This window comes from Rhineura floridana, chromosome 3 (genome assembly GCF_030035675.1).
Source record: "Rhineura floridana isolate rRhiFlo1 chromosome 3, rRhiFlo1.hap2, whole genome shotgun sequence".
Lineage (NCBI taxonomy): Eukaryota > Metazoa > Chordata > Lepidosauria > Squamata > Rhineuridae > Rhineura > Rhineura floridana.
The window spans coordinates 143,766,486-144,054,843 of record NC_084482.1 but is presented as its reverse complement, the minus strand read 5'-3'; the positions used below and the strand labels follow the sequence as shown (position 1 = coordinate 144,054,843).

Genomic DNA, 288,358 nt, shown 5'->3' with positions numbered 1-288,358 from the left:
AATCGCTTGCTTCTAATTAGTCAGCAAGAGCTACAGTGGATTAATCTACCGATTAAACCAATTAAGTGGTAGAGCCCTATTCACAATCCTTTGTATGTGCTGCTGCAGGGACCCAGGAGTGCATAGGACTGGGCATCAAGTTCTCAGTACCAGCAAAAGTCTCTCTCCTGTGCCCGCTTATATGGCATTCTGCGTGGGCCTTTGCAGGGGGTGGGTACATTGGAATAATAGATGCTCAGGTGACCAGTACGTGCCTTGGAAGAGGTTTATAGGAAAAAAATGTTTGGCAAGGAGGGAGTCATATCTGCTGGGCCAAACAGGGTTGTCATGGCACTTGGAGCAGTGGAAGTTGGTAGAACAGGTGGCTGTTGACACTGGAGCCAGAAAAAGGGCACACACATTCTCATCTCTTCCCCTCTCTTGAATATATTACATCACTGGCTCCCTATCCATTCTGATGTCTGCCAACAATCCTACCGTGACGCACCCTGACCCTTATTGACTAGTGCACTTAATCAAATGCCAGCTAACTTTAACTGAAGTTGAAATGTGACAGTAATAAAATGTCATCATAAACTTTCCCTCTCACTCAGGGACAATCAATTAAGTTAGCAAGCTGAGGAATTCAGATTGGATGCCATGTTGTTAAACATATTAAATTAAGAGAGTTGCTGAGCAATCCATTCTTTTCAAAAGCCTGACATTTCTTGACGCATAATGTCAGAACGGTTAATAATGGGAAGCAGCATTCTGTGACAGAGCAGGGCTCCTGCCGTGGCGAGATGACAGCTTCCCCGTACTTCACTCGCATGAACATGCTCTACAGCTGAATTCCAGTGCAAAAGTCTGAAGAGAACTTGCTGGAGGTTATCCGTGTTTGCATTGGCTCTACAACAGACTTTTCAGAGTTCCAACATTAATAGAGAATGTGGTGGGAAATGCAGGCTCCTTATTGCTAAGGGTTCAAAGTGCAGCCTATTATTCAAGACAATTTGCAAGGCTATTATTGATCTCGGCTGCAAACATGAAGAGTGGTATTAATTAAAGCAGTATTCACATCAGTTCCTGGTCACTTTCAAGCTATTAATACGAGCCGCTTTCTTTATCGGGGCCTGCAGCATAGACGACAATGACACAGATGGTGAAGGATGCAACAGCAGCCCTTGGTGAAAAGGAATTTGAGTGCTGCTCATTTGCAGTCCTTATTCTTTGGAACCAGCCCCAGCTTGGTATACCAATTTATAAGACAGGCAGAATTAACTTTGATTTCCTGTCAAGCTAACAGTGAACTTTCTTTAATTTTAAACCACAGATATGATCCAGATCTTCTCCTCCGCTCCCCCTTCCTCTCCTCCTTCTAAAAATGTCAGAGTGGGTGCTACTTTCAAACACAGTCTGAAGGCCCTCATGGGGCTGCTACAGAATTCCACATAAAGTGCAGCTTCACTTACAATGGGGGTCTCCAGTGTGTCAGGCCAGGGTCCTGGACCAGCTGCATGATCCATCAGAATTCACAAAAGTAGGTCATGGTCCCTACTTATGAGAGAATGGTACAATCCCTGAACTATACTAAAAGCGTGAAGCTCAGATAAGCCCTTTTGGCTTTCTTTGAGGGTTCCTCAGCATCCTCATCCTGAGGCTAAGGAGCTTTCCCGCTGCTCAGGACCACCTTCCTTGCATGGCAATGGATTCTTTTGCAATTTAGGGCAGCCATTCTAGTTTCCACACAAAAATATTTCCTAAATTTCAGTGGTGATGGTGAATTATTCCTCAGAACACAAACAGTACGCTTCATTTTTCAGGGACAAATAGCTTATTAGGGTGCTTCCAGGCTGGTGTTCACTGTGGGGCCAATGCTCCTCAGACATTTTAGTTTTTTGCAACATCCACATGACATTGTTGGCATCAAAATGCCAGTCCATATTCCACCCACCCCCACATTTAAGAGATTACTCTTTCCGTACGAGATCCAATAAGTTTTTAAAGAAAAACCTGTTGCCAGTGGTCCATTTATGATAGCTGAACAACCATTTGCAATACATCCTAATCACCCAGAAAGTGTGGCTGATTAGAGAAGCGTTCAGACTTACTATACAAAGCGGAAATAATCCAAGCCAGATCTACAGCTGGTATAATGTGGCAAAGCTCCACTGAAATCAACAGAGATGATTCATACTTGCTAAGATCCTGGGCCAAACTGTGAACATAAATCAAAGCAGGACATCTGAAGATTGTGAAACAACACCCTTGATATAACCTTGGCATGGGAAGGCCATGCAACCAGCTACACACACAGTAGTCTGAATAAACTATTCTCAACACAGGTACAGAGAAACTATTATAAAGACATGTCGCTATGGTTTCCAAATTCAGGAAAGTAATCAATGGATCTTTAAAAAAATTGAGGCTGACCTTTCAGTCTCATGCTTTGCCTTGATTTCACCCCTGTTTAAAATCATAGAATTGTAGAGTTGGAAGGGGCTATAAGGCCATTGAGCTCAACCCCTTGCTCAATGCAGGAATCCAACTTAAAGCATACCCGACAGGTGCCTGTCCAGCTGCCTGTTAGTGCTTCCAGTGTTGGAAAGCCCACCACCTCCCTAGGTAATTGGTTACATTGTCATACCGCTAGGAAGTTTTTCCTGATGTCCAGCTGAAATCTGGTTTCCTGTAACTTGAACCCATTATTCTATGTCCCACACTCTGAAATGATTGAGAAGAGATGCTGGCCCTCCTCTGTGTGGCAACCTTTCAAGTACTTGAAGAGTGCTATCCTATCTCCTCTCAGTCTTCTCTTCTCAAGGCTAAACACGCCCAGTTCTTTCAGTCTCTCCTCATAGGGCTTGTTTCCAGTCTCCTGATATATTTTCCCAAACCAGTCAGAAATCCTTTGGAGCTATTTGAGTGATAATGGACACCTGTGATGGGGATGGAGATGGAGAATTACGCCTTCATCAATGAAAAAAAATCATTTTAAAATATGACAACTTTCAAATAGGATTAACTCACATGTGTCTGGAATGGAAAGCACTCTTCTCTCATCAGATTCAAGACATTTTTGCATTAGCTACCGCAGGCTACGCTCTTCATCTGTTTCTTCAGCTCAGCTTAACAGGAATATGATTAGCCTGAAGAAAAGATTGCTGCTGAAATAGAAAACAATGCTTAGAAGGTTCTATAGCACTAGCTTCCATTCAAAGTTCTGGATCTCAGCTGTGAGACTGGTTCAACATGCCCAAGGAAGTGTTTGGCTTAATGTTTCCCCAAACAGCAGCCTGTAAGGCTACCTGGCAAATCTGGGGTGGTGGTGGTGAGAAATTGAGAGGAGTTTTGGAAGAAGAATGTGCTATGGAGCAGGGTATGCCTTCAAGGGGAAGGGGAAAAGGGGGAAATTTCATGAGGTGAACTCAAGTCTTTGGACATTTCTAAGAATAGCTCTTTGAATTCTGCCCAGAGATGACAAGTATTATTTCATAGAAAAAATCCATATGTTAGAAATGACCCCTTAGATATATCTTTATTTTCCCCCTAAAATAATAAACACAAATGGAATGTTTTCTTGTTTGCAATGTGTGAGTTTTGTCAAGGGGGTGGGACAACTCCTTTATGAGGAACAGTTGCACCACCTGGGGCTTTTTAGTTTACAGAAAAGGTGAGGAAGAAGTGACATAATTTTATTTATTTGTTTGTTTGTTTGTTTGTTTGTTTATATCCCACCCTTCCTCCCAGTAGAAGTGTATAAAATTATGCATGGCATGGAGAAAGTGGATAGAGAAATGTTCTTCTCCCTCTAATACTAGAGGGATATCCATTGAAGCCGAATATTGGAAGATTCAGGACAGACAAAAAAAGGTACTTCATCACACATGCATAGTTAAACTATGGAATTTGTTTCCACAAGAGGCAGTTATGGTCATCAACTTGGATGGTCTTAAAAGAGGATTAGACAAATAAATGAAGGCTAAGGCTATCAATGGTGAGTAGCCATGATGGCTATGCTCTGCCTCCATAGTCAGCTTCCAAATACCCATGGCTGGAAACCTCAGGAGGGGAGAGTGATCTTGCATTCAGGCCCTGCTTGCAGGCTTCCCTTGGGTTGGCCACTGTGTGAACAGGATGCTGGACTAGATGGGCCATTGGCCTGATCTAGCCGGTTCTTATGTTCCTATGTCAATTAATCTTCAGTCAAATTCACTTCCTTCAGATCCATTGACAGATCTGTTGACAGATCGACAGTCAATAATAAAGCAATAAATAATCTGAAAACACAAATGATGGTTATTACAATTTAACAGTGAGATAAACATCACATCCACACCTTACATTGAAAGCACTCTGGTGCCACTTTAACAGTCATCCCCAAAGAATCCTGAGATCTCTGGTTTGTTAAGGGTACTGGAAATTAGAGCTGTTTGAGGGGTCACCTAATATTCTCAGCACCCTTAACAAACTACAGATCTCATTATTCTTTGGGGGAAACCATGACTTAAAGTGGTATAAGAGTGCTTTCAATGTATGGTGTGGATGTCATCTAACAGCAGGAATACTGGAGAATTCTGATGAAAATGGAAACAGAAGTGGAAATTGCTGACATTTGCATACTCATCTTATGACCTGACTGGAAATCAATCCAGTGAATACAATTGGTGTTCACTGTTGTTTTCAGTTTGCAATCAATGCATTACTGATAGGGTTTCCAGGTCTCCAGTTTTTGTCCAGAGACTCATTTTGGGGGGACCTCTCCAGGTCCCCAGGTGAGTCACCTTAATCTCCGGACTCCTAACTTTCATTTTTTTAAAAATTAAGTTTCTAGGTGGTCTGGTTCAAAATATATAAACAAAAATGTCAGCTGAACCCCCCGCAATTTCTGTTAGTACCAGCTGCTCTAATCCCTGCCCTTTCAGGTTTTTAGCCAATAAGTGAAGTCAGGGTTGTGATTGACAAGATTTGTTGACCCCCGGGCAATACCTAAACCCCATGTCAAGTTCTGAAAATAGTTTCCTTTTCTTGCTTGTCTCACATCAGGAATTCAGTAAATATATAGCTTTCAGCAGCATCAAGAATACTTTCTCTGTACAGGATTGGGACTTGCTTCTGGGTAAACACGCATAGGATTGCATTACAACAGAAGATCACAGCAGGATCTTGGTAGGCATAAAAGGGTACATGCAGGGTTTTTAATTACCTGCAAAAAAAAAATAAGGAGTCAAACTAGCTTAAGTTTTACTGAACTGTTGAAGAGGGCAGTTTATTTGTCTTATTCATAACCTGTTTTGAAAACCTTCCCAATATGAAGCTTTTCTGGAAGTAAAACGGCAAAGCTAATTTCACATACCTGGGAGCTAACCCCACTGAATTCAGTAGGACTTACTTTTGAGTAGACATGGTTAGGATTGTGCTGAAAATGGGACTTTTGAGTGAACATAGAAAAGGATTGTGTTGTAAATCTTTGTCTCCCCTCTGATCCTTTTCTTTTTTTAAGCAGTTAGGCAGGGCTTGCTTAGGTGTCACTGTTTTTATTTGGCAGGAAACGAATACTTATTTTTTTTTTAAAAAAAACTGTTCTGCAATGGCTAACTGGTTTTGACAGTAAACTATTATATGGGGTATATGTATTATTATATCTCCAGTGTGTGGGTATATGGAATATTTCCAACAACTCTGCAAGGTAGAGTTGGAAACCAAGGCAGCTCACAACTCGAAATACAGCAATTTAAAATCCAATAATCATAAAATAAGTATAAAAAGTTGCAAAACAGCTTAAAGTGTCATATGTATTATTATATCTCCAGTGTGTGGGTATATGGAATATTTCCAACAACTCTGCAAGGTAGAGTTGGAAACCAAGGCAGCTCACAACTCGAAATACAGCAATTTAAAATCCAATAATCATAAAATAAGTATAAAAAGTTGCAAAACAGCTTAAAGTGTCATGACTTTGAATTTTGGATTGGGTGAGTGAAGTTCCTTATCACTGAATTGCAGTCCTGTGCATGCTTCCCTGTCTGAATAAGCCCCATTGAATATTGTGGGACTTGCTTCAGAGTAAACATGCATAGGATTGCACTATAAATTTCTTTACAGGTTGTGTCAGAGCTTGGAAGTAACTAGTTACAAGTAACGAATTACTTGTAATTCATTACTTTTTTGAGTAACGAGTGGGTAATTCCTTTACATTTTGATTGTAATAGAACTAGGAGTAATTTTATTACTTTTGTGGAGTAATTGTAACGTTTCCAGAATTACTTTTGGGCATTACTTAGGGGGGGAGCAGGGGAAGTCTTGTGCTCCTCTGATTTGTGGATGAAAATCATGTGCCTCAAACTGGGCTTCTGTGCAGTGTCGCTCTTTCCTCATGCTCTGTGGATGGGTAGGAGGCGACAAGTGAGGAGGCGGAGAGTGAGACGGGGTGGAGTGGAGAAAACAATTATTTAAAAAAACGGATAGTGGTGGTGAAGAATGGAGTGGAGGGGAAAAGGATCTGGAGGTCAAGAACATGGATAAAGGAGGATAAGGAGGCAGCAGCAGAATGGAGATAAATAACTGTGGATATGAAAGATGACAACATGTGTGTGTGTGTGTGTGTGAATTCTGTGTTTGCACTTAGCACACAAAGTGGCCTCCACCACCCTCTCTGGCTACTGTGCTGCATTTGCAGTATTTTAACTTTTTTGCATCTCAGGGGAAAATGTTTGCTTGAGTGAGTATCCCTTAGTTGGTGGCAGGGCAGGGTCCGGGAGGTGGTTAAGTGAGAGAGATTATGCTGTCTGTCTGAGTGGGGGGGAGTTTGCACTTGGTTTGACGTGCAAAGATCTAAGTAGTGGCCTCAGCCTCCCTCCCTACCACCCTTACCAGCGGAGAGACCACCATTGCTATCTTATGAATAAAAAAGATTATTCTACTACCTCTGTATGTGTGTGTTTATTTTTAATGTTGTTTTAGGCTACTTAGATGTGCAGCAGCCAAGGACAGCACCTTGTAGGCGGTTTTTTAAAAAGTAACTGAAATGTAATTGTAGTGATTACTTTGAAGGAAAAGTAAAGTAATCAGTTACTTTCAGAGCACTTGTAATTGTAACAGTAATTACTACTTTTTGGGCCATGTAACTGTAACTTATTACTTTTTAAAAGTAATCTTCCAAGCTCTGGGTTGTGTAAATGATAAACATGTTTGACATTCATGCTTATATAAATATTTCTTCATACTGTGTCTTGATATGTATCTAAATTCACACCATGGTTGCAAATTATTATTTGCAAATTATTATTTCCTCTACATTTCAAGGGTGCCCTTCCTCCTTGGGGAGGTCATGGTCCCCCTCTGTTGTTTTCACCCTGAGGAGCAAATTAGGCTGAGAGATGGTACGTAGTCCATGGTCACCCATAAACTTTGTAGCTTATTTCCATTTTAAAATTTAATGAAAACGATTTATATGCAGGCAAAGTTTATGAAGTAATGCAGATCCACATAATACATTTAAAGCACACTCAATTCACATTTAAAGTGCATGACTTCCCCCCAAGAATCCAGGGAAGTGTAGTTTCCCCCTCACAGTTATAGTTCCCACCACCCTTAACAAACTACAGTTCCCAGAATTCTGTGGTGGGATTCATGTCCTTCAAATGTATGTTGAATGTGCTTTAAATGCATGGTGTGGATCTGCCCTAGTATGCTGTGCATTCATTAGTGAATTGAAAAGAAGAATTTTAAAAGATAAGTTTTTAAACAGGGCTCTAGCTCAGTGGTGGGGCATATGCCTTGCATGCAAAGGTCCAAAATTCAATCTCTGGAAGAGACTATTGCCTGGAATCCTGGAGACCCAATGCTAGTCCATGTCAGGAGTACTGAGCTAGATGGTACCAAATGGTGTGACTCGGTATAAAAGAGGAAAAAGACCCAAGGGCCACAGTGACTCTGAAATTTATTTATGTTTTATTGTAACAAACCTCAAAGCAGTTTATAGAAGGAATTAAAACAATAAAATTGTTGGTAAAAACATTTGACAAGTATTTAAAAACATGCAAAATAATAAAACCAGCAATGAGTTAAAAACAGATTAAAAATATAATAGCTTCTACCTGCCTGGGTAGGCTTGCCTGAACAAAAACATTTTTAGCAAGTGCCAAAATGAGTACAATGAAGGCGCCTGCCTAGTGTAAATAGGCAGGGAGTTCCAAAGCGTAGGTACTGCCACACTAAAGGACTGATTTCTTAAAAGAGCAGAACAAGTATTATGTGGAAATCATAACATGGAAATCACACCTTCAACTGGTAGCAAATCAGCAATCAGTGCAGATTTCAGAGCAGAGGTATTATTTGCTGATAGAGTCTCACTCATGTCAGCAATCGTGCCACAGCATTCTGCACTAACTGTAGTTCCTGGGTCAGGTTGTGCTGCATGGGGATTTCTGTGACCTTGGCTGACTAGCTGCCAGGATTTTTTTAGTTTTGGGTAGGAACCCTGACTGGTTATGGGATGCTGAGTTTTCTGCCTTACTCATAGGAATCTTGTTGTGGTTGGTATGTATTGCATTTAGGAAATCATCCCCATCTTTTCTTTTTCTTTTTTTATTTGCATTTCATTTACCTCTGACCTTACTCCTTTACATCCATAGAAACAACAGCAGTGATTCCATGTGGTCAGCTCAACCCCCTTAAACCCATTGATGATGCATCTTGTTATTTACATGATGGTTTGTTTCTTCCACAATAGTAGTAAAAGAGAATTCACATACTGGGAAGTGTGGCTTCAGTTGCTATTGTTCCCAATCTACTGCCTACGAAGGTAGACCAAACCATGTGTGTTTTCTCCCTGTCAGTTATTACTCCCTGGAATTGGGTTGGCTGTCAAAGTGAGTTTATAGTAGTCCACATCATAGACAGAAAAGGGTAGAGAATCTTTTTACTCTTACTCATTTCTCAAATCTCTTTCTGAAGTGAAGGATCAAATCTGTAAAGATGTTTGGAGCAGCCATGTTAAAAGGTAGGGGTAGGGCATTCCAGGCAGGGGGTTGCCAACCCTGCTTGGATATGGATATCATTGCAGAGGATCCCTAGTCAAGCCTTACCAACAGCACAATCATAACAATATCTAGTCAGAAGTAAGTCCTGTTGAGTTCTATAGGGCTTAGTCCCTTAGTCAGTGTGTTTAGAGTTGCAACCTTCAGGGGCATCCTCCTTTACTCCTGAGTGCTCTCCTGTAACATCTCCACAACACTAGGCTTTCTTCCTACAATGGCATTCTGGTGACTGGGCTGGCCTAAGGCACTTAAACCCTTCTTGCCAGAAGCAAGAAGGCTAGATTGAATGTTCCTTACCCAAGCTCTCTAAGCAGGTGAGAAGGAATGATCCCCTCACTTTAGCTGGACCTGGAAACACCATCATTTAGCTAAGATTTCTATCTTAATCTCCAATCAGAGAATTTTTTTTGTTTGAATGGTATGCTCCAAGCAACTGTGATAGATGCTTAATGTATCATGCTTAATAACATCACTAGGGCATGCCCCTGAAATCTCAGAGTTTGGGCTGCTTCTGACCTGGCAACCATAATTACTGATGACACCCCCCCCCCATTTTTCTGATGTTTTCTTTGCATTGAAATGAATTGTGTGGAATTACATAATGAAAACGTAATTGATTATGTGACATTTGGCCATTGCGGATAGTGAGACAAGTAGTGTAGTTTTGGGTGGAAGTCAAACTGCGGCAGAATGGATTCAGTGTTGATTGCAATGAATACAGGTTGCAATGGAAACTGATGCTTTCTTTCATCCCTCCCCAACAATTACTAAAAGCGTAAGTAAAGAGCCTGGTTTTCACCCAATGCTGAAATGAAAATGAGGTCAGTGCTAGGCAGATCTGAGAAGGGAGGATAATTAATGCTAAATCAACATAGAATGTTTCCAAGTTTCTGCATCATCTCCTTATATGCTTTTGCTCTGTAGAGTCCTGTTTTGGCCACTTTGGGGAACGACTGCAAATCAGAAGAGATTTTGATATTTATTATTGATATCTGCCATGCTAGTCAGCTTTAATAACTGTGGAGACATCCAGGCCAGGCTAAAAGTCCCTGCTTCTTACAAAGCAAAAATATCTGTGATTGCCAGCAAAGCTGATAAAGTGAAGAGCTTTTGAAAGATTATCAAACTCCTCAGCAGAGTGCCCAATATAAATCAGATCCCTGCTGAACATAACTCAGCCATCTATAAAAGGAAGAGTGTGAAAAGTGTTTGGTTTCACCTGGGATTTAAAGGAACCTGAAAAGGTTCTGAGCCTTATGTTGAGCTAATTGTCTCTGATCTTTTTTCTTCTCACCTGGAGACCTATGTGAACTTCAACTGCTTTGAAATATAAATTGCTTTCTAAAAACATTTTATATGGTCTTTACATCCCTTGCTTAGATCTTATTCCATTCTGCGGCTGCATTTTTTAGGCTAAAGTTTTCAGTAACACAGGATTATAGATAGGGACGGCGGAGAAATTAGTTGGGTCTACATATTTAAGCAAACTGACATAATTTCCACCTCCCACACTAATGCATGGATCAGAATTATCCTTTGGATTTTGCACTCCTCCGAATTTTGTGATATAGTTCTCAGCTCATAAAATCCACCAAATGCATTGAATTATGTATTTTAGGCAGAGCTTGGAAAAGTTACTTTTTTGAACTACAACTCCCATCAGCCCAATCCAGTGGCCATGCTGGCTGGGGCTGATGGGAGTTGTAGTTCAAAAAAGTAACTTTTCCAAGCTCTGATTTTAGGTAGTATAAAATGAGTTCTTAAATATGTATTTTGTGACAAAATAGTATTTACATATAATGTTCATACGGATTTTTTAAATTAAAAAAGTAGAGATTAATGCAGAAGGGGAATGGAACAGATTTATGAATATACCAGGGGTGTAGTTGTCCAGGTCTCGGGGGGTCTTAGATCCCTTCCTTTTTTGGGAGCAGGGTCCCAGCTGGGTCCCTATGTCTCCAGCATCGTATGAGCCAATCAGCATGAAAGGGGTTTGCTGGCCACTGAGAAGAGTCCTCTGACATGCTTCCTTGTCCTTTCCTGCTGATTGGAGCCAATAAGAGCTCCTGCGGGAGGAAGGGCGGGATAATAATAAATAGATAAATAAGAGTGAAAGGAGGTGAATCTGCCACTGAGCAGACTCTTCTCAGTTGCTAACACTCTCCCCTTTCATGCTGATTGGCTCCTAGGGACATCTGTTGTGGGAGAAGGCACTAACAAAGTTCTCATTCTCAACCCAGCAGCAAAAAGGGGGTGGGGAGAGATGTGTGGTTTGTACCTTCTAGAAAGTGGCAAAGTTCAAATTCCTATGCAAAATGAGTGCCTAGCCTGCTGAAAGAGTATGAATTCCTTTATTTAGGAAAAACAGGTTTTGTCTTAATCCTAGTAGAAAAGAAAACCCATACAAAGAGAAAGAGAAGAAGCCTATGCACACACAGTTTTTAAAAAGTCTTTGTTTTTCTTTATTGCTTTAGGGCTTTCTGAGTCAGTCATGCAGGCCCCAATGAGTGTCAATTGTAAGTAAGCCTTTATCAGTTCCTACTTCAAAAGCCAAAACAAATTGTGGTGACTGAAAATTCTGTAACTGCAGAAGAAGAGACAGTGAATCCTGGTGATAGCATGCCATCTACATCATCAAGCAATTGGATAGCAATAGGTAAACATTTAGACATTGAATCCAGTAATTCAAGCACTATTCCTGACAGTGATAAAGGCCAGTCAAATGGTGACAATGACAGAGAAGCAGAAAGCAGTATTTAATCCTGGTTAGATTGTTCTATAATCTTAGAAGGTTGTATAATCTTACGAGGGGTATGTGGCTGTGAGGGTGTGTGGCTGTGACTGTCATGAAGGGACCTTGTACTTCTGAATTTGCCACTATACTACTGGAATATGCACATGCCAAATGGAAACTGGAAATAGACTGATCCATTCTCCCTAATGATAACCATATCTGTAAATTTTATTCTGCAGTACATATAGTGCTGTGTTTGGGGAAGGGTATTGTGAGAACATAGGAAACCTTGAATCAGTCAATCCCTCTAAGTGATGGGTAATGTGGAAAGGGTTTTTTTGTGTGTGTGGGCGTCCACTTTGAATTGGAAGAATCAGTAGATGGTGGATAGGAAAGCAGTGTATAGTGATTATTTTCATCATGTGAAGAGCAGTGAATGTAGTCTTGCTTTAGAGCAGCACGGGAAGGAACAGGAACTGTAATGAAGCAAATCCATTCCAGATGAAATGGGAAAAGGACTATAATGGTACGGGGAAGACACGTCCAGAGAACGGGCCGGGGATAGAGGTGAGGGGGAGACCCTCAGAGCTAAAGTGGGGATGGCATTAATTGTGTGAATGGAACATAGGAACATAAGAAGGTCCCTTTTAATGAATCAGACCACCTAGCTAGTTCCCCTAGCTCAGCATGGTCTATGCTGGCTAGCAGTCACTCTCCAAGGCTTCAGGGAAGGAAGTCTCCCAGCCCTGCCTGGAGATGCTGGGAACTGAAGTCGGGGCCTTCTGCATGCAAAACAGATGCTCTACCACTAAGCGATGGTCCCTCCCCAAATGCAATTGGCATGTACGTTTTTGTTATGTAAATAATAGCCATAGGGAAGTCTGAGGAGGCTGGGGACTCCAGGGCACCTGGAGCGGAAATTTAGTACTTTGTCTCCAACAAAAATCTCCTCTCTGAAGCTGCAATTTGTATGTCAATGGAAGCCTCTGTGGAGCGCCCCTTGTCATGCAAATAGCAGCTTTCTGGAGGCAATTTTTGTTTAGATCATGGCACAGAAAGAAAGCATTAAATCCCCATCCCCCCTGGTCTCCAGGCTCCTTGGGCACCCCCACAGCTGCTATTTGCATAACAAAAAAATTACATTAAAAAACCAGCCCAATGAATTGTAACAACTATCACCAGTCACAAATCCATCCTTCCTTCCTGGGAGAGCAGATTGAGAGGGTTGTGGCAGAATAGCATAGAACAAAAAGGACATAAAAAGAAAAAAATCTTTTTCTTAATAATGTTATTTGTTATTTAGTTTAATTTTTGTAAATTGTATTGCTTTTATTGATGTATTTTTATACTTGTGTTTATTTTTCTTTGTAAGCAGCCTTGAGGTCCTTTGGCCAAAAGGTGGGGTATTAACAACAACAACAACATTCTTGGCAGACATTCCTGAATTAAACTGATTATCTGGTTCCATTTCAGCCTGGTTTCAGGCCTGGGATTGGGATCGAATCAGCCTTGGTCACCCTGATGGATGACTTTATAGAGAGAAGGGCAGGGGGACTGCAACCCTGCTCCTCCTGCTCGATCTCTCAGCGGCTTTAGATACCACTGGCCATGGTATCCTTCTGCACTGGCTCTGTGGGATGGGCATAGGTGTCACCGTGCTGCTGTGGCTCTGTTCATACCTGCAGGATCATATCCAGACAGTAGTATTGGGAGAGTACTCCTGGGCCCCCTGGTGTTTACACTATAGAGTGCCACAGGCAGGGCTGTCCCCAGGCATGCCAGGGCCCTTGGGCATCAGCCTGCCCTGGGCCCCTCTGCTCCCCTTCCGCGATCCGTGGAAGCAGCCGGGGCTCACCGGGCAGGAGCTTCCGAGCCGCCCGCCATCCCCCGCTTCACCTACCTTTCTCTCTGCTGTTTTTTGTGGCTGCGCGCACTGTGCATGCAGGTTTGCCATCAATCAAGATGGCGGTCAAGGTTTCCCTAAGGGGCTGAAGCCTCTGCCGCCATCTTGGTTGATGGCAGCAATGCGCACGTGTAGCACGCATGCGTGCCATCAACCAAGATGGCAGCAGAGGCTTCAGCCCCTTAGGGAAACCTCGGCTGCCATCTTGATTGATGGAAAACCGCAAAAACAGCGGAGAGAAAGGTAGGTGAAGCAGGGGAATGGCAGGCAGCTTGGAAGCTCTTGTCCGGCGAGCCGCGGCTGCTTCCACAGATCATGGAAGGGGAGCGGAGGGGCCCCTGTAGCTCCAGGGGCCCTCGGGCCAGTGCCCCACCTGGCCCCCATTTAGAACTGGCCCTGGCTACAGGGCACTATATTTACCACAGTACTATTTAACATCAACATAAAGCTGTTGGGAGCGTTCATCAGGAGCTTTGGAGCAAGGGTGCCATAAGTATGCTGATGATACCAAGCTCTATTTCTCCATTTCATCTGAATGAGGAGAGACTGTGCAAGCCCTGGACTGGTGCCTGGATGAGGGTCAATAAACTGAGGTTGAATCTGGAAAGACAGAGGCCTTGTGGGTGGGTGGGTGGTTCCCATGTCCTGGATGGGGCTGCACTCCCTCTGAAGGAGCAGGTAAACAGTCTGAGGTATTCCTTGATCCATCTCTGTCATTGGAGGCTCAAGTGAGCTCTGTGGCCAGGAGTGCTTTATGGAAGCTTTGACTGGTATGCCAACTGTGACTGTTCCTGGACCATGACAGCCTGACTACAGTGGTCCATGCATTGGTAACCTCAAGTCTTGATTACTTTACCATGCTTTATGTGGGGCGACCCTTGTATTTGGTCCAGAAGCTGCAACTAGTGCAGAATGCAGCAGCCAGACTTTTCATAGGAGCAGATTACCAGCAAGATGTTACCCCGCCGCTGAAAGAGCTGCACTGGTTGCCAGTTTGCTACCAGGCCAGGTTCAAGGTACCTGTGTTAATTCACAAAGTCCTAAACAACTTGAGCCCAAAATGCCTCAAGGACTGCCTCAGTCGCTGAGATCTTCTGACTGGCCACTTTTGGTGATTCCCCAGGCCCCTGAGGTTCAGTTGGTCTCCATTAGGGTCGCAGCTAAGGCAGTATTTATTGATTTTTTAAATTATTGTTTTTAATTATGTTTTTATCGGTTTTTAATTTTTTTGTGTGTCGTCGTATGTTGCAAGCCACCTTGATGTACTTCTAGGAAAATTGCAACTTACACATACTTGAATAAATTAAAAAAGGAGCACATTAATTGCATTCAGGCAATTAACATCTTGTCTAGTTTGGCTCTCAATAAGCTCTCTGAAGATGGTCCAAACCTTCCACACATTGGCATTATTTTCATGCCCACTTTATCTGCCAATTACATTTTATTGCTGTAATTTGGAACCAAGTCCCTTAATGTTTCATATTCTGTACAGTGTGGTGCTATCCTGAGACCATCATTTATAGAGAAGAGGAGAAAATGACTGCTGGGACATAATACATCTACTACATTTGGAGTGACTCCAGATGCCACTGATGTCTGTAGTGGCCTTTAATAGGAGTTAGCTTATGGCCTATAACAGAAGGCTATAAAGGGTGGGGGTGGGAAATTGTCCTGTACTCCTCTCTCATATGGCTTCCTGTACATAACTTGAAATCAATACAAATTCTTTTAAGAATAAAGATAATGGTTCATCATTATGTGGTAGTGATCCAGTGTTTATGGAAAATGGAGCTTTCTTGCTGTTGGACACCAGAAGTATATAGGAGAACTAAGACCTAACACACTGAACTCACTCCACAAAAGCATTTAGCCATCTTTCTTGTAACTAGTAGCAGCAATGAATTCGTAAATGAAACTACACATCATTGCTCTATGCCTAAATGCTTTCACACAGATTCTGAATTAGTGTTTGGAATTCCTGATGGGCTGGATGAAGGTAAACAAACTGAAATTAACACATACAAGACAGAGACGCTAGTGGTTAGGAGGGCTAATGATTCAAGGACAGGATGTCAGCTTGTTACGGATGGCTTGCACTTTTCTTAAAATGAACCCTGGAGATATTCTTGAACCCTGAAATTAGCTACAGACTTGGCTTTGTTATTAGCTGCTCAGGTGTCAGTTGTGGCCAGGAGTGCTATTACCCAGTGTCCAGTTCAACCCATGCCTGGTATGATCAGACCTGGCCATGGTCCTCTATGCATTAGGCCACATTCACACAACACATTTACTCCACTATTATTCCACTAAACAGTCATGGCTTTCCTCAAAGAATCCTGGGGAGGATAGTTTGTGAAGGGTGCTGAGAGCTGTTATGGAATCATGTGATCTCTTTACTCTATCAGCTGCACTGGCAATTCAAGGTGCTGGTTATTGTCTTTAAAGCCGTAAGCGGCTTGGGACTATACAAAAATCCTGCTGGATCAGGCGAAAGGTCCAGCACTCTGTTCTTGCAGTGGCCAACCAGATGCCTATGGGAAGATTGCAAGCAGAGCATGAGCACAAGAGCACTCTCCCCACTTGTGTTGTCCATAAACTAGTATTGAGAGCCATACTGCCTCTGACAGTGGAATACGTAGACCAAGCTACTTGGAAGGTGTGTCTCCTTTTGTGTAAATCTCCCCATCCTTTCAGATCAGCTCCTTTGCATGTCCCATTGTCTTCTGAGGCACAGTGGGTGGTGAGAGGGCTTTATCTATGGTGATGCCCTGTATATGGAATTCTCTGCCCCAAGAGAAGGTGAGGTTACTTTTCTCTTTGTTTGTGTTTCGCTGAATAATTCTATTTATTTATTGTTAGTTTTGGCTTTTTGTGTTCTTGAGGCTGCTTTTAGTCTGGTAATTGTGTTTCATTTATGGATTCTTGTCATTTTTGTCCTTGTTTTTAAATTTTGTTTGCCGTCTTGAGAGACTTCTTTTTGGAGGAGAAGCCAGGGTATGCATTTTTGTATGAATAATAATAATAGTAATAAACAACTACAGCCTGACAAAAGTGCAAAGGATTTTCAAAATGGCTTGCTCAGCAGTATTGTCTCTTTCTTGCTCACAGGGCTGTATCATGCCTACTATTGTAGAGGAAACACAGAAGGATGCCCACATGCAGGACAGTGCTCTACTCTTCCTGAAGCATGGAAAGCTGAGTGCAATTCTGCTTGTAGCTTACTATATAGTGAAAGAGTAATAACTGGGTGGCACTAGGAGGTGCCAGGCTGGAAGAACCCTAATTCAACTAGTGAACATTGCATCTCTACTCTTTTATCTTTATCGTAGTCACATCCACACCATACATTTAAAGCACCTTTAAAGCACATGGCTTCCCCCAAAGAATCCTGGGAATTGAAGTTTGCTAAAGGTGGTGGGAATTGTAGCTCTGTGAGGGGCAAACCACAGTTCCCAGGATTCTTTGGGGGAAGCCATGTGATTTACATGTGTGTTAAAAGTATTTTGAATGTATGGTGTGGACAGAACCACATTTCTTGGCTTAAAGCTGTTTGGATATTACAAGAATTAGAACGGGCAAATTCTGGCATTGACATTTAGGATGTGTGAGGAAATTGTGGCGCTGCTTAAACATGGAGGATATGCATGACTTTTTCTCCAGATGCACAGACGAAGCATGCAAAGAGGGAACATGACCCTCTTTCAAGGCTTCTTATAACATGTGAAATACCCTTTAACATTCTGGAAATCTGTGCAATTGACATACCCCCTTATGCATCCCCACTTCATCTTTCCGTAGCCTTTGCTTCCATTTTATTCTCAGAGAAACTTATGTTTGGTTTCCTTCTTCATAGGGAACAGTCTGCTTCATCAGATGAATGATATGGATTGAGAAGATAGTGCATTCCTATATTCCAGGGGTAGCCAATGTAGTGCCCTCCAGATGTTCCTCAGCTACGGTTACCATCGGTCCCAGACCACATGGCCAATGGTCAGGGATGATGTAGTCCTACAATATCTGGAGGGCACCATGTTGGTTAACTCACTATATCCACATGGAATAAGGTAAAAACAAGTTAACAAGATGAGATCAAAAGAGTGTGTGACATGGATATAGTGTATAATCGAAACATGGATTGTGAACCACAGCTTCTTTTGTTTAGGGAAGGGCAAGGCTTTTAGTTCACAACGCTCTGGCAGAAGCTGCTTTTTCCAAACAGCAACCCCTTCTATCACAATCCCAGAGCTTGGAAAAGTTACTTTTTCGAACTACAACTCCCATCAACCCAATCCAGTGGCCATGCTGGCTGGGGCTGATGGGAGTTGTAGTTCAAAAAAGTAACTTTTCCAAGCTCTGCAAAACTCCTCTTAGTTTTCAGTGGTGGCTTGTCAAATGCAGCACCTCTGAGAGCATGGACCATACTAAGCTGAAGCACCAAAGTAAAACAACCACCAATGCGGCAGCCAGGTTGTTGACGAGGACCTATCGGTCTGCGCATATAACACCTGTCCTGGCCCGCTTGCACTGGCTACCCATCTGTTTCCGAGCTAGATTCAAGGTGCTGGTTTTGACCTATAAAGCTTTATACGGTGTGGGACCGCAATACCTTGTGGAACGCCTCTCCCGCTATGAACCTACCCATTCACTTCGTTCAGTATCTAAGGCCCGCCTCCAGGTACCAACTCATCAGGAAGCCCGGAGGACTGTTGTTAGATCTAGGGCCTTTTCTGTGGTGGCCCCCGAACTCTGGAACAGCTTACCTGAGGAGATACGCCTGGCCCCTACGGTACTTTCTTTTAGGCGCCAGGTTAAGACCTGGCTATACTCCCAGGCATTTTAATGTTTTTACGTTTAATTTTGTTAGTTAACTTGCTGCTATGTGTTATTGATTTTATTATATTATTGTATTTTAATCCAGTTTTGTACACCACCCAGAGAGCTACTAGCTATGGGCGGTCTAGAAATGAAACGAAATAAATAATAATAAATAATGGCTGAAATACCAAATGGGGGTAATTATTTTCTGTAGTAAAAGGAGCATCTATATAATACTTATTTAAACTATGATACAAGTGATAGATTTGGTAATAACATCTAATTTAACTCCTAGTTCAATTAATAAAATAATGCCCCAAGATGTCAACTTGCCATGATATGTGTCTGTGTACTAATTACCACTGCTGTTTTCAGTTAAGAAACACCCACATGCTTATCAAGACCTTTTGCTTTTCTGTCTGGCTTTATTTCTTCTTTTTGCAAAAACAAATATTCAGATCATGCTCTAATGTAGCATTCTGAAATACCATAGGGCTTGCCAAAACTGAGACTCCAGTCCTAAATGGTTTACTTGCAATTGAACTCAGTGAGACTTACTTCTGAGTAAACGTGCACAGAATTACACTGTATGTTGTCAATTTTGGCATTTTTGCACATTTTAAACATTTTATTATAGCATCTTAGCTAACCCCTGGTAGAACAGGGCACCAAATTGGTTCTATTCAGTTTTTGAAATGAACATTTTGCATCTGTTTGTTTTCAAGATTGTATTGCAATTTTTATTCCCCCTCCCCCACAGTTTGAAATCTTGATAGAAAGAGTGTTAGCATTCATGCTTTTGGGAAACCATCATCAAGCACAAGCACATACATCTTTAATATTTACATGTGAGGTTTAATAAAGCAGATAAAAGATAATGACTATTATCTTGTATTTTAGGAGAAATAATGGGGCTAGGCTATCAATAATAAATCACAGGAAGCTTTGTTTGCTTTGAAAAATTGATATGCAATCAGTCATCTTCAGTATTAAACATCTGTTGCTTATCGACCTCCTAGCTACAGCAGTATAGGTATATGTGAAGCAAATTTTTAGCAATTCTGAGCTGAGCACAAACCCAGGGGACCGGGGGCATGGGCAAGGAGGCCACCATGCAGGCTACTATGCAGTCGATGATGATATTGATGGAAGCTCATTATAACATAGCTCACTGTACCACAGATTTGGATGTACTACAGGTATAATGCTCTCACCCAAGTAAAATATTGTATGCAGTAAGCAGCTTTCATTATAACATGGAACCCCTATAAAGCGGGTGCATCCTTTGTCCCCTGACCCCTGTGTTATAATGATTTTCATTGTAGTATTATTATTTAAATGTGTATCCTGCACCTTCCTCCAAAGGAGCCAGGGATGGTCTAGTGGATCATGATTTATCCTCTTCCCTTGATTTCTGACTGACTCTATTCCTAATCCTTTGGCATTTGACTTGGAGCAATGTTTTGTGCTCAGTGTTGGAAATGTCCAGGCATTGTGTTTGAGGAGGTGAGCTAGACTGAGGAATAGGATATACAAAAGCAAGAAGACTAAGGTGCTGGGATATAGAGGGGCAGTGAATCAGAATCAGGAGCTTCACTCACCTTCACATTCAGTTCTCTTAGTGTGATACAGAGGTGGGTAATTTTTTTTCAGGCCAAGGGCCACCATGACCCATAGGCAACTCTCTGAGGGCCACATGTCAAAGCGGGTCTGGTTCAAGTGGAAATGTGGGTGTTGCCAATTTTTGGGTTTTTTTACAGGACACATTTTGGGAGGTTACATTCTGCCTGCCTCCATCTCCTCCTTTATCTATGTTCTTGCCCTCCGGCTCCTTTTTTCTTCCACTCTATTCTTCACCACCACCATCCATTTTTTAAAACAATTGTTTCTCCACTCCACCCCATCTCACTCTTCACCTCCTCCCTCATTGCCTCCTACCCACCCACAGAGCATGAGGGAAGAGTGACGCTGCACAGAAGCCCAGTTTGAGGCACATGATTTTCATCCATGAATCAGAGGAGCAGAAGACTTCCCCTGCTCCCCCCCCAAGTAATGCCCAAAAGTAATGCTGGAAACATTACAATTACTCCACAAAAGTAATAAAATTACTCCTAGTTCTATTACAATCAAAATGTAAAGGAATTACCCACTCATCCCTCAAAAAAGTAATGAATTATTTCCAAGCTCTGGAGATAGTAAACCTGTGTTGTGCTACTTCACACTACAGGTTGGAGCTCTTCCTTAACCATGGTTTGATAAGATGTCTGATCCAAGCTGTATTGTGAAGTCCGTGAAGTCCTTTGGAGTAACTGATCCCCTGTCCCTACCTGAACGCTCTATGGAGGTCACTTGGTTAAACCAGATTAGACAGATGCCTAGTTGTTCCAGCTTTACCATTGGCACCAGGGCTGGATGTTTATACACAGCTCTGATCTCCTACAGAGGGGATTGGCCAGGAGGCTCAGGGGAAATGAGTGGCTGCTGCCACTGCTTCCTCCCCAGCATCTGATGCTTGAGGTGATTGTTCCACTCTGCCTAATGGTAGGGCTAGCCCCCAAATACCCAAAGAATAAATATCTATAAATGTGTCTACTTAGTAAAAGAGCAGTAGGACTCTTGTACTGAGAGAGAGAATTTATTTATTTATTTATTTATTTTATTTTATATCCCACCCTTCTTCCCAGTAGGAGCTCCTCCATCCCTTCCCCTTTGGGCATAGAGATATAGCAGGTTCTAATAAATAGCCATTACTGAAAACTGCATGCATGAAGTAGCCTTAGTAAAGTGCAACTGTAGTTTATATAGAGTAATAAACCAGAAATAAATGAGATCCACTTGACCTATTCCAGCCACCGGCAAAGGTAGAGGCTGCTCTTTCAGAAGTTGCTGATGTGTCTGTTCCCTGCCAGAGTCAGAAATGTATTTCTTTCTAAATCTGCTGTCATTAGCAAGAAGCTTATGATTTTGCAGGGCATGGAGGTATCATAAAATGAGTGGATGCAAAGAAATAAAAAGTTGCTAACCATTATAGGATGGCTGTCAGCATTCTTTGGTGTGCTGCCAAATGACACAGTGTAGCTATGGTGCATTCAAAAGTCAGAGTCTGGTTTGCATCGGGAATAAAAGTTAACATAAACATCCCACTAATTACTTTCCTTGTGTATTAAATTGCACTCACGCTCTCCTGAGGAGAAAATAACTTGTCTGAAAGGGACTTTTGGAAGGTGATTATCACTAGGCTTGGTTTTGCTGACACAAATTTGAACTTTTAAGGAGATAATGCACCTTCTTCAGCAATTTATGGTTGTTATGTGCAACTGAAAAACAACCAAAACTCTTGGGTCATCAGAAAGGAGAAACCCCAGGGAAGTGGAGAATATCTTGGCCTCTGGTTTGAAACCAGTTCTGTGAAAAAATCCTTGTCCCTGAATTTAACTCTCCAGTGGAAAGGTTTGACATTCCATTTGACAGGATAGGAGTTGTGCTAGAGCATTACAGGGCTGATTCACATGGGAGGTAAACTTCGGATTAAAGATGCAGCTTTTCCCTTCACGATAGATTTGCACAATTCACACTACCTTCCAGTCCGCTGTTTTCTATTAACATTTAGTATAGCTGTTTCCTTGTGGCCCTACCCCCAAATTTACACGTTTACTCCCTCCGGAGTATTGCTAATGAAGAAGGGGAGGTTTTTTTTCCCCATTATTTCTTGTCAATTGCACACTGAAGCTGGGAGAGCATGGGGTGCAACTGATATAAAAAACTTTTTTCTGTCAGTTTCATTTCCTCCTGACATATTTATAGCAAAACTCCATTTTTATTATGTACTTATGAAATGCAATTTTTAGTGCAAGTGTATACGCATGTCTTCTGTCACATCGGTGATTGGGCGATACAATGATATTGGCGGGGTTCCATCAATCATCTTGCAGGGGACTGTTAAATAACACACACACACACACACTCATGATGTGGTCGGAAGAGACTATGGAACTCAGAATGGAGAGGGGGTTGCAATCCCCATGACTGTTTGGGCTTCAAGGCTGAAGCTGGGAGAGTACCTTGGCATGAAATTGACATGACACTGACTAGACCCCCCCATTCCTAGTAAAACCCTTTCTTCCTTTTTCTTTTTTAAAATTAGGTAGTCAGAGACAGGTTTTGTATGTGTGTGAGACTAATGATGCTGCAATGAAAAGTAGACGATGATGACACACCCACACGCTTTACAGCCCAACATTCCATTCCTTCTTGCAGATTGGTGGCTCTGTGCGGGAAAGTTGCGGGGTTGGTTCAGCTTCACTTTTGCAAAGCCCGAGGAAGTTTGGGTGGAAAGAGTTCGAACCATGCCAAAATTTAAAAAAAGAAAGAAAGAAAGAACAGGAGTTAAGGAAGGCAGTTTACTGGGCGAGAAAGGGACAAAAAAAAGAAGGGCTGTAGCAGTTCAGGAGCAGTCAGTCAGAAGTTGCTTGTTGAGACACCAGAAATGAAATGGAGAGTTTAGTGGGCAGAGAAAGGGGAGTATCTGAAAGTGATGATCCACCCCCAGCAAAAAACATCGGAGCAAAGTGCCTAAATGGGAGGAGCGTGGTGAAGTGGAGACGGTTTTTCCTTCACTTTTCACATTTTCAGCGGGATGGTTTAATTCGGATTTAAAGGGAAAAGCAATGACACACCTTTCCTTTGCCTGCAACATCATGTAAACCCTGTGAATTAAATGGGGATACAAGTAGTACCTATGTCACATTAAATCACCATGTGAACCAGCCCACAGTGTTCTTGTTCAATCAGGGCTAGCCCTGTTATGCGGCAGGGTGAAATGAGTGGCTTCAGGCAGCTGGGAGATGGCGTAGGGATTTATGAAGGCAGGATCTGGTGTCTGAATGGTGCAGCAGGACATTTAATTGTTTGTTTGTGTGTGTATGTGTGTTGGCCCAGCATTGTAATGCTGGAGCAAACAGTTTTGATGATTTTGCCCATTATCACCAAAAGGAATCCAATGGCTTGTATAAGGATCAAATTCTCACTGTCATTTAAAGATGCATTAAATGTTATCATCTACTAGACATAAATATTGGGAGTAGCCGTAGATCTGTGGTTCTGTGTTCCAAGTTTTAACTTCAGCATCAGTACCATGCCTTGAATGTAGGGATATTCAAATTCAGTTCCTGGCATCTCCTCTTGAAAGATCAGGAGGAGTGTGGCTTGGCAAGGCCCAAAACCTTGGAGAGCTGTTACACATCAGAGTAGACGATATTAGTCTAGATGCATTTGTCTCAGACTTTCTGAAACCAAGATGTGGACACTGCAGTCTTCCAGATGTTGCTGGATTACATCTCTCATCGTCCCTGACCTTTAAGCACAGTGGCTGGGGCTGATGTCCAACAATGTTTAAAGAGCCACGAGTTCCCCATCCCTGTTGTGAATGGCAGCTTGCTATATGCTAATTATTTTTCACTTCTCTTAAGATCAAAATGGGCCAAGGGGAGACAGTAATCTAGGTTTCCAGCATTGTATCAACTTTTTGGGGAAGTTCAAAATCCAGACATAAAAGTATGTTATAGCCTCTGCAGAACAGAAAGCTATGTTTGACACATTACGTGACTCATTTTCTTAGTGGTGCTTCCATTCTACGAGCTTTATTTCTCTTACATTTTCTGGAACACATGAAAGTTAATTTGTCGGATCCCTTTGATTCAAGAGACTTCTCCTCTGTATGACTTCTTTTCTGCCAGCCCCTGCCTCCCCTAACAGATAAAGGATCTCTCTCATGCTCCAAGCTTCAAAACACAGAAGCTCAGCATGTTGCTGCCAATTAGGAGGGCGTTGGATAGGGGAGAATTCACCTTCCTCATCCTCCTGGATCTCTCAGCAGCTTTCGATACCGTTGACCACGGTATCCTTTTAGATCGCCTGGAGGGATTAGGAATAGGGGGCACTGTTTTACGGTGGCTCCGTTCCTATGTCTCAGACAGGCACCAACGGGTAGCATTGGGGGATGAGGTTTCAGACCCTTGGCCTCTCAATTGTGGAGTGCCACAGGGCTCTATCCTCTCCCCCATGCTATTCAACATCTATGTAAAGCCGCTGGGGGCCATCATCAGGAGATTTGGGCTGCGGTGCCACCAATATGCGGATGACACTCAGCTCTATCTCTCGTTTAAGTCCTCACCAGAGTTGGCAGTGGACACCATTTCCAAGTGCCTGGAATCCGTAAGTGAATGGATGGGAAGGAATAGGCTGAAACTAAATCCCGACAAGACCGAGGTGTTGCTCATGGGAGACAGGGGCAGGTTGGGGGATATAGACCTGGTGTTCAATGGGGTAAAATTGCCCCTAAAAGACCAGGTCTGCAGCCTCGGGGTCATTCTTGACTCCCAGCTGTCCATGGAGGCTCAGGTCTCGGCAGTGAGCCGGGCAGCTTGGTATCAATTACATCTGATAAGGAAACTGCAACCCTACCTTCCTGCCATCTGCTCCCACGGGTGATACATGCCCTGGTCTTCTCCCGCTTAGACTACTGTAATGCGCTCTATGTGGGGTTACCCCTGAAAACGGTCCAGAAATTACAACTGATACAGAATGCGGTGGCACGTTTGATTAAGAACAGCCGTCGCCGTGATCATATCACTCCGGTGTTAGTAGATCTACACTGGCTACCAGTTGTTTACTGGGCCCAATTCAAGGTGTTGGTGCTGACCTTCAAAGCCCTATACGGTTTTGGCCCAGTTTATCTGAAGGAGCGCCTCCAGCATCACCAATTATGCCGCCTGATGAGATCAGCCACACAAGACCTTCTCTCGGTCCCACCAGTTAAGATAGCGAGTCTGGTATGGACCAGAGAGAGGGCTTTTTCGATTGTGGCCCCTACCCTCTGGAATTCCCTTCCTTTTGATCTTCGCCATGCCCCTTCCCTGATAGGTTTCCGCCGGGCCTTGAAGACCTGGCTGTTCAGGCAGGCCTATGGGATCTCTGGGGTAGGTTGCTTTTAATATTGGGACATTAATTACTGTTTTGATTTTTATTGGTTTTTATTGTATTTTACTATGTAAATGTACGTCGCCTAGAGTGACCGTTAATTCAGCCAGATAGGTGACTCATAAATAAAATTGTATTATTATTATTATTATTATTATTATTAAGAAAGCTGCCCACCCTCAAGGTTATGATGATTTCCTCCATTTATTCCCACCACCCCTGCCCCAGCTCCCAGTGGGGCATTCTCTGTGAGAAACAAATCTTCTTGATAGTTTAGAAGTAGAATCTGCTAACTTGCTGATAATACTAGAATACAGACGCTATTGGATTTCTTAAGGAAGCTCTTGAGGTTGTGTTTTCAGAGATATATTATACAGCCACAAAAGTGGCTGTATACTATAGCCAGCATGGATTTTTCACATTCCGCAATGTTAAATTGAAAATACCCCCATGCCATTCTGATGCTTCCCATAAGCTCATTTGAAAACATAACCTTACAAAACTTATAGTCCTGAACTCAGAAACGCTTGCTTAACAACTCTGTAAATTTTCATGGCAATAAACATAACAGTGAGAAAAAATCAAGAGTTCAAAGTCTAAAGAGAGAGAGAGAGAGAGAACCCACAGCCCTTTTGGACTTTTTTCTCTGAGTTCTCATAATCTGTTAAAATTCACTAAAAATCAGCCATGGTCACAGAGTACCTGGAATCCTGTTATTGACTTTGCCCCATATGCTGACCTTCATCTTCTGCAGTTTAAAAGTAAAAAAAATAAATGCCTGGCTGATTTTTAATTAATTTAATAAATTTTGCATTGAACAATGGTAATGTCGGGCATGCTTAGTAAGAACCAACTGTCAGTGTTCTAAAAGCCAGACTCCCAGCTGCTTGGCTTGGCTAATCAGGGGGCCACACGCACACCAGACTTTGATTTCACATGAGACAGTCATGGCTTCCCTCAGAGAATCCTGGGAAGTGTAGTTTGTGAAGGGTGCTGAGAGGAGACTCCTATTCCCCTGAGAGAGCTCCAGTGGCCAGACTGGTTTGCTTGAAGGTCTGTGAGAGGAACAAGAAACTTTCAGCACCCTTCACTAACTATACTTCCCAGGATTCTTTGGGAGAAGTCATGACTGTCTAAAGTGAAATGAAGGCCTGGTGTGGATGTGGCCAGAGACAGCTTTGGTTTAAATTTGGGTGGGAAGCTACATGTGCCTGCTGTAGAATAAAAAGGTGGGGGAAATGCTGAAAAGCAATGATACTGTTTACAATGTTTTCCTTTTGGAAAGGAAAGGGGCTTCCACTCTGCCCAGTGCCCACCCATCCAATCTCCTCCCCTTCCCCTTCCCCTCCCCCTCCATGCCCCTCTCCCAGGTCTGTGTTGGACTATGACCTGGGAGACCAGGATTCGAATCCCCACACAGCCATGAAGCTCACTGGGTGACCTTGGACCAGTCACTCCCTCTCAGTCTCAAAGGAAGGCAATGGTAAACCACCTCTGAATACCATTTACCATGAAAACCCTATTCATAGGTTTACCATAAGTCAGGATCGATTTGAAGGTAGTCCATTTCCATTTTCAAACATGATTGCACAGAAATAAATCCCATTGAACTCAAAAAGTACGCAACTGATCAAACCCACCCTCCCTTCTCCTTCCTCCTATCCCCTCCTGCTTGTCCCTTCCCTCCCCCTTCTTTTGCCCCTCTCAACCCATCCCCGTCCCCTTTAATCCCTCCGTCCCCTTCCCCCTTCTCTCCCTCCCCTTCCTCCTCTCCATGGTCAGTTTTACCTATCTTAAGCATGATTGCACAGGAGTAAATACCACTGAACTCAATAAGCATGCAAATTATCAAACCTGGCCTCCCCTGCCCCTTCCTTTGCCTCTCTCCCTCCAATCCCTTCCTTCCCCATCCCCCTCCTTCTGCTCCCCTCTCCCCTCCCTTTCTCCTTCTCTCTCCTCTCCCTCACCTATCCTAAGCATGATTGCAGGGGAGTAAATCCCACTGAACTTAATAAGCATGCAAATGATCAATCCATTCTCAGCAAGCTTGGACAGGATCCCATTTATTTATTTATTTATTTATTTATTTATTTATTAAATTTATATACCGCCCGACTAGCAATAGCTCTCTGGGCGGTGAACATAAAATAGCATAAAAATACAATGAATAACAAAATAATACTAAAATACAATCATCAATCCAATACAATAAACATTTTAAAAAGTAAATCAGTGTAACTTAAAATGCTTCAGAGAATAGGAAGGTTTTGACCTGGCGCCGGAAGGAGAGCACAGTCGGCGCCAGGCGTACTTCCTCGGGGAGACTGTTCCATAGTTCGGGGGCCACCACTAAGAAGGCCCTAGATCTTGTCATCACCCTCCGGGCCTCCCTGTGAGTTGGAACCCGGAGGAGGGCCTTCGTAGCAGAACGTAGTGCACGGTCTGGTTCATATCGGAAGAGGCGTTCCGCAAGGTATCGTGGTCCCGCACCATATAAGGCTTTATAGGTTAATACCAACATTTTGAATCTAGCCCGGAAACATATTGGCAACCAGTGCAAGCTGGCCAGAACAGGTGTTATATGCTCGGACCGCTTGGTCCTTGTCAGCAATCTGGCTGCTGCATTTTGCACTAGTTGTAGCTTCCGAACTGTCTTCAAAGGTAGCCCTACGTAAAGCGCATTACAGTAATCCAAACGTGAGGTTACCAGAGCATGTAAGGTCCTCTTTACTCAAATAGGGACGTAGCTGGGCTACCAACCGAAGTTGGTAAAACACATTCCTAACCACCGAGGCTACTTGAGCCTCAAGTGAGAGGGAAGAGTCTAAAAAGACTCCCAGACTACAAACCCGGTCCTTTAGGGGGAGTGTAACCCCGTCCAGGACAGGGTATATATCCACCATCCGATCAGAGAACCCGTCCACCAACAGCATCTCAGTCTTGTCTGGATTGAGCTTCAGTTTGTTAACTCTCATCCAGTCCATTGTCGCGGCCAGGCAACGGTTCAGCAAATCGACAGCCTCACCTGAAGAAGATGAAAAGGAGAAGTAGAGCTGCGTGTCATCAGCATACTGATGACAACGCACTCCAAAACTCCTGATGACCTCTCCCAACGGCTTCATGTAGATATTAAAAAGCAGGGGGGACAAAACTGACCCCTGCGGGACCCCATATTGGAGAGCCCGTGGTGTCGAGCAATGTTCCCCAAGCACTACCTTCTGGAGACGACCCGCCAAGTAGGAGCGGAACCACTGCCAAGCAGTACCTCCAACTCCCAACTCCGCGAGCCTCTCCAGAAGGATACCATGGTCGATGGTATCAAAAGCCACTGAGAGATCAAGGAGAATCAACAGAGTTACACTCCTTCTGTCTCTTTCCCGACACAGGTCATCGTACAGGGCGACCAAGGCTGTCTCAGTGCCAAAACCGGGCCTAAAACCCGATTGAAATGGATCTAGATAATCAGTTTCATCCAATAGCGCCTGGAGCTGGCCAGCAACCACCTGTTCCAAGACCTTGCCCAGGAATGGAACATTCGCCACTGGCCTGTAGCTGTTAAAATTGTCTGGGTCCAAGGAAGGCTTTTTCAGGAGTGGTCTCACCACTGCCTCTTTCAGACAGCCCGGGACCACTCCCTCTCGTAAAGAGGCATTTATCACTTCCTTGGCCCAGCTACCTGTTCCATTCCTGCTAGTTTTTATCAGCCAGGAGGGGCAAGGATCCAGTACCGAAGTGGTTGCACGTACCTGTCCAAGCACCTTGTCCACGTCCTCGAGTTGAACCAACTGAAGCTCATCCAACAAAACAGGACAAGACTGTGCTCCGGACATCTCACTAGGATCTACTGCTATAACTTGAGAGTCTAGGTCCTGGCAGATACATGAGATCTTATTCTGGAAGTGATCGGCAAACTGATTACAGCGGGCCTCCGATGATTCCACCGTGTCCGGAGGGTTTGAATGAAGAAGCCCCCGGACAACTCAAAAGAGCTCCGCTGGGCGGCAAAGAGATGATTTAATAGTGGCAGCAAAATGATGTTTTTTAGCTGCCTTCACTGCTCCTACATAGAGCTTAGTCGAAGCACTAACCAGCGCATAATTGTATCCGTCGGGAGTTCGTCTCCATTTCCGCTCAAGCCGCCTCCTATCTTGCTTCATCGCTCTCAGCTCCGGAGTATACCATGGAGCTGTATGAGCTCTACACAGGAGAGGGCGTGCAGGAGCGATTGTGTTTACAGCCCGGGTCATCTTCGTATTCCACAGAGCGACCAGGGCTTCAGCAGGAGCGCCAGTCCTATCAGCCGGAAAATCCCCCAGAGCCCTTTGAAAACCTTCAGGATCCATTAGTCTCCGGGGGCGGACCATTTTAATAGGTCCCCCACCCTTGCAGAGGGAAGAGGTTACTGATTAAAAAGCAGAGAAATTCACTAATAGGCAAAAAACCTTGCGGCTTAAGGACATACCTATAGCCCACAGATATTTCTATCAAACTTTTAAAAGCAGGGCAGCTATAGTGAATGCACCAGGGGAGCAGGAGACCTGGCCCTCCTCTCTGAGATATTGTACTGCCCTACATATTTGTCAAAATGCAAACATAATGTGGGTTGGTCTTTCACAGTCCAATCCACTTCCTGTGTAGCTTGGAAGAATTTGGTAACATGTGCCTCTGAGCATATGGTGAGTGGTGGCAACACCTGCAATCAGCCCAAAGAATAGAAACAAGACATGCACTGTGCTGATCTTTTTTTTAGCAGGGAAGAAGCAACATTATTAAGATAGTTGACATAGTTCAGATAGTCACTTTAAATATGTCTGATTTCCTTTGCAATTTTAGTGAAGTTTCCTATAGGAAATCATTTTCTTTTGTTTCTGTTTCTGTGAATATGTGAAGTACAGCAACACTTTGCAAAATTTACACTAAAAAAACTCCAAACATAATTATGGAATAATGGCACTGGCTGTTCTGCAGAATAGTCTCCAGTGGACATGAGGAGTGTCTCAGTTTGCACAGGATAAAACAGTGGGAGGTGAAATATATTCTACGTGTGCTCTATGTTTTTAATTGACTATGCCCACCTTGCCTTAAATGAAGTGGTTTAAACATAGCAGGTTGAAAACATGCATCTTGGGCAGGCTAAGTTTGTTCTTTCCAACAGCTAGAGTCATTGCTTAAGTAGCAACATATTGTAATCAGTCTGATTTTACATCAAACTGCAGTTTCAGATTCAACTGTTAAAGTACCCAAAATAGAAATAGAACATAACCCGCAATTTGAAACACAAAAGGCTGTATTCACCATCATATGACACTGAACAATAAAAAGGCTTTGAAATTAATAAAAATAAATTTGACACAGGTTTCTAGGATGAATAATGAAAGAAATAAAATTTTCTAGATTAGATTCTCTGTAGAAACAATAGTAACACAGGAATGAAGCAAAGTAAGAACACCAACAAGCATACAAAAATGTAATTCTCCATCTTTGGAGATGGCAGGTGTTGCCACCACTCACCATATGCTCAGAGGTACATGTTACCAAATTCTTCCAAGCTGCACAGCAAGTGGATTGAACTGTGAAAGACCTACCCAAATTGTGTTTGCATTTTAACAAATTTGTAGGGCAATCCAATATCTCAGAGAGGAGGTCAGGTCTCCTGCTCCCCTGGTGCATTCACTATAGCTGCCCAATTTCCCTGCTTTTTAAAATTTGATAGAAATATCTGTGGGCTATAGGTACATTGTTAAACCGCAAGGTTTTTTGTCTATTAATGTACATAATCGAGTTTCCAGAGACTGAGGTCTGAGACTCTCCCAGTTTGTATTTACAAAATAAATATTATTTTGAAACATTTATTGAGGGGTATTGGGGAGGGGTCAAAATTTAGCAATTATGGAAGAAAGCAGAAAGGCAGACAACAGAGTCAAATCAGACATGGCAGCAAGATTTGCAGAAAGTGCAGGGGTCAACAGGAGATGCAGAAAGGAGGATGAGCCCCTTGGACATCGACAGGAGGTGTATCCATTTGTGATGCTACTGTACCCTCAGAATTACCAGGATTGGAATGTGAATTTGGGTCATTCAAAATGGCACTTGGATTCCTAATGGGCCCATTCCCCCATAGCTCTTCTGCAGCTCAGGTTGTAATCCATGCCAGAGAGAAGTGAAGGAGGGGGGATGGCCCACTAGCTTGGTGACAGCTGTTGGTTCGGTGATGGGAAGGGAAGCAAGTCTCTTATCATCATGAGCCCTGCGGTTCTGACAGGGTCTGGACTGGGGTGGCAGTGTTTGACAGACAAAGAGGGGGAGGACAAGGCGGCAGAGTGAGCAGGAGCCAACCAGGAGGAAGGAGGAGGATCCAGCCCCCATGATTCAGGATCTTAAGGATGGGGCAATGGAGTCCCTGGCTTTTGCCACCACCTTGCTCCCAGGACTGGAAGCAACACTGGGTACTGGGGAGGCCATGGATTCAACAGGAGGTTCGGTAGACAGGAGGAGGAGGAAACTGTGAGGCAGGTCACTGTCCTGCCAAAGGCTTGTCACCACCAATGCCAGCATTTGCAGCCTTCTCACAGAAGGACTCACCTCCAAGTGCAGTCTTCCCATGCAGAGCGAGTGTCCCGTGAGTAAGCTTTTAAAGCTCTTTTAAAGCTAGGGGGAAGGGTGTGGAAACTTGCTGGAACATCTCTGTTGCTACTGTCCAGTCTTGAACTCCAGATCCTGATATATGTAATTATATTACTGTCTAGAAAACATTAATATTTAAAAACCTCTCACCATCTTACTCATCGTCACAATATTTTTGGAAAGGGTTATGGCAGGTCTATTTCAGTGAGAGCCATTTCAGTCCTGGATAATGCCTACATCATAAGATGCTTTTCTATTATTCAAAAATAAAGACAGAAAGATTTTGAACTGGCCCAATTTGCCTTCCCCCCTCAATGTTTTCTTGCTATCATGATTCCCCTACCACTTCCAGAGCTGGTGTCAGCACCTGGCATTGTTGGGCAGCTGCCCGGGGCCCACTGCTGATCCTTGCCCTTTCCTCCCTGTACATGTTTGTCTTGCCTAACACTCCAAACAGCATCATGTAGCTGGATCTAAGCCATGCTTTAAAATTCTCACACTGCTTCCAACCACACATCACTCTGGAACATCGAGGCTTGGAGTGCTGCCCCCACATCCAGGGCCCACTGATAGAGAGAGGGTCCACCAGTTTTCCCCTCCCCAAAAAACCCTAGACCCAGCCCTTCCCCCCACCAGTCTGGAAAAGAGGAGCTAAGACTTAGTGGCAAAGAACAGCAAAGGTACCTGAAGATGAGCCACAGTATTATACAGTATATGGACCAGGAAATAATAGGCCAAAACTTAGAATGAGGGGAGCACTCTAGCCACTTGCTCAAGTCTTCCCTTTCCCTCTCTTCCTTTGAAATTCAGAGTAGAGGTGCGGAGGTAGAAGGATGAAGGAGAATCATGGCTGTCCATTTGTACTCTGGGAAACTGTAATGCAATCTTTTGGGCAAGGGTGCATCCAGGGAGCATCTCTGTCACATCCCTCTGATGGCACATTGAAAGCCAAGAGGTATGTTTTATATGCAACACAGTGTTCGCTATATTTCATTCTTTTCCTTTTGAGTGAGCTGAGGACTCAAAGGCAGTCTAATACTCAACTGATTGTTTCAAACATGCATCAACAAACCCATCAAAAGAGCTGCTTTATTTCAACATAAATAAATAACAATGCACATAAGTGGTTCATCCATTCTTAGAATATATAAAATATGCACTTTGGTGCAACAAATTATTATCAGTTCAAGGTGAAGAAGGGGACAAAATCACTAAACCTTGCTGATGTTAAGCATGTAAGTTTTGCCTATCAAGAAAAGTTTCCTTTGTTTGAGAGATTCTACAGTGGAGTCAAGAGGTCTGTTTCCAATGATAGTTGTACTCAAAGTAGACTCAGTGAAATGAATAGGCATTACTAGCTTAGATGTATTAATTTCAAAGGGACTGCTCTTGAGCAGAGCTTAATTGGATACAACCCAATAGATAGATCTACTGGTAGATCTCTGGCTAATTTGCAAGAAATTCTGACAACCAGCTGCTTAATAATAATAACAATTGCTGAAATGGAGAAAGGTAACCAGGAGTGGGCTTGTGTATTAAAGGACTGTGAGGTGAGCTCAGTTCAGTTCTGGTACTGAAAACAATTTCTCAGGCTCACAATGTGCTCAGAGGCACCCTGCCACCACTTGTGTAATCCCACTGTATGTCTTTTGTACCTGCTCTGGTTAGTAGACAATAACTCTACTTAAAAAGAGAGAAAGACCTCAATGGATTACTGAAGAAACTCTTAAAATGGTTAAAGAGAGAAGGAAAGCAAAAGCAAAAGGAGATAGACACACAGTCAGAACCTTAAATGCAACAATACAGCGACTAGTACGTAGGGACAAAGAGAACTATTACAATAGTTATTGTATAGAAATAGAAGAGGACAACAAAAAGGGTAGAACAAGAACCCTATTCCAAAAGATTAGAGAAATTAAAGGGAAATTTAAACCAAGGGTAGGGATGTTGAATAATCAACAGGGGAACACACTGACTGACCGAGATGAATTAAAAGAAAGATGGAAGCAATACACTGAAGAACTCTATAAAAGAGATGTAAGGATGACAGATTTATTCATGGAGGAACCGTATGATGAAGAACTAGAAATTTTAGAATGCGAGGTGAAAACTGCTCTTAAAATACTTGGAAGAAACAAATCACCAGGAACAGATGGCATACCAATAGAGTTGTTACATGCTACTGAGACACAATCTGTCCAAATTTTGACAAAAATTTGTCAACAAATATGGAAAACTAAACAATGGCCCACAGACTGGAAGCATTCAATATACATCCCAATTCCAAAGAAAGGGGATCCCAGGGAATGCACTAATTATCAAACTATTGCCTCAATATCCCTGCAAGTAAAGTAATGCTCAAGATTCTACAACAAAGGCTCTTACCATATATGGAGTGAGAAATGACAGAAGTCAAAGGGAAGAGGCACCAGAGATCATACGTAAACATACGTTGTATAATGGAACTGACCAAGGAATTTCAGAAGGAAATCACCTTGTGCTTTATAGATTAAAGCAAAGCCTTTGATTGTGTAGATCATGAAAAACTATGGAATGCTTTAAAAGAAATGGGGGTGCCACAGCATCTGATTGTCCTGATGCACAACCTATACTCTGGACAAGAGGCTACTGTAAGGACAGAATATGGAGAAACCGATTGGTTCCCAATTGGAAACAGTGTGAGACGGAGGTATATTTTATCACCGTAATTGTTTAATCTATACGCTGAATATATCATATGGCCATTTATAAGAGATATAGAGCTGCTGAATTACCAGCACTCCCAGCTGAATACCTAGCTATTAAAAGACGTTATAAAATTTTAATAAAAGCGAAAAAGAAATCCCACCAAAAGGAAGTCTGGCAGAGTTTAATAGAAGCCTCCTGGCTAAAAGATTCAGGAAGGTTCTGGAGGCTGGTTTCAAGGGGGTGCCCGTCTGTCCCGTCGTGTACTGAATATCATATACCGGCCAGTGAATGGGAATCATACTTTGCTGGCATCTTTGCCAAGAGCCACAAAGCTGATAGTTCACCGTGGGATGATTTTAATATGCTACCCAGCTGGCCTCCGGTCTCCATTTGTGAGATTGTCGCACTTATTAATAAATTAAAGACAGGCAAGGCGCCTGGTGTTGACAATACCCCCCCGGAACTCCTTAAAAAACATCTAGATTGGTGGGCGCCTATACTAGTAGCTTTGTTCACGGCTATAGATCAATCAGTCTCCATTCCCGATGACTGGCGGATGGCTATTGTTGTCCCCCTCTATAAGAAGGGTAAAAGAACGGACCCATCGAATTATAGACCTATTAGCCTCCTCAGTGTCATAAGTAAACTTTATGCAAGCCATCTTTTAGAGAAGCTAACCTCTTGGATGGAGGATGAAAACATCTTGGCCGATGAACAAGCCAGTTTTAGATTGGGTCGCTCCACTGTGGACCAGGGTCTTGTCCTCCAGCATTTGGCTGAAAAATACTCCTCACGTAAAGGGGGGGCATTTTTCACCGCCTTTATAGACCTTAAATCAGCTTTTGATGTAATATCCCACGAGAGATTGTGGGCGAAACTGATGGACACAAATATTGATAGACATCTGCTCTGTTTAATTCGCTGTTTGCATGAGAAGACCCGGTTAAGGGTAAGGTGCAATCAGGCTTGACATTTGTCTGTGCTGATTCCATCTTTTAACGGAGTGAAACAGGGTTGTGTCTTAGCGCCCTCTTTATTTAATTTTTACATTAATTCATTGGTGAAACGTCTATTGGCAGTAAATTCCCACCCCCCCATTCTGGTGAGGAGACATATTTCCTGTCTGCTGTACGCTGATGATATTGCCCTTCTATCCCAAACGCCGATTGGATTGTGTCGCCTATTAAGAGAGCTTGCTTCTTTCTGCACTGATGAACTTCTAAAAATTAATTACGCAAAATGTAAGGTTTTAGTTTTTTCCAGAAGGAGACACAAGTACCGATGGCAAATTGATAATCATTTCATCGATCAAGTTAATGCTTTTAGTTATCTTGGCATAGTGTTCCACTCTTCAGGCTCCTGGAAGGCCCATCTCGCTAGGTCTGCTGAGACTGCCCAGAAAACGGCTAAGGCCTTACTTTCTTTTTTTTACACAAAGGGCGGTTCATATGTTCCCGCAGCTGTTCAGGTGTTTAATGCCAAGGCTCTCGCCCAATTACTTTATGGGATACAGATTTGTAGTGGGGGCAATTATACACTGCTGGAAGTGGTCCAATCCAAATTCCTGAGGACTGTAATGGGTGTCCCGAGCTGTGTTCCTAATGTGGCCCTACGCTTAGAACTGAGTGCCCTTTCAATCGAGACCCGAGCTTGGATGCTTAGACTCAGCTACTGGCTGAAGCTATTATTCATGCCCACGGGACTGGCCTCACTAACTTTGGCAGACCCTTTCCAGTCCCAATGGAAACAGGCACTGACCAAAAAATTGAAAACCATTGGCTTCTCGTTTTCAGCTATTGAGGCCCTAGGTTATACGAGGGCCAAAACAACTATCACGCAACGTCTTAAAGACATTGAATTTCAAAATAATCTGAGCCTGGTCGCTGCATACCCCCATTGTCACATTAATGTGAAACCTTTTCTTCCTGCTAACTATATTTCAAACCTGTCTATTCCCAAATTCAGAAGAGCATTTGCCCTAGCACGATTTAACGCCCTCCCCTCAGCACTATTGGAGGGCAGGTATAAGGGTATTGCCCACCGTGAACGAACCTGCCCCTGTGGAGCTGAGGAGGTGGAGACTGTATGTCATGCATTGCTGTGTTGTCCTTTATACTCAGACCTTCGTCGCAAGTTTATTTACCCAATTTTATCCCATTCTTATCTGAGTTCCGAGGCTGTGTCTTTACAACGACTATTGGCTGATCTGAATTCCCAGACTACTGTGAAGGTTGCCTCGTTCTGTGCAGCTGCCATGGCTCGCAGGAAGGAACTAATTAGTCCTTGAGTGCTGCTAATCTGTTTGACTTCGGGGATTTTGAGCTAAATCTTAATTTTTATTTTTCTGTTTTTCCCATTATTTTCTCATTATTTTGTAGTTAACTATGTTATAGTCCCCTGTATAGTAGTATAGGTAACATCCATGCTAATACGCAACAGTTCAGGTAGATATGAGAGTGGCCTTCAAACAGATTTTGTTTTAGCCTTTTAAATTGACTTTGTTTTTAGCATTGTATTTTATTGATATCCTGATATTTGGATGATTTGTATTTGTATTGCTGGTCCTCGACCGTAATAAATTCTATTCATTCATTCATTCATATGGAAAGTGGGATTGGACTAAGATAAAGGAGGTGTGAAAACTGGAGGGAGAAATATCAATAATTTAAGATATGCATACGATACCATACTCTTAGCAGAAACCAGTAATGATTTGAAGCGAATGCTGATGAAAGTTCAAGAGGAAAGCACAAAAGCAGGACTACAGCTGAGCATCAAGAAGACTAAAGTAATGACAACAGAATATTTATGTAACTTTAAAGTTGACAATGAGGACATTGAACGTGTCATCAATACCTCGGCACAGTCATTAACCAAAATGGAGACAATAGTCAAGAAATCAGAAGAAAGCTAAGACTGGGGAGGGCAGTTATGAGAGAACTAGAAAAGGTCCTCAGATGCAAAGATGTATCATTGAACACTGAAGACCATTGTATTCCCAATCTCTATGTATGGATGTGACAGTTGGACAGTGAAAAAAGCGGATCGGAGAAAAATCAACTCATTAGAAATGTGGTATTGGAGGAGTGCTTTGCACATACCATGGACTGCGAAAAAGACAAATAATTGGATGTTGGAACAAATTAAACCAGCACTATCACTAGAAACTAAAATGATGAAACTGAGGTAATCATACTTTGGACACATCATGAGAAGACATGATTCACTAGAAAAGACAATAATGCTGGGAAAAACAGAAGGGAGTAGAAAAAGAGGAAGGCCAAACAAGAGATGGATCGATTCCATAAAGGAAGGTACAGACCTCAGCTTACAAGATCTGAACAGGGTGGTTCACAACAGATGCTATTGGAGGTCGCTGATTCATAGGGTCGTCATAAGTCGTAATCGACTTGAAGGCACATAACAACAACAACTGGTTAGTAGATCTTGGGGATCTAGCAAGCAGCAAAGCAGATCCAACAAGCCTGAAGTCATCCCATCCCAGAATAGACCATCCTTTGGGGCTAGTTCACTACATACCAGTTTTGTATATCATTTATTTATTTATTACATTTATATCCCACCTTTCCTCCAGGTAGCACACATGGTTCTTCTCATCCCAATTTTTCCTAACAACAACCCTGTGAGGTAGACTAGGCTGAGAAATGGTGACTGCCCCAAGGCTACCTAGTGAGCTTATGGCTAAGTAGAGATTTGAACCCTGGTATCCCAGGTCCTAGTCAGCACTCTGACCACTGCACCACCCTGGTGTGTTAAATTTCCAGTTCATCTGTTGTAGTACCACAAAACTAAAAAATCTAACTGGATTAAGGCAGAACTAGCTGTGTGATTAGTGAAATGTGCAAGATCTACCGTTAGATCCTAAACTGAAGAAGAAAATGGTAAGTATTTTTATACAGTGCACAGTACAAATAGGATTACTATCTCAAATGCAACTCTTTTTAATGAGGTCAGTCCATAGGGGTCATTAAATACAGAATACTCAAGTAATGTACATGAATCACAATAAGGTCTCTAGTGAAACCTTTTCTCTTTGAAATGTTAAAGCAAGCAGCTTCAGTATCTGTACTAATTGTTCCTGATATGCCTTCTCCTCAAGTTAAGCTCCCATTAACATCAACTGCATTTTTCCAGTAACTGTGTCAGATATTAATCCTGTTTGTATTGTGATGATCTGTTGAAAAATACCATCTTCAAGATCAAACTCTAGACCTTGCACACCTCACTAATCACACAGCTAGTCTAACTAAATCCAGTGAGATTTGTCAGAGTTGTACAGTTTGCCTCAGATAAGCTTTGATTCAGACCCTGTGGCTATTTTCTCCTAGTGTTTCTTTCAGCGGCTTAATCAAACTCAAATAATCTCAGAAGCTTCCACCACTGGCTCAGTTGAATGACTGTTCCATATTCTAAGGAGTTGCTCTGCTGCCTTAAGAGATCAGCTGAAGGACAGGTTTCAGATTCAGAGCTGGCTGTATAAGCCGCCTGTATTTCTGGCTGGGATTTTAATTGTAACCCTGTTTCCTTTAAAACTGGCAAAATGATGTCATCGCAGTTATAGGGCAGGAAGATTAGCAAAAAAAATTGGCTGCATATTTGCCTCCTGGTAGAGGGGAACCTTTTCCATATCTACCTTTCCAAAACTGGTAGATATTGAGCCTGTGTACTTTTATGAAGTTCCCTCTTATTATAAATTAATTTATTCTCATTGATATCTTTGACCCAGAGCATGTTACTACTATTATTTTTATTATTTATTCATTCATAACTATTTACAAACAGCTCCACTGGTATAGTGCTGAACGGCAACACCTGATTTAGAGAGTAAAGACGTAAATGTGGCTCTTTTTAATTGTTTTAATTACGTTTTTATTTAATTTTAATTGTCATTTTTACAGTTTTCGTGTTTGCCATCCTGGGCTTCTTTGGGAGGGTGAAAACTTAATAAATACATTAAATAATAAAAATTAATGAATAAATCTATGCCTCAAGGATATTGTATCTAATGCAACCTACTTTGCTTGGATTGGTGCATGTTGTACTTTCAAGGGAAGAACCTAGGTGATAAAACTCTGTGTATGTCGTTAGGCAAGTTGCTATATCATACATATATATGACATAGTGTGCATACGGCCTGGCTATTGTTACTTTTACCCCATTTCTTCAAGAGGCAGGACATTCCAGAGATGGGGCGCTTATCCAGGTTTGGCTCCCTTTGGAAGGTTGGCTTAGGTTTAGGCATAGCTTGGCATTGCAACAGATAGCCAAAGTCCACTGCTTCTACAAGGAGAGATCCCCAGGGAGACAGCCAGAATCATAATATACTTACAAACTCAGCACTGCCTCTCAAGAGAACACAATGTACAAATCAATTGTAGATAACAATTTCAGCTATTGATTTATTTTTGTATTTTTTGCAGAGCAAACTGATGTGAGCAAAGAGAGTGATATTTTTAGGCTTGGATTAAATGTGCCTACTTATAGGAACACTTCTTTCCAATGAAGTTAAAGAGGGAAATGTTTCAAGAAGGAAAGTAGAGTAAGCATAACAGTTTCTAAAGCAACTTTTTAAATAGACTATATGGTGGGAATTGTTCAGGTCTCCTAAAATTATTTTTAAAGGAGGGAAAATGACATTTCCTCTCTCTTTTTGCCTTCCACACGCATTTCTCCCATAGCCTCTTAGCAATAGCTCTGACCCTTGAGCATCCTTGACACAACCCTCTGAGTGATGGATCCACATGGACAGAGAAGCCAGAGAGCCGTAGCTTATTCACCATCTAGAGCAGCAAAGGGTCAAAGTTGTGAGCAGTGCAAACTTGCCGTCTTTAGACACCGCACACCAATTAATTCCATTTCTACATTACTAGAAGATAATCATTTGCATACAAGTGATAAGAAATCTGGTTTGGCAACAGGCTCACATACTCTTTTGAGAAATATACTCTCCATCCTGGAAAAGAAGCAGGCGAAATTCAAGGTAGGAGGAAGGCAAGCTTGATTGACATACACAGGTCACTTTTTAACCTAGTAAAAGTGCTCAAATCTGCCTTTGCATTGTGGTGTAAACAAAAAGAGTGAAATTGTGCTGAAAAATGTATAAAATACCCAGCTCCTTAGTATTGAGACACAGAATACAAAACAAATATTCCAGTAGGGATAACAGATGTTTAAAAGCCTCCATACTCCTTGCCAGAAGCAACTTGCCAGGTAGATTGTTCCTGTTTACTGGGAGGGAGGTGGCAGGGAGGGTGATGTTTGCACCATTCTGTCCTGCCCACCACCTCAACAGCAACAGCAACTCTGGACCAGGATAGTCTGACCGCTGTTGTCCATCCACTGGTAATCTCCAGGTTGGATTACTGTAATGCGCTCTATGTGGGGCTGCCCTTGAGGTTGGTCCGTAGCTGCAGCTAGTGCAAAATGCTGCTGTGCAACTGCTCATCAGTTTTGCTCATATTGCCAACATGTTACCTCACTGCTGAAAGAATTGCACTGGATGCCCATCAGCTACCGGGCAAAGTTCAAGGTTCGTTTTGGTGTACAATGCCCTATGCAGCTTTGGACCAGGATACCTGAAAAATCATCTTACCTCTTATATACTCAGTCGATCACTGCACTCTGCAGGTGAGGGCCTCCTTCAGATACCATTTTATTAGGAGGTCCATTCCACATAATGTGGGAAGTGGACCTTTTATGTTGTGGCATCTACCCTTTGGAATTCTCTCCCCTTAAATATTAGCCAGGCACCACCTCTGTTATCTTTTTGGCACTTACTGAAGTCAACAAGCCTTTTAAGTAGAGACCTTATCCCAGTCTGCGTCTGTGTTGGAATTACTTTTTTAGATGTTTTTAAAGCTTTTTTGAAAAGATGTTTTTACAGATGCTTTGTTTTAATATGTTCTAAAGTCTTTTGTTTTTAAGACGTTTTAGAGTGCTTTTAGTGTTTGCCACCCTGGGCTCCTTCTATGAGGAAGGGTGGGCTATACATCATCATCATCATCGTCAGTGTCAGTATCAGTATCAGTATTGTTGTTGTTGTTACTGGCAAGGTAGTGTAGTGGCTCTGCCCCACCCAACAAGTTCCTTGCATGGGAACTCAGGAAGCTGCCTTATACTGAGTCACAGCACAGGTCCTTCTAGCTCAGTATTATTTACACTAACTGGAAGTGGCTCTCCAGGGTTTCGGGCAGGAGTCTCTCTCAACCCTTCCTGCAGGTGCCAGGGACTGAACCTGGGACCCTCTGTATGCAAAGCTACATGCATCCTTGCAGAGCTCAAGCAAACACTGTCCTCAGTTTGCTTTTTCAGTAATGGCTGATCACATGAACCCAAATTATACTGAGGCTGTGGGCACACGAGTCACTTCAAAAGCAGCCAAAATGGTTTTTCTGGCTACGTTTTGAAGCGAGACTGCCTGCTGCTGGCTACACTTCCCTTCCCCACTGCTGCCTTCAGGCCTTTCAGGACCACCCACACCAAACTGTTGCCTGAGCCTGCAGCAAAGCATTTCCACTGGCCACACCTGGAAGGCAAATGGTTTGACTCAACAATCAGTTGCAAAACCTCCCTGAAGCTGAATTTAAAAATAAAACAAAACACTGGAGCTGATACGATGAGGTTTTTCGAGGAAAACGGGGCGGGCTTTGACTTGTATCGTGTGCCTGTTTTGAGAAAAGAGAGGTAGAGATGCACAGGAACAGGCAAAGAGTTTCTCTATGAGTCTATCGAGCCCAGTTACCCTCCCCCCTGCAACTTCCCCAAGCACTGAGAAGTTCCCAGGAGTGCAGCACCTACCTGGGTTTGCTTTCCTTTGGAAGGAGATGGGGAAGGGCCATAGCTTAGTGGTAGAGCTCATGCTTTGCATGAAAAAGGTCCCAGATTCAATCCTCAGCATCTCCAGATAGGGCTGAGGATGTTCCCTGTCTGAAACCCTAGACAGCTGCTGCCAGTCAGTGTGGACAATATGGAGCTAGATGGACTGTTGGTCTGACTCAGAATAAGACAGCTTCCTATGCGTGAAAGGGAAAGAAATGGCAGAGAAGCTGAATGGAATGTTTGCATCTGTCGTAACTGCAAAGACGTAGGGCAGATCCCTGTGACTGAACTTGGGGAAGAGACAGACTTGCTGTTCTGCTGGTTCCAGTGCGTCTCCACTTCTCTCTTCAGAAAACGGGGGCACAAAACACTAGTCAAAACCAGCCCCTTTTTAGTATGAAACCTGGTGGGAGCAGATTTATTGCTTTTTTAAAAAAATCATTTTCAAACAGATTTTGCAACTGATCAGCAGAACCCGTTGCCCCTCCACGTGTGGCCAATGGAAAGGCTTTGCTGTAGGTGACTAGTGTGCTGACGGCCTAACTTTTTCAGGAAAGGAATCTGAAGAAATGCGGCAAATAGTGGTGACAAGAGATGAAGTTCTCTAGGTCTTACTGACAAATTCAAAAACAAACAAATCACTGGGTCCAGATGATATCCACCCAAGGGTTCTTAAAAGAACTCAAATGTGAAATTGCTGATTTTCTAACAAAAATATGTCACTTGCCCCTATGATCAGCCTCTATACCTGAGGACTGGAAAGTGGCTAATGTAACACCCATTTTAAAAAACAGATGGAGGGAGGGGAGAGATCTGGGAAATTACAGGCCAGTAATTAACACGTGTTCTGGGAAGACTGGTAGAAGGCATTATTAAAGATAGAAATACACAACATAAAGAACAAGGCGAGGGCCCTGGCCACCATTTTGCATCCTCCACAATGATGTGGGCCTAGCACCCTTGCGGGGCATTGTGGAAGGGATGGAATGATAGCTACCGTAAATAAATGGTGAATATATGGGGGAAATTTTGCAAAGTGGCCTTCTTTTTCTACGGGGTGGAGTGAGACAAAGAAAAATCTCAGAAATATTTTTTGAAAAAATGTCAGCTCAAGAGTTATCTTCTTCAGCTGTTTCCTAGCTTTCCTGAGCCCTATACCTGTACTTTCCCCAAGAGAAGATCTGTTTTGCAATTTTGCCACTAACTGCCAAGGAGTGTTTTGCAGTCATTCTAGCCTGACTAACTCTCAGCTGTTCAAACCTCTCAATCTCACAACACCAGCATTAACCACTTTGAAGACTAGTGACTCTCTGGAGTCTTAGGCAGTGGCCTTTCCGAGTCTTGATGCCCATTTTGCAGGAAATACTGAGAATTGGAACTGGGGACTTCTGCATCCTGGTATTCTTGTGCTGATCTGTGATAAAGTTGTTTTCAATGAAATCAGGCTACTGGTCTCTCTAGCCCAGGGCTAGGAAACCCAGTGCTCTCCAAATGTGGACTACAACTCCCATCATCCCTGCCCATTGCTCATGCGGGGTGGGGCTGTTGAGAGTTTTAGTCCTCAGTATCTGGAGGGCGCCATGTTCTTAGAGGATAAGGCTATCAACGACTGCTAGTCACAATGGCTGTGCTCTGCCTTTGTGGCTGGAGGCAGTGTGCCTCTGGATACATGATGCTGGAGACTGCAGGAGGGGAGAGTGCTCTTGTGCTGCGGCCCTGCTTGTGGGTTTCCCATAGGCACTTGGTTGCCTACTGTGAGAACAGGATCCTTCATGAGATGGCCGGATCCAGCAGGGCTCTTCTTACATTCTTATAATCTGGCCCAATATTGTCTTCTCTCTGGCTAACAGCTCTCCAAAGTCTCTGGCAGCCGTTTCTTTCCTCTTCCCCTCTGTGTGTCCTGCGTCCTCATTGTCATGCAAAAGCAAAAGGGTGTACTTCCATGTGGCGAAAGGGGGAAGGAACGTTCTCCTTAATGTGGTTTTCTATACTGGCCTTTGAAACTTTAGTCAAGGCGCTAATCCCACTATGAAAATCTAGAGGAAGTGACAAAACCCTAGGTTGAGTATTTTACCATTGAAGAAGCGATGACGCAGGCAAAAATGGAATGCAAAAAGGCTGCCTCCAGAGAGCTAGAGTGGGAGCTAGGATGGATGCTGTAGTAGGATTTTCCCCATTTATCCTTGACAAGAGTCCAAAACGAAAAAAGTAAACAGCAACATAAAGCACTTTGCATCTCTGGTTTTGGAACTCATAATTTTATTGATTTCCAGAAAGAGGCATGCTTACATTTTTTAATGACTTTTCATTTTGCCCTTCCTCCAAGGATCTAAAGAGGCGGGTATACATAATTCTTCTCCCCCGCCCCCGTACCCTTAGGCTGACTGATTGTGAGTAGCCCCACAACCACACAGCAAGTTCTGTGGCAGAATGAAACTTTAAATGTTGTTTACGTGTTGTTCTGTTGGTTCAGGGCTACATTTTGTTGTAACACTGGGATCAATTTGATGAAAGGCAGGTTTATAACTATAAGGAAATAAATAAATATAAGGAAACAAAATAGACACCTTCACTCTTTGCAAAACAATTTGTGCTTCTCAGGTTTAGACTCCCCCTTGTTTCTCAACATCTGCATAAACACCCAGTTTGGAAATCACTGTGCAAGAAGCATTACTGCTGATCTCCCATATCTTTGGATTTACATGTGAAAGAACAAGCCTTTGATCAGTTGGCTAGTCTCATATTGTTCTACGGAAAAAGAAGAAGAAAGGAAAGACAGCCTCTTTTATATTGCTGACAGCCACTCATAAAATGATACTGATCCTTCAAGAATGCTTGGTACTAAAAATGTCCCTGTTCTTTGGTAGGAAAAATGACAGCACAGCTCTTTGAAATTGCAGAATGATATTGTCATAAGTTAAAATTTCATGTGGCAGAAATTCAGAACCTTGAACAAGATGGCAAACATATGCATGTCTAGTTGGAAGTAATTCCTACGAAATTCAGTGAGACTTATTCTCAGGTAAGTGTCTGTTGCACTGATGATCTTCAATCTTGGGTCCCCCGATGTTGTCAGACTACAACTCCCATCAACCCCAGCCAGCTTAGCCAATGGCCAAGGATGATGGGAATTGTAGTCCAACAACATTTGGGGACCTCCCAAGGTTGAAGAACAGTGTGTTATAGGATTTCTAACTGGTGCTATTTACAAACAAAGGGCTGTATCAAACAAGTTCATACTCAAGGTGGACCCATTCTAATCAATTGTCACAACTAACTTATGCCCATTGATTTCAATGAGTAGGACTGATCTGGATAAAACCCAAAGTATTTCACTACAACCAAAGACACGGCTACTATGTTGTCATTTCACAGGTACCATTTTGTTGTTTCCAATTCAGCACTTATAACTCAACCCAAAACTTCAGAATAACGCTTGTGGGAAACACTGAGCCTCTTCCACATACTGACCAGTAAGGGTTTTGCCATTTGGTTACAGTTTCTAGAATTGTTGATGGCGCCATTAAAATAGTTTCTAGCTGGACTTGGGGGTCAGGGTATGGTACACAATCTTTTTCTTGGAGGCCTGTTGTAGAAATGTCTTTCTGGTTCCACTATTCTCTTCGTATATTTGCATATAAATCCTACATTACCCCCACTGCATCCTCTCAATGTTTCTGTAGCATATTACTGGTCACTCATTAAAAAAATACAAATGTTTGTGTCATTACATGTTCCAGTCAAAATATATTAAAGGCCTTTTTGATGAAGGAACAAAGACAGCTTATCCTTATCAACTGTTCCAGCTCATCGCTAGTTCTGTCTCTGCTTGGCTGTGGAAACATGCAGCAGGTGGCTTGATATGTCTTGCCCAAACATCTAAGTTGCTCTTGCATGTCGCAGAGTTGCCTCAATATGGTGGGCTCTCTGGGACCAATTTGTGATAAACATAGAGCTAATGACCCAAGGCTAACAACGTTGACAAATGCAATGTGATGAGGCAAATAGATTTTAGCTAGGAGGCAGTGAGAAAATGTCTAACTGTTTTGGTTGCGCCCTTCAGGCGCTGTCTAATGATGATGATGATGGTATCCGGCAGAGTCCAGCCAAAACTAAGCACCTTTAAACACCATTTACTTCCTTGGGAAAGTAGTACATAAACTTACTACAGTCGGGTGTAACGTTAAGAGGTCAGCCAGGGAGATTGGCATTCAATTCCCTTAAAACGGGTGGGGAACTGTTGTCAGCCTGAGGACCATAATACTTTCTAGACAACACTCTGGGGGCCGCATGTCAGTGGTGGGTAGGAGCAGAGGCAAAAGTGGGTGGAGCAATAAGTGGTATTGCCTTTGCACAGTAGGCACCCCCGCTCTATCCTGGGAAGCAAGCAGCATTACAGAGTTTGACACATTCCAGCCAGACAAAAACACTCAAGGGGAGTGAGAAGCAAGGCTGGTGAGGGGTGTGGCCTGAGGAGAGTCGAAGGGCCAGAGAAAGCGCAGTGGAGGGCTGCATTTGGTCCCCACATCTGAGGCTTCCCATGGATGCCCTGAAGTACTGTGACTCTGGTCAGTCACCATGTCTTAACATAACCCTAATTTACAGGTGTGATGTGAAGGTATATTGGGCACATGTACACCCCCACATGCTGTTCTGAGTGCCTTGGAGGAAAGGTACAAATAGAATAATTATAATGCTGTCCCACTGAAATAAAAAGGTGTTTGTATAAAATTACAACAATAATAAAAATAAAAACCTATAATTTTATTTAATAAATAATAATAATAAAAAACCCTATAAACCAAGAATACTTTTGGGGGGAGGACTGATGATTTAAATCATTCTCTTATGCACTCTGTGCCTCAGGCGGTAGCAATGGCTAGCAGCACTTTTTAACAGCACCATTCTAACAAGATTGCAATCCTTTCTTTCAGGTGTGGAAATGCTATTGCTCGGGGGTGACGCACTGTTCAATCCCTGGCGGTTCAATCCCTGGCATTTCCAGGTTGTTGTTATGTGCCTCCAAGTCGATTACGACTTATGGCGACCCTATGAATCGGCGACCTCCAAGAGCATCTGTCATGAACCACCCTGTTCAGATCTTGTAAGTTCAGGTCTGTGCCTTCCTTTCTGGAATCAATCCATCTCTTGTTTGGCCTTCCTCTTTTTCTACTCCCTTCTGTTTTTCCCAGCATTATTGTCTTTTCTAATGAATCATGTCTTCTCATGATGTGTCCAAAGTATGATAACCTCAGTTTCATCATTTTAGCTTCTAGTGATAGTTCTGGTTTAATTTGTTCTAACACCCAGTTATGAAAAGCTGCCTTCGGTCAGTGTAATTGAGCTAGATGGACTGATGGCCTGCTCAGTAGTATAAGGCAGCTTCCTGTGGACCTAGCAATGGTCATTCATGGCCTTATAATCTCAAGGCTTGCCTAGTACAAGGCAATCAGAATTATTCTGGCCTGAAGACATCAGCATGCTTTTATGTGTGTCCTCATGTATTTATCTGTCATGAAAATATATAACTATGCTCCATGTTGGTTGCCTTTTGGGCACAATTCAGGGTGTTGATCTTAACATTTAAATCCCTAAGTAGCATGGGGTCTAGAGGCCACTGCACCTTCTATCACAATACTGCAACAACCAAAATGATGGAGGGAGCCGTCTTCACTGCACCATCTAGGCTACACCATACAATAGTAGGCATTCTCTATGCGGCTGCTCTCTATCTCTGCCAGTGATCCGCTAAAATCTGACCATCACAACAGAAAAGCAAAGATTATTGTTTCAGACACCAGGATCATACTCATCGAGCCAGACTGACAAAATGGTCTACAATGCAAGAACTTCACTTAAATTTGGCTCACACAGCAGTAGTGGATATGGGATTTCTACATGCACACCCTACTTTTGTGTTTGTGGCCGTATTTGCTGCTGTCACTTAAATGCGCATTTTCCCCACACCTTTCTTTTTGTTGATCTGATAATCAACCTTCTGAGGAAAGGCCATTTCCAGTTTAAAAGCGGCACAGCGCTCTCTACAATGCAAGCTAGGGTAATATAAACAGATGGCCCTGTCCTGATTTAGCTCAGCCCAAATCAGCCTAGTTTTGTGCAGGCAGGCAGGCATGTGGTGGTGAAAGCTACCAGGAGGAGATTATCTTAGCCTTTCCAAGGCCCTGAATTAATAATGACAAATTCATTAAGAGTTCACTCATGCCCTTTAACCCTGAACTCAAAGCCACTCTCCTGTTCCTTCTACAGACTGAATGCCTCTTGGGAAATAAATGAAGCTGCATTCCTAACCCCACTTATCTGGGGGTAAGCCCCATTGAATTCAGTATAAGCCCCACCCAAAGAACAGTGCATATTTTCAAGTTAACGTGTGGCTGCAGCTCAGCCAGCCCATCATTCAGCTGACAGTGATGCCAAGGATAACTCCTAAAGGCAAATGTAAAGTCTTCAGTGGAAAGTCTAGATGTGTCCCTTTGCAAGCACCGAGCCGCCGTCACCAGAGCCACGTGACTGACTGAAGCCCCCTGTGGGGAGCACACTGTGTAAAGGCCCCCTCGGGGTGATCTTGCACCTGGTGTTTTCCTTACATGCGTGTAAAAAGCCTCCGAGGCGCCCAGTCGCGTGTGCAGATCACGCAAGCCTGTGTTTCGCTGCCAGGTCAGTCTGGCGAGAGCGGCCATCGAGCAAAACAGAGGCTTGCCTGGTTTTCGCACCTCACCTTCCCCCGGACGACCGTCCGCCACGCTGCGAAGGGGGAAAAGCCAGACGGGTTGGTGATACCCAGCTGCCCAGGCCTGGTTGCAACAACTGTCCAAGGGCGGGAGGAAGAGGAATCTTTCCGTCTCCACGCAGGCCCCCTGAGCGTGTGCTTTGAACTCGGACAAGACGAGCCGATCTTCCCATCCGACGCGGCTCAGCGCTGCTGATCTAGCTCAGGCGGTTGGGGGAAGCGGGCCAGAGGCGGAGAGGAGGGGAGGGCGGGGTCTTCAGGTGCTCAGCGCCGTCCTTGGCTCGCGGCGAGCCAGACGCTGGAGGAGAAGCGGAGCTAAGTGCAGGCGGCAGTCGAGGGGTGGGGGGTGGGGAGAGAAGTGGCCGAGCGCGGGGGCGATCCTGGAGTGGGGGCGGCCAGGCGCAGGGCGGAGCAAGGCCAGGACCAGGAGAGACCCCTTTGCAGAATCCTCGGCGAGGCGCGGGGACCTTCCCTCCTCGGCGATTCCTGCATGCTCGGGGAAGCACCTGGATCGCTCCGCCTCCGGAGAAAGCAGGCAGAGGCCAGCGGGGAGGAGGTCCCTCGCCTGCTGCTGGTGCTGCTACACCTCCCCATTGGTCAGCCCCACACCGCCTCATCCTCCGGGTCAGGAACTCCGAGGGTCGCCTGAAGGGACCAGCGAGGGAGCCATGCAAACGGCGACCGCCTCGATCCTCGACGTTTCAAGGACGGTGGTGATCCGCGAGGACGGCAACCATGCCCAGAATAACTACACAGGTGAGGAAGGAACCGCTGCTCGGGCGGGGGAAGGTGAGGATCGCCTGGAAGGGAGAGGGCTGCGCTGCGCGCTGCTTGGGATTGACGGCACGGGGGAGAGGCGAGCTCTTGGTTTCTATGGGTGAGAAAGCCCCAGCAGGTGTAGTGGGTGGGATCTGGGGTTTGGCAGGCGCCGCGAGAGAGGCTAACCCGCTCTCTCCTCCCCAGTACACTTCTCCTCCCTTTGGGAGTACTCGTTACTCTACTGATGCCCCCAGGATCCATGTGAAAAGGGAGGGGTTCATGTGGAAGCCCTGCGCTTCCAGTGTCTGCCTTTCTTATGATGACACGGTGCCGAAAGACACTCTGCAGGTGTTAGGTGGCATTCTCCTTTGGACTATTCCTTGGTATGCCCCAAACCCGGCACTGAAATAGGTTCCGGGACTGGTTTCCTTGATGTCATAGCTCAGGAGCCAAGTGCAAGCCACGAATGAAAGAGGCTCCAAGTTCAGCTTCTGGCATTATCTCCACTTAAAAGTTAGGAGGATAGGTTAGATCTTTGCATGGAGAGCTGCTCCCAATCAGGATATGCACTCCTGGGCTGGACTGACCAATGGGCTGAGTCAATATGAGGTTAGCATAGGCTCATGGTCAGGAAGGTCCTTCAGAGGCTCACTATTCCAGCCCTGCAGGGCTGTTCATCCTCAAAAGGCTGATCAAGTTATCAATATTTTTCCAGCTCTGTAACATGTTTGAGGAGCAATTGCTTTTCAGTTGTTTTTGAAGGGCTGTTGCTCAGTGGCAGAGTATCTTCTTTGCATGAAGAAGGTGCGAAGTTCAATCCCCGACATCTTTAGGTAGGGCTGGGAAAGAATTCTGGCTGAAAACTGGAGAGCAGCTGCCAGTCAGTGTAGACAGTACTGAGGTAGATGGAACTTGCTGTTTCTATCTTATTTGCACAACAGGTCACATTCTTATTTTATAGACTAAGGAGACATTCAGATATAGTGAATAGTCTGTGAGATCATCCCAAAATTCAGACAGAGATCTGAATGCAAATCCCAAAGGCATTTAAGATATTGTACACTCCATGTCTCCGGCACACCTTTTCTCCTATATGGGAAACATTTCACTGCAGTGACATACATTTTTTATTGCGCTTTTGGTTGGTTGAAACATATGGAGAGGCTCCCAAGTCTAATATGAAATATGAGTGATTCACTCAGGCTGCATTTTTGGGTAACCCATATCAGATTGTAGGTTTTAGGTGCAGTAAAATAAGGTACAGGGTAATAGATCTGCTTGTGCTGTAGCTGGGGAAGGGGAAGGAACGAAGTTAATTTAGGGCCAAAATACACATTATGTGAGGGATCCATGACTTGATTTCCCAGTAGTTTGCTCTTGCTTTAAAGTGGGAGAGGGGCCTCTGAAACCTTTTCCTTGCACTATTTTCCTGCTCAACTCCCCTTCCAAAAAAACCCACAACCCCAAGTTGGTGTTAGCCTACTGGAGGACAAATCACAGATACCTCCCCCCCCCGTGAAGTTTACAGCAGGTTGGAGAGCATGATTTAGAATGAGAAAATGGTGTGTGTGAGTGTGAGTGAGAGAGAGAGAGAGAGAGAGTTATGGACAACCTGCCCAGTGCCACTGCACCACTCAAAATTGGAGCCTCCACAGCTGCTTTAATGTAAAAACAAAAATGATGGGGAATCTAATAATAGATCTTTCACATAATATGACATTTGGCCTTTAGTTGATCTAGGAAATATTTTCCTCTTCTTCATCCTCAGAGGAAGTAAGTTGTTTTCCATTTGGGTGCTCTTCATGATATCCTGAAGCATTATATAACTCAGCTTTATATATGATATACCTGATACTAAACATATGAAGCTTGTTACCTATTCTGACTTGCTGCTTTCACTTCTGTTTGAGCAGAGCCAAATGTGCATCCTCTGAAATAGACTAAAATTGTACTGTTCACTTCAATCTTGCTGCTGTATCACTCATTTTTTGCTTCCTTTAGAATTCTTACTGTAAAGAGAGAAGTGATGTCAGCTGGGGTTATGTGGTACGCTGGCCTCATGCAGCGAGAGAATGTCTTGGCGAGGGCACTTTCCATGGTCATTAACGGAACGTGCTTGCAGACGCACCATGCTACAGAGCATGGGACAATAGTATATATTGAAAGTCAATAATGAGCTCCTTTATACTGATGCTGTGGTGCCGCTTTCTTGAGAAGTCATCCATTCGCAGCAATGAACTTTATTTCTTTTCCCGTTTAGCTAAAACAGAGGATTCATTGCACTTTCCAAACTGTAACTGGGGGAAAAAGCCTTCTGGGCAGTTCACAGCGAGGATGATAAAACAAAGCAGTTTCCTGAGGTTTTTTGGTATCTGGAATTTCAAGTGCACTTTCATGGAGCATCGAAACAGATGGGCACAGGGTGGGCCAGTCTTTTTTTTAGCAGCACCCATCTCAGTATTGTCATAGACTGAAGCAAATGTTTTGCAACAATTTTTGACTTTAGTGCAGTTTCAATTTTGGAGTAATCATTCCATCTATTCTGATGTTCAGAGGTGTACGTTGTGGCTTATGATGCCAAAACAGCACCATCCATACACAAGAGGTTAGTATCGGGGAACCCCTAAGGTCTGCAGAAGTATAAAACAATCTTTTTTGGGAAGTGGGGAACCCCCCAAACAGTCCAATGTTTGGGTGTGTTCAGTGGTCACTGAATACTGACTGCCAGTTGGGGGCAGGGATGGAAAACCTTGCTGCAGAGGCAATGGAATGGAGCACTATGAAGGAGGGCATGGCTGGCTGACTGAAATAATCCACATTGCAACATTTTGTTGCAGGTCCCACTTGTCATTTCATAGTAGCTTTTTAGCAGCCAGCTTTTGTAACAGACGTTTAGAAAGGCTCAGTTGTGTTGGGATAAATGGATTGAAAAGCTGTCAAGACTCTACTCAGATGAAAGGCTATGGAAAATGTTCACTGATTGCTTAAGTCTTATAAAGGAGCTTTTCAAGTTGTACATTTTTTGCAAAGCCACAATTGCATTTCTGTAAAATTAAAAATGATATATTGCAGGAGAATTCCACAGGTGCCTGGTCATGTAAAAATTTAATGCTGCCTACCTATTTTACAATTATTTTTGCAGCCTTGATAAATATGAATAACAGGGTGGCCTTCTGTTCTACATTTACAGCCTAAACATATGCACCAGCAGCAGAAGTTGCCCGTGTAACATATTGGTTTCGGAACAGCTCCACTATGCACATCTGTCTTTCACTGCCTTCTTTTCAGTAGTCTGTTTTGTTGCAATGCTATGAGAAATGTAATCTCCCCTTTACTCACATAAAGCCTGATTCTGTGGGCTTTACTTGACTATTTATGGCACAGTAGTGGACCACCAAGGGAGTCAAAGAATGACCTGTTCAAGGTTGGATGCCTCTCTGAACCCATCCAGCTTATCAGTCAAGAGTATTGAGAGGCTAACAATTGAACCTACTGAGTGACCTTATGAAAAGTTGCATCTCTTTCTGACATTTAAGCCCCACTCTATTTTACCTTCATTCATGAAACCATTCAGACAGAAGCATACGGTGGTGGGCATCCTCCCAACTAATCTCCAACTAATGTCACACACCTTGAATCTCTGAGTATAGTCATTAGCTCTTCCTGCCAGCTGCTTCAAACTTCATACAAGAAAATGGTTTCTCATCTGCTGTCAAGCTTTGAAGCATTTTGCATCACCGGCCATATATCATATATGTCTGTGCACCTGGGGGTGGCTTGAACAAATGCGTTGGGCTTGCCTAGAAGGAACTGTTGTGTTCTTCAGGCAAGTAGCCTATGGCAGGTCTGTGTCAGTAACGTTATGCTCACCACTCTTCTCCAAGTGATGAGCCATTCCAGATGTGTTGCATTTACCGAGGTTTGGTTTCTTAGAGAATGAGGTCACAAGAGAGTGTTAATGTTTTGTAGTGTTTGGGTTTATTTACCAATACACAGGTTGGACTTAAGGGGGAAGCATAGCTCAACACTTTAAAAACAGCCAACATCCTTATCCCATATCAGATCTCTTTTCATTATGTTTTAGGGCTGGGGTGGGAAACCGCAGGCCTGGGGGCCAAATGCAGCCCCCCAGGTCTCTCTATTTGGCCCTAGAACTATAGTCCCTCTCTGCGGGCCACCACTGGCCCTGCTTTGCACCCTGAGTGTTTTTGCCTGTGTCCTTGAACACTCATAATAATTCCTCTTCTTTGTCTGGATGGGTGATAGAGAAGGGATATGTGAGTGTGAGCAGAAACTAGCCAATTGTACAATGGTCAGATTTGCATTTGTTGCTCTGCCCACTTTTGCACATGTCCGTGGCCACCAGTGGCATGTGGCTCTCAGAAGGCAACACAGAAGGGAATGTGGCCCTTGGGCCAAAAAAGGTTCCTTTCCCCTGTTCCAGTGTATGCAATTCCTTTACTTTTTTTGCATTGCTGTAAGTCTCCTTCAGACCTTTGTAGTATAAGGCAATGAATAAAATAATAAAAGACATCCAGCACTCCCACAATGCTGTTAACTTACAGACACTTCCAACCTCTCTTTCTCTTTCAAAAAAACACCCTACAGTCTGTAGACATATAGACCTATATGACCCATATGTCTCTCTCTCACACAGATAGACCTATATGTTATCGTCCATACCTTGGGGAAAAGGTATGCCTTAACCATTTTTGTTCTCCCAAGCTTTTGGCCTTTAATTTGGAGGATACTTATGTTTGTGACCTCTATTTTTGCTCATCTTCTTAGTGGGGTGAGTCGAGTTGGATCTGCCATTTTGTACATAGCATTGATGACAATTTTAGGGTTTTTTACTATTGTTTTTATGCTTGGTTTTAATGTTTGTTTCATAAGTTGCTTTTGTGAAAAAGTAGCTAATAATAATAATAATAATAATAATGCTCCCTACTCCCTTTTCTGATCAGTTTTCCCTATTCAGAACATCCCAAAGTGGTTCTGTATCAAGAAGTAATCTTCTAACAATTATTTCCAATGGAGACACATCACCTGAATATTCCCAGACTATTAACATTCCTTTGTCAAGTCCAAGACTCTAGTCTTCCTATTGCAGCCTTTCCCAACCAGTGTGCCTCCAGATGTTGTTGGACCACAACTCCAATCAGCCTCAGCCAGCATTGCCAATGGTCAGGAAAGATGGGAATTGTGGTCCAACAACATCTGGAGGCACACTGGTTGGGAAAGGCTGTCCTATTGCTTTAAAACAGGGGTAGCCAGTCTGGTGCTGTCCAGATGTTGTTGGACTACAGTTCCCAGCAGTCTTGGCCAGTGGTTGTCCAACAATATCAGGAGGGCACCATGTTGGCTACTCCTGCCTTAAGGCAGTCCACATTGATAGTTCAGTTCACATGAATCTGATAGTAAAACCAATATCAGTAACTTATTATGGCAAATTTTAAAGGAGCTGTGTATAGGGAACCTTTCACTTGTGGAAGACAGTAATGGTATGTCGTTCAGATATGTAGCAGAATGGATGCCCCAGATTTTTTGTTATAAAATAGTGGAAGCAATCATGTCAGGATTGAGATGGTGTGTGAGAACTCTTAGAAATTCAGCTTCTCTTTGCTGAGGGGCTGGACAACTAGATAGATTATCCAGGAGTTGAGTTATTATTTGAAAAGCCTGCAGGAGCCATAAAGATGTATTTGTGTGGAAGAAGGTATACACACACATATATCCCTGAAGTGACTGCATGGAAGCTCATCTGTATAAAATGCCTCTGGTCATTAATCAAATAATTTACCTGGCAGCAATTTATATCAGAAATCTTACAGATATAAAATTATTCCATGGCTAGATCCTAAAAATCCTAAAGACTAAGCAGACTGGACAGGTATTTGGGGGTATTTTGTGGGGGGGAGGTGAGGGGGAAAACACAATCTTACCTACTTCCTAGTAAGTGAAGGCATCTGCTTCTGACCCATGATTTGTTCCCTTATTTAGTGTGGGAAATGAATACCCAAAGTGTACACAATTGTACTATGTATTAAACGGCAATAAATGCCCCCTCTCCTGGCGCTTAGTTGCTTAAAAGGTTTAGAGCCACTTTACTAATAGGCATGATTGAAAGGGGCTGGAGAAGAGGGGCGATTCAGAGACAGCCATAATGAGGTGTTGTCAGAAGAAGGGTCTGTACTGAAGCATAGTGGCATAGGTGTGTGTAGGTGCTGGCAAGGGAAGAAGGAAAAGAAGTTCAGGCCTAGAATGGATGAGCACAGGGCACTGTAGGAACCTGGAAGGGATGTCCAGTGAAGTTTCTGAGTTAATGCTGGGGCTAGAAGAGGGGAGAAATTTCAGAAAACATTAGAAACCCTGGTCTTCACAAAGCATAGCGTAGGAGCATAGCAAGCTGCCTTCTACTGAGTCAGACCATTGGTCCACCTAGCTAAGGATTGAGTACACTGGCCAGCAGTGGCTCTCCAGGGTTGAAGCAGGAATCTTTCCCAGCCCTACCTGGAGATGCCGGGGATTGAACCTGGGATCTTGTCCATAGAAAGCAGATGCTCTGCCACTGAGCCACTGGCCCTTCCCCAGAACGTGCATGTTACCGCTGCCACATGATTGCCATGGAAAGCATTGGCTATGCAGTTCCTCTTCCTCCTCCCCATATTGTTTACAAGCCCAACATATAATGTGACCTTGTAACATTGATAGTTTCCTTGCTCCTGCAAGCAACAGTCAATGGAGTAATGCGTGATCCCAGCCTAAAGAATCAATTCTGAGATTTACTACCAGCAAGTGAAGTGCTTAGGATGAAAGACTATCACACCAATTATGCCAACACTGCAGGGACATTATATTATATAGTCATTATAGCCAAACATTCTTGACATGATCTGGAAGTACATCTATTGCATACGTGGAGGGGGATGGTGCACACTGCCCTCATCCCTACCCTTCATGTGTTCCTTGTTTGTGACCAGAGCATCCTACATATTGTAGCTTTTTAACGTGTGGGCTCTGTACATGCAAGTTATATGCCACTTATGGGGAACCTGTGGTCCTCCAGATGTTGTTGGACTCCTTTCAGCCCCAGCTAGCATGGCCAATGGTCAGGGATGATGGCAACTGTACTGTAATGATATTTGGAAGGCACCAGGATCCCTGTTGTATGCTTGTAGACTCTGTTCACAAAGGAACAATGAACACGTGACGGTCAGGGGTGGGGAACAGCAGGGAAGTCCCTCCCCCCATGCTGTCATTGTTCACCATTCCAGTCTATGTGGATAGAGCCACTGTTCTAATAATTTAGAACTGGCTTGTCGATGGGATGAACTCTCCTTAGGACACCTATAGCTGCTCTTCTTAAAGCAAGCAGTTTATCTGAAAGCCAGTTCTTTATCCTGCCCAGATAATCCAGCAGCTGTAAATATAAAGAAACATGAGACTTATTCCTGTCATTTCTCTGTTTACGGCAAAGGCCATTTACCTTCTGGTTTCCAGTGCAGCTGAGAGACCCTGTTTCACTGCAAAACAACGGCCGACAAAAAATTAAAAACACAAAAACATTGTTTCTGTATTAGCAGGAGATTGGATTAGATTATCTTTGAGGTCATTCCAAATCCCTGATTCTCTAATCATTCCCAGAAATCACCAGTCATTTATAACAGAGAAATTACAGCGGCAAGCAAAGAAGTTCAGATTACCAGCCTCCGTTCACCAGATGTAAAAGACACAATTTTCCTTTATCAAGGAACTGCTTGATTTGGGAGGAGTTCTGACTCTATTCCCCTCAGACACAGACCCCAAGGAGACCATAAGGATTAAGAGAATCTAAGTCTCAATCAGTCTTTAATTCAAGGTTCTACAATAACCATTGATTGTGTTTTTATTAGTCAGACAGACCAGAGGCCTGAGGTAGAAGTGGGGTAATTAATCTGGCTAGAAAACTGCTGATAATTCTCAGGCAGGGACATGATCAGCTTAGCCAGCATACTAATGGTCACTGGAGACTGCATTTCAGAACACAGCAAGAGCCCTGCTGGGATCAGACGAAAGGCCTTTCTGGTCCAACATCCTGTTTTCCACAGTGTCCAATCAGATGCCTCTTGGGAAGCCCACAAGAAGGACATACTGTTTTCATACTGTTGTTCTTCCAGCAGGGCATTGTTTATTACTGGGTGTTTGTGGGTTTTTTCCCTCTCATTCCAATAGCTTGGAAGTGGATGCCTCTCTAGGATGTACAAGCCCTAACATTTGGATTGAGGGAAAGGTGGTCCAAACTTAAAAAAAGAAAAGAAAAACCCACCAGGGAAGTGAATTCAAAATTCTTACTAGTCTGCTCGCCCACCAGTAAATACATGAATTAAAAAACAAATCATACTCTAATTTCAGAATTTAGAAAAAATGGTTAAAAACTGTTTTGGTGCTACAAAAGATATATTTGGGGATTGTTTTTTTATTTTTGTTCTGCAGTAACCTAAAGAAGGTGTTCAAAAAGCTGGATGGCACACAATACAGACTAAAACACTGAATCCTTTTATGCCAGGACTTAAGATCACAGAAGAATTGTTCTGGAATTAGAGGATTGAAAAGAAAACATTTGTCATTTTATTTTTATTTTTTGTAGTAAAAGAGCTTTACCTTTCTGCAGAGGTGGCTTTCTCTCTCCCCCCCCCCCATTTAGAGTCCAATCTGAATTTGTGCTCTTGGTTCATTGATTACATTTTATGCGTCCATTTGCGTCCACTGGGTGTTCAAAAGCTAGGACCAGGTGTCCATTTGGACACACAACTATTATTTAAAAAATGCCTTTCCTTCAGTGACTAGTATTCACAGATGTGCTGCCTCTGAGCTCTGATCCGGGAGGAAACTTATAGCCACCATGACTAGCAGGTATAGATAGCCTTGACTAATCCCATTTTAAAGCTGTCTCAGTTGGTGGCTGTCATTATATCTTGTGGCAGTGATTTCTACAGCTCTCCGGTACTGGTTGCCTGAATAAAAGTAAAGACAAGAACAAAAGGAGTGATATCTTTTTAATACAGCCAAGTTGGCTCTCTCTATGGGCATAGGCTGATGTGGAGAGTTGGTTCCACAGAATCAAAGTCACAGCCAAGAATGACTTCCTTCTACCAATATAAAATGTAAATGTACTGTCTTCAAGTCGATTCCAACTTATGATGACACTCTGAATAGGGTTTTCATGAGGTTGAGAGGCAGTGACTGGCCCAAGGTCACCCAGTGAGCTTCATGGCTATGTGGGGATTCGAACTCTGGTCTTCCAAGTCGTAGTCCAACACCTTAACCACTACACCACACTGGCCTAATTAAGTCCTTCAACTACTCCAGAAAAGTTTCCAGTTTAAACATATAACCTGAAGCTACCAAGTGAGTGCTTTATTCTAAATGCTGATGTCAGCACTACTCTCTGAAGAGCTCAAATGCTTTGATTTGGATTTCTGCATTGAGCAGGGGGTTGGACTTGATGGCCTTATTGGCCCCTTCCAACCAGGGCTGTGGAGTCGGAGTCGGAGTCGTGGGGTCGGAGTCGGGAGCAATTTTGGGTAGAGTCGGAGTCGGAGTCGGAGTCGGTAGAAATGTACCGACTCCGATTCCGACTCCTTCATAAATGGCACTAGTAATAACAAATTTAGTGTAGTAAAATGGTAGCACAAGGCATTTCATCACCACCATGTGAATCCAGAGCTTGGAAAAGTTACTTTTTTAAAGTACAACTCCCATCAGGCCCAGGGATTGGGCTCGTGGGAGTTGTAGTTCAAAAAAATAACATTTCCAAGCTCTGGATTCATGTGGTGGTGATGAAATGCCTTGTGCTACCATTTTACTACAGTAAATTTATTATTATTAGTTAATATACATTTGCCATTTATGAAGGAGTCGGAGTCGAACAGTAGAAAAATAGAGGAGTCGGAGTCGAAGGTCTGGCGTACCGACTCCACAGCCCTGCTTCCAACTCTACTATTCTATGATTCTATGAGAGTAAAGTGGTGGAAGCCTTTACAGACCATTCCATGGGGAAGAAAGCAATGATTTATGAGTTGGCTAGATTAACCTCGGCAACTAAGAATTCTCAGAACCTATAGCATCCTCTAAAAACAAAAAATCAGGTGGCTTCGTCCTACACTCATTGCATTTGTAGAGTATCTTGAGTAATGTTTATAAGGTGATAATAATCACACACCAATGAGCCTTTTCACAGAAAGAGGACAAAATGCTTTTGTCAGCTATTCTGAATTGATACGTTAAGGATAAAGGACAGGATGTCTATCTCTCTTGCCTAACTGCTTGTACATAATCTGTAGCAAGAATGTTACCTTGTGGGGAATGCTGAGAGATAAAGGGGGTGGGGTGGGGAAAGTCTCTGTTCTGTATGGCCTTTGCAAGGTGTTTCATTACCTTTCTGACTTAGAACACATCCACACTGTACTTTTAAAGCACTTCCCCCAAATAATTCTGGGAACTGTAGTTTACCCCCACAGAGCTACAATTCCCAGCACCCTTCACAAACTACAGTTCCTAGGATTATTTGGAAAGCCATGTGCTTCAAATGTATGATGTGGATGTGACCCTAGTCAGACACAAGTGGTTTTGTGAATCCCTTTTTGGACAAGTTAGTATATCCAGAAGCAATAGGCCACACTTGAATTCACATTCACATTTCAGAAAGCTGCCTGCTCTTCAACAATGAAAAGGTCAAGGTACCTGGCTTCTAGCAATGTCCATCCTCTTCATTCTGAATGAAAAGAGCAAAGCTACGATGTAAAATGTGAGCATCCTATATGTGCCGTGCATCTTTGCTTTGGCTAGAATCTATCATAAAGGATCGTTACCTGTGTGGAAAGAATTAGTACCGTATATACTAAAAGTGAATCCAGTACTCTAGCTGTGGATCCATATGCAACAAAAATGGCACCATGCATTGACAAGAGGGAAGGTGTAGCAGAAGGGAAACAACCTTGAGTGTGTGTGTTGTGTCTGGAAGCCTTTAAAACAGCTTAATAAGGACTGAAATTAGCAGCCATGGAATGCTGACTGATTTGGGGGGGGGACAGAAAATGGGTGAGTGAGAGGAAATGACATGGAGTATCCTGGAAGAGGACATGGCTGAACAGCAGCACTCTGTGCTGCTATCTTTTGTTGCAGGTTTGTTGTTGTTGTTGTTGTTATGTGCCTCCAAGTCGACTACGACTTATGGTGACCCTATGAATCAGCGACCTCCAAGAGCATCTGTCATGAACCACCCTGCTCAGATCTTGTAAGTTCAGGTCTGTGGCTTCCTTTGTGGAATCAATCCATCTCTTGTTTGGCCTTCCTCCTTTTCTACTCCCTTCTGTTTTTCCCAGCATTATTATCTTTTCTAATGAATCATGTTTTCTGCCTTATTCCTGCTCTCCCACACCCGTTTGCTTTCTTTATACAGTAGGGCCCCGCTTTACAGCGCTTCACTAATACAGCGGTCTCAATTAGACGCAATTAGACTAAAACCCCACTCATACGGCGCTTGTTCCACTTTTACGGTGGTGTTCAGGCATCGTGTGCCATTCTATTCAATGGGTTCCGCTTTACAGCGGTGTTCGCTTTACAGCAGCGGTCCGGAATGTAACCCGCCATATGAGTGGAGCCCTACTGTACAGTATTTGAAACAGTTGGCTACTCTGCCTTTCTTTGAGAACTGGAATTTAGGGACCATTGATGGGTTGGTTTGACAGAGTCTTGTGGAAAGCTCTGTCCTTCAGGTACTGTGAAGTTTTCAAAAAGTTCTCCTTGTGCTTGGCCAGTGATGACTCACTCACACATGGAAATTGCATGTTGCAGTGATCAAGGGATAAACTTGCATGTGCGAACCAGTCCACTATCATTAATGGATGAGCAAGGCCCAGTGGAAGCATGCGCTGTACATAAAGGATAGTAAATCCCTGTGACTGTGAGAAGCATGCAGTTGTGGATAGCGTGGTGGGGCAGCGCTACTCCCCTGGCTTCTGGTTGGCTACATTGCTGCAGCTTATTGGGAGGTATAGGGGGAGGTGGCTGTAAGGTTTGCATGGTGTAAATGCACCAGAGGAGTCCATCTGGCATTCCTGCTGGTGTTTGCACTATACCCCCCCCGCCATTTCACATCTCCCAGTAAGCAGCAGTCGCACGGCTATCTCACCATCTCTTGGATTTCTAAAAAGCTATCTTTTAAGTTAAACATGAAGTTTGAATTTGTACTGAGTAAATAATCAAATATAATTCTAGTTTGCTTCTCTTGTGTTCTAGGCAGATGTGCTGATATTGATTGAAAAGGTCAGGGCCATCTCTGCCGTGCTACAGTAAATCGAGACAGGAGTAAGTCTGTTAGAATTAATCTGTAGCATTTCACTTTGCCTTTCTTTTTATTACAGTGATAAATAAGCTTAACTCACTTTTGATCCCTGTCATCTTTCCCTAATTCCCGACGGCCAGGAGAGCAAAAGCTGGGGCATGGCAGGTTTATCATTTGCAGGATGTGTGAAACCTTCCCAGGAGATGTTATGCATATTTCTGCCTTGCCAACCAGTGGTGTTGCATGCTCACAACATTTATCTGCAAAGTTGGGATGTAATTTTCACCTGAATAGGATTATCTGAACTTTTATTTTCCATATTATTTTGGTTCCTAGGTGTAGTGGTTAGAGTGTTGGACTACAACCTGTGGGACCAAGGTTGGAATCCCCACACAGCCATGAATCTCACTGCGTGACCTTGGGCCAGTCATTGCCTCTCAGCCTCAGAGGAAGGCAACGGTAAACTACCTCTGAATACCGCTTACCATGAAAATCCTATTCATAGGGTCGCCATAAGTCGAGATCGACTTGAAGGCAGGCCATTTCCGTATAATGATGCATGATCCCCGTTTAAAGACATAGAGCTGGACTGACAGCCCTCATTGTGCTTGGTGATTGATGTCATCCAGTGGTGTCATCCCGTTTGCGCAGTGGGCTTTCACTCATGCAATATGACTTTCTCTTTCTCTCCTCTTTCCTGCATGGTCCCAAATTCTGCTTTGCAGGGTGATTGGGGGCCCTGTGGAGTAAATTGAGGGTACAGGGACTGCAGAGGACAGGAAAGAGAAGTTCTGTTGTGACACTAAATATTACCCACAAAGTTCTGGGTTAATTACTTAGATATAAATCGTAGTCCTAGCTTAATTGTCCATCCTGGTCGGGATGCAAGGAGCATTTTAATTTTTTTTTATAGCGACACATTTGTGCTCCTGATATGTTTTTCTGTTTCCTGACTCCTAACAGAGCAGAGCAGAGGGAGCTGTCTCAGTTGGTCTACAGGTGAGGACATATAAGCAAGCCAGCTTTCAGAGAGCGAGCGAACAGAGCGAAAAAACAGGAGTTTAACAAAGGAGTTCGACAGGGGAGGTCAAGGGGGAGGTCGGTAAAAAAAAACAACCCCCAAAAAACAAATTACTAATTATCCTTGTACAGTGCACCGCATACCAGTGGGTCTCTCAAGTTTACCCTGTAGTAGGACAGGACAAAGCACAGGCCACTCCAAAACAAGTAGTTAGAAAGAAACAAAAGATATAATAGAGTATGAACGGGAAGGATACTCCAGCGGTTGTGACCCGCAAGGCGTGAGCCATGTTTGTTTTCTTGCCTGAGAACAACATGGCGTACACCTGCAACAAGTGCAAGCTCATGGCACTGTTGGAAGAAAAAGTGAGAGGCCTGGAATGGCGGTTGGCCACACTGAGAACTATAAGAGAAGATGAAGAGTTCTTAGACAGAACACTGGAACAACAGCAGCAAAGAGAAGTGGAGGTGGAAGAGCAACAGCATGTGGTAGCAGAAGAGAAGACTGCTTTGGAGAGGAACAACGAAGTGGAGGAAACTCCGTGGGAAAGGGTGACAGTTCAGAGCAGAAGAGCTAGAAGACACCCTTCACCAGTGGAACTATGGAACCGCTTTCAACCACTCGAGGATGAGACTGGAGGACAACCTGTGGTGGAAGAATTACAGGAGACCCCGTGTGACAACGAGCAAGAGGCTGAAGCACAATGAAGCAGGGCCAATGAAACCTGCACAGAAATACAGGAAGAAATACAGGAAGAGCTTGGTAGTTCCACCGAGAGTATCTGGATTAAAATTAATGTGGTAAGTAATAAAAGGAATGTGGTGCTTGAAGTTTATTACCGACCACCCAATCAAGGAGAAGATGAGAATGTAACTTTTGAAAAGGAAATTGCCAATGTTTTGAGGAGGCATGATGTAGTAGTAATGAGGGATTTCAATTATCCTGATATCTGTTGGGAGACAAATTCTGCCAAACACGGCCCCTCCAAGAAATTTCTTACTTGTGTTGGAGATAACTTTCTCCTACAGAAAGTGGAGGAAGCAACCAGAGGATCAGCTATCCTGGACTTGATTCTAACCAACAGAGATGATTTGGTGGATAAAGTGGCAGTTACTGGAACTGTAGGTGAAAGTGACCACACCATACTTGAATTCTTGATTTTAACAGAAGCAAAAGCTGAGAGTAGCCATACGCGCACCCTGGACTTCAGGAAAGCCGATTTTAATAAACTGAGAACAATTGTAAGTACCATTCAATGGCAAACCACTCTAAGGAGAAAAGGAGTCCAAGATGGGTGGGAGTTTCTAAAAAAGGAAATTCTAAAAGTGCAATGGCAAGCAATTCCAACAAGGAAAAAAGGGGGGAAACAGCAGAAGAAGCCAATGTGGCTTCACAAAAAGCTTAGAGAGGACCTGAAAAAAAAGAAGGACACATACAGGAAGTGGAAAGAAGGCCAGGCCACAAAGGAAGAGTACAGGCAGGTATCACGGAATTGCAGGGATGGCACCAGGAAGGCTAAAGCTGAGAATGAGCTGAGGTTAGCAAGGGATGCTAAAAGCAACAAAAAAGCTTTCTTCAGGTATGTCCATAGTAAAAGACAGAGAAAAGAAATGGTGGCACAGCTACTCAATGAGGATGGCAAAATGATAACAGATGACAAAGAAAAGGCAGAAGTGCTCAATTCCTACTTTGGCTCAGTCTTCTCCCAAAAAAGGATCTATGACCCTCCCGGGAAACATGAAGTAGAAGGGGCAGGATTGGAGCTTCAGATTGATGGACAAATAGTCAAGGAAAACCTAATCACTTTGAACGAATTCAAATCGGTAGGGCCCGATAAACTGCATCCTAGAGTATTGAAGGAACTGGCTGAAGAACTCTCAGAACCACTCTCTATTATCTTTGTGAAATCATGCAGGACTGGTGAAGTGCCGGATGACTGGAGGAGAGCTAATGTTGTCCATATCTTCAAAAAAGGCAAAAAGGAGGAACCGGGGAACTATAGACCAGTCAGCCTAACATCAATCCCTGGAAAAACTCTGGAGCAGATTATAAAGCAGTCAATCTGTAAGCACCTTGAAAACAATGCAGTGATTACTAGGTGCCCACATGGATTTATGAGGAACAAATCCTGCCAAACTAATCTTATCTCATTTTTTGATCAGGTAACCTCCCTTGTAGACTGTGGGAATGCTGTGGACATAATATACCTCAACTTCAGCAAAGCTTTTCACAAAGTGCCCCATGATATTCTGATTAGCAAGCTAGCTAAATGTGGGCTGGATGGAACAACTATCAGGTGGATCCACAGTTGGCTCCAGAATCGTACTGAAAGAGTGCTTATCAATGGTTCCTTCTCAAACTGGGTGGAAGTAATGAGTGCGGTACCACAGGGCTTGTTCCTGGGCCCAATGCTCTTCAACATTTTTATTAACGACTTGGATGAGGAGGTACAGAGCATACTTATCAAATTTGCAGCGGATACAAAATTGGGGGGCATAGCTAATACCATGGAAGACAGAAATAAAATTCAAAGGGACCTTGCTAGGCTGGAGCATTGGGCTGAAAACAACAGAATGAAATTCAACAGGGATAAATGCAAAGTTCTACACCTAGGGAAAAGAAACCAAATGCACAGTTATAAGATGGGGGATACTTGGTTGAGCAATACAAGTGAGAAGGATCTTGGAATTGTCATTGATCACAAGCTGAATATGAGCCAACAGTGTGATGTGGCTGCAAAAAAGGCAAATGCTAAGTTAGGCTGCATTAACAGAAGTATAGTTTCCAAATTGCGTGAAGTATTAGTTCCCCTCTATTTAGCACTGGTGAGGCCTCATCTTGAATACTGCATCCAGTTCTGGTCTCTGCACTTCAAGAGGGATGCAGACAAACTGGAACGGGTTCAGAGGAGGGCAACAAGGATGATCAGGGGACTGGAAACAAAGCCCTATGAGGAGAGACTGAAAGAACTGGTCATGTTTAGCCTGGAGAAAAGAAGACTGAGGGGAGATATGATAGCACTCTTCAAGTACATGAAAGGTTGTCACACAGAGGAGGGCTGGGATCTCTTCTCGATCTTCCCAGGACACGGAATAATGGGCTCAAGTTGCAGGAAATCAGATTTCGACTGGACATCAGGATAAACTTCCTAACTGTTAGAGCCATATGACAATGGAAACAATTACCTAGAGAGATAGTGGGCTCTCCAACACTGGAGGCATCCAAGAGGCAGCTGGACAGCCATCTGTCGGGAATGCTTTGATTTGGATTCCTGCATTGAGCAGGGGGTTGGACTTGATGGCCTTATAGGCCCCTTCCAACTCTACTATTCTATGATTCTATTATTGTCTCCCCCCAAAAAGGCTCTGTTTAATTGTATTAGTTTAAATGTATATTATTTGCCCAATTATTGCACGTACAAAGATTTTGTATAGCGGAAAACATGGGAGTGCAGCAGCAAGACTGCCTTTATGGTCATCCACCTGAGTTTGTCTAGAAACACACCCTACCACACACCCTACACATGAACAAACTGTACATATGTAGGCTCTGTATGCACAGTGAGGGGTCATGCAAAAAGTGCTCCCCTGGTATACATTCATTGTATGAACACCCATTGTGTGAATAGCATTACTGCTGCTGTACTACTGTACTTGTACTTATGTCTGCATTAGAGTTACCAGATCTCCGGTTTTCAGCCAGCTTCGGGAGTGTTTTCTGGCTCCCTCATCAGACCACACCCCCTGTCCCTGGATCTCCGGTTTTTGGCATGGTGTAGCATGGCCACCCAGCAGGGCTGGCCGCAGGGCAGGAGATCCCAAGCCCCCCGCCATTCCCCCGCTCTACTTACCTTTCTCTTTGCTGTTTTTTGCAGCACGCACAGGTTTGCCATCAATCAAGCTGAGCCTCTGCCGCCATCTTGGTTGATGGCATGCATGTGTGCTACACGCTCGTATTGCTGCCATCAACTAAGATGGCGGCAGAGGCTTTAGCCCCTTAGGGAAACCTCAGCCGCCATCTTAATTGATGGGAAATCTGCGTGCGCTACAAAAAACAGCAGAGAGAAAGGTAGGTGAAGTGGGAGAATGGTGGGCAGCTCTGAAGCTTCTGCCCTGCTATCCTGCCGTGGATTGCGGAAGGGGAGCGCAGGGGCCCTGCAGCTGATCAGCCACTGTGAGAAGAGGATGTGCTGGACTGAATGAGCCCACGTTGGCCTGATCCAGCACTGCAGGGCTCTTCTTAGGTACTTAACCCACCATCCTCCATGAGGACTAGAGAGCCACCCTTGATCCCTGGTGCTGCTCCCTCCCCAGGACTGATAGGGCACTGCCTGGATTAACCACCTTCTAATTGTCTCCCGCCCCCCGTCCCAAAAAACAAAACTGAACCAAACCCTCCTCGCACACTTGGGTCAATGCAGGTGGGCACCCCCTCATGCCACACCTTCTTGCAGGTTGACTTCAGTTTGGGCTCCTGCCAAAAGAGCCCCCCTTCCCCCAGTTTCCCTTCTCCCTCAAACATATCTTGAGCAGAGCTTGGAAAAGTTACTTTTTTGAACTACAACTCCCATCAGCCCAATCCAGTAGCCATGCTGGCTGGGGCTGAGGGGAGTTGTAGTTTAAAAAAGTAACTTTTCCAAGCTCTGATCTTGAGCCACCCCTGGCATCCTCTCCCCCCTCCAGAACTCCCCACACTCCCTGGGGAAGGACTGTGGCTGAGTGGGCAGAGCACCTGCTTCACATATAGAAGGTCCCAGGTTCGTCGCCAGGTGGGGCTTGGGAAGACTCCCTGCCTGAAACGCAGGAGAGCTGCTGCCAGTCAGTGTAGGCAGTACAGAGATAGATGTACCCAATGGTTTGACTTGGTGCCCCCCCTTCATTGACTGCACCTCATACAGTGAGGCTCAGGTACATGGCCCCTCCTTTTGCCTTAAGATGCCGCTGGTGATGTGCACACACCATGCACTAATTAATGCATGGCATATCTATATTTATTATAGGTTTGTAGACTCTGTGGAACAACTGCCCTGGTGTGCTTTCCGGTGCTAGACTAGAAGAGATGTGTTCAGTACTTGGGTTTAGGCCTCTAGTGCTTGGAGCACTCCAGGACAACACATTTTAAAATAAGAAGCATGTGTGGGAGAGTGAATACACCTAGAAAATGTGAAAAGTAGAGGGGTTTTTAAATGAGACTAACTTGTGCTTCCATCATATATTTCAGAAGTTCTGTAATTAATCTATAATATATCATTTATAAAATGTAAAATTTTATAGGAGAGCTTTAGATTTTAACATCACAGGATTTAGAAAAATGTTATTGGCTTAAGCAGAGGGTAATGGGAATGTACAACGTGGTGTGTTCTTCCACTATACTATTTCTCCTAAGGATTATCACAGTTACCTAAAATAATTCCTGCAGTACTTTGATCTTCATCAAATCTGAACTTCTAGGTATTTGTGCAAGAGATTGGATTTATTATCTGGATAGACCATATTTCATGCTCCTGTATTTCTCTAAGATGCAATGAGTGATTTAAATAATTCATTAATTTATATTATTTGCTGGAGCTAGTGTTAATGTTTATTTATTATTATTATTATTATTATTATTATATCCCGCCCTTCCTCCCAGCAGGAGCCCAGAGCGGCAAGTAAACAGGACAGATCTGTCCTTGAGAGAACCTCTCTCTCTCTCTCCCCTCACACACCCTTCCCAATATCCCTAGGTGTCCATCTCTTGAAGTTTGCAAAGAATTTACTGGGTTCTTGCACAGAAGTCGAGAGAAGGTGTTTTGGACAGGAAAGGCATTTTTTTTGTTTGAATGGTATGCTCCAAGCAACTATGGTTGATACTTAATGTATCATGCTTTATGATGTCACTAGGGCCCACCCCATGACATCACTAGGGCCCACCCTGTGACATCACTAGGATCCACCCCGTGACATCACTAGGGTCCGTCCATGACATCACTAAGGCCCGTCCCATGACATCTCAGGTTTTGGGATGCTTCCAACCTGGCAACCCTAGTCTTCATGACCTTGGACCAATCACCGTCTCCCAGTCTAATCCACCTCATAAGATTGTTGTGAGGATAAATAAGAGGGAGGAAGAAGTATGTACACCATTCTGAACAACGTGGAGGAAGTGTAGGGTCTACATGTCATCCTAAAAGAAAATGCAGATCCTCTCTTGTTCATAACAGAAACAAAATCCTGGAAGAGGGAAAAATTGATTAACTGAGCATCAACACCAATGTTGCATGTCATTCAAAAGAACAGCATATTGTTACTAATTCTTTGCCATGCAAAGGTGCAGACTAGGCTATTGCTTATCTTTCCTGCTATTGGGAAGCTGTTAGGTAGCATAAAATGTTCTGCTTCTGTGCTTCCACGATTTTTATGATTTTTAGTATCAGAATTCAAGTGGCCACCTCTGGGTTCAGTAAAATGTATTTCCATTCTAGCAGTTCTGTAATGGCGATCAAAATGGTGCAAAAAGTATTAACCTTGCTTACCCTTGAGCTGGGTCAATTTAAAAATTAGGAAACCAAAAATTGGCTTACGTCTTCAACTTCCCCCCACAGAGCATAATTTCTGAAATAACTCTTTAAGGTTTTGTTCCTGAGGGAAATGGAGACATGAATAGTGTGAAGCACTGCCACTTACTATGTGAATGTCTAAGAGCACTTGATGAAGTTGAATGATTTTTCTATGTAGTATAAATTCCATCAGCAAGCTTATAGTGCCTAGACATTTTCATTGCCTTGCAAGACCCAGATCATACTGATGTCATTCTTACATCAGCATAGTTGTATTACTGTAGTGAGATTCTGTGGATGCCTCATGGGAACTACAGGCATACCCCGCTTTAACATACGCAGTGGGACCGGAGCATGTATGTAAAGTGAAAATGTACTTAAAGTGAAGCAATTATCTATGCATGTACTGCACTGCAATCGCCACTAGATGGCAGTGGTGTCATGCCATTAAGTGTCCGTAATTGCAAAGCACATGTACGTTAAGCGGGGTATGGTGGCGTATGGAGCATGTACGTTATAGTGAGGCGACGTTAAGTGAAGCGACGTTAAGCAGGGTGTGCCTGTATTTGGGAAGCCTATGCTGAAGGGCATTATGATGTAATAACTTCCATGTTATACAAAGTTGAAAGAAAAACAGCCCTGTGGAAATCATTTATTTGGAAAGAGGAGGAGGGGGAAGGAGAGGATTGGAAGGGGATGGAGGAGGGGAGGGGTGAAGGAAGGAGGAGGGAAGGGCAGGGTTGATCGTTTGCATGCTTTTTGAATTCAGTGGGATTTACCCCTGTGCAATCGTGCTTAGGATAGGTGAAACTGACCTGGGGGAGGGGCAGGGAGGGGAGGAGGAGGGCAGGAAGGGGAGTGGGAGGGAGGAAGGGGGAGGGGAGGAGATTGGATGGGTGGGCACTGGGCATGCCCAGCCTTATCATTGAGTTCAATGTTAAATTTCTTAAATTAATTAAAAATCAGCCAGGCATTTTTTTAAACTTTTAAACTGCAGAAGATGAAGGTCAGAGTATTGGGCAAGGTCAGTAGTAGGATTACAGGTACTCTGTGAACATGGCTGATTTTTAATTAATTTCAACAGATTATGAGAATTCTGATAGAAAAAAGTCCAAAAGGGGTCTGTTTTTTTTCTCTTTTTAGACTTTGAACTCCCTATTCTCTCTGACTGTTTTGTGTATCGCCATGAAAATTTAGAGAGTTGTTAAGCAAGCATTTCTGAGTTCAGGACTATAAGTTTTGTAAGGTTCTGTTTTGAAATGAGCTTATGGGAAGAATCAGAATGGCATGGGGGTATTTTCAATTTAACATTGCGGAATGTGAAAAATCCGTGCTTATAGTATACAGCCACTCTCATGACTGTATAGTACCTGATCCTGTGTTTTTTTATGAGCTGGTAAGATGGAGGTTGACCTGTTTCTCTGTGTAATATTTGTCTTTCTATTATGCATAGAATTTGAAAAGATGTTCTGGACAGCAGCTGAAGTTAAACACGTCTCACTTCCTCTCCAAGTTACAGGGGAGATATTTCAGTGGGAGATAATTAAGTATGCATTTTATTCTTTCATTTGTAGGTTGTTGGTATTTTTGTAAGCTGGCAAGATGTAGGACTGTGTTACATTTATCAGTTTATTTAGTGAGCACACAATATTGCACAGTCTGAAAATGGGATCAAAACATCAGGTGAAGTTCAACACTTCTAAGTTATTTATTTGAATGAGAGAAATTTAAGTGTGTGCTTAATTCTTTCACTGAAATCAATGCAAATGTAAAGTGTTTAATTGAAGCTGGATTTTGCTGAGCTTTGGTTAATGGCTTCCTGCAGATTAAATAACATATCTAATAATAAAAAGAGCTCCTTAAGATATGTATGTAGACACACACAAAAGTTGTTTAATAATATGAAGAATTTCTGCCACACTTACATTCTGGGCACAGAGCATCAAACCCAATGATAGATTCACCATGGAAAGCTTTGTTTCTCTGTTGAGTTTTGGTTCATACATCGACAAGATATTTAAATGGTGTATAAAATTAGAATTTTTATGAGAAAGATACATGCCTTATAAATGCATAGGGCATTTTTTTCTTTTTCATTTGAGCACTATGACACTTTTAATGGAACTCTATGGTTGTTGGAAATGTTGATTATTGAAACATTTAATAAATGAGAGGTTACTCATGAGTACAGGTAAAGAACAATGATTAGGGCTGAGCCCAATGTTCTCCTGGTTTGTTTTTGCCTCACCAGTAAAACTCTGAGCTGTCCTACCCTTTCTCCCACAAACCTTTAGTTCTTTCCCTTCATTGCTGTTTGTAGCAACGTTTATGTTTCCATTGAACCATGGTGCTTCAGTGCCAACTTTCAAAAAGACAATTTTGTTGCTCTTTGAGTGATCCCACCCAATCAGGGATCATATACTCGATATAGTGATATATTATGATCCTGGTAATCAATTCAGATTTGGCTGTGTCCTGATACCTCTTAGGTAAAATGAACATTTAAAGTGAGGGAAACACTTCTGATACAGGCTATAGGTCAGCCTTTCCCAACCAGTGTGCCTCCAGATGTTGTTGGACCACAATTCCCATCTTTCTTGACCATTGGCAATGCTGGCTGAGGCTGATGGGAGTTGTGGTCCAACAACATCTGGAGGCTCACTGGTTGGGAAAGGCTGCTATAGGATATATTTGCAATTCTAGCAAACCAGGGATCACACTAACCAATGAGCATTTTATGGCCTTTTGCAGTGATTTGACACCTATGATAATTTTAGCTATAAGTATGAATGGTTTTAATATTGGAATTAGTTTAATTTTATTTTAATCTAGACTCTGTATGTTTTAATTATATGTGTTTTTTATCTGGAAGCCGCCGCGAGTTCCAGTTTTGGAAGGATGGCGGGGTATAAATAAAGACAACAATAATAATAATATGAAGTCAGACCATTTTCTTTGTTTCAGTGCACTATTATCTATTGTGCCTGATGCCCTCTTCTGTAAGAGCTTGAGGCTCTCAAGAGAGCCTTGCAGTATCCCATCAAGAGTCCAAGTCAGTAGTCTGAGTCAGAAATCCAAAACATGAATCCGCAGCACCCAGAGCATCTGCAAGCCCTTGAAGTGGTCCCAGAGCCCTACACAGGTAGTTATACAAACTACAAGCGCTTAGATCAACCTGAAGCCTTATATATGTTCACTGGACCTGCAGTGTAGTAAGCCCCTCCTCTCCAGAGGAGCTTGCTGGCTGTTAAAGGGCTCTTGCTTTATTTTGCAGTCTTTGATTCTTGTGGGCCTGGAGAGACAGGGATATTGTGGGAGATAACTCCTGTAAATCAGAGAAGGATGGCAAGCTGGCAGGGCTCTATCCTCCAGCCAGGATGATCCTAAAGGCCTTAGCAGTTCTTCCCTCAAGGACAGAGCTGGCCTCTTATCTTCTGGGTCCTCTGTCACACATTTCACAATCCCCAGGCCATGCGTCATGATAACTGGTAGCAGTTCTCCAGGATCTCAGACAAAGGTCTTCCCGTCAACTGCAACATGTCATCCCTTTTAATGGGATTGAACCTTGGACTTTCTGCATGAAAACATTGTACTCTAGCACTGAGCTACAGCCCTTTCTCCTTTCAGCTTGGCTCTAATTATGATGAAAGGTTTAAAGAAATAATTCTAGATATATAAAACAGCAGAGTATGTCACCTGAAGAAGCTTTTTTAGGGATGAAAAACAAAAACAAAAATCAAACCCTGCCCCCCCATCTCCAAATAGAGTGGAGGCACTGAGATCAATACCAGATGCACAGGAAAAGGAGAGATATTAAATGCAAACATTTTTTGTCGACATTTTAGAGGCATTTTCAGATCAGTGCATTTTTATAAGAGAGCCAATGTGGTGTAGTGGTTAAGGTGTTTGACTAAGACCTGGGTTCAAATCCCCACACAGCCATGAAGCTTGCTAGGTGACATTGGGCCAGTCACTGCCTCTCAGCCTCAGAGGAGGGCAATGGTAAACCACCTCTGAACCATGAAAACCCTATTTGTAGGGCCGCCATAAGTTGGAATCAACTTGAAGGCAGTCTGTTGCCATGCAGTTTCATATTCTGTTATTAATTTTTGTATTATTAAGAGAGCTGAGACTGGATTGAATTGCTGAAGTGCTTTATTACATCTCACTTAACTCAAAAAGAAAGCAGTCACTTCCTTTAGCTGGCAAAAGTTAACTCTTTCTATTTCATATTCCTTTCTCTGGAAAGTGTTCAAATATATACTGCTAACTCTTTTCAAATTTTGCTTAGCTTTTTTTCTTTCTAATACTAAATCTTTAATAACATGGTGTTTTACAGTTTTGGTGGAATTGAAGTGGGCCCTCATTTAGAATAATAAAGAATGTGACCAGGGTGTTCTTTATTCTGTTGGAAGAGTTCCTTTGTTGTCTCTACTATGTATGAATGAGGAGTTTATACATTAATGAGGACAGTTTCCTGCGCTCCTGCAGAGCTTGGAAGATTACTTTTAAAAAGTAATAAATTACAGTTACAGTTACATGGCCCAAAAAGTAGTAATTACTGTTACAATTACAATTGCTCTGAAAGTAACTGATTACTTTACTTTTCCTCCAAAGTAATCACTACAATTACATTTCAGTTACTTTAAAAAAATGCCTACAAGGTGCTGGCCTTGGCTGTTGCACATCTAAGTAGCCTAAAACAACATTAAAAATAAACACACACATACAGAGGTAGTAGAATAATTATTTTTATTCATAAGATAGCAGTGGTGGTCTCTCCGCTGGTAAGGGAGGTGGGGAGGGAGGCTGAGGCCACTACTCAGATGTTTGCACGTCAAACCAAGTGCAACCCCCCCCAGCCAGCAAGCATAATCTCTCTCATTTAACTACCTCCCAGACTCTGCTCTGCCACCAACTAAGGGACACTCACTCAAGCAGACATTTTCCCCAGAGATGCAAAAAAGTTAAAATACTGCAAATGCAGCACAGTAGCCAGAAAGGGTGGTGGAGGCCACTTTGTGTGCCAAGTGCAAACACAGTATTCTCTCTCTCTCTCTCTCTCACGCTCGCTCGCTCGCTCACACACACACACACACCACACACGTCATCATCTTTCACCTCCACAGTTCTTTATCTCCATTCTGCTGCTGCCTCCTTCTCCTCCTTTATCCATGTTCTTGACCTCCAGATCCTTGTTCCCTCCACTCCATTCTTCACCACCACTATCCATTTTTTAAAATAATTGTTGTCTCCACTCCACCCTGTCTCACTCTCCTCCTCCTCCCCATCCACAGAGCATGAGGAAAGAGCGACACTGCACAGAAGCCCAGTTTGAGGCACATGATTTTCATCCACAAACCAGAGGAGCAGAAGACTTCCCCTGCTCCCCCCCCAAGTAGTGCCCAAAAGTAATTCTGGAAACGTTACAATTACTCCACAAAAGTAGTAAAATTACTCCTAGTTCTATTGCAATCGAAATGTAAAGGAATTACCCACTCGTTACTCAAAAAAGTAATGAATTACAAGTAATTCGTTACTTGTAACTAGTTACTTCCAAGCTCTGCGCTCCTGTATTTGGAAACCAATCTTTCTGCCCTGGGGAAGTTTGTCTTTCCAACATAATACTTGCATGTTCACAACTTTTGGAGTCAAAGCTTTCAGTGGTTGTTAGGGTTGTACTCATTCAGCAACTCATGACCAACTCTGTGGGATTCCATCCATGCTTCAGTGGGCTGAACTGTACATCAGGCAGGAGGACTGTGTATATGCTCTAGCTTTTATGGAGCAGGTTCTTCACTGTCTGAACAGCCCTTTCTGCTTCCTCATTACTACGAGGGAAGTATGGACTACTTCCCTACTACTGAAAATCAAAGTCTGCTGCAAACATTTCAGAGCAATGGCTCATTGTGTCTCGTTATCTGTCCTCAAAGTGCAAAGTATGCCAATAGCAAGCAAATACACACTTTAGTGCGATAATCACTTGTTCTGTGGTTGTGCTCTGTAGTTTTGCAATCTATAGGTTCTGAGCAGTACCATGTTGCAGTTCTCCACTCATTCAGAGGGAGACTGACCAAGCTTGTCATTCAATAAAGGCCTACCTTTTTGCTGCAAGCCTGTGTCTTCAATTCCTGCAAGGACCCCCAGTCCAACAAACTACAAAATTCCCTGTCACTTGAACGGTCCCATTTTGTCTGGGATTGGAGCATGCTGTGATGTGGAGCCAGGGTCTGCTGCAGCTGTTGTGCAGAGGTAAACAAACATAAGAAGAGCCTGCTGGATCAGACCAAAACCCCATCTGGTCTAGCACCCAGTTCTCACTGGTAGCAACCAAATACCTATGGGAAACCTGCAAGTAGGACATGAGTGCAACAGCACTCTCCCCACTTGTGCTTTCCAGCAATTGGTATTTGGAGGCATTCCACCTTGGAGCCTGGAGTAAGTACACGACCATTATGACTAGTAGCCATTGATAGCCTTATCCACCATGAATTCATCTAACCATCTTTTAAAGCCGCCCAACACTTCATAAATTCTATAGTTTAACTGGACTGTGTGAAAAGTGCTTCTTTTTGTCTGTCCTGAATTTTCCAGCATTCAGCTTCGTTGAATGACCCCAAGTTCTAGTAATACAAGAGGAAAAGACTTATTTCTATCCACTTTCTCCACACTATGCATCATTCTGTGTGCTTCTCTCATGTTCTCCTTATTTGCTTTTTTCTAAACTAAACTCCAAATATTGTAACCTTTCATCATAAGAGAGCTGCTACAGCCCCTTGATTTCTTCCTGAGCAATAGAATTCCCCCTTCCTTTCCTCCGCCTGTACACCCCATGCACCTCCAAGTATGCTCTGGAGAGTTGGAGGACCTTCCAGAGCAGATTGGGTGGCATGAGGGGAGGAGAGGAAGTTCTATTGTGCAAGCAGAAGTCTGCTCATGTGACGTTCAGTGGAACCCGTGGAGGCTCTGTGGGCAAGCTAAAATCAATGTGTTGAGGTTTGGGGTGGGGCCTACCACCACAACCATCTCAATTCTCCCTGTACATGGTAACTGTACACAGAATTTAATGATCTATACAAGGTTCTTATGGCAGCTGAACTGGATACGTGTGTCTGAGCTTTTACTTGGGTTTGGGGGGGGAATTCCTAGCCTCAAATCAACTTATTACTAAGACCATGGAAAGGCAGCAATGTTCTTGTGTCTTAAAAATGGTAAAAGTTGCTTTCAATTTGATCTTCTTTACATTCCTTGTTTTAAAACATAGAAATTAAGTGATTTGATAATGCTTCTATCTTTCTGCTCTTTATTTACTTTACAGTGGAATGATAGAAAGTATATAAAATGATTAAATTGTCTCCAGTGGCAAATGAAGAAAACTCAGAGTTAGCAACCAGTAATATATGTTAATTACAAAAGAAAAGAATAAAAGAGAAAACACTTTACATCTCTTCCACAAGTAATTCATATTGAAATTTGCGAATGACATGCTTATAAGCATAATTGTTCTAACAATATCCATTGTGGGCTATTTTTATCTAGAAAATAACAGTCAAGATGTAACTCTACAACACTTTTTAGTTTTTGAATTTCCTTTAATTAGATCATCTCTTTAATTACCGGAGGTGGTGTTATAAGCCAGTTTTTCTGTGCTGATGGTGAATATTTTCATGCAATCAAAGGTTTTCACCATCATCTTTAAATAGGCTATGAGTGATAATTTGGCTATTTCTTCTCTACTTGTTGATTTCAGCAAAACCAAGACAAAATTTCAGTTTCCTTGCTGATCCATGAGTGGCTTTGATGTATATGTGAAAAATGTAGCAGCTGGAAGAAAAAAAATGCTTTTCTCACAAAGTAACATAAAAGACCCAGGAAAGAATCTGCCTGTGAAGATTCCATTAATTCTGACAAAGGAAGACTCATAAATCTCTCTTTGAGCTGAAGTACATGGAATTTTATTAAGGAGATCCTTTGTTTAAAGTGGGCTTAAGTTACAGAAAAGTAGATTTCAGTTGGACGTTAAGAGAAACCTCTAAAGCAGGGGTGGAGACCCTTTTGCAGCCTGAGGGCCGCAGTTCCTTCTAGGCAACCTTTTGGGGGGCCACATGCCAATGTGAGTAGTGCCAGAAGCAAAGTGGGTAGAGCAACAAATGTTGCTTTACTCACATGCCCACCTCTATCCTCCATCCAGGGAAGCGAGAAACATTATCAGAGTTCAAGGATACATTCTAGCCAGGCAGAAGCACTCAAGGAGGGTGCAAAGGAGGGCTGGAGAGGGGTGTGGCCTGGGAAGAAGGAGTGTGGTTGGGAGGGGGCATACCCTAGGGGTAATCCTGAGAGCCACATAGAGAGGTCTGGAGGTTTCCCATACCCATTCCTGTTCTTGAAGGAGCAAGCTCTTCAGAAATGGCACCAATTACCTACTAGAGTGGAGATGGGTTCTGTCTCACTGAAGTTCTCAAGCAGAAGCTAGGTCAGCCATCTGATGGGGATTCTTTAGCTGTAGAGTTCCTGCATCAAGCAGGGGGTTAGACTAAATCACCTACAAGCCCCCCCCTTAAGGTTCTATGTTGTGAATGTAAAATTAAGATTGCCCGGAGGTAGTAAATTGGGAGTCCAGGATCCCTATTTGGCCATGAAGCTCACTGGGTGACCTTGGGCCAGTCACTGTCTCTCAACCTAACCTACCTCACGAAGTGGTTGTGAAGATAAAATCAGGAGAGGAAGGACCATGTTTGTATGCCATCTTGAGCTCCTTGTAGGAAAATAAATGTAATAGTAAACTTTTTATTTATTGGCTTAGATGTATTGCCTACCTAATGCCCAGTAGTGTCGTGGCAAATTCAGAAGGGCAGGGTCCCTTCATGATTGTCACACCACACCTCCTCACAGCTATGCACCCTTTCCCACTTTCCCTCATCTCCCTTGCTGCCCCTGTTGTCTCATGAGTTCACACTCCAGTACAACAGACAACCCTAGGAGCCAATCAGCATGAAAAGGGCAGTTGTTTGTTAGCTCACCTCTTTTCACTCTGATTGGCTGCAATCAGCATGAAAGGACAAGGACTCTTCTCAGTGGCTACCACCCTCCCTTTTCATGCTGATGGGCTCATACACAGTGACATGGCTGGGATCCCGCTCCAAATATATATTTTGGGGTTCAGAGACATGTTAACTTTCCTATGGAGTTGCTGTAGCTGTGAACTTTTTTTGTTTTTTAGTGTTTTTAACTTTCTTTTTTTTATCATTAATTTTTATTCAAATTTCCAAATACAAAAAACAAAACATAACAAAGATAATTAAACAATAAAATAAAATGTGACTTCCGATTTGTCGCAGATCAGTCATAAGTCTACAATATATAACAATCCTGTCTCTAAAATTATATTATAAAATCACTTTCCTCCAGTAGTTATCTTAATTAATCATCAAATCTCATAAACATTACCTTATTCTTTCCACAAAAAGTCAAAGAGAGGTTTCAATTCCTTGAGAGATATATCTTTCAATTTTTCTCCAAATAAACATGTCGCTTAATCCATCTCATTCAAATCTGTTAGGTCCAGTAATTTCAATAGCCATTCTTCCATTATCAATATTAATTCCATCTTCCATCTTCAATAATCCTGTTAAGTCCAGTAATTTCAGTTGCCATTCTTCCATTATCAGTATCCCATAATAATCTTGTTGTCATAGCCATAGTCCAAATAAACATATCGATTAATCCATCTCATCAAATCTGTTAGGTCCAATAATTTCCATAACCATTCTTCCATTATCAATATTAATTCCATCTTCCATCTTCAATAATCCTGTTAGATCCAGTAGTTTCAGTATCCATTCATCCATTATCAATATCCCATGATAATCTTGCTGTCATAGCCATAGTCATATAACAAGAGTCTGATGGGAATTTCTTTTATCACAAATATTTCCTTGCCATCAATTCTGAATATGTTGCTGAAATATTGCTGCAAAGTCATATCTCTGTTCTTCTTTTTTACAAAATGCACTGGCTCATCTCTTAAGAGTTTCTCCACTGTCACATATCTATAGCCAACTCCATAGATTTTTTCTATGTCAAGCTCCATCACATCATTCCAGTCCAGAAAATTATCCAAGACATTAATAACTTTACCACCAAAATCTTCATTAATTTCTTCAGAGACAACATTGAATTCCAAACAGTAAACTTTATTTCTAACATCCATAAACTCCAAATCTTTTTCCAATTTCACATTTGTTCCAATCTCCAGGGCTTGTAGCTTCCCTTTAATTTTTCTTTTCTCATCTCTAATCCCATCAAACTCCTCTCTCACAGAATCCCCTATTTCTTTAAGCTCCTGCGTCATTTTGTTAAATTCAATTTTCATCTCCTGTCTACCCTGTCTCAGGGTTTGTTTCGTTATCTCAATCTCACCCATTATTTTCTGAAACATAATTTCTTCCATGGTCTCAGTCACTTTCCTGGTTGCCATTCTTAAAACCACAAAAACAAAAATTATTTCAGCCACAATTGGGTTAATATTCCAGGCTTGCTGACATCAGTGTAGACAGTACAGCCTGCCTTATCTCTTATGTGTTCAGGAATACAAAACAAACTTAGTTCCCAACATCAAAACAATTAGTGGCGTCGTGAACAAGCAGATTAGTCAAAATGAAATAGACCAAAAAAAAAAATAGTCCCTGACATATAATACTCCAAAGTTCATAAATCAAATTTATTTATTTTTTTCCCCTCCTCGAAATAGAAATCCCTCTTCCGTTGGTATCTTTAGAATGCACCTCCAGGCCAGCTTTTTGCAATAAAAACAAAGATAAGCTTTTTCGATTTCTTTCCTCCTTAATTTCGTGAGTAAAAGAGAGAAGCCATAACTCACCCAGAAGTTCTTTGTTGTTTGTTAGCTCACCTCTTTTCACTCTGATTGGCTGCAATCAGCATGAAAGGACAAGGACTCTTCTCAGTGGCTACCACCCTCCCTTTTCACGCTGATGGGCTCATACACAGTGACATGGCTGGGATCCCGCTCCAAATATATATTTTGGGGTTCAGAGACATGTTAACTTTCCTATGGAGTTGCTGTAGCTGTGAACTTTTTTTGTTTTTTAGTGTTTTTAACTTTCAAGCAAATAAGAAACTGGGAATTAGGAACCAACTTCAGCATTGTGACAACATACCCAGTTATCAGGGATGATGGAAATTGTAGTTCTACAACATCTGGACGGCACCATGTTGGCTATTCCTGATCTGTAAGGCCCCACAAGTAACTTTTGTTTGTTGCAATACATACAAGAACATAAGAAGAACTTGCTGGATCCAACCAGTGGCCCATCTAGCCTAGCATCCTGTTCTCACAGTGGCCAATCAGATGCCCTAAAGGGAAGCCCATAAGCAGGACCTGAGTGCACGAGCAGCACTCTCCTCACTTGTATTTCCAGCAACTGATATTCAGAAGCATACTCTCTCTGACAGTGGAAGTAGAACAGAGCCACCATTGCTAGGTGCCCCTGATAGCTTTATCCTCCATGAATTTGTCTAATCCTCTTTTAAAGCATCCAAGTTGGTGCCCATCACTGCTTCTTGTGGTAGTAAATTCCATCGTTTCACTATATGCTGGGCAGGACCACATTTTTAACTGCAGGAGAAGGGATAACGTTTATTCTGGTGGATTACTTTTGATATGTGCATTTTCTGTTTACCTACATTATGTCTGTTAAGTTCTACTTCTGACAGTTCAATTGTGCATACATGTCCACCCAGTGAGTTCAGTGGGACTTACTTCCTGGTAAGTATGTACAGGATTAAGTCACCTCTAAGTTATACTGTTGACAAAAAAAATTACAAAGGCAGCTAGTAAAGTACTAAAGTTTGCATTTTTCTTTGATGATAGGGGATTGCCATATTGATCAAAATGTGTTTTAGTTGAAAGGGGTGCTGTGTGGTGTTTTGCAGCACATGCCTTCAAGTGCCGCAGTAGAAAGCCTGTTCAGTACTGGTGGCAACATAATCTGTAAAAAGACATTCCTTGTCTGACGTGCTCTTTGAGCATCCTGTTCTTTTGAGACATAACAGAAATGTATTGTAAAAGCAGCATTTCAAGAGTAAAATTTGATTTCAAGTGAATTATATGTGTGTTGAGGTATCATCATTGCTGGGGGTAGGGGGATGCGAGATTCTGTTATGCCATTCTGCTAATCTAACGGATAAAAAAAAAATCCTACTACCCTCTGTGTGTTGCGTGCGTGCTTATTTTTAATGTGCTTTGGGCTACTTAGATGAGAAGCAGCCAAGGCCAGCACATTGTAGGCAATTTTTTTAAAAAAGTAACGAAAATGTAGTTGTAGCAATTGCTTTTGAGTAAAAGTAAAGTAATCAGTTACTTTAAGAACAATTGTAATTGTAATGGCAATTGCTACTGTTTTGCGCCATGTACCTGTAATTTATTACTTTTTAAAAGTAATCTTCCAGGCTCTGGCTTTTACCCTGTGCCTGTATCTGTATCCACCCAACCACCATTTAAGGATAAAACTTCAGAGTAAGTGGGCTGTACACAGAAACACATCATAGATATTGATGTAATCTTTTAAGCTCCTGGAGTTTTGTAAAGAGTCATAGCTGTTAACTTAATGTGTCATTTCAGGTAGGAATAACTAAACATATTTTCAAGATGGCAAATGAAAACAGATATTTGCTTATTGGGAGATTTAGAGAGGGGAGCAAACTTGACTAAGTGAAACACCATTGCAGCCACTCATCGGTTTTGTGGGTCTTGGCGGCTAGGAGATACTTTTTGGAGGGCACAGGATGGCTGGAGGAGAGAGGAAAGGCAAGCAAGACATGTGAGCAGCCTCCTTCCAGTAGATTGCTGCACTGGCACAGGTAGCTGAGGGGGCTTCTTGAGGGAAAGTAGTGATGGAGGGGATATTGTCATTGAGGAGCCACCAGGCAGCCCATTGTGTCTGTTACCATTAAATGATAATAGACTAATTAGGATTTTAATTAATGTTATTCTTCCCTTAGTTGCCCATCTTTTTAAGGAGGTTTCCATTTGTCTTTTTCAGCCCCTTTTTCATGGTGCCCTAGCCCTAACAATGCTTTCTAGGTAGACATTGTCAAATTGCTCTTTTGTCTTTCGTCTTCTCATCAGCAAAAACCTAAATCCACAGCTTACCAACAGTGAAACCATATGGTAAGTGTTTCTAACGAACTGCTGTCACTATGCAAATCTTCTTGGCGATGCACAGGAAGAGATTGTTTTGAGCCCATTTAAGTCCTTGTAGATTTCATTTGTTCATTTTCCAGTATCTGGAATATAAACAGGGTTCCTCCTAAAACTCTTTTTATTCTTAATTTTTCATTCTTCAGGTGTGGAAAATTAATATTTCATTTATACTCTTATTTATTAATTCATTTGAAAAAAATGCTGCCTTTAAGGTAAAAAAGCCTTCAGAGCAGCTAACTAAATTAAAAATGTAAGTTCAACAGTGAAACAGCATAACTGTAGTAGCAGAGATTAAAACAACAAGCCAGATTCAACCAATGAGGTGTTCACCTGGTGGCAAAACACACACAAAAAATCTCTATGCCAGGCAAGTCTCCTTCGGGAGGACATTCCAGAGTAGTGATGCTGCAACTGTAAAGGCCTTATCAAAGGTCACCACCTGCCTTACATCTGAAGGTGGAAAGATCCAAACATGGACCTCTGAAGAGGATCCCAGCAATAGGCCAGGTTTATGTGGGAGAGGGTGGTTGTTAAGGTGACCTGGTTCTGTCATATGGAACTTCAAAAGGTCAAAACCATGACCTTCATAAAGGTCAAATCAGTGGGACTTACTTCTGAGTGGACATACATAGGACTGCATTATCAAGGATGTTTATTCTGGCATCTTACTGGTTTGTTATATAAAATTGATGTCTTTTAAAGTGACCTTTTTGTATGCAAAATAATATTTTGTATGTGTGGGGATTCATATGCAAGCATATTCCTAAGTGTCAGTTCAGCCTTCAACCTTGAATAAAGTTAGGCCTCTACTAGTAAACAAATATTTTTTAAAAAATTGAAACTACAGAATATATTAACACATGAAGCAAATTTTGCTAGTTTTTCAGACTATGAATAATATGTAATCAGTTAAAACTAATGAGCATCAGTTAAAATAATGAATTGGGAGCTTTTTATAGAAAATTGATTCTATCCAATGCACAGAACAAATGATTCCTTAACTATTTTCTTATTGCCCAACTAAAGAACCCCAAGGGCCAAACTACAAATATAATGCAGTGCCCCATGACTTGCCTCCCAATATTTCCTTTCTTGAAATGCAAGCCACAGGGGCTGCCAATTTGTTTGGCATAGCAAATAGTGATAGTTAACCCTTTCTTCCCATAATGTTTTCCTGTTCAAATTTGCCCTCCCCCTCCAGTGCTGCTTGTCTTGCGGAGCATTTCCTCCCTTCTTATGGAGCAAACAGGTTGGGGAGTGTGATTTTGGTCAGGGAAATAGCATAGGGAGAAAGGGTTAAATATCGCTAACAAATTAGTCATCCCCCACTTCCATGATTGCATTTCAGTTGAGTGTAACATATAATATGGCAGCCCTTCGCTGGATTGTCACCTTGTAGTGGTGAGTGGGCTTGTGTGTTCCAATGAACCCTGTGAGCGATGCCGTCGGGAGTCATGTACTCCCAGCAGGGTCACCCATGGCGGTAAGGTCAAGGGAGAGGAACCAGACAAAGAACGATCCAAGAATGTCCTCAATGACAAAACAGGTGGAGGATAACAATATGTATGTTACAACGGCTGTGAAGGCAGATGAAGGCTGCAGCAGATAAAAGACTTCCAATCATCATGGTATCCATGCCATTGGATCAAAGCCTTTTTCTGTCAAGATTGTGTGTTGATCGTTGTGCACCGATCTCCCCACATAAAACAAATTCACGCACAGATGTCTTTCAACCAAACCAAACCAAAAGTCCCATGGCGATAGGTGAATGGCGACGGAGGCAGGACTGTGAAAGATCTTATCTTGGAAGACAATCTTACTCAGCCATTAGTGATCGCCAGTGAATGATAGTATGGCACAAAGATTCCAGTGCAAAAATTTGGTGATTTAGTATTTCTGCATACCCTCCATTATTTCGTAGACGAAATTAGGGACATCCTTGTGACACCCTAATTCTGATCCTATGAATCGCTGCCTGGGCTATCTCCTCCCCACCCTCCACCTTGTTGGCTGAAGGCTTTCCTCTACATGATGATACAAAATGGAGAGGGCTAGCTAATACCCTGGAGGACAGAAACAAAATTCAAAGTAATGTTGATAAGCTGGAGCATTGGTCTGAAAACAATAGAATAAAATTCAACAGGGATAAGTGCAGAGTTCTACACCTGGGAAAAAGAAACCAAATGCACAGTTATAAGATGGGGGATATTTGGCTCAGCGGTACTACATGTGAGAAGGAACTTGATATTGTTATAGATCTCAAGCTGAGTAGCAGTCAACAGCTTGATGTGGCTGCAAAAAAGGTAAATGCTATTTTAGGCTGCATTAACAGAAGTATAATTTTAAAATCACATTAAGTACTAGTTCCCCTCTATTTTGCACTGATTAGGCTTCGGCTTGAGTACTGCATTCAGTTCTGGACACTGCACTTCAAGAAGGATGCAGACAAACTGGAACAGGTTCAGAGGAGGGCAACAAGGATGATCAGGGGACTGGAAACAAACCCCTATTAGGAGATACTGAAAGAACTGGGCATGTTTAGCCTTGAGAAGAGGGGAATATGATAGCACTCTTCAGGTACTTAAAAGGTTGTCATATAGAGGAGAACCAGGATCTTTGTTTGATAATTCCAGGCTGCAGGGCCTGGAATAATGGGCTGAAGTTATAGGAAGCCAGATTGTGTCCTGTTAGAATAGTATGACAATGGAAGCAATTACCCAGGGAGGTGGTGGGCTCTCCAACACTGGAGGCATTGGACAGCCACCTGTCGGGTATGCTTTAATTTGGATTCCTGCATTGAGCAAGGGGTTGGACTTGATGGCGTTATAGGCCTCTTCCGACTCTATGATTCTATGGTTCTATGAAATCAATAATATTAAGATCTTTTGCAGAGCAATCAGCCCTAAGAAGGATTGCTGGGGTTTTTAAGTGTATGTTTTATTTCTTTTATGTTACCCATCTGATTTCCCTCTTCCTCCTCTGTTTACTCTTATTTCCTCAAATTAATGAGGCTTTCTTCATTTGGACCAGTCAGTGCTGACTGAGTATTTTGTCAGTGTAAGGACCAGCCTGATTCTGCGTTCATGTTACAAGAAAGGCCACTGTGCAGAGAGGGATACAGGCCAAAGATCTTGCTCCAGAGAGATGGAAGAGTGAGGATGTTTTCAGGACTGGCCATCCCGAAGGTCTTCACTCCACAGGGCGAGCGCCAGGCATGACTGGGCCCTTGGGCACCAGCCTGCCCCAGGCCCATGGCGCCTTAGCCCAACACATACACCCCATACAGGCAGCACGGGGCTAACCCTTCTGCAGATTGCAGAGAGGGAACTCCCAGGCAGCCCGCCAATACAGACAGCACAGGCTTCCATAAGCCTGCCCACACGCTCCCACCTCCAGTCTCAAACAAAATTACAAAGCTACAATCATAAACAAAATAACAAAACTGTCTAGCCTAGTCTATACTTACAAAGAGGTAAACAGCAAAATATCTTCATGGTTCACATCTCCCCAGAGATGTTAGTCTGGATAGTAGATGGAAGATGGAACCCCACACAGGTAGCATTAACAACCATAAGGGAACAGTGGGGAACAAAGGCTAAGGTTTGAATCCTATTCTTATGGGAAGATGCCCAGCAACAGCCAGGAATTAATTAGCCAATCAGGGGGCTTTCTGATGATGAAATATTCTGGAGTTTTCACGCCTAATGGTTGTGCACACCCCAACCTTCCCAGGCCAGATGGCCTTGAGTACCAGTCTCCACTGATAAGCAGATGTTCTTGCTTGTAGCCTAATTAATTAGCTTCAGCTGTGAGAACTGCAAACTCGTAGCCTCTCAGAGGCCCCATCTCAGACAAGATGTCCCCCACCACCACAATTCTTTGCCTCAAAGCCATTTTAGAACCAGGCATTCTTGAAAGGGTGTAAGCTAACAAAAGAGGGGATGTGTGTGGCAAATCTACCAAAGAAAACTGAAGTTTTCATAGGTTTGGAGGCAGCAAGCCTGATCTTTGACATTCACAACACTTCTCAGTTCTTCATTCTGAACCACTTGAAAGGATCTGATTTGGAAAAGCTCTGATTTCTTCTTCCTGTCCATCCTGTACCAGCTTCTACTTGGCTTTGAGTATTTTGATTGCTATGTGACCTGCTTCTCTTGCTTCTCTTGTCATAGATCACATTTCTTGCTGCCACTATCCTCACTGACACAACCCCACCTATGATTGAAGGCTGTGTCCTGGACTGTGGACTTGAACTTGGAGAAACCTATACAGACACAACCCTGCAACCCTTGTGGGACCTCACATTATGTGTACATTTGAATCCCCCCCATTATATATCATGACCTTAATTGAACATAAGATCCAGTCCCATAAATATGCATAAGATTGTCCCTTAGAAATATGTTGATAATGTTTGTTTACAGCCCAGTCCTATAACTGCAGGCAGCAGAATAAAGAGCTATATTGGAAAATTTGATAAATAACATCCTGGGATTCTCTTGAAGTAATTGCCATGACTGCTGCCAACAGTGCATTTACTAGCAGTATCAGGGGCATAGAACAGAGGGTGGAGCGTAGAGTAAGGGGTGGACAGACTGGTGCACTGGCTGCTGTTCTGGGGTTGGTTGGTAGTGTTGGTACAAAGCAGCTCATAGGAGGAGAACATTTCTAACTGGACCTTTGTTTTAGAAGCACTGCACTGTCTTGATCAATTTTACTGATGAGTGGTCTTCCCTAATAAAATACGAATGAGAAGATCATGACTTGTTTTAAACTTGGAAATAAGTCAGAAGTAATTGAGAACCCATCATTTCTAACACCCCAAATGGGTTTCCTGCACCAGTCTTTCATTTTTATTTTGTGGGTGGTGAAGACATTATTGTTGCAACTGGAGACTTGAACACTACTGAGTCTGAATAAAAAACAGACCTAATATGTTGGAAATGAGAGAGACTGCTATTTGAGTAAATCCCAAAATAGAGGAAAATGGCACAATACTGCTGCAACCTTTAAAATTAATGATTTGATTATAAATTATAGTATTATAGTAAATACATTATAGTATTCTTATCTAACCCTGCCTATAATTAAATTGAAATACAACACAATCCTATGCCTTTTCCTCAGAAACATATCCTGCTATGCTCATGAAGCATATTCCCAGGAAAGTGTGCACAGGATTGCAGCCATAATCATACCATAGCAGCTTGTCAAAGACTACATTAGCAAGCTTTCTTTTAGTGTCTGTATTGTATGGTTGCATTATGAAAAGCATGTCAGTACACATTTTAGCCTGAATATATGGCAATGTGAAGTGATTATAAATCATGTTGTGTTTGAACATACTTGTAGGAATGAAGTCTTAATTTAGATATGGAAATACTGGGCCTAATGTGACTGCCTTTGGTTTCAGCATGAGATATGGGGGTAGACTTTTGGGTGAAGAAGAGAGGAACAACCATTTATCTCTTTGAGATTGTCAGAGTCTGGCAGCTATGCACTTACAATCCAGTTAGCTTGTTTGCTTTTTGTAGCTGAGATCCAGAGCTAGTAAATCTTCTCCCTCATCTCTGATATTCTAATACTGCTACTTAGCATTTATAGAGCACCTTTCAAGCATGTAAAGCAGTCCTATACATTATCTGAATCATCTTTATTGTCAGCTCTGTAATGTAGGCAAGCCCTGTTATCCCCTTTTGCCCATGGGGAAACTGAGGCTGAGAGGCTAGCCTTACCCAATGTGTGTGTTCCTGAGGTGCTTTGAACCTAGGAATTTTGGGATTATAGTTTACACACTTAGCCACTGTACTACACCTGTTATTAATTAATTTAGATGTTGCTGTTTTAATCCAGTGGTAATTCGAGGATGAGTTAAGACCTAAAATATTTCAGCCTGTAGCTTTGCTCAAGAAACATGTTGATAAAAGTATAACAACTGTTTACCCCTTCCTTTTAATAGGACAATGCAGCCAAATATTTCCACCTCACCTTGGCACATCACAGATAATCCATGGCAATGGTACCACCATTGGCACTGTAATAACATTCCAGTGTTCTGCAGAACACCAGCTGATTGGACAAGGTGTTGTCACGTGCATGTGGAAAGGAAACAGCACGCAGTGGACAGCAGACATTCCCTCATGTAAACGTAAGTATTTTCTTCCTCCAGTTGATTTGGATAAATCGTCACATAATGGGTGATCCATAGTGCTGGCAAAGCTGGCGATGATGGATGTATAGGGGAACAGTGAATGCCATTCATTACTGTTACTGCCATACTCTGGAATAACCTAGAAAATTCTGATGTCACTGGCTACCATCAAAGAAGGGCTTCTGGACAGTTTCATGCTGGATATAAACACTTAACCTTAGATTTGTTTTATTTCTGCAACTGTAAGACATGTTCTATACACTTTCTCAGAAAACTGCAGGTCAGCCCAATAAGACGGCTTTTTTATATAATGTGTCTGTGAATAGCTCTTGCCTAAAAAAAAAATAATGCTAGGCTTTTGAAAAATGATTGATCTCCTAAAAGATTTCTGTAACGTGCAGTTAGGCTATTGCTTGTAGACAGTAGAAAGAAGCAGCTGTCATGTTGACAATAGGCCTTAAATGGAAACAATACTGGCCCTTTTCACTCTGCTTTTTCTTATTTATTATACCAATGAGAGTGATCCAACTGCAGGAAGAGAGCTCGAAGTCAAGGATTTCAGTGCATCACATATTGACAATGCTATAAATCCTTAATAGATCTGAAGTGGATCCACATCTAATTTTGAAATGGCAAGGGACAGAGTGGCTTGCCCACTCATTTGAAATTGCTTGTTGATCTGAACCATAGTGGCTGGCAGCAACAACTACCCTAAACCACATAAGCAGTCTTTGGAATTTATTTATTTATTTATTTATTTATTTATTTATTTATTTATTTCCTGCCCTTCCTTCCAGAAGGAACCCGGAGTGGCAAACAACAAGTGAGAAAACACACTTTAAAAAATAAATAAATGGTAAAACACTGTTAAAAACATATTTTAAAAAATCTTTAAAACAATTCCATTACAGATGCGGACTGGGATAACTGAATGCAAGAGGTATCCAATTATTTAAATAAATCAATATGTAGGTTACACTCATATCTATAGTTCTCCTTTTCGTTACACTCACGTCTACGCTCCTGTAGATCCAGAGTGGGGAACCTCCAATCCACGTGGACAACTTGATTGCGTAGCTGATTTCCGCAGAACACAGGCTTTGATGTCACCTCCCATAAGCAATGACTCCAAGCCTGCTGATCAGGGCTGTTTGCAAGCCCGGCATTGTGCTTTGAAGTCCCAACAGTAATCACCTGACATAATTGTGATGTCAAGTGATTGGCAGGTTGGCAACTCTGCCCACTGGTCATATTTGGCTGGCAGGGGATAGGGGAGATAAGGATCTGGCCACCTGGCCAGATCAGGGTCTCCACTCCTGCTGTATCCTGAACAGGTGTCTAGAGGTAATAATGAGCTGGATGTGAGCTAACAAATCGAAGTACAGTCCACATAAGACAGAGATCCTGTTGGTGACTGGTTTCTTCCTCTACTAGAGAAGTGTTCCCTGGTTCCTCCTTTTTGCCCTTTTTGAAGATATGGACAACATTAGCTCTCCTCCAGTCATCTGGCACTTCACCAGTCCTCCATGATTTTGCAACGATAATAGACAGCAGTTCTGAGAGTTCTTCAGCCAATTCCTTCAATACTCTAGGATGCTGTTTATCGGGCCCTGCCGATTTGAACTCGTTCAAAGTGACTAGGTATTTCTTGACCATTTCTCTATCAATCTCAAGCTCCAATCCTGCCCCTTCTACTTCATGTTTCCTGGGAGGGTCATAGACCGTTTTTTGGGAGAAGACTGAGCCAAAGTAGGAATTGAGCACTTCTGTCTTTTCTTTGTCATCTGTTATTATTTTGCCATCCTCATTGAGTAGCTGTGCCACCATTTCTTTTCTCTGTCTTTTACTTTGGACATACCTGAAGAAAGCTTTTTTGTTGCTTTTAGCATCTCTTACTAACGTCAGCTCATTCTCAGCTTTAGCCTTCCTGACGCCATCCCTGCAATTCCGTGATACCTGCCTGTACTCTTCCTTTGTGGCCTGGCCTTCTTTCCACTTCCTGTATGTGTCCTTTTTTGTTTTCAGGTCCTCTCTAAGCTTTTTGTGAAGCCACATTGGCTTTTCTGTTGTTTCCCCCATTTTTCCTTGTTGGAATTGCTTGCCATTGCGCTTTTAGAATTTCCTTTTTTAGGAACTCCCACCCACTTTGGACTCCTTTTCTCATTAGGGTGGTTTGCCATGGAACGGTACTTACAATTGTTCTGAGTTTATTAAAATCAACTTTCCTGAAGTCCAGGGTGTGCTTATGGCTACTCTCAGCTTTTGCTTCTGTTAAAATCAAGAATTCAAGTATGGTGTGGTCACTTTCCCCCAGCGTTCCATAACTGCCACTTCATCCACCAAATCATCTCTATTTGTTAGAATCAAGTCCAGGATAGCTGATCCTCTGGTTGCTTCCTCCACTTTCTGTAGGAGAAAGTTACTTCCAACACAAGTCAGAAATTTCTTGGAGGGCCCTTGTTTGGCAGAATTTGTCTCCCAACAGATATCGGGATAATTGAAATCCCCCATTACTACTGCATCATGCCTCCTCGAAACTTCGGCAATTTGCTTTTCAAAAGTTACATTCATTGGGTGGTCGGTAGTAAACTCCCAGCACCACATTCCTTTTATTACTTGCGCCATTAATTTTAATCCAGATACTCTTGGTGGAGCTACCAAGCTCGTCTTCCTGTATTTCTGTGAAGGGATATATGTTTTTAACATATAGCGTGACTCCCCCTCCATTTTTATTCCTTCTGTTCTTTTTGAACAAGTTATATCCTGCAATTGCTGTAGTCCAGTCATGGGAGTCATCCCACCAAGTTTCAGATATACCTATCAAGTCGTAATTACCCTCCTCTATTAAGAGTTCAAGTTCGTCCTGCTTGTGTCATATACTCTGTGCATTAGTATACAGACATCGAAGGCCATGGCTTCCTTACTACATTTTTCTGAGGACTATTATTGGGTCCTACTAGAGCCAATCTCTCTGTTCCCGTTACTGTGCACAAGCCTTCATCAGTCGTTACCACCAAGTTTACATCTCCCTCCCCCTTAAGATTCAGTTTAAAGCCCTCCTGATGAACTTCTGCATGCTGTGGCTAAACACATTCTTCCCAGTCCTTGTGAGATGCAACCCATCACTTTGAAGCAATCCATCTTCCAGGAAGCATAGCCCGTGGTCCCAGAATCCAAATTTCTCACATCAGCACCACCTTCGTAGCCATTATTCACACAGAATATTTTTCTTTCCCTTGTATAAAATGTATAATGAATGTATAAAATATTCCTCTGACATTGTATAAAACAAGCGCTCATAAACTCCATCTCCCTACAAGCTTAATCCCAGCCCCCAAATACCCCATACCATCAAAGAAAATGGACCTGCAGTTTTGCCCCATATATGCCGAAGCTAGGATTTTGATGATTTTCCTGGAAAATGGATGTCAGTATGTGTGAAGGAATTGGGTGGCCACGTACGTATCCAGGGGCAGGGTGGAGAGGGGAAATGCATCATAAAAAAGAGGACAAAAGGGGGCACAGATGCAAATAAATATGTATAGATGCAAATTTAAAAATAATTACTATAATTTAAATAAAAATTCAGTGCATCTCACCATAATGGGGAGGAATGTATCTATATAACCTGTGTGCCTGTTAGAGTTCCTTGGGAAGAGGGTCTGACTGTTAAACCACTCGGGAAATTGTAGCTCTGCGAAAAGAATAGGAGTCACCTAACAACTCTCAGCACCCTTCACAAACTATGCTTTCCATGATTCTTTGGGGGAAGCCATGATAGTTTAAAGTGGAATAACAGTAGAATAAATGTATGTATGTGAACGTGGCCTTGTTTTGTGTTCTTGGTGGAATTAAGTGACTGACATTTGTGACTGTGGCAGGTGATATATTGGAACCAAAGATAATTCTCATGTATCTGATACCTTCCTAAGTCCAAGATAATGTACAGAAACAGCATTAGGAATTAAGCTACCCATCCCTGTATTAGGCACACACACCCTCCATCATCCTTTTGCTTGTCAAACACTGACAGGTTCTCCCTTTCTCACTCCCATAGCAGGTGGCGGTTGGGTCAGGTTACGTTTCAGCAAAAGATAGCATAGGAAACAATGACTACTGCTTACCTGTGTGTGTGTCTCACACCTAGCCCAGGTGTTAAGCCTGTTACCACACCTGTTCCTTCTATTATTTGTTGTTATGTGCCTTCAAGTCGACTTTGACTTATGGTGATCCCATGAATCAGTGACCTCCAACAGCATCTGTCGTGAACCACCCTGTTCAGATCTTGTAAATTCAGGTCTGTGGCTTCCTTGATGGAATCAATCCATCTCTTGTTTGGCCTTCCTCTTTTTCTACTCCCTTCTGTTTTTCCCAGCATTATTGTCTTTTCTAATGAATCATGTCTTCTCATTATGTGTCCAAAGTATGATAACCTCAGTTTCATCATTTTAGCTTCTAGTGATAGTTCTGGTTTAATTTGTTCTAACACCCAATTATTTGTCTGTTTCGCAGTCCATGGTAAGCGCAAAGCTCTCCTCCAACACCACATTTCAAATGTTGATTTTTCTCTTACCTGCTTTTTTCACTGTCCAACTTTCACATCCTTACTTAGAGATCGGGAATACCATGGTCTGAATGATCCTGACTTCAGTGTTCAGTGATACTTCTTTGCATCTGAGGACTTTTTCTAGTTCTCTCACAGCTGCCCTCCCCAGTCCTAGCCTTCTTCTGATTTCTTGACTGTTGTCTCCATTTTGGTTAATGACTGTGCCAAGATATTGATAATCCTTGACAAGTTCAATGTCCTCATTGTCACCTTTAAAGTTGCATAAATCTTCTGTTGTCATTAGTTTAGTGTTTTTGACGTTCAACTGTAGTTCTGCTTTTGTGCTTTCCTCTTTAACTTTCATCAGCATTATACAGCCACGAGAGTGGCTGTATACTATAGTCAGCGGGGATTTTTCACATTCCGCAATGTTAAATGGAAAATATCCCCCCATGCCATTCTGAGGCTTCCCATAAGCTCATCTCAAACAAAACCTTACAAAACTTTTAGTTCTGAACTCAGAAACGCTTGCTTAACAACCCTGTCAATTTTCATGGCGATACACAAAACAGTCAGAGAGAATCGAGAGTTCAAAGTGTAAAAAGAGAGAAAAAAACTCAGAGCCCTTTTGGACTTTTTTCTGCGAGTTCTCATAATCTGTTGAAATTCATTAAAAATCAGCCATGTTCACAGAGTACCTGTAATCCTAATACTGACCTTGCCCCATACTCTGACCTTCATCTACTGTTATACCTGGAGCTATTCACATTATAGACATAGCATTTATTGAAATTCTTTTCTATAACTATGTGAATGCAAGAGCTATTGTCCGATTCCATGACAAAGAGAAAGCCCAGCTGATATATGGAAAAAAAGACCTATTTACAGAGCGGAATCTCTCTATCCTAAGAGTTTTTGATAATGTAGCCCCGCCCCGCAAGATTAGTAACCAACTTGCTGAGTGCGACAAAATCAGGCCCCTCAGGAAAAGAGAGAAATGACGTGAAGGAGAAGTCTCAAGGTCGCCCTGGGGGGAGGAAGCTGCCCAAGAAGGTTAAATCTGATAAGCAGATCTATCAAGAGACTCCGCCCACTTATGAGCCTAACAATGATATAATTGAAGAGTGTGGACAGTTTATCCCAGAAGAGCTTGCCCTACTAGAAACATTTAGCACACTAACTGCAGAGGCTCAAGCTGTTATCAGAATTCGATTAGACAATCTAATGGGGGCTATAAGAACAAAGACCCAGAAAGGAGAACCCCAATTCTTAGACCATATACAACCAAAGAACACGGATCACACGCAAACATATAGTATGCTTCCTCCTGCACACTGCATTAGCGATGTGGAATCTTCCTCTCAAACTAGGCCCCCCTCATTGGAAGACACCCAGCAAACCCGAGTTAAGATTAAAAATCGAGCTATACATCAATCTAATACGCCCATCCAAAAGAAGGTAGATGAGATGTCTTCATCAAAAGTTAGCAATAAATCCAAGAAGGAACGATACCAAATTGACATCTGACAAAGACCTACTATAAAAACAGCTCAGCTGAAGATCTTATCATGGAATATAGCAGGCTGGAGAAACAAAGTCGATGATCCTTCTTGTTTGAATTTTCTAAAACAACATGAACTAATATTTCTCCAGGAAACTTGGTCAGTGGGAGAGTTGAGCTTAGACGGGTATTCGGCATATCAACTACCTGCGACCCCAAGTACTAAGGGGGGTAGACCAAAAGGAGGTATCTGTTTGTTTATCTCCACTACGATTAATGCACCTATTACTATTCTCGAGCCCTTGCCCGAATTAGCATCTGCGGTTATATTAAGACTCCCCCGTTTTCCATTGCTATTTATTAATGTGTATCTTCCACCTAGCAGGGACAAAAAATCAGGCGCCTTGAAAATACAAAAGCTGGATGAATATCTACGAAAGCAAATTTTATTACATCCAGAAACCCTATTAATAATAATGGGGGTTTTTAATGTTAGATTGGGTGTATCTGATGAAGCTCTATATGCCAAATATCATATGATGGTACCAGTGATGGATGGTCTCGGTGCCATTCCGAGTAGAAAATCAAAAGATAGTGGAATCACCTATACTGGGCTGTGTTTACTTCAAATGATATTTAAATTGAATTTAATTTTGATGAATGGGCATACAAATGGAGACTTGGAAGGTGACTTTACTTACCTTTCCAGCTCAGGAGCGTCTACAAATGATCTGGGTATTGTGTCTCTTGAATTATTTCAATCTGTATCTAACTTTAAGATAGGGGCCGGACCGGAAAGTGATCATTCTCCACTAATTACCGTACTTGAATGTGAGAATCAAGTTATATTTACTGACCCTATGTCATTTCCTAACACTGAATATGAAATACGCCCTGGAAGAGTTAAATGGGTACCTAAGTTAGATAATGTTGTAACAGAGACATTAAATTCACAGGAATGTGTAGCTTGCAAAGACCAAATAATCTTAGCACCCCATACGATTGAGCCCCATCTATATTTTAGATATATTCAACAACTGATAATCTCTATTCAAAAGACCTTGTTTCCTGATACAAATATTAAAATAATAGATAGGAAGGTCAGATCCAAATCATGGTTTGACCAAGAGTGTGTGCTTAAAAAGAAACAACTGATACTAGCATTCAAGGCCTATAAAATCGAAAGGTCCCCCGAGTTTCTCCAATCCTACTGTGATATCAGGAAACAATATAAACACCTGATTAACCAAAAAAAAAATTAGATCAAAAAGAAACTTGGACAAGACTTATACATGCATCTAGTTTAAAAAACGCATCCCTATTCTGGAAGATAATTGCCCATAGCTGGTCAAGACCAGTACAAAGGTTGGGAAGTTTTATCCCCCCACAGGTTTGGGAAAATTATTTTGGCAAGATGTACAACACCGACCCCCATAATTTTTCTATGCTCAATTGTAATCTGAGTAACATACCAGAATGGGACCCTGTTTCACCTAGGGAAATTCTAGAGATATTAGCTACATTGAAAATGAATAAGGCCCCCGGCCCTGATAATATTCTGGCAGAAATCTTCAAATCAAATGCGGAATGGTGGGCCCCATTACTGGCGGCCTTATTCACGTTTGTAGATCATTCCATGTGTATTCCTGAAGACTGGTGCTTGGCAATTATTGTGCTGATATTTAAAAAAGGTTCTACATGTGACCCGACCAACTTTAGACCAATAAGCTTACTAAGTATAATAAGCAAAATATACGCTGCTCATCTTTATTCAAACTTAGTTCCTGGGTAGAACAAAATGATATCTTGGCACAGGAACAAGCAGGTTTTCGGGTTGGCCATTCCACTATTGATCAAGCACTGGTCTTGCACCATCTGGTAAATAAGTATACGGATAAACCAGGAACTGCTCTCTATACAGCTTTTATAGATTTAAAGTTGGCTTTCGATACGATATCTAGATCTCGACTGTGGGAGAAACTTTCTAATACAAATATAGACAAGCGATTGTTAATGCTAATTCGTGGATTATATGAAAAGAGATCCCTGCGTGTTAGATGTAATAGTAAGGGTCATCTAACCAATCCCATTTTTACCTTTAGAGGAGTTAAACAGGGATGTATCCTTGCCCCGTTACTTTTTAATATATATATCAATCCGATTGTTCATAGTCTCTCACTAATCCAATCTCACTCGCCCAGACTAGCCGAACATTCAAGAAATGTTCTGTTATATGCAGACGACCTAGTCTTGATGGCCAGAATTCAGGTGGGATTAAGAAGGTTATTGGTTGCGCTAGCTAAATTCTGTTCCGAGGAATACCTAGAAATAAATTATGATAAAACTAAAGTTTTGATTTTCACCAAAAAACGTTTAAAACATTGCTGGCGGATCAGTGAACATCAAATCGAACAAGTGTCTGCATTTTGATATTTGGGGATGATTTTCCAAGCGTCTGGAGCTTGGCAATTGCATATTAAAACGGGAGTTGCAAAGGCGAAAAGAACGCTGAAAGCCCTCTTATCTTTTTATTTTAGCAAAGGTGGGCAATTCCTCCCTGCAGTCATAAAAGTTTTTGTGCTAAAAATTGTACCCCAATTACTATATGGGATCCAGGTCAGTACTTGTGAGAATTATACTCCGCTGGAGGCTGTCCAAAATAGTTTCCTAAGAACCATACTTGCGGTGCCTTCGTGCATACATAGTTTCATTTTAAGATTACAAGCCTTCAATCGAATTTCGAATATGGAGCTACAGAATATGTGCCTGGTTAAAAATATTATTTAACCCGTTAGGACTGGCGCCCTACATCCTATTAGACAACTTCCAAGCTACCTGGAAGAGAATGTTACTAGATAAGATAACTAAATTAGGGTTCTCTATCCCAGTAATACTAGAAATGGGCTATAAAAAAGCTAAATCGAACATTTTGCTCCGCCTTAAAGATGTAGACTATCAGCAACATCTAATGCTTGTAACTAAGCAGAAGTACAATTCAAACCCTCATATGCCCATGCCATATCTAACGGACCTTACAATAGCTAAATATCAAAAAGCATTTACATTGGCTAGGTTTAACATCCTTCCGTCAGCTCTACTTGAAAGAAGATTTAAGAAAATCCCATATAATGACAGAAAGTGTCCATGTGGGGAAGGAATGGTAGAAACGGTGTCACATGTTCTTTTGCACTGTCCCTTTTATCGAGATCTCAGATCGCAAGTAATATCCCCTATCTTGCGATCTATACCGGGCAGAAATGAAGTTTTTTATGTGGATTATCTTCTTGCTGATAAACAACCAGATGTTACTAAGAAAGTAGCAAAATATTGTGTGGCGTCCATTGTCTGTAGGAAACAAATGATAAACTAGATATATAATTAACTTGCATTTTTTTTAATCCTTTAGCTTTACTTGTTTTAAATCTTTTAAATGAATTTTACTGTATGAATTGTGCCATATGTTTGAATTAGTCTATTTTCCAGTCTAGTGTTTTCTACTTTTGTGCGTTTTCCTCTTGTATTGGTCTTTGACCGTAATAAACAGTATTCATTCATTCTTCATCTACTGCAGTTTAAAAGTTAAAAAAAAATGCCTGGTTGATTTTTAATTAATTTAAGAAATTTTGGCTGGAAGCCTATTATAACGCGGGGCATGCTCAGTAAGGACCAACTGTCAGTGTTCTAAAAGCCTCACAGCTGCTGGGCTTGGCTAATCAGAGGGCCACACCCACACCAGACTTGATTTCACTTGAGACAGTCATGGCTTCTCTCAAAGAATCCTGGGAAGTGTAGTTTGTGAAGGGTGCTGAGAGGAGACTCCTATTCCCCTGAGAGAATGGTTAACAGTCAGCCACTCTGATTAAAGGTCTGTGAGAGGAACAGGGCATCTCCTAGCAACTCTCAGCACCCTTCACTAACTACACTTCCCAGGATTCTTTGAGAGAAGCCATGATTGGCTTTGAGCCATGGCTTTGAGAGAAGCCATGATAAATTGTTTTAAATTGTTTTTAAAAGATGTGTTTTTAAATTTGTATATTTGTTTTTAATGTTTTTAGTTATTGTAAACTGCCCAGAGAGCTTTGGCTATGGGGCGGTATATAAATACACTAAATAAATAGATAAATAAATAATGATTGTCCAAAGTGTAATAGAGGCCTGGTGTGGATGTGGCCAGGGACAGCTTTGTTTTAAATTTGGGTGGGAGGTAGGGTTGCCAGGTTCAGGGCCTGAGACTGATCCTGTATCTTTAGGAGAAGAGAAAGTCAGCCAAGTGCCGGTGTTCTTGCAACATTGTAATGGGAAAAACCACAAGGTAGAATTGTCCCTTCCCCCTGCCCAACTGTGAAAGATACAGAAGACGTCTTGGTTGGCAGGCCCAGCCTGGTCAGTTTTACCTATCCTAATCATGATTGCACAAGAGTATATCCGATTCAACTCAATAATCATACAAATGATCAGAACTGCCTTTTCCCTCCTTCCCCTTTCCACTCCCTTTCTCCTCCCCTCTTCCTTCTTCTGCCTTCCCTGCCCACTCCAGCCCTCCGTCCCTCCCCCAAGTCAGTTTTACCTATCCTAAGCATGATTGCACGGGAGTAAATCCCACTGAACTCAATAAACATGCAAACGACCACATCTGTCCTTCTTCTCCCCTCCCCCTCCTGCCTGCTCCCATCCCAGTCCTCCCCTCTGCCTTTCCACCCTTACCTCCTCCCCCTCCTCCTTTCTCCATCCCCTGTGGTCAGTTTCACCTATCCTAAGCATGATTACCTGGTGTGTGTGTGTAAATCCCATAATAAGCATGCAAATGATCAATCCATTCTCAGCAAACTTGCACAGGATCCCATTTCTTACCTCCCAGATTAAAAAGCAGGGAAATTCACTAATAGGCAAAAAACCTTGCGGTTTAAGAATGTACCTATAGCCCACAGATATTTCTACCAAACTTTAAAAACCAAGGAAATTGGGCAGCTATAGTGAATGCACCAGGGGAGCAGGAGACCTGACCTCCTCTCTGAGATATTGTACTGCCCTACAAAGTTGTCAAAATGCAAACACAATTTGGGTTGGTCTTTCACAGTCCAATCCACTTGCTGTGTAGCTTGGAAGAATTTGGTAACATGTGCCTCTGAGCATATGGTGAGTGGTGGCAACACCTGCAATCAGCCCAAAGAACAGAAAGAAGATATGTCCTGTGCTGATCTTGTTTTAGCCGGGAGGAAGCAACATTATTAAGACACTTTATATAGTTCAGATGTTTACTTTAAATATGTCTGATTTACTTTGCAATTTTAGTTACATTTTCTATAGGAAATCATTTTCTTTTGCTTTTGTTTCTATGAATATGTGAAGTACAGCAACACTTTGCAAAATTTATACTAAAAAAACTCCAAACATAATTGTAGAATAATGGCACTGACTTCTGCAAAATAGTTTCCAGTGGACCTCAGAAGTGTCTCAATTTGCACAAGATAAAACAGTGGGAGGTGAAATATATTCTAGCAAAATTCTAGGTGTGCTCTATGTTTTTAATTGATTGTGAACACCTTGCCTTAAATAAAGTAGTTTAAACATAGCAGGCTGAAAACATGCATCCTCTTTTTTCCAACAACTAGAGTCATTGCTAAAGTAGCAACATATTGGAATCAGTCTGATTTTACATTAAACTGCAGTTTCAGGTCCAACCATTAATGCACCCAAAATAGAAATAGACCATAACCTCCAGTTTGAAACAAAAAAGGCTATCTTCACCATCATATGACATTGACCAATAAAAAGGCTTTGAAATTAATAAATATAAATTTGACCCAGATGAGGGAAATAAAATTTTCTAGTTTAGATTCTCTGTAGAAACATTAGTAACACAGGAAAGAAGCAAAGTAAGAAGAACACCAACAAACATACAAAAATATAATTGTCCATCTTTGGAGATGGCAGGTGTTGCCACCACTCACCATATGCTCAGAGGCACATGTTACCAAATTCTTCCAAACTACACAGCAAGTGGATTGAACTGTGAAAGACCAACCCAAATTGTGTTTGCATTTTGACAATTTTGTAGGGCAGTACAATATCTCAGAGAGGAGGTCAGATCTCCTGCTCCCCTGGTGCATTCACTATAGCTGCCCAATTTCCTTGGTTTTTAAAGTTTGGTAGAAATATCTGTGGGCTATAGGTACATTCTTAAACTGCAAGGTTTTTTGCCTATTAGTGAATTCATTTTAAATCGTTACTGGTTTCTGCTAGTAGTATGGTATCATCTAAAATTATTGATATTTCTGCCTTCAATTTGCACATCTCCTTCATCTTGGTCCAATCCCACTTTCTGTATGATATGTTCTGCGTATAGATTAAATAAATAGGGTGATAAAATACACCCCCTTTCCAATTGGGAACCAATCGGTTTCTCCGTATTTTGTCCTTACAGTAGCCTCTTGTCCAGAGTATAGGTTGCGCATCAGGACAATCAAATGCTGTGGCACCCCCATTTCTTTTAAAGTATTCCTTAGTTTTTCACGATCTACACAGTCAAAGGTTTGCTGTAATCTATAAAGCACAGGGTGATTTTCTTCTGAAATTCCTTGGTCCGTTCCATTATCCAACGTAGGTTTGCAATATGATCACTGGTGCCTCTTCCCTTTCTAAATCCAGCTTGGACATCTGGCATTTCTCACTCCATATATTATTAGAACTACAAATTTTCCGATGGTTTGCCCCTTGATCCTTCCTTCCCCCTTCACTTTGACATTCTGCCAAGTATGTCTGCCAAGATTGCATGGATGAAGGAAAATCCTTTGTATCTCCTGATACTGAAAAAGTGCAACCTTGGGCAGTATGATCGCATCACTTACTGGGAAGACGAACCCTAATACTGAATGTTTTCTCCATAAACAGAACCGGTTAAATGTTGGATGCCAGGCAAGGTATTAAATTTAATTAAAGAGCTGTTCTAGCCATTAACTCATCTTGAAATGTTTGAATTTCATTTTTTATAGCTCTATCCTGAAAATGCTCTAGGATTTGTTAATGTTAATTTTACTTAGAACTAATGCATAAGAATTTTTTTTATTGACTCAAGACCAGAAAACCTGTGAGCCAGTGAGCCAGTGTGGTGTAATGGTTAGGGTGTTAGCCTATGATCTGGGAGACCAGGGTTTGAATTCCCACTCAGCCATAAAGCTCACTGGGCCAGTATCTGTCTCTCAGCCTAACCTACCTCACAGGGTTGTTGCGAGAACAAAATGGGGAGGGGAGAACCATGGACACCATCTTGAGCTCATTGGAGGAAAGGTGGGATGTAAATGTAAGAAAGAATAATAAATAATAGCCTGCTAATCTTATATGGTGGCCTACCAAGGACTTCATAAGCATCCCTGCCCCGCAAGGACGGTAAGAATAGGGAGGCAGTCAAATTTGTGATTTGAACAGATCACAAATACCTAACTGGTAGGCTGCATTTGGGCTGGTGTGGTTCTGAATGTAATGGGCTATATTGGGCAACATGTTATCAGTGGCCCTCCTTCCTAAGTACTTTAGCTTCCTCCTCTTTGCTGCTGTGCCTCATTAGTTGGCTGCTCCCTCTGGGCCCAATCAGCACTGCCTTCCAGAAGAAGAGGACAAAGTTTGTAGAGGTTTCAAATGCTTCTGCTTGCTCCTCTCACTACCCACTTACTTGGAGTGAGGACGTGAATGCTGAGGAGCAGGAGGGGCAGCAGCACAACCAGGAGGCTCCAGGGATTAGCAGTGCCCCCCCTCTTGGGGCAGGGGTCTAGGCAGGTGCCTAACAGTGCCAACCCCTGGTGCCAGGTCTGTGTCACAAGCTGTGACAGTGTGTCTCCCCCTCCCTTTTTTTGGTCCATCTTCTCTGCTGGAAAATTGCTGTGCCAAGCTACTTGTTAGGATTTCATCTCTCACTTATAAATAGGACACTTTTAAATACTTTGAGATGCTCCCAGGTTGAACTGAAGCCAAAATACTCCAGCTGTCAACACATACTAAAGTGAGGGGTTGTTAACAGGAGCGTGAAGAAGGTAGATGTCAATGTGGATGTCAATCTGTGACTGTGTTTTCTTTATTTCAGCCATATCCAAATATGAAACCTTTGGATTTAAAGTTGCAGTGATTGCCTCCATTGTGAGTTGCGCCATTATTCTGCTGATGTCGATGGCTTTTTTAACATGTTGTCTTACCAAATGTGTTAAGAAAGGTGAGAGAAGAAGAGCTCAAAGGTAGGTCATGTTTGAGAGGGGAAGTAATTTCAGACAAAGATTTAAGAGAGATAATCAAAGCATTAACCACAGAGCTTGGAAAAGTTACTTTTTTGAACTACATCTCCCATCAGCCCAATCCAGTGGCCATGTTGGATACGCATTGGTGGTGGTAGAGTCACCATATAATAACTTTTCTCCTTAGTAGCCGAGCAATAAAATCATCTTTTGAAAGTGTTCTGAAACCCTGGCAAACCCTATCACATTAGACAAAATGAGATGGTCACCTCAGGCAGCAGATGCTGGGCTGGGCAGCAGGGAGAGGCAAGAAGCTGTTGGAAGACAGATATGTGCATACCATGGCCTGCCGTGCACCCTGTGAGCTAGCCTGCTGCCTTCAGGTACAATGGAGGAAGATTGTCCCAAGGTCAGTTTGGTTGGGGAAGTAAGGGGAGAGGTGCCATCTTGTCCTTCAGCTTAGCCAGCAACATTTCTCAGTCTAGTGGCTAACCCTAGTAAGATTTTGAGCTACCATGCCCTGAACACAACTAGCAAAGAAGCATTTGCCTCCAGTCTTTCCATATATGGCATTGTTCACAAGTCTGTTTTACCTCAAGGATAGTAAGGGAGAAAGTCATTATATGACGACCCTTCAGTCACTGAAATGAGTTGTATGGAACAGCTTAGACCATTTAACAAGGTAGTCCTCTTAGCTGCTAAACTGAGACAGATATGCTTTGCATAGGATTAACAGCTGGTAACCACTAGCAATGTACTTTTGGGAGGAAGGAAAAGCCAGTTACTGATAGTATTGCATGCAATCACATGAGACAAAATAAGTGTTTAAAGCATTGCTTGTGTTGTACAGATGCTCAGCTTGATTCTAGTGTTGTTACTTGAGCATTCCCTGTGTCTATTCTCCCAACATGGAGAGCCAGCCCTCCAGGAAGCCGCTACCTTTCTTCTTTGTGCATCACTCCCTGCCATATCAACAGCCAGTCTTCTCCTGCTGCTTTCTAGGGAATAACGTTTACGCCATTTTGAACAATCATAGGCAGGGTCAGTGGAACAGAACAGGCCTTAAATTTGCACTCAGCTTAGGGAAGCAAATGCTAGCCACTGAGTGCCGCTGATGCTGGTCAACAGCATCCCTTTAAAGCCCCCCCCTTCTTTTAGAGTGGCAGTACTCACCCTGGTGCCGTGAAGAGAAATGCTGGGCAAAGTGACTGCAATAGCTACCGCCATTTTTATTTCTCCAGAATGGCTCTGGGCCCTGATGCAGCAGGAGCTGAGAACTGCAGTAAGCTCTTGTAGATTGGGCTGGGCAATCTTTTTCAGACCAAGGGCCACATTCCCTTCAGGGCAACCTTCTGGGGGCCACACGCACGTGATGGGCTGAGCCAGAGACATAAATGGGTGGAGCAACAAATGTATATATTTATTCCTTTATATACAATAGACTAGTTTCTATACACAATCCTCTTTATCCTCCATCAAGGTAAGCAAAAGGCATTTTCAGAGTTCTTGCACACAATCTAGCCAGGCAAAAACACTCAAGAAAGGTGCAAGCAGGGATGGGGAGAGAGGGTGTGGCTGGGGAGAGTTCCAAGGGTCAAAGAGAGAGGCCTGGAGGGCCTCCGGGCCTGAGGCATCCCATGTACTTATCCCTGTTCCTTAACACAAAAGGTACTGCAGTGACAAAGGAATGTTAGAAATTGGGACAGAAGCGCAACCTTTTTAATCCTTTAAACTAACACAATCAGCCCCGTGTGTGAAAGCTGCCATAGTTAGTTTTTCATAGCAAAACCAACAGACTTTTAATTCTAGCATCTGTCTGAGTCATTTGCGAGGGGGAGGAGAGCTGTCCTTTTTGTTGAAGATTAAACATTGCGTGCAAGGGGGTAGTTAACCAGTATTAACATCCTGCAAATACAAGCCCAGGGCCTTTGGTGGCAGGCACCATGTGGATGTTCTGCTTCAGGTAGCCCAGTGCTTTAAGACAGGTCCTGACTGCACAGTTTTAATATCTTAGTGTAGGAGAAGGAAAGCCATGAAACCAACTGAAATGATTTTTTTCAGGAGAAACCACAAGTGACAGAACAGCTTGGTTCTAAGTGTTGTTCAGGAAAGCAGATCATGGCAATTAGATTGCTATTTTTCAGCTAAAGTACCTTATTATATAATTGCAGTTACATAATTTTGACACCCGTTTTTTGCTTTTTGATCTCCTGTTAGCAGTGGCGACTGGTGGTTCCAATGTCAGTAGGGCAGTGAATCCACTCCAGGTTTTAGTCCAAAATTTCAAGGAGCTGTTCAAGATGCTTTAGTACCATGAAAGTTTGGACTAAAACCCAGAGTGGATTCACTGCCAGATGACATTGGAGCCACCAGTCTCCACTGCCTGTGAGTTGTATTGGACTTTCCTGAATTCCAAATTATTGTTTTTGTGAGCATTTTGCTGATTAGATACTAAGGGAAACAATCTGGTCCCTGTTGCCTCCTCGACATCCCTTTCTCCCACCAGTCCCCCCATCACCAGCTCTCAGTCCTCCCACACATGAAGACCTGTATTTCTGAGAGGGTTTAGTCTGTATGCCAAAGGAAAAACAAAACATTGCTTTGCTTCAAAATGAGTTGTCTCATGATGGTAATTTTGCTGTAATCAAAGTTTCTAAAATAGGCTGTTTTTCATGTTTTTATCTTAAAGTAAGTTAAATCTGGCTGTTGGAACTCTGGTGAAAGTTGCCTTGTCTATCTGTCTGAAATGGCACCTTGTTGACGCATGTAGCAACTCTCTCTGCCCCAGCCATCATAAACTTGACAAATTCTTACCACATGCTGAACAGTCAGTGCTGCCCAAATGACATTCTCCCCAACCCCGCCACTAGGACAAACACTTTCTAACAGGCTTGCTGTAGCATTTAGATATCACTTCCTACCTTCATCTGTGCTTCCACTCCCAATGAAGTGGCTTACTTCACCTGCTACATGGCAGAGCCAGCCCTGCTCACAGCCTCCTGATTCAGGGCCACCAAGCATGGTATTGCAGTTCCTAGCACATCTGCAAGCAGCAAAATACACACATATGCAACCACACATAACACAGTACACATGGACTGCATCATGCTGTTCCCTGTGTAGTAATATAGTATTTACAGTGGCTTTTGATTATACTTTTCCAGGCTCCAGAAACTGCCTCTGCTGTGGCAACAGAGACTTCTCCCCAATCTTAGCACTGTGATACCATAATGCTGAGATAAGCTGCTGCCTGCCCTCTTTCAAAGAGCAAGCAGCACGTTATTTCTGATCTTAGCACTGTGCAGATTAGCAGTAAGAATGGAGATAAGAGATACCTTATCTCTGCTCTTAGCACTTAGTGCTTAGAGCAGAGATGACCTCCACACTTGATGTCATAGGCTGTTAGATGAGTGACAGGTGGGAGTGGTTTGTCCAAAATGGCCATACAGGCCAAATTAGGCCCATGGGCTGGAGGTTCCCCACCCTTGAGCTAAACTTAATCTCCTGGTATTATTTAATAATATTTTTATTTATTAAATGCATTAATTGCTTACTACAATTGTAAATGAGAGAGAGGAAAGAACCCACAACAAAACCACCCACTTCCAAATTGCACGAGTTCTTCAGAAGGATAACATGGTGAAAAGCCACCGAGTGATTAAGAAGAATCAACAGGGTCGTATTTCTGATGTCTCTCATACATCTATGCATGGCAGATGTATACTTTCCAAAGCAGTAGCTGAAAAAGAATGGCAGTGAGAGTCAAAAAGTGATAAATCCTCTACAAATATAATGCCACTTCCCACACAGTCTTATTTCTTTTCTGGGACTCCAAATTCTGCCTGCCATGTCACACACCAACTTTTCCCTGGTGCTCTTGTCCCCTTCTCCCCCCAAGATTAGTATTAGTATTTTAAAGCATAGAATAGATACATTTCCAGCACATATACAACAAAATATAAAGAAGAAATACAAGAGCAGAAAAAGCATTTATGTAAAGGTATTAGTGATTATCCTTTATAATCTTATTATTTAAACATACACACACACAGACTCACACAGATACATTAAAAACCTCTCTCAAAAATAAAAAATAAAAGACTTTCCTTACAATAAAAATAAAACAATTCATTTTCTTTTTCCTGATACCCTAATATACTAGCAATATAGTCAGTTAACTGTAAATTACTGAAACAAAACCATCTCACACCTCTGATTTCCATATCTGCCATTCCAGTATTGAATAAACCGTGACCACCTATCTATGAATTCTGAGGATCTTGATATTGCTTCCCTCCTATGCACAGAATAAGTTAACTTGTCCATTACAGCAAGTTCCAAACATTTATGTAGCCATTCATTTTCATTAGGAGGTTGTGCCAGTTTCCACCTTCTGGCCCAAATGATTTTTGCTACCACAATAATTATACATAGCAGTGATTTAAGATTATCCGAGATCACAGCTAGGATAACTTTGAAGGTTATCAACAACATCAAGGATGGTCTTAAGCGGAAGTTATTATATCTGAAATAACACAGACTGTGTGGTTCCCTGGTGTTCTTGATGTCTGGGTAACTTCCTTTGAAACTCTTCTCCTCTAGCTAACTGCATTGCTGACACCCATGTTTATTGCCATCCTTTCTCTGTGCCTGTCTTCGCAGGGATATGCAGCTGTGGTACCAGCTCAGAAGTGAAGAACTGGAAAACATGCAAGTGGCTTACTTTGGTTTTAAAGGCAGAAATAACAACAATAACAGAAAAATAAAGAATAGGCCAGTATTTGATGATGGTAGTAACATGGGATATGACAATCAAGGCTTCTGCAGGTAAGGTAGCCAGGATACTGTACTATGTTGCCTTTCTGAATAAAATGACGTTTACGCTGTTGCTTGTCATGAAGGAACCATGTGTTTTAACTCTATATATTAAGGGTGTTCACAGGATTTAGAAAAATCCTGAATCCCAAGTTGAGGCAGGGTGCCTCAGATGGATTTAGGGTTTGTTGAAGGTGAAGTGGGATCTGCACAAGGCTGTACAACACTGGAAAGCAGGGACCACTGAAGCGCTTGGTGGTGTCTTGGCAGTCTAGAAGTTAAAAAAATTGCCAACAAGGATCTAAAGAAGAAAATATGGCTCTAACGCCTGTGTGTGGGGAGGAGAGGGACCAGCTTTGCAAGAGCAAAACTCTTAAGCTTAAGGGAGTTGCCAGGATGGGGAGGGAAGATGAAGGAGGGAGAGGACCATTGTGATGGATGAATCAAGCTTGTATTGAGAGGGAATGATTTTATGCAGAAAGCAAATCCTTTTGAGTTCTTCTGCACAAGGCCCCTGGGATGTCTTTGTCTACAATTTGGCAGGTTTCTTAACCAGGAACACCTCTTTCATGGCTGCAATTTTGAGAACAACCCCCCCCCCATCCAAATACTAGGGAGATTAAGTGATTCCTTTTTTACACACACACACTCCCAAACTGTAATGGTGGCCCTTGCAGGAAAACTCCTGAAAGTACCCTTCTAAAATCTGGCATGATCCATGTCCTTGGAAGGATGATCTTGCTTGCAGATTTCATCCAATTCCACCCCAAAATAAAAAAGTTTCCTTTTTTAAAAAAATGAATAAAACTTTAGAGCTGTTGGCACCCATCTTTGCAACTCCCTCTCGTCTCAGATAAAATTGGTGCCTATTCGGTTAAGCTGTAGACCTGGCTATTTGCCCAGGCCTTTGTTGGAGCTTGATGCCAGGATCAATATTTATTTTATTATTTCTTGAATGTTATTTATCTGTCTTGCTTTTTTTTTTTTTTTTTTTGACTGATCGTATTGTGTTTATGGCTTGTATTTTAATGGTAACCCTCTCTGGGATTGAATTTGTAATGAAGAGCGGGTAAATGTATTTTAAATAAAATAAAAGCCCCTGGATCTATTTTCCTGTAATTTGGCAGATTTTATCCACTCTGAAGGGGCTTGTATGGCTGCAAATTTCATCCACGTTCCATCAGTCACAATGGGAAAAAAAAGTTATAGCTGTTTTCTTTTCCAGTGATGAAGTTGTGGGTGAGGGGAGAGAAAACAAGTGGACTTGGACAGACCCTAGCCCAAATTAAGCAGCTTCTGAAGCACCTTGGACTAAAGTGGGCTGTTTCTTGAATCTCCAAGTCATAATCGCTAATTATGTATACACCGGAGCTAAGTAAGCAACCGGCTGATGACTCTGAATTAGACATAGCACCAGAAAGTGCAGCCTTATCACTTTTTGTAACCAGCAGCAAAGTCTGATGCGGAATACACCTTTCCTCCTACATACACATCAGGTTTAGCTTCCCCTGCTCTGTGGCCAGAATGCACCTTACTGTACAGAGGTAAGAATGACATCTGTTGGATTGTCTCTTTTTGCCTCTGGCCTCACTGACTTTTTCCCTCTGGCCCTGCCCAACATTGGCTTGGAGCCACCAGAGGGAGGCTGGAAAATGTTCCCCAGCCCTGACTTCAAGCCTTTTTTTAAAAACGAATGTCAGTTAACCTCTTCATCCATTCTTGGCAGAGGAGCCAGGTCAGTCTTTAGTGCCTCTGAGCAACAGCAGCATTTCATTTAGGGGAGAAATGGGGAACCGAAGGTCTGGGAGTCACATCTGGCCCTCCAACCGTCTCTGTCTGGCCCTTGGGACTTTTCCTAGGCCACACACCCTCCTCAGGCCACATTAATCCCTGGCCCTGCTCTGCACCTTTCTCAAGTGATTTTGCTTTCCAGAATGTGCCCTTGAACGGTGGCAGTGCCTGTTGCTTGGCTAGCTAGAAAGATGTGTATGTAGAAACCCCAGACTTCTGTGTGGCTGGAATATAGCCCACTATGCCAAGGGTAACACTAGCCACCGCCATTGCCCTGCCTGCTTTTTTTTGTCTCTGGCTGCGCGCACCTACCTCTGTCATGCAGCCCATGAGGGAATGTGTTCCCCTCTCCTGATTTAGGGTTTTAAAACATGGAGTGTATTTAGTCGTCATGGAAGAAACTATTTGGTTGCATAAAAAATGTAGGCCTAGTCTGTCATTTTTCTAGGAAAGAGACTGACTTAGAGCAGCAGGGAGTTGAGCTGGATAAGCTACCCCATATAAAAAATTGCAGTTGTTTTTATTGTAGGATATTCCACTTGGTTTTTTTAAAAAAAATATTACTGCTGATCTTTGCTGCTAGCAGCAGGATGAGAGCTAACAGTTAAAATGGCCAGTACATGTTGCAATCACACTCAGACTGAAAGGGCTGGAGGAGATGATGCAAATAAATTGTATTCAGTTCAGCTCCTGCTTGATGGATGTCTGATTCTGACTCACAGGCCCATGCTGTACAACACTTTGTTCAACACACTCTAGTGCTGCAGCCGCTAAAAATACTTCAAGGGAAGCATAGGTGTCCATGTGCTGCAACATTTTATCAGAAACCCCTTTACAGCAGATTCTTGGTTGCACAGCACTGGGGCTGCTCTAACAGCCCTTGAGGTGGGAGAGAAGGAGCTCTTTGTGGATTATCTTGGCCTCACTAGTGCCACTGTAGCTGCATAGGAAGATGCCATATACCAGGTCAGAGTTTTTCTTCATCTAGCTCAGTACTGTCTGCGCTGACTGGCAGCAGCTTTCCAGGGTTTCAGGCAGAGTTCTCGCTCATTATGTGCTGCCTGATCGTTTTAACTGGAGATCCTAAGGATTGAACCTGTGGCCTTCTGCATACATCTGCCTGTGACCTTCTGCAGTCCTCTATCACTAAGCTATGGTTCCCCTTTCACCATGTACCAGCTATCCCTATTTACCAGGGATAGTTCCCTGGTAAATCGCATTCCCTATTTGGTCTCCATTTTTGCTTGGTGGAATTGTGTAGTTAAAATGTTGTTAGTGTGCGTAGCTACAATGATAACTCTCCAGAGTTTAGCTCTCTCCTTAGGATGTCCAGAAGTCAAATCTGTGACTGGGAAGTGGGTGTATCCTGTTTCTGCTCTGCATACAAGAACACAAAGAAGCTATGTGTTGCAAACACACATGTACTAGGGCTGTGCACTTGTACAAATCACAAATCAAATCAGGCTGATTCAGGCAAATATGTATCCTATCCAGATCAGGTTGAAGCAGCTACAGATCTCTACAGAGCAGATCAGCTAGTTCTGAATTGATTTGTAGAAATCTGTACAGAACTGTAGCTCAAAACAGTTGCTAATGAATCCAGAGTGTCTCTGAAATGGAGCAATTTCCTCACCATATAAGGAGAAGACCAGGGTGGCAAGAGAGGAATGAAAGCTACCTACCCAGACCTGAAATCTTTATCTGATAAGCTTCTTTAAGTGTCTCTACCAAGGCCTTTCAGTAGTGGCACCATGGTTATGAAATACTCTCCCCAGAGAGATCCTCCCAAGATCCCCCTGGTGCCTACTCTGGTGTCCTTTTAGCATCTTTTTATTTCCCTAAGCTTTGTTGATTTTTATTCTATGCTCTCTGTTTTGCTCCTGGTCTTATCAGATGTTTTCATGTTGCATTTTATCCTCTTGTTATTTTCGTGTATTGTATGGGTGATATCCAACTAAATCATAACTCAGGGTAGATGCATTGAAAGAAGTGGGTTAAAGTTAAGCCCAATATAAGTTGAGAATGACTTAAATTGAATATAACCCTATATTTTTAATTTTTGTTAGCTCCCAGAGAACTTGTTATTGGTCAGCCTACAAATAACATTAATAAAATAGTAAACAAACAAATAAAATCTCCCATTTCACATGTTGGGGAGAGTTTTTTCCCAAGTATTATTATTATTACTTTTCTTAACAGATTGTAGGGCAAACTTTATCTTGGCTTTTGAAACAGTGCAGGATAGACCATTGCAAATGCAATGATTTTGAATTATTAATAGTTTCTTGCTAGTTTTAGACCAGTGTAGTACACCTGGAAATATATGGGAATCGTTACATTTAAACTAAGTCTAGTGGCTGCTTAATCAATTTTTGAGTTTTGAGGGGGTTTGTATAGACTTAAAAAGCTAATTACACAGTAATTATACTCTAAGGCACTTTGTCAAAAGGATGAGGAGCTTGTTTTTAATTCCAGACACCTGCATGTAATGGAGTGTTGAGTTTAGATGAATATGCAGCCCACAGTTACATTTCTGGTATTTTTTCTATCTTGTTTACTAAGCAGGATTGTTATTTTGAATATAAACCTGTAAAATAAAGTAGCAATTACTCAACATGAAACTTTCTGTTTCACTAAAATTTTAAAAACTCTTCTCTGTGCTTGGCTGGGACTTCACTCCACACTTAGTTTCAGTGATGTGTGAGGAAGAGCAAGGACACACTTGCTGGCTCCCCCATCATGCACTCCACAACCCAGATCACAGAGTGGGAGCCCAGCTGGCCCCAGCTGCAGGGGCCCCTGTCAGCCACAGGGTTCCTTGGCCAGTGCCCAACCTGGTTGCCAGCTGGTGCCAAGCCTGCTTGTTACCCTCTCACACAAATGTTTTAATGCATATAGATAGAGGTGATCTAGTGGACATAGTGTACTTAGACTTTCAAAAAGCGTTTGACAAGGTACCTCACCAAAGACTTCTGAGGAAGCTTAGCAGTCATGGAATAAGAGGAGAGGTCCTCTTGTGGATAAGGAATTGGTTAAGAAGCAGAAAGCAGAGAGTAGGAATAAACGGACAGTTCTTCTGTCTTCATGCAACAATCACTCCGTTTTGTTCACCATGTGGCTGTACTTCTGAAAGCGTGGACAACTGTGCAAGCTAGCCTCGTATTATGGACAAGTCTGCTGCACTCTCATTCCCCACAGGAGGACTCCTTCCTGGCCATATGGTGGGCTATATCCTGAACAGAAAGAAGTGGCCTTACTACTTTGAAAGCCAGGCACTCCCCACTTCTACCCTCTTCCCCCCTTATCAAACTGAGAAGCCAATTCCTTGCCCAATGTTTAAAAACTGCTGTTCTTTCCATTACTTCATGAAGCAATGGCTGTTGAGCATGTGGAGCAAATGCTTTGCTTTTGAAATGCAGTCTTTTCAGTACAGACATGCATTTTTAAAGGGCCAAACTAGAGGCGGTGTGGGAGATTTATGATTATATCTCATGCTTGCCTTTCCTTTGGTGAAAGCAGCCATGGAAGGCATGTGATTTCGATTTGGGAGATGGTGCTAGGTGAGGGAAATTTAATTCTCCCCCCGCAGCTCTCCCAAAGCTGTTTCCCTTTTGTTCCTTTGGATTTGTTTTTTGTGTGTGCAACAATTCAGATGTTAAAACACTTTTCCTAAGAACAATCTTCTTGGCCTCCTTCCAGTCTTAGCCTTGGTTCCTAAAACCTTGTGGTCTCTTTGCCTGTGGTTTTTTACACACACGCATGTCATAAAAGTCTAACTAAAGGTATTCTCTAGATCAGCCTTTCCCAACCAGTGTGCCTCCAGATGTTGTTGGACCACAGCTCCCATCAGCCTCAGCCATTGGCAATGCTGGCTGAGGCTGATGGGAGTTGTGGTCCAACAACATCTGGAGGCACACTGGTTGGTAAAGGCTGATCTAGATTCTAGAAGACCAGGGCACCTTAGGATGTTGGATGGAGGCAGCCAGGGAAAAGGGTTCCACCAGGTGTCAGTGGAAAGCTTTTAACCAAAGGAAAAGATATTAGGAGAAGGGTCATAGCTCAGTTGTTGAGCATGTGCTTTGCAAACCGAAAGTCCAAAATTCAATCCCTGGGGTGTCCAGTTTTAAAAGACCAGATAAGCAGATGATGTGAAAGGGTTTTGCCTAAGATCCTGGAAAGCCACTGTCAGTAGGCGTCAGTGCAGGATACTATTGCTCTGAATGTTGGGAAATCTAGTTTGGCCTTCATAATTACAGCAGCTGAGTATTATAATATTTTCTGGCATGGTTGTTTTCAGAAGAAATGCTTTTTATATATATAAAAAACTGCACTTCGTCCTCCTTTTAAAAGGCAACTAAGGAACATTTTCACTTTGCCACTATTTTATCTAGTTGAAATGCTAAGGGGAAAATGTCACTGGCTGGATGAACTGATTGCTGGGTGAACTGTAAAAGGGCAGTGTATAACTAAGTGTGAGAGGCTGGCTCTTCTACATGGTAATACATGCAGCTGGCATGTATTACCAGGAAAAATCATTTTGCAGGGCTGCTAATTAGTGCATTCCCACAGAAGTATTTGCAGGGTATTTTTAGATGTTGCTTCTGAAGGACTGATATATTGTAACTTTTCTGAAACATTGATTCAGAATGCTTTAGCAATTCATGGGTTGAGCAAACATCTAACAGGCAAGTGGCTAGTTTAATGAAAACAAGCAATATGAGCATTCAGGAAAACAGCAATCTCTTGCCTGCATTTGGAAGAAAAGGAATCAATATTGCATGCAATAAAGTTCACTGTTGTCCATGGTAGTTGATGCAACAAAACAAGTAATTGGACCATGTTTGGGGTGTGTATGAAGGGGTTGGGGAGGAGATCACTTAAAGTATGGAATGTTAAGGGTATGTGCGAGGTGGAAGTTGAAGAGATTATAGAATGGCAGCTGGAGGGGTAATGGGAATTTTGTCTGATGACACATGGAAGAGGGAGAGGGAAGAGGGATTAAATGAGTGGGAACGGGTTTCAGAGATTACTTGTTCTTAATCAGATGCATCCCAGACTTCAGTTTACTTCGAATTTATTTTTATTGTTCCTCAAATAAACGCTCTTGCCTGCTGTTAACCCTGGGCAAATGTCACTGAAACCCATATATAATTTGAACATTCTACCCGGATACCTACACAATGCTGTTAGCATAGTATGACTGTAACACAAGCCTCTTAAACTGCTATAGAATGTTTTGCGGCCACAGATTAACAGCTGAATAAAGGAAGTGCAAAGTCAAAGACTGTACAGGTTGTATCTCATGAGGAAGGGCTCCAGTGACTAAAAATGCAAACTGCAATAAATGTGTTGGTCTATAAAGCCTAAGGCTTCAATCCTAACTCCATTTACCTGGGAGTAAGCCCCACTGTGCTGAAGTCCTGCTTGAAGGCTTTCCCGAGAGATCTGGTTGGCCTTTGTGAGAAGAGGATGCTGGACTGGATGGATCTTTGAACATAGCACAAGAAGAGCCCTGCTAGATCAGACCAGTGGCCCATCTAGTCCAGCATCCTGTTCTCACAGTGACCAACCAGATGCTCATGGGAAACCCACAAGCAGGACCTGAGTGCAAAGAGCACTTTCCCCTTCTGTAATTCCCAGCAACTGGTATTTGAAGCACACTGCCTCCAGCTATGGAGGCCGAGCATAGCCATCATGGCTAGTAGCCATTGATAGTCTTTTCCTCCATTAATTTGTCTAATCCTCTTTAAAATCCATCCAAGTTGGTAGGCATCACTGCCTCTTGTTGGAACGAATTCCATAGTTTGTGCCATCTGATCCATAGTTTAACTGTACGCTAACTTGCCCTGATCTAACAGGACTCTTCTTATGTTATTAAGCTTGCAGTGAATTTTTATAGTCCCTTATCAAAGGCATCTATGCTGTGGCCATCACCATGTACCATGCCAGCAAATTCCATAAATTAATTAAGAATGTACATGAGTTGATCCCTTAAACTTCTTTTTGTGGTGACATTTAAAAAGTTTTGAGTAGACATCAAGATCTAGGTATTTAGCAGAATGGGGAGGGGGAGAAACAGAGAGAGTAGGTTGCTAATTTGGTAACAATTTTTTTTAAAAAAGTTGCAGTCTTTGTGAAATAGTGTCAAATATTTTATTTTCCAATACAATTCCAGTACAATTACTCTTTAAGTAAAAAGATTAGAAGGTTAATTCCCAAACTTAAGTGCATAGTAAAATTTACTATTTCTCCCCCTTCAAATACAAAGGTTCTCTTTTTCTTCCATGTTCAGAGGGGAGTTGCCCTCTGGTGTCCTTCCAGACTTGATGCTACTCAGTGCTACTAGAAGGTAAGGGCTTTTCTATTTATCCTTCTGACCCCAGCCTTAGCCCCCAACAAGAACTTGCCCATCTTCTTTTAGGCACATCTGAATTCTTTAGTGATGCAGCTAAGGCAGGCACTCAGGACTGAAGTTGGCAGATGATCACGGCAGTGGCAAACAGGCCCAGCATCAGCATCTGGGCCATGATGGGCATAGGGGAGCTGATGCCCGGCACTGTAGAATCGTTCCTGTCTTCTTATGTTTTAGAACATTTTATTGTTAGGGGACAGCTAGCCAGAGATTGTTACAGTTGCTCATATTATGCAGCTGTGAGACTGCTGAGCAGTATAGCTGTAGGAGACCACAGAACACTGCTCTTGAAAGATCTGCACTGGCTGCCTATTCACTACTGAGTCCAATTCAAGGTGCTGGTGCTGGTCTATAAAGCTCGAAATGGCTTGGGACTTACCTGAAAGAGCTCCTTCCCCTGTACTGTACTGTACAGCCTGTGAGTTGAGATCTGTTGGGGAGGTTCTTTTGACTGTGCCAGCATCTAGTGAAGTCTGGAGGAATATATTTTCTATGTTGTAATATCCTGTTGAAACATTGTGTGCTGTGTTTATGCTGTTTGATAGACAAGCCATTATTGTTTCCATAATAGCTGCATTATTACCACTAAAATGTTGTGCACTGTAACACAAGTGAAGATTTCTACTCATCCCTTCAGAAGAAATCCCCTTGCTAAGCATTTTCCAATGTCAAATCAGGAAATAGAGGAGCATATTTGTAAGGTTTTACAGTGCTAGAGTCTTCTTCACTGCAAGTCCTATTAACATTATTATCACTTCTGGCTAGGAACACAAAGGAGAATTAAGTTGATTCTTCTGAACTCCATTGGAGATCATTTATCTTTTGCTGTCTTTTTTATAATGGACAGAGGAATGCAAACTTAGATCAAATATATCCTAGAGTGCCTTTCCAGAAAAGGTCAGTAGTCTAGGAACACAGGGATCACCATTCACATGGAAGCTAAAGGGATATCATAATGTATAAAGTTATCAGGTGTGGTCACATTTCACAACACTGTTGATTCATGAGTCCATTTTTCTGTTAAGACCACATTCCATATGTAAAATCTCCCTCTAAACAGCTAGCTTCAGAGTCCTCCCAATCTACCCTATCAGCAAACAGTGATTATTTGGTCTATCAAAGAGGCTATTTATGCTCCTCAGAAAATAACAATATGAGTCTGGGATTGGGCTCAGTTAGTAGTTATTTATTTGTATTTCATTTGTTATTTATTTAAAATATTTTTATACTGCACTTCATTTAAATAATACCAAAGCAGTTCTCAATATATAAACATAATACAACAACATCCACATATTCCTGTTAAAGCAACCTACACTCTGGACAAGAGGCCACTGTAAGGACAGAATATGGAGAAACCGATTGGTTCCCAATAGAAAAGGGAGTGAGACAGGGGTGTATTTTATCACCCTATTTATTTAATCTACGCAGAACATATCGTACGGAAAGCAGGATTGGACAAAGATGAAGGAGGTGTGAAAATTGGAGGGAGAAACATCAGTAATTTAAGATATGCAGACGACACCATACTACTAGCAGAAACCAGTAATGATTTGAAACGAATGCTGATGAAAGTTAAAGAGGAAAACACAACAGCAGGACTACAGCTGAACGTCAAAAAGACTAAAGTAATGACAACAGAAGATTTATGTAACTTTAAAGTTGACAATGAGGACATTGAACTTATCCGGCACAGTCATAAACCAAAATGGAGACAATAGTCAAGAAATCAAAAGGCAGCTAGGACTGGGGAGGGCAGCTATGAGAGAACTAGAAAAGGTCCTCAAATGCAAAGATGTATCTCTGAACACCAAAGTCAGGATCATTCAGACCATGGTATTCCCGATCTCTATGTATGGATGTGAACGTTGGAGAGTGAAAAAAGCTGATAAGAGAAAATCAACTCATTTGAAATGTGGTGCTGGAGGAGAGCTTTGCGGATACCATGGACTGCGAAAAAGACAAACAACTAGGTGTTAGAACAAATTAAACCAGAACTGTCACTAGAAGCTAAAATGATGAAACTAAGGCTATACTTTGGACACATAATGAGAAGACATGATTCACTAGAAAAGACAATAATGCTGGGAAAAACAGAAGGAAGTAGAAAAAGAGGAAGGCCAAACGAGATGGATTGATTCCAAAAAGGAAGCCACAGACCTGAACTTACAAGATCTGAACAGGGTGGTTCATGACAGATACTCTTGGAGGTCACTGATTCATAGGGTCGCCATAAGTCATCGACTTGAAGGCACATAACAACAACAACAACAAAGATTCAAACCACTATAGCCAATAATGCATTATAACAAAATTAGGAATTAGTTCTAGGGGCAACAGCTGCAGCACTAGGGGACTGAAGAAGACCTGCCCTGGGAGTGTCAGGCCCAGGATGTGACTCAGGAACCAGACCAACGGCTGTAGTTAATTCGTGTTTTATTAGGGTAATGTCCAAACAAAGACTGCGTTTTCTCATGAATCAATACAGGGATACAGGTCCTGCGGCATTGGGAGAAAGTTGACAGAGCAAGGGACTTCTTCCCGCCTGTTCTTTAAGAAGGGGCCAAACGGGCGCGCAATCTTTCGCTCCTCCTTAACTGCCCCTCAGGTACTGCCCACCTTCCCCCCTTCTCTCCTGTCTTTTCAGCTGTCTGCGTGTGCGCGGTGAGGGGGGAAGCATCACCCCCTCCTCTTCTGAAGTTTCCGATTCCAGGATGGGGGATAGGGGAGGGGCTGATGGTAAACTGCCTCCCCGCTTTTCGGCTGTGAGCAGCCCTCCCTCTTTCCCCTCTTGCTCTGAGCGTGAAAGAGGGGGAGGCGTAAGGATGTCCAGGGAGGGCTCAGGCTCCCCGTTGCTAAGCGACCTTATCACTGGCAGTTCCTCTGTTTCGTCTTCGCTCTAAAGGGGGGAAGTTCCTCCCCCTTCCCTCTGCCATCCATCCGAATACTCTTCTCCCAACTCTCCGGGATCCAGCTCCCCGGGATTGGGACCCCAGCTCTGCCTTCCGACAGGGAGTGAGTATCTGAGCATCTGGGTGCTTGCTGCTCGCTCCTTTGGGACGCTGTCTCTCAAGACAGCTGAAGTCACTGGTAAGTGCTGCAAGGGCTGGGACCCCCTGTCTGACCCTTGCTCCAGAGAGAGGCTGCAGTTAATCTTGCAGCCTCTTGCATTAGCTGCTGGCTGGGTCAGGGGGCATAAAAGCCCAACTGCCTTTGGGTGGGAGGTCTGCCACTGGCGGAGTCGCCACTGAAGGGACAACTCCAAAGAGGGTGGCCCCTTGGGAGTCCCGAGGGCGAGGGCGTTACCCCCCTTCTATTACCTTTTAAAAAAAATTCTGTTAAACCAATCTAGAGGAAGTTGGTGATGGGGAGGGTGTGTCATGTATGTGTAATTCCTGCACAGGGTGAGAGCCTGTGCAGTGAACTGAATGGTAGGAGAAAGTCACCAGATGCCTTCAGAGTGAGAGTCTGTAATTGGTAGAAGGCTGGCCCTCCCTCAGTGTGAGACAGGAGGGGGAGTAGATGGGCCCTGTGTGAAAAAGTTTAAATGGGTATGACTGTTCCCAATTCTCGCAGAGGCCTTCTGGGATAATTGGCTCCGGCAGCCTTTGTTGGTGAGCTCGTGTTGGGTCCATATCAGGTGTTTAGGAGGAGTCTTAGTACAGTGGAACATGGGTGATGCCACCCCAATTTCAGTGATTACGGGAGAGGGAAATATAGCCATGGGGATGTGGTGAATTACCATAGAAGACGAGGGCACAGCTATCTGCGCCTTGTTCCTTGCTGCCTCTCCTCTCATGGATGGGCTCCTCGTTGTTCATCTGCTGTGCCCACTGGCCTGTGTGTGTTGTTGTTTAACGCCAGATTGGAACATAATAAGACCACTCTTGTCCATGATTTGATTGTGTATGAAGGTGCCAATTTGGTGTGCATTACCGAGACTTGGGTGGGTGAGCTGGGAGGAGTTGATCTGACCCAGCTTTGCCCACCTAGATAGTCGGTGCAACACCAGTACAGGCTGCAGGGACGAGGGGGAGGAGTTGCTGTGGTCTACAGAACTTCCATCTCTGTCACCAGGAAACCACTCTGTCTTGGAGCTGACTGTGAGGGCCTGCACATGGTGTTGGGCTGAGGAGACAGTAAACTAGGCACAGCAATTGCAAGTCCTCTTGGATGAAACAGATTATCCTGACCCATCCCAATCTGGGTTCAGGCCTGGTTATGGGACTGAACTCAGTGGTGGGCTGGATGAGGGCCAATAAACTGAGTCTGAATCCTAGCAAGACGGAGGCAGTGTGGGTTGGTGGTTCCTGAGTTCAGATGATTGGTTGGTTGCCTGCTTTGGATGGGGTCGTACTCCCTCTGAAAGAGCAGTTTCATAGACTGGGGGTGCTCCTGCATCCATCTTTGTCACTAGAAGTCCAGGTGACCTCAGTGGCTAGGAGAGCCTTTTACCAGCTTTGGCTGATAAGACAGCTGTGGCCATTTCTGGAGCGTGATAGCCTGACCATTGTTGTCCACGCACCAATAACCTCCAGGCTGGATTACTGTAATGGCTGTATGTGGGGCTGCTCTTGAGGTTGGTCTGGAAGCTGTAGCTGGTGCAAAATGCGGTGGCGAGACTGCTCACTGGGGCAGGGTATCACCAACATGTCACCCCGCTGCTGAAAGAATTGCACTGGCTGCCCATTTGCTACTGGGCCAAATTTAAGGTTCTAGTTCTGGTGTACAAAGCCCTATACAGCTTGGGACAAGGATACCTGAAAGACCGTCTTACCCCTTGCATACCCAGTCAATCACTGCGCTCTGCAGGTGAGGGCCTCCTGTGGATACCATCTTATCAGAGGGTCTGTTCTGCACAGCATAGGAAATGGACCTTTAGAGTGGTGGCACCTGTGGAATTCCCTCCCCTTAAATATTAGGCAGGCGCCATCTCTTATCTTTTCGGTGCCTATTGAAGACTTTCCTCTTTCAGCAAGCCTTTTAAGTTGAGACCTTTCCCAGTCTGCATCTGTGTTGGAATTGCTTTTAATGTTTTTTAAAAAAACATTTTTTTCTGAAACAATGTTTTTTTAAACCCATTTTATTTAGGATGCTTTTTAAACGTTTTTAAAGAATGTTTTTAAATTTGTTTTGTTTTAATGTATTTTAAGGTCTGTTTTTATGATGTTTTAAAGTATTTTTACTGCTTTTGTTTGCTGCCCTGGGCTCCTGCTGGGAGGAAGGGTAGGATATAGATTAAATGATAGACAGACAGACAGACACCTGGGTGAACAGGTGAGTTTGAAGCAGGCACTGGAAATTCCTCAGCGTTGGTGTCTTATTTCAGAAGGGAGGAAATAGGTGCCACCATAGAATCCAATATATCTCCTTGAATGGAACGATCTTCTTGATGAATGTCTTCAACATTTTAATTAATGACTTGGATGAGGAGGTACAGAGCACGCTTATCAAATTTGCAGATGATACAAAAATGGGGGGCGTAGCTAATACCATTGAAGACAGAAACAAAATTCAAAAGGACCTTGATAGGCTGGAGCATTGAGCTGAAAACAACAGAATGAAATTCAAAAGGGATAAATGCAAAGTTCTACACTTAAGAAAAAGAAACCAAATACACAGTTATAAGATGGGGGATACTTGGCTCAGCAATACAACATATGAGAAGGATCTTGGAATCGTCATTGATCACAAGCTGAATATGAGCCAACAGTGTGATGTGGCTGCAAAAAAGACAAATGCTATGTTGGGCTGCATTAACAGAAGTATAGTTTCTAAATCGCGTGAAATATTAGTTCCCCTCTATTCAGCACTGGTTAGGCCTCATCTTGAGTACTCCATCCAGTTCTGGTCTCCGCACTTCAAGAAGGATGCAGACAAACTGGAACAGGTTCAGAGGAGGGCAACAAGGATGATCAGGGGACTGGAAACAAAGCCCTATGAGAAGAGACTGAAAGAACTGGGCATGTTTAGCATGGAGAAGAGAAGACTGAGGGGAAATATGATAGCACTCTTCAAGTACATGAAAGGTTGTCACATGATGGAGGGCCGGGATCTCTTCTCTATCGTCCCAGAGTGCAGGATGCGGAATAATGTGCTCAAGTTGCAGGAAGCCAGATTTTGACTGGACATCAGGAAAAACTTCCTAATTGTTAGAGCCTTACGACAATGGAACCAATTCCCTAGAGAGGTAGTGGGCTCTCCGACACTGGAGGCATTCAAGAGGCAGCTGGACAGCCATCTGTCGGGAATGCTTTGATTTGGATCCCTGCATTGAGCAGGGGGTTGGACTTGATGGCCTTATAGGCCCTTTCCAACTCTACTATTCTATGATTCCATGAGGTGTGCCTGGTGCCAACATTGTTATCTTTTTGGTGCCAGGTCAAGACTTTCCTCTTCTCCCAGACATTTTAGCGTGTGTTTTTATATTGCTTTTTAAAAATGTGTTTTTAAATTTATATATTTGTTTTTAATGTTTTTAATTGTTGTAAACCACCCAGAGAGCTTGGGCTATGGGGCGGTATACAAATGCAATAAATAAATAAATAAATAAATAAATCTCATGTTATCTCTCCAAAATCTTGTTACATGTTCACTTTCCCTGTAAATGTGGCATAAATATTGCATGTCTTGCATCCCTACCATCACAATGGCGACATTTTAAAAATGTCAGTGGGGATGCACAGTTTGGGCACCACATATTAATGCACAATTAGTTACTTACATCTGCAGTGGAATCATGGTCTACAATGACAGGGGGCGCTGCTAATCTCTAACTGATGAAACTGTTACTGGGACATATATACTGATGTAGGTGGAAAATTTGGCCAGGCAATATCCTTTAGACTTTGACCACAATCCAGCATCAACGTAGATGTGCTGAAGGTTCTTTGCTTTCAGTGGAATGCATGTACATATAATATAATTGTACACTGCACTGTGATCACTATAGGCAGTTGATACTACGTGAAACTAATGATGACTGGAGGAAACAAGCATGCTTTTTGTATATGGTGTGGTTGAAATTTGTGAAATATGTCCTTTCCTCACCCCACTCCCAACTTCCGCTATCTATACCTGCAGTGGATAACAACTATCCAAATCAGTATGAACTGAGATATTGAGCAAATGCCACCAAGGCCTAGATACATTTTAATTGGCTCAGATCAGAACGGTCTGACTCAGTATGACCATTCTGATTTGAGCCAATTAAAATACACCTAGTCCTTGGTGGCATTTACTTAATATCTCACCATATTGAAAGGACATCATTTATCCAGATATGGTTTGTTTTCTTTGATATCCTCCAACAGGCTCTTGAAAACTCCGACATAAAACTTCAAAGAGCAATATCACTCTGGGATCAATTACAGAAGCTGGAAAGCAAGTGCCGTGAAAGGAGCACCAAACTTTCTATCTGAGAGAGGTTTTCTTTTGTGTTAACACTGCTTCCTGAGAAAGACCTTAAAAATAAAAATAGTTTTATGTATCACTCAATATCTAGCAATCAGATATAAATTTAGCAGACCACCACACTTTCCCCCTCAAGTAATGTTTGCCTGCCTGCCTCTTTTCCTCCCTTGCTGTTGTTTCAGTTTGACTTTTGACTTGTAACCACTTGTAATATGACTTCAAGAAAATTGAATTCTATATGTGACACAATAGGAGAAGCAAATGCTTTTGGCAACATACGGGGCAAAGAGAAATGTTAGCTGTAACTGTTGTAGGTCTTCTCCTCCCCCCTCCAAAGCTGACGTCTGTAAATAAAAAATTATATCAATAACATTTTACATTGGATGAGAGTTTCCAACACTTGATTAGAAAATCTTTATCCTTTGATTTTTCTGTGGCTTCTCAAGGTACTTGCTTTTGAACCATACATTTTACAATGTGTTGCCCTTGAACAGCAGCTGTTAAGTAATCTGGACACCTTCATTGTACTTCCTGTTGAAATGTCTTTTTCTGTGTTTGGCTAATTTTGAAAAAAGGTGGATGTGTCTTCTGAGAAATAGCTTGAAAAATTGCTAATATACTTCCAGTAGCCCACATGATACCCCAATTGGTTTTTTTTAAAGAAAGCCTTGTATTTATCTAGAGCCAGCGTGGTGTAGTGGTTAAGGTGCTGGACTACAACCTGGGAGACTAGGGTTCAAATTCCCACACAGCCATGAAGCTCACTGGGTGACCTTGGGCCAGTCACCGCCTCTCAGCCTCAGAGGAAGGCAATGGTAAACCCCCTCTGAATACCACTTACCATGACAACCCTATTCATAGGGTCGCCATAAGTTGGGATCGACTTGAAGGCAGTCCATTTCCATTTTGTATTTATCTAGGATTTTGATCTTGTATTTATCTAAGATTTTCCCTGCAGAGAGAATCTAAAAAATATGCCAAACTTTTATGCAGGCGTCAAATTCTCTGCCCCAAGAGGATGTAAAAAATGGTAGACTGCCCATCTGTACATAACCTAACCTCTGTGCAGTAACCATCCAGAACAGGGGTGGGAAACCTCAGACCCAGAGGCCACACGCAACCCTCCCTATTGGGCCCTCACGTCTCTCACCCCTTGCTTCACATCCTCTTTGATTCTATTTATCTGGTTGGAATGTGTCCTTGAACTCTGATAATGCATCTTGCTTGCCTGGATAGAGGACAGAGAGGGGTGTTTTGACTGTGTATATAATCTAGCCTACTGTACAAAGGTAACATTTGCATTAGTTAGGGTTACCAGGTGTCTGGTTTTTGGCCGGAGTATCCGGTTTTGGGGGGTCCCCTCTGGGTCTCCAGCTAACTCACCTTAATCTCCGGACTCTCAGCTTCAATTTTTTAAAAAAAGTTTCTAGGTGGTCTGGTTCCCGAGATATACACCAAAACATCAGCCACCCCCTGCGACTGTTAAATCTGTTTAATGGATCTGTTATAGCAGCTCCTAGCTACAGAGCTTGGAAAAGTTACTTTTTAAAACTACAACTCCCATCAGACCCAGCCAGCATGGTCACTGGATTGGGCTGATGGGAGTTGTAATTAAAAAAAAAAACTTTTCCAAACTCTGGCTCTAACCCTGCCCTTTCAGGATTGTAGCCAATACGTGAAGCCAGGGTTGTGATTTGTTGACCCAGGCAGTGCCTAGACTTCATTGCAATGTCAGGAATGAGATCTTCAGTTTGAGTAAGTAAGAATATGGCTTAAAGTTTTTTTTCCTCTTGTGTACAAGAGTCAGACCCCGGGCTGTTGGAGAGGGCAGTGCTTTGAAAACCTTGTCAATATGAAAGTATTTAATCCAATACTTGCTTTTCTGGGAGTAAAGCAATGCTAATCCCATGTACCTGGAGTAAACCCCATTGAATTCATTAGGACTTTCTTTTGAGTAGACATGGTTAGGATTGTGCTGTAAATTAATGGGACATAACAAAGAATTGTGTTTGTGTTGTAAATCTTTCCAATCCTATTTTTAAAGCAATTAGGCAGGGTTTACCTAGGTAACACATTTTTATTATGTAGGAAACTAATACTGATTTTTAAAAAAATGTTCTGCAGTGACCAACTGGTTTGACGTGTGTGTGTGTGTGTGTGTGTGGGTGGGTGGGTGGGTGGGTGGGTGGGTGTGGAGTCTTTCCAACAACCCTGTGAGGTAGGATTGGTGATTTGAAACAAAGGCAGCTCACAATAAGAAATAAATCCCTTTAAAAACCAATAACCATAAAACAAGTATAAACAGTTGCAAAACAGCTTAAAGTGGCATGATTCTGAATTTTGGGTTGGGTGAATGAAGTTTATTTATTATTATTATTATTATTTGATTTATATCCCGCCCTTCCTCTCAGTTGGAGCCCAGGGCAGCAAACAAAAGCACTAAAAACACTTTAAAATCATAAAAACAGACTTTAAAATATATTAAAACAAAACATTTTTAAAAGCTGTGACTCCAAAATTTATTTATGTATTTTATTTACAACAGTTATATACTGCTTTATTGTAAAAAATCTCAAAGCGGTTTACAGAAAGAATTAAAACAATAAAATTATTGGCAAAAACAGTTAAAGACATGCATTGGAAAACATTCAAATTAATAAAACCAACAATGAGTTAAAAACAGATTTAAAAACTCAATAGCTTCTACATGCGTGGATAGGCTTGCCTAAACAAAAATGATTTTAGCAGGTGCTGAACAGAGTCGTCTGCCTAATGTCAATAGGCAAGGAGTTCCAAAGCGTAGGTGTTGCCACTTCGTTGTTGTTCTTATGTCCCTTCAAGTCAATTTTGACTTATGGTGACCCTATGAATAAGTGACCTCCAATAGCATCTGTCATGAACCACCCTGCTCAGATCTTGTAAGTTCAGGTCTGTGGCTTCCTTTATGGAATCAATCCATCTCTTTTTTGGTCTTCCTCTTTTTCTACTCCCTTCTGTTTTTCTGTATTGTCTTTTCTAGTGAATCATGTCTTCTCACTATGTGTCCAAAGTATGATATGTGTCCAAAGTCAGAGGAAGGCAATGGTAAACCACCTCTGAATACCTCTTACCACGAAAACCCTATGAACAGAGTATCCAAAATGCTGCCACTTTACAGGACTGATTTCTTACAAGAGCAGAACAAGTACTATGGGGCACCCATTACATGGAAAGCACAGCTTGAACTTGGTCTGGTAGCAAATCAGCAACCAATGCAGATTTCAGAGCAGAGGTATTATGTGCTGATAGGATCTCACTCATGTCAGCAATCATGCCGCAGTATTCTGCATTAACTGACTGGCTGCAAGGATTGTTTTAGTTTTGGTTTTCGGTTATGAATCCTGACTGGTTGTGGGATGCTAAGTTGTCTGCCTTACTCATAGGAATCTTGTTGTGTTTGGTATGTGGTTTGTTTTTCATATTCTGTTTGCATTTCATTTACCTTTAACCTCACTCCCTTACATCCATCGAAGCAACAGCAGTGGTTGCATGTGCTCAGCTGAACTCCCTAAAACCCACTGATGATGCACCTTGTTGGTTGCATGGCAGTTTGTTTCTTGCCCAATAGTGGTAAAAGAGAATTCACATATTTGAAAGTGTGGCTGCAGTTGTTCCCAAGCTGTTGCCTGTGAAGGTAGACCAAGCCATGTGTGTTTTCTCTCTATCAATTATTACTCACTGGAATTGGGTTGGCTGTCAAAGTGAGTTTATAGCAGCCCACAGGGTAAACAGAAAGGGTAGAGAATCTTCTTATTCTTACTCAACTCTCAGACCTCTTTCTGAACTGAAGGGTCAAATCTGTAAAGAAGTTTGGAGCAGCCACACTAAAAGATAAGGGTAGGGCATTCCAGGCAGGGGGTTGCCAACCCTGCTTGGATATGGATGTCTTTGCAGAAGATTCCTAGTCAAGCTTTACCAACTGCACAATCCAAACTATATCTACTCTGAAGTAAGTCCTGTTGAGTTCTATGGGGCTTAGTCCCTTAGTAAATGTGTTTAGAATTGAAGCCTTCAGGGGCATCCATCTTTACTCCCGAATGCTCCCATCTAACATCTCCACAACACTAGACTCCTTTCTTCCTACATTGGCCTTCTGGTGAATGGCCTGGCCTGAAGGCACTTAAACCCTTCTTGCTGAAAGCAAGTAGGCTAGATTAAATGTTCCCTACCCAGGCTCCATCTTTTAGCTAAGATTTCTAGCTTAATTTCCAATCAGATATTTGTTTAATTGTATGCTCCAAGCAACTGTGATTGATGCTTAATGTATCATGCGTAATGACATCACTCGGGCCCACCCCGTGACATCACTTAGACCCGCCCCTAAAATCTCAGGTTTTGGGATGCTTCTGACCTGGCAACCCTAGCATTAATTGCTCCACCTATTAAGCAGGGGGTTGGACACAATAGTCTTATAGGCCCCTTCCAACTCTAGTATTCTATGATATACCCACTTTTGCCTCTGGTGCCAGAGTATGTGGCCCCCAGAAGGTGTTCAGAAGGGAATGCGGCCCTCAGGCTGAAAAAGAGTCCCCAGACCTGAACTTAGAAGGAGCTTCTCAAGGTGCAAATACAAACTCTAGGAATGTTATAAATAAATTTATAAGCAAGCTGGTAAGGTATGTTATAAAAAAAAGTCAGAGCAGATATGCTGTGCTATTTAATGTCAGCTGCTTTATTGTCAGAGAAAAAGTAATTAAATGGCTATAATACATCAAGAGCATAGTTTTACTAAATTTAAAAAGTCCTTTTCTTTTACAGCTTCCATGAAGAATGGAGCAGAGATATCACAGAGACTGACTGTTGTGGAGAAAATGATTTACGTAGCAAACCAGCCAAAACTAGCAGTGCACTTGGTAAACAGTTAGTACCAGGACATAATATTGCCATACATACCATAAGTACAATACATGTTGTAGAGGTTTATGGGCATGAAAAGGATATGCATGTGACATTGGATACTTATTTACCTGGATAAGCAATCTCAGAAATGCAGCTGAAGATTTGCTGGACTAAAGCCAAATGTGAATGTGCTCAATGTGCCTTAAGGACTGTATAGAAATAAATAACTGATTGGTCCTGTGTATCGGTTACAATAAATGTCAGAGTATCTACAAATTAAATAGATTTAATAAACGTTCTTTAAAAATGCATTCTTGTTTGATTTAAATAAAATAGTGCACCTTGATATTGAAAGTAAGCTGCCATTTCTGCAATTTTCTTTCAAAAAAAAATGATCACAACAAGAAAATAATGATACACCTTTCTGGTATATGTTTCTATAAATCAGTTCTTAACAGTTTGTACTTTTTCTGCATGTGAAGTTTTTGACAGCAACAAGGACAAATACACATGACTGAATTTATTTTATCCTGTTTTTATAAACGTATCAGAAAGAAATAAAATGTATTTTTGCACAATAATTATGATGAAATAAAGATTTTTAAATAAGAAAAATGTCAAATTTGCCATGTGGTTTCATTGTTCGGATTGCAAGGCAACCTTCCCTTGCTAACTTACTTTTATTTTTTTATACCTCACCGAACCTATATTAAAAGTATCTATTTAAAAGATGCATATCTTGCCTTTCCATTGAATCAATGTCAAAGGCAGGTGACATACAATTAAAATAACATAACATAAAATACAAAAACAGTTTGAAGATAGAAATTAAGATGACACCAAGAATCCAATATCAGTCACAAAGCTGCAATATTACTTCAGATAAAACTAAAAAGGTAAAGGTAAAGGTGTCCCCGCACTTATAGTGCGAGTCGTTTCCGACTCTTAGGGTTACGTCTTGCGACGTTTACTAGGCAGACCATATATGTGGGGTGGGTTTGCCAGTTCCGTCTCCGGCCTTTCTTTACCCCCCAGCATATGCCGGGTACTCATTTTACCGACCACAGATGGATGGAAGGCTGAGTGGACCTCGACCCCTTTTACCGGAGATTCGACTTCCTCCTTCCGTTGGAATCGAACTCCGGCCGTGAGCAGAGCTTCGGCTGCGTTACCGCCGCTTACCACTCTGCGCCATGGAGGGCCATAGATAAAACTAAAGCCATACATAAATGGAAAACTTTCATCAGATGCTTAAAAGATACTTCAGGCATTAGGTTATCTCTGTTGAAATCAACTCATGGGTGCAGGAATGCAGGTGCTGCTGCCCGCCCCCATCAGCTTCAATTCCAATCATGAGAAAGTCTGAAGTGTGTTCAGTTGTATGTGATTAGAAGCTTCCCTGTGACAGAATCCTGTTGATCACATGAATGTTGGCAGTTAAGCCACTGATTATGACATTGCAGGTGGGGCCGATGAACACATTCTCACACCACTCTACAAGATGTTAACACAGATAACATAGCACCTGAATAGCACCTATTAAAGCATGGGCAAGATGTACATGGATGGAAAAGTCATTCTACTATTTGGGTGTCAGAATGGAAAAGGCCCCATCCCTAGGATGTTTGAAGAGGAGGAAAGCAGGTGCCAGGCCAATGATTATATTAACAGATGGGCAGCTTCTTATGTATATAAGTTAAAGAATGAGGATTGCCAGATCCTGATTCAGAAATGTTCTGCTGCTTTAAGAATTACAGTGCAACAGCTCACACTGTGGAAAGCCTAGTCCTTGACTTAGGATCTGGCAATCTTTATCTGCTTCTTGCCTTCATCACCACAGAGGGAGCGGGATTGCATGGGCTAGCCCTGTGCCCCAACCTCTGTGCATTAGGCGTGTACAGCTGTAAGCATGTAGAAATCCCATTGTCGCCTTCAGCCCAATGGACAGAGGTCAGCTGAGGGGCCAGGTGTGGCAATCCTGCTCCCCCTCCGTGTGTTCAGTCTACCCATGGAGACAATGGCGAAAGCAGAGCAGTAAATTGGCACTTCCCGCATTCAGTCAAGGGATGTGGTACCCATGGATGGCCAAGTTGTATTGGCGCATGAAGCAGGAAATCTCACATGCGCCTCTTCCTAGTGGTACAAGTATGATCATAATAAATGAACTGACATCTGCCTAATGGTAGGGTTGGCCAAGGAAGACAGCTTTTATAGAGAATATCAAACAAAGACTAACTGTTATATTAGCCTTAAGATGCTGACACATCAGGAGATTCTTGTTTTTCTAACAACCCTGAGAACCTCTGGTTCTGAAGCAGGCCTGAAATGTATAATCCATATGAAGTTGTTACTATTCAACATTTCTTCAGTGATAGCAATGGGAAGTACACAACAAATGTATCGTAACATGTTTAGAGTTACGTTCGCTATCTTGCAATATCCCTTTAAGGTAGATCAACATCTATTATCCCCAAGTTACAGATGGGGGTGTGTGAGTGGGTAGAGGCAAAGAAAGGCTAAGAGATAGTGGCCTATGTGTTTCAGTGGGTTAATGTCTGAGTAATTTGAAGGCAGAGCGATGAATAGAGAGGGGGAAGTTATACAGGGATGCTTAGAGGACATTGGAAATAACTCCTTAGTTGAATAGATACAGAAAAAGTAATGTGTACTCCACATGAAGTCTCTTTCATTTGCAAGGTGTGACTGTGCTGGTACTTTTCACAAATGAAATTGCTGTGCATGGGGCACACAGTACAGAATGCAATACTGCATCTCCCTTGGTTATAATGCTGTTACATGCTACATGCCACTAGAAAGTGCCCTAAACACCCGGAGAGCCTCAGGTCACATGGAAACTGGGTAATGCTTGAAAGGACACCTTTTGTAAAAACAACATGCACAGCCTTGCTTCAGTTGTCCATGCTCTGGTAACCTCTAAATTAGACTACTGCAATGCACTCTACGTGGGGCTGCCCTTGAAGACGGTTCGAAAACTGCAGCTTGTGCAAAATGCGGCGGCCAGACTGATAACTGGGACCAGGCGGTCCGAACATATAACACCGATTCTGGCCCGCCTGCACTGGTTGCCTATATGTTTCCGGGCTCGATTCAAGGTGCTGGTTTTAACCTATAAAGCCTTGTATGGCATGGGACCACAATACCTGATGGAACGCCTCTCCCAATATGAACCTACCCGCACACTGCGCTCAACATCGAAGGCCCTCCTCCGGGTGCCTACTCAGAAAGAAGCCCGGAAGGTGACAACAAGAAAAAGGGCCTTCTCAGTGGTGGCCCCCAAACTATGGAATATTCTTCCTGATGAGATACGCCTGGCGCCAATATTATTATCTTTTTGGCGTCAGATAAAAACCTTCCTCTTCTCCCAGGCATTTTCAGCATTTTAGTAGTATTTAATATGCATTTTAGTGTGTGTTTAATTATGTTTTAATTCTTGATATTTTAACTTATTTTTAAACTGCTTAATATGAGGTTTTAATTGTATGTCAGATGTTTTTTACCTGTTGTAAACTGCCCAGAGAGCTTCGGCTATGGGGCAGTATATAAATTGAATAAATAAATAAATAAATGCAAGTTATCTCTATTAATTTGTATAGGGAAAGGGAGAACAAGGAGTCTGGATTCCCAGAAATGACTGGTGGGGGAAATCACACCATCCATTAGCCCAGGAAATCCTCCCAGCTGTTTCTTGCAGCCTCTTCTCCACTTCCCTATGGAAGTTACTGGAGAGATTGTTCTCTCCCAAAGCTAGTTAGTGGAAAGAGAAAGAAGAGACTGACCCCCATTAAGAGCTGGGATGGGGAGAAGCCCACCCTCACTAAGGACACTTGAGGTAATGAGGCTCTTGCTGGGGGGGGGGCAGCTGTTTCTGGAGATACGTACTGCCACCATGATCACATTCCTCCCATAATCCCAAATGTAACACCACTTCCATACACAACTCCAGTTAAAAGTGAAGGTTTGGGGGAAGGGGCTTTCAAATTAAGCGTAGTGTACATGGCATTGAGAGTAGCATTAAAAAAAAGACTTGTCTTGCTGTTGAAAGTAAAGTTGTGGATAACCCCCATACCCACAGATTCACTTCCACCCCCAAAGTTAAAGTTAATGATGCAATATTGGGAGGGGGAATTAGGTGCAGAACCAGTTCTGCAGGGTCAGACTCACTCCTATTAATAATAGTAAAAATAGCAGGCAGCTGGTTCAGTAAAAGAACAATGCAATCAGTTTGTTTTAGAAGTTGTCATGAAAGTAGTATGAAAAATCCCAGAATCAAAGGGCAGAAGTGGTGATATGACTGTGCAGGCTGGGGCACAAGTCATCATGAGCCTCGTAAGCAGGCACGAAACAGAAGGAACAGGAGAGAAAGGTAAATGTGGATTGGATCTAAGTGACCAACCAACAACACCAACATCATCCACAGTGATGGGCTGCAAAAGGAAAGGCAGGTGAATATACAGAAGTGACATTATGACACTGTGATTTATTTAAACAATCTGGCACTATAAACTGGGGAGTTGTAGCTATATGAAGAAATTACACTAAGAAAATTCGGTGATGCTTGTGAGTCTGTTCCCTTGTGAATATCTTATGTTTATGATAACTATACCTCCCGAAGCTTTCTTTATTGCTCATGTAAAAAATATTTATTTTCTGAAAGAAGTGCACAAGAAAGATGAAAGCAGTTGAGACTGTTAAGCAAATACACAAATGACACATTTATTAAAATAACCTCTTCAAGGGTTTACCAACTAATGAACTGAGGCAGGGTAATCCTGTGGGGCAAGACAAAACAGCATTTACTCCTGGGCAAGTCATCCTTCTGGAATATTCCCCATCTCTGAACTCCCACTACATGACCAGCACAGGATTATGCTGACTTTCAATTGGTCCTAGAAGAGCTAGCCTATTCCAAAATATTAGAGAAATGAAAGGGAAATTTAAACCAAGAGTAGGGATTTTGAATAATCAATAGGGGAACACATTGACTGACTGAGGTGAAATAAAAGGAAGATGGAAGCAATACACTGAAGAACTCTATAAAAGAGATGACAGATTCGTTTATGGAGGAACCGTATGATGAAGAACCAGAAATTTTGGAATGTGAGGTGAAAGCTGCTCTTAAAATACTTGGAAGAAACAAGTCACCAGGAACAGATGGCATACCAATACAGTTGCTACAAGCTACTGAGACTGAATCTGTCCAAATTTTGACAAAAAATTGTCAATAAATATGGAAAACTAAACAATGGCCCACAGACTGGAAGCATTCAATATATATCCCAATTCCAAAGAAAGGGGATCCCAGGGAATGCAGTAATTATCAAACTATTGCCTTCATATCCCATGCAAGTAAAGTAATGCTCAAGATTCTACAACAAAGGCTCTCAACATATATGGAGTGAGAAATGCTAGACGTCCAAGCTGGATTTAGAAAGAGAAGAGGCACCAGAGATCATATCGCAAACCTACATTGGATAATGGAACGGAGCAAGGCATTTCAGAAGAAAATCACCCTGTGCTTTGTAGATTACAGCAAAGCCTTTGACTGTGTACATCATGAAAAACTATGGAATGCTTTAAAAGAAATGGGGGTGCCACAGCATCTGATTGTGCTGATGCACAACCTATGCTGTGGACAAGAGGCTACTGTAAGGACAGAATATGGAGAAACCGATTGGTTCCCCATCGGAAAGGGTGTGAGACAGGGGTGTATTTTATCACCCTATTTGTTTAATCTATACACAGAAAATATCATAAGGAAAGCAATATAGGACCAAGATGGTGGGAGAAATATCAATAATTTAAGATATGAAGATGATACCATACTCTTAGCAGAAACCAGTAATGATTTGAAACGAATGCTTATGAAAGTTAGAGAGGAAAGCATAAAAGCAGGACTACAGCTGAATGTCAAAAAGACTAAAGCAATGACAACTTATGTAACTTCAAAGTTGACAATGAGGACATTGAACTTGTCAAGGATTATCAATACCTCACCACAGACATTAACCAAAATGGAGACAATAGTCAAGAAATCAGAAGAAGGCTGGGACTGGGGGGGGGCAGCTATGAGAGAACTAGAAAAGGTCCTCAAATGCAAAGATGTATCACTGAACACCAAAGTCAGGATCATTCAGACCATGGTATTTCCGATCTCTATGTATCGATGTGAAAGTTGCACAGTGAAAAAGGCGGATAAGAGAAAAATCCACTCATTTGAAATGTGGTGCTGGAGGAGAGCTTTGTGCATACCACGGACTGCGAAAAAGACAAATAATTGGGTGTTAGAACAAATTAAACCAGAACTGTCCCAACAAGCTAAAACAATGAAACTGAGGTTATCATACTTTGGACACATCATGAGAAGACAATTCACTAGAAAAGACAATAATGCTGGGAAAAACAGAAGGGAGTAGAAAAATAGAAGCCACAGACCTGAATTTACAAGATCTGAATGGGGTGGTTCATGACAGATGTTCTTGGAGGTCACTGATTCATAGGGTTGCCATAAGTCGTAATCAACTTGAAGGCACATAACAACAACAATTTGTTATCTTAAATATTGCAGCCATGCTATTAATGTAAATGGAACTGTGCCATGGAAAGTTTATAAGGTCTTTCACATTTATTAGTAAATCATTTTTAATGCTTTTTTGCCAAAAGTCAAAACTTCACTGGGGGAATTACACAATGTTTTCTTATAGTGTTCAAGTACACCTGTTGGCACATCCCATTTCAAGCATTTATGCTTGTCGTAGAACAAATGTTGGATTAGGCTGGGGAAGTTTAACATAAAGGATTATATTTGTATACATATTCAATAGGTTTTACTGAAGTGTTTAAAAAACTGCACAAGCCTCGCTACTTGAAATTCAAGGGCAAATATGATCAGGTCACAGTGACTTTTTTCCTCCCTTTGTGAACAATTTATAGAGTGGGCATCTGCCTGTTTCCCAAGGGCTCAATGAAGACCTCTGCTGGCGAAAGACTTAGATGGCGCTCAGCATTTACTTTCACTTTTCCCACAAACTCGTCACTTAACTTCCGTTGCTGACAGCAACTTAAATAAGGGGGCAGTTTTTCAGTTTGCCTGACTTCAGGGATGTCTTTCAACCATAGCAAGAAAAGCTATCAAACTCATGGACAATGCTCTTCAGAAAATGTAAGTAGTAGTGAATTATTTTCCAAAACAGGTGTGTTCTCAAAGAGATGGGATTTTTAAAAAATGTCGATGACAAAAGCTTTGCTTTAGGAACAAGAGAAACTGTAAATGGCTTTGGAAACAGGGAGTGCCTGCAAGTCTACATGTTTGATTCAACCCAGACTTTCTTTTTTGTGAATCTGTTTTGCATTCTTGTTGCTGGGAAATGTCACTCTTCCTGTTTATGAGCCTTAACAAAGAATCTGTCTGTATTGCAAGGATGATTGGGAGACAGTAGCCATATGGTCTACTAACCCTTTTCAACAGAAAATAATCTCATTTTGGGATTTATTCTTCACTATAGAGCTTTCCTTTTTGTTTTCTGAGCTTAGCTAGCAATATAATATTTTAGAATATAAACAATTACATGAAATTAAACATTATGGTTGCTGGGAAAAGTTTTCAGACTGATAATTTTATATTTGCCAATCAAAACTAGGCATCCTTTCACCCAGAATCATTACTGTGACCAATACTATAATGGGGTGGGGTGAGGTTGGAGGCTCTGGGCTTGCTTTCAAAGTTATTGAGATGGGTGAGTTTCTCCCCACCCCCACCCTCGGTTTGGAAGTGAAGACACTTAGGACAACTGTAGCTTTCCCCAGACTTTAGTACTTCAGTCTCTGAAAGGAAGTGAGGCACTTTAAAAACAAAACAAAACACAATTCCTTGGATATGCAATATGTGAGGGCCTGTTTATATGATCTCAAATACCGAAGCTGCTTCAGATGTTGCTATTGGTTTCTATTCCACTTAGCAACCTTATAGGTTCACCAGGACATGGAAACACACAATTAGGTTGCCACAACTCCTTGCTTGCTATTTTAACAGTTGTCAACATTTGCTCCTAATTGGAGTCCCTTCAGTGTTTGTAATTCCTTGCTTCTAGACTAGTGCTGTTTTGCCAAAACATCTGGGCTGGAGAAGGGGAGAATTGCTGCAGTATGGCACTGTAGTGCTCCCATCCTCTGGTCAATACACTTTCGCTGGTAGGCAACAGCTCCAACATCAGTGACTCACACCTTCTCCATAAGTTCTCACCATCTCTGCTGATACATCAGTGACATTAAGAACTCTGCACGAGGACTGCATAAAACAAGGCCCTACCACATTGATCTAAGAGTGTCTGTGAAATGTGGGCACATCACAGGTCTATTTGTTCTCAGAGTTGTAGACTGGGCAATATCTAATGTAATTTTCAAATTGCTATTTGTATTGTGAACTCCACCCAACTCAGTCTGAGATACTGAGCCTGACATTGTTCATGTGGTCAGTTACCCCAAAGCGAGACATAAAGAGCTTCTGATTCGTTCAAGTTCTGATCCTTGCCTGTATTTCCTTTCATTTTCTGCATGTTAAAACACATCCAAGATGGAAATTAAGGCTAGTAAGAAGGGTTGTTTTCTTAGGATACATATGACAGTGCAACTAAGTTTATCCATGGGCCAATTAGATACAACATGCACTCATTATTCTATTGTGCAAGAATTCCAGCATCACATTGTAGCAGAATTTAAAAACAACATTGCCAGTGCAGTATAGTTGTGTTGGGTTTGGGCATGAGAACCCAAGGTTCAAAACTCCACTCTGAGCCAACACAGAAACAATTCCTTTTTGTTGTTGGGAACAATTGAAGTGTAAAGAAGAGATGTGCATCTCCATATACTTAGGGACGTGCACCAGGGAGCCATTAGCTGGTAGGTTGTGTTGGTTTGGCAAAATAAAGGAGAAGGTCTGATTTCTCCTCAATACAAATCATGTACATATCAACAGTTCTCAGATTTTTTTTGTTCACTGTTTTAAATTATGGAGATTTTAATTTTTTGTGTGGTTTAATTTATATTTTAAATTTTGTATATTTTTATTGTTGCAAGCTGCTTTGAGAGGTATATGGTGAAAAGCAGAATGAAGGTTTTTTTAAAAATAAATGTAAACATTTTAGCACCTCAGTTATCTCAATTTACATGCCAAAATGTAGGGTCAGGTCTGGTCAGTGCCTGGATGGGAGACCGCCTGGGAACCATATGTAAGCCACCTTGGGTTTCTATGATGAAAAGAAAGGAGGCGTATAAATGTAATAAATAAATCAAATAAATAAACAAACATGTGTTGTGTCCCTATGAAGGTTCATAAGACTGCAGAAGCAAAGCATGCATATCTTTAGTTGGATGAGGATTTGTGAATACAAATGACTTGGATGATGTGTATGTGGTTTGGCCCTTGAATGAGCTGCAGCGGCTACATGTGCAGAGCCCTGCCATTGGACAGGTGGCACAGTCTCATGGTCTCAGAAGCTTACAGCCCCCAAGCATTTCTCTCAGATGAAAGGGCTCATACTAGGGACTTTAAATGGTTATTCAGAGGACTCATCTTGAAAAATGAAGATGAGCAAATGTTATCAATTTCTTGCCAAGTTCTATAACCCATGATATCACAAATTCACACAACTTGCTTTTCAAATCCACGTTAGATATGCTACACCCTCTAGTAGACTCATAGCACAATCATAAACTCAGAGGTAACCGCCTCACTGATTTCAGTGGGACTTAATCCCTGGTAAGTGGGTATAGGTTTGCAGACTTAGTGACTCCAACCAAATTCCTAGATTCTTATGAAAACAGCTGGTTTTAGTGAGTCAGCTGCAGTTTATCAGTCATGTCAGCAACAGATCAAGTTTATGTTGTTAAAATAACATTTAATTCTATATTGAACTTTGATCTAAATATGGCAGTACTGATCAGATGTCCAGGATATGGAGTGAGTGTGTTGGATCAGTGTGATTGCTGCTTTTTTGTCTTGGATCTGCATCCAGCCACATTTGCCTATGAGCAATGACATAATGGACCAATTCAATACTATGTGTATTTGTGCAGACATTGGAATCTTGTGGGTTTGCACATATATACCTTGATCACAGACTTCTTTATATATTGGGCATACTGTCATCACTTTATGATAAAGCTCTACAATACCATTTATTTATTTACAAATCAAATAATGTGTGTATACATGAATAATGCACAACATCATTCTTGCATACACATTGTAATGCATACTTTTTCTTTTTTATACATTTCTATTTTTATAAGATATGTAAGTGTTTTTTAAACTTATATTTATGTGTATCTAAAGAATACATCGCAGTGCAGAAGGCATTACTCTCTCATTACTGGTGACATTTATTGCAATTGATTTTACTTACAGGTAAGTATGCTTAGGATCACAGCATCAGTTCTTAGAAAGGTCAGTACTTTTTTTATGCTGCAAAAACCTGTCAAGAATGTATCATGTCTCCTGGTTGCACACAAATGGATGAGTTCATGTTTCTAATTACACTATAAACTGAACAGTGTATGGAAATAATAAATTGCATATGCAAATTAGAAAAAATCTAAAAATTTTGAGACACTTAAATTATGTGAAAAAAATAAATTATGTTGTTTGAAATTGTGCAATTAATTGTATCAAAAAGTGACAATTAATTTTATAAGTCTAAATTTATATTCACAGTTCAAGCTACAAAGTAAATTAAAACTGGCATCAGAGAGTCATAATGGGAGACTGCTATTTGCTCTGTGGGAGTTGTCCTACCACAGGGATGGGGAACCTATGGGCCTCCGTTGTTGCTGAACTACACTCCTTGACCACAGGTCATGATGGCTGGGACTGATGGAGGACCATAGTCATGAATTATAATATTTCAATTCACAGGACAATTAAAATGAAAACTGGAAATGCTTTATAGAAACAATATTGAACAAAAGGAAAATTCTATCAAAACATTTCAAATTACTTTGCAAATTTAACCTTTTAGAGTTTCAATAATTATTTCATTAAAAAGTAATGATTACAACTAAAGAAAAAGTTTTACAGGGCAATTGTATGCACATCACTTGGGGAGTAAATACCCCTAGAACAGGAAGAATACTTAGAAGAAAGCCTATTAACCTCAATTAATCAAACATTCTATCCATTACACCATAGTGGCTCAGCTTGTGTATGCAGTAGTTGGATGTCTCTGTGGAGATGATAAGCCCTGCCATAAGCATGACATTTTAATAAGCCTTCATACTCCACTGTGAAACAGTCATGTGATTTTGATAGTTTTCTTCCATGAAAGTGTACTTAGAACAGCTTTGGGCATAACAAACAAGTGGTTAACAAGCATAACCACACAAGTTCCCCGATATTAGAAAGGATGCTGCTTTCAGAATGTGCAAGTTATTTGAGACTGATTCCAGTCGTACAACCCCATGTGTTGGCCATTTATAACTTCATGCTGTGACAGCAGCATCTACCTGTGAAGCTGACTTTACCATGCCCTCAGTACCCCATTTCTCTAAATTAGTGATTGCACAGTGGTGGTTAGCTTGGATTCAGCACACAGGATTCAGCACATAGCCATCTGAGTGGCATCAGAGAGTCATAATGGGAGACTGCTATTTGCTCTGTGGGAGTTGTCCTACCACAGGGATGGGGAACCTATGGCCCTCCATTGTTGCTGAACTACACTCCTTGACCACAGGTCATGATGGCTGGGACTGATGGAGGACCATAAGTACCCCATCCCAATCCTACAGGATCGTGCAAGGTTTCACCTTCTTCCCAGCAGTTTTAAAAAATGGTGTGCAGCTACTGGGGTCAATTGTCCAGCAGTTTTGAGTGTGACAGCACATTCTCCATTCAGCTCTGTTGGTCTTTTTCATCATATCTGGGATGTTGAGACTGTGCCTGGATACCATTATTTTTTTTTAAAAAACTACTATAGTTATATCCGATCTTTTTTCTTTTCTATCATGGTACTGAACAGTGCATATAGCAGGAGTAGGCAACATGGTGCCCTCCAGACCTTGTTGGACTACAACTCCCATAATTCCTGACCACTGGTCATGCTGGCTGGGGATGACAGGAATTCATCCTGTCCAACAATATCCGGAAGGGACCGTGTATATAGGGTTCCCAAGCAATCTCCTGTGCATGTACTGACTTCACCCAGATCTACTTAGCTTCTGTAAGGGTGCTACATCATGTGCCTTTCAGACCATGGCTTGGGCCATTATGTTACTGGCCAAATGAGGTTAAACAGTCTGAAGCAACATCTAGACAATAAAAAGTGATTAGAGATGAGCAGGACCACTTCTGCTCCAAAGTTTGGTAGAGGACAGAATGATTCCATCCTATTCCACCCAAGCTCCAGAGTGGATTCACAATCCTCTCGTCTGACATGGAGAGAGACCTAGTATGTCTCGAAACTCTGTGCATGCCTGAGGTTTCCAGTTATTTTGGAAATGAGCCATTGTAGATCCTGTTACAGTGTGTAGGCTTCTGCTGCAGCTGATGCTAGGGTTCCATCCCAGGGGCTGGAATTTGGAGACATCCACAGTGATGATGGTATTTGATGGGACTGTTCTAGATGAGATTACATTCTAGGCTTTAAATATTCTTGGGTCTTGATTTGCTCCTGGAAGCTCAAGTGGTGTCAGTGGTCAAGTGTGTGTTTTATCAGCTTTGTCTGATAAAACAGCTGTGGTCTTTCCTTGATATTAGGATTTGGCCACAGTGATCCATACCCTTGTAACCCCTAGATTGGGTCTGTTATGCTCTTTACACGAGGTTGTCTTTACTGACTCTTCAGAAGCTCTAAACTACTGCCGAATTTCATAGTTTGTCTGTTGATAGGTGAATGTAGACAGCACTTATTCTCATTGGATCAACTGTACTGGCTACTTATTAGCTTTCAGGTTCAGTTTAATGTTCTGGTGATTAACTTTATAGGCCTAATTGGCTTGGGCCAAATATAATTTAGGGACGGCCTATTTTCACAGGATCCTACACATTCTCTTTCAGCATGCTCAGCTGTATTCCATTCAAATGGCCGCATGTGCCAGATGTGTAGCAAAACGTTTTCTGTGACGGTGCCCATACTTTGGAATACTCCACCCCCTCATAGGGGCCCAACATTCTTTACTTACAATAAAATACTTAAATTTACCAACAGTACAATCTGAAACAAGTTTACTCAGAAAGCCCTTTATTTTCAATGGGACTTACATGTAAGTGTGCATAGGATTGCAGTTTGAAATTTTTATATAGCTACACTTTTGCATGTTGTTTCTTCAGTCTTGATGTTAAATGTGTACTTTCTTATTTGTTGCTTTGGGACACTTTATTGGAGAGACAACCATTAAGATGGCACCATTTTGTCTGAATTCATTTTCTGTTAAATACAGTTGGAGGTTTTCAGTCAGTTACCAGATTAAAACACTTTTTAGAATTAACAGTGAACGAATGGAGGAAGGGAAGCAGAATCGTGTGAGCTGTCCCTGTTCTTGACTTCCACACATTCAGCTTAGTGAGCTGGTTCACATGTAATGCTAAGTGAAAATGCATGAGGGCTCCCAGAGAGGAGGTTGCAGCTGCTGGGCTCCTTTGTTGGTCCTTCTGCTGCTGCCTTCTCCAGAGAAAACACGAGCTGTAAACCAAAGAACAAACCTTGGTTACAGCTCATGGCTTGTCTCCAGTAAGATAAACCATGAGCCCAGGTTTGGACACTCTAAGCCAAACAGCAGCAACATGTCAGGACCAGAGGAGTAAAGTAACTATGATCTCCTTTTGAGCTCACATATTTACAGCACTATGTGCAGGTCCTGTACAATGGCCATGGATTAGTTTGGCATGTGTAATCTTGCTCTCTTCCTCCAAATTCATTTTAACAGCATTAATAGCTCAAGCCCATTTTGTCTAGGAGCTGTAGATGCTTGTGGAAGGAGGGACTTTATGAGTACATAGACTGGGACGCTACAACATGTATCAGATTCTTCCTTACCATTTATATACCTTGCCTTGCCATGGGTTTTTTTTTTTCCATCAAGGAAGTCACAGACCTGAACTTACACGATCTGAACAGGGTGGTTCATGACAGATGCTACTGGAGGCCGCTGATTCATAGGGTCACCAAGGCACATAACAACAAGGGTAGATGGCATATCAAATCAACCTTTATTTCACACTTTCCAGTGCATTTTCCCATCACTTTGCTTATAGAACAAAGTCTGATCTTTTGGGGAAGCAGGTTTGTCTGCAAGAGCTCCAAATCAACTTTCATTGCACAACTTGTGACTGATTCATACCTGAAAATAGCAACAGCCTGGAAGCATCTTTAGGATTAGGCCTAGCCTAATCATCATCTTTTTTTAACCCAATGCACATTTCGTGGTAGATTAGCAAACATAGACCAGGAGATGGTTTTTTCATTACAGCTTGATATACCAACCATGCCATTTGCCTCTTGTTCTGTCTACGCTTCGGTTAACTACCAAGGAAAATGTGATGTTTTGAGAAAACATGCCCAGGGCAGGCAGCAGTGAACAAATTATGCATGAAAAATGAAATGGACTGCTTTCAAGTCGATCCCAACTTACCGCGACCCTATGAATAGGGTTTTCATGGTAAGCGGCATTCAGAGGGGGTTTACCATTGCCTCCCTCTGAGGCTAGTCCTCCCCAGCTGGCTAGGGCCTGCTCAGCTTGCCACACCTGCACAAGCCAGCCTCTTCCTTGTCCGCAACTGCCAGCTGGGGGGGGCAACTGGGCTCCTTGGGACTATGCAGCTTGCCCACAGCTGCACAGGTGGCAGGGCACGCAACCCCTGAGCCACTCACTGTGAGGGTGATCTTTAGCTGGCCCTTGACACCCAGGAGACACGAGTGGGGATTTGAACTCACAGACTCTGGACTCCCAGCCAGGCTCTCCTCCCCACTCTGCTATACCAGCTGTAAATTATGCATAGGAAGGCCCTAATAATGGCACTGGGAATACAACAGCTTCCACCTCCAGCTCCTCGCTGCGCTGGGGAAGGGAGAAGGGCTCTTGCTCCCCAGCCAAGTGAGAAGGAAAAGCCCGCCACCTTCTTGCCATGTGTAAGTCCGGAGAGGGGCTTGCGGAAGCAGAGAGAGAGAAAGAGCGAGCGAGCGAGAGAAAAGTTTCTTGCCACCCTTGCCGGCGGGGCGCAGACCGGGGAGACGGCAACTGCTCCTCCCGTCGCTGCGGCCCTTCTGGCAGGCTTGCCGGAGAGCCGCGTGGACGAGGCCTGCCTGCAACCTGAGCCGCGCAGCCGGAGAGCCTTCTGCCTGCCAGAGAAGAAGCAGGACGTGCCCGTCAGAGCTCGCAGGGGCGGAGCTGGCAGCGGCCGCTCGAAGAAGTTTCCAAACATCGCCAGGCCGGGTTTCCTCCCCGCTTGTCGCCATTATGTCAGGTTAGTATGTGCCTCTCCCGGTGGGACGAAAGGAGGGAAGGGACGGCGGGCCACGCCAAGTCTTGGCTGCAGGGGGCGCATAGAGCAGGCCGGGGGCGGACGGCAGTAACTGTCTAAAATACGCGTCTGGCCCAGCTTCAGAGAATGAAGTGGAAAGAAACCCCCGGGAAGGACAGACGCTAGTAGTTCGGACCTTCTTCCCCATCCAATTTCCAGGGTTTTGTCTGCTAAGGGCTCTTCTTGTGCGTCCCGATCCTGTCGGTGGGCGCTCGGAAGTGAGCCTCATAGTTTAATGGGACTTATATGCACACCCGAGGAAGAAACTCACAGTAAACAAGCGCAGGGGATGGCAGTGCACGCCTGCTATCTTGCACAGGATTGCAGGCGTGCACTGCCACCCCCTGTGCATATTTACTCGGAGTTTCTTCCCCGAGTGTGCGTATGGGATTGTATCAAGCAGACCGATCCTATGCATGTTTACTCAGAAATAGCTCCACTGAGCTCAGCGCAGGTCTGTATTGCAATGCAAGGAAAAAACGTGTGGCTTGTGTTCTGCACAACTTCGGGTGGTTGTCCTCCCGTCTTTCCTAAACAGACCCTTGACTATTTGGGAAAATGCTTCCATCCTCGGGGGATGTTATTTAAACCTGTGTTTTACTTTGTTGCCTGAGACTGCAACTCTACATCCGCATGCAAGCCGCATTGAACTTAATAGGACACTTCTGAGCGTGCAGGTATAGAATTGCACTGTATTCAGCTACGGTTGCTTTTATACATTAATGTGTTCATAGTTTCTATTTACAAGCGTTATGCTTTTAGAATTTCTTGCTTTTCATCCACTTTAAAAACATGGTGTTCTTTTACTAACAGCATAACACAATGGATTAGGCAGACCACTTTTAAGTGCTGAAGGTTTAAAAGATGGAAGTAATTATGTCAAGTGAGTCAGCTTAGCTGAGTGAGTCATTGGCATCTGGTAACAGAGGCAGCCTCTGTGTGGTACTGTACATCCTAGTATTGTTGGTAAATATTACGTGGAGAAGCTTTCAATATATAAGTGATACTGTTATATGCATTGCAACAAAAAGTGTGTACAAAGAATTAAAATACATATCCTGCACTTGGCTTTTTAATTAGTTCTGTTGCTTTAACTGGAACTACTAATCATTGGAATATTTTTTTCATTGACAATGAACTTAAACATATTTGGCTTCTAAGTATCTGAACTGGGAGGGACCTATATTTAAGTTGACTCGAGCACATGCTTCTAGTGTTGTTGCACCAATTCTCTGGAATCCTGTTCCCTTAGAAGTGAAGCAGGCCGCAATGCTGTCAACATTTTTTACCTTTTTGAACGCTTTTCTCCCATGCTTTTCCAAATTAGTCTATTTTCCCCCTAGCAGTCCTTAAGACTTGCTGGTTTTTATATTTTAATAGTGTTTTATGAGCTGTATTATTTCACTTGGGTGTTCCCTGAATGTAGAGTGGTTTTGTTGTTGTTATGTGCCTTCAAGTTGATTGCCACTTATGGCGACCCTATGAATCAGTGACCTCCAGTAGCATCTGTCATGAACCACCCTGTTCAGCTCTTGTAAGTTCTGGTCTGTGGCTTCCTTTATGGAACCAATCCATCTCTTGTTTGGCCTTACTCTTTTTCTACCCCCTTCTGTTTTTCCCAGCATTATTGTCTTTTTCTAGTGAATGTCTCTCATCATGTGTCCAAAGTATGATAACCTCAGTTTCATTGTTTTAGCTTCTAATGATAGTTCTGGTTTAATTTGTTCTAACACCCAATAATTTGTCTTTTTTGCAGTCCATGGTATGTGCAAAGCTCTCCAACACCACATTTCAAATGAGTTGATTTTTCTTTTATCTGCTTTTTTCACTGTCCAACTTTCACATCCATACATAGAGATCGGGAATGCCATGGTTTGAATGATCCTGACTTTAGTGTTCAGTGATACATCTTTGCATTTGAGGACCTTTTCTAGTTCTCTCATAGCTGCCCTCCCCAGTCCTAGCCTTCTTCTGATTTCTTGACTGTGCCAAGGTATTGATAGTCCTTAACAAGTTCAATGTCCTCGTTGCCAACTTTAAAGTTACATAAATCTTCTGTTATTACTTTAGTCTTCTTGATGTTCAGCTGTAGTCCTGCTTTTGTGCTTTCCTCTTTAACTTTCATCAGCATTCGCTTCAAATCATTAGTGGTTTCTGCTAATAGTATGGTATTGTCTGCATATCTAAAATTATTGATATTTCTCCCTCCAGTTTTCACACCTCCTTCATCTTGGTCCAATCCCGCTTTCCGTATGATATGTTCTACATATAGATTAAACAAGTAGGGTGATAAAATACACCCTTGTCTCACACCCTTTCCAATGGGGAACCAATCGGTTTCTCCATATTCTGTCCTTACAGTAGTCTCTTGTCCAGAGTATAGCTTGCACATCTGGACAATGAGATGCTGTGGCACCCTCATTTCTATTCCATAGTTTTTCATGATCTACACAGTGAAAGGCTTTGCTGTAATTTATAAAGCACAGGGTGATTTTCTTCTGAAATTCCTTGCTCCGTTCCATTATCCAACATATGTTTGCAATATGATCTCTGGTACTTCTTCCCTTTCTAAATCCAGCTTGAACGCCTGGCATTTCTCACTCCATATATGGTGAGAGACTTTGTTGTAGAATCTTGAGCGTTACTTTACTTGCATGGGATATGAAGGCAATAGTTCGATAATTACTGCATTCCCTGGGATCCCCTTTTTTTGGAATTGGGATGTATATGGAACTCTTCCAGTCTGTGGGCCATTGTTTAGTTTTCCATATTTCTTTACAAATTTTTGTCAAAATTTGGACAGATTCAGTCTCAGCAGCATGTAGCAATTCTACTGATATGCCATCTGTTCCTGGTGATTTGTTTCTTCCAAGTATTTTAAGAGCAGCTTTCAGCTCACATTCTAAAATTTCTGGTTCTTCATCATACGGTTCCTCCAAGAATGAATCTGGCATCTTGGCATCTCATTTATAGAGTTCTTCAGTGTATTGCTTCCATCTTCCTTTTATTTCATCTCGGTCAGTCAGTGTGTTTTCCTGTTGATTATTCAACATCCCTACCCTTGGTTTAAATTTCCCTTTAATTTCTCTAATCTTTTGGAATAGGGCTCTTGTTCTACCTTTTTTGTTGTCCTCTTCTATTTCTATACAATAACTATTGTAATAGTTCTCTTTGTCCCTACATACTAGTCGCTGTATTGTTGCATTTAGGGTTCTCCTTTTGCTTTCCTTCTCTCTTTAACCATTTTAAGAGTTTCATCAGTCATCCACTGAGGTCTTTCTCTCTTTTTAACTAGAGGTATTGTCTTTTTGCATTCTTCCCTGATAATGTCTCTGACTTCAGTCCATAGTTCTTCTGGTTCTCTGTCAACTAAGTTTAAAGCCTCAAATCTGTTCCTTATTTGATCTTTATATTCTTCTGGGATGTTCTTTAAATTGTATTTTGGCATTATGAGTGCTTTGTTGTTCTTTAGCTTTACTCTGATTTTTGATACGATCAGTTCATGATCTGTACTGCAGTCTGCTCCTGGTCTTGTTCTCGCAGAAAGTATGGAACTTCTCCGTCTTCTGCTACCAATTATATAAGCAATTTGATTCCTATATTGACTATTTGGTGATGTCCACATGTACAGTCGTGTTTTCGGTTGCTCAAAAAATGTATTCGCAAGAAACAAATTATTGGCTTCACAGAATTCGATAAGTCTTTCTCCTGCTTCATTTCTGTCTCCTAGGCCCCATTTCCCCACAATTCCTAGTTCTTCTCTGTTCCCTACTTTTGCTTTCCAATCCCCCATGATTATCATCACATCTTGTTTTGGTGTGCGATCAATTTCTTCCTGTACTTCTGCGTAAAATCTCTCCAATTCCTCTTCTTGTCCATTTACCATTGGAGCATAGACTTGGATGATGGTAATGTTAATAGGTTTCCCATTAAATCTCATTGATATCACTTGCTCAGACCTTGCGTTGTAGCTCTTACTTGTTTTTGCTACATCACTTCTCACTATTAAAGCAACCCTGCTTCTTCTTAATTTCTCATTTCCTGTGTAAAAGTTTTGTAGTTGCCCGATTGAAAATGTCCCATTCCCGTCCATTTTACTCCAAGTATTGTAATGTTGATAAGTTCCATTTCTTGCTTGACAATTTCTAACTTTCCCTGGCTCATGCTTCTCACATTCCATGTTCCTATTGTGTGCATCGTACCACTCCGAACTCTCCTTTTGCATCTGTGTGCATCAGCCTCTGGGCTTCCTTTTGGCTTTGACCCAGCTGCGTCATTAGTCACAGCACTAGTCGTACTTGTCCTTTGTTCTTCCCCAGTAGCTTGGTGAGTGCCTCGTGTTGCATTTTGGATACTCTCTTCATAGGGTTTTCATGGTAAGAGGTATTCAGAGGTGGCTTACCATTGCCTTCCTCTGAGTTCGGTTGCATCTTAGTCTGGTGTCTCAGCTTTGACCCCTCCGCCTTGGGTGACCCTGCTAGGAATCCAGCCTCTTGGTCTAGACTCCTGACGGCATTTGCTCTCAGCTTCTTCAAGACTCTCAAACCCACTCACCACGTTAAGGTATGTATCTTAGAGGGGGCAGAGTGGTTTATATATTCCTAAATTAATATATAAAGTTGAAGAATCACTTTTACATTTTTGTTAATTCAAGAGAGCTGGTTTGGATCAACCACAGGTAGGGGGTGGGAAGCGTTTGCAGCCGAGGGGTGAAATAAAACACAAACAACAGCAGTTTGGGTTGAACAAAGGACCACTTTATTAAACTATAACAAACCCATTAAAGCAACCTGCAGAGGGGAAACCTAAGTGCGGGAACTATCTATCTATTGTGAGCCAAAGAGGAGAGAGGGGCGGCATGGGCTTAAATAAGCCCCTGGCGCTCCGCCCCCTCTCATGACGCTTCACACGCACACATTATGTGCAATGCGCTACGCTGCTCTCCTCTGAAATGGCGGCCACAGCTTTGCCCCCTAGCTGCAACTGCACTCCCCCTGCCCAGGCTTCGCGCGGGCAAGGGGAGCGGAATGTTTGCTCCAGTTTAGCATTCTCTTTTTAGTTCTTTCATTTACTAACCCCCTCCCCTTTCTTTTAGAGCTCAGTAGCCCTTTTTCCTCTCTCTGTTATCGCTATAGGTCTCCCTAAATCCCTCTGTTAACCCTCTCTCCTTTTGTCTCTCCACATGGCAGTACAGGGGAAAGCAATGTGGCGTCCTTCAGATGTTGCTGGACTACAACTCCCATTGGCCATGCTGGCTGAGGCTGATAAGAGTAGAATTCCAACAACATCTAGAGGGTACCCCGTTGGCTATCCCTGCTATAGCACATAAATGTCTTCTTTCTGCACCACCACATATCAGCACCTCCAGCTTTATCTGCATCTTCCCTCTGTCCACTAAATAGTACACTGCCTCTTTCTCCTGTTTGCACCCTTGCCTCTGTTTTCCTCTTTTCTTCTTTCAGTCTCTTGTCTTGCTGTTTCTCCTCTCTTGATGGCAACAACTTTAACTTTCCCAGCAATTCACACATGAAGGAAGTCTCCAATGCCAGTGGAATATGCAGGCTTGGTTGGCTGACAGCAGTGGACTGGTGGTACCAGTTCAAGCCAGGCAGCAGAGTAGGGATGCAGATGCAGTGATGCAGGCATACAGCCATCACTACCGCCCCTGTTTCTGACAGGCTTTGGGTGGACCGTGTGCTCTTTTTGCACTATGCTGGAGCCACAGCAGCATGGATCATTTTAGTGCCACTTGGTAATGTGGGAAGTCCTGGGCTGTATGTGGGAAGTCCACATTGCAGTTCCTAAGTATGCCAGCATCTCACTTTCTGGAAGCTAGGGCAAGAATGGCATTGTTAGGAGGAGGAACCTGATGGTGACCTTTTTGGAGTTACTCTGGCAGTGCAGGGAGCCATATTGCACTGACTCCCATGCTGCCAGCATAATGTAAAGAGGGGGTCCTAGCTGTTCCTACAAAGAAGTGGGAAAGAGCCTAAAGCTATGCCTGTTCCAGATTTCCCCAGGGGACCATATGTAGTCAGGGAGGGAGCCATAGTCTGTTCATTGGCCTTATTTTGTGAATGCTAGAGCTTTGAATGGCTAGTTTCAATAGACCTTCTGTACTTTTAATAGTTGTGTGGAAGCAGGCATTTGTCATCCCGAGTGCTGGATGGTAGAAATGGGGAGATTTGGGATCAAATCCCTGTGGTTGTTGTTATCGTTCAGTAATAATGTTGTTAATAATAATAACCAGAACGTCCCAGGGCAGGTCACAACAATACAAGATACAATAGTAAAAACAGTTTAAAACATACTACATTTACAACTGGAAAGGGTCCTAATATATATATCTATATATATCATGACCTTAACACCCAAGAGGTCTGTAAGGAAGAAGCAGGTCTTTCAGATAACTGGGGCCTAAGTCATTTAGGGCTTTAGACACTAGTGTGAGCATGTTTAGTTGCAGGCATGCTCATTGGATAGCTTTAGGTCTGTAAATTTCAGATTAGCCTACTGAACAGGATTGTTGTGAAGGCAGAATTGGGGGTGGGTTAGAAACGTGTCATGCTATGAGCATTTCAGAAGGGCAGGATAAAAATGTAGCTCAGGGGAAAACATGTAAAAATACAAAATTGTTACAATAATATCAGTGGCATCAAGAGGGGGGTGCGGGGGGTGCAGACTGCACCAGGTGACACCATCAGAGGGGGGTGATTCTCAGCTTTAATTTTTTAAAAAATTAAGTTTCTAGGTGGTCCGGTTCTCAAGATATACATAAAAACGTCAGCCGCCCCGTTAAATCTTTTTTTAAACTACTGTATAGCACTTCGTAGCTTTAACCCTGCCCATTCAGGATTGCAGCCAATCAGTGAAGTGTTTGTTTGACCTGTGGCAGTGTCTAGTAAACGTCATTGCAAGGCCAGAAAATGGTGGTTTCCCCCCCTGTTTATCTGAACATCTCATAAATTGGGTAAGTATATACATTTCAGTTTTTTCCCCTCTTGTGTGTAGGAGTCAGATCCTGGGCAGTGTTTTGAAAACCTTCCCAATACTTGCTTTTGTGGGGGTAAAAGCATTGCTAATCCCATATCTCCAGAGTAAATCCCATTGAATTCAATAGGACTTACTTTTGAGTAGACATGGTTATGAATGTGCTGAAAATCAATGGGACTTTGGAGTGAATGTAAAAAAGAATTGTGTTTGTGTTCTCTTTCTGCCCCCCCCCCAGTCCTATTTTAAAGCAAGTAGGCAGGGCTTACTTAGGTATTACAGTTTTTATTCTGTAGGAAACCAATACTGTTTTTTTTTAAACTAATACTGATTTTTCTGCAATGACCAACTGGTTTGACAATAAACGATTATATGGGCTGTATGTACTTATACATCTGCAGTGTGTGTGTGTGTGTAGTCTTTCCAACAACCCTGTGAGGTAGGGTTGGAAACCAAGGCAGCTCACAACAAGAAATAAAGCCATTTAAAATCCAATAACTATAAAGCAAGAATAAACAGTTGGAAAACAGCCTAAAGAGGCATGATTCTGAATTTTGGGTTGGGTGAATGAAGTTTATTTATTTATTATTTGATTTATATCCCGCCCTTCCTCCCAGTAGGAGCCCAGGGCGGCAAACAAAAGCACTAAAAGCACTTTAAAACATCATAAAAACAGACTTTAAAATATATTAAAACATCTTTGAAAATATTTTTTAAAAGCTTTAAAAAAACATATTTTTTTTAAAAAAGAAAAGGCTTAAAACGTATTAAAAAGCAATTCCAACACAGACTCAGACTGGGATAAGGTCTCAACTTGAAAGAACAAGTTGAAAGAACAAGTTCCTTATCACTTGAGGCTGTAGTTCTCTGCATGCTTCCCAGTTTGAGTAAGCCCCATTGAATACATTGGGACTTGCTTCTGAGTAAACAAACATCGGATTGCACTATAAATATATTTACAGATTGTGTAATTCATAAACATATTTGAGAGTCATGTTTATATAAATATTTCTTCATACTGTGTCCCAATAAGTATTTGATTTCACACTATGGTTGTAGATGATTTTTTCCTCTACATTTTAAGTGTGCCCTTCTTCCTGGGGGTGGTCATGGTTCTCCATTGTTTTCATCCTGAGGGGAGGATAGGCTGAGAGATGGTGAGTAGCACATTTAAGGTCTTTTCACCTCCCCCCCTTTTTTTAATTTGTATTTATTTTATATTTCTCCAATATCTTCCCCTGGCTGTTTTTATGTATTTTAAATATTTTTAGATTAAATACATAGGAATTTAAATATTTTTAGATTAAATAAATAGAAAATCATAATTGTGAACCTCTCTAAAAGCAATTTACCTATCCTTATGTTTTGGCAAAGTGATGGTGTGAAGGCATGCTGGTAGAACAAGAGACCATGTCTGAGGGATGTTATAAGGTGTTTGAGGACATTGTCACACATTACTTTTTGAGACCTGTAGATTCATGTTGGAAAGAACATGTGCACGTATTGAATTGTGGCTTGGGTGCTGTTTTTTCAGTCTACGCTGCATGCGTAGGGAAGGTGATACATCATCTGGCAGCTAGCTTCATAACGTGAGAATGAAAAACATTTGGATCACCATTCATTTGTTTACTTTTCTCACTATTGAGACCACTTCATATATTACTTTTTCATACACAGAAATTTAATCTTTGTATAGGAAAGGCTTCCTTGCCTTTCCTGCTGATTGGAGCCAATCAGAGTGAAAGGAGGTGAGTCAGCCACTGAGAAGACTCTTCTCAATTGCTAACGCTCTCCACTTACATGCTGATTGGCTCCTAGAGATGTTTGTTGTTGTGAGAGAATGCATTAACAAAGATCTCATTCTTAATCCAGGAGTAAAGGGTGTATGTGGCTGCAACTATCATGAAGGGACTCTGCCCTTCTGAATTTTCTACTAAACAACTGATAAATACCTATGTAACTTTGTGTCTGGAGACTTGTTATTAAGAATCACTTTCCATAACTGTAAGGAGGTATGTCCACACGCAAGCATCCCAGGCACCTAAATGAGGAGTGAGAGCAGCATAGGGACATAAGCAGATGTCTTATACCAGGGTTTCCCAAACTTTTCTTCTACATAGACCACTTGAAAATTGCTGAGGGTCTGAAAGTATCTGAAAATTTACTATGGGCATATGCAAGGTAATTAACTCCCATTAGTGATAAGAGCAAGAATTTGGGCTGTGCGTATGATATTGTAATTTAAAGGTGTAATTTTAATTTTGCTAGTTCTTTATGTCACTACTATTGCCATTACATTCAGTGATATATGGGAATTACGATTTACGAGTAACATTAGTACAAAAAACATTACTAAGGATTCTGTATGGTCTGGTATGGGAGGAGGTCCATGGGGGTGACACCATGAGTTACCGCACCAGGTGACACCAACCCTAGTGACACCACTGAATAATATAAAATAACTATCAGATAAATACTTCAATTATAAATCGATAATTGGCCAAATCATAGTAATAGTTGGTCTTTTGACCATATATAATATTAAGCCACTAAGGTCTTCCTTAGTGGCCTAATATAAGTTATCTGCAGGATAAAAAGACAAGCATTTTGGGAGGTGTAGCTTGTCATGACACTGTGTGGCAAGAAAAGCCAAAATCCATACTTCTACACAACCTCTTAAGTTACATCTGCAACAGGACATGCTACTGAGCAGAGATGGGGAACCTGTGACCCTCCTGATGTTGCTGGACTCCAGATTCCCATCATCCCTGGCCATTGGCCATGCTGGCTTGGACTGATGGGAGTTGGAGTCTAGCAATGTCTGGAGGGGGCGCTGGCTTTCTCCATCCTGGCTATTGGGGCATCACCCACAGAGCAGCACCTGCTAGATCCCTTGATGTTTAATAGACAGTAGTATATAATATTAAGTGCTGAAATATAAATATAAATATAAATAGCTGCATATTCATTATTTTCTCCAGTGTTGCTTATATAGTTATTAGTCATCATGTAACTAGAGAGGTGGCATTGGTTAAGGCCAATGATTCTACAGAGTTGGTTTTGCAAACTACCATAGCAAGATCGTTGGGCTGTGTACCTGAAACGTTCAAAACACTATCACACTTAAGCCATGATATCCATATTTAAAGAGCCTTGAACAACTTTTACTGATAGCCAAGTTAATATAATAGACTGTATCTAAAAACTACTTTTCTAAAAATAGCTGTGATATTTGACTTCCGCAGGCCGGAAGAATCTGTACATCACATGCAGAGGCTTCAAGTGGAAACATTTATTTTAACTCTTGTATGAAGGTGATAACAAAAGTTAAGCAGACATAAGACAGCAGCAATCAGAGCCAAGTGCTTTTTATGTTGTCCTCAGGAGACTGACTCTTTTGCCCTATATAGAAATGGTTTCCTGATTTCTGCTACCCATATATAATCTTTATTTCTAAATGCTGACCTTCAGAGACACCATTTTGTTGAGCTAATGCCTGCATGATTCATGTGACTGGTTGCTTGACTTGGAGCCTTTCACTTATAAAGGCATCACTTCAAATCTAGCTTAGATCAGTGGAGACTGAAGCTTATCAGCATCTGCCAGCTGTTCCTTGATGTGAAGCAATTCTGAAGTCTTTGCACTGTATCTTCCAATGACAGATGTCTGCTATTAAGCCCCCCCCAAAAAAACCCTTAGAGTGGGGAGACCAAGGAGTCAATGAAAATTGGAAAGCAATTTTGCACCTCTATGAATTCCCTCAGATGTTTACCCTGAACACTTACCCTGTTCATTGTATGATAGAGTGTAAGGGGGAGGGGTTGCTTGCTATTACCTAATGCCTGTGGGAAATCACAGGTCATGGTCTCAAGATCCCGGTCCTCAAACTACTTTTCATAACTAGTTCTGCCCGACTGCAAGTAGCAATGGTTTGGGGGGAGACAGAGAGGCTACAACATATGGGTATAAAGGATAGAGTTGTTTCCAAAGTAGCTCTTCTCTCCATAGTTGCTATCCTTTCTGCCCACCCATTTCATGAAGAAGCCATATGATGCAATTGTCGAATTGTCTACATCCCCCCTAAAAAACCCCACCCAAATAAAACATAAATCAAAAAAGCAGATAACACCTCCCCTGAAATAGGACCTTATTGGATGCCAAGATAGTATCTGAGGGTACATTTGGAAGCCTGGCTTTAAAGGTTGATACAATCACCTTGAATCAAGCCCAGTTCCCAAGTGGAGCGAGATGGAAGTGGCCATTCCCCATTGCTCTCCTCCAATGTTTGGCAATTGGAGAGAATGCAGAATGCATTCTAAGAAAAAATGGCTTCATGTTGCTCCTTGACTTGAGAAACCTATGAGCCTTCTTTTTCTTTTTTTTTAAAAGAAATGTTTAGTTTTCATGAACATAAGAACTGCTTATGCATGTCAATCTAGCCCAGCTCCCTGTCTCCAGTAGGTGCCTTCAGGAAGTGTGATTTGTTTGTTGGCTTAATTTCTTTTTTAAAAAAGTGCTATTCCACCATATTTAGCAACCATATTGACTTAACCTGTTTGGCCACTAATAGGTTATATAATATACAAAGTATACAATAACACCATATACAATATTAAATAAACTGAACCAAATACAGTAAAACACAAATTAACAAATCCAGCAGTCATGTAATAAACCTAGCCTAAGCCAGTGCAATAGTTATTTAACCAGCTAAGAGCCTTATTAGGAATCAACATCTTTCATCCAGCACTTGGTGCACCTCACTGGGCAGCAAGTCCCAGGATCTGGAGCAGTTCTTTGGGTGACAGAGCATGCAAGTAGGAATATACGGGAAAAGGTGGTTCTTTGAGGTACCCAAGACCGAAGGTGTTAAGGCAGGGGTCCCCAACCTTTTTGGACTTGGGGGCATTTAGGAACCCAAGAAACTGTCAGGAATATGCCACAAGAACCATTTCACATGTGGTGATACTCAGAACCATCCCCCAAACATCTACATCCCCCCTAAAAAACCCCACCCAAATAAAACATAAATCAAAAAAGCAGATAACACCTCCCCTGAAATAGGACCTTATTGGATGCCAAGATAGTATCTGAGGGTACATTTGGAAGCCTGGCTTTAAAGGTTGATACAATCACCTTGAATCAAGCCCAGTTCCCAAGTGGAGCGAGATGGAAGTGGCCATTCCCCATTGCTCTCCTCCAATGTTTGGCAATTGGAGAGAATGCAGAAAAATATGCTCATAAAACAGAAATGAGACCAAAAAAAGAGTGTTCTCCAAATCTGGATCTGGAAAACTTCCTGATTTTTAATGGGTTTGTAACATCTTTCTTTCATATAATGATACCCCTCTTAATGTTTGGTTGGCAGCAGCAATCAAATTCTCAGTCTGTTTGCAGAATCTGCAACAAACTGTAGATTTATTTGATTCTTTCCAAGAACTGAATGAATGAAAGCTGGGAGGAAACTTTAAGCCATCTGCAGTTACCATAATGACCTGGTCATTCAGCAATCATTGTTAGTACTATAATTGCCTGCTTTGTGGAAAGAATAATGTTCTCTCATTTTATGATCTGCCTATAGGCCAAAACAAGGAACATTTGCTTTGTCAGCATTACTTGTTGTTTGGTGCACTGAAATACCTGCTTAATTGTTTTCCATGTTGCTGAATTGCATGGCAATGTGATTTGTGAGCATGTGATTTGTTTTGGGATGCACTTTTGATTAAATGTTGAATGAGCCATTCATGTATGTTTTTTAAACAATTGTGTATGGCAAAGCTGCAGTTATTTAGTTCATCAGGGTGGTCCATGACAGATGCTATTGGAGGTTGCTGATTCATAGGGTCGCCATAAGTCGTAATCAACTTGAAGGCACATAACAACAACAAAAACACATACCAAATGTGTGTGTGTGTGTGTGGTAGTATAGATACACACCTTCAGGTTGCCATAATTGTCACAGGATCACTTGGAAGGTGCTAAGCATGAAGGGTTGCCGGTGTGAACTTGGAGAGAGAGTGTGTACCTTTAAGGACTCAAGGATAATAACACAATGGCTGCGTTTGCACCTAATACTAAGACAAACCATGGTTTTGTATGAACATACTGGTACTAGTTTTGCTCCTCTCAGGTCCTTTTAGACTGGTGTACAGCAGCTAAATCAAAGTTTAATTTAGTGTGTAATCTGAAGCTCTTTCTTCTTTAACTATGATCTGTTAATTAACAAATTGTGGTTAAGGAGGAGACAGTTTAACCATAATCCCGCATTCAGATGATACTCTAAACCAAACCTTGGCTTAACTCCTGCACTGTGTGGTGTTTAAAGGACCGTGCAGGAGCAAAGTGGGTGAGAGCTCCTCTCCGGAAGCCTGCATGTTCGTTCATCCTGGTAATCCATAGTTACCATAACTTGCCATGACAGGCCATTGTGCAGCACTTCCTGGGCCCAGTGCTGGCATTTTACTCTCTGGAGCCTGTTTGGGCAAAACAGGAGTTTTGCTGCAGCAGATAGGAGAATAAAGCAAGTGAAAGAAGCGCTGAGCATTGGCATACTACTGCTGTATAGCTGCTGCAGGACAAATCTGTAGCTAGCAATGCTTTAAATATTCCCTGATCATGAAACCTAGGCTGTATGTATCTCTCCATTCCATTAGAACACTCAGAACATTTTAGACTTCTTTTTTCAGCATTTTTCTTAATACAGTGTTTTCTTTCTCTGTCATAAAAAATACCAGCACTTTTTTAAAAAAAAATTGTCAGTCAAGTTCCATTGAAATACCTTGAGTCCACCTTGCATATCTGTTTCCACAGAGGAATCCAAGATATGGCTGAATTCATTTCTGCATCTAGCAATTTCAAAGTCTATGATCTACTATAGTTAAGGCTTCCTGTGGGAATAAAGTTGGGGTGAGATTAAAAGATTATGGGCTGGAGATTTTCAAAAACTCATTTTGCTAATGATGATAGAACAATAGTCAAAGAGAAATAAAAAGCTGATCTGCAGTGTTGATTGTAATGTGCTGAGCGAGATACTGCATGATTTGTAAATACTTCTTTTATTTCTTATGTTGCATTCTGTTGTATTACAATTTGCATTCCATAGACTCCAAGTTGTAACATAAAATAAGTAATAAAATACAATTAAAAAACAATATAAATATTTAATATTAACTTGCCGCAGATCACCTAAATGAATCTTGCTGACTATTGGTGGGAACCCCTGGCTTAGAGATTTCTTTTTATATTAAGGATATATAAATTTTATAAACAAATCAAATAAATATATAAAGTTTGCTTGCTTACCACGACCAAACTTTCCCTGAAGTGTGTACTTGCGGAGAGCATTCTTAGCCATACATTCTGTTCAAGCAGGGCAACTGCAAGGTTCAGCAGCTCTAGTCAGTGTACTGCTTGAATTCTGTGGCTCAATTCATATCTCACATTAAACCATAGTTTAAAACTAACATGAATGAGCAGTGTGCACACTACTATCATGGTGCTCTTTCCCTGCTCCTGCTGCTCCTGCAGCATGGGTGAAACAAGCCAAACTCTGGCTTATCATATTGTCCAAACTCAGGCTTATGGTTTGTTTCCTCCAAGCAAACCATGAGTACTAAGTCAAGAACAAACCATGGTTACTACTCATGGTTTGTTTGGAGGAAACATGAGCCTGGGTTCAGACGACATGACAAACCAGACTCTGCTTGTTTCATCTATAGTGCAGCAGGTATCTTTGAGAAGCATGCTCCGGCATACTGCTTGTTCACATTAAATTATAGTTTGTATAAATGTGACATACCAACCAGGCCTGTATCTTCCAATCATAGAGGGGGCCTTCTGGGCCATCTAGTCCAAGCTGCTGATTCCTGCAGGAAATCCAGAGCTAGAGCATCTCCAGCAGATGGCTACCCAACTGCCTGAAGATCTCCAGCAAGGGAGTGTCCATAACCTCTCTAGATAATTGGTTCTGTTGTCAAACTCTTTTTGTCAAGAAGCTTCTTCTAAAGCAGTGGTTTCCCATGAACCACTTAAAAATTGCTGATGGCCTTTGCGGACCACATAATGATTTATACTTGTAGCAATTGTAATATGCTATGCTAGATGCGGTATGATTTTTAGTTGCTTATTTTCTTTTATTGTATTTTCTTGTATTGCAGTTTGCATTTCATAGAATGCAAGAAATAAAGAAGCAATAAAAGTGCAGTTAAAAATCAATATGAGTATTTAATGTGGACATGCCAAGGACCACCTGAATGAAGCTCATGGACTGTTGGTGGTCCACAGACGACAGTTTGAGAACATCTGTCCTAAAGTTCAACCAAAATCTACCTTTCTGTAACTTTGCCCATGAGATCTAGTCCTGTCCTCTGGCACAACAGAGAAGAAGTTTCTGCCTCTTTTATGTAAAATCCTGAATCTTCTAGAAGGCACAGGGATTCTTTGGCAGACTAAGGCTGCAATGCAATACACACTTACTTGGAAGAAAGTCCCATTGAACCCAATGGACATGTATTGGATTGCAGCCTAAGTCTGTCTGGAAAGGAGTCCTTGAGGGCAGAAAGCATCAACACCATTGCATTAGGAGCTGTTGTGCTATAATAGTTATACTGACAAATTAGAATTAAGGGGAGGGGAGCAAGTCTGAATCCCCACTCAGCATTTCCAATACATAACTTTAATGTGTTTTCTGCAAGTACCCAGGCCAGCTTTTTTTATTATTATTTATAAATCAGGGTCACCAACATAGTACCCATGAATGGGAGTGTCTCTGCCAGGACCTTCTATGATGCCCGCAAAAGGGCTCAGTGACTATCCCCTCAAAAATCCACAATGCATAAGAGAATGTTTACTCTTCCTGCTCAGTTCCTGTTTGCATTCACTCAGCCGCTCCTACATTGAACGTGCTCCGTAAATATGGCCACATTTCATTGGATGTCAGGCTTGGGAGCCCAACCTCCCATTCTGAAAAGAGAAGTACAAAGAATTTCTCTATGTGAACAACTGTGATGTAGATGCCTTTTCCCCATTGATCAAGGTGGCTGATGGTGGGGGCATGTCTACATTATTCTGTGGTCTTTCCCCCCTCTCTTTTAGATGTGGCAGCCATGTTGTGTTATGCCACCCACCCACCACAGCAGCCTGTTTGTGATTGGTGCCCACAGCACTTTCTCAAAATTCCAAATGTGCCCCGAAAGGTTAGCAACCCCTGCCATAAATTTATCTTTATGCTCCAAGGACAAGGAAATGGTTAACACTTTTTAATTGTGCATGTAATAATTTTGAGCAGACTTAACATATAAAAGAATAGTGTGGGGGGAGGGGAATCATTTACTGTACATAATGTTGCTTTACATTTGCCATTGACTGAAGAAGAAAAAAAGGAACCTGAAATTCCAGAGAAGCTTACATCGCATAGTTATCTGTGCTGCATAAAAACCAGATTTCTATGGGTAAGCACAAAGCTTTAGCTAATAACAGTTGTTTTGAGGTGTAATTTAAAGAACTGCAGTTGTAGGCATGATTCTATTTTCTGTTTTCCTGAAATGCGATTTTTTGAAAAGACTTAACTAATGTAACCGCTCTTGTACCAGTGGACATTGGAAAAAGCCAACTGAGTGAAAGACAGCCTAAACTTGCCTTGTTTTCCTGTTCCATTTACAGCACAATCCCGTGCATGCTTTACTTAGACGCAAGTCGCACTGTGCTCAGTGGGGCATGCTCACAGGCGCAACTAGCTCCATACTCCTAAGGCTACTTTGACTGTATGTTAAATTTCTTGTGTCTCTTAAACAGCAGCCCCCATGCTACATAGCAAATGTCTTAGGCAACTGAGGGTAGTGATATGATATGGTTTTATATATGTAGAATATATATATATAGAATCTGACATCTAAGTTTTTTACATATGCTGGAAATATGTGAGGAATTCATAAAAGTTACTTTTAGGTAAGGAAGCTCATCTCATGTGAAGCTGCTCTAAAATACATTTTAATCATAGTGTTAAGAAGTTCTAGAAGGGTAGGATTAGATGTCCTTGATTTCAGAAGTGGGTGGATTGTAGTTTACTGTGACACAAGGAAGGGGAAAAAAGACAGATCTCTGCCCTCAAAAGCTTCCAGTCTAGGTTTTGACATTTGGGGGAGGCAGCACAGGAAGGAGACAGCTAAGTTGGGAACAACTGCTAACTTACAACTCTTGGGACAGAATGTAACTGTGGGAAATTTGTCCTGTGTGAAACAACCCTAACACTCATTTTTGCATAGATTGTCACTATCTCTATGCCTTGTCTTCGGTTTTTCTTCATCCACATCCACGTGTGCTGAATGTGTCTTTCAAAACTTTTGACCTGACGTCCCCCCTCTTTACCCTTCTTGTCTCACCATATCTTGAAACACAAGAAAACTATGTAACACCTCAACCAGAAAAGAATTTTAGCGTACAGTATAGTGTAGTACATGGATTTTATTACGGTGCATCGAGAAAATGTGGAAATGATGCATTGCTTGACATTAGAAGCATTAACATAATGGGGTGAATGGTAACCGTCAGATGGAAATCCAGTTGAAACTTATGGAATTGCAAAAGTTGTGCAATGTCAGTAGAAAGCTTTTTTTCATTTTAATAGGAATGACTCAGGCTCTCAAAGAGCCATTACTTATTATAATAACCATGGGAGGTTTTTATGAATCCTTTTTTGGAGGGCCTATTGAAAATCACATTTGTACAAAGAAAGAAGAGAATATGAAGGCAATGAAATGTTAAAAGCAGAACAGCAAAATCCTCCTCCTGCTGTCTTTTATAGCAGAATCTCCGGATTTTGAATCACTGATTAGCAAACAAACCCCATGGTTGGCTATGCAGCAATAAAAATACAGCAATTGAAATTTTTCTGTGGTCAGATTAGACTGCACAGTTTCCCTTTTAGTGGTTAGGATTTGAAAACAGATATAAAATTGGAGCATTCCAACTTTTTAAAAATGCATTTGCACTGAAGTCAGTGCAGGTGTAATATTGCCCAATCTCCTAAGGCTGAGTCCATAATCCAGAGGGCATGCGGAGCGCACACATTTTTATTTGAAAAACAAATATGCCTGCACTACCATATGACCATGTCAGATTATAAACTGCTTCTTTGAGCTCGTCCGTGCTTCCCCTCTTCCTCTTTCAGGTGCTCATCTGCATCTTTTCATATCCAAAGGTAACCAGGTTTAGTGTTACATGTGTTTTTTCTAACCATTATGTCAACCCTGTACTGGGCAAACTCACTTCTAACCACGGTCGCAAAACTGTGCAGATGTAATGCTAAACCATGGTGGGCTCTAAAAAGAGAAGGAAGGGGTGAATTCACATATAAAGAGCTCAGGAAAGTGGAGGAGCACATGTGCCCACAGGCAGTCTCAGTTTCCAACCTTGGGTATTGAGCCTTACAGTTGGAACTTTTAATACATTTGGATTGTATTTTAAAATGTCAAATCTTATGCTAGCACATTAGGTGTTATGCTACAATTTGTTCAAATGAAATACCAAAGTTTTGCAAAATGCTTTTGTACTGTTATCTTTATTCTGTATATGTTTTTGAGATTTTTTTTGTGAATCGCTTTGTGTCTCATTTTGGAAAAAAACGACTAATATCATTAATAAATAATAAATAAAAAAATAAATTTTAAAAGAAAATTATGAATGTTTTGAAGATTTAAACATTATCGAAATCTTATTGGAAATGCAGTTACTTTCTTCAGTAAAAAGTAGTGAAGTGCCAGCCAATTTTTCACAGATTTATTTTTATTTAATAGAATGTGGGAAAGGAGAAGTTGTAGACTTGTCTCTACCATTTATGAGCATTGGATAGTTACTTTCTTCCTTTAAAGCCCATCTTTCTGTAATAATTATGTGCATATTCAGTAGATGTGATGCCTTTCAACTTTCAACCAGTCCATACGCCTTGGAGCATATTCTTAATGTAAAGGCAAGGCAAGGGCAGGGGCCAGATCATGAATGGCTTAAAAGTAAATACATAAACTCTGTTACATGAACCCTATGTAATAAATAGCCTGAATGATGGGCTCAAGGGTTCAAGGTGAACAGAACATATAACACCAATCCTGTTCCATTTGCACTGGCTGCCTGGACGCTTCCAAGCCCAATTCAGAGTGCTGGTTTTGACCTACAAAGCTCTTTGTGGCTCAGAACCCCAGTATCTTCTGGAATGCCTCTCCCGAAGTATATTTATTTAAAATCATTTCTAAACTACCTACCATTTCATTCTGGAGGTGGTGTACAAAATTTTTGAAAAACATACTGTCAGCTGTTATGTGTCTTCAAGTCGATCACAACTTATGGCGACCCTATGAATCAGCGACCTCCAATAGGATCTGTTGTAAGCCACCCTGTTCAGATCTTGTAAGTTCAGGTCTGTGGCTTCCTTTATGGAATCAATCCATCTCTTGTTTGGTCTTCCTCTTTTTCTACTCTCTTCTGTTTTTCCTAGCATTATTGTCTTTTCTAATGAATCATATCTTCAGTATTAAAATCAATTCAGGTAAAAAAAAGATTACAACCAGGGCAGAGTTTAAAACATAACAACCTACGGGAATTAAACACTAGTAAAGGCCTGGGAACATAAATATGTTTTTAACAGGCATCAAACCATCATCAGTGTTGGCGCCTGCTTGAGCTCAGAGGAGAAGTGGTTCTGTAAGTTACTCCCTTGCCTACTCAGCTTCCATCTACAAAATGAGGATAATATTGAGTGTGGCGTGATTAGAGTGATATATCAGGCCCAGGTAGATCTGGGTTCAAATTTCTTTTTTTTTTTACAATAATTTTTATTCAAATTTTCATAAAACATACAAAACAAAATCATAAAACATTCAAAGACAAAAAACAAAACAAAACAAAAATGATTAAACAAAAAAATAAAATGTTGACTTCCCATTTGTCGCAGATCAAATCAGTTATAGGTCTACAATATATAACAATCCTGTCTCTTAAATTATATTATAAAATCACTTTCCTCCAGTAGTTATCTTAATTAATCATCAAATCTCATAAACATTACTTTATTCTTTCCACAAAAAGTCAAAGAGAGGTTTCAATTCTTTAAGAAATATATCTATCAATTTTTCTCCTAATAAACATGTCGATTAATCCATCTCGTTAATAATAATAATAATCTTATTGTCATAACCATAGTCCAAATAAACATATCGATTAATCCATCTCATCAAAATCTGTTAGGTCCAATAATTTCAATAGCCATTATTCCATTATCCATATTAATTCCATCTTCCATCTTCAATAGTCCTGTTAAGTCCAGTAATTTCAGTGTCCAATCTTCCATTATCAGTATTCCATAATAATCTTGCTGTCATAACCATAGTCATATAATAAGAGTCTGATGGGAATTTCCTCTATCCCAAATATTTTCTTGCCATCAATTCTGAATAAGTTGCTGAAATATTGTTGTAAAGTCATATCTGTGTTCTTCTTTTTTACAAAATGCACTGGCTCATCTCTTGAGAGTTTTTCCATTGTCACATGGCTGCAGTTAATTCCATAGATTTTCTCTATATCAAGCTCCATCACGTCATTCCAGTCCAGAAGATTATCCAAGCCATTGATAACTTTATCTCTAATATCTTCATTAATTTCTTCAGAGATAACGTTAAATTCCAAACAGTAGATTTTATTTCTGATATCCATAAACTCCAGATCTTTTTCCAATTCCACATTTGTTCCAATCTCCAGGGCTTGTATCTTCCCTTTATTTTTTCTTTTCTCATCTCTGATCTCATTCTCCTCTCTCACAGGATCCCCTATTTCTTTAAGCTCCTGCGTCATTTTGCTCAGTTCAATTTTCAGCTCCTTACTGCCCTGTCGCAGGGTTTGTTTCGTTATCTCAATCTCATCCATTATTTTCTGAAACATAATTACTTCCAGATTCTCAGCCACTTTCTTGATTGCCATTTTTAAAACCACGAAAACAAAACAAAACAAAAATAAAGAAGAACCACTTCTTATTTCAGCAACAATTGGGTTAATATTCCAGGCTTGATGACATCACAGTATAAACAGAGCAGCCTGCCTTATCTCTCTATGTTCAAGAATACAAAACAAATTTAGTTCCCAGCATCAAAACAGTTAGTGGCATCGTGAAGAAGCAGATTCGTCAAAATAAAATAGACCAAAAAGAGAATAGTCCCAGATAATATAATGTTCCTCGGAATAGAAATCCCTCTTCTATTTATATCTTTAGAATGCACTTCCAGGACAGCTTTTTGCAATAGAAACAGAGATAAGCTGTTAATTTCGTGAATAACAGAGAAGAGTTATAGCTCATCCAGAAGTTCTTTAAAGCTGATTCATTTGACAAATCTCTTTTTGCTGCAACAATTGAAACCAAGTAAAAAAAATAATAGAAAGAAGGGTGCTTGCCTGTTAGTCCGTTTTCTCTTTGAAGAAAAGATAAACGTATCGCATTAATCAGATAGAGCTTGTTCGGAAGTCCGTCCGGCATTGCTGGCTGGACCTTTTCTCATAAATTAATGAAATCCAGTCCTCCCAACAAAAACAGGCTTTTGAGGTTGATCTCTACGTTTCTCCCTGCCCGGGAGAAATTTCATCAGTCAAAAAAAAAATGTTCTGACTGATTTATATCTGAATAAGCTTCTTTTGAGGCGGGAGCCCGTCTCAAAAGCAGGCACAAGCGAAGTCACCCTTCCCGGAAGTCCAATGCCTGGGTTCAAATTTCAACTGTGTAACGCTCACCTTGACTGACCTTACACTAGTCAGCCAAACCTACCTCACAGGGTTATTGTGAGGATAAAAACATATGGGGAGAGCTATGAACCTTAAGCTTCTTGGAGGAAGATGTGGGGGGTTAAAATGTAATAAATAAAATAACAACACAAGTCTACCTTACTGAGGAGTTGTAAGGATTGCATTGTATGTGAAATTAACTGTATAAATGCTAAGCATTTGTTAGTATTTCTGTTGTTAATCTTTGATGAATGCCAGCTGCTCTAATGGTGCCTGCATTTATGGTGTTCTCATGATGTTCCTGAAATTTGACAGTGCATATCAAGTCATGTCCTAGCGTGAAACATTTGGTAGCTAAAGTGAATTATTTAGCACTTTCTTCAACTCATGCCTGCTGATGCCAGTGTACCTGTTTTTAAATGTATCACTTTTGTTTTGTAGATCAGACTTATTGTGATCGTTTGAGGAAGGACATGGCTTTTCTAATGAGCAACGGCAGGCTGAATGAGCAGCTGGTTGACAAAATTATCCTACAGCTCAACAGAGTTTACCCTCAAATTCTCACCAATAAAGAAGCAGAAAAGGTAACAGAAGAATTGCTACCTGCGATGTCTCCAGATATTTTGATTTTCCCTAGCTATTGTTGTAGCTCATTTGACTTGTGGTTAGGGTTGCTGGTTTCTTGAATTCAGAAGTTCTGATACCAGGATGAGGCTAGGGATAGTGGAACCCAGGTAGTGGGAGGAGTGGTGGAGAGGCAGTGCTTACCTGACCTCCCAACAGCTGAGTAGGTGCTGCTTACCAGGAGGGGCAAAATGGCAGTCCCATCTCCTCCTGGTGAGCAGCACTGACTCAGCTGTTGGGAGGTCAGGTAAGCACTGCCGCTCCACCATGCTGTCCTCTACTGAGCCCAGGAGATACAAAGGCAGTGCTGGGAAGTGGAGGTCAGCCTTTCCTGATGGGTCTGAGTATGGAGATCAGACCCAAATTCTCTCTGTTAGGGTCAGCTAAGGTGTACAGCGATTGCACTGCCTAAAAATCCTTTCCACACATGACATGAGTGCCCCCTCCTCATAGTTCCACTTAACACAAACCAGACTGAGACCACATTTGCACCATACATTTCAACATATATTATTCCCCTCACACAATCAATCACAAGCAGTCAATTCCTCTTCCTAGAGACCTTTCAAAATTGTAGCTCTGTGAGGGAAATAATAGTCTCCTAACAACTCTCAGCACCTTTCACAAACTACACTTCCCAGGATTCTTTGGGGAAAGCCATGACTGTTTAAAGTATAATAATAGTGGAATAAATGTATGGTGTGGATGTGACTTGAAACTGCAGACCTGATAAATATAAGATCAGATAAGAAAGTGAGCCAAGCTGCCATCTACAGTTTAGACTCCACATGTGTGGTGTATGCTTAAAGAATCAAACATGTAGCAGACATTCTAGAAACCATGTATTCTGTTTTACAGGTGGGGGATGCTGAGGCTGAGATTAGTCCCACTGAGTCAAAGAGGAGTCCCCCTAAGTCCCACTGGGCTTACTCCTAAATGAGTGTGCATAGGATTGTACCCTTTTATAGCACAGGAACACAAAGCTTGATAATAAGCTTGGTGGATGGTGAGTGAACCTATGCAGATAATTCTGAGTGCAGACATGAGCACCCCCTCTAATACTTACATACAGAGAGAAAGGTTCTATTGCATATATACAAGGGCAGAGAAAATTTCCCCATGTCCTCTTACTCCTAGTTGTTCAAAACTAATTCAAGCAGCAAAGTCTTACAATAGAGGTTTTTTAAAACAGAGCATCCTTTTGTATCGGCTTCTTGGTGAAATGCAATGGCAACTGCAGACGAGATAGTGAAGGGCAAACCACTTTCTCCCCTGGTTCTTCTCGGATTGTCTTGGAATAAGCTGAGCTATTCCCACTGTCCCCCCTTTGGACAATAGCTTGGTTAATTCTAAGTCAATCTGAGCTAAATTGGATTCCATTAAGGGTAATAATGTCCAGTTGCTACTCCAGATACCTGTAAACTCCCATTCTCCTGCTTCCGTTGCGGGGATGGTGGTAGCAGCGGCTATAGCTCCAGCTCTTGTGGTATGAAGGAGATTACTCTCCTACCTGCTTCTGGCACTTGCACTGCTAAGCCAGGTGCCAGGAGAGCTGGAAAATATAGTTTCCCTAGTACTCCAGAAAACACCCAGGACCTAATTGGCTCTTGTAACTTCTCCCTTCTTCCCATGAGTGGAGCTGGAGATAAGGGGGAGGGATAGAGTAAAATATGAGTTCTTGTTTGGTTTGGATTAAAATCTGAGTGAGAGAAGAACTCGAGAGGTCAAAGCCTCTTGTTTGAGGAGAGTATTATAAGTTGCTGCAGTGTGTATTCCAAGGAATTATGAAGCTCAGTGACATCTGTAAACAGGGCAGGATATTTTGTGCAGAAGGTGAGAAATGAATCCTAATTCACAGATCCCTACCATAGAATCTTAAACTAAAGCTATTTTATTTCTCAGGACAAACCATAAATGTTGATATAATTCACTAATAGGCAAAAAACCTTGCAGTTTAAGAACGTACTTTTAGTCAACAGATATTTCTATCAAACTTTAAAAAGCAGGGAAATTGTGCAGCTATAGTGAATGCACCAGAGGAGCAGAAAACCTGACCTCCTCTCTGAGTTATTGCACTGCCCTACAAATTTGTCAAAATGCAAACACAATTTGGGTTGGTCTTTCACAAATGGAGGAGAATATCTGTTGATTATAGGTACCGGTATGTTCTTAAACTGCAAGGGTTTTTTTGCCAAGGTTTAGTGAGCTTCTCTGCTTTTTAATCTGGGAGGTAAGTAATGGGATCCTGTGCAAATTTGCTGAGAATGGATTGATCATTTGCATGATAATTGAGTTCAGTGGGATTTACTCCCCTGCGATCATGCTTAGGATAGGTAAAACTGACCATGGGGAGGGAGGCCTAGTGGGCAGGGGAGGAGGAAGAAGGAAGAGGGGAGGAAAGGAGAGGAGAGGGGAAGGAGGGGGAAAGGCAGATCTGATCATTTGCATGCTTATTGAGTTCAGTGGAATTTACTCCCATGCAATCATGTCTAGGATACGTAAAACTGACCATGGGTAAAACTGACCATAATTTCAACAAATTATGAGAACTCTGACAGAAAAAAGTCCAAAAGGAGTCTGGTTTTTCTCTCTCTCTCTTTAGACTTTGAACTCTAGATTGGCTCTGACTATTTTGTGTTTCACCATGAAAATTTAGAGGGTTGTTAACCAAGCGTATAAACAAGCCCCAAGTCTCAAAATTCTGTGAACATACACCCGGTATTCGACTACAGTAAACATTTCCATAGGTTTGTTCATATTCATATAGAACCAAGAGTCATTGTTGTCCTCTCTTTCCAATCCAAACATCCAGTTAGGAACAATTTTTTGTCTGTCTCACCAGATTCAGTTATCTCTTTTTGCTTTCACAGACAAGCATACCTTTTCACACTAATGAAACAACCACTGCATTCCCAAATAGAAGGCTGCTGTTGTACATGCACATAAATCTTTTCTAACTTCCAAGCGGGAATGTTTATGGGTGATGTATTGGCTGTGATTTTAAATTCTTACTGGTGAGCAAGTCTAATTATGGTGAGCAAGTCTAATTAATGACGAGTTAGGCTGATCTCTATGCATCTGGGGATTTCTGTCTCCTCAAGAAATCAGAAAGGTGTAGCATGTAGCACTGATCAAGAACACCGAAATGTTCTTGTACTGAAATCAGAATTTCACAGAAAACCAGAGTTTACAAAATAAATAGGACTGGCTAAATGGTGCCATAGTTCAGTATACATCAAGCCCATGCCACATGTTTATGTGGACTCCAAGTTCAGAAGCACCCTGTAAGGTAGGTTATGCCACTGACTGGCCCAAGGGCATCCAGTCAGAGGCAATTTGAACTTGGGTCTCCCCAGTCTTTGTCTAACACCCTAATTATAGATCACATTGGCTTTCCTTCCTCCACCAATAGGTTTGCTGACCATATGGTCGTAATAAACTATCTATCTATCTCCACCAATAGGGCTTGCATGACGTTCAGACCCAGGACCAATCACACCCCAAGTGACAATTAATTACTGGCCATTTCAGGAACTGACCATTGTTGAAGGCTTAGTATAGATGTCAAGATAATCATTAACTTGTCCTAAAAACTGCAGGATAGACATCTGCCATATAAGAACCTAAGAAGGGCCCTACTGGAACAGATCAGAGACCCATCTGTTCCAGCATCGTCACAGTGGCCAGCCACATTGTTCCAAGAAACCCACAAGCAGGCCTCACTATAGTTATAGCTGATCTATATCTATATAGATCTTTGGTCTCCTTTAACGCCAAGCACTCCAGCTTGCCCATCTTGACTTGGAGGTTTCTAGCATTAGCTAGCCTATCAACACCTACATATGGTTTCTCTCTTCAAATGTTTTTGCCATTGTGCTTTGGCCCCCTTGAATCACTGTCATGTGCCCCTGTGCTTTTATTGCCCACCTCCACCTCTCTCCCATTTAGACAATCAAAAACATTTTCACTGTCATTGCTTGGGTATGATGTATCCTGAACCAGGCACTCCTCATTAGCCTGAAGCAGGTTTTTCCCCCAGACATCAGCTGAAAAACTGTTCTGCTCCCTTTTTTAAGTGTCAGCAGGCCGGTTCCCATTTTGGTGCAACTGGAGCTCATTCCTTTTGCATGCGCCTGGCTTGTCTGAAACTTGCACTTTCCCGGTGCCTAACAAATCCAATACCCTCCTCCTGACACCACCATCATTGAGATTCCTCAGCTCTGTTCTACCTGGATGTGGAATGGGTAGCATTTCAGAGAAAGCTACCTTGAAGCTCCTGGCTTTCAAGCTAACACCTAGCAACCTAAATGATGCTTCCAGGACCACAGAACTACATTTATTCACCCCATTAATGCCAACAAGTGCCACAACCTGCCCCCATTTGTCTCAGGTAAGTTAGATGATGCACGACATCGGTACCTTTCATGTCAGGTCTTCATGCAGTCTACACACCCATCACAAACCAAGTAATTGATTTCCCTAATGATAGAATTGCCCACTCCCAGCAGCACCTCACTCCCCAAGGAGCATCCTTGGTGTGATAGAGTATCTGTTCATTCCCCAAGGAACAGGGTCTCTTTTCCCTTGTTCCCAGAGTGATCCCCTCCTTCTCCAAAGCAATCATTTTCGATGACAGTCTAGGAGCTGTCACCTTGGGAGTGCGGTGCCTCTACCATGTCCCTAAATGTCCCGTCCACCATCCTGTAAGCTTGTCCAGGTCAGCGGCCTCAGCCTCAACAACAAACGTGTTCCCCTAGAGCACACGCCCCAAGCGTATACCCATGATTTCTGCCCAGTAGGCAGATAGTTGTACATGTGACATTCTGAACAATACACTGAAGAGCCCACACACCCTTGCTGGCTTCTACCTGCATGTAGAAATCTGGAGTTTGGGATTTGTTAGGTGAAAAGAGCAGGTGGCTGGGGTGGGGGAAGGAAGGTATGCAGGCCTCCTCACCCTGCTTCTGAACTCACAGGGCTCTCTAATGAGCTTGGTACCTTAAATGCTTTGTCACTAGGACTGAGATGCTTTATCAGCTGCATCTTAATTCTGAGATGTTCATGTTAAGCACATGTAAGACATCTTTGGCTACGTGTAAAAGCAAATAACGTAGCTTTCATGAGCACTATTCAAGTAGAAAAAGTGCAAGCACCTTTTTATAATGCTATCAGTGGCTACTAGCCATGATGATTATAGTCTGCCTCCATAGTCGTAGGAAGTATTCTTCCAAATACCAGTTGCCGGAAAACACAGTAGGGGAGAGTGCTCTTGCACTCGGTTTCTGCTTGCAGGCTTCCCATGGGCATCTGGGTGGCCGCTATGAGAACAAGCTGCTGGATGAGATGGGCCACTGGCCTGATCCAGCAGGCTGTTCTTTTGTTTTAGATCCCTGTGTAGTGGCTGGGGGGTGGGGAGCAGCTTGGCTGGGAATACACACACGCACACACACACACTACTACTACTACTTATATTTGAAGTTATATATATATATATATATATATATATATAGCTTCAAAGCACCAAAATTATTTCACGGTAGTGTTGCATTTATAGTTTTTTAGTTCTTCTACAAAGAGTTAAAGGATGAACACTGCTGCTTTTTTCCCTATTGTGTGTGTGTGTGTCCCTGACCCTGTTAGATAATATAGAATGTCTGTTATTTATTCTCTTTTGAAACAACTGCCTGTCATGTCAGGGAAGCACCATAAACGATTTCTGATAGAATCATGTGCTCTGCTGTAAGGTACATTTAAATGAAATATAAAGCTGGTGTTGTACCCTGTGAGGCGGAGGTTGCTTTAACGTGGCTATTTGTTGTGGTGAAATCCAGTTTTTTACGTTGTCTCTAATCAATACATTCCCTCTGCTCCCTCCCTGCAGTTTCGAAATCCCAAAGCTTCTCTTCATAGTCGGCTGTCAAATCTTATAGCCCACTTGCAGAAGGAAGGTGACAAACCATGTCAAGAATTTTACCGTGCTTTGCAGATCAATGCTGAACAGCTGTATAACAACTTGCCAAGCAGGAGAATTCTAAGTAAGTTGGAGTGCTAGCAGATTTCTTCGGTTGCCCTATCATAATGCTGCCTCTTCAGGGACTACATGAAACTTTCAACATGCTATTTCTTAGAAACACCTCAAAGCTGTCTGAATGATCTAGCAGTCAAATGTTTGTTTATATCTGTTGCAGTTGTATTTACACATCAATCTGGAATACACACCTTTTGAACAAATCTGGCAACTTTGTGACCTTTTCAAATACTTTGTGTTCCCTTTATGAGCTACAAGGGCTGGATCCAGCAGTAAAGTGTCCAGGAAAACATCAAGTGCCTGGCTTTGAGTGTTTTTAGTCTTTCCAGGTTTTTCTCTCACTTTTGCACAGGACAAATGTGAGACTGTTTTGAGTCCAAATTGTTTCTCTGTGCAGTTAACTGAGAACTGCAGTGACCAGCTTGTGTTCAACAAGGGATATCTCCAAGGTTCAGCGTACTTTATCTATTAATGTTTCTTTTAAAGGCAAATGTATTTACATAAATCATAGATCAGCCAGTCATATATCAATCAACATTCAGATAACTTTCCAGTCCCTTATTGAAGGTTATCTATTTTTACAGCTTGATGCCTATTTACAATCACTTCTCCATCTCTGAGAGTCATCGGTATTATACAGCCACGAGAGTGGCTGTATACTATAGCCAGCGTGGATTTTTCACAATTCCGCAATGTTAAATTGAAAATACCCCCACGCCTTTCTGATGCTTCCCATAAGCTTATTTCAAAACAAAACCTTACAAAACTTATAGTCCTGAACTCAGAAATGCTTCCTTAACAACCCTCTAAATTTTCACGGCGATACACAAAACAGTCAGAGAGAATAGAGAGTTTAAAGTCTAAAAAGAGAGAAAAAAACCCCAGAGCCCTTTTGGACTTTTTTCTCTGAGAGTTCTCATAATCTGTTGAAATTAATTAAAAATCAGCTATATTCACAGAGTACCTGTAATCTTAATACTGACCTTGCCCCATACTCTGACCTTCATCTTCTGCAGTTTAAAGGTAAAAAAAATGTCTGGCTGATTTTTAATTAATTTAAGAAATTTTGGCTGGAACCCTATGATAACGCAGGGCATGCTCAGTAAGAACCAACTGTCAGTGTTCTAAAAGCCTCACAGCTGCTGGGCTTGGCTAATCAGGGGCCCCCACTCACACCAGACTGTGATTTCACTTGAGACAGTCATGGCTTCCCTCAGAGAATCCTGGGAAGTGTAATTTGTGAACAGTGCTGAGAGGAGACTCCTATTCCACTGACAGAGCTCCAGTGGCCAGACTGGTTTAGCAGTCAGCTGCTCTTATTAAAGGTCTGTGAGGGGAACAGGGTGTCTCCTAGCAACTCTCAGCACCTTCACTAACTACACTTCCCAGGATTCTTTGAGAGAAGCCATGACTGTCTAAAGTGAAATAAAGACCTGGTGTGGATGTGGCCAGGGGCAGCTTTGTTTTAAATTTGGGTGGAAGGCTACATGTGCCTGCTGTAGAATAAAAAGGTGAGGGAAATGCTGAAAAGCAACGATACTGTTCACAATGTTTTCTTTTTCAAAAGGAAAGGGCTTTCCCCTCTGCCCAGTGTCCACCCACCCAATCTCATCCTCTCCCCTCCCTGCCCCGCCCCCGGGTCAGTATTGGACTAGGACCTGGGAGACCAGGGTTCAAATCCCCACACAGCCATGAAGCTGACTGGGTGACCTTGGGCCAGTCACTGCCTCTCAGCCTCAGAGGAAGGCAATGGTAAAACCACCTCTGAATACCATTTACCATGAAAACCCTATTCAAAGGGTCGCCATAAGTTTGGTCTACTCGAAGGCAATCCATTTCCATTTCCAAACATGATTGCACAAAAGTAAATCCCATTGAACTCAAAAAGTATGCAAATAATCAAACTAGGGTTGCCAGGCCCAGCCTCCAAGCGGTCTTCTGTATCTTTAAAAGTTGTGCAGGGGGAAGGGAGAATTTCACCTTGTGGTTTTTCCCATTACAGTGTTGCAAGAAAACCTGTACTTGGCTGAATTTTCTCTTCTCTTAAAGATACAGAATCATTCTCAGGCCCTCAGCCTGACAACCCTAGATCAAACCCACCCTCCATTCTCCCTCCTATCCCCTCCCTCTTGCCCCTTGTCTCCCTCTTCCTTTGCCCCTCCCTCCCCATCCCCTTCCAATCCCCCCTTCCCCTTCCTCCCCCTCCCCTTCCTCCTCCCCATGGTCAGTTTTACCTATCTTAAGCATGATTGCACGGAAGTAAATACGACTGAACTCTATAAGCTTACAAATGATCAAACCAGCCCTCCCCTCCCCCTTCCTTTGCCCCCCTCCAATGTGCTCCTTCCCCCTTCCCCCTCCTCTCCCATGGTCAGTTTTACCTGTCCTAACCATGATTGCATAGGAGTAAATCCCATTGAACTCCATGCAAGTGATCAGACCTGCTTTCCCCCTCCTTCCCTCTCCTCTCCCTTCCTCCTCCCCCCTCTTCCTTCTTCTTCCTCCCCTGCCCACTCCAGTCCTCCCTCCCCCCGGTCAGTATTACCTATCCTAAGCATGATTGCACAGGAGTAAATCGCACTGAACTCAGTAAACAAATGATCAAACCTGTCCTTCTTCTCCCCTCCCCCTCCTGCCTGCTCCCATCCCAGTCCTCCCTTCTGCCTTTCCTCCCCTCCCTCCTCCCCTCCCCTCCCCATCCCCTGTGGTCAGTTTCACCTATCCCAAGCGTGATTGCAGGGTAGTAAATCCCACTGAACTCAATAAGCATGCAAATAATCGATCCATTCTCAGCAACCTTGACAGGATCCCATTTCTTACCTCCCAGATTAAAAAGCAGGGAAATTCACTAATAGGCAAAAAACTTTGCAGGTTAAAAATGTACCTATAGCCCATAGATATTTCTATCAAACTTTTCAACAGGCCTTTTAAGTTGAGACCTATCCCAGCCTGCATCTGTGTTGGAATTGCTTTTTAATATGTTCTTAAACTTTCTTTTTAAAAATGTTTTTAATTGTAGATGTTTTCCTAGCTTTTTTTAAGTAACATTTTTGAAGATGTTTTGTTTTAATGTGTTTTAAAGTTTGTTTTTATGATGCTTTAATGTTTTTAGTGCTTCTGTTTGCCACCCTGGGCTCCTGCTGGGAGGAAGGGGGGATATAATAATAATAATAATAATAATAATAATAATAATAGCTTACTTTGGTAGAGCTGCATCTCCTTGTAGTTACGACACAAACTAATAAAATTCTGAGATGTGGATCCAGACTCCAATTAGTCATGAGTAATGTTGCTTGTTTGTTTAAATAGGACCCATCAGTGTGCATTGGGCTTCACAGAGAACTGGTCCCCACCCCAATAATCTTATAATATAAAATCTGAACCAACAAAAGACAGGGAGGAAGTACTGTGTGGCTCCTTCAGTTGCACATGCTCTGTCTATTATGGCCCCTTTTCTTCATTTCTTTTGAAATGTCCTCGAAAATATCTATATTTCTGTGACTGCTCTTTAATTGGAGCTGGATTTTTTCTTCACCCCATAGGTTTAGGAGGTCTAGTATCTCATCCTGTCACCATGCAACCCCTCTCCCTTTACCATCTGACATAATTAATAGTTGTATCGACAGGAGAAATGCTGCCGCTATCTGCGCCGATGCTGGAATACTGTCACATTTTCGTCAGGCCAAACACCCACACGACTAAAGGGTGGGAACGCACTGCATGCTGGGATGTCTGTCATGTGAGCAGCAGCAGCTAGCGCAAAACTCCTGCAATCTTCCGTGTTCCCAGCCTTGCTAATGGATTATTTCTGGTATCATTTATTGTGGGAATTAGCGCTACACTTGCACTACATTCCACCAGAATTCCAGAGCTACCTGGTATGTCATGTGAAAGCTCAAATATAATGCGCAAATTACCAGGTAAGAAATTTTCAGAATAACGGAATAAAGTGCAGTGTGAAAGCACCCTTAGTTATGGAAACCAGGATTCAACTTAGTCTGAATCCAACCCAGGTAGTTGGCTTTTGCACAGACCTTACATAATTCATCTCTGCTTAATTGATTTAACATACTTAAGATGTTGATAATGTGTGGCATTCAGTTCAGCACTAACTTCTATAAACATTCTGCATGTGAGGCTAGTTGCTTCAAAACATATTTGTAGTTCATTTTATCAATATGAGCCTTTAAAGTAAGTTGGGGAGTGGAGGAGACAGTGAAAATTGAATCCTACCTGGTATGATATATTTTGATATATTTTGGAGCCTCTATAATTTTAGGCACTAAAGCTCTGCATTAAGGGTGGAAAAGCACTTCAGACTCCTAGATGCTGGAGCCCACTTTTTAGGCCCCTGGGTTCCCCCCCCCCAGCTCTGCATAAAGACACTCTCTTCTTGAACTGAAATCTGTTTCATGTAGTGGAAAACTTTCCAAGTTTGATTTCGAACCATAATAATCATGCCTTAAATGGTGAAGGTGAGGTACATTGTTCAGTTTTGTGAGATGTGAGAAAATTCCACAGAGGGGAAATCTCTGCTTCCATTTAGGATAAAAACACACTCACTGCTCTGCCGGCTCCAGTGCATCTCCGCCTCTCTTTTCTGAAAATGGAGGCACACAACGCTAGTCAAATGCCACCCTTTTTCACTGTAAAACCTGGTGGGAACAACTTGAGTGTGTGTGTTTTTAATTAGCTTCAAAGAGATTTCACAACTGATCAGCAGATCAACCCATTCTCCCTTCAGTTGTGGCCAATGGAAACTCTTTGTTGTAGGTGACTAGTGTGCTCACAGCCTTAGTGTCAGAACAAGCTTTATTTCAATCACTTTGATTTGATGCTGCTTTGCACTTTTTAGTTTATTCAAATTAATGATTATATTATTAAAATTATGTAACAAAGTCAGGCTGCAATCCTGTACCCAGTTTCCCACTGAGCTCACAGGGAGTTTTGAATAGGCATGTATAGAGTTGCACTGTTAATTACTGTAAACACATTATTACTGTATTTAGGGTTTTTGTTGTTTTGCATTCCACCCCAGTATATTCTTTAGATCACCACCTCACTGCATGCAATCCTCAAAGAATTAAATAATGACCAAACTACACAAGATGCGGGAGATCCATGACTGGTTTCCTGGTGTCTTTTTCTTTCTTTGAAATAATGGATCAGGGCTGTGGCTCTTTCTCTATGTCCCTCATGCCATGTATCTGATTGAAACCAACCCCCCTTCCCCAACAAAACATCTGGTACAAACAGCAGCTTTCGGGAAGACCATTTTTGTCAAGGAAACAGCATGGGGGAGGGATGAGTTAACCACCAAGGCATTAATGGCACCAAGGACAGCAGCACTAGGTTGCTCTGCCAGAAGGGCAATAGAAAAAATCCTTGCTCATTTATGCCCCTTTGTAATGGGTTGCATGGAAGTACTTTTCTGTTGTCCAAGAGAGAATGAGCATATGACGCTTGTGTAGCTGGCTGGAGAATGACAACATTTTGGGACTACTCTTTCTGCTCCACTGAAACATGCTGAATGTGTTTAGAGTAAGATTTAATAACCATATTTGTATTCTGTCCTTTCTCCGAGGTATTCAGATCAGCAACAACTGTAAGGCAAGCAAGGTTTTGTGTATGTGTGGGGGGGGGAGGGAGAGAGGGGGGAGAGGGAGAGGGAGAGGGGGGAAGGGAGACTTGCTCCAAGCTAATCAGTGAGCTGAGGGTCATTCTGCACATTATGTAGCAGCAAACTCAGGTTTGTGACTTAAGTGTAGGCATTAACAGAGAGCTGCAGCCAACCCTGGTTGTCTTTATATGTATACTTGTGTAATACGTGTGTTTTCCAAACATAGTTTGTCCCATTCATAGATTACATTTTTATATAACAGAAGAGGCGCCTCTAAGCAGAGATTTAAAAAGCTGGTTTCCCCGCCCCAATCCCAGTCCAACTCCTTAGCTATTAAAACCAAACTGGGGAAACAAAGGAATTCAGGAAATTCATTATTCAGTGCCTTGCTTGTAAAGACTGGTTTTTTGTTTTTTTGCAACCCTGCAAAGTGGGAGTGGTTAAACTGCAGCCCTTGAGATGACTCTAACTCCTATCAGCCCTAGCCAGGATGGCCAGTGGTCAGGGTTGATGGGAGTTGGCGTCCAGCAACATCTGGAGAGGTAAAGGTTAGCCATCCCTTTGGTAAAACATGTTGTACTTTGATGATGATGGTGCTATAAGTCTGGAATTCTATGCACAATTACTTGGAAACAGGATTCATTGAACTAAATGGAACTTCTGAGGAAACATGCATAGACTTGTGTTGTGAGGGTGCAGTCCTACACACACTTATCCGGGAGTGAGTCCCACAGAACTAAGTGGAAGATCCTTCTGTGTAGACATGCATCGTACTGCACTGTGCATAAAATTAGATTGCAGTACCACTGGGAGAAATCAATCATCAGCTTTGACACCGGTAGCAATACAATATCTAGTTACTTTCACTTAATATATTTCTTTGTGCCATGGAAAAGATTAATTCAGGAGCTGGCAACATGTTTAGTACAGAGAACTCATATTAGAAATATATCATGGACTGGATGGAGTCAGCTAATCTGAATCTTTAACTCAATATATATTAGTAACCCAGTTTGCAAATGGAAGGCCACAGTCGACAGCTAATGGACATATTTCTTCTGTGATAGCCTTTGTGCCAATTCCACATTGCTGAAATAGCCACCAGTAACTATCTTCAAAACCCTGCATATTTTCCAGAACTCTGTTTTTTAGATTTTTAGAAACCATGTAGTATGGAAACCTTCTGCTCTTTAGCCTTTGTGAGAGCGCAAAAGTTGATGAATGCCATCTGTAGTGGTGGTTTAAAGAAGTAGTTTCATTCCAAACTTCAGTTTTAGGTAATGTTCCACTTGTGTCAAATAAGCCTTCTGTGTGGTTCGGTGGGGCAAGCTTCAAGCTACACTGTAGCTGTATGTGATGAAACCTGAGGGGATGCCTACAGGTTTGGAGGAGGCAATTTGCATCTGAAAAGAGCATGCTCAACTCTTCCTGCCAGCTGTTTTTCTTCTGATACTCCGTCTCCCCACCCACCCCTGCCAGCTCTTCCAGCTACTTTTACTCTTGCTAGTGTGGCGTAGTGGTTAGAGTGTTGGACTACGACCTGGGAGACCAGGGTTTGAATCCCCCCACAGCCATGAAGCTCACTGGGTGACCTTGGGCCAGTCACTGCCTCTCAGCCTCAGAGGAAGGCAATGGTAAACCCCCTCTGAATACCGCTTACCATGAAAACCCTATTCATAGGGTCGCCATAAGTTGGGATCGACTTGAAGGCAGTTCAGTTCCAGTGTTCCAGTACAGTGTTCTTCAACTTTGGGTCCTCAGATGTTGTTGGACTACAACTACCATGATCCCTTGAACAGTGGCTAAGCTGGCTGGGGATCATGGAAGTTGTAGTCCAAGAACATCTGGGGACCAAAGGTTGAAGATCAGTGTTCTTGCATACTGAACTTGTGCCTGTCTGGCAAACTTGAGTCTGGAACTCTGCATGGTAAAAGTAGCAGGGAAGAGGAGTTTCAGGGGGAAAGCAATTGGCCTTTGAGAAATGCACACATTGTGTAGGCCAGTGTTTACTCAAGATTTTTCTAAACATAGGCCTTTATCTTGCCATACCTCTTCAACGCTTGATGTGCACGTAAACGTTTGAGATGTGCACATTTGTGCATGAGCTTGATGAAAGTGGAAGGAAAATCGGCTGTATGACAACTGAATTCATCTTTGTCATCTTTGCCATGCTAAGAAATCTGTTTCTCCAGATATACCCGATAGTGGCTGAAAACTGTGTTCAAAAGTGATTTTTAGAAATTGGAAATCTATTATCTTCTATGGGGCAGGGTAGGGTATAGCACTTCGGTGCTTCTCCTGAGAGTAGCATAAGGATAAAAAGTTCATGGGAAATGTCATCAGCTGTGAATTGGCTATAAAGATCACAAAGCAATGAGTCACTCTGGAAGGCAACAACTTCTTGTTTAAACAATGACATCTTCTGTAATTAAAACTTTTTTAGAGTGAAAAGTAACATAGATTTCTATGTTTAGCTTGTTTAATTATGTGTTTTTAAATTGTTGTAACACGTCCTGGAACCTCTGGGTGAAGGGCAGGTGGTGGTGGTGGTAGTAACAATAATATCTGTTGTGAAAGTACTCCCCCCCTCACTCTAGTGCCCTTTATTTACCCACTTTGTATATGAAGCATCACAAAGATGATAAACTGGTTGCCTTTGGCCCTACACTTGCAAACCAGTTCCACCTGACAAATCTTTAAGCCGGTTTGTCTTCCCACTCTTTTTTGTTCATATATCAGTAGTGCTCATTATGCCAATGGTATTCAAACTGTGTTCAGAGACCCCTGTGATTCCTAACAAGCTTATCAGGTTACCTGATGAGAAGTTCAGTAGTATTGAACAAGGCTCTCTGAACGATGTCAACTCCACTATTACTGAGCTTTCCCTAAAATTCACAGCTGCCAGGGTTTATTGGTTGTGATCTGGGTGCACTTTTGGGTCATACAAAGCAACAGTGAAGCCTGACCAGAAACCCATGTGAACAGAGTGTGACCCTAGAACATTTCTCCATCCTCACCTTTCCTGTCCCACATAGAGGGTTTCTGTGGCAAGTGTGCAGGAGGTCCTTGGTAGACGAGTGCATGTGCAACGGGTTTCCTGAAAGTAGAATGTAATTTCAATTTGTGAAAAAATAATTATCTAGTGTGTTCCCCCTTCCTGCATCCAGATTCTGAATATGATCCTTTTCTGAATATAGGTGCTACATACACAGTTTACACTAACATTCAGAGAGATGTGTAAGGCTGTGCTGCAGTTTGCTTTTGAACCCTATTTCTTTTGTGAGCACTTAAATTTGATGAAGCTGCAGCAAGAGCATAGCACTGTGGTTCACTTAGAGGAGGGCAGGCCCTCTGGCCACCTAACTTTTGCAGTTCCCACCCCCCTTAGCTGCTCCTTTCGGAACAAAATTATTTGGTTAAACTGGAGGGAATCAGGGCACAGGGGGGGTTGTGGGTTTCATTAAGAACCCACCCACACGCACGCACATTCCCCTTGTAATTGCAGCACTGGCATCACATAATATTGGGAGGGTGGAATGAGCAGCCACTTATGTCATGTTGCTATATTACTTTGAAAACCGGTGATTCCTTTCCTTCCACTTTGCATGATGTGCTTCAGAAGTGTGTTGGACTGAACACTGCACTAACTCTTGGTGTGTTGCTTTTGTTTCTAGAAACCTCAGATTCCACAGGGATAAACCCTGAGAAGGAGAAATGTATTCTAAATGACAGGGGTAAATAATACATGTAAAGTATTGTTGGCTAAATCAATATTGGATAGTAAGGTTAATATATATATATATTGTAATAAATTTTCATGATGTTACTTCTAAATGTGTTTGCTGTGGACTTACACTTTGATTTTAATCAATGAAAGATATACATGTATAATCAAGATTTTTTTTTCTCCAATAGTAATTGCTGGGTTTTCAAACTAATTTGATGTCATAAATCCAAAGTTTTCTAGGGATGAGCTAAGGAAACAATCCAAACATATAAGCACCACTAAAAGTAAGAACATGCAGGTCCCATGCATCTCAGTGGGGCTTGCACAGGAGAACTTCCTAAGAGACTGTGTCCCTGATTTCCACAGAATTAACAACACTGGGATGCTAAGTCTATTAAGTCACATTGGTGCTGGAATTTTTAAACATTTGCATAGGTTTTAATAGGTTTCTAAGTTTATGCGGCAACTTTATGCTAATGTTAAGCCATGGTTTTTTTCAGTACAGTATAAGGAACTTTGTTTTGTGGAGCTTCTGGGTTTTCAGATATGTACAGTAGATAAGCTTTAAACAGCGCTGCAAGTAATATTGAAGATGCCGGCTCCATTCTGGAGAGCTCCTCTGCCCTGCTTAATACTTGTTGTCTCCCTTTGGCTCTTTTTGTGCATCTTTAAAGCCAGAAGGTTGGGAGGGACAACAGGCATGCAAGTTACCATTAGTGCTGTATCATGGGAATACATCACGCAGCTAAGGTAATCATCCCCTGAAAGCTCCACACCCTTGGCTCCTTCTCTGTTCTGGTCTAAGAACCTCAAGCCCTTTTAACATTTTTAAATTTGGGTACAATCAGCACTGTGCCCACTGACCCTGCCTTGACCTCCACATGTTCAAAAGTCCTGTTTTCACAGAACCAACTTATGTACACCCGTATCTGTGAAGGCTTGCATGACCTGGTCCCCTAGAAAATGGAGGGCCATGGATTACATGTACTGAAGGCTACATGCAGCTGGGTATATGCACATAGGCTCTGTGCAAATGGTGCCTTTGAACACATGCAGGGTGAAGTTGGGGCTAGCAGGTGGACCCTGATCCTTTTTACTCAAATAACACATGAAAAGGACTAGGGTCTCTTAGACTAGAAAGACAGGAGGAATCCTTTTGCTCTGTCTCTACAGAGCAGCCGTTAGAGCAGACATGTAACCAGCATGCTTAATAGCAGTTGCACACAGACAGGGCCAGCGCTAGCAGGCAGCCAAGTCGGGCACTGGCCAGGAGCCGAGAAGCTCACAGGGGCCCCTCATCAGCCTGAGCCCAATCCTGCCATGCTGGTACTTCTCCTTTTGTTTTTGATGCCTCCTCCTCTTCCTCCTCTCCCCTCAGAGCTGGCTTGGCCTTTCTCCCTTCTGTGCATGCCTGGTGGGGCTGCCGCTGCTCTTGGCTGTGCTTGCTGGGCTGTAGGAGTTGACGGCGGACAGCGGGCCTCAGGGTGGGTGGGAGGTTTTTGCTTGCATGCTGTGGAAGAGTTGCTGCTGCTGCTGCCGCCACCCATGCCTGCACGGTGTGGCTCAATTGAGTGACACAAATTGAAGGGGCATGCACTCACTTGTGGTGCAATGGACAGCAGCACCTCTTCTGTCTCCTGGGGTGCATGGGAGGGGGCCTTCCTCCTTTCCCGACTCAGGAGCCAGCTGTCCACCAGCAACTTCTCCCTCCAGCTCAGCAAGCATGGTAGGAGCAGTGGCGGCAGCCCCTGTCCAGGAGGGCTATGCAGAAGGGGGCCCCTAGAGGGGTCTGTATGCCCAAGGGCCCCAAGAAACCTAGAACCGGCCCTGCATACAAAGCTTGCATAACCTCCCTTCTAACCTTAACTGAGTCAGTAGGAAAAATGAGGGAGCCACAACTATAGTTACCATAGCAAAGCCCTGTATAAATACATGGCATATCTGTAGGCATCATTTGGTTTTGTGAATGATGTTTTAATTATTTTTTTTATTCCAGTAAGTAGCTAATGATAAACCAGATTATTTTTTTTAGACTGAAGGATATACAAATCCATCACTGTGCACACAACCAAACAGTCCCTCTCCTCTCCCCACGTTCCCCCAAATCTGCTCTGGAAGTTCCCCCACCCCCCGAGCATATTTGGGGAGGGGGTACACGGGAGGAGAACAGGAAAGGAAAGTTCCAAGGTGCAGGCAAAAGTCTGTTCTGTTTAAGTAAAGCACCGTTGGATACAGCCCTAAATTTTCTTCTCTTTCTTTGCAAGTTTTTAATAAGAATACTTTTTTTAAAAAAATAAGGAACTTACAAGCAACAGAGGCCTTCACGATTGTAATAACAATTGTAATGCAAAATAATTGCTCTTGGAAATAGTGTTTATGTAGTATAGTACATGAAGCAGAAGCATAATTATTCCAGCTACATTTGAATCAATGTAGTCGCTCAAAGTAACAACAGTAATCACTGATGAACCATTAATTTGAATGCATAATTTTAATCCTCCTTTGCTGATTTAATAAGTAGCTGATTTGTTTTTTCCTCCTTCTCTAGGTCCTACTTTCTTTCTTGCCTGCTTCAGTGTTGCTGCAGGATTAGCTTTCTTCATGTATTGCTGTAACTCAGGTAATACTCCTGAATTTTTTTCTTTCTGAGAAAATAGTTTCAATAGTTGGTTTGTTAGCCTATTTATCTTGACATAAAACATGTTTTGGAAGTGTTCTCAGGATCACAAAAGAACTTAGAAAATGCTGGTGTGAGGGCCCCCAATTACGTAATTCATGATTACACATTGTGGCAAGACTGACAAGTTCTTCATAAGCTACCCAGAGGTTGGAAATAGAAGCTGAGGGAGGAAGCACTCTTGTCAAACATCTTGACAGCCACATCCATATTCGCTGTGAGGTGTCCAACACAACGTCTGCTATAACATCATGGGATCATTTTCAGGGATGCGGCTTGATGACACGGACAAGGTCCTTGTGACGATGCAGACACAAGATGCAGATCTTTGACTTTCTTGGCTTGCAGAGGGGGTGTGACCAGGTGGATCCAGAGTGTGGCCAGGGCATCTCTGGAAGGGAGTGGTCATAGCCATTTTGAAAGAAGTGGTGATCTGACCAATACTTAACCCCCCTGATCAAGTACCTATTTGTTTGCACCAATTACCACCCAGTCACAAATACCTCCTTTTGGGAGCAGGTGATCAAGAAGGTTGTGGCACAGCAGTTGCAAGTATTCTTTGATGAAACTGATTATCTTTAACCGTTCCAATCTGGGCTCAGGCCTAGTTATGGGACCAAACTGGCCTTGGTTGCCTTGGGTGATTGTCTTTTGGGCCCCTGGCCATTTTACTGTGGGGTGTCATAGGGTACCTTCTGGTCCCTAATGCTATTTAACATCTACACAAAGCCATTGGGAGCAGGCATTATGAGATTTGGGGTGAGGTGTTGTCAGCACACTGATTATATCCAGCTCTATTTTTCTGTAACACTTGAATCAAGAGAGACTGTGCAAGTCCTGGACCTGTAACTGGACTTGTTGGTGGGCTAAATGAAGGCCAGCAAACTGACTGTGTATCCTGGCAAGTCAGAAGTGAGCAGTTCCCAAGTCCAGATAATTGGTCAATTGCCTGCTTTGGATGGGATCATACTGAAGGAACAGGTTCATAGTATGGAGGTACTTCTGGATTCATCTCTATCACTAGAGATCCAGGTGACCTCAATGGCTAGGAAAGCCTTTCACTAGCTTTTGTTGATGACTCAGCGATGGATGTGTCTGGACTGGGATAGCCTGACTGCTGTCATCCATGCACTTGTAACCTCTAGATTGATTTACTGCAATGTGGGGCTGCCCTTGAAATTGACTTGGAAGTTTCAGCTACTGCAGGATGTGGCAGCTTGACTGTCACTAGTGGGAGTGTCACCCAGAAAGTAAATGAGTAAAGCAAAATAAACATTCCAGGAAGCACTGGAGCCTGTCTCCTCTCTGTTCTGTTTATCATGTTGCTTTTCCCCCTCTGCCTGCTCACTTCAGAACATTGTCATCATCCTATTAGTCCACTGTTGAAAGAATTGCTCTGGCTGCCAATTAGCTGTCAGGCTAAGTTCAAGGTGCTGATACTGGTGAACAAGGCCTTATACAGCTTGGGACAAGGATACCTAAAGATATTGTCTCATCTCTTATGCACCCAACTGATCACTGCTCTGCAGGAGAGGGCATCCTTCAGGTATCATTTTATCAGAAGTTCCATTCAGCACAGTGTGAGAATCAGGCCTTCAGTGTGTTAAAACTTCACCACTGGAATTTCCTGTTGTTTTTTGGTACCTGTTGAATACATTCACCTTTCAACAGGCCTCTGTGAGGAGTTTTATCCCAGCTGGGATCTGTACTGGATTTAAAATTGTTTTTAATATGTGCAATTTTTTGTAATTATCTTTATAGATGTAGTTGTTTAAACTGTTTTTATATATGCAATTGTTTTATGTAAGTTTTTTGTATTGAGTAATTGCTTTGAGATGCTTCATAGGAAGAAATTAAAAATGAAATGTATTACTATTTTTATGAAGGGAAATTTTTGCATTACTTGGATTATTGCATGGCCAATGTGATGTCTGTCCAATATGTGTCTGTGCCAGGTATTTTTTCAGGACATTTTCTACCCACTGCATGCCAAGCTCCTCCATGTTGAATGGTTGGATTATTCTCCATGGGCATTTCTAGTTTTTCTCTGCTACGTTTATGATAGTGCTGTGGGAGAAGTTAATTTGCCCTGATCTTAGTTTAGTCCAGTTAAACTGGTCTCTTAAATGGAAATGGACTGCCTTCAAGTTGATCCTGACTTACGACGACCCTATGAATAGGGTTTTCATGGTAACATTATCCTAAAATGTAAACATGTGATTTCAGAGATATTCTGTTATTGGAAACAGGGCTGTTCACAGGGACAGTGGGTGACAGAGGCTTTGGGTGACTGTCTGTTGGCTCCCTGGCATTTGCACTAGGGGCCTTACTCATGGTATCATCTTGTTCCCCCATACTTTTTAACATTTACTTGAAGTCGTTGGAAGCAGTCAAGGAGATCTGGAGCAAGATGTCACCAGTATGCTGATGACATTCAGTTCTACTTCAGCTCTAAATAAGGTGGGACTGTGCAAATCATGGACCATTGTGTGGAGTCAGTGATGCACTGTATGAGGGCCAATACACTGAAGTTGAAATAGTGCAAAATAGCAGTTCAAACAGGGAAACATATGCTAAGGAATGGGGTGGCTCTGAGCACATACTCAGCTCAGGAATTTGCAATCAGTAATAGAACCAAGCTCTTCCACTACCAAAACAGGTCCTGCCATAGAAAACTCCAGTCCTTCTATTCTTCCAACTATTCCTTTTCAGCTACTTTTTTTTTGGGGGGGGGAGGATGTTAGCTGTTGCTATTCTTGGAACAATTGGAAATCACAGAAACTCTTGCCAATCTACTGCAAATTACCCAGAGAGCAACCAGTAGATCCCAGTCTACCTTCTGCCCACCCCTGCTCTACACCACTCTGTAGTGTATATCCTTGTAAGTAGCCGTGTTCCTTTTTTATCCTGTGACCCATTGATTATTTTGGCATGTTACTGCAGTGATTTCCTATTTAGAAATTGCTAGTCTTGGAAATAACCTTCCTTCTTTTTGAATATATTTGGTATTGTGGAAAATGAACCATTTGGGGGTCCAGACCTGGGAAGGCAAACCCACTGGGAAAGATAATGTGAAATATGTGTTCATCAGGCTCATAGAAAACATATGGGAAACATTTGACTCTCCCTACAATTTGGTTGTCAGAGCTCTGGAGTTGATTTATAGTTAATTGTAAACTTACGTAGAAGCGATGATTTGAATAAATATTCCATTCATGAAAAGAGTAATCAATTACTAAAAATCAGATTAAGAATTCTTCTTTCCAACTCACAGTTACTTCTGTTACTTAATATACAAGTCATTGAATAGAGCAATTCCCCTTGGGGAACATTTTGACAAGGCATTTTTTGTCAAATATCATTGTTGAAACAAAACTCATTATAGTTGCTTATCAGACTCACTTCAATCCCCCCCCTCTTTTCCATCGCCTCCCCTAGATTCAAAAGTCCTAGGAGGAGCCAAGAAGGTACTGGGATTTTCTCCAATCATCATAGGACAACATGTTAGGAATATTTGTCTATTATACATGGAAGACTCATCACGGAAACAATAAGAATAAACTGGCTCTGCAGTCCAGCACCAAACGTTCCTGCCAATGGAGGGGCTGTATTGCAAAAAGATATGCTATTTTCTTATACCAAAGATACAACTAACCTGTGGCTTTAGCAGTATATATTTGCTGTTTCCAAGGGCTTTCGAAAGGTCAGCTATATATGCCTTTTACTTGTGGGAGCGGATCATTTTATTTTTGTACAAGCTTATTTTAAACTATTTATCATTTGTATGATTGTATGATTTTTAATACAAGCCTTTTAACGTGCACCCCAAGTCGTTGGAAAGTCTTAAAAGTTTGTATTTGATTCTGGCCTAGAGACACACACAAAAGATGGTTCCCTCTCCAGCATGGGCATAAATGTTTTCCCCTCCTCTCTCTCTCTGTGTATGTGTGTGTGTTGGGAGATCTTTATCCAGACAATTATGAACTCCACATAGAAACCCTCCTGAGCTTCCCAGCTTGACAGAGAGGAAACAGAAGGATTCCACTTAATATCATTGTAAACTTTGTGTTACTGCTAATGGAAGTTTCTGCAGAAGACATGCTTGGTGCATCCACCAATCTATTAGCAACAGTGGGGTACCCTGTGTGCAAATATCTAACACATTTGGCTTCAGATGAGGGAACTTTTTTTAAATTACTGATTTATGAGCAACACTTGAAACAAATTAACCCAAGGCTTTATTAAGACACAGAGTGTATCTTTTTTTTACTTTTAAATGTCAGACTATGTGTTCTTTTTGTTCTTTTTATACAAGAATGCAAAACGACACAAAACACCCTGTCTTCTTTTTGTGCTAGTCCATCTATGCAAGGTTTACTGTCCTCTCTTATGCCAGATTCCGGAGACCCCATTCAAGTGTGTAGGAAGGAATTATCAAGGTCCAAAATCCTAGCTTGTCCATACATTCAAGTTTAAATTGTTTTTGTACCTCATGATACCTATAACAGTATTACTAATGTAAGACCAAAAAATAAGCCAACCCCCCACCTCCCCACCCTTCCTTTAGATGTAGGGGGCAGACACAATGAATTTGTGCTTCTGGAATATGTACATCTTATATAGGCTCATGTACTTGTTTATAAAAATATATAGCCACTCATATAAACCACTGAGCTGGCCAGTAATAGAGTTCTGAAGCGCCCACATGCAAATATTCTCTTTCTTCTTGAATGATCCCTGCAAGGTTCCACCTCTCTGAGTGGGCTTCTAATAATTATTTTGGTTTAACTCTCGGAGGATAGCTAGGTCTGATAAGGCAAAAACAGCAAGGAGTCTTGTGGTACATTAACTGATTTATTTTGGCATAAGCTTTTTGACTGGACAAAGAAGACTCTAAATCCATGGAGGTTTGTGGCATAATTTGTTAATCCCTAATGTGCCACTGGACTCTTCATTGGTTTCCTTTGGTTTATCACCTAAAGCTCCGATTCTGACATAATGCCAAACTGTGTTTTAGTGTTACATGCACATGTTTAGGGTGGTGCACTTCCTCCCTGCCCTCTCTTCCTCTGACATGGCTGTGAGGAGATCAGAAGCTTTTGCTTTTGTTTTCAGTTAACCACAGTTTGTCATTACATACAAACTGTAAACTGTGGTTAATCTTAACTACTGTTTAGATAAATAAGATAATTTCATAAACAACAGTTTGAAGTTGGCTTGTTTCAATAAACTATAATTAAGAATGGAAGTGAAAGCTTCCAATCTCATCTTGGCTGTGGTGGAGAAGGAGCAGGGAGCTAATGAATCTGAGGCTCATTAATGTAGTGACTGAGATAATAAAATGTAGGAAGTTGAAGAATGGCCATCATAAGCTCTGTGGCTATGAGCGTAGGCTTTTCATGCTATCTTATAAAGTAATTCAAAACACAATACATAGGTACCAAGAACATTCTACCTATTTAGTTTGACTTTGGTTTGCCAAAAAGTTATGTTTCATTAACATGATTAAGATTAGGGGTGTGTTTGTGGGTGGGTGTGTCCTCACTTGAGCTGGTTTATCTCATTTGATATTCACTGATGTGTAGCTTGAACAGGCACATTGACTTTTGCTTATAGTTATCGTCTCTTTTCAGGGACCTTACAGAGATATTAAACTTTAAGGTATCACTGTCACCTGAAGAGACTGATTTTAAAACAGCTGAGACCACCCAGCTGCAACTTCATCAACATGCATTTCCAAAAATCACCACAAGATGGGGAGAGAGCACCACAATTTGTGTGAGAATTACTTTTCATTAAGCAACACAGTTGTTGCACATGTTGCACAGAAAACTAGTGTAGTCATTTTAGATTATGAATTTGGTCTTACTCCTAGCTTGACTATTAGAAGGGAATATCAATGAAAAATGCACCCCTGTTAAACTAGAAGGAGAGTTCTGTTAGCAGAACTCTGATCATGGGATGTTCTCGCCAGTGGAACCTAGGGAGCTAAGTCAGGGGATTTATTTAGAAATGAAATGTTGTTTATCTGTGTTTCAGGGCATGCTATAATGGAGGCTGTGAATGTGATAGGGCACTGTGCACTTAAGAATTTTTAGAAGTCTTGGGCAGCATCAAAGTTTTCTTTCAAGATCACAGTTAAGGACAAATAAGTCAGGTTTAAGCTTTTTGTCCAGTGATGGTTGAACATAGCTTTAAAGTGTTGCACTAGTTATGTGACCAGTACATGAAAAGTAAACAACTCACACCTTCACGACGGAAGCATCTGAAAAGAGAAATTGCACTTTTCTTGTCTAAGCAATATTGAGGAGACATCAGAGCAGGTGGAATTTGATGCTAGGTGTCATTTCACCCAAACATAAATGAAATGAAATGAATTTCGTTTCCTCTGACCTCACTGCTCGCAAGTCGTCTCCCCCCATCCCTGTCCCAACTATGTGTATCCTCAGGTAACTCAGGATAAGACTTTGTGCATCTGATGAAGTAGATTGTATCCTATGAAATTATCCTATGAAAGCTTATGTGATAATAAAGTTGTTTGTCTTTAAGGTCTCACAAGACATCACATCCAGAATCTCTGGTTTAGGATTGGCCCAAACCTTTGGATGCTGCTTCACAGTGGTAAACCATGCGATCAGCCTGCTGTACAGTTCAGGATCCTGATAGCAGTTGTACCACCTGAACTCTTCCATAGTTCACCTATATCAATCTCAGAATATTAACTGTGGAGTTGGAAGGCTATCCCAAAATGTTGCTCTGCCATAAGGTTTTGCTATCTCTTCAGCATATTTTTTTTAGAAAGAAAGGCATTCCAAAAATGATACATACTTCAGATACATGCATGCATTGTTCCAAATTTCAGTTCATATAGAGCATCTGCTTAATTTTTTTCCCCATTGACATAGTTAATATGTTCAATCATGGCAATAATATCAGAATGCCTCCTCATGATGAAACTACCTGGGACTTGAACACTGCAGAGAGATGGGTGGAAATTCAGTAGCCGCAGAAGGGATATGTAAAGCTAGATCTAAAAAGTAGCTGGCTGGCTGGTATGTAAAATTTAATAACAGGAAACTAAATATATACTATTAGGCAACACACAAAAATATATTGCAAAAAAAAATCATAACTTTTAATGGCATGATACAAAAAAAGACAGAAAATGCTCATCCATTTCCCCCCGGATCTTTTCCATTCCCCATAAAGCAATCCCAGGAACTATTAGGAAACAACAGTGAAGTCGTACTTGGGGCCGGAGGTAACCAGTGTGGTGCCCTCCATATGTTTTAGACTGCAACTTCCTCAGCCGATGCTAGGGTGATGACAGTTATAGTCTGTAACTTCTGGAAGGCACCATGTTGGCTATCCCTGCTTTACATCAAAGAGATCCACATGCGTGTATAAATAATAATATTTTTCAATGTCTTTTCAGTTTGAAATAAATTTACTCAAGGACAAAAGGAAACTCAGCTTCCTTTTATTGCATGGAAGTCAAGACAGATTTTCAGTGTTGCATGTTTAGGACAAGCCATGTAAATGAGAGTCTTGGAATGTACTATGTTTTGTCATAGCTGTGCATTAATACTGATATTGACAAAAGCTGTCTTAATTTACTCCATCCACTGACAAAAGAAAATACCTCTTTGAGGAATAGAGCACAGAGTCCTTGACATTTAGACCCAACCCCTAGGCCCGTTAGGCTTATGACTTCATATTAGTGTCGGAATACAGGAAGGATTACAAAATTCTAACATACAAATAGTAACTTACTCCAGTGCCTTTCTGTATCTAATCCATTTTTTCGGCATAGTCCCCTGGTTTCTATACAGCTAATGCTTTTTAATATATATAGATAGAAAGATATAGGCGAACAATACAATAGAGATAGCCATGGTTTTATTAACTGAGTCTCTCGCCTTGATGTTCTTAATTTTGAGATGTGATCACTGATCACTATAGCCTTATTAACACTCCAATATAAAATATTTGTGCTAATGTTCCAAACAGCAATATTGGCATAACATCATATCGTGTGATAATTTAACTCATTTGCTGGTGTGTGTTTCATTTGTGTACTTTATTTCAATAAAGTAAATGGTTCTTCCCCTCCCCCCTCTTCCTAAGTGACTTGACCTCAAAAAATGTCATAGAAGGTGGTGGTGGAGCAGGGATCATTTACCACCTTGTGATGAAAAATGACTGAAGTGCAGTTGACCAAAACCATACAATACAATAAAATCCTTCAGCTGATACCACTGACCTTGCATGGGGAGATAGTAGGTGGCCATATGTGCTACATAATAGAGGACGATCCTCTGTTTGGTGGGCTATCCAGTCCAATACTTGTTTAAAGATCAAGAACCCTATTTATCTTGTTTAAAGATCAAGAAGGAAATGCTGCTGAAGTTGCCTATCAAGTTTCTACCTGGACAAGATACTGAGTAGGCACACAGGTCACCTAGTTTCAGTCTTCAGTACAGAGATGTATTTCTCTACACAAATTATTTTCAAATGTGTATCTAGTCCCAAAAATTGGCATATGGACAATTTGGTGATGCATATTCTCTTGTTTTGCAGTGAGCAAGTAGCCCCTCTAGGAGGTAGGGAGAAATTTCTTTTCCCTTGTCTGCCTATTGTACAGAGATTGCTGCAGGATTCTGCACGGTTTGTGTTGAATGTACTTCTGGAATCCAACTATTCTCTGCTTTCAAAGATGAAGCCCAGTAGAATGGTTGCCCAGCAGTGTTTGCCAGTTCTGTACTTATGGCACAATTTTGGGGTCTTACATATTCCTGTTGGAGTAGTACTTCCACTGACGTGTTTGTGTGTAGGAGGGGGGGGGACAGGATCCTAACCAATCTATTTTGTGTATTGCATTGTCACTGGTTGAATTTTAATTATGAAATAAGATCTGTAAGGATGCCAGCAGTGCTCTATTTAAAATGCTATGTGTTGCTATTAATGTAACAAACTGCCTCAAAATTCTTTAGTGCTCAACTGTTTTTCTGATTGACCGATTTCCAAAGGAAAAGTATCCTAATTTCTAACCAAATCCTTTAGAGGACAATCTAGAGCTGCAGAAGATGAATTCACACAACCAAATTGGTGCATTAAAATTGTGGGTTGTGTAGATCTAAGAAAACCTTAATGCATGCTGATGTGATTGCGTGTAATTCTTTACCTACTTATGACTCCACTCATATTTGCCACTTTGCCATAAAGGTGCTCAAAGTGGACTGGAAGCAGGTGTGGAAAATATGGCTCGACTTGCTGCATAACTGAATCAATCATATGCCAGACTCTCCATTGTTCTTAGACATTTTCTGACCAGCCCTGCCTGAACCTCCCCAAGGATGCAGTCAACTGACATTCTCAGCACATAATACTGGTTGTATATACTGACTTGGAGAAGGTCATATGAATAGATGGTTTGGTTAGATGAACATCCAAAGGGAATAATGCTTAAATGGCAGATCTGCAAATGGATTTGCACGAATTCAGTTTAAATAAGGGCATTACACTGATCTAAAATATGTTTTATTATCAAGAAATATGCTAACAGTGAAGATAGTTGTAAACACAGTAAATTCTCCAGTTGCTCTGCAAGGATTCCTTTGCAACAAAATGATAGATGCACATACCAGCATATCAAATGCTGGCACAGCCTTCATATTTGATCCTCTCTTTTTCTCCACCTAGACTATGCACTTTGTATTTTAAAAAGTACCACATAACAGTTTGTGTATTTATATGTTCATGCATCCATTTATTAATAAAAAGGGGGATTTTTTTAAAGTGACAAACCATTCCAGTTCCAGGGATTGGGAGTGTTTGTGGTGGCATGAAGGGTGCCATCCATTCCTCTCCCCACCCCAAGAGCTTGACTCTAAAGAGGATCCGGTATCGTTGATGTAGTTTATGGGGCAACCTCACTGCTTTGAAAATGGTGTGAGCATCTTCACCCTCAGATTCATATTCACTCAGGAATCTACTGTAATCTCTGCAGTATTTGACTTGATTTTGGGCTCAGGTTCCACTTCTTACAATGAATCCTAGGGTTATGTCTTGTTTTTTTAAAAAAACAAGAAACCTTAAATGTAAGTATCACTTATAAAGCTTTTTTGGTCTGTGTATGCAAATTTCAAAACAAGCAAACTATCAAAGTATTTAACACTGGGAATATTTATTTCTGATATGACGTTCTTAAGTGTATGGAAAGTATGAGTAAAGGAAAACAAAAACCAAGCTTGTGTAATGTACACTATAAAATGGTCCTGTTTTATTCAAGCAACATTGAATGTATATGATTGAATGGCATTAAACTGTTTTGTCTAAAAACAAAATAAAATTTTCTCAGTTCAAGTTGGAAAAGAAATCTCATGGTTGGAAAGAGCTCTTTAGTAGGAAGACTATTGCGGTCCTCTTGTGTTTTATCATTAGGGCTGTGTTCCAGCTGCAGGCTCTTCCAAAGAGGACTTTGAGCTATGGCCCTTACTACAAACGGGCAGTATTGGATGAAAGAGAAGGGAAGGGAAAGGGAGTCAGAAACCCTTGTGGCGCTAATACAGGTCAACCTGATGCATATCAATAGATCACAATCCACATTCTGTCCACCTGTGCTATAATGGGCCTCACCATGTAAACGGTCAGCACTCTGGACTCATAAGTCTCTGTGAGACTTGTCTTTCTGCCAGCAAAGTGTCCTTTTCAGGGTTCAGGGAAGCCATGGAAGAACCCTATCTGTGTGAGGGCCTTTCTGCTGTGTGTGGGCCCCTCTTCCTCCCCTTACTTTGGCAGTAGCTGGCAAATGCTGCTGCTGGAACCTGCCATGTTAATTCCCCTGCAATGCCTTTGGGGACTGTGATGTAGAATTGCTCTGGAGTGACACTATGATGAGCGACCCAGAGGCAGTGTGGAGGAGTTAAAATGGAAGGTGCCAATCACAGCCACCTGAGCTATAGCTCTGGGCAAAGAAAAGCACTCTCCTCCCCCCCATGCATCTCCTTTGGGGGTGGCACAGGGCACGTGTGGGGGGAGGAGAGCAGGGAAATCCTGTTGCACTATTGCTATTCCTTGCATTAGAGCAACAAGTTAATTGCATACCACCCTGTGTTCTTATGTTCTTAAAACCATGACCATCCAACACTTGGAGAACTGCTGGGCACTTGGGGTTGATGGCAGTTTTGATGGTGGTGCCTCCTTAGTGTTCAGGTGGTGACTGCCCAGTGGTGCCAATCCCCTGGTGCTGGTCCTGCTGGAAAGTTGCATGTTTCTGGGAAGTGTGGACATTTTATGGAACTGGGGGGATGTTGTGGACATTTGCAGAGCCTCCCCCACTTCACAACACCCTCCTCCCTGCAATCACTCCTGTTTGTATGCCTCTACCCTATCCCAGAGTGAAACTTTTGGCACATTCAGTGGGAAAATATGTGTGCATAACTTTGCATTATGGAATGTCCAAAGTCTTTTATATTGTAGCATTAATGAATATACAGGTTAAGCATAGATGGAGGCACAGCTTAGTTTAAATATACCAACATCACCATCTCTGAAGAGCCAGCCAGCACTCCAAGATGCTTCCAGAGCCTAAAACTAATTATATGTTTTTGGACTTTACATGCTGACCTGCTTCTATACTCTCATACTTTACAACTTCCATGCTAAGATGCAACCAACCCCCGGTGATACTGCATAACCTGTTCTTGTGGAGACTTTTTGATTGGAAGAAGACTAATGAAAGGGTTGTGACTCATGCAGAGTGGCAGGTGGTCACCTCCTTCTGCGAACATAAGAAGAGCCTGATGGATCAGGCCAGTGACCCATCTAGTGCAGCATCCTGTTCTCACTGTGGCCAACCAGCTGCCTATGGGGAAGCCCACAAGGTAGCCAATAATCTCCAATGATGAATCAGTAACCTCAGAATTACTCCCCCTAGTGACATTAGAAGAGGCAACTTCCTCAGTGGATGGGTGTAGTGCACTGACCCTCCTGGCTTGCCATACCAGGAACTGCTGAGCCAGCTCTCTCTCAGGCAGGGTGCTGTTCAGTTTTGGTTCTGTATTGCAAGCAGCAATATATTGCAGGCTTTCTTCCCTCTATAAACTGTTCCAGTAAAGTTATTGTTGTTATAACCTCTGTGTGGCCTCCTCTTCATGATACTTTCACTGGCGAGAAGGTGGGATACTATGGAGGCACGAAGGGTGTTTTCTTCATGGATTAGAGGTGGACAGAGAGCTTAGATTAGATTAGGCAATCACCTTGGGCCTTGTGGAAGTCCCTGCAGGGCACTGTGCCCATTGCCTGGATTACGGCTATCTAAGGGCATACTGAAGAATTTAACCCTGCATGTCCCAGCAAGTGGGAATGTTCTGTGGACAGGCTGGAGTTTTACTTGTCAGCAAATGGCATTACAGAGTCAGAGAAGAAGCTTGCTGGGTTATTCAGTGTCTGTGGGGCAGAAACCTTTGGCTTAGCCCAGGCCTTTCTGGCACCAGCTTAACCTGATAATATAGTTTATGAGGATATTCTGGATGCTTTACAAGCGCATCCCCCCTCCCAAAATAACCTGTCTGAAATAGCACAACATAATTCTTTCTACAAACGTAAACAGGGCCCAACAGAGAGTGTGTCATTGTATGTTGCTGAACTTCGGTACTTGGCAGAGCATTGCAATTTACCAAACCTCAAGAAGATGCTGCATGATCACATGGTCTGTGGCCTGCATGATGAGCAGCCTGTTTGCAAAAAGACAGCTCACATTCAAAATTGCGCTAGAGAAAGCTCTGGCAACTGAAGCAGCAGGTGCAAGTATCCAAGAAGTGTGCTGGCGAGGGATTCACCCAGCTGGCTAAAGATCCTGGTCGACTACTTCTGGACATCCATAGGGTACAGTGCAACAGTTCATCAGCTGGAGTAGGTGCTGCAGGAACTCTGAGGTCCAGGCAAGCTTCCTCAGTGGCGTAAGAGTTGTGGCAGATCCCATGAATGACATGTCTGCCATTTCAGAGATGCACAGTGCCGATATTGTCAAAAGGTGGGTATATCAAGTGAGTGTGCAAAGCCAAAGTGAAATCAGTTGTCTCCAGGAGTGCAGCGAAGGCAAAATAACACCAAGGACACAAAGCAGTACATCATATACAGTACAGAAGTTTTCCACATATGACAAGAAAGAGGAGGTGATTAACTTCATTTGGCCGGAAGGGTACTCTGGATCCACTAGAACATTTAATTTGCTTCTTGTGGTCCTGATGGAATACTAACTGTATTCTTGCAGCACATAGGGTAGGAATCACTACTTCTGGTGTGTACATAGGCATGGAAAGACAGCCATTTTGTGGTGGAGGTAGAGCTGCCCATATATTTATAGATTATTTATTTATTTATTTATTTATTGCACTTGTATACTGCCCCATAGCCGAAGTTCTCTGGGCGGTTTACAGCAATCAAAAACATTAAAACAAATATACAATTTAAAACACATATTTTAAAAACAATTTAAAACACAATTTAAAAATGTAAAACAATATAAAAACAATTTAAAACACATGCTAAAATGCCTGGGAGAAGAGGAAAGTCTTGACCTGGCGCCGAAAAGATAACAGTGTTGGCGCCAGGCGCACCTTGTCACGATTCTCCAGGCTTCTCCAAAGAGCCATGAAGTGTGACAGGACAGTTATTTGTTCAAGAATGTGTTTTTAATAACTGATTCTTCCCAAGCACAGGCAAGATTACAACATTTTAACCAGAAACATATTTATCAGCCCATATTTATAGTGCATTCTGCTCCGAGCTAATGGCATAGTTTAGAGATCTTTACTCATAAAAAGGCTTTTCATTCCAGTAAAATGTAGCACGTCATATTCTTAAGGGAATTAAAACCATCTCATGGAGAATGTTCCACCATAAAACAGTATTTGGGACTCAGGGCTAACAAAGCTAGTTGTAGCAAGCCATAGCTAGTTACATTTTGTTTGAATTCACCCACTTCTGCAGAGCAAAGTGATGCAATGTTATTAACTGTGGTTCCAAGAAGGTCAATAACAGTTACCTTATTTTTCATGATTGTTTTTTTCTACTGAGTGTTTTGCCTAGCGCTGGGCAGAGAACTTCATTCTTAGAGTACATAAGGAATGATAGAGTTAATACAACTTTTTAATTTGAGCCTATAATCTAACATTTAGCCTCTGCCAGAGTGTATGAGATCAGGCTTAATTAAATTGGGGATTAAATTATTTTTTGTTTGGGGCTGAAGAGGTGTGTGTGTGAAAGAATCTCACAACAAATATACAAATTCAAATTAGCATGCAGAAGCTCAAATTTATGTCCCCCTACTTCATTTTTCTTCAGCATTCCAAGTTATATGGATGCTGAAGTTTTTAGAGAAAAATATATGTGTAAATAGTATAAAACTAGCAGTTGCTATTTATCTTGGGCTGGGCTAAAATGCCCTGCTCCCGAATTTTGCATCCCCATTTGCAGGCTGCAAAAGGAAGGGGCCATATCAGTTGTGGGTGGGTGGGAGACGGGGGCAAAATGGGGGTGGAAGATGAAAAGCTTATTTGTGGCAGCAGCAGCAGTGTTCCTTCTAACAGGCACTATTTCTATTTCCCAGAACTCTCTCCAAGCAATGCTACATTGTGACACTGGAGGTTGTCGTCTCCCCTGAATCCCCACCTTGGAACTTCATGTTGATGTAACATGTAGTTGTTGATGGAGACTGGACGTCTGCATAATAAAAATGGACTCCAGCAGCCAGTAGCTCTGGGAGTGGTGCCACCACCGCTATAAAACTGGCAGAGCGGTGGGAAAAAAAGTGAATTTGGAGCACAATGATGGGCTCTGAATGCTCCCAGCCCTCCTCTATAAGCCCCAATGGCCCCTTTCTATTTTCCTGATCTACTGGCAACACCAGCACTGGGGCAGGGAAGAACTCCCAAGGCCAATGAATTCTGGCAAGTATGAGGCAAGCAATACGGTCTCGAGTACTTCAAATAAAGGATGCCTTCAAACAGAACTATCCTCTGTGAAGTAGAACACCTGGCCATCCTATGTTATCCAGCCTTACAGATGGATGCTCAGGCATTCTCCCTGACTCGTAGTACCTTTAATCAGTTTATATGCCAGCTGAGACTTTTTGTTTGTTCCTAAGCAGAATCTAGCCACATCTAGACTGAATTATTGCAATGCATTTACTGCCTCTGAAGACTGTTTTGGAAACTTCACTTAGTTTGGAATACTGTAGCAAAGCTGTGAAATGGTATGGACAGCAGGGAATATATCTTGCCAGTACCTGAAGAGCTTCCCTGACTTCTACTTTATGTCTAGGCACAATTCAATGTGGTGGCTTTAACCAATGAAACCCTAGATAGTTTGAGATCTGGTATCTATTCCCATTTGAACCTGACTATTACTCAGAGTGTCTTGCTGGTGAGGCGAACGGCAATAAGAGGCAGTGTTGTTTCAGTTGTGCTACCTTCTTGTGGAATCCCGGCCCCCAAGTTTATTCATTTAGTGCTCTCTCTGGTAGCTGTTAGATGCCAACAAAATCACTTGTTTATACAGGCTTTAAATGGGATGTACTGGTTTTAGCTCCTGAACTGCAGTGAGCCATAGCCCATCAAATGTATACATAATTTGTTTCCTGGGGAGGGGCGCAGAATGTAAGGATCCATTTTTAGCTCAGCACTAATTTTAAGAGCATTTCTTGTAGTATTTCTATTTCTTTGAGATAGAGCCATGCTACTGAGCAATAATGACTTGTGTCCCGAAACACAAGGAGTGGGGGTGGTGACCATTTAAGCAGAGGCTGGATGCCCAACTGTCAGATCCTTCAATGGCATCTCTGATAACAGGGGCATAGACCCCTGATGCAGGAAGCACTGGGAGAGCAAAAGCACTTCATTTTGAGTGAAGCAACTGTTTCCTCATAGATGGGATTATGTTGTGACTTGGCTCAAATGACCAGACAAAGGAAAAGGAAGTTGAATGGCACACTCTAGCTAAAGGAAACTGAAGACGAGAGATAGGCATAGTGAGCAGTCATGGAGCAAATGTGGAAATAAGAGATAATGGTGAGAGCACATTAGACTACAACATTGAAAAATGCAACACAACAGCGGGGGCAGCCATGCACAGAAGCTCTGTGATCTGCAGTCACTTAGTACACAGATTCCTGTAAATGAAGAGATGCCTAAGCAGTGTTAACTGCAGCTTATTGTGGGTGCTCTAGCACTTGTTCAGGCAGTGGGGGTATGAAAATTCTTTAATCTTGGTCGCTCTCAGTTCACCATATGGAATCATTCAGTTGGAGAGACTTTGTTAGTCACCTAATCCAGACCAACTCAATACAAGATTTTGCACACTCTTCCTGTTTATGTCCTCCCAGGTAAATAAAGGGAGAGAGGAGGTAAACAGCATGGTTGGTAGCTGGTCAATGCCTGTCCCGGTGCCTAGTCCATTTCTTGGGATTGTAATGGGGCAGTAGTATCTGTGGAGAAGCATTTGCAACAGTAGATGATGGCAGCACTAACAGGAGGGTGCTGGGAACAGCCTTGCCAACTTTTCAATTGGCCGCTGCAGCTGTGAATTTAGCAGTGGTTTGATTGCAGCCATCAGAAGATAAAGTTTCTCACAATTGGAAGATTAAAAACCACCACAGTATGACTTGCTAATTGCTGTAGATAAGATGCAGCAGCAGGGGAATGTTAAAAACCAAGGGTAGAAATGGCAGGGAAGCTTATTTAAACTAAGCATTAGGAGACACTTGGACTGTGGAACAGACTGCCTTGGGAGGTGTTGGGGTCTCTCGCACTGGAACCATTTAAGCAGAGGCTGGATGCCCAACTGTCAGGAATGCTGTAGGTGCATCCTGCATTGAGTAAGGGGTAGACAAGCTGACCTCCAGGGTCCCTTCCAACTCCATGATTCTGTGAAAATTTGGTAACATTAACTGAGAAAGGGTTATAAAAAGGAACATGTTTCACTCATCCTGAAAGGACTGCACTGGCTGCCAGTGAGTTACTAGCATATAAAACCCTAAATAGCTTGAGACCCAAGTACCCCAGTATCTACTATCTTGGATCCAGTGATCAGCAGCTTTGTCAGTGGTGCCGCCACCGGTGTGGCCCAGTTGGTGTTGACTCATGACAAAGCCTTTTCAGTTGTGGCTCTGTTTGTGGAATACCCTCCCCTGGTGAAGTGCATCTATCTCTGGCCACTATTGACTTTTAAGAGGAATTTCAAAACCTTCCTGTTTACCAGGGCATTTGATGGCTTGAGACTGTCCCTGGCACTATGGTGATCACTGGATGAAAGAATGTTTTTATCAGTAACTGGTTTTTAGAATTTTTTAACTGTTTTTAGAATGTGTATCGTTTTGCTGATTCCCTTCTAGGCAAGCTTCCAGGGGCCACATGACAGTTGTGGGTAGAGCCAGAGGCAAAAGTGGACAGAGCCAGAAACACCAATGTTATCTTTGTACAGTAGGCTAGCTTCTACACACGCACCCTCTATTCTTCATCCAGCACAAGCAAGAAACCTTATCAGAGTTCAAGGACAGTCTAGCCAGGCAGAAACACTCAAGGAGGGTGCAAAGCCAAGTCAGTGAGTGTGTGGCTTGGGGAAAGTTCCAAAGGCCTGGAGGGCTACATTTGGCGCCTGGGCCTGGGCTTTCCCATGTAGTCATGGGTATACTCATTCACACCATGTTTATGTTTTAAAGACTACAAATTAATCAGGAGGTTAGTGGAAATGAAATGAAAAATGATATACACAACTAATAATTTTATTTATCAATAGTGAAGGAAAATTCATCTTCAAAAAGGAAAAAGGAAAAAACCATAATACAGCAGAAGTAAAAAATATGGATCCAACCTGAGTAGGAAGATCAGAACTGTTTCAGTTTCTGCCTTCAGCAGTGGGTGTTTATAGAAGGCTGTGCAGTCTTTGGGACAAGGCACGCAAGATAGAAACATCTAGTCTTCAGTGTCTTGGAAGTCTTTCTAGATCATCAGTTTGTCACTGTTCAGCTATTAGTCATTCATTGTAGGAGGCAAACATTTTTCTTGAAGGTGGAGCTTCTGTTGTAGTGATACCACATTTCCACACTACTCAAACAGCAATATTTTTTAATCAGGAAAATGCGGTTCCCTCTGTCTGCTACTAAGCCAGCTTTGGTATTAAGGTTAGTATGGAATCTGATTTTATGAGTGTCACAGGCATCTACTGGATTGTCCTCTGGCACCACTAGCAATAAGTAACCACCACCACGCTCTACCATTCTTTGTTGGAGACCAAGGTATAACATAACTAAGGGTACATGGTTACCGCACAGCAGTTCCAAGTACTTTGATCCCTGCCAGTATGGCAATACTCTTTTCCCCATGTAAACATTTTGTATACGGTTTACCCTCTACAGCAGGGGCTCCCAAACTGTGGTTCATGGACCACCAGTAGTCCATGAGTTTCATTCAGGTGGTCCATGGAATGTTTGCATTAAATATCCACATTGATTTTTAACTGCATTTTTATTGCTTTTTTCCCTTATATTGTTTAATGTATTCCAGTTTGAGTTCCATGGAAATTGTAATACAATAACATACAATATAAGAAATAAAAGAAGCAACAATTAGAAATCATACAACATCTAGCACAGCGCATTACAATTGCTACAAAGGGCAGAGAAACCATTAAGTGGTCCACCAAGACCATCAGCAATATTCAAGTGGTCTGTGGAGGAAAAATGTTTGGGAACCCCTGCTCTACAGCGCTGTATTTTTCTTATTTACAGTGCAATCTTATATATGTCTATTCATATTCAGTGGGAATTTGAGTGTTTGAGCACTTGTTGGATCAATAATCAGGAAGTGGAAGCTGCATCACACCACCCAGGCACTGCCAGAAAAAGGCAACCCCTCAAAACTCAGACTTGTCAGAGAAGCCACAGAGAGGCCAGTAATCCCTTTGAAGGAGCCACAGAGTTCAGTGGCTGGGAGTGGAGTAATGGTGCACCAGTCAACCATAGCAAGAGTCTGCATAACACTGGCCTGTATGGATGACAAGAAAGCCGTTACTCAAAAAGTACCATCTGAAAGCACATCTGGAGCTTGCCAGAAAGCATGAGAGTGCCCCAGCTGCGATGTGGGAAAAGGTTTTGTGGTCAGATGAGACCAAGATGGAGCTTTTTGGCCAAAACTCAAAGAGCTATGTGTGGCACAAACTGAAGACTGCCCATGTCTCAAGACACACCATCCCTACAGTGAAGTATGGTGGTGGCAACATCATGCTGTGGGGATGCTTCTCCTCAGCAGGGACTGGGCATATTGTTAAAATTGAAGGAAGAATGGATGGAGCAAAATACAGGAAAATGCTGCAAGAGAACCTGCTTCAGTCCACTAAGAAACTGAGGCTTGGGAGAAAATTCACTTTTCAGCAGGACAATGATCCCAAGCCCAAGCCCAAAGCAACATCGGAGTGGCTCAAAAAAAGGTGAATGTCCTATAGTGGCCCAGTCAGTCCTGATCTCAATCCCATTGAGAATCTGTGGTGCTCTTTGAAAATTGTGGTCCACAAGCGATATCCAACCAACCTGAATGACCTGGAGCAAATCTGCCAAGAATGGGCCAAAATCCCTCTGACACTATATGCAAAGCTGGTACATATCTACCCCAAAAGACTTAAAGCTGTTATTGCAGCAAAAGGTGGCTCTACCAAATATGAATGTGTGGGGGTTGAATACTTATGCAAGCAACTTGTTTCAGTTTTTTGTTTCTTACAAACATCAACATAAAACCAGTGTCACTTTACAATAACTGATTTTCAGTTTCACTGTTTCAAAATATCATGCAGAACAAAATTACAATGTACCATTTGTAATTTAGTAATATGAGAGCTTTGGTCAGGGGTCTGATTACCTTTGTATGGAAAAATGGAAATGGACTGCCTTCAAGTTGATCCCGATAAATGGCGACCCTATGAATAGGGATTTCATGGTAAGCGGTATTCAGAGGGGGTTTACCATTGCCTCCCTCTGAGGCTAGTCCTCCCCAGCTGGCTAGGGCCTGCTCAGCTTGCCACACCTGCACAAGCCAGCTCCTTCCTTGTCTGCAACTGCCAGCTGGAGGGCAAATGGGCTCCTTGGGACTATGCAGCTTGCTCACAGCTGCACAGGTGGCAGGGCACGTAACCCCTGAGCCACTCATTGTGGGGGTGATCTTTAGCTGGACCTTGACACGCAGGAGACACGAGTGGGGATTTGAACTCACAGACTCCGGACTCCCAGCCAGGCTCTCCTCCCCACTCTGCTATACTAGCTCTTTAGAGAGAGAGAGAGAGAGAGAGAGAGAGAGAGAGAGAGAGAGATTTAAAAATCTGTAAAATCAATGTTATACATTCCATTCTGGAAAATGTTCACTAAAACCTGCAGTCTCTAACCACAGCAGAGCACTGTATTTTTATGTAAATGAAGGGCCTGATTTTATCACACGGTTCACAGTGACAAAGAGTTGAATATTCTACTAGGTTAATGAAGGACTGAATAGTACATTGCATTTTTTAAGCAGCTGAAATAAATGAAAAAGCACAATAGTTGTTAACCAAACCGATCCTTAATTCTGCAGCCTTTTGAGCAACTTTTATATCTGAACAAGAAACTACATATTGCATGTCTTACAATGCATTATTTTTATCAGTAATACAAAATAGGTTTTAAACAGAAAACTGTTCATTGAAATAGAACCACCACATTGCAAGAGTCATCTGTACTCTTCTTATTCTCCAATTTTCTATTGGCAGAGCAGAGAGAGAGAAAAGAATACGGTTGGTGATATCTAACTTCAGTCATACTCCGAGTACACCCAGTAAAATGAATGTGGATGTAAGTTGGTCCATTGATTTCAGTGGGTCTACTCTGAGTATGATCACCACTGGATATTATCAAATATTGTCCCTATGAATCTGTTATGCTAATAGTCTGTGGAAAAAAAGTTACTGAAATGGTAAAGGTTTCATGCAATATGTACATTTAATATTTACACATTTAGTAAATGAAAACAAAATGGAATAGCATAATTATAATGTTATATTTTAAGAGCATGTTCTAACATATGATACATTAGGGGAAAATGTTCAATATATTTTCTTACAAAAAATATGTGTGATGCATACAACTGCCAGCAACAGTATATACTCAGGAACAGTTTTATTTCCTGGCTGTGTTCATTAAAGATCTCCTGAGTGATCTCTTCTCACCCAAATAAAGGAAATGAAAACTTGTGTTTTTCATTTCCTTTCTTTCGGTAATTCTGCATGAGAATATTGCAAAAAATAGTGAACAGTCCAGCAGAGACTTAAATGCCCTAAAGCCCATTTTGATTGGTAAAGCATGCTTAACTGCATTTTGAACCTGTGAGGCACTGTCCCTCCTACTGAAGATGGTCTTGCTTTACAGTTTGAGGACTACCTTTGAAACCCAGAATAAATTTGCCATGGCTTTTTGTAGAGTAATCCTGAAAGCTAAAAAAGTAAATGTAGATGTATCAAACAAATCACTGGAGAATCAGAGAGGCCTAGGTTGAGCCTTTCTTATTCAGAGTCTGGGAATGAAAAGTTTCTGGCCTTTTTGACTGAGGCACTACAAAATGGGAAAAGCTTTAAGCTTCTCCCTGAAAACATTCTCTCCTAAAACTATTGTACAAAGAGCATATAACAAGTTCCATGAAAGCACAGCAGACCTGGCAATGGAGGGAGAATGCTGACTAATCCTGCTATCTTAACTCCATTTACCTGGAAATAAGCCCCATTGAATTCAGTAGGCTTTACTTTGGCATAGACATGGTTATAACTGCAGTCTAAGTCAGAAGCTTTTTGGTCATTCCACCAGAGAACTGATTACTGTGATTTGTCAAGAAAAGAAAGAATTAGGACCATTTCACACAGGACATTTCTGTGCATTGGGAGAGAATTTAAGAATATTGCCCTCCCATCTCCCCTTCTGGAACTATTTACCTAATTGGTGCTTATTGTCAGTCTTCTATTGAACTACTAGACCAGTGGCTACCTGAGCCCTCAAGGTAGATAAAACAAATTCAAAATAAATACTTTTTTCCTACATAGGTGTAAAAAAAGAAATCACATGTCTCCACGGTGGAAAGTATAGATTGGCTGCAGGATTCTAGTGCAGCGAAACAGGGATGTGCAGTCTTTACATACAACAGTGCACAAGGATACACATTTGTGCCCATGTATGTGATGTGTAGAGTAATCCTTAGAGTGAGGAGGTCTGGAGGCTGGCTGGGGGTTTCTTTTTAAAGTTGTGGCCAGCCAAGCATCATGCTACTACTATCAGTCAACACCATTAAATGACTGATCATAAGCTGTGATAATACTGCTAAGTGTGCTATGGACTGTATTTTAAGATACTGCTCCCAAAGCACCAACTCTTCTTTAAGGACTGTGGCCCAAGCAAACTCAGAAAGAAGGGCAACAAATTATTTCTAACGAGAATCGGAAAAAAGGTGAACCTTGATCTCTTTGGAATACTTGGATTCTGAAGGAGCATGAGGTATAGTGGCCTTTGCAAAAGACATGAGACGTTTTGCAGCTGGAATTATGTAAATAAAGAACAAATACATAAATTCTTTAATTTGCATTAAATATTGGGATCACAGACTTGGGTTTTGCAAGACAAATTTGCCCTACTTTAGTGCAGAATTTTCAATTGTCTTTGTACTCCTACGTGAAGCCCATTCTTTCAAGTGCAGAAATTTCATCTTTCTCTGTTCAACATTAGGCACAGAAAGTGAGGAATTCTGAGCTGCAGATGGAGTCATGGGATAACAGTCTCTGGAGAAATAGTTCAACTGAAAGAGAAAAATTGTTGTTCATGTTCAGGTTCTTCGTGTTTTCCATCCAAGAGATACTGGCTCAAGTCCATAAACTACCTACGACATTTAAAAGCTGAGGTCTCTGGAAAAAAGAAAAGGGAATATGTAGTTAAAAGGATCCAAGCACAATGGTGACTATCTGTTTAAAAAGATAATCCATTTTAAGTCACTCCACCATTTCACCCCAGAATGCCCAGATGACCTTCAAGTCCTTTCGACTGCTACAATTCTATTGAGCATGTTGCATAGTAGGATTAGTATATAAAACTACTGACCTTCAGTTGGTGAGTCATGACCCACAACAGGGTCATGCTCTTACCCTGCGCATGACATTTTACAAAGTATAAGAGAACAGATATCTGAATGAAGAGCTTGAAGTCTGAATTTTAAGGTCTGACCCTGCCATTAGACATAGCGAGCAACCGCCCCAGGCAATAGATGTTGGTGGCCAACAGCGACAGCCTCCAGCTCCTCCTCCTGAGCCATTTGCCTCTGTTAGGTGCCATCTTGTGTTTTATCTCAGGCAACAAAATGTGTTGGGCCAGCCTTGCTTTGAAGGAAAAAATGAGAAGCTTGTGCTGATTCCAGGACTTCACAGGAAGCCAATTTAGGGTTTTAAGGAGAGTTATCATGTAGTCATTGCATCAAAAGAAGTGAGTGATACTGGTAGCAGCATGCTGGAGAGAAGCTAGAGGGCTGCTCCATGAGCTAGAGGACTGCTCCACGAGCTAGAGGGAGCCCCGGCTGATGAAGCGTCAAGGCCCCGGCTGATGAAGCGTCAAGGCGAGTTAAGCAGCAGAGCGAGGAAGCCAGGGCCCCCCACTCTGCCCGTTTATTCCCTGACCTCAACTAAACCACAGTTTCTAACCCATCAACGTAATAAACCTTAAACAAAACTATGCAGGTAAGAAGCCAGCAGGGGTGTGGGGGCTTTCCAGTGTTTTGCACCGCCTACAGCATGTACGACTATCTGCCTGTTGGACAGAAGTCGCGGGGGTGCTCTCGGTGCAATGAGCTCCTGGCTCTCCGGGAACGACTTCATTTCCTTGAGGCCAAGGTGGCTGACCTGGAAAAGCTGAGGGAGGCAGAGAGGTGTGTGGAGGAGGCCTTCAGGGACGTTATAGCTGTGTCCCACTCCAAGGATGATAGCTCTTCTGCTATCATGGAGAATGATGGTCTCAGGGAAGTAGAGCATCCAGCTGAGGAAGAGGGAAATGATCCCTTAGAAGGGACCCATTCCTTGGGGGATGAGCAGCTATCCTCTCGTGCCAAGGATATATCTCCAGGGGGTGGAGGGATCCTTGTAGTGGGTGATTCGATCATTAGGAACATAGACAGTGGGCTGTGTGATGGGCGTGCAGACCGCAAGGTGTTTTGCCTGCCTGGTGCGAAGGTTGCGGATATCGCCCGTCATTTACATAGTTTGGTAGACAGTGCTGGGGAGGAATCAGTGGTCGTGGTGCATGTTGGCACCAACGACATGGGAAAATGCAGCCGTGAGGTCCTGGAAGCAAAATTTAGGTTGCTAGGTAGGATGCTGAAAGCCAGGACCTCCAAAGTGGCTTTCTCTGAAATGCTACCGGTTCCACGCACAGGACCAGCCAGACAGGCACAGCTTTGCAGTCTCAATGCGTGGATGAGACGATGGTGTCAGGTGGAAGGGTTTGGATTTGTTAGGCACTGGGGAACATTTTGGGACAAGCCGGGCCTGTACAAAAGGGACGGGCTCCACTTGAACCAGAATGGAACCAGACTGCTGGCACTTATAATTAAAAAGGTGGCAGAGCAGCTTTTAAACTGACTGAGGGGGGAAACCCGACAGGAGCTGAGGAAGGTCCGGTTCGGAATAAACCTCCCCCCCTGGGATAAAGACCAAAGAAATGATGAAATTTTAAAAGGGGTAGGCCTAGAAGTAGGCATTGTGAGAGCAGGGGCACAGGATATAAATTCAGAAGAGCAAAATTACCACAGACCAAACCGCAAGTGCCAAAGACACTTGAAGAGAGACACTGCTTACAAGTGCCTGTACGCTAATGCTAGGAGCTTCCGAACCAAGATGGGAGAACTGGAGTGCTTGGTCTTAGAGGAGAGCATTGATATAGTGAGCATAACGGAGACCTAGTGGAATGGAGAAAACCAGTGGGATACGGTTATCCCTGGATATAAACTATATCGGAAGGACAGGGAAGGACGTACTGGTGGCGCAGTCGCTCTATACGTGAAAGAAGGCATTGAATCCAGCAAGCTCGAAACCCCAAAAAAGGCGGACTCCTCCACAGAATTGTTGTGGGTGGTGATACCATGCCCCAGGAGGGATTTAATTCTGGGAACGATCTATCGTCCCCCTGATCAAAATGCTCAGGGAGACCTTGAGATGAGATATGAAATTGAGGAAGCATCCAAACTAGGAAATGTGGTAGTAATGGGTGACTTCAACTACCCAGACATAGACTGGCCGCATATGTGTTCCAGTCATGACAAAGAAGCAAAATTTCTAGATATTCTAAATGACTATGCCCTAGACCAGTTGGTCATGGAACCGACCAGAGGGACGGCAACCCTGGACTTAATCCTCAGTGGGGACCGGGACCTGGTGCCAGATGTAAGTGTTGTCGAACCGATTGGGAGCAGTGACCACAGTGCTATTAAATTAAACATACATGTAAATGGCCAATTGCCTAGAAAATCCAACACGGTCACATTTGACTTCAAAAGAGGAAACTTCACAAAAATGAGGGGATTGGTAAAAAAAAAGCTGAAAAACAAAGTCCAGAGGGTCACATCACTCGAAAATGCTTGGAAGTTGTTTAAAAACACTATATTAGAAGCTCAACTGGAGTGCATACCGCAGATCAGGAAAGGTACCGCCAGGGCCAAGAAGATGCCAGCATGGTTAACGAGCAAAGTCAAGGAAGCTGTTAGAGGCAAAAAGTCTTCCTTCAGAAAATGGAAGTCTTGTCCGAATGAAGAAAATAAAAAAGAACACAAACTCTGGCAAAAGAAATGCAAGAAGACAATAAGGGATGCTAAAAAAGAATTTGAGGAGCACATTGCTAAGAATATAAAAACCAACAACAAAAAATTCTATAAATACATTCAAAGCAGGAGACCATCTAGGGAGGTGATTGGACCCTTGGATGATAAGGGAGTCCAAGGTGTACTAAAGAACGATAAGGAGATTGCAGAGAAGCTAAATGAATTCTTTGCATCTGTCTTCACAGTGGAAGATATAGGGCAGATCCCTGAACCTGAACTAACATTTGCAGGAAGGGATTCTGAGGAACTGAGACAAATAGTGGTAATGAGAGAGGAAGTTCTAGGCTTAATGGACAATATAAAAACTGACAAATTTATTTATTTATTTATTTATTTTATTAGATTTTTATACCGCCCGACTAGCAATAGCTCTCTGGGCGGTGTACAACAGAAAATACAAAATACATCTCATAAAAAGTGCATAATAAATATTACAAAAACGTATAAAGTGCAAAAATCAGATTACATAATTTTTTAAAATTTAAATTAAAATGCCATAGAAAAGAGGCAGGTCTTAAGCTGGCGCCGAAAAGACAGCAGCGTCGGCGCCGTACGCACCTCAACGGGGAGACTATCACCAGGCCCGGATGGCATCCACCCGAGAGTTCTCAAAGAACTCAAATGTGAAATTGCTGATCTGCAAACTAAAATATGTAACTTGTCCCTTGGGTCTTCCTCCATGCCTGAGGACTGGAAAGTGGCAAATGTAACACCAATATTCAAAAAGGGATCCAGAGGGGATCCTGGAAATTACAGGCCAGTTAGCTTAACTTCTGTCCCTGGAAAACTGGTAGAAAGTATTATTAAAGCTAGATTAACTAAGCACATAGAAGAACAAGCCTTGCTGAAGCAGAGCCAGCATGGCTTCTGCAAGGGAAAGTCCTGTCTCAGTAACCTACTAGAATTCTTTGCGTGTCAACAAGCATATAGATAGAGGTGATCCAGTGGACATAGTGTACTTAGACTTTCAAAAAGCTTTTGACAAGGTACCTCACCAAAGACTTCTGAGGAAGCTTAGCAGTCATGGAATAAGAGGAGAGGTCCTCTTGTGGATAAGGAATTGGTTAAGAAGCAGAAAGCAGAGAGTAGGAATAAATGGACAGTTCTCCCAATGGAGGGCTGTAGAAAGTGGAGTCCCTCAAGGATCGGTATTGGGACCTGTACTTTTCAACTTGTTCATTAATGACCTAGAATTAGCAGTGAGCAGTGAAGTGGCCAAGTTTGCTGACGACACTAAATTGTTCAGGGTTGTTAAAACAAAAAGGGATTGCGAAGAGCTCCAAAAAGACCTCTCCAAACTGAGTGAATGGGCAGAAAAATGGCAAATGCAATTCAATATAAACAAGTGTAAAATTATGCATATTGGAGCAAAAAATCTTAATTTCACATATACGCTCATGGGGTCTGAACTGGCGGTGACTGACCAGGAGAGAGACCTCACGGTTGTAGTGGACAGCACGATGAAAATGTCGACCCAGTGTGCGGCAGCTGTGAAAAAGGCAAATTCCATGCTAGCGATAATTAGGAAAGGTATTGAAAATAAAACAGACGATATCATAATGCCGTTGTATAAATCTATGGTGCGGCCGCATTTGGAATACTGTGTACAGTTCTGGTCGCCTCATCTCAAAAAGGATATTCTAGAGTTGGAAAAGGTTCAGAAGAGGGCAACCAGAATGATCAAGGGGATGGAGCGACTCCCTTACGAGGAAAGGTTGCAGCATTTGGGGCTTTTTAGTTTAGAGAAAAGGCGGGTCAGAGGAGACATGATAGAAGTGTATAAAATTATGCATGGCATTGAGAAAGTGGATAGAGAAAAGTTCTTCTCCCTTTCTCACAATACTAGAACTCGTGGACATTCAAAGAAGCTGATTGTTGGAAGATTCAGGACAGACAAAAGGAAGTACTTCTTTACTCAGTGCATAGTTAAACTATGGAATTTGCTCCCACAAGATGCACTAATGGCCACCAGCTTGGATGGCTTTAAAAGAAGATTAGACAAATTCATGGAGGACAGGGCTATCAATAGCTACTAGCCATGATGGCTGTGCTCTGCCACCCTAGTCAGAGGCAGCATGCTTCTGAAAACCAGTTGCCGGAAGCCTCAGGAGGGGAGAGTGTTCTTGCACTCGGGTCCTGCTTGCGGGCTTCCCCCAGGCATCTGGTTGGCCACTGTGAGAACAGGATGCTGGACTAGATGGGCCACTGGCCTGATCTAGCAGGCTCTTCTTATGTTCTTAAGTAAGAGACTGAATTGTAACAACAGGAGACTAGAGAAGAGAAGGTCAGGCCCGGTGCCAGGGATCAGCCAAGTCAGGTAGTGGCCGAGGGCCCCTCACCAGCCTGATCCGGCTGCAGCATCACCATTTACACCTTCTCTGTTGGCCTCCCAAATGCATTTCACTGGCAAGCAATAGTGCCCCTTTTGAAATGAAGCCAAGCTCAGCTCCCATCCATGGTGGCTGCCTATCATTTTAATGTACCAAAATTATAATGCCCCAACTGATAGATCTATGAAATTTATTGATTTCATAGATGTATGAGCCAGGGCATTGCCTTTTGGGTAATTTAAGATGGTGGGCAGCCAGCATGGATGGGTGCCAAGTCTGGCTTCTATCTGAAAGTGCTGGCAACAGGCTACTGAAGCATGTCCAGGGGCTGGTGGAGGGCAGTGAATGGTACCATTGCCAAAGCAGCACTGGTAGAGAAAGCATGTGGCAGGAGAGTGCTGGGGGGGGAGAGAAAGGCTCATAATCTGAATCTAAGGGCCTCCCAAAGTCTGGCACTGGTCCTGGAGAGAGTCAAAGTACTCAAAGCAAGAAATAAATAAAGCATGGTTTTTGTTACAGGGTTTTTTTTTAAAGGAGGAAGAAAATGATACAGAATTAAAGAAGTACGTTCTATTAGAAATGGGAATGAAAGATGGCTTCTTGATCCAAAAAAGGTCCAAGACTACTGTATTAAACTGTGAACACATTTAGTTTAAAATAATTATGAGTTATAAAGCCGAATATAATATGCTATCTGAAATATGATTTCTCTTCCTGTCAGTGATAGATGGCATCAGCAAATATTGGGGCTAGTATTTTGACAAGACAAAGTGACAGAGGGTCTAGGAATTCCATCTTGCCAATGGTCCAAAATAACCTGAACTTGCTGACATTTACTGGTGTGGTACAGGATGAGGGTTTTTCCCCTACTAGGCATTTGATGAAACCTCAGCAAGTCAAAGATTGTTGAGTTCTCAGTATTTCATTAGACAGAATTGGCAACAATTCCTATACTTGAGGCTGTCTATTATTTGGAAACTCCTTCACCTGTTTAGATAAAAGAGTTTGGAGCAAAACTTTCATGCTGGCTTTCTGCCGCAGTCATCCACCAGCAGTGCAGTCATTGATAAAACAGAAATGGCAAATGGTGAGACAGTGACTGGAGCCTGGATGGAGATAGAGGTTGATAGACAGGTTCCATAACACTATCAGATCAGGGGTGAGGAACCTCATGCCCACAGGCCAAATGCATTCTATTTGGCCTCAGGAGTCTCCTCAAGCCACATCCTGAATCAGCCACACACCCTTTCCTGAGGCCTCTTTGCTCACCAGTCCTACTTCATACCCTCCGTATTTCCCCTGGCCAAATGTGTCCTTGAACTCTGATAATGCCTCTTGGCTGCCTGGATGGAGGACAGAGAGGAGTATGTGAGTGTGTGTAGAAAATAGTCCAATGTAAATTTTACATTAGTCATTACACCCGCCACAGCTATGTCCAGATGGGAGTGTGGGCCCCAGTCTGAAAAAGGTCCCCCACTCCTGCTCTTTAATAAACCATTTGGATTACTGAAAGGATAAGCAGCTAAGTACCTTGTTATCTGTTCAGCTGATTGTATTTATTTATTTATTTGTAAAGCTGATACTTTCCACCTGTCCCAACAGTCTTTCTCCAGACCTGTCATTGGCTTTCTCACTGGGATATGTAATGAAAAGACTTTCTGGAGACACCCTTCACAGTCCTTCAAGGGAGGGGCCCAATTTTCACCAGCTCCCCCAAGAGAAAGAGGAGATTGTGGAAGAAAGGAGCCATCCCTTTCCTGTGGACAGTCTCTTTTTCTCTTCTCCCTGGTGCTCTTCCCCTCCCTGCCATGCACCCCATCTGACTTCCTCCCTTACAGTGGTGTTGTGCTTTCTAACAGCTTGCTGACTCAGTTCCTTTAGCATCCTCATGCTTGATCAACTCACTGCCTGCTCGGTGTTTCTGCCTTTATCCTGTTTTTGGAAGAGCTAAATGTGGAGCATTGGTAGGAAAGGAGTATTGATGGAGAGAGTAAATTTCCATCATGATTTCTCATATGACCAAGGTACTGACTTAGAGCCTTTATAAGCACAGAAAAGCATGGGATGGTGCTTTGAGGCATATCGCATTTTTAAAATTGTTATAGTAAAGGGGAAAAAACCCAGACAGCTCTAAGCTTCCACAAATATCAGAGCAAACTGTGGTTCAGAATTTCCTAGGTTGGGCTTCCTGTAGAGGAGATGAAGTGAAGTGCATGTGGAACAGGGGGAAATACTGTCCTGCCTAAAAACTCTGCATATCTAGGACATATAAGGTTACCTCAGAATTAGTCTTTCATATATTTAATACTTACAGATGTGGTTTAAGATAAATCCATGACTTCATTAATAAGTCATTTTTTTACAATATAATGACAGTGGACAATAATTTTACTGTGCTTTCAGTCTTTAGGTGCACTGAACAGAATAAACCTGTTCCTGAGGGAACGCCATTTACGACAAGAGGTGCAAAAAGAGGGACCTGTAAAACCACAAGTTATTCTTTTTGGCATTCTAAATCTTTATCCACATCATGACGCATTAGCTGCATTTGGACATAATGCTAAACTTTAACAAGCCTCTGGCTCATAACCTGGTGAGTCTGTGAAGAGATCAGAAGCTTTTGCTTACATTTTCAACTAACTGCAATTTGTTGTTATGGATGAACTCAGACAGACTGTAGTTAGTCTTAACTATAGTTTAGAAAAAAAAGCTAACTTCAAAATGTGGTTTCTGATCCTTGCTTGCTTCCCTAAACCTACAGACTAATCACCATTCTTTGTTTTGTACATAAAAAGAAAGCATGGCTAGATGAAAATGGAAGGGAAAACTTCCAATCTCTTCAGATTGGAAGCAGATTGGAGAGAAGCATACAAGCCGGAGGTGTGTGCACGTAATGATAAACCACATGTCTACCATGGCGCCAAATCTGGCCCCGCACACTATCTTGAGGAAGAAACAGATGAGAAGGAAATACAGGCTGCTCCATTCGAGGGGGGGCAGGGTCCATCAGCACCTCACCCTGGGCCCCTGACCTAAGGAATAACTCTTCTATGTTCCTCAGACACAGAGGACAAGCACCCAGTACTGTCCCTATCCCTTCCACAGTGTAGACGTTGGTACTTGCAGACTTGGACAAGAGCCCTTTAAATAATCACAGTCACTCAAGAAAAAGAGGCCGACTGCAGTATACTGTAAGCTTTGCCAGCCTACATAAAGCTTCAGATTGCCCCAGCTCTTGGTTGAGACAATACCTTCCAAACGTCAGCCAACAGGGCTCACTGGGAACTGCCCAGGATCCTGACCTGTTTAGAGAGATTTGCCTTTGCCTGACTTGTTCTGTTTCTTGCTTCCATCCTGCAAGTTCTAGCAGAACAGGACAGCATGAGAACTCAGCCAATATTATGTTGGTGCTTCACAGTATATACAAATGAAGAAATCGCATTAAGCCTTTCCATGCATGAAGAAACTGTAAACTAGAAGCATATAAACCACCCATAGTCTGGAAACCATATTATGGATAGCAACTCACCTTTTTTCAGTCTACAGTTTTGAATTCGATGGCTTCTGAACTCCAAAGGCAGTAATAAAGACATTCACAACTACTATAATAAACACCAGTCCAGTTGTAACATTATTGAGGAAATCCAACTTGGCATGTTTTGCAGGATTATTAAGGTCATACTTGACTGCAAGAGATAAATAGTGAAAGAGATGGTATTACCACTGAGAAACAATTACATATATAGTAAAGATTTATTATTATTATTATTTGACTCCTGTTAACTACTTCAGAAAAAATGGGCTCAGACTTGCCATAATGCAGGGATGAATGGGATGGTTTGAGTCCATGATGGTTTGATTTGGTTTTGGCTACCATTAAACTGTATGAGCTAGAAACTATTGTCAGAATTGTATTCTAGCTACAAAACTGTGAGGATATGGTTGGGAGAAACTGATATTGGCTTATCACCACAGTCTTCTCTCATTTTTAACTGTTTTGGCTGGCTTGTAAGAAAAGCATAGAAAAAGTTCCAGCTACATAGATTCTTTGTATTTTATATATGCTACTTTTCAAAGTGCCCTCACCTGTTGAGACAGAGGGAAAGCAATGTGAAATATCTGAAAATAATGTAAAATTGTATAATTTTAAATTTAGACTTTTAATAATAAAGTTTGCAACAGATATGAACCAGGCTCCAAAAAAGCAAGTCGTGTCTAACTGAAGGTAATGGTTTTTACATAAGTGAAGCCCATGTATCACTTGCAAGTCTTTGATACATGGCATTTGGTTGAACAGGTGTAAATGTTTTCTGTTTGTAAAAAATAAAACAGTAGGAAGAAATGGCCTTCAGCGAGCTTATTTAGAATTCTAAGACAGGAGAGAATAGGAATTAAACTGTTACGGAGACATTTTAACAATCAAAGCCTACATCTAAAATAGTACTGCTTCTAGTAAAGACAATAACTGGATGATGGAATGATAAAATATTACTTTGTTTGCAGAGTTTTCCTAATTCATTCTAGATCAGGAATGGGAAACCTCAGGCCCGGGGACTGAATGCGCCCTCCAGGCCTGTCTATCTGTCTCTCGGTACTCTCCAGAGGCAGTGACTGGCCCAAGGTAATCCAGTGAGCTTCATGGCTGTGTGGGGATTTGAACCCTGGTCTCCCAGGTCATAGTCCAACACTGACCTGGAAGAGGGGCAGGGAGGGGAGGAAATTGGGTGGGTGGGCACTGGGCAGAGGGAAAGCCCCTTTCCTTTCCAAAAGGAAAACATTGTGAACAGTACTATTGCTTTTCAGCATTTCCCCCACCTTTTTATCTACAGCAGGCACATGTAGCTTCCCACTCAAATTTAAACCAAAGCTGTCCCTGGCCACATCCACACCAGGCCTTTATTTCTCTTTAGACAGTCATGGCTTCTCTCAAAGAATCCTGGGAAGTGTAGTTAGTGAAGGTGCTGAGAGTTGCTAGGAGACGCCCTGTTCCCCTCACAGACCTTTAATAAGAGCAGCTGACTGTTAAACCAGTCTGGCCACTGGTGCTCTGTCAGGGGAACAGGAGTCTCCTCTCAGCACCCTTCACAAACTACACTTTCCAGGATTGTCTGGGGGAAGCCATGACTGTCTCAAGTGAAATCAAGGTCTGGCCTGGGTGTGGCCCCGATTAGGCAAGCCCAGCAGCTGGGAGTCTGGCTTTTAGAACACTGACAGTTGGTTCTTACTGAGCATGCCCGGCATTATCATTGAGTTCCAGCCAAAATTTCTTAAATTAATTAAAAATCAGCCAGGCATTTTTTAAACTTTTAAACTGCAGAAGATGAAGGTCAGAGTATGGGGCAAGGTCAGTAATAGAATTACAGATACTCTGTGAACATGGCTGATGTTTAATGAATTTTAACAGATTATGGGAACTCTGACAGAAAGAAGTCCAAAAGGGCTCTGGGTTTCCTCCCCTTTATTTAGACTTTGAACTCTGTATTTTCTCTCTGACTGTTTTGCTTGAAGGCACATAACAACAACAAATGACAATTTAGAGGGTTGTTAAGCAAGCATTTCTGAGTTCAGGACTATAAGTTTTGTAAGGTTTTGTTTTGAAATGAGCTTATGGGAAGCACAGAATGGCATGGTTTTTTTTTCCAATTTAACACTGCGAAATGTGAAAAATCCATGCTGGCTATAGTATATAGCCACTCTTGTGGCTATATAATAAATATTGCCTTTCAAAATCCCCTCACCTGTTGAGAGAGAAAAAGTAATGTGACGTGTCTTGAAATAATGTGACATGACACATGGAAATGGACTGCCTTCAAGTCAATCCCAACTTATGGCAACCCTATGGGTAGGGTTTTCATGGTAAGCGGTATTCAGAGGTGGTTTACCATTGCCTTCCTCTGAGGCTGAGAGGCAGTGACTGGCCCAAGGGCACCCAGTGAGCTTCATGGCTGTGTGGGGATTCAAACCTTGGTCTCCCAGGTCGTAGTCCAACACCTTAACCACTACACCACACTGGCTCTCTTGAAATAATGTAAAATTGTTTAATTTTAAATTTATATTTTTTAAAATAAAGTTTAAAGCAGATGTGAACCATGATCCAAATACCCAATTGAGTCATGTCTAATTGAGGCATAGGTGGGCTCACAGAAATGTCTTTGCTTTCTTTCTTTGAACAGCAGACTTCCCGTCCTATATCACTAACTACTTTGCAAACTCCCCAGAGTTTCAAAAGCAGTATGTTTTATAATGTGAAGGGCTGTGTGAAATATGTGTCGAAAAATCATTTTGGCACGCAGACCTAATCACATGGATCCTGACCGTAGGTCCTTCTTCGTCTTTCCTCTCAAACGACAAGAACTAGGAAATGAAAGCAAGAAGTGCAAACAATCCAGAGTGACCAATATGACACAACACAATTGAAAGTGCTGACATAGCTGCTAGATTTCAACATTAAGGTATTTTTCCATGAGGTGGGCTGCTGGTAAAAAGAAACCCAGAAGCAGCTTATTGTACAACTCTCTGTGTTATGCATTCAAAAATCACCCAGTTTCAGAGGTGACATATATGTTGATGATTCACCAGCACTGGGGGTGTAGAACTTTTTTTTAAAAAAATGCAGCATTGCCTATTAACAAAGCCAAGTCTAGAGCTTTCAGAAGGAATTACAGTAATCTTATTTCATTATTATAGCTCTACACAGTAGAGCTAAACTTGAAACCATTCTTAAGTACAGGTAATGTTAAGCATTTTATTATAGTAATCCAATCCCACTGTCATTTCATTCTTTTCACTCTTCAACTAGGAAATGAAAAGGCTGTTACAGTTACTACAGAGTCTTCTATTCTATAGAATCAATAGGATGAATGTCTAGTGTCACCAAAAGGAGAACTTCCACACATTTACAATGCAAATCGGAACACTTCATTCAGAGTAATCTCTTAAAAAAGAAGTGTGATCTCAGCACAAAATCCTGGCATTTTAGGACAGGTTAACATTTTAGCTCATTTCCCAACAGGAACAAAGCAAGTAAGTTTATGTTTTCATTTTTTGAATAGAACAAGCTGCTGTTGTAGCATGGTAATATAGGACACCGGATTGAAGGATTTAAACCTCTCCAGGCTCTCACAATTTAAAAGACGGATGGGGTGGAGGAAGGAAATAGTCCTACCGCTAAAATACAGGCTTGGAATCTGGCAACAGAAGCTGCTCTGACAGCCAGGTCACAAGGGGTACAAAACATCTCTCTGGTTACTGATCTGACCACTTCCTTCCCTCCCTTTCTGCCTAAGATTTACAGACCTACTAACAAGCCACAGGCTCTGGCCACTATATCCCAAACAAGGCCTCTCAACATCATTGTGTTAGGTGGGGAAAAAAAGAGACCAATCATCTGTGCTACCCTGAATCAAGAAAAATCCTTCCTAAAGGTGAATACTGAGACTATCGCAGTACCAATGGCTTCAGGTTCTCAACCACAACCCTCTCTTTTCTACCAAGAACTGAATGGGGGTGCATTTGTCAAAGTGAAAACATCTCTCAGGGCACATTTTCTCCATGAAATGCTGGTGCTATGCACATTAAATCCCAATGAATATTTTCCACAGTATTTGTTACTTATTTAAGGTAAAACCACCTTTTACAGCCAAGCCCTTATAAGGTGCTTTTTCTCATATAAACATAAAATATAAAATCACAACTTTTGATAAAAAACACATCTGGCTGAAAATAGACTTGCTGTTCTGCAAAGAGCTGATGGGGGGCATAGGGGGCTGCATGAGAGAAAGAGAATTGTCAAACTGTGCCTCCTCTCATTTTGCCCTTGGAAACATTTAGTTTAGAGACTACTGCTCTGAGCAAGTTTGGAGCTAAACCAATGGTCCACAAGGTGTCTGAGAAAAATTCTTGCCTTCTCTTCAACTGACAATCCGACAAGGAATGGGGCTACATCTTAAACTACTTTTCTTCCTAAAAAATTGACCCATTGGGAAGGGATGGGGCTACCTCACATTTACACTTGCTAAACAGATGAACATTTGTTTCATTTCTATGTGAACCAAGGCTTTTAGCATAGCAGCTACAGTAATTTTGAACACTGTTTCTATTGAAGTAAGACAAGCACCTACAATCCTCATCTTTTGTCACTGTTTAAAAATGTTTTGTTTCACTTTCTCTTGTTTTAGAGAAGGATTTTTTTCATTTGCTCTGCATTTTATGATTTTGTAATATTTGAATTTTATTTATACTACTGTATTTTTCATGAGTTGGTGGTTAATATATATTCTTATAAATAAAAATTAACTGATATCTATTGTTGCAAATGAGACGTTTCATTTAGCTGCTTTCAGAAGTACCTTGGAACATTTTGTATAGAAAATTATTTTAAGGTTGATCCCACAAAATGAGAAAGATGTCCAAGGAAACCCTTTTTTAAAAAACATGAACCTATTTTGGTGAAAACTTGTGAGCTATACAGTTGCAAGTCCTTGGCATACAAAGCTACATCCACTACTATCATTTCCTAAACCTTGGATGACTTGCTTTTGAAATGTTTATTTTGATTCCTAGAAAAAGCATAGTGTTACAGTTTTTTTAATGTTATAACACAAAAGAATACTATTTATATATCTGAGAAAATGACAGAGCAGTTAAAATACTCAGTATGACTTCCTGGAGAAGAAAAGTATAGTTCAGGCTACATAAATTCTGGGTTTGGAAGGACAGTTTCTATATACTTTCTGAGCTAAAAAGTATTCCTCAGAAACAAATGTCATAAATGTAGTCTACCTCTTTTCCACAACACGAATGGTAGAATTTCAGGAAAGCTTTCAGAAAAGACAATATATTTAGTATATATTATTTTGTAACTATTTCATGTTAATAACTCCATGGTTAGGTCAGCCTTGCAAATAACCCAGCAAAAGTTACAGTAGTATGTGCACAGGTGCACATGTACATCCTATTGTTGTCTGATGGAAGCCTATTTATAACTTTCCATCAGCATGAGAGACACAACCGAATGACCATTATTACAGGAGTCTCTTTAGTTGAGGTACTTCACATTCCTCCCCCTTCCCCGAAACAGGTTCCCACAGTATAGACCAGGGCATGGTCTCATGATACACATCATTCAGCAATTTTGCTGAAGTTTGTCCCTAGGTCAATGCCCGGATGAATACTATAAACAACATTGCTATGGCACAAAATCAGCAAAAAGTCTTGTCACTATACATACCGAGGAATATTAGAAGCACGCCTACTGCAATCTGCAGTATAAGCGAGATGCTGATCAGGGCAATTAGTGGAACATAGAATGAGAAGGAAGGTCCTTGTTCCATGACGGCTTTGAGCTGGGACGCATTGGCCATAAGCAAGGCAACGTCCAACATACTCTCTGCTGCACTCTTCTTATTAGCATAATGGTTCATGTTAATTTGTCTGTTTCTCTGTAGCCATTGTTGTTGAGGCTGAAAGGCAAAATATTTCAAGTCATAAAAGAGTAATGATTTAGATAGCATTCCAGAAGCGTGGTCAGAGTGTGATCATCAAAACCCTGTTTAATATTATCACGCTTATATCCCACCTTTCCTCCATGGAGCTCTAGCTGGTAAGTATGGTTCCCTTCCCTCTCCATTTTAAACTCACAACAACCCTGCAAGATAGGTTAGGCTGAGAGACTGTGCCTGGCCCAAGATCACCCAGCAAATGTCACGGCTAAATGGGGATTTGAACCCTGATCTTCTAGGTTCTAGTCTGACACTTTAACCACTACACCACACTGGCTCTCATTATCAATAGAGGTTATATCCTTGTTTAAAAGTAGATTGCATGGGAAGCAAGTTGCTCCAGAGTACAGTCTAAAGCAGGGGTAGCCAATGTAGTCCAGATATTGTTAGACTATCAACTTCTAGCAGCTCTAGACAGCTTGGACAATGGCCAGGAATAATGGGAGCTATAGTATAACAACATCTGGAGGGCACCATGTTGGTTACCCGTGGTCTGAAGGCACAGAATACATTTCAGCTGTGCAAACCAAGAGGGCCTGGCTCTGTGCAGTGCCAAATGGGAAACCACATACAAGCCCTTCTGTGTTCCCTGGAAGGAGAATGTGAATTAAATACAGAATCCCAAGTGGACATTGTTGTATCAGGTAGGTCTCCTTGGCTATTTTTTAAAAAGATAATCTTACAGTAAATTTAAGAAATAGCATTAACTGTTTAAATGTTAAGGTGTGTTCATTCGAGTATTAGATGCCCAATATTCTTGTTTCAAGCCTAAGGAAATTATGTTCTAGGACAGTGGTTCCCAAACTTTCTTCCCCATGGGCCACTTGTAAATTGCCGAGGGTCTTGGTGGACCACTTAATGATTTTTCTGCCTATTGTAGCAATTGTAATGAACTATGCTAGATACTGTATGATATTTAATTGATTTTATTGCTTCTTTTATTTCTTCTATACTGTGTTTTATTGTGTTACAATTTAAATTCCAAAGAAGAAATATAAGAAACAATACAAATACAATTAAAAATCAATATGACTGTTTAACATGATGGATGTACTGTCCCCCACCACAAATTCACAGACAGACCACCTGAATGAGGCTCGTGGACCACAATTTGGGAACCCTTGTTCTAGGATGAAAGGCAGTAAGATGTACATATGTGCAAAGATTGTGGTTAAACTGTGGGAAGTGTGAGCTTCAGAACTACCTGAGGACAGCAGTATGTTTCTCAAAGGTTTTTTAAAGCTCTTTATTACCTGGAGTTCTTTTTTAAATACACCAAGCATGTTCCACCACAGTAACAGATTCTATTTTATGAAGTTATATGAAGGTTTACTATCACTTACTATGGTTTACAGTAAGACGTTAAGTAGTGAACTTTGCCTTTTCAGATATCTCCTGAAATCTTCCATAACTTATACAGATTCTATTACAACAGGTTTCTGAAGTGTCAAACATTGCACTGCAGAGTTATGATACTGAGCATAAGTAAGCTGGTAGCTAGTCTGTTTCTGGGCCCAATTCAAAGTACTCACATTAGTTTTTAAAGCCCTAAATGACTTACGCCCCAAATATCTTAAAGACCACCTCCATCCCTACTGACCTTCTCGGGTGTTAAGATCTGCAGAGGGAGTTCTCTTATTAGTTCTTCCACCCTCAAAAGTGTTGGTGGCCCACAGGAGGGATTTCTTTGTTGCAGCACTTAAATTGCAGACCTCCATCCCCACAGAGGTGTGTCTTGCATCTTTGCTGTACAACTTTCACCATATTTATTTATTTATTTATTTATTATTTGATTTATATCCCACCCTTCCTCCCAGCAGGAGCCCAGGGCGGCAAACAAACGCTAAAAACCACTTTAAAACATCATAAAAGTAGACCTTAAAATACATTAAAACGTTAAAACATTTTTAAAAAGCTTTAAAAACATCTTCTAAAAAAGGGTTAAAGACATATTAAAAAAACATATTAACAAGCAATTCTAACACAGACACCATTTGGCAGATAAGGTATTTGGTTTTGTGGGACTTGCCTCTTTTGCTGTATTTATAGTGTTCTATTTGATATGGTTTTACTTGTTTTACAATTATAATAGTTTTATTTATTTTTATAATTGTATATTTTATTGTTGTAACCAGTCCTGAGAGCTTATGATGAAGGGTGGATAAGAAATGTTAGAAATAAACAAATTTATTCTAGGGGAAAAAACTGCACAAGCATCTTACAGTCCTCTTGGGACTGTACCACTTTAGACTCCAGGTGGCACATCACTGCCATTGTCATATACTATTCCAGCACATGGGAGGGTGGATTGTGCTACTAAAGGATGCCCCCACCCTGACTTTCATCTCTGTAGGGAAAGTATATTTTTTCCTACAAATTTTCTTTTTTAAAAGTACAAGCAGAACACACACACTAATCATACTCTTCAGTGTCACAAGCTCAAAACAGTTAGCATTTCCATTCCCATGCAAGTTTAGCCACTAGACATCACATCAGGTGCTTATGCAGTTACTTGCAGACCCACAAAAATTCCAGGCTAGTAAATGTTTTCTTCAACCTTATGAATAACTTCCCAGTCTCTTCCATGACAGCAAGCTTCCTAAATGTCTCTAACACCTTTGCAGCTGAACCATGATTTAAATAAATTACAGAGAAGAAAAAGCTGTATGAAGCAGCACCAACCCCTTCTTCAGTATAAGTAAACCAAGTCATTTTTCTAACCGCATGCAGGAGATTTTGTTCATTCAAGCATTTGCCCCACTAGAAAGCTTGATGTTTCATTTTGAGTATCTAGTTCAAGAGACAAAACAAATTCCACAAGTTTGGCTCCAACTCACTCTCAGGACATCCCCTCTCATGAAAATCAAAACAAAAAGTATTGGATAGTTTGCTGCTTGAGAATTGCAATGCCAGATTTTGGGATCAAGAGGCCACTGATGGATCCCCTTAAGCACCAAGGTCTTGTTCATAAAATGACAGCATTACCAAGGAAAGTGAAGCAAATAACATCATGTGCCTTTGGAAATTTTATCCAGCTCCTTCTGACCTTTTTCACTGTGTTCCTTGTTAGCTTCTGGGTCCTAGCATCTACTCCACTTTGCTGCTTTCTAGAACTAGCCATGTCTGCTGGCCTATATTTGCTATTGATCACTGGAGTATCCTTTTCCTTTCCTAATGTCTTGACATTTGTTTGGAAGAAACTGCAGACTGGGTCACATATGTGTGCAAATGATTAATATGGAAAATGAATTCCTACACAGGGTGGAATTAAAATTAAGTTAAATGAGACTTCCTGCCTGAGGCCAAATGACAAAGGTTGCCGCCCTGGGCTCCTGCTGGGAGGAAGGGTGGGATATAAATCAAATAAATAAATAAAGGTCGATCAGACGCTTCTGCTCACAGGCCATCGCTTCTCTGCCCCTATTGAGCTTTATACAGGACAGCTCCTCAGTATGAGTGGAAAGAAAAGGAACTATAGAGCTTAACATGCTTCTTGTTGCTTCTTAAAGATAGTGTATGATAGCCAGCTAAGTTATACTTAGAGCAGACCCATGGAAATTAATGGATTAACCACTTATGACCATTTATTTCAATGGACCTACTCGCTGTATGACTAGCACTGACTATAAAAAGATATTGTGGGCTTCACCAGCACACCACCAACCTGCTTGAGGCAAATGCTGTTTCCCTCTCTGTGCCACAGCAAATGCTCATGGGAAATGGGTCATCTGATCCGTTCACCATGAACAGGATGTTGGTGAATAAATTTCAGCTTACCAAGTGAAAAGTCAACATGGTGATACATGTAACCATCTAGTAAGCTGGTTATCCGTGCCACCACATATCAGGTATAGATTTGTATTAACATGGAATTGGTATAACAATGTGTGGTGATTTTGGATAGCAGCATAAATCAGTTTGGTATCTTTTCTATTGACTTCCAATATGCTCTTCTCTTTTATTGTCACTTTTATTTGAAACTCTGAATTGGGGGGAATTCCCCCTGAAAAACATTACTCTTTAGTATTGCTGCAATAGTGTAATGTCTGATAAGATGATATTTGGAATTTCACAGTATGACTCATGCTTTTCAGTTTACAAGAACCTCCTTTCTGCACAGAGAGAAGTTATTTGCCAGTTCCAAAACATAAAAGCAGTCAGCATCACACACTAATGGAAAAAGATGACTGAATCAGGAAAAAAATGTCACTTATTTTGGAATATATATTCTGTATACAGCTTGAAAGTCAAGTAAATGATTAAGTAAATGAGTTGGAAAATAAGTCAGCAAACTAATTAGGGAGTGTCCTAGAGGCTTCTGAGGGGGACATTACTTATTACTTTTATTGAATCCTGCATTGGATATATATAAAGAGTAGCCCAAATTGAAAGTGCCCTTGTCCACAATCAGGAATGGATTAGGCAGAGTGAGGTGGCAGATGCTGGCCAGTTGGGGAAAAGACAATGCGTTGGTAGACAGAGCTGTGTAGGCCAGAAGCCTTTCCTACGCCCTCTAAAATAATCTGCTACCCTTAGCAGGATAGTATCCTGTTGCCAGTGTTGAAATAACATCTGACTGCTAAGCTTGTCCGCTTCTGTACATGGAATGGGGATGACACCAGCTTGTCCTTCATGTCAGGCAGCAATATGTCTTGGCGAGGTAACTGAAATATCTAGACCCAAAAACATTCATATATACTACTAAGATACATACAAAATGTGGGGCTTATATTCATCCCACTGTCATGTGGCAAACACTGGCCATGGAAGAGCAGAATCTCATTAAACATTTCAAGCCTGTGAAGAATGTGTGGAAAATATAGTGCTTTATTCATACAACAGTAGAGCTTTAGGAAGTGGACAAATTCAGTTGTTATCTTGTTGAATAGGAAGAGGATGCACAATTTATCTTGTTCCATTGTTGTCTCTCGTGAAATAGATTTTGCAGAGTTTTGAAGCATTACAAAACATTCACAGCAGTGTGACGAGTGTGAACATGGCAGACAACAATGATTCTATCAAGCCACCTTTAACTCCCTCAAAAAGTTTCCTCTCTTTCCTTAACCTTTTTTCTTGTTAATGCTGGTCAAATAAAATTGTTTTATTTATTTAGAACATTTTAAGTGGTCCTTCATAATATAAGTCTAGGTTTCTATCAGAAATATGTATTTCTTATGTGTTATTGGACAAGCAAGCATACACTGAATATCTTTTTATACAGCCACAAGAGTGGCTGTATACTGTAGTCAGCATGGATTTTACACATTCCGCAATGTTAAACTGAAAATACCCCCCATGCCATTCTGATCCTTCCCATAAGTTCATTTCAAAGCAAAACCTTACAAAACTTATAGTCCTGAACTCAGAAACGCTTGCTTAACAACCCTCTTAACTGTTCATGGTGATACACAAAACAGTCAGAGAATCAAGAATTCAAAGTGTAAAAAGAGAGAAAAACCAGACCGCTGTGGGACTTTTTTCTGTCAGAGTTCTCATAATCTGTTGAAATTAATTAAAAATCAGCCATGTTCACAGAGTACCTATAATCCTATTACTGACCTTGCCCCATACTCTGACCTTCATCTTCTGCAGTTTCAAAGTTAAAAAAAAATGCCTGGCTGATTTATAATTAATTTAACAAATTTTGGCTTGAACTCAATGATAATGTCAGGCATGCTCAGTAAGAACCAACTGTCAGTGTTCTAAAAGCCAGACTCCCAGCTGCTGGGCTTGCCTAATCAGGGGGCCACACCCCAGCCAGACCTTTATTTCACTTAAAACAGGCATGGCTTCCCCCAAAGAATCCTGGGAAGCATAGTTTCTGAAGGGTGGTGAGAGGAGACTCCTATTCCCGACAGAGCTCCAGTTGCCAGAGTGGTTTAACAGTCAACCGCTCTGATTTAAGCTTTGTGAGGGAAACGGCATCTGCTAGCAACTCTCAGCACCCTTCACTAACTACACTTCCCAGGATTCTTTGGGGGAAGTCATGACTGTATAAAGTGAAATAAAGGTCTAGTGTGGATGTGGACAGGGACAGCTTTGGTTTAAATTTGGTGGGAGGCTGCTATATGTGCCTGCTGTAGAATAAAAAATTGGGGGAAACTCTGAAAAATAACGATACTGTTCACAATTTTTTCCTTTAGGAAAGGAAAGGAGTTTGCCCAGTGCCCACCCACCCAATCCCCTCCCCCCTCCTTGCCCTCCTCCTTCCTCCCACCCCTCCCCCAGGTCAGTTTCACCTATCCTAAGCATGATTGCATAGGAGTAAATCCCACTGAACTCAAAAAGCATGCAAATGATCAAACCTGCCCTCCCCTCCTCCTCCTCCCTCCTATCCTCTCCCTCTTGCACCTTCCCTCTCCATTCCTTCACCCCTCTCTTCCCCTCCTCCATCCGTTGAGCTCAATAAGTATGCAAATGATCAAACCTGCCTTTTCTCCCATGACCTCCCTTTTGCCCCTTCCCTTCCCCTTCTTTCACCCCTCCCTTGTTTCTGTTATTTGGGCTGATTGCAGGTGTTGCCATTGTTTGGTATTTTAAAAATATACGTGAAATAGGAATAGTTTTGTGGTCCTATTTCTTAGCAGAGATATAAATGCAAGCAGCGGGATGAGAACCAACCAGTCCACCCTTTCCCTTAGACACAAATAATTACAGACACAATCTTCTTAAGTAAAAGATAATGACTGTTTACTCAAGTCCTTTCATACGTGCAGGAAACATAGGCTCTAGCTTAGATGAAATAAAAAGAGTCTCAGTCCATAATAATGGTCATCTTGGAGAGGAGCATGTGCATGCTTCACTCTTCTCAGGCTGAATGGAGAATATGCAAGAATCCCAGACAAAGGAGGAGGAAGACAAAGCCAGGTAACCCCACCCTTTAGGAAGTTACATCACTGGTAAACAGGTACACGGGATATTTCCCAAAATATCCCTTAAAGGGAACATGCAAGTTTGCTTATTCTAACAGCCACCACTCAGCATACGCTCAGAGGCACATGTTACCAAATTCTTCCAAGCTACACAGGAAGTGGATTGGACTGTGAAAGACCAACCCAAATGGTGTTTGCATTTTGACCAATTTGTAGGGCAGTACAATATCTCAAAGAGGAGGTCAGGTCTCCTGCTCCCCTGGTACATTCACTATAGCTGCCCAATTTCCCTGCTTTTTAAAGTTTGATAGAAATATCTATGGGCTATAGGTACATTCTTAAACTGCAAGGTTTTTTGCCTATTAGTGAATAAAAACTGAGCTCAGTCCCAAGAGGAACAATTGTGATATATATAGAACACACACAAACATTAACATGATGAAATGAGATAAAATAAAATGCAATGCCACAAGGAATACAGTGTGGTACAAAGCATACTCTTTTTAGGACGTGTGGCAGAGGTGGACACCTTCCTCAAACCTATTTCCTAGAACAGCAAAATGTTTTCATTTCTGGTAAGACTTGCTTGCACCAAAGCTGTTGAAGCAGCAGGGGAAATTTGAGGAACATGTTACAGGGAAGATGCCACCTCTCTTGACTTCCAAAGCAACAGCCAACTTTAATCTGAAAGAAAACATTTTCCACTCCACAATGTGGGGTCCATGTTGGCATTCCAATTATAATTATGATTAGCAAATGTACATTTTAATACCAATGGCTTCTCTGCAGGTTTATACATCTTGTTCACAAATAATGCTTTTGGAACCAAGAGGTCTACGGAATTATTTTACTAGTTTCGAAATTGTGGTCTCTGTGGTTTGGTTCTTCCTTGTCCTCTTGTTAACTTCATTGTTCTTCTAGAAGTTTTACATGTGTAATCATTTTAAAACAGTATTTTAACCTTGGCATGTGGCTGGGTATTATTCTGGTTAGTATCTTATGCTCTGTTCCCACCAAATATATATTTTCTAAGAGGATAGAATTAAAATAATTTAATCTCATACAATTAGCAACTGATGCTTCAAAACCAGAAATAAATGCATTGATTTGAGCTATTCACAGAAATATGTGCAGTTAATGCACAAGATTGCATATATCTATACTGTATCTATATAATATAAGAAACATGGCTTAGACTGGAGGGGAGGGATCTTTGTTAGGTAGGTAGGAATTACCCCACCTGACTGCCCCAAATCCCACTACTTTCTGGTATTTCTAATATTCCACACAGCCTTTGCTCAACACTTCCACCAGGAAATTTGTTTACCTATATGTAGGTAAAGCAGCAAGAGGGAGAAAGGGACTTGTTTATTTAATGCCTTTAATTAGGTGAAGTCCATGAAGCACCAAGGCACACTGGAAGACGTGATCATTTCTCCAGTGGCAAGGAAGAGTGTGGCTTTTTATTACTGTCATGGTAATCTGCTGCTTATTAGCTTTCCTTATTCTGGTTATTTAGGACCTAAGGCAGAGCTACACTATTTGCATTTGAGCTAGTGACATCACTCCTCAAGATAAGTTGTATGCCACTAAATATATACTGTGTAATAATTTATCATCTACAATGAAGTCTTGGCTTAATCTGAATCAAGAGTTGAACTGCTTTTAAGGTGTCCAGCTAAACTCTAGCTATGGGGCTCTTTGCTTCTTCAGAATCTGGGGCTCTGTTGCAAAAGTGTGCCTGAAGAAAGCCTAGTGGGGACCAAGAGAAATAAATAAATAATTTCTTTATTCCAAATCCCAGAAGAAAATGTATTAGAATTAAATTAAATGTAATTTAAATTGGAAATCTCAATCATTTAATTATCACAATACACTGTTTCCCAGAATACAAGTCTTTTCATATCCACATTCCGTTTAGATATTTTTGCATACTTCTTTGGTGCTTAAGGTTCTTGCTAGGAATTAGCATTAGAGAAGTTATTAGCCTGTGCTAAAGTGTTATTTAAGTACTACAATGGGGACATTCTCATTTATCAGTGCACCCTCTTAAAATATTTGACCAGAATCTACTTTATAAGAAATGTGGACTATACCACACTTCCTCCCCTTTTTGTTACTGCTATTTGCTGTGTGTGCGTATCCTTTTTTTCAGGGTCACAGTAGATGATGGGAAGGGTTCAACTTCCCTTCCTTGCACGCTGTGGTTCCCATGTGAACTGGAGACTTCTGCTTAGTTTTAATGATTTGAACCCTGATGTTGATTCAAGCAATACATTTAAGGTAACAGGCAGTCAAGCCCTTAAATTATACAAACCACTTCAAAGAGCTTGCCCACACAACACCTTCATCACAAAAAAGAAGCTAGAAGGAGCCTTCACATAACAGACTGTTCACACCCGCACACTAACATGAAGCACCAGCTCTCTTTTGATTCTTCCACATGACAAGGAGAGTTTTCATTCCAGCAACACCTCATTGTGGCTGGTGCCAACACAGAAACCTTCCACACCAGGTAAAAGAATTATTTGATAGCTGGTAGCACATGTCACATGAAGACATCATCACATGGAGGCTATTTTCAGCTTCTCTCTTATAATGAAGGGTAACATGTTGAGAGTGCCCCTTAAGTTCAGCCTGTGCAACCTCATGTGCAAAATGTAAACTGCAGAGTTGCTTATGCCAAGGCTGCATCTGGACTTCAAATGCCAATTTCAGTAGTATTTAAGAGAACACTCCACCCTATTTTTAACAAATATTTGATTCAATATTGCTAGGACTGGTATCATTCAGTTAGAAGAGGAAAAACCTGCATGCTGGAAATGAATTTCAAGCAGCAACAACAAATATTTTAAAACATTTGGAGACTTTAGACCTGATAACTCCAGAAACAGTACTCCTGAAGCTATTGTCACAAGATATGGGGAAAGAGTTGTAGAAAAATAGCTAGATACAGGCATTTCACAAACACTCCAAAGCAGTTGTGTCCCTGCATTATAGTAGATCCACATGTGAAAACATTCCCATGTGTGGATCAGATTTGCTGAGATAAATAGCTACTATATGAAAGCAGTTTCTTGAAAATATGAAACTGAGGTTATCATACTTTGGACACATAATGAGAAGACATGATTCGCTAGAAAAGACAATAAAGCTAGGAAAAGCAGAAGTGAGTAGAAAAAGAGGAAGACCAAACAAGAGATGGATTGATTCCATAAAGGAAGCCACAGACCTGAACTTACAAGATCTGGTTTATAACAGATACTATTGGAGGTTGCCAATTCATAGGGTCGCCATAAGTCGTAATCCACTTGAAGGCATATAACAACAACAACAACAACAAAATGGTGTTTTATATCCTGTAAATATATCCAGGCCTTAATTTACTCAATAATATTCTCTTGGAAGATGCTTCAAAAAACATATCCTGGAGAATCCTGCTGTGGCTTGCAGGCATACTGTTATGTTGCAGATGTGCTCATGCCTGCACATGGAACTACATTTGGATAAAATGAAAAGATAAATAGGGATTTGAGTCATAGGATTAATGCTATGACACATAGGCATTTTCTAATGCCTTCACCTCAGACAAAGTAATTAGCTAAAAGTCAAATTCGACTGGAGCTCTGTTCTGTTTCTGCACTGCTACTGATTGGTTTCACATAAATGCACTGTGCGCAGCTCCCTTATGAAAATTTACGTAACAAAAATGGAAGCTTAGCTAGTAAACCTCAGTGGTTAATTCTGCAAGATAAATTTGGTATGCATGCATGCATTTCTTGCCTAAAATACCCACTGCCCTTCAGAACACACTGTGTACAAGGAAGAGATGGAAAACTGAACCTTCAATGAATAGGTTATTTTTTTTTAGATATTTAAGCCATCTTATTCATGCTTTGTCTGGATATAAAGCTCTTCTGCTAGTTCCGAATTATATCTATATATGAACTCCGATGAAGCCCTAGAAACTATTTCATACCTTGCAGAAGCTACTGAAAACATACGAGACAGAGGATGAAATCAACCTGAGGATGCAGAGAGGTTGCTTGGAGAAGTGTACACTATCACTTTTCTGTTTGACACTTGTCTTTCATTTATTTATACATAAAAATATTTATATGCTGCAATTTAATTTTTAAAAACCAATGCAGTTTACAACAGTTATATTTACACAATAAAAACTAGATAAAAATTAAAATCACAAATCATCAGCTAACTGTTGCAGAAAATATTTTTCTTAATTGTCTGCATAAGCTTGGAGGCATAAAAAAAGTTTTCAGCAGACTTTTAAAAGTTAATATAGAAAGCGCCTTCTAAATCTCTATTAGGAGAGCATTCCACAGGACTGGGCTGACAACACAAAAGCTCAATTTGTGTTGACATTAGAGGAGCTTCATCAACTCAGAGGAGATGCTCCTGCAGATGATCTCACTGATCAAGCTGGGATATAACGGGTGAGGTAGTCCCTAAAACACTGTAGACCTAAGTTGTTCAGGGCTTTGTAAATTAATACAAAGATCTTGAACCTGGTTTGGTAGTAGATGGACAGCTGATGTTTGAACAATGGTGTCACATGTTGTCAGCTATGACCCCTCATTAGCAGTCTAGCCACCACATTCTGCACCAGCAACACATAATCTCAGACTTGACATTACCAGTGCATGGACTACAGTGGTCAGGCTATTGCTGTGCAGGAACGGCTGCAGCTAGTGAACCAGACAAAGCTGGTAGAAGGCACTCCCAGCCACAGAGGTCACTTGGGCCTCTAGTGACAAAGAAGTATCCAGAGGTATCCTCAAGCTATTTACCTGCCCCTTCAAAGGGACTGCAACCTCTTCCAGAATGGATAACTTGCCTCATCTACCACCTGCCCAAAGGGCTTCCTTCTTCCCAGGATTCAAACACAGTTTATTGCCCCTCATCTAATACACCACCGCATTTAGACACCAGTCCAGAGCTTGCACAACCACTCGTGATTAAGACGTTATGAAAAAATAAGAGTTGCGTGTCATTAGCATACTGATGACACCTTGCTCCAAAACTCCTAATGGCCATTCCCAACAGCTTCATTGCTGATATAAACTCGCTAAGGAGAGTGGCTGGTTGGATCAAGGAAGAAGTTAATGCTTCTCTGAAGGAGGGGGCTGTTTTAGCCACCATGTGGGAGTCAGTTGTGAGGCACTTTCTGAAGAAGTCCTCTCTTGAGCTGGATAGATATTGCTGGGTCACAATTCTCTCCTCCAGCCCTATTCAGAAGTATTGCTAAAACATTAGATCAATGTGTGGGCAAAGCTGCTCTAACTAGCCTTGCCGTCTGCACCTGTAGGAAATATTTGTATGTACACCTGTATACATGAAGCCTCTCTCCCTGTGTGTTCATCCTGTACCTGCATATACCAGGGGTGGTGCTGTATGTGGGGACACTTGTCAGAGTGCCCTGGTCCCCTCTCATGCATCGTTCTAACACGTGAGTGATACTTGTGAATTGGGCTTCTGCTTTATGGCCTTCTCTTGGAACTCTGTGAAAGCAACGGGGGAAAGTCCATCTTTGTTGATCCTTTTCTAAATCTCTTAGTAGTATTTAATACCATAAACTTTTCATTTTTTTAGTATTGTAAGTTGTAAGCTGCCATGGGTACAATGCCAGAAAAACTGAATATAAATGCAATTGATTTTTAATTAGAATAGGATAATAAAGTATGCAGGTTCCAGATGTTTAAAGGCTTTGAAGATCATCCTCTACTGTAGGCAAACTGGAAGCCAGTGCCAATGTTTCAAAACAGGTGAATATTCCTGGTGGCCTACCCTTAAAATGCAGCCTGCTACATTTTGCCTCAAGGGATGCTTCTGAAGATTTTGAAGGGCAGCCACATGAAAATTCATTAGAGTAGTCAGTTCTACAGTTTACAAGAACATGGATGTCAGTTATTAAATGCTTCTCCTTTAGTAACAGGCGAAGTATGCATATTGAATACATCTGGAAAAAGTATTGTGAGGTATTTCTGTAAGGGCCTAGGATAACATGAACTCTGATGTGATGCTCTTGGTTTATACTTAATCACTACCAGGGCTACTACTCTAGTGATCACCAAAGAACCCCCATGGATTCTGAGGCCCTCTAACCATGACAACTTCAGTGAATTCGGTGTCAGCTTATTTGCCCTCATCCAATTCGCCATGATCTCCAAGTCCTGTTTTATGCTTTAAGACTGGTGTTCCTGTATGTGAGGAAAATAGCAATGGGTTTCAGAAGTATGCTGCTAACACTGCACTCCAAAATTTCAGACCCTCTCTCCAAACAGTTTAATACAGATGTTGAAAACAGCAGGGATTAAGACAGTTTTTGTGGTGATAGTTACAAAGCACTAAAAATAATAGGCTGCCAGTGCTATTTCAGAAACCGTCCTATCAGAAAAGAGCGGAACCACTTGAAAGCAGTTCCCTGACTACAATGGCCTTCTAGATCAAAAGCTGCTGACAGGATTTTACTACTACTCCTCAGCCTCCAGGCATTGCTCTTTCCCAGGGCAGATAAAGCCATCTCACTTCCAAGGCGAGGCCAGGCACTGTACTGAAGCATATATAAAAAAGTATACCATCTGAAGCTGCTTAGAGTTGTGAAGTAAACTACATGCTCATTCATGTTTCCCAAAAAAGGGAACTTAGCAACCAGTCCAAATTTAGCAGAGTTATTTGCAGTCAATAATTTATTTTCAGGACGATTATGACAATAAAATATTTTAAAGAAACAGACACTCCTACTCTGACAACAAAGTTTTAATAGCCTCCCTCAGTAACAGGTTTATGCTTAATTTTTCCTAGACAAAGAGAAGCCTGTCGGGAAACAGCACAGTTTCTGAACTGAAAGTCCTTTCCTTGAATCTTTGTACTCCAGTACAAATGAGAAATATTCCCCTCTCTCTCCCAAGTCTTCTGTGCATGCCAAAGGACTTGGGTGAGTAGAGGAAATTGGTGGGAACAGAGGCTGGCTGGTTTGCTGAGGCAATGGCTTTGGCCTTAAGGCTTTGAATCAGTTCTGACTTTGTTCTGTCCTGTTTTGAGTTCTGACACTGAAAATAAATATGCCAGGGCTGAGCTCTGATGGATCCTAGTATAAAGGATTCCCTGTCCTCTTCAACCAGGCAAACATGTCCAATAAACAATTGGCTGCCTGCTTCCCATCCAGCAAAATCCCACATCAAAGGGGAAAAGCAGCTGAAATTGGATCTAAGGAAATCTGACAACAGGAAGCAAGTGCCTCCTCTTACATAAACTTTTGTATGGAAATCAAAACAAAAGAACAAAATAGGCAGTGCACTGCAAACAATATCTAAGCAATATATAATAAAATAAAAACAATACCAGTGGAGTACAAACTGTGGCACCTCCCCGCAACAATTTTCATCCACAATTGGGATACACTCTCAATCTGAAGTCAGTACAGATGTACACCCATTTCATAAACTATCAAAGACCTTCACCAGGAACTAGGTTTTTCTCTCTCTACAGGGTCACTTTTAGAAACAAATCTAGGTGGGTAGGCAAGTGCTTCAATACAGAGCCTCCACCACCACCTCTGTCCTGTGCCATCAAGTTCTGCTGCCACTGAGGCTTCACACCTTTTTTCATCTCTAAGTGGAAGCTGGGGGCCAGTTGGCATCCTGGGGGGTAGGCTTTAGTTGGTAATCCCATAGTTTAAGGCTATGAATTTCTTCCAGGCCTGATCCGCTTCCTTGTCCATCCTGAAGAACTTTACATATCATCTGACCACTCGTTTGCATTATTTGGTAAATAGGTGTAACAAGGCTCTCTTACCCTCATCTTTCAGGTTATTTCCATTTACACCATTTTCCACTGTGATGATGTTGGGCAAAAGCAGGTGTGAGTATAGGATAGGAAACATAAACATTGCCAATCCCAGGCTTAGCATAGAGGCACACTCGCTCCGATTTCTCTAACAGGCAGCACAGAAGCCGCCCTTGCTGTTTACTTTCCCAGCCCTTGCCTGGGACGGATTCCAAAGCAAGCTGCCGGTGGGAGGCAGAGATTTGCGGGAAGTCCCCGCCAGGAAAACGCTAGGCTGCCCGAAGTGAGCTCACGGCTTTTCCAAGCAGCCCCTTGCTGGAGGGCCTCATGAGTTGCCTCGACGAGCAGACTTTTGCCCGTTTTGCTGCCCAGGAAACAAATAAAGACCTCGGGGACACAGCTTCCCACGCAAAGCCACGGCCAGCGAGAAGCGCCCTGAACCTATAGCCCCAAGGCTTCTGCGCCTGCCTTCCCATTTCCCTCACAGCAACACATCTGGCCCCGGCAGAAGGCGACACAAGGCTAGCGGGAAATGCTCTTGGTCTCCCGCCGCGACAGAAAAAGGGCTCCGCACCTGCGCGTGCGCGCACTGTCCTTCTCTGGTCCTCCGAGAAGGGTGTTTCTTACCTGGTCGGGAGGCGTCGTGTCGCCGTTTCCCGCGGTCAGCCCGTTCATCTCGTGGGTGTCTGTGGCCGTGGCCGTGCCCATGTTGCCGCAGTAGCTGCAGCGGCTTCTTTTTCCCTGCTAGGCGGGAGGGATCGGAGCCGCAAGTTAAGGAGATCTCCGGGTACTAGGCCAGGAACTCCGCTCTCACGGCTACAGCGCTTTAGCGACCGCGAGGGACGGAAGAAAGGAGAGAGCTGAGCGAGGGGTTTCCTTCCCGGCTCGCCGCGCGAACACAGTGGCTCAGAGTGACAGACTTGGCAGGGGGGAAGCCCAGTCCCGCCTTGGATTGACAGCGGCTGCTGCTGATGGTCGCCGGCCGCGGAACTTCCCTTTTGCTAGCTGGGGCGGCGCCGCCGGCGGTTTGTGTTTGCAAAAGGCAAGTTTCTTCTGCTCTTCGCGCAACCTGGCCCTTGCGGCGCGTGCCAGCCTCTTGCCAAGAAATGACTGGTTGGTGTGATACTTTTATCCAGGAGCTTGCGCTCCTCCTTGTCAGGTGGTGGTGGTTAAGCCCTTCGGCATACACTGCAGAGCAGATGGCATTTAACACAGACAAGAGATCACGGTTGGCTCCATAATTTTTTTACTGGATTTTACCTGCTTTTTAAACAATATAGCAGTCCCAAAGTCGAGATTAAAGACGTCCTGTCAATAAAAATGCCTGTTTCCTGGGACTAACTAGTCACTCGCAATGCATTATGCAAGCTTTTAGCTTGCACAGGACTCTTCAGAATACGTGTGGGAGGAGAAACTGAAGTATGTTACACCTTGCTTATTCTTGTCTGGATATTTATTTTGGGGACCAAGCTATACGTTTACACGCAATCGTACCTTTCTTGCTCCCAATTTTTTATTTATTTGAGAAGCAGACTCACAAGTTGAAAAGGGAGCAGAAGAAATAACTAGAGGATAATCTTCTTAGCCCTTCCCCTTCTTGTCCCTTGGCCACTCAAAACTACCGACAGTTTGCTTATTGGCCAAGGTATTTATATATATTTTAGTTACAATATTCTTATGTTGTTAAGGGAAAAAACCCTCTGAAGGTGGCATACTATTAAAATACAATGCAATAAGCAATGACACAATCATTGAAAGCCAGTAAAAATAAACCACAAACATCCTGCACCCCCCCCTTTTTTTTTACCAAACTACAGTACATAATTACAACAAAAACCATGAGCAAAACAGGGCTCAAGAAAAAGCAGACAAAAATCAGTGAGTCTTCCAAGCTTTTCTAAACTCCTGAAATGATGGGAGCCTGACATAGCTGTATAATCTATAATATAGATTATAGCATGCCACAGAAGGGCAACATCCCAGAGGTATGAGTTCTTCAGATACTTTTCCCTACAGGGAGAAAAGTAACTTAGGCAGGATGATTTTTTAAAAATTATATAGTTATTTATTTTTTTCCCATTACAAAAGGCTGAACAGCCCCTTTACTTCTCCCTGCCATTCCTCTACTCAACAACTTGCAAGGCTTCTTTAGCTGTCAGAAGAAAGAAGCATGCAACATGCCTGCTTTCTCCTTTGTTTTAGGATGCAAATGGAGGACCATGAGGTTAGGTATTTGTGCTTCTGTAATTTTTATATTTCAAAGTCAAGGAACTCCCTGCCACAATAACTCAGAGTTCCCCAGTGTGACCCTTTTCTGCTGCCACCTATTCCCTTAGAATGCTTTCTAAATCTCCTAGTAGTTTAGTAAAATAGGTGTAGGCATAGGATGGACATGAGATGGTACAGGCATGAGATGGACACCAACAATGGAAATGGAATGAACTATTAAATAAAATTTTATACACAAGGGATTTCTGGTATTTATTTTGTTGGTTTTAATGTGCTTGACAGTTTCTATGGCCTCAAGAGACACTTTTAAGGGTGTTTTTTTCACCTCACGCCAAATTCAATCACAACTTGGTCCAGCTACTAGTTACAATATTTCTCTGACATCACACCTCCTTTATTTATTTATTATACTTATATACCGCCCCATAGCCGAAGCTCTCTGGGTGGTTTACAGTAACTAAAAACATTAAAATAAATATACAAATTTAAAAACACCTCTTTTAAAAACAATTTAAAACACAATTTAAAAATTTAAAACAATTTAAAACACATGCTAAAATGCCTGGGAGAAGAGGAAAGTCTCGACCTGGCGCCGGAAAGATAACAGTGTTGGCGCCAGGCACACCTCATCACAAAAATCATTCCATAATTTGGGGGCCACCACTCAGAAGACCCTCTCCCTTGTTGCCATCCTCCGAGCTTCCCTTGGAGTAGGCACCCGGAGGAGGGCCTTTAATCTTGAACGTAGTATATGGGTGGGTTCGTATCGGGAAAGGCGTTCCATCAGGTATTGTGGTCCCAAGCCGTGTAAAGCTTTATAGGTCAAAACCAGCACCTTGAATCGAGCTCGGAAACATGCAGGCAGCCAATGCAAGTGGGCCAGAATCGGTTTTATATGTTCGGACCGTCTGGTCCCTGTTACCAATCTGGCTGCTGCATTTTGCACAAGCTGCAGTTTCCAAACCCTCTTCAAAGGCGGCCCCACGTAGAGTGCATTGCAGTAATCTAATTTGGAGGTTACCAGAGCATGGACAACTGAAGCCAGGTTATCCCTGTCCAGATAGGGACGTAGTTGGGCCACCAACCGAAGCTGGTAGAAGGCACTCTGTGCCACCGAGGCTACCTGAGCCTCATGTGACAGAGATGATTCTAGGAGAACTCCCAAGCTATGAACCTGCTCCTTCAGGGGGAGTGCAACCCCATCCAGGACAGGTTGGACATCCACCATCTGGTCAGAAGAACCACCCACTAGCAGCATCTCAGTCTTGTCTGGATTGACCCTCAGTTTATTAGCTATCATCCAGTCCATTGTTGCAGCCAGGCACCGGTTCAGCACATTGACAGCCTCACTTGAAGAAGATGAAAAGGAGAAATAGAGCTGCGTGTCATCAGTATACTGATGACGTGCTCCAAAGCTCCAGATGACCGCACCCAACGGTTTCATGTAGATGTTGAACAGCATGGGGGACAGAACTGACCCCTGCGGAACCCCATACTGGAGAGTCCAGGGTGTCGAGCAATGTTCCCCAAGCACCACCTTCTGGAGGCGACCTGCCAGGTAGGAGCGGAACCACCACAATGCAGTACTTCCCACTCCCAACTCAGCCAGTCTCCCCAGAAGGATACCATGGTCAATGGTAGCGAAAGCTGCTGAGAGATCAAGGAGAATCAACAGAGTCACACTCCCGCTGTATCTCTCCCAACAAAGGTCATCATACACGGTGACCAAGGCGGTTTCTGTGCCAAAACCAGGCCTGAAACCCGACTGAAATGGATCCAGATAATTGGTCTCACCCAAGAGTGTCTGGAGCTGGCCAGCAACCACTCGTTCAAGGACCTTGCCCAGGAATGGAACATTTGCTACCGGCCTATAGTTATTAAGATTTTCTGGGTCCAGGAAGGGTCTCTTCAGGAGTGGTCTCACTACCGCCTCTTTCAGGCAGCCAGGGACCACCCCCTCTCGCAGAGAGGCATTAATCACTTCCCTGGCCCAGCCGGCTGTTCCATCCCTGCTAGCTTTTATTAGCCAAGAAGGGCAAGGATCCAGCACAGAAGTGGTTGCACAAACCTGTCCAAGCACCTTGTCAACGTCCTCAAGCTGCTGCATCTGAAACTCATCCAAGAAATCGGGACAAGGCTGTGCTCTGGATACCTCGCTTGATTCACCTGCTGTAACACTGGAGTCTAAGTCCTGGCAGATGCTAAAGATTTTATCCTGGTAGTGCCTAGCAAATTCATTACAGCGGGCCTCAGACGGTTCTACCATGTCCCTGGGACCAGAGCGTAATAGCTTCTGGACAATTCTGAAGAGCTCCGCTCGGTGGCAGGTTGATGATTTGATAGTGGAAGCAAAATACTGTTTTTTTGCTGCCCTTACTGCCCCTAAATACAGCTTACCATAGGCACTTACCAGTGTATAATTGCATCCACTAGAAGTTCGTCCCCATCTGCACTCAAGCCATCTCCTATATTGTTTCATCACTCTCAGCTCTATTGTACTTCCAGCTGCTTGGACAGCTAATTTAAAAAGCCCACTCTTCTTTTGATAAGACCTTTCACAAAGCAGCCTCTCTCCTGCTCTGTTCTTCTGACCTTCACCAGGGATGTTTACACTCCAGGAAGGGATAGCTTAATATTAGGCTTTAGCTCTCCATGGCCTCCATCTTCAACCAACTTTCCCGGCTGATTTTTTTAAAAAACCTCCACTCAGAGTTAACTATCCTTTGTTCACTGACTACATTCACCAGTTAATCAGAGTCTGTGGTTTCCTAAACCACGAACAACGAATTCACCTAATCTAGGCACTGCCTATAAATACTGCAACACTGATTTAGAATAAAACACTTTATTAGAGATCTGGCAGTTAAAATGACAGCACAGGCCTCCAGCACAGAACTGATACTTAGAGGAGCATTTCCAAGATAACACACTTCCAAGCTCTGATTATTAGTGCATAGCTGAGGTTCTGTGTCTTGTTGATGTTCTATCCTGCCTGTTGTGTGCTATCTTGGAAATGTTCCTCTAAGGATCAGTTCTGTGTAGGGTTGCCAGGTCGGAACCATCCAAAAACCTGAGAAAATGGGGGCGGGCCCTAGTGACGTCATGGGGCGGGCCCTAGTGATGTCATGGGGCGGGCTCTAGTGACATCATGGGGCGGGCCCTAGTGACATCATGGGGCGGGCCCTAGTGACATCACGGGGCGGGCCCTAGTGACATCATGGGGCGGGCCCTAGTGATGTCATGAAGCATGATACATTGTATCAACCACGCTTGCGTGCAGCATACCATTCAAAAAAAATTTTCTGATTGGAAATTAAAATAGAAATCTTACCTAAAAGAGGTCCAGCTGAAGTGACAAGGTCATTCCTTCTCACCATCTTAGGGAGTATGGATGGAAAATGGAAATGGAATGCCTTCAAGTCGATCCCAACTTTTGGTGACCCTATGAATAGGGTTTTCATTGTAAGAGGTATTCAGAGGTGGTTTACCATTGCCTTCCTCTGACTTTGGGCACATATACTTTGGACACATAATGAGAAGACATTTTCATTAGAAAAGACAATAATACTGGGGAAAACAGAAGGGAGTAGAAAAAGAGGAAGACCAAACAAGAGATGGATTGATTCCATAAAGGAAGCCACAGACCTGAACTTGCAAGATCTGAACAGGGTGGTTTATGACAGATGCTATTGGGGTCGCTGATTCATAGGGTCACCATAAGTTGAAATTGACTTGAAGGCACATTAACAACAACAACTGAATTAAAGATACAAAAAAGGAAAGTGGAAGGTGTTTTATTTTATTTTTTACAGCCTGGAGAAGTGGTAAGAGGTAAAGTCAGGAATGAATGCATTTTTTTAATGAACAAGATAGCATGTTGAACTATCTTGTAAAAATGAACTAAGAGTGCTTGCAGCAGCTATGCTAATGCAGAGTGAGCCAGTTGTTATCTGCATGGTGCTATGAAGTCAGTTGTATGTTAACTGTATGCTCATGCAACAGATGGTATAGCACAGTGGGGAGGAGAGCCTGGCTGGGAGTCCAGAGTCTATGAGTTCAAATCCCCACTCGTGTCTCCTGGATGTCAAGGGCCAGCTAAAGATCACCCCCACAGTGAGTGGCTCAGGGATTATGTGCCCTGCCACCTGTGGGCAAGGTGCATAGTCGCAAGGAGCTGTTTCCCCCAGCTGGCAGTTGCGGACAAGGAAGGGACTGGCTTGTGCAGGTGTGGCAAGCTGAGCAGGCCCTAGCCAGGTGGGGAGTACTACCCTTAGATGGTAAACTGCCTCTGAATACCGCTTACCATGAAATCCCTATTCATAGGGTAGCTATAAGTCGGAATCGACTTGAAGGCAGTCCATTTCCATGCATATAATTAAACAGATGCAGTCAAGTTTTTGGACTTTATTGTGATTGCTGGCCAAGCAGGATAGGGCTCATGGGAGTTTTAGTACAATATCTGGAGGATGCTACTTTGGCTGCCTTTGGGATAATAGATGGCAGCCTTAAGTCTGAAATGGTGTTTGGAATTATGTAGAGACCAGCCAGTACACATTATGTCATAAGGCCAATTCTTAACCATTTGGCTGTGGCAGTTACCTGAAATTGCTCTTTCGTGGGCTCTCACAAACACCACCAAGCTTTTCTTTTAAAACAGACCAGCTTGTTTAAGTACATACAAAGAATAAAAAAGGAAGTCAACTGACAAGAACAAGATACTTTTTTTCTAAGCAAAATTGATCAAAGAAAAAAAGTATGCTTGTGTGTGTGCCTGTGCGTTTGTGTGTAACACACACACACACACACTTACATGTAGCATAGAATCACAGAGCTAGAAGGGGCCTTTTAGTCCTTCTAGTCTAAGCCCCTGCTGGAAGTCCAAAACCCAGAACAAGATCAGGTCTGTTCGCTTAAATTGCCACATTAGAGACTTAATGAGACAACACGAGTCAGTTTATTGGGAACTTTCCTACAACAGGGTGACCATATGCTTAGATATGATAGACCTGAAGCAGCTGACAATTTAGGGCAGACTTCCCCAGCTTGGTGCCCTCCAGATGTTAGCTGGTGGCAGCTGTATGCCCAAAGATATCTGGAAGGCACCAGGTTGGGGAAGGCTGCTTTGGGGAGATGGGAAATGTGCAGAAAAATGGAACAATGGCACACATTCCTATTTGTTGTCATTTCAATCTCACTCCCACATCCTGTCAAGAAAGACAATTACATGATGATTCTGTCCGTTTCCAGCAGTGCAATTATCCAGAGGAAATAGTAAGAAACTGAGGATTAGGGCCAAACTCTCTCTTTCTCTCTCCAGCCTCTCTCTCTTTCTCTCTCTCCAGCATCTCTCTCTTTCTCCAGCATCGCTCTCTTTCTCTCTCTCTCTCTCTCTCCAGCATCTCTCTCTCTCTCTCTCTCTCTCTCTCTCTCTCTCTCTCTCTCAGCATCTCTCTCTTTCTCCAGCATCTCTCTCTTTCTCCAGCATCTCTCTCTTTCTCTCTCTCTCTCTCTCTCTTTCTCCAGCATCACTCTCTTTCTCTCTCTCTCTCTCCAGCATCTCTCTCTTTCTCTCTCTCTCTCAGCATCTCTCTCTTTCTCCAGCATCTCTCTCTTTCTCTCTCTCTCTCAGCATCTCTCTCTTTCTCCAGCATCGCTCTCTTTCTCTCTCTCTCTCTCTCTCTCCAGCATCTCTCTCTTTCTCTCTCTCTCTCAGCATCTCTCTCTTTCTCCAGCATCTCTTTCTTTCTCCAGCATCGCTCTCTTTCTCTCTCTCTCTCTCTCTCCAGCATCGCTCTCTTTCTCCAGCATCTCTCTCTTTCTCCAGCATCTCTCTCTTTCTCTCTCTCCAGCATCTCTCTCTTTCTCCAGCATCTCTCTCTCTCCAGCATCTCTCTCTTTCTCCAGCATCTCTCTCTTTATCTCTCTTTCTCCAGCATCTCTCTCTTTCTCCAGCCTCTCTCTCTTTCTCTCTCTCTCTCCAGCCTGCTACCCACAGCAGCAGTGGACGCCGGATGGGGCCAGCTCCTTCTTAGCCCCGAGGACGCCCGGCCACTTCACCCCTCGTGCTGTGGGCACCGCTGGGCGGCAGCGGCCGCGATGCGCTCCCCGGCCGCCGCCGCCGCCACTGCCGAGCTCCATCGCGGCCACTCCCGCCCAGCGGCGCCCACAGCAGGAGGGAGAATGACAGCGCCGCGCTTGCCCGACCGGCCTTTTAAGCAGCGCCTGCCTCGCGCGCCCAGGGCCAGCCCCTCGTTGCCGCTCCTGCCCGCCCCTGTCCAAGACAGGCTGCTGCCTGGGAAGACAGAGCCCGGCCCTGGCGGCACCAGCTCTCCCTGCCTCAATGACAAAGGGCGGGAAGGCGGCCAATGAAAAGCCGGAGATCATCCAGTTTAATCAAAGTATTGCCGGAGGCCGGAGACGGCCCCTTTTTCCCTGAAACTCCGGCCAAAAACCGGAGACCTGGCAACCCTAGTTCTGTGTTACTTTTTTTGAACTACAACTCCCATCAGCCCAATCCAGTGGCCATGCTGGCTGGGCTGATGGGAGTTGTAGTTCAAAAAAAGTAACTTTTCCAAGCTCTGCTAATAATTTGGAACAGCACAGCTTAGTGGCCCTGCTTATATACTCATTACAATACTACAAGTAAGTCTCTTTCCTCTTTTAGAACCTGTCACTAAACAGCTACTGCTGAACAGGCTTACAACATAATAACAGCATAAGGCCCTGAACCTTGACAGTTATATTCTGACATCATCACATAGATTTTTTCCAAAGCACAAGCATAAAACAAGCACAAACATAAATACAAAATCATATACATGACATTTTTTACACCTTACAACCGGATTCTTCTCAAGTGTTCTTAGAGGTGAAAGCATTAATTTCAATAGGAGTTACTTTACTTTAAGCATGCATAGGAAAGTACATGTGGAGGTAGACCAGGAAACCTGGCTTCATCCCCCAGGTCTTCCTCGTGAGCTGTGCTAGTCCCATTTGGCTTAGTCTATCCCAGAGGGTAATGGGATGGCTGCCACCATAAGTTCCTTGGCGAAAGGGCAGCATACAGATGTGATAATAAAATAAATATATTACAACCTTTACTTAGGATCTTATGTGGTAGGATCTCAGGTCACATAGAGACATGGCTGTTTTGAAATAGGGTTAAATATAGTTTCAGCCTTCCTACTATTGCTAAAACTATACTTTTATGTTTTGAGTACTTTTTTTGTTGATATGTCACACACACTCTTCAAAGGAAGGAAGAGAGGAGGCTTATAGTTTTTTCTTCCTTTTGTGAATTTCCAGCTGCCTGGATCCATTTGCTTGGATACTTTGTGTCAGTGGACAAGCACAAATAAGCTGCAACAAGCGAACAGAAACATCCTCAGGAATGACCAATCCCTGGTCTGCTTCTAGCCCCCATTGCCTGGCCCTCTTCACCCTTATCCCTTGCTATACCTCACCTAGCAGTGGTTCCTCAAAGCAGGAAATGAGAGATCATCACTCACTGTCTTCTCAAAGAAGTATGTGCAAGATGTTGGCATGCTGCTTTTACGCTAGCCAGCGCTACTTCCCAAGCAATTTTTGTCTCATCTGGAAACTGGAATCAACCACACATGCCACTTCATCATTGCAGTGACAGGACAGGAAATAATCCACTTTGCTCTGGCAGAAGCACTTCCAGGTTGTTCAGGATGTCGGAGAAAGAGTCCGCCCACCCAAGTGTAAAAAATAGGGCAATGACTTCTGGGGCCTCTGGCCCTTGAGGAGTTTGAGTAGAATCTCCCCCTGAATAATTTGGTGTAGGCTGCTTTTGTAGTAAAACGAGAAATGGGAACCAGGTGTAAGTATTAACCTGCAGTTTTAGATGGCTCACCAAAAAGATTCAAGTGACCTTGGTGGCTAGGAGTGCGTTTTACCAGCTTTGTCTTGTACGCCAGCTACGGCAATATCTGGATCAGGATAATATGATCACGGTAGTCCATGCATTAGTAACCTTGAGGCTAGATTACCACAATGTACTCTGTGTGGGCGACCCTTGGGCCTGGTCCAGTATCTCTAGTTAGTGCAAAACGCAGCAACTAGACTGCTGATGGGGCACATATTATTATTATTATTATTATTATTATTATTATTACATTTGTATACTGCCCCATAGCCAAAGCTCTCTGGGCTGTTTACAACAATTAAAAACATTAAAAACAAATATACAAATATACAAATTTAAAAACACTTAAAAAAGAAGAAGCATGGAACACCTTTGCAAAAATATCTGTACTGGCTGCCCATATCCTGCTGGGCTGGGTTGAAGGTTCTGAACAACTTTGGTCCAGAATACCTTAAGGGCTGCTTGAACCCATATATCCCAGTCTGATCACTGAGATCATCCAGAGGAGCACTGTTAGTGGTTCCCTATGTTACAGAGGCCTAACTGGCCTCAACTAAGGGCCAATTTCAAGATTCTAGTGTTGATGTACAAGGCCCTATACAGCTTGGGACCAGGATACCTGAAAGATGGTCTTATCCCTTATATACCCAGTTAGTCACTGCAATCTGCAGGTGAGGGCCTCCTGCAGATACCATCTTATCAGGAGGTCTGTTCTGCACAACATAGGAAACGGACCTTTAGTATGGCGGCACCTACCCTGTGGAATCCCCTTCCCTTAAATATTAGACAGGCGCCATCTCTGTTATCTTTTCAGTGCCTATTGAAGACCTTTCTTGTTCAACAAGCCTTTTAAGTTGAGACCTTATCCCAGTTTGCTTCTGTGTGGGAATTGCTTTTTAATATGTTTTTAAAACATTTTTTTTAAAAAACAATGTTTTTAACTTTTTTTCAAAAAGTCTTGAAAGCTTTTAAAAATATTTTAAAAGATGTTTTGTTTTAAAATACAAGTCTGTTTTTATAATGGTTAAGGTGTTTTTAGTGCTTTTGTTTGCCGCCCTGGGCTCCTGCTGGGAGGAAGGGTGGGATATAAATCAAATAATAAATAAATAAAATAAACTAGAAGTCAGGCATTTAGTGTTGCCAGTCCAATGTTATGGAAAACTTCCACCAGAGATCGGGCAGGCATCTCTCAAATACTTTTTTGTGCTGGCAGGCCTATGCAGCTGTTTAAAATGTTTTTTGAGTAGCCAGTTGTTTTCATTATTATTTTGTATTGCTTTTAAGTGTTTCTATGTTGTTGTGCATCACCCTGATGTTTTGCATGTAAATACTTTTATAAATAAATAAACCAGTCTTAAAATGAAGACATAGAGCTGATTTTGTACATGGATAAACATACCTGAATACATCTCCTATGTATGGTCCATAATGTGTGAAGGATATACACATGCAAAATTAGGCACATGTTTTTTTATAATTCAGAAGTGACCTGAGGTTTTTGTTTTGTTAAAAACAATAAATTCAGGGCTCTACCATAAGTTCTGAGTTTTTGAAGAAGCACATATCTTACATGAAATACACTCTGCAATACTTTGTACTCCTAGATGCATGCTGCTGGCCCTCCAAGTAAAGAAATAATGTTGTAGGCCAATGTAACACAAAGCACAGCACATTCTGTTCTTGTTAACTCACCTTTTTTAGGTCAATTCTATAAAAGTTCCATTCTATCCAACAAAAAACATCTTAACTAATTTAATGCTTTATTTTCTTTTATACTTAATTTCTAACAATAAAGAAGGGTCCTTTTTGTAACAAAATATTTATAAACCATTAGTTGGGAGAAGCAATAATAAGGGGAAAGTTCAGGGAACAGTAACATGATCAGTTTGGAAAGTTGTAATAAAATGGTAAGAGAATATTTAACCACAGGTTTTTGCCTTGTTTAGGAATGGAGAGTTGGGCCATTACAAAATGATGACAACTGTGGGGTGCCTTATCACATGTGTTTTAATTTCCTGAAGTGAGATTGGCTTCTACTATATATTTTGGAAAGTTGTTTGTCTGTTCACTATGCATTTAGACAACTCTTAAAATATTATAAACAAATTTTGCATGGAAGTTCCTGAGCTCAAGGAACAGGAGTAGTATAAAAAGACCACCTCCTGCCAAACTGCTATGCCCCACCCCTTTGGAGTTTGATTGATGACATCAGTGGATATCCCAACCCGGAAATCCCACCCCGGAATTTCCAGTCCCCTGATGACTTCACTGGATATCCTGGCCCCAGAAGCCCCAACCCTGGATGTCCCACCCCAGAAACAGAAGTGATGTGACCCCTGTGAGCATGTGGCCCCCCACTGGACCAAGGGGCACATTTTGACTCAAAATAGGGTTCTGGATTTGCCCTATAGGGGCATGTGACCCCTCTACAAGCATGTCGTCTCTAGGGTACCAATCTGAAGAGGTTTAAATCCCTTAGGTCAAATTAGGAGTGCATTTTGCATGCCCAGACATGTTCTGAGGATTGAACATGGAAGTATTTTGCATGCCCAGACACGTTCTGAGGATTGAACATGGAAGCACCCAGCACCCCTTTGAGTCCTACTGAATTAACTACACCTCCATTGATAGAGGGGCCTAATCCTCGAAAGCCCCTTCTTTATTTTGCAGCTCTCCAATCAAGTAGTTTCCATATAAAAGCTTACTTGCGTTACAGTAGTATTGCCTCCAACATGTTGTTCCACATTTGGCTGATCTCATGCTCTTCCTCTTTTAGAAGTTTAGTTGGTGAAAAACATTCTTCTTCATCAGAACTTGTGCTAATATAGCACTTTCAAGGATTAGGCCTCTCTACTGATGGAGGAGTAGTTAATTCAGTAGGACTCAAAGGGGTGCTGGCTGCTTCCATGTTCAATCCTCAGAACGTGTCTGGGCATGCAAAATGCACTCCTGTGCCAAGGCTGGCCATCCCCTTTCTTGATTCATTAGGGCTTCAAAACCTCGCCCTGTTGGTCTGTGGTTGGGTGACGTAGCTGTAGAGGGGTCATTTGTCCCTATTGTGCTAATCTGGAGGAGGGAACAAAATGGACCCCTTTGGGGTTCATTTCTGGCACCCTATTTTGACCTAAGGGACTTAAACCTCTTCAGATTGGTGCCCTGGAGACCACGTGCTTGTATTGGGGTCACATGCCCCTATAGGGCCAATCCAGGACCCTATTTTGAGTCAAAATGTGCCCCTTGGTCCAGTGGGGGGCCACATGCTCACAGGGGTCACATTGCTTCTGTTTCTGGGGTGGGACATCCAGGGTTGGGGCTTCTGGGGGCCAGGATATCTGGTGAAGTCATCAGAGGACTGGAAATTCCAGGGTGAGATTTCTGGGGTGGGATATCTGCTGACATCATCAATCAAACTCAAAAGGGGCAGGGTGTAGCAGTTTGACAAGAGGTGGTCTTTTTATACTACTAACAGGGTTTTGTTTATGTTTGGATACAATTAGATACCATTTTAAATCAAGATGGCAGACTGAACCTCTGGCTCCTGAGATCAAGGAAAAGTTTTTTCAGTCTGTGTTTGGATACAGTTGGACAAAAGATGATGGACTGAACCTTTCAAAACTGCATTGATTTTAACCACTGATTTCAGAACTGCACTGATTCGTTGGTTTCTTGGAACACCAGAATGCCAGGTATGAGACTACTAGTTCTCAATAAGCTACGTAAGGGGTAGTAAGAGAATGCTGTGGCAAAAAATAAAATAAAAAAGGATAAGCTATTAATTCCAATCAGTTTATTAATTTGCTCCAAGATATTTTGTAGAAAGTGATTAATAAATGGAATCATTTAATTAAATAATAAATACCCTTTTATGTTGCACCCTATTGCCTTTTTGTCAATAACTTTCTTGTTATGCATGGAGTGGTATATGAGGAGAAGTAGTAGATATAAATGCTGAGATGCAGACAAGAAAAAGCAAGATAAGGAGACAGATCAAGGAACTTGAGGAGGAGACAGGGCACTTTGAATCCAATGTTGAGGATCCCCTTGAGAGGCCCTCCACATTGATATCTGATGAAGAACCCTTGGAATTGTCAAAGGAGGAGGAGGAGCTTCCCCTCCCCCCCCCAGTCCTAGAGAGCACTGGTGCCAAAAGCTTTGGATCCGGGATGAAGAGTGATGACACAGCATATATCAACAGATCCAGAGTTGTTGGTCTATTTGTGAGTAAGCAATCCCTGATCCTCCTTTACTTCCAGTAGTTAGGGTGTGGTTTAGCAGATCAGAGTATACAAGGCCTTCTTCTTGAGACTTCCAGTTGTTGGAAAAAACACACATCTCTGGCTCCTTGTTCCTTTCCTTGCTGTATTGTACCTGAACCTCCTGTGATATTGACCTTGGTCTGTTGCCCAACTTTGTCTGTGGATAATGTCTGGACCTAGACTGATTCTCTGTGCTTGACCTTGGTTGTCTGGACTGTGCCACATCTGTAACCCCACATTTGTTGGTAAGTACTTTGGTGAAAGGCTTATATTTTTTGTAGCTGGGACCCTAGCTCCTGATGGCATCTCCCGAAGAGGGACTTTTGGGATCCCTTTATCTCTAACCTAAACATGCTTTTCAACTTAGAGGACATAGGGAATTTCTGTCTTCATTCAGAGCCTAACTTGAGTGTTCGAGACTAATTCTTTTTTCATCTTACATGCCATCAAAACTAATACCTCTACACTTTTTCATAGTACTAACTGCTCAGGCTGATTAAGGTTTCAAGACTCCTCCTTTAAATAACTTACTAACCTATTAATGTTTCTTCTATATGCAACCTGGAAGACTAACCCAAGCTATACTTTAATACTTTGGGGGATTTGAACATTTTATAGGAGCTATTAATTATAAATGAATATTCTGGCACATTTATGGACTCACAATAAATACATGAAATGAAAGAATGAACAATGAGGTAATACAAGTAATCTTGTAGGTTACCTGGAAAAACAAGGGATTTTTGGAACTGGATTAGAAATGCAAAACAGCCACTGAACAAGCATACAGATTCAGTTCTGATTACATCTGCAGAAATAAGATTAACAGAGATATTTCTGTAAAATGTATAAATTAGTGGCTCTGTTGTTAATACAAATAAGAGCTGGAAAAAATCTAAAAATAGATAATTACAAAATAAAAGTTTTAGCAAATGTAAGTCTTGAGATTCTGAGCAAGAGGACAGAGGTGGTATTCTTGACTATTTGACTCAGAGAAAGATACAGGTGGAACATTCCTTTCAGATTGAACATATTAATGGATAAATAATTGGTTATTGTTTACAATGAGTGTAAAATGAATGCTGTTGAAAGAGGAAAGCACAAAAACAGGACTACAGTTGAACATCAAGAAGAGTAAAGAAGACAACAGAAGATTTATGTAACATTAAAGTTGACAATGAGGACATTGAACTTGTCAAGGATTATCAATTCCTTGGCACAGTCATTAACCAAAATGGAGACAATTTTCAAGAAATTAGAAGAAGGCTAGGACTGGGGAGGGCAGCTATGAGAGAACTAGAAAAGGTCCTCAAATGCAAAGATGTATCACTGAACACTAAAGTCAGGATCATTGAGACCATGGTATTCCCGATCTCTATGTATGGATGTGAAAGTTGGACAGTGAAAAAAGTGGATAAGAGAAAAATAAACTCATTTGAGATGGGGTGTTGGAGGAGAGCTATGCAGATACCATGGACTGCGAAAAAGACCAATAATTGGGTGTTAGAACAAATTAAACCAGAACTATCACTAGAAGCTAAAATGTTGAAACTGAGGTTATCATACTTTGGACAGATCATGAGAAGACATGATTCACTAGAAAAGACAATAATGCTGGGAAAAACAGGAGGGAGTAGAAAAAGAGAAAGACCAAACAAGAGATAGATTCCATAAAGGAAGCCACAGACCTGAACTTACAAGATCTGAACAGGGTGGTTTATAACAGATGCTATTGGAGGTCACTGATTCATAAGGTCGCCATAAGTCGTAATCGACTTGAAGGCACATAACAACAAAAGCAGACAGCTCTTAGAATTATAAATGAAAGAGAAATAATAATTAAAGGTGTACCAAGTGCAGACATTTCAACTGATAATAGGAATTTCTGTTGAATGTATTTATGATATGATAAAAAGGAATAAAATATTCTCTAAATTAAAAAAGAAAACAGATATATTACTTGCTTGCAGGAGACACAAATAAGAAAAAGACCAAAAAATTACTTTAAAATAGAATACCTGGAACAGAATACAGAGTCTGTGGTACTAATAAAGTGAGAGGCATGGTTATATATTTGAAAAATAGTGAATGGAAAGTAGAGGATCAGTATCAGGATAGAAAAAGGGTTTTGTTTCATTAAATATAGCAGTGGGATACTTTTGCAGAAAAACCAGCTTGCCAACCAAGAAAGTCTGGGAAGCAGTCAAGAGAGTGGCAAGATTTCTGAAAGGCACTGGAAACCTAAAACTAAAGCTATCAGCTACGAAAGATCCCAACCTTCTAGGATACACTGATGCTGACAGGGCTGGAGACACCAAAGATCACAAGTCAACCAGTGGAAACCTGTTCTACTATGGGCAGTCACTTATCTGCTGGGCGAGTCAAAAGCAAGAGACTGTAGCACACTCATATACAGAGGCAGAGTATGTATCAGCGGATGAAGCATGCAAGGAAATGATGTGGCTACTCAAGCTTCTACGAGACTTAGGCATATCTGAACTGGAGCCTATCAGAATACTTGAGGACAATTAAGCTTGCATAAGACTTGTGGAATCAGAAGGGCAAAGTTCTCGCATGAAGCACATTGATGTGAAGTTCCACTACTTAAAGGACGTAAGGGAGAAAGGACTTCTAGAGATGACCTACTGTCCAACAGAAGAGATGACAGCTGATGCATTTACCAAGCCGTTGGGCAAAGTCCAACACCAGAAGCTATGAGACAAGATGAACCTTGTAGAATGAACCAAGTTCTCATTGAGAAGGGGTGTTAAAATATGTGGTTCAACTTGAACTTGTGGGTTGAGGCTGCATGGGGTTAAAAAGGGTAGCTAGAGAGGAGACCTCCTGATTGCTAGACTAATACCTATCCTTTGATCTCCTGCTGACTCTCCCTTCCTGATAGACTGATAAACTTAGGATGTTGACCACATCTTCCGGTCTCCTTCCTTCTTTTTTCTTTTGGGAGGGAGAGCAGACATCTTCTCTTTGTCTCTCCCTATCCTCCTAGCATGAGGGCAAACACTAGGCTTAGTGTTTGCTTCTCCAACTTAGGTAGTTAGCTAGATGTAGAACTCTTTCCTATCATGTACTTCCAGAATAAAGTAGTTATTTCTTATGTTAAAGCTTAAAGTCTCTGCCTGACTAATTTGCAGGGAAGGTGTAATCTTTAGCAAAGATTCAAATACAGAAAGCTCAAATACCTAATTTCACTACTCTGCAACATTTCAAATAAAAACAAGAAATGCCATTAACTTCTAGATGAAGAAAAGGCCTGTGATAATGTGGAGGGGCCCTTATTTGAAACAAGTAAACTTTTGTTTAGATAAAATTTTGGGTTCAAGCCATTTTGAAAAATGGAAAAACAGAAATCCATGTGAATAGCATTTCCTTAAAAAAACCCCACCTTCACACTCCAAAAGAACCCAGAAATTGTTGCCTGCTCTCACTTCTATTATTTCTTTTGGCAGTAAAGCCATTAGCAGATGGAATGAGAGCCAGTAAAGACATCAAAGGAATAAATATTTATTAGGCAGGTGCCATCTCTGCTATCTTTTCGGAGCCTTTTGAAGACTTTCCTCTTTCAACAAGCCTTTTGGGTTGAGACCTATCCCAGTCTGTGTCTGTGTTAGAATTGCTTAATATGTTTTTTTAATGTTTTTAACCCTTTTTTAAAGTTGTTTTTTTAAAATGTTTTTAATGCTGTTTTGTTTTAATGTATTTTAAGATGTTTTTATGATGTTTTAAAGTGTTTTTAGTGCTTTGTTTGCCGCCCTGGGCTCCTGCTGGGAGGAAGGGCGGGATACCAATTAAATAATAAATAAATAAAATATAAATAGTCAAGAAGAAAAAATTAAGCCTCATGCCGATGACATTGAATAGAACATATCCTATACACTCATTAAAAATATTAGAAAAGCAAGCAGAAGATAATGTAAAAAAAAGAAAAAAGAAATCACTTATTTTATTTATTAAATTTATATCCTGCCCTTCCTCCCAGAAGGAGCCTAGGGTGGCAAACAAAAACACTAAAAGCACTCGGGCAGAGCCATCTAAGTGCTGGGAAGCCAGTGGAGGAGAAGCCAGCTGAAAGCTCTGCGGGATCCTCCCCCGGCTCAGATGAACACCAACTCCGTCGGGAGCCATGTGAACAAACCAGCCAGAAAGGCTCTGACAAACAGGCATCCCAGGGAGTAAGCACTCCTTGTAGGCCACAATGGGGATTTAATGTTTTTTTACTGCACTGGCTTTTCGGCCAGTGGAGTTTGAAGGGGGATAGGGACCTGAGGGAGGGCTCTGAATGCAAGGAGGATCTCACCTAATTCCCCCTGTGGCTTCACCCCTGCCACGCCTTCAGAACGCCCTGTTTTCAGGGCTTCCACCAGCTTCTGCCGGCCCTCCGACCACTGGGCTGGCTGTCCTCAGCGGCTCCTCAGCAGGGCTGGCATGCTCCTAGTGGAGCTACATCTCCGCCACAGCGGAGGGCTGCTGCTCGGAGCCTCCTGGCACAGCCAGAGCTCCATGGCCTCCAACTCACCCCAGCCCAGCGGAAAGGTGAATTGAATTGCACCCTACAACATCTTAAAAACAAAAGACTTTAAAACATATTAAAACAAAACACCTTTAAAAACATACCAAAACAAAACAGCTTGAAAACATATTTAAAAAAAACACCTTTAAAAACATCTTAAAAAGCAATTCCAACATAGACACAGACTGGGGTTTAATTATAGGATTAAATATTCCAAACGAAGTGAAAAAGCAAATAACTACTTTTAACTATCAATGGGCAAAGAAACCTGTGAGATATCTAGGTATTAAAAATGGGAGAATTACATTACTGTACCAGAATAACTATGAAATATGGTTTAAAGAATGTTAGGTGTTCATGGTCAAATGGCAAAAACAAAAAATTCTGGAAGTTCTTGTTTCAGCGTTTGCTAATTAAGATACACGACACTTGAATAATTGTCAACAATGTATACTGACACTTACTTGGAATAATAAAAAACCTAGATTAAAAGCAAAAAGTTACATGAGAAGGAAAGAGGGGGGTTATGAGTTCAAATTTGACATTGTTAAATATTACAGACTATATAAAGTGCTTAACTGTGAAGCTGAATTGTTGAATTGTATTCACATAAAGAGCATAAAAAATTAGCTGCTGCTGCTAGAATACTTTTCCCGCAAAATTATAGACTATCAATGACACTGAATATTAAAAAGTGGATTGATAACGTGTGAATGTTCACAGCTATGGCTAACCTGACACACTTTCTTAGGTTTCAAGAAGGCAGGCAAAAACAAGATACTTTTTTTATAAGGTGGCAAAACTTTACTGAATGTAGCAAAAGATATTGGATACTGTTAAATATGAATTATGGATTTACATTGTTTTAAGAATAATCAGCATTAATTGGTTTAGACAATACAGTATGAGAGGGTCTCATGTAACATCAGTCCAGGCTGCTTGTATGATCTTAGTACCAGTTGTATACATTTTTAAACGATTCACCGATTTACTGTTCTCACATGTTGTGCTTTGAAATTGTATAAACTCCAATTTAAAAAAAAATATTAATGTGGTTGTGCTGCAAAGTGCTTCATTTTCTCCATTTATTGTATGCATCTAGTGAAGAAGGTTCTTGCTTATGCATGGTGGTGCCATAATTAGACTAATTAGTTTTAAAGACCAAAGGACTCTTCAGACAACTTCAACACTGCCAGTAAGTTTTTGAGGCCACAATTCCTATGCTGTTTACAAAGCTTCTCTCAAAGGTTAGTCACACATTGGCATTTGACATGGCATAAGGAGTTACATTCAGAACAGAAAACTGGAGAGTGTAAGGTAGATACTTAAAAGCATTTGGGTGCCTACACATGGATCTTTTGATTTTCTTTTCTTTTTCTGGTGCAAAAGACTGGTGGCTGCCTCACACATTATATTTTCCCTGCACCAAAAGTTTTTCCAATAGGACGGCACATTAAGGGTGACCATGGGTAAATGGTCATGGCTGATGGATTGCATGCCTTTTTTCTTTGCTGTGTGTGTCACACTTGGAAGCCATTGGCAATTCACTTGAAGTAAATGGGTTTATCCAGATAATAAAAAATGGTGGTTGTGGGATCCTCACATATGTTGCTGTTCTTATCATTCAGTGTTTCTCCAGAGAGAAACGTCTACATGAGAATTGTATTATTAACCAGCCTTGTTACAGTTATTGTGCTGGAGTTCATACTATTGACCTGTACAGAAAGTGGATTGCGGAGGAAGAGGTTCCAATTAAGTAAGCAGTTCTTATGAAAGGACAGATTATTTAGTGGGGAGAAAATGGCTGTAATGTCAGCACTGTAATAAAATTAATGCTTGAAAACTGAAATTCCAGTTTCCTTTTTTGTTTTCTACTTTTTTTAAAAAAGAAATTGTAATTGTCCACGGCTGGAGAAAATGTCTAAATATATTCCCAAAATAAAAGGAATGAAAGGTGGCCACTGTTAAAGCAAGCTGGCAATTCCAAGCAAGCGTACAAGTTTAAACAAACTTGATGTGATACGGTTTTCTCTCACTTGGAAAAACAAATGTCATTCATTTACTCACAACAGACACAAAGCAATAGATATATAGTACAAAGGAGACAGAGGGCGTATTGATTCACATGGGAACAAAAATTACAAATACAACGCTTGATGTCAGTAATGGTTGCTGTTTCTTCAAGGCTTTCACCTTTTCCCTGAAATTTATTGCACTTGCTCGGTTCCTTTATAATCCTAAGGGTGTAACAGTATGAATACAAATTGCTTTAATGGATTTCCTCTCATGCCTCTGTGTGGTTTGCTTGGCTTGGGATTTTTGTGGATACTTTATTTCTTCTTCTTCTGCTGCTTCTTCTTCTGCTTCTTCTTCTGCTTCTTCTTCTTCTTCTTCTGCTTCTGCTTCTTCTTCTTCTTCCTCTTCTTCTTCTTCTTCTTCTTCTTCTTCATCATCATCATCATCAAAGAAATGCACTGTGATACTTTGTAGCAAAGACCAACCTGTGCTGGTCAACAAACTTTCCTTACTTTCTCTCTCGGCTTAACTATTTGGTTTCCTGATGTTGCCTAAAACGAACTTCTGTAAGGCCAGATCTTCTTTCCTCCCATTCTTTTGTAGTGGGATAGGTAAATGAAAAAATATAATAAAATAAAAATGACATTGATAGAAACATCAGGAGAAAATAATTAAATCCACAAATTCACAAAATAGTCATGCTGCTTCTTCATGCTACAGCCTACAACCTTTCTCAAGTCTCTGCTTTCTGTCTTTTGTGTAGTGGGTAGTCACTACATATCCCTATTTAATGAAATAAAATGATAGTGTTCATATAATCATAGTCTCAGACAGTTCATGAAGTGACAGTACAGTAATAGGAAGTACATTCATTCCTGGACATTACTTCTTTTAACAGAAACTTTGGTACCAGAGTTAGGAATAATATGAGAAGAATAGGGGTAGGTTCCTATACCACAAAAAAGAAGAGCAGTTCAACATATTGCCTGGACGCGACAATGGACTGGATGAGAACTAACAAACTGAGACTCAATCCTGATAAGACTGAGATGCTGTTGGTGGATGGTTTCTCCAATCAGATGGTGGATACATATCCTGTCCTGGACGGGGTTACACTCCCCCTAAAGGAACAGGTTCATAGTTTGGGAGTCGTTCTAGACTCTTCCCTGTCACTTGAGGCTCATGTAGCCTCGGTGGCACGGAATGCGTTCTACCAACTTCGGTTGGTAGCCCAGCTACGTCCCTACCTGACTAAGGAGGATCTTACATCAGTAGTACATGCTCTGGTAACCTCACGTTTGGATTACTGTAATGCGCTCTACGTAGGGCTACCTCTGAAGACGGTTCAGAAGCTACAGCTGGTGCAAAATGCGGCGGCCAGACTGCTAACAAGAACGAAGCGATCGGATCATATAACACCTGTTCTGGCCCGCTTGCACTGGCTTCCAATACGCTATCGGGCCAGATTCAAAGTGTTGGTATTAACCTACAAAGCCTTATACGGCGCGGGACCACAATATCTGTCGGAACGCCTCTCCCGTTATGAACCGGCTCGTACACTACGGTCTGCTACGAAGGCCCTCCTCTGGGTCCCAACCTATGGGGAGGCCCGGGGGGTGGTGACAAGATCAAGGGCCTTCTCAGTGGTGGCCCCCGAACTATGGAATAGTCTCCCTGAGGAGGTGCGCTTGGCGCCGACCCTATCATCCTTTCGGCGCCAAGTTAAAACCTTTCTCTTCTCCGAGGCATTTTAATTTTCTGTTATGATGGTAATGTTTGTAATTTGATCTTAGTTATGCAGTTTTTAGATTGTGAAATTTGATTTTAGATTGTGATGCTTTTGTATTTTCCTGTATTTTATTGTATTTATGTTCACCGCCCAGAGAGCTATTGCTAGTCGGGTGGTATATAAGTTTTAAAAAATAAAATAAATAAATAAAATAAATATTTCAGCAAACTTTTTATTCAAAACTAACAATATGCATGTCTGAAATGAAACAACTAGATCAGGTAAGCCTTGGATACAGACCACTTGAAGGCTTCTTCCAAAATGTGTACAGAGATGCCTGCCTTGCCTTTTTTCTTTTATCGTGTAGCATCTTGCTATTGCAGTGTAAAGCTTTGAGCACAGTTCTCCTCTCCATACACTCAAACAGGCAGACAAGGGGCAGGCGAGGGGCAGCCATCACCACCACCCTGTGCTTGGTCTCTCTCTCTCTCTTTGCCATCCTCCCCTATACTCAAGCAGATGTTTCTGCAGTAAACAGTGTTTGCAGGGCATCCAAAGCACTGTTTACTGTGGAAGTGCCTGCACCACCTGGCAAGAGAGACCTGCCTGCAGCAGCCACAATTCCGTAGACAAGGAGCCACACTCTGACTATTCACCCCCCCATGTCACATGCACCCAAAAAAGGCTTTGTTAAAAGGAGCTTCTTTCCTGGAGGATTTGTTAACTGAAGTATTACTGTAATGAACAGGAGAGGGTTCAGACACTTGTCAAGAGGTATTCGCAAAACAACTCCGATGTGGAAGGGGAGATGTGTCAGGCACTCACATCAAATGCATAGGGCAGATTAATGATTGGGAGGCATATAAATGTTCGGTAACATGCTGGCCTTGCGGAGCAGCATGCATGGATTGTGGGAGTTTGTGGATCTTGGTGCTTTATAACAAGCAGTTACCCAGGATTGGTTCTTTGATATTAACAGCCTATCAGGATCTGATTATTCTGGACTGTGGCAATAGGGTTCCAGTATAAACTGCCAGACAGCTCAACTATATTCTTTCACTTTAATTACTTAGGGCAAATTTCCCTCCACGCCCACATAGCTGTTTGTGTTGCCCACCAAAGGCATGTCATTGGAGGGACATTATGAAGCTATTGCATAGCAGCAACAATGGTTATTTTGCTGTGCAGATCATACTAGGCCCTTGTTGCTTGATCCTGTAAGAACTCTTTTATTCCTATATAGCAGTTCACAGGATCAGGCCATAAGGCTCAGATTGTTTAACATAAGATGTTGTATCCAACAAAGTGATCCTTTAAGTGCAAGGGCATCTGCTGTGCAATGGGACTTCTTTTCCCTCTCCCTGCACATAGGATGCAACCCAAGGATTAGAAATCTATGGCCCTCCAAATGTTGAACTACAACTCCCATCATTAATGACCATTGGCCCTTCTGGCTAATGCTGATGGGAGGTGAAGTCCAACAACATCTGCAGAGGCATAGGTTAGCCATCCCTGGTTTAACAAATTTCTTTTATTATTTTTATAACTGTAGTTCAAATTGTGGCACCATTAGGACATCCACACTGTGCCCCCCCCCAGGGCTCTGATGTGATTCTTGCAAGTGACATTTCTGGACAAATTGCATGAACTTCCAGGCAGCCAGCATGGTGGATCAGGACATCTGGGTCAAGGGCAGGTACAGCTATCTGCATCAAATCTTGCACAGACCAGTGTGGTATCCTCTTGCTTTCTTTTGGGCACTGCTTCCTCTGCTGTTTTGTTTTATACTGAATCATTAAGGTACAACATAAGAAGCTACTATATCGGGCATGATCGAAAGACAAGGAGGATCAAATTGCGTTGAGAACATGCAAAGAAAGTTGTAGCACAAACCTTCAAACTGTGATGAGTGTTACGCATAAATGCTGGAGACAGTATGGATCACATAAAATAGATTCTTCCCTGTCTATTTTTAAACTGCTTGCCCCCTGAAAAGAGGAGTAACAAAGAAGGGATCAGCTCTCCTACATTACAGTAACACCAAGATATTCTATTAGATATAAAGTCATTTGTGTCAATAGAACAAAGTAGTAAAATAAGGTCCCCCCCCCTTTTTTCTCCTCCTCTGCAGATGAGTGATATGACTGTAACAGATCCAGAGATGTCCAAATTCAGCTTGATCTGTTTCCCATCACTCCCCCCATTTTTAATCTTGCAGCCCATCTTGGATCAATGCCAGTTACATAGGAATCCATGCAGACAGCAAATGAACGTTGCTACATGTTTTGTAAACCAGATAGATCCCATCAGTATGAATTGTCCTGCATGCAGACATATGTGTGACGAAGCAGATGACTGCAGGGATTTCATCTTAGTGACATTCTCTTTTTGATTTATTTAACAGGATAATATAATGCAGTCTGTTCTCTGAACAAAAAAGCAGCCATTGCTCCAGGAAGGTTGTCCTTGTGTGAACTTGCATTCTTGCACACATTAGTGCTTGCCTTGCCAGTCTGTTTCCCCTGGGTTTGTTCTCTTTTAATCAGTAGCGCGTTTCTGTAAGGGTCATCATGTTGATAGTGCATATATAAAAATAGCCAGCCATCCCCACCAGCCTTTTAACTGGTCTGTATTTTTAAAGATGAAGAAATGCCTACAAAAGAAGGCACTTGACAATGCTAAGACGACTCCACTGGCACATAACAATTTGGGGCAGGCAGGGTTTCAGAGAGGAATTATTGGCTGGACTTTAGTCATACTTTGAAAGGAGAGGCATACTCATCCAAGCCTTCATTATTTTCAATAAAAGGTCTTTTTCAATTTCCTACCGACAGCCACCTTGTGTCAACAAAAAGTGAAGGGGGGGAAGGAAAGTGCTTAGTCAGAAAGCAGTGGCACTAGGAGGCAAACAAGGGCATTTCTGCGGTGCTGTCTTCTGTTGGAGGTGTTCTTTATTTACAAACTGACATTACAATGTGCAGAGAGAAGCCACACATATTTGTAGGGACCCCCTGAGGGTACCACAAGCACTGTCTGCACACAGATAAATGCATCCACCTCCTCCCCCACTCAGCCCCAAATTGCAATCTATTTACAGTCAGGCCATATCTGCATAGTTCCATTCCAGGGTATGTTTCCTGGTTACATTCGAGTGCGACAGACCATTGGGGAAATGCCATGGAATTCTAGGATCATTTATCCCAGAATACAACATCGCTTCCCATTCCGCAAGCACGGGGAAGCCCACGGGTTCATTTTTGTTTGAATGGGAGAACACTGGAGTCTTCTGGTGCCTGAAATCTGGTTATTTAAAAAAATACAGGCAAGGCATAGTGAAAGCAAATAAACAGCATCACCATTGTTTCTGCATCAGGTTTTGAAAGACAGCAACTGTGTCTAAAATGTATTTGTTTTAGTTTCCTCTGTTGGTTTTTAATCTTTTTATTGATAAGTCGCTTTGAGTTCACTGTTGTGATGAAAAGCAACTGATATAATAGACAAATAAGTAAATTACAATATCCCAAGGTGCTTCACTGTCAACCAGCTCACAGTCCTCTACTATTTCTCTTTCCAAAGTAACATTTGCAATGAACAATTTTTCTGTCTTTTCCAGTAACTGAAGAATGTTGCATTTCAAAGACATAGTGGAGAGATTTCCAGCCATCAAGGAGCCATTAAGTCCCAATGAAGGTCTAGGCCTCCAGAGAAGATGGGGTCCTAGCTGACAAGGGTCTGTCTGTAAGGGGTAGATTGTCTAGTAAATGTAAACTGTGTACATGATAAGGCAAAAAAAAAAGCCTTCATTAGCAGGACATGTTGCTGAACCTATGTGAACTTAGATAAGAATGCATGCTTTGTTCTGCAGAACTTCCTATATTGATTTGTTGACACCATTGGATTGGTTTGCTTGCTGACATCACTACATTCTTTGGATGGCCCAAACTGTGGTGGCTCGGAGTGGCTTGTGTGATAATAGTTAGGCTGCATTACACATTGATTAGATAGAACATTGCCTGCATATTTTCCTTCTCAGTAAGCCAATTGGTAAGAGCCTTGTCTTTACATTTAAAACAAAACACAGCCGCCAAACACAACTAGAGACCTCATTTAAGATTCCTCCTCTCTGTCACAGGGTAATCATATGGTGTTGAGGCACTGCCCCTGTTAAGGGTTCTAAGAAGCTAAGTGTTATCCATGTGCTTACATTTCAAGCTTTTTGTGTGCAAAGTGCTCCTTTGGGTGCAAAATCTCTGTTTCCATGGTTCCCCTCACATGAATTCTCTCTTGTGTGCTTTCATTGCCCTGCGAGGCCAGGGTGATATACACCCATGCCAAATACATTGTCATCTGTGTTATGACCTCCCTGTTGTGGGTTTATAAATAGGCATTGCTGTGCTGTGACTGTGTACAGTTATGCCACAGTCTATACTTGGTCATATTGGGATGGGTGGTTATTTATTTATTTATTGTATTTTCCCCCACTCCTTGAACTCAATGGAAGGGATTTTTCCTTGTGCCACCTTGAAGTTCTACTGTTGTTATTTGAATTATATACCATTTACATGCCATAATGGCTTCTAGGCAGTTTTCAAGTATAAAATCAATTATAAAATCCACGCATTATTAAAGTGCACAATAAAACAATTCCATCAAAACATTAAAAACGTCCATATTTCATAGAATCGTAGAGTTGGAAGGGGAAGGCCACTGAGTTCAACCCCCTGCTCAGTGTAGGAATCCAAATTAAAACATACTTGACAGGTGCCTGTCCAGCTGCCTCTTGAATGCCTCTAGTGTTGGAGAGCTCACCGCCTCCCTAGGGAATTGGTTCCATTGTTGTACTGCTCTAACAGGAAGTTTTTCCTAATGTTCAGCCAAAATCTGGCTTCCTGCAGCTTGAGCCCATTATTCCGTGTCCTGCACTCTGGGATGATTGAGAAGAGCTCCTGGCCCTCCTCTGTGTGGCAACTTTTCAAGTATTTCAAGAGTGCTATCATCTCTACCCTCAGCCTTCTTTTCTCAAGGCTAAACATGCCCAGTTCCTTCAGTCTCTCCTCGTAGGGCTTTGTTTCCAGTCACCTGATCATCCTTGTTGCCCTTCTCTGAACCCTTTCCAGTTTGTCTGCATCCTTCTTACAATGCAGGGTCCAGAACTGGAAGCAGTACTCTGGATGAGGCCTAATCAATGCTGAATAGACGGGAACCAATACTGCACAAGATTTGGAAACTATACTTCTGTTAATGCAGCCTAAAATAGCATTTGCCTTTTTTTGCATCCACATCACACTGTTCGCTCATATTCAGCTTGTGATCAACAATTGCAATATCCTTCTTGCATGTAGCATTGCTGAGCCAAGTATCCCCCCATCTTATAACTGTGCAGTTGATTTCTTTTTCCTAGCTGTAGATCTTTGAACTTATCCCTGTTAAATTTCATTAAGAACATAAAAACATAAGAAGAGCCTGCTGGATCAGGCCACTGGCCCATTTAGTCCAGCATCCTGTTCTCACAGTGGCCAACCAGGCGCCTGGGGGAAGCCCGCAAGCAGGACCCGAGTGCGAGAACACTCTCCCCTCCTGAGGCTTCCAGCAACTGGTTTTCAGAAGCATGCTGCCTCTGACTAGGGTGGCAGAGCACAGCCATCATGGCTAGTAGCCATTGATAGCCCTGTCCTCCATGAATTTGTCTAATCTTCTTTTAAAGCCATCCAAGCTGGTGGCCATTACTGCATCTTGTGGGAGCAAATTCCATAGTTTAACTATGCGCTGAGTAAAGAAGTACTTCCTTTTGTCTGTCCTGAATCTTCCAACATTCAGCTTCTTTGAATGTCCACGACAGAGCTTGGAAAAGTTACTTTTTTGAACTACAGTGCCCATCAGCCCAATCCAGTGGCCATGCTGGCTGGGGCTGATGGGAGTTGTAGTTCAAAAAAGTAACTTTTCCAAGCTCTGGTCCATGAGTTCTAGTATTATGAGAGAGGGAGAAGAACTTTTCTCTATCCACTTTCTCAATGCCATGCATAATTTTATACACTTCCATTATGTCTCCTCTGACCCGCCTTTTCTCTAAACTAAAAAGCCCCAAATGCTGCAACCTTTCCTCGTAAGGGAGTCGCTCCATCCCCTTGATCATTCTGGTTGCCCTCTTCTGAACCTTTTCCAACTCTAGAATATCCTTTTTGAGATGAGGCGACCAGAACTATACACAGTATTCCAAATGTGGCCGCACCATAGATTTATACAACGGCATTATGATATCGGCTGTTTTATTTTCAATACCTTTCCTAATTATTGCTAGCATGGAATTTGCCTTTTTCACAGCTGCCGCACACTGGGTTGACATTTTCATTGTGCTGTCCACTACAACCCCGAGGTCTCTCTCCTGGTCGGTCACCGCCAGTTCAGACCCCATAAGCATATATGTGAAATTCAGATTTTTTGCTCCAATATGCATAATTTTACACTTGTTTATATTGAATTGCATTCTCTTGTTTTCAGCCCAATGCTCCAGCCTATCAAGCTCCCTTTGAATTTTGTTTCTGTCTTCCACGGTATTAGCTATCCCTCTAAATTTTGTATCATCTGCAGATTTGATAAACATTCCCTGAACCTCCTCATCCAAGTCGTTAATAAAAATGTTGAAGAGTGCTGGGCCCAGGACTGAGCCCTGTGGTACCCCACTCGTTACCTCCCCCCAGTTGCAGCTGCCAGACCAGCTTCAAGGAAAGCCCTATGTACAGCGCATTACAATCATCCAAACTTGAGGTTACCAATGCATGTGTCACAGTGGCCAAATTCACAGTGGCTTCCATGGACAAAGATGGTTCCCAGAGCATCCCTAAGCTGTGTACCTGTTCCTCCAGAAGGTGTGCAACTCCATCCAGAACTGGAAAACTCCCCAAATCTCAAACCTGGGAACCACTTACCCACAGTGTCTCTGTCTTAGCAGGATTCCTTTTCAGTCTATTGGCCCTCATCCACTCCAGCATTGCATCTTGGCACTGGTTCAGCTTGTGCACAGTCTCTCTTGATCCAAGTTTAATAGAAAAATGGAGCTGGGTTTTATAATCATACTGATGACACTGTGCTCCAAACCTCCCAATGATTGCTCCTAGTGGCTTTATACAGCTTCCAATAACTGTGGAAACAAAACAGTGTCTTGTGGCACCCCACAGCTAAACTCTCAAGATGCAGACATACAGTCCTCCAATGCTATTCTCTGAGACTGGTCACGCAGGTAGGAGTGGAACCACCATAAAACAGTGTCTCCCTCCCAGACAACGGAGATGGACAAGGAGGATATCATGGTCAATGGTATCAAATGCTGCTGAGAAATCCAGCAGCAGCAGCAGCAGCAGCAGCAGCAGCAGCAGCAGCAGCAGCAGCAGCAGCAGCAGCGTTCCACTCCGCCTCTTTCTCCCTTGATCATCCATCAGGGCAACCTGGGCTGATTCTGAGTCAAACCCAGGCAATTCTGTTCCACCCAGAGTGGAATGGATCTAAATACACTGTTTTCTCCCAAAGTGCCTGCAGCTGAACTGTCACCACTGTTGCGAGCCCTTTGCTCAAAAAGGGGGTATTAGAGACTGAGCAGTATTACTGAGGATGTGGTCAGGATCTGTATAGGTTTTGAAAGCAAGATTTGACATGCCCCTCTCATGTCTCTGTCTTGTTTTGGCTGCTCCATTGGCAGAATGAATATGCTGGCTTAGTATCGCACCAGTGTATCTAGCATAGCTCATGTGGTAGAGATGTATCTGACATTCCATCAGTGTAGCAGGGCTTCTGTCATATCCTAGAGCCACTCAGCCAGTGTATCTAGGTGCTGGTTTGCATCCCGAAGTCTGTGGAAGATTCCAGGCAGGAGTATAATATTACAATTAGGCCATTGAAGTATTGCAAATGGATTAGTGGCAAAAGGTTTTTTATTTTTAATTTATTAGGGGGATGCCAGATATATTGTGTGGATGCTGTAAAAAACTTGCATGCACGAGGAGCACCGATCCCACAATAAATAATCCTGCACTTCATCTTATAGGGATGGGCAAATCTATCGATTTTAGTTTCCCTCAACTGCTCATTTTTCTAATCTTAAATTCAGTTCCCCACATTCCTACATCATTTTTTGAAAGTTCTCATGAAAATTCATCTGCAAATTTATCATAATATACACGTATGCAATTTTGCATAACATACACTTTTTTGGGGGGGGGGCAAGGGAATTTCCCCTTACACACATTTTCACAAGGCAATTTCCCCTAATTTAATGCATTTTAATGTTATTTTCACAAATATATGCATTTTAATGTACATTTTAACCTAGTACGTGCATTTTTGTACACATTACTTACCTGGAGAACTGCATTGCCAAGGTTGGAGAAGTGTGAATTTTGAAAGACGACTTTGTTTCAGTTTGCATATTGTTTTGGAAACTGCAAATTACGGGACTTCCGGGAAGTGGTGCTGGCTGGTGGTTGTCTCTGAGGGAGCTCTGCCTCAGAGGAAGCTTTTTTCAGGTTAAAAGTCAGCCAAGAGGAATCTTGGACTGGCTTAAATGTTCTCCAAGGTACAGGAGAACCGATCAGATCTTCCACAAGACTTCGTTGAGCTGTCGGCGGCTGGAATTGATCAGGAAATTCCTGAGATAAGAAGGCAAGCCGATCGGCTGAAGACGGAGTCAGGATTTTCACGCAAGCTGGACTGGAATGAAGCGAAGCGTTTTTTCTTTTCTTAAAAAAAAACGTTCTTAACCAGCGAGCCCACTTCTGCCTAAACCTTATCATTTGGCTTAAATTACTGCAATAAAAGGGATTTGTTTATGAATCAGCAATTGAGAAACCTGGGTGAGTCATACTTTTTCTCTTTTAAATATAATTAAGGAAGAAAGAAAATATAAACAACTTATTTACTTTTCTACGACAAAAAGCTGGCTTGAATTTGGACTTTTAAAGTTTAAAAACGGATGAGAGGTAATTATTATATTTTGGACTATTTTTCTCTTTGGACTATTTCTTGTTGGATGAATCCGCTGCTCGTATATGCTACTAATTGTTTAGTCTTGGCAACCAGAATTGTTTTGCATTCTTGGATGCAGATAAGGACTGTGTTGTGCTGGCTGGATTCCAATTATAGGCCTGGAATATTAACTCTTCTTTTTGGTGGAGGGAAAAAAAGAAGAAATAGACTGCCCTTAGGTTCTGAAACAGTGATTAATTTTAGAAATTAAAGGCCTCTTTTTGAAAATGACAACTAAAAAAACAACTAAGGCCCAGGGGCGAAGAGGTTCTATTGATACACAGGAAGAGGATATACCCCCAGAAATGTTTCAAAAAATAATGGAAGGGATTAATGCTATAAAACAGGAAATTAAACAGGAAATGAAAATTGAATTGACAGATATAAAAGACTATATTAAAACACAAGTGGATGAGATTAAAGGGACAATTGGGCAAATAAAGGAGGATGCAAAAAATACTAAAGAAAAGGTACAAACCTTGGAGAATAGAACAGATATACTAAATCTGGAACTAGAAAAAAATTTGGACTATTTAGCTATGACTGAAATGAGAAATAAAGAGCATTGTTTGAGATTCCGTGCAATCCCTGAGGAAACAGGTGAAGACATTAGAGACAAAATTGTTAATGCTTTAGTAAAATTTCTGGACTTGAATGAAGATAGGATGGAATTTGAAATAGACAAAGTTTATAGAATTAACTCCAGATATGCAACAATGAAAAAAATTCCAAGAGATGTGCTTGTTCACTTCGTAAAGAAAACGACCAGAGATATGGTTTTACAGCAACACTTTAAATATACCTTTAAAATTGATGGTAAGGAAATACTGGTGATGAAGGAAATTCCTATTAGACTTTTACGTAAGAGAAAAGAATATGCTTTCCTTACAGAAAAACTTAAGCAATGCAAAATTCAATTTAGGTGGGACGTTCCAGAAGGAGTGATTTTTACATTCAGACAACAGAAATATAGATTGAATACTGTTCAAAAAGCAAGGGACTTCTTGAGAAAAGCTTCAAAAGATATGGAAGAAGATAAACTCAAAGATATGGATACAGTTCCTGGGAAACAAAGTCAACAAGGATACGCAGAGGAGGGGAAGGAAGATGATGGATCAAAAGGAGCATCAGGCAAATTTTAAAATACACGCTTAACGATGGATTACAAATACCTAACTTGGAATATAAATGGAGCCAACACGGCGCAGAAGAGAAAGAAAGTGTTTCATTATTTGAAAAAATTAAAATTGGATATAATTTGTCTACAAGAAACTCATATTCAGAAGAAAGATTCTAAATATTTGATTTGTAAAAATTTGGGTGAAGAATTTATTTCAGCTGGACCAAAAAAAAAAAATGGAGTTGTTCTCTATATTAACCCACAATTGCTTCCTAAATTGGTATTATTGGACGATAGTGGTAGATTTGTGGGGGTTGAAATTACTTTACAAGGTACAAACATTTTGATAGTGGGTATTTATGCCCCCAATGAAGATAAAACAAGGTTTTATACAGGACTTATGGAAAAATTGTCAGAGTTTTCATATGAGCATTGGTGTGTCATGGGTGACTGGAATGGGGTAATCTCACCAAAAATTGATAGGCTTTCTGAAAAAAATATCAAAGAGACACAAGGTAAATTACCGAAGATTTGTTTTGAACTCATGGAACATCTAGAATTGGTGGATACCTGGAGATATATAAATGATAATGCAAAGGAATTTACTTATTTTTCAGAAAGACATAAAACATTTTCGAGGATTGATATGATTTGGATGTCAAAAATTTTAGCGAAGGATATTTTTAAAATGGATATATTACCAAAAACTTTTTCGGACCATAATCCTGTGATATTAACTTTAAAAAAAAAAAATCTTGGATTTAGATGGAGACTAAATGAATCTTTATTACAGAATGATAAAGTAGTACAAGAATGTAAGAAGAAATTAAAGGAGTTCTTTGAATATAATTTACATAAAGGAACAAGTGAAAATATTGTTTGGGATACAAGTAAGGCATTTATGAGGGGATACTTTATTAAATGTAATTCTGAATTAAAAAAAAAGAAACAACAGAAAATGCAATTAATTTTGGAAGAAATAAAACAAAAAGAGGAAGAATTGAAAAAGAATCCAGCTAAAGTTTCTATTGTAAATCAAATTAAAATGTTACAGAAGCAAGTATCAATGTTGACAGTTAGAGAAATTGAAAGGAAATTAAATTTTGCTAAACAAAGGACTTTTGAATTTGCAAATAAACCTGGGAAATGGTTAGCATATAAATTAAGAAAAGAACGTCAAAAAAATATTATTTTAAAGATACAAGAAGGAGATGAGACGCTGACAGACAATGTAAAAATTAAAAAGATTTTTCATCAATATTACTCAACATTGTATAAGTGTCAAGAAATTCCATCTGAAAAAATAGAAGAGTATTTATTTAAACAGAATTTGCCTAAAATTACAGATTTTCAGAGACAAGTTATTAATGGCCCTATTACGTCAAGAGAGATATCTGAAGCTATAAATAAAATTAAATTAGGAAAGGCACCAGGACCAGATGGGCTATCTGCAATGTATTATAAATGTTTGGAGGAAGAACTCCTGCTACCTTTACAGTCTACAATGAATTCTATTTTGCAAGAGGGAAAGATACCGGATAGTTGGAAAAATGCTAATATAACATTAATACCTAAAGAGGACCAAGATTTAACTAAAACAAAAAATTATCGGCCAATATCTCTACTGAACAATGACTATAAAATTTTTACAATGATTTTGGCTGAAAGATTGAAAATAATATTGCAACAATTTATTCAGGAAGATCAATCAGGGTTTTTACCTAAAAGACAATTACGTGACAACGTCAGGAATGTTTTGAATGTGTTGGAATATTTAGAACAACGAAATGATAAACAAGCAGCTCTGATTTTTTTAGATGCTGAAAAAGCATTTGATAATTTGAATTGGAAATTTATGTTCCAGGTTTTGGAGCAAATGGACTTTGGAGACAACTTTATAAAATGGATTAGATCGGACTTCCGGGAAGGGTGACTTAGCCTGTGCCTGCTTTTGAGACGGGCTCCTGCCTCAAAAGAAGCTTATTCAGATATATCAGTCAGTTTTTTCTTTTTTTTTTGACTGATTAAACTTCTCCCGGGTAGGGAGAAACGAAGAGATTAACCTCAAAGCCTATTTTTGTTGGGACGACCAGATCTCATTAATTTATGGGACGAGGTCCAGCCGACGAAGGTGGGACGGATTTTCAACAGCAAGCTCTATCTGTTAAAGCGAACGTTCATCTTATCTTCTAAGAGAGAACGCACTAACAGGCAAGCACCCTTCTTTTTATATTTTTCTTTTACTTGACTTAAATTGTTGCTGTTTAAAAGAGATTTGCCAGATTGATCGGTTTTTTGACATCTCACTGGGGAGCCATAACTTCTCTCTGCTACGCACTAATTAATAGCTTATCTCTGTTTTTGTTGCAAAAAGCTGTCCTGGATTTGCATTCTAAAGATATACACAGAAGAGGGATTTCTATTCCAGATTTTTATTTTGAAAAATATTATACTGTTTTGAGACTACTCTCTTTTTGGTCTATTTTATTTTGACGAATCTGTTTCTTGACGATTGCCATTAATTGTTTCGATCCTGGGAACTGCATTTTGTTTACTTAACTATTGGAGAGATAAGGCTGTCTGCTCTGTTTATACTGTGATGTCACCAAGTTTGGAGTATTAACCCAATTGTTGCTGAAATAAGAAGTGGTTTTCCTATATTTTTCTTTTAAAATGGCAATTAAGAAAGTGGCTGAAAATCTGGAAATAACTATGTTTCAGAAAATAATGGATGAGATTGAGATAACGAAAATTGAATTGAGTAAAATGAAGCAGGAGATTAAAGATATAAGGGTCCCTGTGAGAGAGGTGACCCTGGAAGGGGTCCCTGTGAGAGAGGAGACCCCGGAGATTGGAACAGGGGTCCCTGTGAGAGAGGAGACCCTGGAGACTGGAATAGGGGTCCCTGTGAGAGAGGAGATCCCGGAGATTGGAACCAACGTGGAACAGGAACAAGATTTGGAGTCTATGGACTTTAGAAATAAAATCTATTGTTTGGAACTCAATGTTATCTCTGAAGAAATTAATGAAGATTCTAGAGATAAAGTTATCAATGGCATGGATAATCTTCTGGACTGGAATGATGTGATGGAGCCCAATATAGAGAAAATCTATGGAATTAACTGCAGCCATGTGACAATGGAAAAATTTTTAAGAGATGACCCAGTGTATTTTGAAAAAAAGAACAGAGATATGATTTTACAGCAGTATTTCAGCAACCTATTCAGAATGGATGGCAAGAAAATATTTGGGATAGAGGTAATTCCCATCAGACTCTTACTATATGACTATGGCTTTGACAGCAAGATTATTATGGAATACTGATAATGGAAGATTGGATATTGAAATTACTGGACTTAACAAGACTACTGAAGATGGAAGATGGAAAATGGAACTAATAGAGATAATAGAACAATGGCTACTGAAATTACTGAACCTAACAGATTCTGATGTGATGGATTAATTGAAATGTTTATTTTGACTATGGTTATGACAATAAGATTATCATAATTAGTAATGAGATGGATTAATCGATATGCTTATCTGGAAAAAAAAAATTGATAGATATATTTCTTAAAGAATTGAAACCTCTCTTTGACTTTTTGTGGAAAGAATAAAGTAATGTTTATGAGATTTGATGATTAAGTAAGATAACTACTGGAGGAAAGTGATTTTATAATATGACTTAAGAGACAGGATTGTTATATATTATAGACTTATAACTGATTTGATCTTTGACAAATGGGAAGTCAATATTTTATTCTTTATTTTTTTTATTTTTGTTTTTTTTTTCTTTTTTTTCTTTTTGTTTAACTATTTTTGATTTTGTTTTTTGTTTTTGAGTGTTTTGTGATTTTGTCTTGTATGTTTTATGAAAATCTGAATAAAAATTATTGAAAAAAAATAAAAATAAAATGGATTAGATCGATTTATACATCACAGAAGGCCCAGATAATTGTTAATGGAGACTTAACGGACTCATGTGAAATACAAAAGGGTACAAGACAGGGATGTCCATTATCTCCCCTTTTATTTATTTTGGTTTTAGAAGTGTTGCTTAGAGATATAAGGCAAGATAAAAGGATTTCGGGATTAAAAATAAAAAAAGAAGAATATAAATTGAGAGCATTTGCTGATGATTTGATAATTGTACTAGAAAACCCTTTGGAAGGAATTCATATACTGATGGACAAATTAAAAGAATTTGGACCTTTAGCAGGATTTAAGATCAACAATCAAAAAACAAAGATGTTGGTGAAAAATTTAACTTTAAGGGAACAGAAAGAGTTAATGGACAAGACAGATTTTACAATAGAAAAAAAGTTGAAATATCTAGGCATCATCATGACAAATAAAAACTCAAAGTTGTTTCACAATAATTACGAAAAATTATGGACAGAGATTAAGAAAGACTTGCTAAGATGGGATAAACTACAACTGTCATTAATGGGTAGAATATCTGTGATAAAAATGAATGTATTACCGAGAATGATGTTTTTGTTTCAAACAATACCTGTAATATCCTCTGATTTACCTTTTAAACAATGGCAAAAAGATATTTCTAAATTTGTATGGCAAGGAAAAAAACCAAGGGTTAAATTTAAATTACTTCAAGACGCTAAAGAAAGAGGAGGACTGGGATTACCAAATTTGAGACTTTATTTTGCTGCCTGCTGTTTAGTCTGGATAAAGGAATGGATCTTATTGAGGAATAAAAGACTATTGGATTTGGAGGGCCACAATCTGAAGTGGGGATGGCATGGATATCTATGGTATGACAAAGTAAAAGTAAATGTAGACTTTAATAATCATTTTATAAGACGTCCTCTGTTGAAAATATGGAATAGATACAAACCAAGGTTTTATTCGAAAATACCATTATGTGCCTCAAGTCAAGAAGCTTTTTATAGAAGAGAAATGTCTGGAAAAGAGAAATGGTTAACTTATCAAGAACTATTAGAAAATGTACATGGAGAATACATAATGAAAGAGAGAGAACAATTGATAAAGGAAGGATATAGTTTTCATTGGTTTGCCTATTTACAATTGTTAGAAAGATATAAAATGGACAAGAAAATGTATGGGTTTGAAATAAATAAATCTGATTTTGAAATAGGTTTGTGTACAAATGATGAAAACATAATTGCAAAAATGTATAAACTTTTATTGAAAATGGATATGGAGGAAGAACAAGTAAAAGAGTGCATGGTAAAGTGGGCAAAAAATTTTGGTCATAACATACAAATGGATCAATGGGAAAATATGTGGAAAAAAGGCTTGAAATTTACATTATGTTATAATCTTAAAGAAAATTTTTATAAAATGATGTACCGTTGGTACATGACTCCAGAAAAGCTGTCAAAAATGTATAGTAATGTCTCTAATGTTTGTTGGAAATGTAAACAACAAGAAGGATCTTTTTATCATATGTGGTGGTCATGTAAAAAGGCGAAATTATTTTGGGCACAGATAGGTAGGAAGATGCAAAAAATTCTAAAGATAAATATTCGGTCAAAACCAGAATTTTTCTTATTGGGTTTTATGGATAAACAAATAGAAAAGAAATATGGAAGAATAATATTATATATGATTACGGCAGCAAGATTATTATATGCACAAAAGTGGAAAATGGAATCAACACCAACAATGGAAGAATGGTTATTGAAATTAATGGACTTAGTAGAAATGGATAAATTGACATGTTTACTTAGAGAAAAATCGACAGATACATTTCTTAAGGAATGGAAACCTCTCTTAGACTTTTTGTTGAAAGATCAAAATAAAATGATGATACTGGGATTTGACGATTAATTAAGACAGCCTATGGAGAAAAGGGACTCTGTATGTATACATTAAGGGACAGGTTTGATGTATATTATATACTTATAGCTGATCTGCGACAAATCGGAAGTCAACTATTTTATTTTCATTTTTTTGTTGATGTATTGTTATGTCTTTTTGACTTTGTTTTGTTTGTTTTTGGAAAAATTTGAATAAAAATTATTAAAAAAAAAAAAAAAAAAAGGAAACTGCAAATTACGCAGTTTCGCTTTTAAATTTGAACTGAATTGACTTCTCCCTCATCCCTACATTTAAGACTATTATAAAACTGCAACATTTGGAGCTTTCGCCTCATGCCCACCCCTTTTCCCTGAAGAAAATGTGGAAGACCTGGAAGTTTTCTCATTCCTTTGTGACATTTTTGCTGCTCCTTTGAACTAAAATATCACCTCACCATAGATTTTACTCAAACATATTTACAAGATTTAAACCTGAAGATCTGGAGCTTAAATATTTGAAGTCCTGAACACTATGTGTTTATCCCCTAGTTGTTAAAGAAGTCATGAACCTCCAAATGGGGTGGAGGGGTGTGTGTGTGAGAGAGCAAGAGCGGGCTCCTTTAGGAAAAAGCAAGGCCAGGCATTGCTAACCCTTTAGAGCTGTTCATTCTTCATCCCTGCTCAGAATAGTTGGATGACTGAGCTTTGCTAGTTTTGTTGACAAATTGTTAGCCTGGTGTTTCATGAGAAATACTAGCCAGCCTGTAGCTGTGCAGTTGGCACCCTAGAATGAGGAAACAAATTTGCACTTTTAATTTCTTGTAAAACAACTCCTTTTCTCTTTTGTTTGCCAACAGTATAGCTTTTGTAAAGGTCTTTTGCAGTGCTAGCAAAACAGCTTAAAGAACATAGCGCCCTCTGGCTTGCCTGATGTGCTATTAACTTAATGAGTGGAAGTAAAATCTATACCACAGAAGCATTTCACAGCACCACCAGCGATGGCACAGACAGAATAAGCCTTCAGTGAGGTTGTGCCAAAGCTTCCCTCTTTCTCCTCCAAGATGCATGTCAGCACTTACAATAGCCCCCATCCACAAAGTCTTGACTAACGGATACTGTGCAGGGTCAGTGCAATATCCAGAGCTTGGAAAAGTTACTTTTTTGAACTACAGCTCCCATCAGCCTAATCCAGTGGCCATGTTGCCTAGGGCTGATGGGAGTTGTAGTTCAAAAAAGTAACTTTTCCAAGCTCTGCACCTGTTGCAGATTAGTTCACTCCACAGCAGCTCATGATGCCCTTTCCTAACACAAGGAAAAACTCAAGTATTTTGGGGCTTTTTAGTTTAGAAAAAAAATAACAATATGATGTGATAGAGGGTTAAAAATAATGCATGGTGTGTATCTCCTGCTCTCATTGTATGAGAGCTCCAATGAAAGTGATTGATAGTAGATTCAGGACAGATCCAAGTATTCCTGTCCTGCCCATGTGTTTCACGGCTAACAGCAACTTCAGGGTGCAATTTGGATCAGGGATGTGGTGCAGGGGATGATTCTAGACTTCCCCCTCCCCCAGCACCATGGTCCCAATTCAGATTGGATGCACACACCCACAGCACCTCTTAGCAAAAGAAAATGATGTGAGGAAGACATGCGTTCTCCTATGTCACCTGAAGTTTGGTATTTAAAAAGCAGATTAGGAAATGTACAAGAGGATATATCTATTAGCCATAACGGCCATTGGCTCTACAGACCAAAGGCACATGTTACCAAATTCTTCCAAGCTACACAGGAAGTGGATTGGACTGTGAAAGACCAACCCAAATGGTGTTTGCATTTTGACAACTTTGTAGGGCAGTACAATAGCTCAGCAAGGAGGTCAGGTCTCCTGCTCCCCTGGTGCATTCACTATAGCTGCCCAATTTCCCTGCTTTTTAAAGTTAGATAGAAATATCTGTGGGCTATAGGTACGTTCTTAAACCGCAAGGTTTTTTGCCTATTAGTGAATTTCTCTGCTTTTTAATCCGGGAGGTAAGAAATGGGATCCTGAGCAAGTTTGCTGAGAATGGGTTGATCATTTGCATGCTTATTGAGTTCAATGGGATTTACTCCCCTGCAATCATGCTTAGTATAGGTAAAACTGACCACAGAGGATGGGGAGGGGAGGAGGAAACACAGAGGGGAGGACTGGGAGGGGAGCAGGCAGGAGGGGGAGGGGGCAGGACAGGTTTTATCATTTGCATGTTTATTGAATTCAGTGCAATTTACTCCTGTGCAATCATGCTTAGGATAGGTAAAACTGACCGGGGGGGGGAGGGAGGGAGAGGAGACAGGAAGGAGGGGGAAAGCAGGGCTGATCATTTGCATGCTTATTGAGTTCAGTGGGATTTACTCCTATGCAATCATGGTTAGGATAGGAAAAACTGACCGGGGGGGGAGGAGGGGAGTGGGAAGGGGAAGGAGTGTATTGGAGGGGGGCAAAGGAAGGGGAAGGGGAGGGCAGGTTTGATTATTTGCATGCTTATAGAGTTCAATGGTATTTACTTCCATGCAATCATGCTTAAGATAGGTAACACTGACCATGGGGAGGAGGAAGAGGAGGGGGATGGGGATGGGGGGGAGGGGCAAATGAAGGGGGAGGGGAGGAGATAGGAGGGAGAAGGAAGGGAGGGTTTGAGTTCAATGGGATTTGTTTCTATGCATTCATGTTTGAAAATGGAAATGGACTTCAAGTCAATCCCCTCCTATGGCGACCCTTTGAATAGGGTTTTCATGGTAAATGGTATTCAGAGGGGGTTTACCATTGCCTTCCTCTGAGGCTGAGAGGCAGTGACTGGACCAAGGTCACCCATTCAGCTTCATGGCTGTGTGGGGATTTGAACCCTGGTCTCCCAGGTCCTAGTTCAACACTGACCCAGGGAAGGGGCAGGGAGGGGAGGGGGAGGAGATGGGGAGGGGGAGGAGATGGGGAGGGGGAGGAGATGGGGAGGGGGAGGAGATTGGGTGGCTGAGCACTTGGCAGAGGGGAAAACCCTTTCCTTTCCAAAAGGAAAACATTGTGAACAGTATCATTCTTTTTCAGGCTTTCCCCCACCTTTTTATTCTACAGCAGGCACATGTAGCCTCCCACCCAAATTTAAACCAAAGCTTTCCCTGGCAACATCAACACCAAAAGGGCTCTGGGGTTTTTTCCTCTCTTTTTAAACTTTGAACTCTCTATTCTCTCTGACTGTTTTGTGTATCGCCATGAAAATTTAGAGGGTTGTTAAGCAAGTGTTTCTGAGTTGAGGACTATACATTTTGTAAGGTTTTGTTTCGAAATGAGCTTATGGGAAGCATCAGAATGGCATGGGGGTATTTTTAATTTAACATTGCGGAATGTGAAAAACCTACGCCGGCTATAGTATATAGCCACAATTGTGGCTGTATAATAATAATAATAATAATAATAATAATAAGTAGTAGTAGTAGTAGTAGTAGTAGTAGTAGTAGTAGTAGTAGTAGTAGTAGTACAGTTATGGATAAAAAAACAAACCCACCCAGAATCCTTGTAACATACGAAGCCTCCTTTTGCACAACCCTGCCTATTATTATGATGGACGTTTTGCTAGCAAAAATGCTGAAGCACAATCTCAACACATGGAGCTAGCTTGTACTGCATGGATGGGGAACCTGTGGCTCCCCAGATGTTATTGGTGTCCAGCTCCCATCGTCCTCAGCCAGTGTGTCCAATTGTCACAAATAGGATTACACTTGTAATCCAACAGCAACTGGGGGGCAACAGGTTCCCCAGCCCTGTTATTCTAAATCAGACTATTTGTTCATTTAGCCCAGTCTTGTCTCTCAGGAGGGGCAATGGTTCTCCAGGTTTTCAGATAGGAGGTTTTTCACATCACTCCCTATCTGATACTTTTAACTGGAGGGATTGACCTGGGGCCTTCTGCACGCAAACGGAAAAACAATAAAATACACAATGAAGCCATGACATCTAAAAGAAGTAAATAACAATGGCAACATCAAACCACTAATCAGGAACCAAGATTTCATATTTAAAAGCCCTGGGGAAAGCGAAGTCTTTTCCCAGTGCTGCAATTACATTGAAATAGACTGCAGGCAAGTCTCCATGGGGAGACTATTCCATAAGTGGGGCACCTTGCCCCAAAAGGCCCTTTCAATATTCAGCTGCCACCTAAAGGAGAGCCTCAGAAGATTATCTCAGTGTATGGCAGCTTTCACCAACCTGGTGCCCTCCAGATATTTTGGACTACAATTCCCATCAGCCCCAGCCAGCTGTTTAGCTAAACACTTAAGGATGCTGGCCTTGTATTGGGCTGTAAACACATTATTTGCCAGATCAAAGCATTCCCATTAGCCACACCTGGAGGGGAAAAGGGCTGATCTGCCAATCAGTTGCAAAATCTCTTTCCAGCTGATCCCACCAGGTTGTACAGTAAAAAGGGTGAGGTTTGACTAGAGTCTTGTGCCCCTGTTTTCAGAAGAGAGAGGTGGAGATGCACTGGAAATGGCAGAACAGTGAGTGTGTTTCTACCCTAAGTTACAGTTAAGGCTGCTGCTTGTCAGGGTGTCTTGTTTTGTTCCACTTGTGAAATTGATTAAACATGTAATATAGAAGAGATTATCACAAGGCTTGACTAGCTACATAATAAACCTAACAAGAAGGAGACAAGGCAGCATAACAGGGAGTATTGCATGCTCTGTGGGTGTATTAACATTTTTGATAGGATTTAAAATCAGCTGAAGGTATTTGGTGTGGGTAATTTAATTAGGTGTTCAGAAAGGTTTTTACAGTTTACTTTAGAAGAGCTTTAAGAAAATAACCTGGACCAAAGTGGATTAAACTGTTGGATTAAAAAGCAGGTTTAAGAGGCAGTAGAAACAAAAGGTTACAAACCCAAGGAGAAGGGTGCACAAAACAGAAGCCAGGCTTTGCTAGCTGCACAACCAGGTGATAATATGTTTAAGGGTACTAGTGAAGTAGTGTAAAATCTGTGGAGGGCACTCCAGGATCCATTGCAGTGTTACCTGAGACAGATCTCATATAAACAGCTGCATGTGACTGAAGAGGTATATCATAACATCTTCTGAGCTAGGGCAATGGGTCTTGTGCTTTAGGCCACATCCACAGCCTACACTCAAAGCGCTCTTATAACTCTTTAACAATCAAGGCTTCCCCCAAAGAATCCTGGGAACAGTAGTTTGTTAAGGATTCTGAGAATTGTAGTTGTGTGACAAACTAATCATGTGGTTTGTTCTTGAGTACAAGATTATTCTTTTCCACAAATAGCTAGCACAGGGGCCCTGATCGGACTACGACTCTGGCATAGACTCCCCACTCCTGTGGTTGCGATCCAGATTCCTTGTGCCTGTTCTTTGCATGGGAAAATACCTGCATTGGGAGCTTTCCCTCCTCCTCCCATGCAAAAAGCAACTGAGGGGAAACATGATCTGAATGAGTACTGCAAGAGGGCAAAAAGTTAAAGCATCCCTACGCAGACAATGATTCAAATGGGTGCAGCCCTCTGTAAGTGCACTGCATGGCCACTGCCAAATAAAACATATTGTTGTGTGCCACACCAATCTCCAAGAGGTGAGAGATCTCCAGGGGTTCCTCCGCTTGCCCAGGGTTTGGTTTCCTTGGAAAGAAGGTCAGCAGAGCCTATGGTGTATTTATGAAATATGGTTTATTTACACACATTCACAGCCTGCATAAGAAGAAGGGGTTCGAAGCATTAGCAGTCCAATAGATCTTGCTTTTCTATCAGGAAATATAGGAGGCATCTTGAAGCCATTGTGTAGGAAGTAGGTCTCTTTGAGTGTCTCTAGTTCATTGGACTCAAGTGAAAGCACAAGCCTCTCTTTGGCCCCAGGAGGGAGGGAGGGAGTTCTCCTAAGAGTTTCAGTAACAATAGGATCCCCTTGGCCCATTCACTAATTAATGGGCACTTGACAGACCCATTAGTCTACCTGGACACTCTATTAGATTAACTTTGCAAGTAAACCAAGAGTAGGGATGTTGAACAGGGGAACATACTGACTGACCGAAATGAAATAAAAGGAAGATGGAAGCAATACATCGAAGAACTCTATGAGATGCCAGGATGACAGATTCATTCATGGAGGAACCACATGATGAAAAACCAGAAATTTTAGAATGTGAGGTGAAGGCTGCTCTTAAAATACTTGGAAGCGACAAATCACCAGGAACAGATGGCATACCAATAGAGTTGCTACAAGTTACTGAGACTGAATCTGTCCAAATTTTAACAAAAATTTGTCAACAAATATGGAAAACTAAACAATGGCTCACAGACTGGATGGGTTCAATATATATATCCCAATTCCAAAAAAAGGGGATCCCAGGGAATGCAGTAATTATTGAACTATTGCATTAACATCCCATTCAAGTAAAGTAATGCTTAATATTCTACAACAAAGGCTCTTATCATATATGGAACAAAAAGTGCCTGATGTCCAAGCTGGATTTAGAAAAGGAAAAGGAACCAGAGATCATATCACAAACATACGTTGGATAATGGAACGGACCAAGGAATTTCAGAAGAAAATCACCCTGTGCTTTACAGCTTACAGCATAGTCTTTGATTGTATAGATCAGCCTTTCCCAACCAGTGAGCCTCCAGATGTTGTTGGACCACAACTCCCATCAGCCTCAGCCAGCATTGCCAATGGTCAGGAAAGATGGGAATTGTGGTCCAACAACATCTGGAGGCACACTGATTGGGAAAGGCTGGTGTAGATCATGAAAAACTATGGAATGCTTTAAAAGAAATGGGGGTACCACAGCATCTGATTGTCCTGATGCGCAACCTATACTGTGGACAAGAGGCTACTGTAAGGACAGAATATGGAGAAACCAACTGGTTCCCAATCGGAAAGGGTGTGAGACGGGGGTATATTTTATCACCCTATTTGTTTAATCTATACGCAGAACATATCATATGGAAAGCTAAAGACTCATCTGACCAGCAGAGCAGGTTTCTCAGCTGCAGAGCTCACCTCCAGGTGCAGAGTTCCAAATCAGAGGCTGGAAGAGGACTCATAGAAATCATCTATCTCAGCCTTCAAACCCATAACAATATACATCCACGCAGGAAGAAAACTGTTTTCCTGGTGCAGGCCGTCTGAAGTGTAGTGATGGCTTTCAGTCATGTTGTACATGCAAGTACAGCAAGGTGCATTCCTGCTTCTTGCAAACTCAGAAACTGTTCACGTGCTGGTGCCTACCTGGAAATTTCTGGATTGGTTTGATGTAGACAACATGAATGAGAAAAGGTGTCATTGCACCTCAGACTGTCTGCAGGAGGAAAATAGCTTTCTTCCTGTGTGCATGTACATGTTTATTTTGCATTGCTGCGCTCGTGTGAACCACTGACTGTGCAAGAGACCATTCAATGAACCAAGCAACACCCAGACCACTTTTCATCTTCCTTCTGCGCTGGTTCCTCTTCCATTCACATGACAGGCCCTTTGACTACATGGAAACTTAAATGGACATCTCTGGTAAATGCATTTCTTACTCTATGAAGGTACAAGATGTGTGCGTTGTATTCCTTCCATCCTCAGTATGTTTCCTAGGGCTACTTACTCTCTACAACAGCTTGAGTTGTCAGCTTACATAGGGTACCTTCATCAGAGGACTTCTATCACTGCCTTAAGACTTACCTTTTCACTTAGGCCTCGGGAAGGAGGTTGTGTGATATATTGGTTGTAACTGTTGTTTTAACTATTTGGTTGCATGAATTGGTTTAATAATTATTAGTTTGTGGTTGTTTTTATTGTTTTAATACAAATATTGTAAACTGCCCCTGTGATCCTGATGGATGAAAGGAATCCAGAAATATAGTGAATAATACTTCCCATGCCAAGGTCCTGGGGACTCTACTCTGACTATTTGTGAAAGAAAAATCTTGTACTTAGCGGCAAACAACTTGGTTATTTGTATGCACCTTTCCCCTGATAATTATGTTTTCTTTACATTCTTTATTAGATTTATATATATATGCTACCTAATTATCTATTTTTTATTTTTTTGTTTGGGTAAACCAAACTTTGAATGTTTTTTTTAAAAAAAATACTGGAAACCTTACAGGGACTGTTTGTAGTTCTTCTTACTGGGTTTTGCAGCCTTTGCCAACCCGACAGATATTTTGGATGACAACTTCCTTCAGCCCAAGCCAACATCTGGAGGGTACCAGGTTGGCAAAAGCTGGTGTATATTGTATTTTGAAGGATTGATTATTGCCTTTACAGAGTTTCATGATTTGTCTCTGCTTACAAGAATGGACTACATATTTTTCAATAACTAAGGCAATGCATACAAAAATAAAATGCTGCTCCATGAGCTGACCTCAGTGCTTAACTTGACTCTGTTCAAGTGAGTAGTTTAAGATTCCTGAAACCTAAAACAAGATTATGGGAAAATGTAGGGATAGGGCTGGCCCAAACCATTTTGCTGCCTGAGGCAAAGAAATATATAAAATAGAAAGCTACCTTATACTGAGTCAGACCATGGATTCATCTCCATATTGTCCACACTGACTGGCAGCACATCTTCAGAGTTTCAGATAGGGGTTTGCCCTACCTGGAAATGTCAGGGATAGAACCCGGGACCTTCTGCATGCAAAGCAGATGCTCTACCACTGAGCCACAGCCCTTCCTCTACCTACAAGGGTATTCAGTGTACAGAAGCTGACTGGACTGGCAGTTGAATCGTGCTCTCAACACTGGGAACAACACATCTGGGGCAGCAGGCTCACTTAGAGCTAGAGGGCACAGTGGGATGCAGTGTGAGTCACTGCTGCTCCCTGCCCGCCCACCCCCAGCATCTGCTGCCTGAGATGGCTGCTTCACTGTGCCTAGTGGTTGGGCCAGCCCTGCAAAGGGTGCAATCCGTGAGGATGTGCTTTGGTGCGAGCACTGTTGAAATGCATAGGTGCACAGTAGTACTTTGTTTACACCTCCCATTTATTGCATAGCATCTTGTGCTACAGAACTGCTGGGTGGATCACGGTCCCAAAACTACTCACAGCAGTGCTACTGCAGATGCATTATAATGACCCTTGCAAGGGTGGATTGTGCCTCTAAACAGTTATTTTCTATCAAATGGGGGATTGTTTTCTGGATGATTTAGCATGCACTGCAGGATCAGGTTGCAAGACAAAGCCCCGATACTCTGCTCTGAAGGAGGAAAAACAAAGAACAAAAAGTGTCACACTGAGCTACCCTGTGTGCTGACTTTTTTGGAGGACTGTAGTAACAAGCACAAAAAACTGCTTTGATGCAGAGGTTACCTGATACACTTTGACACTGATGCTCTGATGAAAAGACTATGGCTGTGCTGAAATAAGTCTATAACTTTTTTTCCTCCCAGAGGAAAAAGACGAAGCCAAAAATTCAGACTCCTGAATTCAGTGAGAGAGGAAGCGAAATATATTTAGTGGAATCTGCCTTCTAGTCAAAATTGCTAAAAAAAAGAGAGTAAAGATGCATGTTAAGTCCTCCTACTGCCCTTTAGCCAAAACCCCCCCACAGGAGTCAGAGTTTTCTACTGCCTGCATTTTCTTTACTGAATATTCTAGAACAAGAAAGAATAGGAAGAAGAAAAACCCACAGGGGGCATGCCTGAGTGTGTTTTCCAGGCAGCCCTAAATAATCACTGGCAGAACAATAGATTAAAGACATACTCAAACAATCACAGTCATTATAACACTGACCCAATACACTACACTCCTCCCCGCTGGATATAAACCCATATTATCTCTACAAATGTAGGTGCTGTGGTGGCTTTTTTATTTGAGTGGGATAGTGCCTGCCATCACAGGCAGAAATGCTTGATGTGTCTGGTGGTACTGGTGACTGGAGCAACCACTGGTGGAATGCCTTCTTCGAGGGCAGGTGCTGATGGTGGTGACTTAGAAATTGAAGTTGGAACTCCAGTCATGTCTGGTGCTACCTCTTCGTTCTGTTCCCCTGATTTCCTCAACTGGTCAATGTGTAGTCTCCAAATATTGTTGGGAGCAATCTCAAATGTATAAGAGAGTGGTCCAGTACTTTCTTTGATTGTCCCAGATACCCACTTCTGTTCTCCTCTGTAGTCCCTCACTAGAACAGGTTGTCCTACTGAGAAGTGTTGTGCTTCTTCATGAGAAGATTGCTGAACTTGTTTCAGTTGTTTGTCCTGAATACTTCTCAAATTGGGCTTGAGAAGATCCAACTTTGAATGCAAAGTACAATCCAAGAACAAAACCGCAGGTACTTGGTTTGTTGTTGCACGTACAGCATTACAGTATGCAAATAGAAAATTTGCAAGCTTCTGGCTCAGTGTGATGTTGTCCCCTGACATTGCTCACAAAGCATTTTTTAAGCTTTGAACAAACTTTTCAACCAATCTGTTTGTAGCTGGATGATATGGTGCTGATATTATGTATTTAATTCCATTTTTTAGGAATGCCTGAAATTGTTCAGCTACAAATTGCAGTCCATTGTCACTCACCAGATGTTCAGGAACACCTGTTATTGCAAAGAGGTCTTGCAATATCTCTATAGCAGCCTTTCCCAACCAGTGTGCCTCCAGATGTTGTTGGACCACAACTCCCATAAGCCTCAGACAGCACTGCCAATGGTCAGGAAAGATGGGAATTGTGGTCCAACAACATCTGGAGGTACACTGGTTGGGAAAGGCTGCTCTATGGTATGCATGGCATTTGTTGAAGTCATTGTAAACACTTCTGGCCACTTGGAATATTCACCCACCACAACTAAAATGGTTGTGCCTAGAAATGGTCCTGCAAAGTCTATGTGAATTCTCTGCCAGGGAAAGGTAGGCGATTCCCATGGGTGAAGTGGGGCTATTTTTGGCATCTTTTGGACATGCTGACAACCCAAACAATTCATTGCAAGCTGTTCAATTGTTGGTCTATTCCTGGCCACCAAACAAAACTATGGGCTAATGCCTTCATCTTTACTAATCCTATATGCCCAACATATAGCTCCTCCAACACTCGAGCCCTTAGCTTGGATGGAATGATGACCCTTAGTCCCCACAGGATACAGCCACTGTCAAGTGTAAGTTCCTCATGGCGCTGATAGAACTCAATGAACCGAGATTTCTGCTGATGATTCTAGCCATTTTGGGTTGCTGTGTAGACTTGTGACAGTGTAGGGTCTCTCCTAGTTTCTCTTTGTATCATCTCTGCTGTGATGGGAAGACTCTCAATCTTTGTGAGAGAAAACATGTCAAAAGAATCTGATGTGTATTCCTCAGATTTTTCACCCTCTAGAGGTAAATGAGACAATCCATCTGCATTTGAATGACTGTGCGGCCTCTTAAATTCTATTCTGTATCAGTGCTCTCCCAGAAACAATGCCCATTGCTGTATTTGGGCAGCTCCTGTCAGCGGAATCCCTTTTTGTGGATTGAAGATGCAGAGTAGTGGCTGATGGTCAGCGATGAGGGTAAACTCTCTCTCATATAGGTACTGATTGAAATGTTTCACCCCCCCCCAAACCAAACTCAGGGCTTCCCTGTCTATCTGTGTGCAATTTCTCTCTACAGCTGTGAGTGAATGATATGTGAAAGCTATTGGACGTTCGCTGCCATGACATGTGATATAACTGCACCAATGCCACGTGGTGAAGCATCACAAGCTAGTTTCACTGGCAGGCATGGGTTATAGTGCATGAACACAGTATGTGATGTTACCATTTTCTTCATTTCCTTGAAAGCTTGTTGACACTGTTTCATCCACTGCCATGTTCTCCCCACTTGTAACAAAGTATTCAAGGGGTGTAGCATGGGAGCTAAGTTTGGCAGGAATCTGTTATAATAATTAATGAATCCTAAGAAGGATCATAGCTGAGGCACATCTTTTGGTGTTGGAACATGGACGACTGCTCAGATTTTGTCTGTGCACTTGTGTAGGCCTTGTGCATCAATAGTGTAACCACAGTTTGTAATGCTAGGTTTAAAAAAACTCACATTTGTCATGTCGTGCTCCGAGTCTGTAGTCTGCCAATCTCTGTGGAGCTGTCTTGAGGTTTTGTAGATGTATCTCATCATTATCTTCAGTGACAATGATGCACCTGGTTGGCCACTGTGAGAACAGGATGTTGGACTAGATGGGCCACTGGCCTGATCCAGCAGGCTCTTCTTATGTTCTTATGTTCTTATCTAAATAGTGCTGAGTGCTTGGAAAGCCTTGTAGCACCTGATCCATGGCTCTCTGCCAAAGTGCTGGTGCTGATGCTATTCCAAAACCAAGTCTGTTATAGCAATATAGCTCTTTGTGTGTATTTATGGTGAGAAACATCTTAGAATCATCTTCCATTTCCATTTGTAAATAAGCCACTTCTAGTTCTATTTTGCTGAAACATTGTCCCCGAGTTAGGTTAGCAAAAATGTCCTCAATTCTGGGCTATGGATACTGCTCAGCGCATAATA

The 288,358-nt window shown here is 41.8% G+C and overlaps 4 protein-coding genes across 14 annotated transcripts; 2 read left to right on the top strand and 2 right to left on the bottom strand.

Annotated features, from left to right (window-relative positions):
• Positions 1-49,771: 49,771 nt before the first annotated feature.
• On the top strand, positions 49,772-129,358 carry SUSD3 (sushi domain containing 3). The gene is made up of 5 exons (XM_061622012.1): positions 49,772-50,105; positions 89,174-89,362; positions 103,490-103,637; positions 108,297-108,461; positions 128,863-129,358. Exons 1-5 carry the CDS (start codon positions 50,018-50,020, stop codon positions 129,077-129,079), a joined length of 807 nt encoding a protein of 268 aa, XP_061477996.1. The 5' UTR covers positions 49,772-50,017; the 3' UTR covers positions 129,080-129,358.
• Positions 129,359-136,020: 6,662 nt separating this feature from the next.
• Positions 136,021-195,209, top strand: CARD19 (caspase recruitment domain family member 19). 6 transcript variants are annotated; one of them, XR_009761479.1, is made up of 7 exons: positions 136,021-136,123; positions 166,661-166,803; positions 172,725-172,878; positions 182,166-182,225; positions 184,767-184,838; positions 188,334-190,673; positions 191,445-195,209. XR_009761479.1 is itself a non-coding variant. In XM_061618200.1 (7 exons), exons 1-7 carry the CDS (start codon positions 136,108-136,110, stop codon positions 188,346-188,348), a joined length of 543 nt encoding a protein of 180 aa, XP_061474184.1. In that variant the 5' UTR covers positions 136,021-136,107; the 3' UTR covers positions 188,349-188,439. The 6 variants fall into 6 exon arrangements, 5 of the variants coding, with proteins under 5 accessions (XP_061474184.1, XP_061474182.1, XP_061474185.1 ...); XM_061618200.1 differs by lacking the exon at positions 191,445-195,209 and adding an exon at positions 187,273-187,355 and having other exon boundaries at positions 188,334-188,439; XM_061618198.1 differs by having other exon boundaries at positions 188,334-195,209.
• LOC133380604 (uncharacterized) lies at positions 142,207-144,594 on the bottom strand. 4 transcript variants are annotated; one of them, XM_061618194.1, is made up of 2 exons: positions 143,886-144,594; positions 142,207-142,634 (listed from the first exon to the last, which is right to left on the bottom strand). In XM_061618194.1, the coding sequence occupies exons 1-2, from the start codon at positions 144,371-144,373 to the stop codon at positions 142,403-142,405; spliced, it is 720 nt and encodes a 239-aa protein (XP_061474178.1). In that variant the 5' UTR covers positions 144,374-144,594; the 3' UTR covers positions 142,207-142,402. The 4 variants fall into 4 exon arrangements, with proteins under 4 accessions (XP_061474178.1, XP_061474179.1, XP_061474180.1 ...); XM_061618195.1 differs by having other exon boundaries at positions 144,152-144,594; XM_061618196.1 differs by having other exon boundaries at positions 144,155-144,594.
• A 12,292-nt stretch (positions 195,210-207,501) lies between the features above and the next one.
• On the bottom strand, positions 207,502-238,413 carry NINJ1 (ninjurin 1). Of its 3 annotated transcripts, none has more exons than XM_061618190.1 (4): positions 237,950-238,413; positions 222,374-222,605; positions 216,674-216,830; positions 207,502-207,860 (listed from the first exon to the last, which is right to left on the bottom strand). In XM_061618190.1, exons 1-3 carry the CDS (start codon positions 238,028-238,030, stop codon positions 216,685-216,687), a joined length of 459 nt encoding a protein of 152 aa, XP_061474174.1. In that variant the 5' UTR covers positions 238,031-238,413; the 3' UTR covers positions 207,502-207,860; positions 216,674-216,684. The 3 variants fall into 3 exon arrangements, with proteins under 3 accessions (XP_061474174.1, XP_061474175.1, XP_061474176.1); XM_061618191.1 differs by having other exon boundaries at positions 207,502-207,754; XM_061618192.1 differs by lacking the exon at positions 237,950-238,413 and adding an exon at positions 237,332-237,871.
• Between the last annotated feature and the right edge of the window lie 49,945 nt (positions 238,414-288,358).

Coding starts and splice junctions, on each gene's coding strand:
- NINJ1 (XM_061618190.1), bottom strand. CDS start 238,030: ATGGGCACGGCCACGGCCACAGACACCCACGAGATGAACGGGCTGACC. Junction 222,606..237,949: donor ACACGACGCCTCCCGACCAG/GTAAGAAACACC, acceptor TTTGCCTTTCAG/CCTCAACAACAATGGCTACA. Junction 216,831..222,373: donor CGTGCTTCTAATATTCCTCG/GTATGTATAGTG, acceptor TATCTCTTGCAG/TCAAGTATGACCTTAATAAT.
- LOC133380604 (XM_061618194.1), bottom strand. CDS start 144,373: ATGTTTGGAAACTTCTTCGAGCGGCCGCTGCCAGCTCCGCCCCTGCGA. Junction 142,635..143,885: donor TGGCTGGGAGTCCAGAGTCT/GTGAGTTCAAAT, acceptor TTTGGTTTACAG/CTCGTGTTTTCTCTGGAGAA.
- CARD19 (XM_061618198.1), top strand. Junction 166,804..172,724: donor CCAATAAAGAAGCAGAAAAG/GTAACAGAAGAA, acceptor CCCTCCCTGCAG/TTTCGAAATCCCAAAGCTTC. Junction 182,226..184,766: donor ATGTATTCTAAATGACAGGG/GTAAATAATACA, acceptor CTCCTTCTCTAG/GTCCTACTTTCTTTCTTGCC.
- SUSD3 (XM_061622012.1), top strand. CDS start 50,018: ATGCAAACGGCGACCGCCTCGATCCTCGACGTTTCAAGGACGGTGGTG. Junction 89,363..103,489: donor AGACATTCCCTCATGTAAAC/GTAAGTATTTTC, acceptor TCTTTATTTCAG/CCATATCCAAATATGAAACC. Junction 108,462..128,862: donor GACAATCAAGGCTTCTGCAG/GTAAGGTAGCCA, acceptor TTTCTTTTACAG/CTTCCATGAAGAATGGAGCA.